A 288,358-nucleotide genomic window follows, 5' to 3' on the forward strand; every position below is an offset into this window, starting at 1 on the left:
GTTGATCAAATATAGCTATTAATTAGGATTCAAACTCCCTAATCCTGCTGAGTAAAAAGAGAATATAAATATTTCTTTCAGTGGGCTGGACAAGAATGTGGACTTGCAGATTGGAAACAATGGTCAGTATATTCTCCATCGCTTTCTGGCTGACTGCAGAAATAGTTTTCAGGAGCTGATAAAATACAGTGCTGACGCCACAAATATAATGGGTATTAGACAGGAAACTGAGCAGTGAAAGTGATCAGTAGAGAACAACGAACTCAGTAGGCACTAACAGGATACCGATGGAGCTGCGTGAACCTGCGAACCACCTGCAAGCTGCTACACATGCTCACCGGTGCTCAGCCCCCCCCCCCCCCCCCCCCCTGGAGCTACTGCAGTAGGTGATACTCACTGCCATTCTCACCACTACAGCTGCTCCTGCTGCCTGCATTATGTCATGATGCATCACATCGTTGAGGTCAAGCAGTTAAGTCAAAAATATTTAAAGTATTTCTAATTGTTGCTAATAGGCTACTAAACATGGATTTGATGAGAACAATGTGAAAATTAAGATGTACTAGTCTCTAAAAACGAATCCTCAGAATCAGAAACTGAAAATAATGAGGATGGTTCTGTTGAAGCAATAAATCAAAAATTGGATTGTGATTTGTCAAAAGTAGCATCTGATTTGAATTTCAATGATACTGTAAAGTTAGAACAATTTTATGGTGAAAAAGTAATTAAAGTTGAGTTCAAAAAGGAGAAGGAGGAATTAATAAAGTTGTCAGATCGTGAAACTGAGCTCAATAAGTCTGAAATTCAGCCAAGTCAGGGTATGCTAGAAACTCCTTTAAAGTCAGTGGAGATGCCAAGTGGCAATGTGGAGGCTCCAAATTGGATGCAATTACTGTTTGCTAAACTTGAATCACATCATAAATAACTGAGAGATAGTAATAAAGAACTAAAAAGTAGGATTCAATGCAGTAATAAAGAACTGAGGGATAGTAATAAAGAACTAAACAGTAAGATTGATTGGTGGGGTCGATAGGTCATATCGACCATCATTAACACCATCTTTGGACTCTTATTGCTCTACCAAGCCTCCATGTTAGTTTTTAGTTCTGTTCTGTATCTCAAGCTGTGTACACGTTTTATGACTAACTACAAAATATATCTCTATGTGGAATTTAATGGGGATAGTTATTGCATTCCACCAATAATAGTATCCCTTTCCCATACTGGTGGCCACAAAGTTTCTACATCTTCCACAATTTCCAGGCCAGGTGTTGTAAATCAACAGGTTAATATAATAGAGGGAAACATTCCACGTGGGAAAAATATATTTAAAAACAAAGATGATGTGACTTACCATACGAAAGCGCTGGCAGGTCGATAGAAACACAGACAGACACATACATACACACAAAATTCAAGCTTTCGCAACAAACTGTTGCCTCATCAGGAAAGAGGGAAGGAGAGGGAAAGACGAAAGGAAGTGGGTTTTAAGGGAGAGGGTAAGGAGTCATTCCAATCCCGGGAGTGGAAAGACTTACCTTAGGGGGAAAAAAGGATGGGTATACACTTGCACACACACACATATCCATCCACACATATACAGACACAAGCAGACATATTTAAAGACAAAGAGTTTGGGCAGAGATGTCAGTCGAGGCGGAAGTGCAGAGGCAAAGATGATGTTGAATGACAGGTGAGGTATGAGTGGCGGCAACTTGAAATTAGCGGAGATTGAGGCCTGGTGGGTAACGGGAAGAGAGGATATATTGAAGAGCAAGTTCCCATCTCCGGAGTTCGGATAGGTTGGTCTTGGTGGGAAGTATCCAGATAACCCGGACGATGTAACACTATGCCAAGATGTGCTGGCTGTGCACCAAGGCATGTTTAGCCACAGGGTGATCCTCATTACTAACAAACACTGTCTGCCTGTGTCCATTCATGCGAATGGACAGTTTGTTGCTGGTCATTCCCACATAGAATGCATCACAGTGTAGGCAGGTCAGTTGGTAAATCACGTGGGTGCTTTTACATGTGGCTCTGCCTTTGATCGTGTACACCTTCCAGGTTACAGGACTGGAGTAGGTGGTGGCAGGAGGGTGCATGGGACAGGTTTTACACTGGGGGCAGTTACAAGGATAGGAGACAGAGGGTAGGGAAGGTGGTTTGGGGATTTCATAGGGATGAACTAACAGGTTACGAAGGTTAGGTGGACGGCGGAAAGACACTCTTGGTGGAGTGGGGAGGATTTCATGAAGGATGGATCTCATTTCAGGGCAGGATTTGAGGAAGTCGTATCCCTGCTGGAGAGCCACATTCAGAGTCTGGTCCAGTCCCGGAAAGTATCCTGTCACAAGTAGCGCACTTTTGTGGTTCTTCTGTGGGGGATTCTGGGTTTGAGGGGATGAGGAAGTGGCTCTGGTTATTTGCTTCTGTACCAGGTCGGGAGGGTAGTTGCGGGATGGGAAAGCTGTTGTCAGGTTGTTGGTGTAATAGTTCAGGGATTCCGGACTGGAGCAGATTCGTTTGCCACGAAGACCTAGGCTGTAGGGAAGGGACCGTTTGATGTGGAATGGGTGGCAGCTGTCATAATGGAGGTACTGTTGCTCGTTGGTGGGTTTGATGTGGACGGACGTGTGAAGCCGGCCATTGGACAGGTGGAGGTCAACGTCAAGGAAAGTGGCATGGGATTTGGAGTAGGACCAGGTAAATCTGATGGAACCAAAGGAGTTGAGGTTGGAGAGGAAATTCTGGAGATCTTCTTCACTGTGAGTCCAGATCATGAAGATGTCATCAATAAATCTGTACCAAACTTTGGGTTGGCAGGCCTGGGTAACCAAGAAGGCTTCCTCTAAGCGACCCATGAATAGGTTGGCGTACAAGGGGGCCATCCTGGTACCCATGGCGGTCCCTTCCCTACAGCCTAGGTCTTCGTGGCAAACGAATCTGCTCCAGTCCGGAATCCCTGAACTATTACACCAACAACCTGACAACAGCTTTCCCATCCCGCAACTACCCTCCTGACCTGGTACAGAAGCAAATAACCAGAGCCACTTCCTCATCCCCTCAAACCCATAATCCCCCACAGAAGAACCACAAAAGTGCCTCACTTGTGACAGGATGCTTTCCGGGACTGGATCAGACTCTGAATGTGGCTCTCCAGCAGGGATACGACTTCCTCAAATCCTGCCCTGAAATGAGATCCATCCTTCATGAAATCCTCCCCACTCCGCCAAGAGTGTCTTTCCGCCATCCACCTAACCTTCGTAACCTGTTAGTTCATCCCTATGAAATCCCCAAACCACCTTCCCTACCCTCTGTCTCCTATCCTTGTAACCGCCCCCAGTGTAAAACCTGTCCCATGCACCCTCCTACCACCACCTACTCCAGTCCTGTAACCCGGAAGGTGTAAACGATCAAAAGCAGAGCCACATGTGAAAGCACCCACGTGATTTACCAACTGACTTGCCTACACTGTGATGCATTCTATGTGGGAATGACCAGCAACAAACTGTCCATTCGCATGAATGGACACAGGCAGACAGTGTTTGTTGGTAATGAGGATCACCCTGTGGCTAAACATGCCTTGGTGCACGGCCAGCACATCTTGGCATAGTGTTACACCGTCCGAGTTATCTGGATACTTCCCACCAAGACCAACCTATCCGAACTCCGGAGATGGGAACTTGCTCTTCAATATATCCTCTCTTCCCGTTACCCACCAGGCCTCAATCTCCGCTAATTTCAAGTTGCCGCCACTCATACCTCACCTGTCATTCAACATCATCTTTTCCTCTGCACTTCCGCCTCGACTGACATCTCTGCCCAAACTCTTTGTCTTTAAATATGTCTGCTTGTGTCTGTATATGTGTGGATGGATATGTGTGTGTGTGTGAGTGTATACCCGTCCTTTTTTCCCCCTAAGGTAAGTCTTTCCGCTCCCGGGATTGGAATGACTCCTTACCCTCTCCCTTAAAACCCACTTCCTTTCGTCTTTCCCTCTCCTTCCCTCTTTCCTGATGAGGCAACAGTTTGTTGCGAAAGCTTGAATTTTGTGTGTATGTATGTGTCTGTTTGTGTTTCTATCGACCTGCCAGCGCTTTCGTATGGTAAGTCACATCATCTTTGTTTTTAAATATATAAATCAACAGGTTATGCGCACGACGACATGGCTACCTCACCCAACACTTTGTTCAAAGATTTGGAGGCCCAACTACGACAACCAGGCCACTCCAATCCTTTGACAACAGCCGGCTCTCCACTAATCGACAGTGATTCATGATCTCCAACCAAGTTAACCTCAAACTTTGTTCTACAATGGTCGAGTGCTACACCGTTAAGTCAAACAATGAACTCAGGTCTCGTGTCACTGGACTGTGCTCGCCAACACATGAAATGTGAAGTGGATAATTTTCAGACTGTGTAACTACCAATCGATCATGTAATGTTTAAAGTGATCTACATTCACACATTTACTTTGTCTCTCAATGGGCCACAATGTTGGTTACAGTCATGCCATATGCAACGGCGCCATTTGTGCAAAATGCACACGCTATCAACCTATTCCGGTTTTGCCTCACTCACAAGCTAACGATGGACATTTTTATGCACCAAATTCCCCTTGCTCACCTACCAGACTTTTTTCTCAGTTTTTCGGTCGTGTGGGCTCGAGCACATCTTATGGTGCTTCGCCTTCCAGGAACCTTTTGGCGCAACAATGTTATCTTCAGCAAGTTTCACCAGTAATTTATAGTCTGACCACACGAGGTGTGTTCCCAATGTGTACAGAAAACTCAAACTGTTGTCACACAAAGTACCCCCTCTACCAACCCCCCCTCCCCTCCCCCCACATCCATGTGGGGCCCCGATTCCAACCGTTCAGACACTCGCCTCTCCCACAGTTCCACCTCTGTCTGCCGCACTGGCCTTTCGCATCATTTCCAAGATGGACAATTTCAAATCTGTACCTCTAATCTCCAGTCCAGTTTATGGGGCCACCACACATGTTGCACAACCTCTCGTTCCCACGGTACCAACCGTGCCAGCCGCGTCATGTTTTCGTGACATGTCAAGGACAATGCAACCTTCTGTTGCTTCGGACGTGCTTGCCATTAACACACCTATGCCTATGGTGCCAGGGTGCAGTAATGCTGCTCCTACCAGAGACCAGCAGGCCTTCCAAGATACACCAAGGCCAATTTTGTCCCAATCCACTGGCCGTCTGCTGAAGCAGGAGGACAACCCCGTATCATGGTTTGCACTTGTGGAGTATCTGTTCAAGTTACATCATGTGTCTGACGAGAACTCTAAATTCCTATGTCTCGTCACGCACCTCCATGATCACTCAGACTTAATTTGTGATCTACTCCTCTCACCACCGCCTCCACCAAAGTACAAGTTTGCAAAGATAACAATATTGAACCGACTCGCCTGCTCACCACAAGAATTAATCATCAAGATCTTGTACGAGGAGCACTTGGGAGACCGAACTCCATCACAACTCTGGCGCCGCCTTCAATTACTTGTGAGTGAACATACAATGCTGGACATTACTCTGTGGGCCCTGTAGTCCGCGAAGTTACCTACTGACCTACAGAATCACCTGCTCTCATCTTCACATTGCAGACCAGCTGTATGCAGTGCTACAACAACACCAACCAACACACCACTCACCACTGGTTGGCACAACTGCTCCTGTTTACCGGCCGTCTGAGGGCAGAAGCAGAGCTCTCTCCACCTCCGAGCCATGTACACCGCCTGGCAGTATCCGCTCACTGTCTCCTCTATCCGAGCACTCAAGAATCGCCCATGCACCATACGTGGCAGTATACATCCCAGAACAAATCAATGAGGACAAGCCTCCTCCACTGCCACAATCGCCATCACCACCACCTCTGACTCATCCGTAGTGTTGGTTCCACAAGATTTTCGGCGATGATGCCAAGAAGTGTTGATTACCTTGCCACCACCCAAATGCTGACCGCAGGATCTAAAAGACACCGAGCCCTTTGGGGAACCTCACAGGCGTCTTCACACATTGCGCTCCGTCCACTCATCCACCCACCCGAGTGGTCATTTATACGTGACCGAAATTTCGTCATGGCTCACCTTCCTAGTTAACACAGGCCCTGACATGTCTATCATACCCTCATTGTTGGCTCCTCTCACCTTTTCACCGATGAGGTCACTTCTACGAGCTGTCAACGCATCAACGTTACAAACCTCAGGCTCTGTCAAAGTTACGGTGCACCTATCTCCTTCTCTGTGTTTTCTGTGGACTTTCTACATTGCTGACATCGATGAATCAATCCTCAGTATGGATTTTTTGTCATATTACAAACTCTCTCTGAACGTAGTTCAGGGCTCAGTGCTATATCATCCCACTAACACTCAGATATTGTGCTCCCGCACTTATGTTCCATGTTCTGTTTCTCTTGTGACATATGAGTTAGTATGCGAGTGCTCCGCTCTTGCGGGTGACATTGTGACCTGCATCACTAACCTACTGTCAGAATATGACTCAGTGACACAACTCTGCTGGGAAAACGACGAGCTGAAACAATGAATAGCACACACACTTACAACGAGCTCGTCACAGCTCGTACCTCGCTGCTGAAACTGCAGTCCACAGTGCTGCCACCTAATCATGTATCTCCAGCAGACACCAACTTGGACACTCAGCTGGTTAGTCCAAAAACATTAGTTGTGTGTGACGATTCGCATCTGCTAGACATTGCACCCCTGATGCGCTCACCACATTCAGTGCCATGTGTTTTAAACAGTGTGTCTAATGACAGTCGCACATGATATGACCATGCCCACCATGCAGGCAGCTGCCCCGCATGTTGATAAACATTCCCCGTCTCTTGCGCACCAGCCGCGTGACTCGGCAGCCATCGCTGTTCCCCACATGACACCAACACCTCTCTCGCCCACACCGGTTACCCAAGGCAAGGCTGAAGACAGACATTCGCTGCATGTCCCGACCACTCCATGCTGCGCATGCACCCAACCTCTCCAAAGAAGCACACTCCACACTCACGTAATTGGCATGTGACTTTCGTGGTGCATTTTCCCACTCGCGCTAACGGTTACACCTCATCACACTCCACTCGTGCAAAAACCTCATGTCAGGACGTTGCTCAGGCTCATGTGCAATTCTCAGTTTCTTCTGTCACTGATGGAATGACGCACAAGATAGTTAACACTGCTGGCCCTCCTATTAGGCACAAGGTTAGACGCCTCAACCTCATTAAGTTGTGCGTAGCCCAGCAGCAAATTAACGATCTTTAGGAAGTAAGTATCCTGAAAATGTCGGACAGCAACTGGTCTTCACTGATTCACATCGTCACTAAACACGATGGTTTTTTCTGAATGCGTGGTGACTAGAGATGCTTAAATGCTTGTACCGTCATGGACAATTACCCAGTGCCAAAGATAAATGATTTCTCTCGTATGTTACCAGGCGCCGCAATCTTCAGTGTTATTGACTGTAAATGTGCCTATCATCAGATTCCCATAGCACCGGAAGACATTCCAAAGACAGCAATTATCATGCCGCACGGTTTGTTCCAATACAACTTCATGCCATTCGGCCTGAAAACCGCGGCACAAACACGGCATCGTTTCATTGACTCAATCTGACGACAGTTTGAGTTATGCTTTGCATATCTGGATGACATACTCATTTTCAGCAACTTGGCTGAGGAACACTAAAATCATTTATCCAAGGTCCTCCAGACCTTCAACTCCAACGGCATTGAGGTCAACAAGGACAAATTCCAATTGTGCCAATCTTCTGTCACATTTTTGAGTTCCACCGTCTCCATAGATGGAATACAGCCTCCCAAATCCTGCATGCAGGCCATCACATCACTGCCACCTCCTGCTACTTACAAAGAACTCTGACATTTCTTGGGTACAATAAATTACTACCATCGGCATGTGCCCTCTGCCGCCACCGTGCAGGCCCCGCTGACTGACTTGCTGTCAAGCAAACAGACTTCAGGCCTTAAACTAGTTTGCTGGACTGAATCCATGCTGGAGGCCTTCGAGGCTCTAAAATCTTCCTTAGCTCACACTGTGACACTCTCCCATCCCGACCTGTCGCCTGAGTTGTTCATCACTACGGACGCCAGTGACATTGGGGTGGCGCCAGTACTACAGCAACGCAAAGCCAACATGGTTTCTGCCTTTCATTTCTTCTCTAAAAAACTCTCTACAGCTCAGAAGAAACATTTGATAGGGCTCCTTTGGTGGTCTATGAATCCATCAAACACTTTCACCCCGGCGTCGAGGGCCATCCTTACTTCATCTTTACCGATCACAAAGCACTAGCAGACCCCTTCTGCAACCCTCCCAAGGACCCACCCCCTCAGCATTTCTGCCACTTTGATTTAGTATCTCAATTCACAACAGATGTTTGCTACATCAGAGGCACAGAAAACGTCCCTGCTGATTTTTTTCTCACATCAATACTGTGTCACGCATCATTGACTTATCCAACCTGGCCACTCTCCATGCCTGTGACAAGGAATCTGAAGCTCTCCTCGTAGATCCTCAAACATCTCTTGTGCTTACCAAAGCCAAGTTCCCTGGCGTTTGGACAAGGTGTGGTGTGATTCTTCTACTGGCACCCTGCGGCCATTGTTCCCGCCCACATTGTGCCGGCAAGCCTTCAGCACCTTGCATAACCTCGCTCACCTTGCCATCCATGCCAGCACATGGCTCGTACCAAGCATTTCATTTGGAAAAATATTAAACGGGACTGTCAGACCTGGGAATGCAGTTTCATCTCCTGTCAAAGCAACAAAATCAGCTGCCACACCTCCCCTCCACTAGGCAAGTTCGACATTCTGCAAGGAACATTTCATCATGTACATATCGACCTTATCAGTCCACTACCACCATTGGAGGGCCACAAATATATTCTCTCCACAACTGACTGCATGTCTTGCTGAGTGGAAGCTGTTGCTTTACCCAACATCACCACTGAAACCATGGCCGAGGGTTTCATCTCCTCATGGATTGCCAGGTTCAGTTGCCGACCATCATCACCATCGACCAAGGTCAGCAGTTTGAGTCTGCTCTGTTCACCATTTTATGTAACATCTGTGGTCTTAAAAAAATTCATACAATAGCCTACCACCTGCAAAGCAATGGGTTACTTGAACGGTGGCACTGCACCCTCTAAACTGTCCTCAGGTGCCATGACTTTCTTTGGTCTGAGGTGCTTCCATGCATGTTACTCAGTCTCCGTTTGACCTTTAAACCAGACCTACAGGGAACCACCTCTGAATTCGTTTTCGGGGAGAACCCAGTCCTCCCAGGGGAACTTATCCTGCCTCAAGCACCTGAGGATTCTCCCCCCCCCCCCTCCCAGATTTCATTAGTCACATGCACATTCACTTCAAACATTAAACATGCATGGCTACACCCGCCTATCAGCCATTCCCCGCCGGACACTTACTTGCCAACCGTCCTCAACACTTGCTCCCACGTTATGCTCAGGGATGATTCTGTTAGATAACCCCTGCAATCACCCTACTTTGGCCCCTTTAAAGTACTCCGGCGGGGCGAGACAACGTTCAACATTATGGTTAAAGATTGTCCTCAAACTGTTTCATTGCACAGGACAGGCTCAAACCTGCTTTTGTGGACTCCGACACCCCTCTGCCGTCTCAATCGGACCCTCCTGACAACTTTTCCGCCACAGAGCCTCAAAATACTTTGTCTCATCCCATGGTGCTGTTTTCTCCAACCCATGATTCATTGTTGCCATTTGCAGGTTTTCCAGGCACGTCGCCATCCACCTCATGGGTGGGTTTTGCCACCACTTAACCGAGTGCGGAGACTCGCTCTCCCACATTCAACCTGTGCTGCAACGTGCCACCACACCGCTCGGATGATGTGTCAATCATCACATTCGATGACCGTGTGCTCGGGCTTCTAACAGACACCACATCCTTGCCCACCAACGGGCAGTTAAATGTCAGTGTAGTGCATAGCCTGCCCCTCCCCCGTGAGTGCAACCTGTCAGAAATTCGCGTGTTCATCTTCTTGGACGTCTTGATCTGCATTTGGGGCGGGCACACCTGCACCATGCTGCAGGCCATTCCACATACCTGCTCTCAGGCCAGCCAGCACATCATCCGGCCCCGCTGGTTGACTGACTGTGAGGTGGACCTGCCGCCAATCACTCCGCCTCCGCACTCCGCCTCGACCGAGATGGAAATCCCGGTCGTGCACCTGCCACCTCGCACGATTACTACCGATGCTGACGCCCACATGAGCTCCACTCAAGCCTCACTCCAAACTGCAGGGGAGGGGAGGTGGGGTGAAGGGCTGTGTGGTGTTGATAGGTTGTATCGACGATGATTAACACCATCTTTGGACTCTTATTGCTCTGCTGAGCTTCCATGTTAGTTTTTAGTTCTGTTCTGTATCTCAAGCTGTATACATGTTTATGGCTAACTATGAAATATATGGGGATAGTTATTGCATTCAGCTAAAAATCATATCCCGTTCCCATGAGTCTAGTAGCAAAGAACTAAAGGATAGTAACAAAGAACTGAAGGATAGTAATAGAGCATTAAAGGACGATATGACCTCAAAACTGAATAGTTTAAATTATAAAAATTGATGCTAATCACGATGATCTGCAAATCAAAGTTGGGCAACAACTAAATATATTGTATATTACTTCCAAAAGCGAAATTAGCAAAGTTTGCAAAGATTTCAAAGATGCAGATGAACTTCTGCAAGGGAGGTTGTAAGAAAGAGTAGGCAATGAATCCAAACTTCATTTTAATTGATTTGAAGAAGTAACTTTTAGAGTAAATGCTTGTCAGAAAGATATTAAGAAAGTAAAATCTGACTGTGTAAAATTTTGTGAACATGTTGATAAAAAGACTCTCTGACAGGGTGGAAGCAGTAGAATTACAAGCTGAAGAACTAAATACTAATATCATTAACATAGAAAATAGAGTAACTTCTGTTACTTCCTGTAATACTACTGCATGTGGCTTCAGTTGACACTGCTTTCATTGGATGTTGTCAGTTTTTACATTTTGATCCTGGCAAACAAATTCACCCATTAGAGTTCTGGAATGATTTTGAGGATGTTTTGCCTAACACATGGTCAGAGAAAAATAAAATTTCTGTCATAAGGAGTCATTTGTCAGGAGATGCTATGTGATGGCCAGCTGACATTATGAGAAGATGCAAAATTCTTTCTGAATTTAAAAATTAATTTCTTAATGAATACTGATCACACAACAAACAAAACGATGTTTTAAGAGAATTTTGGAGTGGCAAAAAGTTTGCTCCAGGATGTGAGTCAGTAAAAGAGTTATCTAGGAAGTGGGTTTCGTGGCTGTCACAGAGCTAAGTTTACATGTATTTGAGGCATTTGTCATCTCAGCTCTTTATACCCTATCTGCTAGGTATGATCAGGGCCAGTTATTACCTGTGCTTCTTATTAGAAATCAATCGTTTTGTGTGTGTCTTGATTGCCCAGTGGTAATACGGACACTTTTGCCAATAAATCAACAGAAGTACTAGGTAAAGTCTCAAGTACAAATGTCGGCATAGTTTTATGTGGAGAAATAAACACAAATTTCATGAATAAAATGAGTAACACTTTCATTAATATCCTTCAGAGTTTTGGTGTGCCCCTATTGGTTAATAGTGTGACAAGGGTTACTACAGTGACTGCATATGTAATGACCATGTGGTTACAAATATAGACAGGGAAAATAATGGTTTAGTTGCAAAAGATCTTGGACTGTCAGACCATTTCTGCCAAATAATAACACTAAAATAAGGTATGGAAAAAATTCGTTAACTGCATGCTCAGATTTATCAGAAAACAAAATCCAAGATTTTTGAAGAGACATCAGAGGTGGGATTGAGGTATATAGAAAGACCAATGTAAATGCAAAATTATCTAAATTCTCAATGATATTTAAATTGAACTTTGTCAATAAGCTTTATTTTCATATAAGAAGTAATAACAAACCAGTCATAAAACATTTAAATGTCACTGCTGGTCATTTGAGATAAAGACACCAAGAAGGACTGCAAATAACAGAATTTTACCCATTGTAACAATATTACAGAAAGGATAATTGCTACTCACCATATAGCGGAGGCACTGAGTTGCAGATAGGCACAACAAAAAGACTGTCATAAAAATAAGCTTTCAACCAACAAAGCTTTTGTCAAATATAGAAGACACACACACACACACACACACACACACACACACACACACACACACAACTTGTGTGCAGTGTTGCAGAGTATCAGGAGTGATGCAAGAAGTATTGACCACCACAGAGATACTGCACAGCAAAGCAGTATCCCAAGCTGCCATTGATATTCTAGGAAGAAGCCCTGCTTCCTGTAGTTCCAAGGTACCACTGCCATGTCTCTGCCCTGAAATAGCATCAGAAGAGGCCAGGAGGACAACTCTGTTTCATGTTGGATCCTGCCCACTTCCAGGAAGTTCCTCTCAAAGTAACATATTGTACTGCCTACTCACCATGACACAGCCCATATCAACCATTGGGGAGTGAAGAGACTTCCATCTCCTGTGAACTGTGCCTACGTGTCAACGCAATCAGAATGGTGTCAACAAGTGTCTATGGATGTGTGTTTTCTAGTGAATGAAGTGAAGTCACAGTACAGGCCATTGTGAACTTCATTCGATTCAGTAATTGTGGCTCATTTAGTGTTCTGAACTGCAAGTCCATGTGTGGTGTTGCATTGTTACAGCTGAACCTGGTGAGCAAATATAAGTTTCATTGTAATTAATAAAGTAGTACTTTTTTAGAGTGTTCTAATTAACTGTATTATTACTAGCCACCTCATTGTCAAAGAAGTCAAACACAACAGTGTGTAAGCTATGGCAAATACAATCTGTCAATATCTGTTAGCCTCCCAGCCTCCACAGACAGGTAGGTCCATCATGATACTGTACACAGAACTAGATCTTGTCTGAAAAGATGACAAGGTGCCACTCATGTATTCATTATTATCATTGGTTTACCATTGTTTAAAAGATATGTCTTCATGGCAGTTTTTCATATCAACATCAAGGAACCCATACTTGAGGCTGACCTTCTAAGACATTTCCACCTCACCCCTTATCTGGCACTTAGAACTCTTCTACATTATGATAATGGATGTTGTGTAACTAAGATCACTGGCAGTCCACTGCCATCCTTGCTTTCCATCTTCCACAAACTCCAATGACAAATCCTTCTTTCTGCCAACACACAAATAGGATCAACAAATACTCTGAGACTGCATGGCATCATCATTAAAATTGCAATAAATCTTTAAACACTACTTCTCCATCAAACAACAAACACTTTGCCTACGTGAAGAAAACCACTCTATATGTGGTAAAATTTGTGCATCTATGGACAAGCTCATGGATGCATGTGTATACTTGGAGCAGCTCACTAGAGAATAACCTCATCATTCTGACATCATCACCATGAATGAGTCAGTGATTGTGGGGGACCTAGCAACAGTTAGATGTCCACCATCAGAGCGACCTGCGCCATCTATACTAGCCCCAACACAGGGCAGTCCAATGTACCCTTCTGCAGGTGCCTGTGCACCTACTGTCCTCCACTCCCCAACCTAAACAGATTTGCTTGTGCATACAACATGCTATCCACAGTGGAACTCTCCATACAATCAACACTATGCAGGTCCCCCCAGTCAGACATAAGGTGCATTTTATGAACTCCAGATAAACTTTGCTTGGACAAGTTGGTTATAGAGGAATTATTACAAGCCAGTATCATCAGACAGTCCAATAGTCCTTGGGTCTCACCCTTTTATCTTGTAGCTAAGAAAGATGACACATAAGGAGTGTGTGATGTTAGTCGGGCTCTCAACACCCACACTAACCCACACAGTTATCCATTTCCAAATATTCATGACTTTAGTTATAGTTTAGCAGGCACCTCTGTAAAAAAGCTCATTTGGATTTTACAAACTTCCTTACACCTACATCAACATAGACACTCCGCAAGCCACCATACAGCAAGTGGTGGAGGATACCCTGTGCCACTACTAGTCATTTCTTTCCCTGTTCCTCTTGCAGATAGAGTAAGGGAAAAAATGACTGCCTATATCCCACTGTAAGAGCCCTAATTTCTCACATTTTACCTTTGTGGAACTTATGTACACTGTATGTTGAGGGCAGTAGAATCATTTGGCAGTCAGATTTATGTGCTATATGGGCTCAAAAATGCAGCACAGACTTGGCAGGGGTTCACAGACACAGTTCTTTCAAGTTTTCCTTTTGCTATACCTACTTACAATTAGATGATATTTTAGTTCTCTCTACATCTCAGTATGAACATGATGAGCATCTCAAACTAGTTTTCAGTACCTTATACAAACTCGGTGTTGTAGTCAGTGACAATAAATGTCAATTGCTACAGCTAGTAGTTACCTTCCTTGGACATTCAATGAAGGCATATGACTTATAACACAATGGACTGAGATCATTAGTCAAATACCATGACCATGGAATTTTCAGGATGGGCTGGTAAATTTTTATCATAAACATCTACCTTGGGCAGGTGCCATCTAGACACCACTGCTAAATGTATTAGCAGGCAAGCACACAATGAGCAAAAGAGACATTCAATGTACTTCTCAGTTGCAACAGGCATTTGAGAAAATTATAGGTTTCCTTTCTCAGTCTGTGGCATTAGTACATCCACTACCCACTGCAGACCTGTCCGTTACCTCAGATTTGAGTGATTCCATGATTGGAGCTGTTCTCCCACAGTTAATAACAGGAATAAAACAACCACTACACTTTTTCCAGTAATTTTTGGGTCTGCAGCTGGGTTCCATCAACATTCTGCCACAATATTTCAGCCCAGAGATGTCAGGCCATCCTCAGGTGAGTAGACAAAGTACTGAAGAGACCTGATGCAGTCATGGTATTTACAGCAAATTCCATGCACGCGAATCATACTGGCCATTTACAGTGCATGTGTTAGGAGGTGACATGCACGAGGCAGCCAAGTTGAACAGTCCACAAACGCTGTGTAGAACACAAAAGACACACCAATCTGCGACAACCTTTAAAATCAGCAGTGGCAGAAAATTGCATTTCCATAGGACTTTCAATGTAATACAACAACACCAAAAATTTAGCACCAGTTTCCAGCTTCTGGGACTCTGTAATTAAAGAATCCATGGAAATACATCTTTCTGATAATTTAATGATTTGTGACAATGGCTTTCAACTTGATAAAAATTGGAATCCTATTATTAAAATGATGTGGTCACAACATAATCGGCATGCTCAGTCAATACTTAGTGATTAATTTGTTCTTACTTCACCACTGAGGGCAACACACACAACTTGGCTGCCTTGTGCATGTCACCTTCTAATGCATGCACCATAAACTGCCAGTACAATTTGCATGCACAAAATTTGTTATAAACACCATGACTGCATCAGGTCTCTTCAGTACTTCGTCTACTCACCAGAGGGTGGCCGGATGTCTCTGGGCCGAAATATCATGGTAGAATGTTGATGGGATCCGGCTGCAGACCTGAAAATTACTGGAAGGAGAAATATGCCAGGAAAATTTCAGAAACCGCCATACTTCTTTCCCAAAAAGTTGACTTACACCCAATGTATGTGATCTTTCACAGAACCCAAAGAAATACTGGTCATATGTAAACGCTGGTTAGCAGCACCAGAGTTAGTGTCCAGTCCCTAGCGAATCAGACAGGAACTGGAACTGAGGATAGCAAAGAAAAAGCTGAAATACTTCACTCCATTTCCAAATGTTCCTTTACAAAAAAGACCCAGGAGAATTACCCCAATTTAATCCTCATACCACTGAAAAGATGAATGAAATAAGTATTAATGTCAGTGGTGTTGAGAAACAGCTGAAATTGTTAAAATATCCTCTTCTAACTACTATCTATCACAGATCCCGTGAACAAAAAACTGAGCCCAGTTCTCGGAAAAAGGCACAGGTCATACCTGTCTACAAGGAGGGTACTGGAAGAGAGCCACAAAACTACCATCCAACATCCTTGACATTGATTTGTTGCAGAATCATAGAACATATTCCAAGGTCAAACATAATGAGGTATCTTGAACAAAATGACCTCCTAAATGCCAACCAGCTTGGATTCCGAAAACATCGATCATGTTAAACCTAACTCACACTTTTCTCATGTGACTGTGAAAGCTTTGGATCAAGGCAGTGAGGTACATGCAGTATTCCTTGATTTACAAAATGCATTTGACTCAGTACCACACCTGCACTTATTGTCAAAAGTATGTTCATACGGGATATCAAGTGCAATTTGAGACTGGATTGAGGACTTTTCAGTAGGGAAGATGCAGCATATTATCTTAGATGGGGAGTCATCATCAGATATAGAAGTAACTTTGGGTGTGCTGCAGAGAAGTGACCTTGCAGACAATATTAACAGTAAAATCAAGCATTTTGCAGGTGATGCAGTTATCTGTAATGAAATGCTATCTGAAAGGAGCTGCATAAATATTCAGTCAAATATTGATAAGATTTCAACATAGTGCAGAGATTGGCAACTTGCTCTAAATCTTCAGAAATGTAAAATTATGTACTTCACAAAATGAAAAAACATAGTGTCCTATGACTATAATATTAAAAAGACACTGTTGGTATCGGACCACTTATACAAATGCCTGGGTGTGACACTTTGTACGGATATGAAACTGAATGATCACATAGGTCAAGTGATGGGTAAAGTGGGTGGTAGACTTCACTTTATTGATAGAATACTAGGGAAGTGCAATCAGTCTACAAAGGAGATTGCTTACAAATCATTCATGCAACTGGTTCTAGAATATTTCTCATGTGTGTGGGACTCGTACCAGATAGGACTAACAGGGGATATTGAACGTATACAGAGAAGGGCAGCACAAATGGTCACAGGTTTGTTTAATCCTTGGGAGAGTGTAACAGAGACACTAAAGGAACTGAACTGGAAGACTGTTGAAGATAGACATAAACTATCCTGAGAAAGTCTATTTACTGCAATCCCTTATGTACCACTCACATAGGGATCGTGATGATAAGATCAGAATAATCACTGTGTGCACAGTGGCATTCAAACAATCATTCTTCCTGCACTTCATACATGAATGGAATAGGAAGAAACCCTAATAAATGGCACAATGGGACGTACCTTCTGCCATGCACCTCACAGTGGTTTGCAGAGTATAGATGTAGATGGAAGTGGATGGCAGGGAATTTTTGGTAGTGTGCAAAGCAGTACGGCACTTTAACGATATTGTGGAAAGCAGGTTGCAATACTGTGAAAGATTGTTACCCAAGGCATTTCTACCATTAAGCTTATATTGTGCAGTTCACAACAGATGTTCGACAGTTTCATTGCACAGACACGGCCATGCCACATTACCTCTGCAGGATCAACACACTCTCACAATGGATAATGACTATGACAAACTAGCAGAAGCACAATAACAGGGCACACAATTATACAAACTCTTACATGAAACTAAAACCAGGTTACACAGAGAATGCCACACTATCCACAGCTCCTCAAACCAACTACTATGTGATGTTTTACAGAACTGTCTTTGGCCCCTGGTACCTCCCAACAAGTGGACACTCATCTTCGATAAACTGCAGGGGTTGCCATGTTCACAGATTTGTCCGACAATGAAACTTATCAACTTAGCACTTTATGGGAGCAAATATAAAAAGAGATTATAAAACCAGGATGCAAGCATGTGCTGTTTGTCAACAGCCTAAAATAGGATGGCACATGTAACCATGTTGTTGTTGTTGTGGTCTTCAGTCCTGAGACTGGTTTGATGCAGCTCTCCATGCTACTCTATCCTGTGCAAGCTGCTTCATCTCCCAGTACCTACTGCAACCTACATCCTTCTGAATCTGCTTACTGTATTCATCTCTTGGTCTCCCTCTACGATTTTTACCCTCCACGGTGCCCTCCAATGCTAAATTTGTGATCCCTCGATGCCTCAAAACATGTCCTACCAACCGATCCCTTCTTCTAGTCAAGTTGTGCCACAAACTTCTCTTCTCCCCCACCCTATTCAATACCTCCTCATTAGTTATGTGATCTACCCACCTTATCTTCAGCATTCTTCTGTAGCACCACATTTCGAAAGCTTCTATTCTCTTCTTGTCCAAACTAGTTATCGTCCACGTTTCACTTCCATACATGGCTACACTCCATACAAATACTTTCAGAAACGACTTCCTGACACTTAAATCTATACTCGATGTTAACAAATTTCTCTTCTTCAGAAACGCTTTCCTTGCCATTGCCAGTCTACATTTTATATCCTCTCTACTTCGACCATCATTGGTTATTTTACTCCCTAAATAGCAAAACTCCTTTACTACTTTAAGTGTCTCATTTCCTAATCTAATTCCCTCAGCATCACCCGACTTAATTTGACTACATTCCATTATCCTTGTTTTGCTTTTGTTGATGTTCATCTTATATCCTCCTTTCAAGACATTGTCCATTCCGTTCAACTGCTCTTCCAAGTCCTTTGCTGTCTCTGACAGAATTACAATGTCATCGGCGAACCTCAAAGTTTTTACTTCTTCTCCATGAATTTTAATACCTACTCCGAATTTTTCTTTTGTTTCCTTTACTGCTTGCTCAATATACAGATTGAATAACATCGGGGAAAGGCTACAACCCTGTCTCACTCCTTTCCCAATCACTGCTTCCCTTTCATGCCCCCCGACTCTTATAACTGCCATCTGGTTTCTGTACAAATTCTAAATAGCCTTTCGCTCCCTGTATTTTATTCCTGCCACCTTCAGAATTTGAAAGAGAGTATTCCAGTTAACATTGTCAAAAGCTTTCTCTAAGTCTACAAATGCTAGAAACGTAGGTTTGCCTTTTCTTAATCTTTCTTCTAAGATAAGTCGTAAGGTCAGTATTGCCTCACGTGTTCCAACATTTCTACGGAATCCAAACTGATCTTCCCCAAGGTCGGCTTCTACCAGTTTTTCCATTCGTCTGTAAAGAATTCGTGTTAGTATTTTGCAGCTATGACTTATTAAACTGATAGTTCGGTAATTTTCACATCTGTCAACACCTGCTTTCTTTGGGATTGGAATTATTATATTCTTCTTGAAGTCTGAGGGTATTTCGCCTGTCTCATACATCATGCTCACCAGATGGTAGAGTTTTGTCATGAGTGGCTCTCCCGAGGCCATCAGAAGTTCTAATGGAATGTTGTCTACTCCCGGGGCCTTGTTTCGACTCAGGTCTTTCAGTGCTCTGTCAAACTCTTCACGCAGTATCTTATCTCCCATTTCGTCTTCATCTACATCCTCTTCCATTTCCATAATATTGTCCTCAAGTACATTGCCCTTGTATAAACCCTCTATATACTCCTTCCACCTTTCTGCCTTCCCTTCTTTGCTTAGAACTGGGTTGCCATCTGAGCTCTTGATATTCATACAAGTGGTTCTCTTCTCTCCAAAGGTCTCTTTAATTTTCCTGTAGGCAGTATCTATCTTACCCCTAGTGAGACAAGCCTCTACATCCTTACATTTGTCCTCTAGCCATCCCTGCTTAGCCATTTTGCACTTCCTGTCGATATCATTTTTGAGACGTTTGTATTCCTTTTTGCCTGCTTCATTTACTGCATTTTTATATTTTCTCCTTTCATCAATTAAATTCAATATTTCTTCTGTTACCCAAGGATTTCTATTAGCCCTCGTCTTTTTACCTACTTGATCGTCTGCTGCCTTCACTACTTCATCCCTCAGAGCTACCCATTCTTCTTCTACTGTATTTCTTTCCCCCATTCCTGTCAATTGTTCCCTTATGCTCTCCCTGAAACTCTGTACAACCTCTGGTTCTTTTAGTTTATCCAGGTCCCATCTTCTTAAATTCCCACCTTTTTGCAGTTTCTTCAGTTTCAATCTGCAGTTCATAACCAATAGATTGTGGTCAGAATCCACATCTGCCCCAGGAAATGTCTTACATTTTAAAACCTGGTTCCTAAATCTCTGTCTTACCATTATATAATCTATCTGATACCTTTTAGTATCTCCAGGCTTCTTCCACGTATACAACCTTCTTTTATGATTCTTGAACCAAGTGTTAGCTATGATTAAGTTATGCTCTGTGCAAAATTCTACAGGGCGGCTTCCTCTCTCATTCCTTCCCCCCAGTCCATATTCACCTACTATGTTTCCTTCTCTCCCTTTTCCTACTGACGAATTCCAGTCACCCATGACTATTAAATTTTCGTCTCCCTTCACTACCTGAATAATTTCTTTTATCTCATCATACATTTCATCAATTTCTTCATCATCTGCAGAGCTTGTTGGCATATAAACTTGTACTACTGTAGTAGACATAGGCTTTGTGTCTATCTTGGCCACAATAATGCGTTCACTATGCTGTTTGTAGTAGCTAACCCGCACTCCTATTTTTTTATTCATTATTAAACCTACTCCTGCATTACCCCTATTTGATTTTGTATTTATAACCCTGTAATCACCTGACCAAAAGTCTTGTTCCTCCTGCCACCGAACTTCACTAATTCCCACTATATCTAACTTTAACCTATCCATTTCCCTTTTTAAATTTTCTAACCTGCCTGCCCGATTAAGGGATCTGACATTCCACGCTCCGATCCGTAGAATGCCAGTTTTCTTTCTCCTGATAATGACGTTCTCTTGAGTAGTCCCCGCCCGGAGATCCGAATGGGGGACTATTTTACCTCCAGAATATTTTACCCAAGAGCTATTATTCAATCCATAAGTGCTGCTTTCAGTATGTCCGCCTAGACGTCGATGGACCCCTCCCTGACTCAGGTAGTTTTCGCTTAAGCAACCGGCCACAACATGGCTTGTCATGCACACCCTTGTGAAGCGGAGGTCAATGGATGCTGTCATCTTCCTCCTCCATCCCACCCCCCTTGCTCCTTACCCCCCCCCCCTTCCACCAGTGCTCCACACTACCAGGAGGGGGGGGGGGCGGGCTAATCTAGTGACTCAGCAGCAATATCATAAGCTAAAACTTGGTTTGTTCATTGTCACATTTAAAAAAAAAGAGATCCTGTTCACCCACAAAGTAATTTGTGCTATGCACAAAGCTTTACCTTCCAGTCATTATTCTACCACCATTTGAAATTGATTTCCATGCAATTCCCTTGAGGCATATGACGTATTACTGCAAAATATTCAACTAACATGTAAAAAATTGTTTTTGTCTATACTTGAGTCCAAGGACTAGCCAGTAAATTCCTGTTTCAGGCTCCATGTGGGTTATATACAATTATATACAACATAACTTCTTCCAACCTCACGTATGTGGATGATACGATCCTGTTGGCAGAAAGTGAAGAAGAATTGAGAACACTCTTGCTGAAGGTGAAAGAGAAAAGTCAAAAGGCCGGTCTTAGGCTGAATGTGAAGAAAACTAAAATTATGGCAACTACACCTACCAGTTCGTGGGATAGAGCAGGAGAACCATGGAGGTAGTGACCACAATCAGTTATCTCAGTTCCCAGATCTCTGCTGATGGCAACTGCAGCCATGTAATCCGGAGACACCTCTTGCTCGGTAGACAGGCAATGTCAAACCTTGACAAGGTTATAAGGTCCAGAGAAATAACACTAGCAACAAAGATACATATTGTGAGAGCTATGGTATTTCCAGTAGTGATGTATGGATGTGAGACCTCGACCATTAGAAAGGCAGAACGGCGAAGAATTGAGTCCTTCGAATTGTGGTGTTGGAGGAAACTTCTTAGAGTTCCATGGACTGCAAAGAGAACCAACAGACCAATATTGAAGCAAATAAAACCAGATTTCTCCCTGGAAGGTCTAATGTTAAAACAGGAGCTGACCTCCTTTGGACACACAATGCAAAGGCATGCCTCGCTGGAAAAAACATTAATGCTGGGGAAGATTGAAGGAACTAGAAGAAGAGAACATCAGAGGATGAGATGGATCAATGGCATCACAGAAGCAATGTGTTCCAACCTGGAAGGTCTGCGGGAGAAAGTGCAAGTCAGGAAAAAGTGGCATGATTTGGTTCACGGGGTCACGAAGAGTTGGAACCGACTAAACGAATAGAGAGAGAGAGAGAGAGAGAGAGAGAGAGAGAGAGAGAGAGAGAGAGAGAGAGAGAGAACTTCTTCACAATTTCAGTGCAGTAATGTATTCATTTAAAATAAGTATTATATTAGTTATATTACATGTTTATTACCTTATAAATAAAAAAAATTAATTTTAAATTCAGTGCATTAGTATTTGTAAAATGATTCTTTCATATAGTGTTCATCAAAAAAATGACATTCATTCCACTTGGAACCTGTGGAAGGTGCATTAGCTTATTTGTTTCAGCTGTAAATATTTGTCATGTATTATTGTTTTTCTGACATGTTCTACATCCTGGAGGATCTCCTCACTATGGATCAATTGCAGCGAAAGTAAATCTAATCTACATTCATACATGTGGACATTTTGTTTGATATGCATAAGTATTATGAGTATGTGTAGCCTGGAGGCTACATATTTTGTGCACAACAAAATATTTTCAGCAAAAAGTTAAGTTACTTAAGCCAAAAATCCACCCAGTAGCTTTTTTTTCTTCCAGAGGACAACTTCCTTTGCCCCAGCAGCTTTTCTGCCAAGTGTAAGTCTGTATGGAAAGGGGATAGAATGCCATAAGCATTAAATATTTACTCACACAATCCTTCGGTTTCCAAAGGAAATATAGAACTCTTACCAATTTACTGCAGAGCATTTTTGTGTGGGTATTCCAGGATAATTTTCTGCCCATGTAGATGTCAAAAAAATTTTACAAAGGGCTTGAGTTCATTTTGTCCATTATTAATATATGTAATATTAAAGAGGATTTTTTTGTTATTTAATGCCAACCAATTTTTGTGGGACCAATGAGCAGCCTTTTCCATAATGGAGCTGTTCAGTTGCTGCGTCTTTCACTTCATTCTGTGATGTGATGAAAGTTGTATCATCAGTGTGCATCTCGGATTTTTATGGCAGTATGTTAATTAGTTAATCAATCAGTTAGCTAGTTAGTAACATGTTCCATGGATCATTTGCACGATAAATTGTAATGATGTGGTATGAGTCATTTTACCTACATATTGCAGCTTAATTTTTAAAGTTTTTTTTGTTTAAATTTGTACAGATGTTTGCTTTAGTTTGCTTTCAAATTTTAGTTTGCTGCCTGTTCGACATTTTATATCTTTGGGTAAGTGATCAAATATTTTTTGTTACACTATTGTGCACCCCTTTTTGAGCTAAAGACAACCTTAATGTGGGGTAATTAATATCATTTTCCCTTCTGATATTGTAATGACGTGCCTCATTGTTTCTTTTGAAATGTAGTGGATTGTTTACAACAAACTTTGTGAGGAAATAAATACACTGTGAAGCAGTAGTCAGAACACCCAACTCCTTAAACAGATGTGTACAAGATGATGGTGGGTGAGCATCACTTATTATTCTTATGGCACATTTTTGAACAATGAACACTTTCTTTCTGAAAGATGAATCACCCCGAACATTATTCCATGTGACATTATTGAATGATAATATGCAAAATATGTCAACCTACTGGTTTGCATCTCCCCAAGATTTGTAATGATTCTAAGTGCAAATGTGGCTGTACTAAGATTTTTAGGAATTCCTAAATGTGTGCTTTTTTATTTTTAATTCTCATCAATATAAACCCCTGAGAATTTGAATTTTCCACCATATTTATTATTCCCTCAACATGTGTTACACTTATCACTGCTATAATACTTCTAGATGTGCAGAACTGAATACATTGTGTCTTCTTAAAACTGAGGCTGAGAATATTCACAGAAAACCAGTCAATGATACTTGTATACTTATAAGAACTTTGTTTACTATTTCCCCCGTTTCTATATGTATGCTTGAATTGATCACAATACTAGTGTCATCTGAAAAAAAACTAATTTTGCTTGTTGTTTATTATACGGAAGGTCGTTTACATATGAGGAACAGTAGTGGATCTAAGGTTAAACATTGGGGAACCCCATATGCTATTTCTCCCCAGACAGAATTATGTCCCTGGACTATATTGCTTGAATTATCATTCTTTTGGTTAAATATGGCATTATTAGTTTGCTGGATGTACAATTACCTTCATAAAACCTCAATTTTTCTAGGAGAATATTGTGATTTACACAGTAAAATGCGATAGATAGTTTGCAGAAAATATTAGCTGGAGCTATTTTATTATTTAATGCTCGTAAAATTTGGTGAGTGAACATACAAATGGCATTATCAATAGAACAACTCTTCTGAAATAAAAACTATGGAGGATATTATTGTTTTCCAAGGTGAGATTCTGTTCTAGAATACATCATCATCTCAAAAACTTTGGCAAATTATATCAACCCAGTGCGACAGGTTGGTAGTTATTGACATCTCTCTTCTCACCCTACCTACAGAAGGGTTTAACAACTGCATATGTCAATCTCTCTGGAAAAATGCCTTGAGTTAGAGATTCATTACATGTTTCAGATAAGACTGTGCTTACTACATGCTAACAAATTTTAGTAATGTATTGGAAACATCATCAAATCCAGATGCGCTTTTATTTTTGAGAGAATGTATAATCTTCTTAATTTCAGCGGGATAAGTTGGTAATACATTCATTTGGGAAGGCCATTCACTTAGACAATAAATGAGAAACGTGGGAGCCCATATTTTATTGAAAGTCAATTGCTTTATGTAATCTAACAACAACCGTTTGCCATCTGTTTGTCAAATACGACCCAAGTAGTGCTATTTCTGTTTTAATTATTCCACATCTTTCCAAGTTTCTCAATTACAATGCTATGTGAGACAGTGTCAAAGACCTTCATTTTATTAGTGTATAATTTTCTATTCTATATAACTCAGAAGAAAATATGTATTCTTATAGCTATATAAAAAAATTGATTGAACTTTTTACAGTGTTTTAAGGCCATACATTGTTGGTTGTAATGTTGCTGTCTCAAATGAACGGAATGGCATCATCATCTTCGTGTATTCGATGCATACTTTTTTTAGTTCCATACCCAACACTTGTTTTACAATTTTTTAAGTATTCTTTAATAATAGCACCTGCTGCATATCGCTTTCATCTTCACTGAATGCCTAAAAATCGAATTCCCAAATGTGTAGGTCTCTGAATGTCATATTATCGATTCTAAACAAACCTACTTTGTGTTGAATATCTTTGAAATATTGTTGTTTCTCTTTCTGGGGAAGTTGATAAAAGCTGCCAACTGCTGATGTGGTGAAACGTGTGCAAGTACTTAATTTTTCCATGAGTTGAAGTACACATTCCTTGAAGTGCAATTACTGGTGCCGCGAGCTATTGTAAGTGTTGATGATGATTAGTATTAGTATAAAGCGATGAAAGGTGTTAGAAAAGTTAAATATATCTACGTGTTAGGTGGATGTGCATGTGTTCCGACTACCGGCTTGCCAATTGCCTTGTATGTTGTAAGTACGTGTCGTACCGGCTTGTTGTAATGGGTTAATTTCATGGTTGTACAGGCGTTTTGTAATTCTGCAAGCTACCTACTGTGGGGAATTCCAATTTGTTTATATGCGTGTGTTTGTACATTGTTTGCAGCTTCCACTTACACAGCATTTCTTCTTGAAATTCGAACATCTGGCTAGAGAGATCGTTGATTATTAGCCCGGGGTTGGAGTATAATTCTGAAATATAGCGTGTACGGTGCAGGAATATTGCACGTCACCAGAAAAACATCACTACCTACTAGAAGGGAAGAGAGTGGGAGGTGGAATGAGATACTCCTCAAAGTTTTGGAGAAACCAAGTATCTATTCATGTCTACATTTTCGGTTGTGCACCACGGTGACGATGTCAGAGGCTGATTGTATGGCCTTATGGGTTTTTGGTTTGGTACCAACATCCGGAGTTGTATACCTGGTTGAGCTGACTATACATTGTTAGACAAAAATTCACTTAGTTACGGTGTTTTGGGAACACTGTTTTTGTGTCTCTTGTTGGTTGGTTATTGCATTGATTTCAAGAAGCTCCCTCAGGGTGAATTGTTGACCCATTATATACATGCTGTCTTTAGTCACCCTTACTGAGTACTCAGTCTTACTGTACTTCTTTTGAGCTGAAATATATATCAAACTACATTATATCATGTATCTCTTACGCTTCATAAAAGTAATGGGAGATTTCTCAGTATGTTTATTTATTGGAATTTCTTATAACTTTGTGGTGCACTGACAGACATAGTTTGCAAACAACAGCGGGGCAATGAAAGATTTCTTTTTTTTACGTTAAGTATCTGCTTTAAACGACTTAATTTTGCGCCAGTTTATTTGTAATGACCATTCCTATGGTGTTTTGCTGGAAATCAAACATTTGTACTGAATCAAAGTGTTAAACTCCTTGCAATAGAAATGCTACAAAGGGAAAGTAAGAGTTCTTCTGTGGTTTACTACATACTAAGTGAGGTGAAGCAGTTTTCTAATGAACAATGCCACCCATCATTCTATTCTTCAAGTTGTGATGTCATATGGTATCTGGAATGTTTTTGTTTGTATGTTTCAATTGTTGACCTCCGTTGTGTGTGTGTGTGTGTGTGTGTGTGGGTGGTGTTCCCCCCTTACAATGTCATTTGGTGGTTCTTGTTGAAAGTGCATTTTTCAAAAGGCCAATAGTGTATAGGTAGGCCTGCAGTTGGCACTTCGTTGAGGGGAATGATGTCTTTGTTTTGTATATTATAGATATAGGCAAAAAGGTTTTTTTTATTATTTTTTTTTTAATGTGTCATTTATTTCATCCAGAGGTTATTCACAGTAAGATTTCCTATCTCAATAGTTCAAAGCTGAACACTTTAGGCCTATATAAGAATAGGGTAGTTATATTTGTGTCCCTGATAAAAACCCAATTTACTCACTTTGATCCCATATTTTCAACTAGTGTTGTGAGCTAAACCTCAGATGTAAAATTTTTTTAGCGTTAAAATTTAATGTTAAAATTTGTATCTGTCCATCTGTTTAACGAAGAGCATAATTCTCACTGTGGTTGTTAAAGGAGCTTATATGCTTGTGCGCATTGTTTCAGCATGTTCATTGGTACTTTGTATAGCCCTGCAGATTTTACATTGTTTCGTGTTTCTACAGTATTACCAACTTTGTGATCTGTGGTTGATAATAACATCAATGCACTTGGTGTATATTTACGTAAAGGTGTTATAACTGTTGTAATTTCTCTGCAGTACGTGGAAAAATAGTCAAAACTTACAAAATGCGTATTTTATATTAGTTAACACCAATACTTATATGTATGTTCTTATGTAATTGCCTGTCCCTGTTTTGTGGTAGTATCCTGTAGCTTCCCCCCTCAGCAGTTAGCACCGTGCTATAAATAATTTGTGCTTGAGATATAAATTTAAGAGTTATTGCTTACTCTCACTATTCTAAATGAAATTGAGGATTTTGAGGGTCTGAGATGACTACTACTCATTGTGGTGTGCTAACGAGAACTCAGATGTTTGATGCATTCTGCACAGAGGGTGCATAGTGTACTTTGTGGAATTGCCAAAGTGTTCTCTGCCTTTGTCTCACATCCAATGCTCTATTTCTTGTCTGTATACTGGTGATACTGGTGTTTGGTGATCCTGTGGTGTGTACCATATTGGATACTGTTAATGTTTTGCTGACTCCTTCTTGTAAAGTATTATATTTGCATACAATGAACACTACAGTAGTCAAATATCCTGACCATAGCCTACCTAATATCAAAACACATAGTAAGGCTGAATGTTATGCATGCATCCTGAAGTGAATCAACATCAATTCAGTGACTGAACTGTTGTACAGAATATTTAGTATTCATCAATGACTCAATCGTTGCACAAGTGTGGGCTTTGTTGTTTGGCTCATTTTCTTTCTTGTCATGGAAGAGAGAGGAGGATTAAGGTTTAACCTCTTATCATAGAGCTGTCTCATCTGGAATATTTTGTTGAGAAGGAAAGTGAATGAAATGCCTGCCTGACAGTCACACTTTAACTTTTCTGTGGTTTCCTTGACCTGGAATAATGTGTTGCTGCTAAATGGGTCCTTATTATCCCACGAAACACAATTTTTTTTTAGATTAATACTCTGTAATAAAATTAGCATTTTATGTAGATATCCACATAGCAGCAGTCAAGCTGTAGTTATTGAACCCAGTCACTGATGCAAATTATAATTATATGTTGAATATTCCTTTCGGATTTCCATTTACATTGCTTCAGCACACACCGAATTGCCCAGCAATCTGCTGCAAAATCTCAGCTTCAGTATCACTCCATTGTACAATCATATACAAGCTTCTTATCTCTCTCTCTTTTTTACACAATGCAGATTGTGATAACACTTTTATATACCATTATTGCACATCCTGCTGCAGTAGTACAACATACCGAACCAAAAACAATGTATCTTGGAGTTACCTTTAATGTGGTTAATCATTGCAACTATAGATTTTTCTTGATTCACAAATATTAATAATGATGACATGTCAAATATGGCATGTTAGCTTTTAAGGGGTGATATCGAGATGACAGCTGTTAGATTGGGTGAAAGAAGCAAATCACAGTGGGCACAAGGGACACAAGTCAGCCAATCACCGCTAACAAAGGACGTATGATCTGGTCAGCCAATCACAAATTGACTTCTTTGTTGGATAAGCATGTAAATCAATATACGTACAGCATGGAAACTAGTAAAGCTGTACCTTCATATATAATTTTGGTTGCAGAAACCGTTTTCTCTGGGGATGTGATTAACATGGGAGCTAAGACCACAGTTTAAATTGCTGTGGGTGAAGTAATGACATTTCTATTCTTGGTTGTGAGAAATGTTTGGCCATTTTTTTCCAAATATGTTGCTGTTTACAAAATCACGATTTCTGACGGTGTGATCAGGTTCGGAAGTAATGGCGCAGGTTAAATTGTTCCGAGTGAAGCGGTGACATATACATTTTTCACTGTCGCAAATATTTGTATGTTTTTTCTGAATATATAATGCTTTCTGAGATTGTGGCAAGGCAGGCACCAAAGAGAACAGCTTCAGTTGTCACAAAAAATCTGGTTTTAGTGACTGATTGAGCTGCAGCCTAGCAAAGTGTAAGATACATTGGGAAGGTAACAGTTTTGTTGTGAATTGATGAAAGTAACAGATTTGAATGTTTGTGGAGACAGATTGGCCGGTAGATTAGAGTGCACTAGTGAAATTTATAATATTGCTTGTAACATGTATTTGGCAATTTTTTCCCTGAGTATGTCAAGATTTCGTAAAATGTGGTTGACTGTGAGCCAAGAACACTGCTTAAATTGCCCCAGCTGAATATTTGTGATGATCAATATTATAATATTGTTTCTTATAAATATTTGGTCTTTTTTCCCAGAATATATTGTGATTGCTGGGGGTGTGTATAGACAAAACCCTTTGAGCACAGCCTAAATGGCTGTGCGTGAAATGAGCGGCAATGATATTTGGGAAATACGGAAGCGTCCGGTCCCGCCCGTCTGCTTTGACCCATGATGTCACAAATATGATGGAAACGACCGTAAACCACGTTTCCAATATGGCGCATATAAAGTCGTTACATACACATTATGAGGACGAAAATACAGCGAAAAACACACACACACACACACACACACACACACACACACACACACACACACACGTTCCACAAAAAGCCTAATGACACTAACGGGACATGCGCGGGAAATAGGGGGTTTTTGGGTGGGGACAAACTAAATATAAACAAATTTAGACACCCACCCCATACAAAACCACGCAAAAGACGAAAAAAACCAACATCACAAAACTCCCCAAATACCACTAAACACAATATCATCTGGAATCGGACACTTCCCTTGACCTATATAACTCAACAGCAGCTTCCGACCCCATTAATTGGGATCAAACACTTCCCTTGACCTATATAGCTCAGCAGTAGCCCCCGATCCCATAAATTAGGACGTAACACTTCCCTTGACCTATATAGCTCAAAAACATCTCCCGATACAAATACCAACATTCACAGCCACACATTGGGTTCAAACACTTCCCTTGACCTGTTATCCTTACGACATCTCCACATACAGCCGTCCATGGACTGAGATGCCGGAACTTTAAGTAAGCCTCATTTCTTCACGACTTCATCCAAAAATCCGAATAGTTAAAGAAATTTTATTAGAGGCAACGCACTGTCCCCCATCATAGCCGACAGCCAAAAACTGTTGACCCTGTCGGTCATATCCATACCTACCAGAGACATAAAAAAAGCAATTTACCAAAATTCACACACGACGCCACACTCGCAAACTAAACCCAAAACATCACCTAACACACCACCAGAGAGCACCATTGATTGGATCAAAACAACACCTACAAACACACCACTCTCACAAATTAAATTCCGCACTGTCGTGACGTCACACACCACAACAGCCTTACGTCGCGGGTCAAAGCAGACAGGTGGGATCGGACGCTTCCGTCGACCCGATATTTCTGTTGCTGCTTGTCACAAATATTTGGCTCTTTTTATCTTCTGCCATCCTGTTATTCCCAGTTGCTTGTAATAATCATGTGTCCTGTGTTCTGATTGACGGACAGAAACAAATTGAGTCTGCAAATACTATTTAAGTGCCTTAAAAGCTAACGTGCCATATTGGGTGGATTTTGTATTTATATTTGTGTATTATATAAATATGCTGTTTCAGTGATACATCACCTTTAATGTATCTCCAAAACACATTGTTTGTACAGGGTGTTTCAAAAATGACTGGTATATTTGAAACGGCAATAAAAACTAAACGAGCAGCGATAGAAATACACCGTTGGTTGCAATATGCTTGGGACAACAGTACATTTTCAGGCAGACAAACTTTCGAAATTACAGTAGTTACAATTTTCAACAACAGATGGCGCTGCGGTCTGGGAAACTCTATAGTACGATATTTTCCACATATCCACCATGCGTAGCAATAATATGGCGTAGTCTCTGAATGAAATTACCCGAAACCTTTGACAACGTGTCTGGCGGAATGGCTTCACATGCAGATGAGATGTAGTGCTTCAGCTGTTCAATTGTTTCTGGATTCTGGCGGTACACCTGGTCTTTCAAGTGTCCCCACAGAAAGAAGTCACAGGGGTTCATGTCTGGCGAATAGGGAGGCCAATCCACGCCGCCTCCTGTATGTTTCGGATAGCCCAAAGCAATCACACGATCATCGAAATATTCATTCAGGAAATTAAAGACGTCGGCCGTGCGATGTGGCCGGGCACCATCTTGCATAAACCACGAGGTGTTCGCAGTGTCGTCTAAGGCAGTTTGTACCCCCACAAATTCATGAAGAATGTCCAGATAGCGTGATGCAGTAATCGTTTCGGATCTGAAAAATGGGCCAATGAGTCCTTTGGAAGAAATGGCGGCCCAGACCAGTACTTTTTGAGGGTGCAGGGACGATGGGACTGCAACATGGGGCTTTTCGGTTCCCCATATGCGCCAGTTCTGTTTATTGACGAAGCCGTCCAGGTAAAAATAAGCTTCGTCAGTAAACCAAATGCTGCCCACATGCATATCGCCGTCATCAGTCCTGTGCACTATATTGTTAGCGAATGTCTCTCGTGCAGCAATGGTAGCGGCGCTGAGGGGTTGCCGCATTTGAATTTTGTATGGATAGAGGTGTAAACTCTGGCGCATGAGACGATACGTGGGCGTTTGCATCATTTGGACTGCAGCTGCAACATGGCGAATGGAAACCCGAGGCCGCTGTTGGATCACCTGCTGCACTAGCTGCGCGTTGCCCTCTGTGGTTGCCGTACGCGGTCGCCCTACCTTTCCAGCACGTTCATCCGTCACATTCCCAGTCCGTTGAAATTTTTCAAACAGATCCTTTGCTGTATCGCTTTTCGGTCCTTTGGTTACATTAAACCTCCGTTGAAAACTTCGTCTTGTTGCAACAACACTGTGTTCTAAGCGGTGGAATTCCAACACCAGAAAAATCCTCTGTTCTAAGGAATAAACCATGTTGTCTACAGCACACTTGCACGTTGTGAACAGCACACGCTTACAGCAGAAAGACGACATACAGAATGGCGCACCCACAGACTGCGTTGTCTTCTATATCTTTCACATCACTTGCAGTGCCATCTGTTGTTGAAAATTGTAACTACTGTAATTTCGAAAGTTTGTCCGCCTGAAAATGTACAGTTGTCCCAAGCATATTGCAACAAACGGTGTATTTCTATCGCTGCTCGTTTAGTTTTTATTGCCGTTTCAAATATACCGGTCATTTTTGAAACGCCCTGTAGTAAGGTTTATTGGGCTACAGTGGTGGGAAGACTGATAATGGTATATGAAACAATACACAGAATGCATTTATATTTTATGAGTAAGACCTAGAATAAATGCAAACACTTGATTGAAATGGGAATAGAACACAGTAGCAGTTGAAAAGGCAGCTTTGAGAGATGAAATAGCGAATGTAGCCTAGAAGATCAAATGTGGAAAGAGACAAGATCTAGTAGAAATTCTTGGATAAAACAAGGGATATTGAATTCAACTGAGGAAAGGAGGAAATATGAAAATGCAGTGGACAGTACATATGTCTAAAACATGAAATTAACTGAAACATTGACAGAAAAGAGAAGCTGTGTGAATATCAAAATCTCAGCTGACAAGCCAGTCCTGAACGAAGACTGAAAGGTGAAACGAATATTGGGCAAGTTTAAAGCACAAGCATCACAGGCGACTGCTTGTGGCGCCAGGTTGAGAGGGGTATCAGAGGCGCCACTACTGTAAAATTTCTATGCAGGGGGGTATCATTTGCAGTGGTCACATGGGCACCAATCTGAGAAGTGTGCCAGCACCACTCGTGTGCAAGATTTGTACACAGCGTGTATCACAATTAATAGTGAAACCCAGTATGAGTGAAAATGTATGAAATAATAGGAGGGAGATGGCAGGGGTGTCAGATAAGTTGCTTGTGCAGACAAATGTTTTTGAATCGGAATTGAATATATACTGAAGAGCCAAAGAAACTGGTACACCTGCCTAATATTGTGTAGAGCCCTCGCGAACATGCAAAAGTGCCGATGTAGCATGGACTCAACTAGTGTCTGAAGTAGTGCTGGAGGGAAATGGCACCGCGAATCCTGCAGGGCTGTCCATAAATCTGTAAGAGAACAAGGGGGTGGAGATCTCTTCTGAACTGCATGTTGCAAAGCATCACAGATATGCTCAGTAATGTTCATATCGGGATAATTTTGTGGCCAGTGGAAGTGTTCAAATGCACAAGAGTGCCTATGTAACAATTCTGGACACGTGGTGTGTCGCATTGACGTGCTGGAATTTCCCAAGTCCATCGGAATGAACAATGGACATGAATGGATGCAGGTGATCAGACAGGATGCTTACGTACGTGTCACCTGTCAGACATATCAGATGTCCCATATCACTCCAACTGCACAAGCCCCCCACAATTACAGAGCTGCCTCCAGCTTGAACTTCTTTTCCACTGATATGCAGGGTCCATGGATTCGTGAGGTTGTCTCCATACCCACACACGTCCATCTGCTTTATACAATTTGAAATGAGATTCGACCGACCAGGATACAAGTGTCCTGTCATCAGTATTCACTGTCGTTGAAAGACCCAGGCAAGGCATAAAGCTTTGAGTCGTGCAGTCATCAAGGCTACATGAACGGGCCTTCGGCTCCAAAAGCCTAAATCAATGATGTTGTGTTGAATGGTTTGCATGAGACACATGTTGATGGCTCAGCTTTGAAATCTGCAGCAATTTTTGGAAGGGCTGCACATCTGTCATATTGAACGATACTCTTCAGTTGTCATTGGTCCCATTATTGCAGGGTCTTTTTCTGCCCGCTGCGACGTCGGAGATTTGATGTTTTACTGGATTCTTGATATTCATGGTAGACTCGTGAAATGGTTGTATGGGAAAATCCCCACTTCATCGCTACCTTGGAGACGCTGTGTCCCATAGCTCGTGTGCCGACTGTAACACCAAGCTCAAATGATTTTGGTCTCGATAACCTGCCATAGCGGCAGTAACCGATATAACAACTGCACCAGACATTTTTTGTTATATATGGGGGTTGCTGGCTGCAGTGCCGTATTCTGCCTGTTTACATGTCTCTGTATTTGAATACACATGCCTATACCAGTTTCCTTGGCACTTCAGCATACATATGGACTATACAAAGGAAAGAAACTTAGCAACGCTATGGCAAGAGAAAATAGATGAAGAAATGAGATAGTACAGTAAGCGTTTGACAGAGCATTGAAACACCTAAGCTAAAACAAGGCAGCTGTCTAAATGAAATTCTCTCTTGTGAATCTTGGGAGAGCAAGATATATGAGAAAATACTCACACATTCAAGAAAAGCATACTAATTTCAGTTTCAAAGGAGACAGATGTGAGTATGTCCAAACTATCAGTTTAAGAATTCATTGTTGCTAAATGCTGACAAATTATTTATAGAAAAATGGAGAGATTGGTAGAAGGCAACCAAGGGGAGATCCGTTTGGGTTCCATTGAAGTACTGGAACACATGAGGCGATACTGACCCTACGACTTACCTTCGATGTTAAATTGAAGAAAGGCAAACTACGTTAATGGTATTTGTGGATTTAAAGCTTTGGACACTGTTGGCTAGAATATACTCTCAAATTCTGAAGGTATAAAATACAGGAAGTGAAATGTTATATAAAACTTGTTCAAGAACCGGACTGCAGTTTTAAGAGTTGAAGGACATAAGAGGGGAAACAGTATTTGAGAAGGGAGAGGGACAGGGTTGTAACCTTCTCCCAATGTCTTCCAGTGTGCACTTTGAGCAAGCTGTGAAGCAAGCCAAGGAGAAATTCAGAAAGGACATTAAAGTTCAGGAAGAAGAAAAGAGATTTTTATTTTTTATTTTTACCAATGACTTGGTAATTCTACAACAGATGGCAAAGGATAGGAGAGATCCACTAATCCAATTGTCTAGTGTCTTGTGAAGAGGTTATTAGATGAACGAATGAGGCCAAATTAACCTAAGTGATGCCAAGAGAATTAGATTAGGAAACAAGACACTGAAAATAGTATGAGTTTTGGTGTTCGGGTAGCAGAACAATTGCTGACGTAGAAAGGATATAAAATTCAGATTGCCAATAGCAAAAAAGCATTTCTGGAGAAAAAAATTGTTGAGCAAAAAATGGTTAACATTAACACATTCCATTCACATAACAGTGACTGCTGTGTTCTACAAAAATCTGTTAACTTTTTTGGCTTCTTAGTGTGGTCCTGCTTATAACATGAAGAAAAAAAGTAGATTAATGTTTGTTTCAGAAAGACTAATTGGTTTTGAAACCATCATTCTCAACTTCAGAACCACATTCTTCAAGTAGCACCGGAATTTTTACGTCTGTCAGATTGTATTCCATTTTATGACAAACTTTTGCAATCAAGATGACTACAGAAGCACACTGTCATCAACAAATGTGTGTGAACCGATGACACCTGTAATATGTTTTTCAAGTTTGGTATCACTTTATGAAAACAGGAACATCCATCTAACAGCTCTCTGAAGCACTGAAAGACAGAAGTCTTCTAGCCATCACTGCCCAGAGAGTCTTCGAGCACTGGCATGTTGGGGAAATCACAACATGCTCTTCAGTGCTTAAAATTAGACGGGTAGACTGGATGATTAAATGAAGTGGTTCTGAATCAAATCAGTGAGAAATTAATTTGTGTAAAACCACATCTTCAAGAATCAATAAGTTGTCGGTTAGGTAATGGAGGAAAGTGCCAGTGAATTGTGGAGGGAGACCAAGATTTGAATATAACAAGTGAGTTCATGTGGATGTAGATTTAGGCAGTTAAGCAGAGATGATGAGACTCTCACAGGACTGACTAGTGTAGAGCTGCAGCAAACCAGTCTTTAGATTGAAATCTGCAGCAGTGGCAGCAAGAATGGCAACCACCACAGATATAATTGCAAAGTGTCAACACAAATTATATATTATTGGCAAGAGTCATTGCCCCCACCCAAAAAAAATTCATTCCATAAATTAACATTGAAGCAAAATAAACAATGTTCTGTTCTCTCTCTGTTCACTTTCAAACATTTGTTCACAGACAGACAAAATTATTTGTAAATTAGCTCATGTTGATTGCTCTTTGTTTCTCTTTCCTTATAGGACAGTATGTGATGACTGCACATGCTGAAACATGTCACAATAAGGAGAAACAAACACATCATATATTTCTGTGTGAGACAAAGGTCTATCACAAATAAACCATCTGTGCTGGTTAGTACAGTTTCTGTAAGAGGTACCTATTGTACTCCTAAATTGTTGGAAATTTTTCTTCTTGTCCTTAATAATAATAAAGTGTAACCATTTTTAAAAAATTAGATACGCAGTAGTGCCTGTGAACATGATGTTCACAGAAAAAGAACTAGAGGTTGGATACAACACAGGGTATGTTTGTTTTGTGAACAACCAGTTTGATGTAGAAGGGTGTAATGTTATCAGTCAAGTTACAGATAATCAGTGTAACTAAAGAGGCTGCTCAGATCTACTCACAAATATGCTGGGAAATTTTCAACCATCAAAATGGAAGATTTTGTAATATGTTAGCTGTTACAAAAGCTTTAGAAGCACGAATTTGTTTGCAAATCAATTGGTCTCCTGTTGATTCATCCCACATTGGTAGAATTATTTGTGTTGAATTTTTTGCTGTGAAATGCTTCAGTTTTCAGACATGTGTCCACAAGTAGCAGTTATAATGACATAAATGTGTTCCTTTTTACAGGTCACCTTATAGCACAATGGGGCTACTTGTCAAGTCTCGTGCTTTTCGTATGTCTACGGATAAGCAGGAGACATTGTTGAAGCTGAGTATTTTATCTCTAGCAGCCATTCTATGTAAGTTTTGACAGTATACTCACATTAATTTTGTTTTGATTTTTTTAATTTTGCATTTTTGTGGAAACTTTGCAATGAATTCGTGTTTGTTTTTCATGTTTAAAAGAGCTTCATGTCTGTTTGGAAAATTTAGAGCGATCTGAAAAGATAAACATCCTGTGCCTGTGTGAGCACAACATAACCACAGGGTTAGATAAGTTATGTATGAAAGATTACACTATTGCAGCTTACTCATGAAGAAATAACATGGGGAAAAGAGTTGCTGCATACATTTAAGACAGAAGTGAAGTTCAAAAACACTGAGACTATTAGATTTGTAGTGATCAGCACAAAGACGTGTGCACTTGTGAATTAATGCTGAAGATCCCCACTGGGAAATTTTGAACTATTTGTGAGGAATCTGGATTCCTTACTGTGCTGTCCATTGTAGAGCAGGAAACAGTTAACAGTTTGGTCACTTCTGTGTATATTTGCTGAAGGATACTGATAACAAAAATGATCTGGAAACCTTATTTGGGCCCTAAAATTTGATCTCAGTAATTAACTTTCCATGATGGGTGGATAAAGACAGTAGGGCCCTAATCAATAATATTTTCTTTGATGAAGCTCAAAGCAAGAAAATAACTGTTTACTTAATAGCAAATATTGTCTCTGATGATGATGCAAAGTTAGCATAAATAACATAGCACCTTCCTGTGTGGATAGTCCTCACTGGAAATCAGTTAGAATAATTAATGACTCCCGGACAAATTTTTTTTTTTTAAGAATAATTTACGGGCAATAACATGGGATGTAATTTATAATGAACCAAATACTGCCATTAAATTCAATCTATTCCATGATAAATTCATATCATTATTTGAAAATAGCTTTCTGCATAAGCTTATCAGAAAGGACACTAAATCGCCATGTAAAAAAGCATCGATCGCTAGAGGTGTTAAAGTATTATGTGAAAGAAAAAGGGAAATGTATCTCTTGGCAAGAACAAGTAGGTATCCTTCAGTAGTTGCACACTGCTCAAAATTGCTAAGAAAGGTTATTTTTTAAAAATCAATAAACTTGCACCTAATGTCAGAAATCAGTACTTCTGACAACTGACTTAAGGGCACATGGAATATATTGAAACGAGAGCCAGGACAGCTAGCCACAGAATAGGACAACATCACTATTGAACTGAATGGAAGGGCTATAAATGATAGTTACAAGTAGCAAATGTGTTTAAGAATCATTTCTTAAATTTAGTCAAAAGCATAGGCACAAACAGTTCAAGAACAAAATCACAGCAGTATGTTGAAAATTTAACTTAAATTCAGTCACATGAATGTGTCCCCCAGCTTCTTCTTCTGCTATTAAAAAGAATTATACATTCTCTCAAAAATGAAAGCTCATCTGGTTTTGATGGTGTTTGCAATAGAACACTAAAAATTTTTTCTCAGGTAGTAAGCCCAGTATTATCAGAAACATGTAATGCATCACTAAATCAAGGCATTTTTCCAGAGAGGTTGAAATATTCAGTTGTTAAACCCCTCTTTAGGAAGGGCGAGAAGAGAGAAGTCAGTAACTACCAACCTGTTTCACTGCTGACATAATTTTCCAACATTTTTGAGATGATGTATTCTTGGCAACGATAATATCCCCCATAATTTGGATTTCAGAAGAGATGATGTACTAAGAATGCCATTTGTATGTTCATTCACCAAATTTTACGAGCATTAACTAATAAAATAGCTCTGGTTGATATTTTCTGCAAAGTATCGAACACATTTTACTGTGTGAATCATAATATTCTCCTAGATAAATTGAGGTTTTATTAAGGTAATTGTATAGTCAGCAAATTGATAATGCCATATCTAACCAAAAGAATGGAGAAAGTTGTACTTGGTAATTCAAGCAATATAGTCCAAGGACATAATTCAGATGGAAGAAATAAGGTCCACTGCTGTTCCTCGTATGTCAACAATCTTCGATATAGTAAACAACAAGCAAAATTAGTTCTTTTTGCAGATGACACTAGTATTGTGATCAATCCAAGCATACGTATAGAAACAGAAGAAATGGTAAACAGAGTTCTTAAAAGTATCATTGACTGGTTTTCTGTGAATATTCTCACCCTCAGTTTTAAGAAGACACAGTGTATTCAGTTCTGCACATCTAGAAGTATTACAACAGTGATAAGTGTAGCACATAATGGAATAATAAATATGGTGGAAACTTCCAAAATTCTCAGGGGTCTATATTGATGAGAATTTAACTTGGAGTTATTAAAACCTCTTAGTACAGTGACATTTGCACTTAGAATTGTTGCAAATCTTGGAGAGGTACAAATCAGTAAGTTGACATATTTAGCATATTTTCATTCAACAATAATGGAATAATGTTCAGGGTAACTCATCTTTAAGGAAGAAAGTGTTCATTGTTCAAAAATGTGCCGTAAGAATAATGTGTGGTGCTCACCCATCATCTTGTACACATCTGTTTAAGGTTGGGCATTCTGACTACTGCTACACAGTATATTTATTTTCTCGCAAAGTTTGTTGTAAATAATCCACTACAGTTCAAAAGGAACAATGAGGAACTTAACTACAATATCAGAAGGGGAAATGACATTAATTACTCCATATTAAGGTTGTCTTTAGCATAAAAAGGAATACACAATGCTGCAACAAAAATTTTTGGTGATTTGCCAAAGTGATATTAACTCATTTTTCTTAAAAAAAGAGGGAGAGAGAGAGAGAGAGAGAGAGAGAGAGAGAGAGAGAGAGAGAGAGAGAAAACTTGGAAATGTTCAGAATGTAACCGTATGTACAAATTAATTTGCAATGTGAATGTCAAATGACTTGTTCCACGACTTTAAGATCTACCGTGCAAAATGGTTCACGCAACATGTAACTAACCAAGCCTTTCACAAGGTGTGTATCTACACATGATCAACTTCCAAAGATAAAAATTTTACATTGTTTCACGTGACTGTCATTTGTTGACATTTTAATTTGGAGGACTGTTAGGGCAGTACCCTAACAAACACAGTAGCGGTTGTATTCTGTCTGGAAATTCCTGAAGCTGATGAAACAGTGCACTAATATATCTATTCCTGCTACGTGCTATGTAGTTAAAAGAGGTAAAGCATGTTCTCATTTTGTTTGCTTTGGTGGTGTTTTGTTGTTGACCAGGGATCAAAGTTAAAACTGTTGATTTCTAAATATTTAGCATAAGAAATAGCTTCTGGTCATCAGCTTTCACTACTTTTGATAAAAAGCAGTGGTCAGGATAGTGCAGTAGGCATGAAAATGTCTGAAAACTGTGTCGGTGCTAATGAAGCTGTTACGGTGTAATCTCACTTTTACTGCTGTTTGAAATGCAGATTGTATTGTGTGTCAATAAGAGAGCTGTTTGTTTTCTTTGTTTATCATGTTCCACTATGTCACCATTTAAACCAAATATAAGGGAACACACAAAGAACTTGTATAAGGATTTTAATCTTGGTTCTTTTGGACAGTAGTAGACTGTGCCTCAGCACTGAATTTAATCCTGTTCTCTCTCTCTCTCTCTCTCTCTCTCTCTCTCTCTCTGACACACACACACACACACACACACACACACACACACACACACACACACACACACACACAAGTCATCCACACTCAGCTGATACATTGTTACAGAAAGATTCTACTTTGTATGTAGAAAGAAAACCTAATCAATTAGTCTGCTAAACCTGCTCCTTTGGGTTTAAAAAGTAAATATTTGTAGCTAACATGGATGACATTCCACACAGTATACTCTTTTAGCACAGTATGTGGACTTGTAATATGTTTGTAATTTTAAGTTTATCTAATCTACACAAATGATAGAACATGAAGGCACAATATCACAATATATATGCTAATTTACAGCATCAAAATTTTAAGGTGTTGTTCTGTAAAATTGTAATAATTCCATTTTTACAGCATTTGCAACTAGATTGTTCTCAGTATTGAGGTTTGAAAGTGTCATACATGAGTTTGATCCATATTTCAACTACAGAACAACAAAATATTTAGCTGAGGAAGGCTTTTACAAGTTTCACAATTGGTTTGATGATCGAGCATGGTATCCTCTGGGGAGGATAATTGGAGGTAAGCAATATTAGCCCCTCCGGGCCAACCATTATGGATATTTACTTTTCGGAGGCAATACTGTTTGTGATAGCCTTTATCCTTCTTTTCCAAATCTACAATCTGCTTCAAATCTAGAATAATATCTTGCTGAATTTGTAAATTTCGTTGTGCCCTGCTATTAGGTCTGTCAGTGTTGTGTGTTTCTCAAGATGTCAAGTGAAAATTGCCATGTGAGTTAACAACTAATTGTAAAACTTTATAGTTTTTGTAATAAAATTGGAACCATTAAGGGTAGATTTTACAAACATTTTACTTGAGTTCAGTTTCGACCTTAGTTCAAGAAACTGAACTGTGATCAGGACTAAGTGCCGTTGCATAACACTAAACTTTGACACACTGAAAAAGAATGATCAATGTTGATCTAAATTGGCACAAAACACGCTTGACAACTGCACTATAATCAGCTATTGATATAATTACCACACTTTGACTGCAGCTATTACCCATGCATTGTAAATACAAAGCAACAAAATGGCCTGAAAATAAGTTGCTGTTGACTTCAATTCATAGAACGCACAGACAAATTGTGACTGGAAATGTTTGAAAATTCAGAATGACAATATTAATAAAAGAACCAAGAAAGCATTCACAAATGGCAGGGTGTAATTTTAAGATGCACTTCACACTTGCTGTATTTCATCCCCATGTAATTAATGTACTGTGTAAACTGGGGCAAAAACAGTATCAGTCTTCCATGGTTGTGAAATGCATAAACCTGGAAGTGGTAATTTCATCATGCTTATTGTTATGGAAAATGGGCAGAAGCTAATTACAGGCCTGAAGCCACAATTTATTGTTATTTCCAATGCTATGATGACAATCCGGATTTTATATGCGGTGGTTTGTGTGCATTTTATATGCACAGATAAATTTTTTGAATCAATTTGCTGTGTAAAAGGAATTCATGATATTATTTTTTTATATTCTTATTCATTTCGTGTTTTTAATGTGGATGCAAATAAACACTGAATGTTGCAGTTCATTCAGAACACCAGTAAATGAGTAGATGAATTTTTCATTTGTGTAACCTTAATGCCCGTAGTTGCCTTTGAATTCCTGAAGTTATTTTTGTTCTGTTGTCGCAACTACAAGAAAATGTGTGTTATTTCATCAGATGCATTTCGCGTTATTGAGGTAAAGCATCATGAGTGGTCTGTAATTAAAGATATTTGCAATTTGATTTTTTTTTCTTTTTTTGTGTTAAAAGTACTCTCAGAAATGAGTAGAAGACAGTAACTTCAAATTAAAATATTGTTCTCATTGATGACAGTGGAAATGAAGACAATAGGAAAGAGCGTTTTCATTGAGTTGGAAAGAATGATAGTGTAACGCAACTGACAGTAATAAGACACATATTTTGAATTAATAATAACTGAAACTCTAATTACAGGCAGATGCACAACACACAAACTTTCGCTCTGCTATAGAACATACAACATCAAAACTGTGTCCCAGAATCAAAAAGAACAGAAAGTGTTCTCCCAGTGCAACATCAAAGCTGCAATAGTAGATTACAGTGCATAGAGAATGAACTTAAAATAAAAACACGGTGGCGCTTGGGAAACATGAAATGAGGATAACAACACTGAAAGTGTATAGAGAAATGAAAGAACTGGAACTGAAAGAAATTAAAAAAAATTGTGCTGTTCAAGCCTTGAGTTTTGAAAGAAGTGTTCCATTTATTATAGCTGCTGTTGAACTTCTTGTACTTAACTTTTCACTGCAACTATTTTTGACACTGCTGCTAAGTGTCTATAAAATGTCGTGAACTAAACATATTAATTAGGAGCTCGCACGGAAAGATATAGGTGTTCATTTTTTCCACGCGCTGTACAAGATTGGAATAATAGAGAATTAATGTGAAGGTGGTTCAATGTACCCTCTGCCAGACAATTAAATGTGATTTGCGGAGTACTGATATAGATGAATCACCTCCAAGAATTGTTACGAGATACGTTATTATCTGCCCTCACTACTCACATAGCTGATAATTTCTTAACCCAACCTTACAGATCAAAAAACAAAAAATAGAGTTTCAGTAGTGTGAAAGTTGTGTATTCAGATATATACATAACATTGTTTGTTTTAATAACAACTTCTTTATTGTTTTTTGACTTGTAGTTGTACGAAACAAAAGCATTGTTTAGTAGTGCCACTGATAATTGCAGCTGAACTAGACACAATCCATGAAATTTTCCCAAAGTTGACCCTACTTAATGGCAATATAATCTTAGACTTATGTGTAACATTGAGCATGATGAGTAATATTAGTTGAGCATGGTGAGTAATATAAGTGAAACACTAAGATTTAATTCACTCAAATGTTATGTATTACAGATGGGACGTAACCTACGTTTACTATAATGACAATATTCTTGAGCATTGAATTTGTTGCTTTACAGAACAAATACTCCATAACCATGACTTCTCCCAGTTGCTACTCCACACGTTCATGGTGGATGTGTACTGACGCATTGGACAATAGATTTTTTTATATAAAACTATTTGTAGGAAGGTTTCAGGTGATAATACTTTCGGTATCAACCAGATCAGTGGTTTCTCTCATGGTTGGCTTTCATCGCACAAGACTTAAATTTTCAGTAACTTCCTGCAAATATCGGTAAAGGATACTTTCTTATACATGTTTATATTCCTTTAAGTTGGATAACATGCCATAGGTGAAGAAAGACCGCCTCTCATTAACTTATAGAAGTTGTTTTGTTATCGGCTTTTGGTGATGAAGTAAAGGCTTCTCAGTCTAGTAATGTAAGAGAGAGAATTAATTGGAAGAATCAAATCTGTCTGTGGCTTATTTAGTTTTAAAACTACTGATGAAAATAGACATTCCTAAGAATTTTATCTGACTAACAACATATTTGAATATGAGACTGTTTAGGAGAAATTCAGATTTCTTCAAATTTTCCCAATGAGGCACATGTTGGAAACTTCCAGCAACAAAAGTTTTTTACATGAAATTTGGAAATTTTATGCATATAATTATTAAAGGTGAGTAATTTTGTGCTCTCTCAGTATGAAATTGTTCCATCCATTTCGGTATTGATTATGCGGCCAATTTCTAAGTATTTCTGCCATTCCATATTTCTCGGTCATTTTGGTAATCAACAAAGAGCTTCTACTCTTTTGTGGAATAAACGCTGTATTACGTGGAATAAACGCTGTATTACTTTTGAATACATTGTATGAGTGAACAGTAATCAATGTGTTCCAAATATGTGATTTACCACCAGGAGGAGGTTCTTGCTCATTGGTCTGAAGATGACCACAGTAGTGGTCAAAACCAGTCACCGTAATAAATAAATTGTGACCAAGACTGTTTTTGATAGTTAAAGAAAAATGTTGTATTGCTTGTATGTGCCAGTTCTTTCCTTAAAAAACTAATTTTTCTTCTGAAAGTATTTGACATATATTGAACAGCTACATCATACTGCGTGCATGTGAAGTCTAATTTCCTCCTCATCTTACTCAACTGCCTTATTGTGGGAAGATTTAAATAGTAGACTCGCCTTTGTTAAGCCATCCAGATGCTGTTTTGAGGTGTTTTATCAAATCTTTAAAGTGATTGCCATTGTAATTCCTTTGAAAATGACTTGGCAAATTTCCCTTGCATCCTTGTATTTCTAAGCTTGTTCACTGTCTCTAATGACCTCATTGTTGGTGGCATGTTAAAACCTATCTTTGCCTTTTGTATATGTAAGATGATGAAAGAAGTATTTCTTCACAATAGATTTCTTTATGTTGGTAATTAGTCTTATCAACCCTTCAGCATAGTAATGACATTGTGTTAAAGTATAGTGTAAAAAAAAAAGTTGCAAATATCCTGGTACTTACAGATGAATTCTGTTTTCATTCTGCCATAGGAACCATATATCCTGGGCTGATGGTGACTTCTGCTGTCCTGTACCACTTAGCTCAGCTAATAAATGTCACCATTGACATAAGGAATGTTTGTGTGTTTCTTGCACCATTCTTCTCAAGTCTTACTACAATAGTCACTTACCTGCTTACAAAGGAACTTAGGGTAAGTAATGCTTGATCTCATGGTTTTTCTAATTAGCAGTGCTGATTTTTTTTTTTTTTTTTTCCCATAAGGAAGTTACTCATTGACTAAACAAAAATTAGCTCAGGTGTCACATATCTGTGTTGTTTGTTCCTTTGGCCTCTCAAATTTCGTCAAACAATACATATTTTAGGAGCTATAGCCTAAGAATAACAGCAAAGTTACTCTGTTAGCAGTTTGTCGGTTCACGTTTTGTTGTAGATTCATTATAGTGATCGTGTGTGTGTGTGTGTGTGTGTGTGTGTGTGTGTGTGTGTGTGTGTGTGTGAAGGGGGGGCGGGGGTTCAGACAAGACATCAAGACATCAGACTGGGAATTAATGTATATTGACAGTTGGGTTACATAGTGATTTTATTACACAACTAATACTATAAAAATGACCTTCAGGTGCAAGTACATGACACATGTGGTGAGCTGAAATGTAGAAATCAATGGAAACTATATGTACCTGCAACCTAAGTTAGTAGTTTGTTTCACCTCCATAATGTTGTTAACTTTTTGGCAGTTTCTCAGAATGTTTCCATGTGCTACACAGTGTTGTTACGCATTATGTTAATCTTGTTTTCTCTAATCATTATAAGCATTGGAAAATATGAGAGATTGAATAGAGCATTAAGAATTTAAGCTATATCCTTAAGATATGCAATAACCTAAAATATTACTGTTCGCTTATACTTATATTATTATAAAGTAACTGTGGCAGTTAATTGCCCCAGTTCGGAAATATCGTAGATCCGAGGCTGCTGCGCAGAGGAGTCTGGGTTATAGTGTGGGGAAGTGTGTAGTCTCCATGTGACCCGTGTTTACATTTAGTGATTTTGCTCTTTCCTCTTTGTTTACTGCTCACACATCAAATGAAAACAAAATGAATATCTGTGGTCGGGAGCTATCAAGTGAATTAAAATACATTCACATAATTGCGGAAGGCTGATATACGTTATTAGTTTCAGATTTTATTTTATTTCCACTTTTCTGACAGCCATGCATTAATCGCTTTGTTGAACAATGAAGTTATTTTTGTTGGTTTTCTAAAGAAATTTGGTTTTTATTAATCTTTTATGCTGGTGCAGTGAATCTATTCAAAACAAAGTGTTTAGTTCCACACTATTGGCTAATTTCAGCTGCTCGCTGCATTTTAAGTGCACGTTTTCATCTTCTAGCACGTATGGCATTATGTCATAATAAAGAATCAAAAATGAGTTAAAACAGTACTCCCGAAACCCACACTGAAAAGCTTAATATCAGGTCGAGGCCTACTTCATTGGGAATCTGGACATACGAATGTGCTCTAAAGTATACACTTTAAATCTGCCATTTTAGTATGGTTCACAAAATTCCGATGGTCTTGGAGTATTCTCTGATGTCTTTTTTCTTTTATGGCATAATGTAAGATCTTTTAACGTTTTACATGTACAAACATACGGGCTTCCTGCGTCATAGCAGCTGCTAAAGTGCGGTGGCGCCTGTTATCTGGCACTCTCTGACGACTACTGAAACGAACCTATTTCTAACAGGTTGCAGGAAAATATTGCGAATGGTTTGAAAAGTGTTACTTTCAGAGTAAATTTCCTTTTACGCAAGTTGAACTATGTGCGAGAATGTACGATGAATTTCTTAAATCACAGAGCGTTTGATGACGAGCCATTTAGAAGTATTTCAGTCCCAGAAGATCAGACATTCATGTCGTTATTATGAGCAAATAGTGCTACGGGAAGCTCTCTCTCCTCTGCGGTAGCCAATTTATTTGTGGGAAAACTCGGAGGACATGTCATTGGACTTGCCTAAAAATTTTACTTGCACATTCCTGTGATATATCTTAAAGTGTAACACGCGCAATGTAACATGCTTAAGTTCTCTTGCAACTTATTAACCTTCGAGACCAATATTATATATGAAAGCTTTGCTTTTCTTGTAGCAACACTATGTATATTAATTTAAAACATTAACCTTACCTTTTTGTGTATCTGCACTACTTAACATTGGTGTTGCTGTTAGCTGACTACAACAATCGGCTGACAGGATCACGTAATATGAGCTATGACTGGCTTACAAAAGCGCATCGCAATCTCAATTACAATGGTTCGGAAAATAAGATGCGGTGTTGGTGGAACTTGAATTTATACTATCGTTATACGAAAATATGCAGCGTACATGTTGCTGCACATCAAAAATATTTCCAAAAGTTTTTTAAAGAGCCAGGAAATTCTACACCCGTGTAAAAAACATAACCATTCAAAGGATTGATAAGTTTTCCAGTTACGAGGGAAAATATACTGTGAGTAACACGGAAAAAGTGTTTTCACCCGGGAGAAAGTGTATTTTTAACTGGGAAAAATCCGGGAATTTTTTTTTCCTTGTCCACATATACACTCTGTGTGTTGATAATTCACCGCACATGTTTGATTGTTTTATTACAATTTATCTCACTGTGTCGTTAGTTTCCACCATTGTGGAAACTATGGCCAAGGATAAAATCAAAACAGCACTGACAATTACCAAAATGGTAGAGGTATCGCATTTTTCCATGTATTACGCAGGAAGAGGTTACAAACAAAATCAGTTTTACGTCTAGCATACAAGTGGTAGTGCAATGAATTAAAAGAAGTTGAAATTCTCTGGTTGTTCCACGGATGATGTAGGCTACAAGTTCCTATGTTGTGGTACATATTTTAATGAATTGTCATTAGAGGAGCTGGTAGAAGGGAATATTTTTTCACATACCTAAGTCTTCTTTTTCAGTGCGAGGGCTAAGTAGCTCTAGACAAATTATTAAATGTTTCACTGTTCATCTGCAGGAAGTTGATGTAATCTTGATGTTCTGAGTGTAACATTTCCGTTAAGTTTTTCACATATATATTTCTCTCTCCTTTTAAACCATTCCCTGGACCAGTGTCTTGTTTTCTTCTTCTTCTTCTTCTTTAAACACAGCGTCAAAGTCAGTACCAGGACTGCTGCTTTGCTTGTGTTTGTTGCCATTCTCATTACTGTCAAAATACTCACATACATGTACAGCATCTGCTTCAAAGTGAGCTGAAACTGACAAACCTTGTTTGTATGTGTATGGACTTTTTTGATAAATCTATGGCTAGACAAGGGCTCATCTGACAAACAGGTTTGCTCATTTATGGAGACCTTTATGAAAAGAACAGATTGCTACTCATCTTATAGTGAAGATGTTGAGTTGCAGGCAGACACAACAACAAGACTGTAGCAAGTGAGATTTTGGACAAAAGGGCTTCATCCACAGTAGACAAAATACACACACACAAGCCACTGAGGCTGGACTGTGAGCAACAGCACCTGGTGGGAGAAGCAGTCTGGGCGGTGGAGGTAAAGAAGAGGCTGGGGTGAGAAGGGGGAGGGATAGCAGGGTGGGGATAGGGGATGATGGCGTCCTGCTTGTGGAAGCATACAGGAATGTGGTGGGGACAAGGTACTGCAGCTAGGTGCAGTATGAGTGTTGGACCGGGAGGGGGGGGTGGGAAGGAGAAGTATAAAAACTGGATCAATAGGGGGAATAAAAGATTGTGTACTGCTGGGGGGTGAAGGACAGTGACTAACAAATTTTGATGCTGGAACGGGTACAGGAACATGGGATATATCCTCCCCTTCCCTTCTCCCACTGCACAGCCTTCTAGTCCACCTAAGCACCCAAAGTCTTTTTTATGTCTCTTGTTTTCCTCTCCCTTCCCCCGCCACCGCCCCCACCTCCACCCCTCACCTCCATCTAACTTACAGACTGCACCTAACTGCCCTATTCTGCCCCTTCTGTCTCTGTATGCTCCCACAAGCAGCATCTTACCCAGGGTTGCCACAGGTTCTGGAAATCAGGGAATTTCAAACATTTCAGGGGAGGGGGGGGGGGGGGAAACACTGGAAAAATCTTGTTTTCATCTCAGTAGATGAAATGGTTTGTTTACTGAGATGCCATGCATCATTGGTGGCTGTGTGTATCTGAGGACGTGCACCGCTGCCCTACTTGCTCATTCTTATTGCTTCTCTCCTTCCTACCCTACCCTCCCCTCGGCTTGCAGGCAGTACTGCCACCACTTCTTGCCGCTAGACTAGCAGCTGCCGAAGAGAGGCAGTGAGGCATGAGGAGTGATTTGTTTCGATCTGATTCTCATAGATTGTGGACGCCGCGGGCGGAGATGGCAGTCATGTGTGCATGAGTTGTGTCTGTGTGGTTGTGTGAATACGTGTGCGCTCTCGTTTTCTGACAAAGGCTGTGGTCAAAAATTAATTGTAAGATGTGATAGTCTTTTCTAGAAGCTTGTCTGCAGCTCAGCGATCATCTTTACAGGGAGTTGCTACCTATACTCGTTAATATTGATTCTCAGAGTGTTTGTGCAAGTTATCTGTTGCATGGATTGATCACCGCACTCTCATCTCATCAACATGGCATCTATAATGCATGAATAGCTGTCCAAATGAGTGAATTTCTACAATAGGCCAAAACTGCAGGCAATTTCTGCTGGTATTTCTAATGGACCGGGCATGCCAATCTGAAGCCCATCAGTCCGTCGAATCAAGTCTCACCGATCTGCCTCCAGGACAGGTCTGCTTGTGTGAGGCGTAATGTGGCAGATAGGATTGATGACATCTTTACCATATAGATTCATGGTGAGACAGACCTTTTAAAATTCCTAAAATCTTTGAATACCTTCTCCCAATTAAATTTCACATGGTCCTATTCCGAATCCCATGCCACTTCCCTTGATGTTGATCTCATCTTTACTGGAGGCCATCTACACACTTCCGTCCATATTAAACCTACCAACAAACAACAGTACCTACATTTTGACAGTTGCCATCCCTTCCATGTCGAACATTCTCTCCCATGCAGCCTTGACATCTGAGGCATACATATTTGTTCGGATGCAGACTCCTTACAGCAATACACCACCATTCTCACCTCAGCCTTGACAGCACATAATTACCCCACCAGCCTAGTTAAAAAGCAGATTTCCTGGGCCATCACGTCCAATGCTGATACTGCTGATCCCTCCACAAAACAGCTTTAGAGCACACCATTGGTGACTCAGTATTATCTTGGCATGGAGAGCATTAATCAGCTACTTTGAAAGGGCCATGACTTCCTAAAATCATACCATGAAATGAGATCCCTTCTGTCTGAAATTTTGCCCACCACACTTAGAATAGCTTTCCGTTGCCCTCCCAATCTCCGCAATATTCTTGTCAGACCCTATACTCCTTCTGCACCCATCTCCCTACCCTATGGCTCCAACTCCTGTGACCATCCCCGCTGCAAGACTTGCCCTATTCACCCTCCTACCACCACCTATAATAGCCCTGTAACTGGCAAAACATATACTATCAAAGAGAGAGCCACCTGCGAAATGACGAGTCATATACCAGCTATTATGTAAACGCTATTCGGCCTTCTACATCGACATGACTACCACCAAATTATCAATTAGGATGAACGGGCATAGGCAGAAGGTGTGTACTGGCAACACGCAATCTTTTCTCAATATTCTAATGAAGTTACACACTGGAGATAATTGTAAAGATGAAAGACATTGGGAAAAAAGTTAAGTTCCCATACTAAGCTGCTTGTCAAATAGATGCAGTTTGTTGATGAAGGCATTAATCTTATTGTACATGTCAATAACAGCTGACTGTCACATGAAGTGTCATTTTAAGTTACATTATGTTATTTAACTGCCTTGACACATCAGTGAGAAAGGCTGTGTGCATGAAAAAAGAACATGGCATGATTGCAATGCAACGACACCTTTCTTTCTCCACTTGAAATAACAGATAATGATTTTACAAAATTATTTAATTGGGCAGATAAAAAATGTACTCGCCAAGCGGTGGCAGAACACACATGTAAAAGACTGTAGTAATTGGCAAGCTTTCGGAGCCAGTGGCTCCTTCTTGAGGGAGAAAGATTGAAGGAGAAGGAAGAAAGGTTAAGGGAAAGGCCTGGAGAGGTCTAGGGAAAGCGGTAGATTTCTGGAAATTCATCCAGAACCACGGGTCAGGGGAGACTTATTGTATGGGATGAGAAGAAAAGATTGATTGATGGGGACAGCATTGGATGCGATTTGAAAACCTGAGAGCTTTAAGGGTGGAAGACAGGGTAATATGAAAGACAGAGATTACTACTGAAACATCTTGCATGAGTTAATTAGAGTGAAAAGCAAAGGGCATTGTACGTAACAGAGGTGGGAGGGGGGGGGGGGGCGGTGAAAAATAGATAGGAATAACAACGAAAGATGTAGAAAACTAAAACGGAGTGAAGCAAAGAGTAGTTACAGTGAAGAAATGCTGAAATGGAAGAAATTAACACCAACTTGATAGCATTTAACCCTTTCGCTGTTACAGATATGCCCTCTGAATTCCAAGCTATGTGCAGCTTTGTTGTGGCTGTACTGCTTGCCAAATGCTATTAGTTGAAAAAAAAAATATTTTTACACATTGTACAATCTGATATCTTTGCTTGATAAAGGACTGAATTTCTTTTCGTTGTTCATAATAGGTATTGGACTGCATCAGATTGAACAAAGATTGCATGAAATTTAAAGAGTTTGCAGAGGTAAAAATGCATTATGTAAACTTTGCATGTGATTGATTTTAGCAAGGCTTTTTTGCACGTGGTAGGAAGCAGAGAGGTGTATGATAAATACTCAGTAAACTTTTTATTCACTAAGATATGGAAGCAGCTCGGCTGCAGTGGTGAGAAGTCGTCAGCTCCGGATACATACAGATGTCGGTAGCAGTGGAGGAAAACCCAAGCGGCACATGTATGTACGTCCACAGCACCTGGGGATGGCAGAGCAGGATGTGTATACGTACCCACATCAGCAAAAGGGTTAATGCAACAGTGTGTGCAGGGTATTGGGTGACATTGTACTCATTAATTGCCCTTGAATGAAGTTCTCAACAATCATTTGAACTCTGTTATGAAGGCTTAAATAAAAATTTATGGTACTATAGGGCTTCACTGCTTAATATCTCCACAGGTCTGAAGTGAAGTGCCTAATTACATATATGATGGGGAATTGTTGTAGGAATTTGGTCATGATCTTCCCTTGGCCACTTTGAATTAGTTTCATGTGTGCCTGATTTCAAGGCATAATGAGCCATTTTCAGATACAGCATAACCCGCTTATCTTTGAACCCAAAATGGTCATTGTTCAGTAATCAACATATTTAGTAAGACTTTATACACAATTTCCTTGAGGGGCTCCGGAATGCCCTATTCTTGCAATGTTAAAATAACGCTTATAAATTACATCTTTCCTCACAAAGTATTTGAGGTAGGAAATTGAACTTTTTACAGATTATTTATTGGAATATGGGCTACAACTTAACACAGGGATTTTACAAAATTTTAGTTTGGTTATTAAAGATGATTTTTTTTCAATTGTAATGAAAATTCGCAACATTTTTTTGCAATTTTTTATTCATATATTCAAAAATATACAGTTTTTTGGAAAAAGGCTGTGTTAAATTATGCAGAAGGTACTGTGTAACATTTACTGAAAGTTTGAAACAAATATGTTTGGAAGATCCTTAGAAAACGTGTAATTTGTATGAGAAAATAAAAGTTTTGGGAATCGAGCGACAAAGATTGGATTAACTTTTTAGTGCATTCCAGGTCCATCGGATGGAGTATCTTCATCCTCTGCAAACTCCTCCTCCAGCTTCCTCTTGTTCCTCCTCCTGTTTACTCTTGCTTGTATTTCTAGACTCTTTACAGCCCTGTCTGCAGCCCGAAGGCGTTCCTTGTCTAAAGCAAGCATCGCTCGTTGTTGTGTTCGTAGATTTTGCTACCATTTTCTTCAGTTGCAGTTACTGCAACACTGTTCCAAAAGGTGGTCATGTATGAACACTTATCACATTTCAGTTGTATTTCACTAGCAAGTCCTACGTGCTTTATTATGGAGAGTTCCAGACCAACTTCACTACAATGAATACATCTTACACAGTTTGAAAAAATTCCTTTGAGAACCGACATATCAAATATTTCATTCACATCCGATTCGCCCATAAAACATTCATAGTTTTCACTCATTGAACCAAGCTTCTTCTGTGAAGTATTTTCTTTCCCACTTTGACTGCTATGGGCAGGTGTACTTGAGAGGTTAGGTTCACTCACTTGGTTATCGTCTTTATTGTTTACAGTAATAACACATACCTTTGGCTTTCCAACATTTCTCCTTTTCTTAAAAGCCTTCAGAGGATTTCTAATACCTTTACTTTTACTCATTATTATACTTCAACAAAACAGAGACTCAAGAAACAGAATTAATTACGAATATTTTCGAAATAACGACAGAGTAAATAAACATGAAACAATCGACAGTCACACCAGCGATATATATTAAACCATCGCAGGTTAGCCACAACACATACTTTATCTCACATCACTAAAATGTACCTGATGAACACGGACGTTAATAATAATAACACCATTTGACAGCAGTTTAACAGCGCCACAGTGGGTCACGCCCATGTAGAACACATTTCAAAAAAAATTTAAAAATAGTTGTAGTCTTCGGAATTGAATAAATTATATATCTATAAAAAGGTAATAGTTTGCAGATTCAGAAAACGTAAAAAAGTAAAAATTGAACTTTTCATGATTTTGAGCCTTTCCGGAGCCCCTTAAGTGAGTTGTTGTATACTGGTATTATTGACTTAATACAATTTCAGATTATGTAGTTAAACTAAATACTGAGTACTTGTCAGTAACCAGGAAGAGTGAAGTCTTGTTAACCCACTTCTAAGTTGGGCATTGCTACATGTATCACGGATTCTTTTACGGGGTGATGTATTAGTATCTGTACTACACATTGAGCTTTTCAGTTGAATTGATTTTGTGCAAGATCTTACCTGTTAACTATTTCAGAATGGGGTACATATAGTATGTAAATTTGACTACAAGCACCATGGGTTATAGTGTAACATCTTCCATAAATGACCTGCTTGCTAGTTTGCTGTGGTGTTTGTGTACAAATGCTAGAGCGTTGCTAAGGGAAAGAATCTGCTGGTCATAGCCTATTTCTCTTAAACATCTTTTACAGCTTCACATAGTTTAATTTTCTAATTTCATCTTTCTGCATGCCTTAGTTTCATTTTAATTCTAATGCTTACAGTTCATCATTTGTTGGTAAGCAGTTGAATGATTTCTTCTGTACTCGTCAGAAGACATGATTTCTGATTTAATTGGCTTTAGTTCCAACACATTGCTTTTATTATTATTATTTTTTTTTTGTGTATGTTTGATCTGTTAAGGAATTGATCCTCCTTTTTTCATATTCTTATGAAGAATTGGTATCTTGGAGAGTAATAAAATCATTACTCAGTTATCAGAATGGGAGATGTAAGTATAATATTGTTAAACACAGCTGTAATGTTGCATCTTCTTTAGACCGTCTGCTTGCTGATTTGCTTTGATGGTTACGCAAAGATGCTACAGCATTGCTGAGATATAATCCACTTGTTTGTTGTTATTCAGACATAGTCTAGTACCTCTCATACAAAAATATTCTGCTGAGTAATGCATAACATCCTGTGGTTTTACCTTTTTCAAATTATTTTTTAAGATGTCTGCTCATACAATATCTGATTTCAGTTTTAGAGTTGAAGTATTATTATTATTATTATTATTATTATTATTATTATTATTATTATTATTGTTGTTGTTGTTTGCTTGTGTTGATTGAAAGACTACTTGTTATGTTTTAATTGTCATAACTATAGTGCACTGTCTGCTGCTTTTAATCAGTTTCACAATTTTATCTTTACTTGTTAGAAGACATGATTTCATATTTACTTTTCTTAAATCCCAACCCATTGCTTTCCCACTTTATTTATGATTGATTAAAAGAATTGAGGTAGAGTAATAACACTATTTTGGTGTCCCTATGTGCTCGCCCCCCGCAACCTACCGTCATCTTTGTCTCTCATTCTGTTTACAACAGGTGGGTCCCCCTCATGTTGGGGTCTGAGGGACATGCCCTTCCTTTACAACCGTACCCAACCTATTGTTTTTTTCCTTACCAAGGAAGGATCTATTAGTTTGGAAAGCTAGGATAGTTTTAGTTTTTGTACATGTGTATTGGCTGTTATGACATTTCTCCCGTAAGTAAGAACTGTTCAGTAATTCTCTCACACTCTTATAGATTTATAGTTTCCCCATAATTTTGTGTTTTAATGAAGTCTCTCTAGCTCTGAGATTAACCCGTCAAGCCAGTAGTCAAAGTATGTACTGAAGTGCTGACAATAGAAACCTAAAACCTCTAAAAGTAGTGAAATGTAGAATAAAGTTCGTTTGAGATCTGTGAATAATCTACAAGATATTGTTTAAAAAGGGGAGAGAGAGAGAGAGAGAGAGAGAGAGAGAGAGAGAGAGAGAGAGAGAGAGAGAGAGAGAGAGAGAACTAAAAACAAAAATGAGAACAAGAATACTTTTATTATAAAGCCTGCGGAAAGACAGAGGAGGAAACATTTGTAAATTTCAGGTTACTTTTCATGTCAAAATAGCTGGAATTTATGGAGTGTAGCTTCACCGCGTTGTAGGCAACCTCCAAAAATTGCTGTGCCTGAATGGCTCATAGCAAGATATTGCACTGAGAAGATCCTTCCCACGGAGAAGAAGAACAAGCCTACAAATAGGTGCACAGTGTACTGCAAGGGTAAACAAAAGGCAGCATTGTTTTGGAGCAGTGTCTGAGGTATAGGACTTTTGATTGTTTCAAGGTATATCCACTGTATGTTTTAATCATAATGAAGTTATGTAGTTAACAGTTCCTGAAAATTTCATAACTTCTATATAAATAATCCACACACTAGACCAGTTCTCTAAAATGCTGCATACCTGTACCAACTGACTGCGTGAACTACTAAAGGTGGAGCAGGCATGTGCACAGAAACTACCAACTTGAAGGGTTAATAATTCCTTTACTCATTGGTCACAATGGGAGGCATCTTCTTTAGACCATCTTCTTGTTAATTTGCTTATGCTTCAACACTTTCATTTACATGTTAAAAGATTTATTTTACTTGAAGTTAGACGGGGCAACATAGATTATTGAAGCATTCACTTTTTGATAATATCTTTTACTCAGCCTTGTGAACTGATAACCTGGCTAGGACGGAAACAATGTCATGTTTATGCTCTAGAAACAGGGAGGCAGCAACAGTGTACACTCGTGCATTCTTGCAGGTGGAGCACTACCACACGTTACATGTCTGTACGTCAATGCCTTGCATAGCACAACCAATAAATGTCGACGGGCACTTCTGTTTGATAACACTCTTCGGTCAATATCACTTTAACAAAATTAAAGTGCAGGATAATATACATAAATCCACATTTAATTTAAACCATTGGCCACTTTAATTCATGTGTCTTTTTTGTAAAATTGTAATGAAGTTTGCCTTTTATGAAACTTAGACTTGTTTGTTCATGGTAACTTGTTTGTTGAGGCACAATTTAAAAACAGATTTCACACTAAGAACAGTTTTTTCATAAATTCCGTAAATAGGGATTATATTATTCTCTGTGCATTATTAGATTTTGTTTATGTTCTTTCCTAAGATTATTTCCTCAACTTCATTTCAAGAAGATGACTGCAGTTTAGCACTACCAGACTGAAAATGTTCTCACACTTACACATAAGATTTACTCTACACGTTGACAGGCATGTTTCACAAATTCCGTCCCATGGGCTGAATAATAGACTAATGATTAGTCTCTGTAAAACCCATAATGATCATCATCATATACCAGATTGCTATGTTTGCTTTACTTACTCGAGTTTGAAAATTTGAAGCTAACGGTTGTTAAAATTCTTAACTTTGGCATCAAGATACAACATGTACAGAGATAAGACCTTTTCTGCACAAGAAATATGATTTTTTTTTTCTATAAATTCCTTTAAATCTTTCAGTTATGCGTAATTTAATGAACAACAAACAGCATCTTGAAATACTGGCACTGTTCCCCATAATACACACTAGACCAATTTTTCAAATCTGTACTCATAACCTGTGACCCAAATCTCTTGATAAGATTTCTGGAACTGATATCATATTTGTGGGACAGATGCAGTTAATGTTTAATAATTTTAGTAAAATTTCTTGCCCTGGTCCTTCTCAGCTTGTGGTGGAAGACTATGTTAGTTCTCTGCTCAAACTAGCAGTGAACCATACAATGCCCAGTATATTTGTTGTATCATCCACACTAACTGCGTAGGAAATACATAGTAATGTGTTGTCAACTTTCATCTGACCTGGTTACTGATGTGGAATCGGACATGGCACTATTTGGGACACCCTATCCTCTAACAGCATCACATTTGAGGCTTAGAGGGATGCCTCCCCATGATTATTTTGTTCTCCCTCTCAATACAATTATGCTTTGTGGTCTTTGTCTTCCCTCACTTTGTGAGGTGAGTCCATCTCAGCCTGGGACTGGATGACCTGTCCCTCCTTTCGAACTTTTCCCATTCTATTTCTCTTTCCTCCCTATGAAAGAACTTAACAGTTCAGAAATCTAGGATTCCCCCCCCTCCCCCCCCTTCTTTTATATGTGCTGTAGACAGTACTTTGAATTTCAACCCCCTGAAGGTAGATACCTCTGTTTCCTTGTAATTTGATCGTTTTTCAAAGTGGAGTTTCCTTTTGATACAATGAACCTGGATATTGTGTATGTGACACTTGACAGCAATTACCTTTCGGTAAACTATGTCAGAAGTATATTACGTAGGCATGGCTGACACTGGATGACTGTATTGTTAAATATTTGGAGATATTGTCAGGGCTAGACCCAGTACAAGTTATATGTTTAGCATATTAATTCACTAAAAGAATTAATACCATATGAAAGTATATTTCAAAATTTTGTGTGTGTGTGTGTGTGTGTGTGTGTGTGTGTGTGTGTGTGTGTGTGTGTGTGTGTCAGTCAGCCAGGTTGATTACCTCGTAGACCAAGAGGACTGTCTCGATACAGAAGTTGATCATCCACATTGCCAAAAGTTGTTCTGGAACCTTTGAAACAAAGCTTTGGCAACAGTTGTTGGTGTTTGTTAACTCCATATTTTCTTTTCTTCTTTTTTTTTTTTTTTTTACAAAAAAGAAAAGAATACTCCTTTTAAACTAAATCAGTACTAAGTACACATTGCATCATAACTACCATGTAGCATGAATACTGAATGTGCCTGCTAAGTTCATTCAAAAACAGAAAAGAGTAATTGTCTTATTATTTTTGTAAGCAGTCACCAGATGTATGTAATGCTCCTTCCATACACTTAGCTTTAAAGTTATCACAAGCTGAAAAACACTAATTGTTTTTTTATTATTGTGAGCTGCTTCTTATGCCATTTTTATCATGCACTATGAAGTGGTGTTTATTACTCCCATGTCAACATTAAAATTGGAATTACTCGTTAGTAATATCAGAGGAGCTTTCAGTAAGTAATACTCACAAAGTTTTTACAGCTATTAAAATACGTAGGAAAATGTCCGTGTAGGTGCTTCAGCTTTGATGTTTCTTCTGCGTGTTTACAAAGTATCGATCAGTTCGTACAGGTGGCTGGGCTGTAGTGAACCATCAAAATTGTGTATACCACAGAATTCATTAGAAACAACATGCTGTAATTGGTAATGTAAAAAGAGACCATGGGGAAGATTTGTGTGCCGTGTTTGGCACAGATGTAAATGAAAGAAGTACTGTTGAGCGATGCATAAAAAGAATTGAAGCACCAGGAATTGCAGAAACTGAGCTTCATGATAGGCTACCTTTAGGCCATTCCGTCACAGCAACTGCTCCCATCATGTTAACTGCATAGATGGCAATACTGTGCAGACTGGCTTATTAAAACTGTACAATTGGCACTACAATTATTGGTGAGCATTGAAATTATGCCTGCAACATGTGAGACTCTTGTTTGGTGGAAAATCCAGGGTGGAATAGCGACAATATTATGAAAAATGATAGATTGCTACTCACTGTATAGAGGAGAGTTTGAGTCACAGACAAGCACAACAAAAATACTCACACAGATCCCACAATTCAAGTAAAAGTCAGTTCATCGGAACTCTTGGAGAAGTTTGAGGTTGCAGGAGAGGCTTTTCTGTCATAGATCATTACAGGTGACTCAACATGCGTGCATCATTTTGAGCCGAACACAAAAAGGCATTCGCTGGAGTGGCACCACTCTCAATCACTGGAAAAAAATAAAGAAGAAGAATAATTTTGAGGTAACTCCCTCTACTGGTAATGAAATGATGACAGAATGTGGGGTATTGACAGTGTCATTCTTAGCAATGTATTTCCATAAGGGTTAACTGTTAACACAGAGGCATATGTGAAGACTCTGAACAAACTTGAGAACTGTTTCAAATGTGTTCATTCAGAGAAGAATAAAAAAGAACTATTACTCCAACAACACAATGCATGCCCACATACAAGTATCGCCAATTTGCATTGGACATCATTGCCTTATCCACCCTGTAGTCCAGACCTGGCACCCTCGAACTTCCCTAGATGGGATATACGTTGAAAATAAGAGCATGATTCGTGCAGTGAAAACATTGTTACAAGCACTGGACTAGAGGTTTTACCAACAGGCATTACATGGTCTTCCACAATGCTGGTGTAAGCCACATAATGTGGTGGGGACTATGTAGAAAAATAATATATATGAAAGAAATGTTGCTTGTGTACAAATTCTAAGAATAGATAGGTTCTGAGGGGGAAAAAAATGTGGGACGTTATTTATTGAAGAACCCTCATTTTTTAAGTAAATTTTCCTCACATTATATGTATTTGAAAAATATAATAATGTGTGAAAAGGAAAGTTGCTACTCATCATATAAGAGAGATGCTGAGTCACAGTTAGGCACAACAAAAAGACTATCACAAATAATAGCTTTCGGCCAGTAGGGCCTTAGTCAAAATTAGAAGACACACACACTCACGCAAATGCAACTCACACACACATGACTGCAGTCACAGGCAACTGAGGCCACACTGTTTTATATTGTTACATTCCATCCCAGATTTTCCATTGTTTGATATATTTGAAAAAGTTGTGAAGTCACTCACAAAACTCATGTTGTCAGCACTGTTGTTGAGAAACTTGATCACATTAACATTTGTTGTTTTGTAGACATAGTTTTGTTTAATTCAGTTTTTTAGGGGTGACACTGGCAGGTATCTCATAGAAAAGATATGGGTACTATGAGAATAACCATTTCCAGAATTGTGGTGATTTATTCATTTTCTCCCTCTTTCCTTTCCTCCTTTTCTGTGTCATTTTAGTCATTTCAGGCTTATTTTTACAGGATTCTGCGTCTGGATTGGTGGCTGCAGCCATGATTTCTATTGTACCTGGCTATATCTCAAGGTCTGTTGCTGGATCATATGATAATGAAGGTTTGTGTAGTGATATTTTTAAAATATTTCAAATTATAATATTGAAACATTTGCATGTAAGGGGAAACATTCCACGTGGGAAAAATATATCTAAAAACAAAGATGATGTGACTTACCAAACAAAAGCGCTGGCGGGTTGATAGACACACAAACAAACATAAACATACACACAAAATTCTAGCTTGTGCAACCATCGGCTGCTTCGTCAGGAAAGAGGGAAGGAGAGGGAAAGAAGAAAGGATGTGGGTTTTAAGGGAGAGGGTAAGGGGTCATTCCAATCCCGGGAGCGGAAAGACTTACCTTAGGGGGGAAAAAAGGGCAGGTATACACTCGCATACACACACATACCCATCCGCACATACACAGACACAAGCAGACATTTGTAAAGGCAAAGAGTTTGGGCAGAGATGTCAGTCGAGGCGGAAGTACATAGGCAAAGATGTTGTTGAATGACAGGTGAGGTATGAGCGGCGGCAACTTGAAATTAGCGGAGGTTGAGGCCTGGCGGGTAACGAGAAGAGAGGATATACTGAAGGGCAAGTTCCCATCTCCGGAGTTCTGACAGGTTGGTGTTAGTGGGAAGTATCCAGATAACCCGGACGGTGTAACACTGTGCCAAGATGTGCTGGCCGTGCACCAAGGCATGTTTAGCCACAGGGTGATCCTTATTAGCAACAAACACTGTCTGCCTGTGTCCATTCATGCGAATGGACAGTTTGTTGCTGGTCATTCCCACATAGAAAGCTTCACAGTGTAGGCAGGTCAGTTGGTAAATCACGTGGGTGCTTTCACACGTGGCTCTGCCTTTGATCGTGTACACCTTCCGGGTTACAGGACTGGAATAGGTGGTGGTGGGAGGGTGCATGGGACAGGTTTTACACCAGGGGCGGTTACAAGGGTAGGAGCCAGAGGGTAGGGGAGGTGGTTTGGGGATTTCATAGGGATGAACTCAGAGGTTACGAAGGTTAGGTGGATGGCGGAAAGACACTCTTGGTGGAGTGGGGAGGGTTTTGTGAAGGATGGATCTCATTTCAGGGCAGGATTTGAGGAAGTCGTATCCCTGCTGGAGAGTCACATTCAGAGTCTGATCCAGTCCCGGAAAGTGTCCTGTCACAAGTGGGGCACTTTTGGGGTTCTTCTGTGGGAGGTTCTAGGTTTGAGGGGATGAGGAAGTGGCTCTGGTTATTTGCTTCTGTACCAGGTCGGGAGGGTAGTTGCGGGATGCGAAAGCTGTTTTCAGGTTGTTGGTGTAATGGTTCAGGGCTTCCGGACTGGAGCAGGTTCGTTTGCCACCAAGACCTAGGCTGTAGGGAAGGGACCGTTTGGTGTGGAATGGGTGGCAGCTGTCATAATGGAGGTACTGTTGTTTGTTGGCGAGTTTGATGTGGACGGATGTGTGAAGCTGGCCATTGGACAGGTGGAGGTCAACGTCAAGGAAAGTGGCATGGGATTTGGAGTAGGACCAGGCGAATCTGATGGAACCAAAGGAGTTGAGGTTGGAGAGGAAATTCAGGAGTTCTTCTTCACTGTGGGTCCAGATCATGAAGATGTCATCAATAAATCTGTACCAAACTTTGGGTTGGCAGGCTTGGGTAACCAAGAAGGCTTCCTCTAAGCGACCCATAAATAGGTTGGCGTACGAGGGGGCCATCCTGGCACCCATGGCTGTTCCCTTTAGTTGTTGGTATGTCTGGCCTTCGAAAGTGAAGAAGTTGTGGGTCAGGATGAAGCTGGCTAAGGTAATGAGGAAAGAGGTTTTAGGTAGGGTGGCAGGTGATCGGTGTGAAAGGAAGTGCTCCATCGCAGCGAGGCCCTGGACGTGCGGAATATTTGTGTATAGGGAAGTGGCATCAATGGTTACAAGGATGGTTTCCGGGGGTAACACATTGGGTAAGGATTCCAGGCGTTCGAGAAAGTGGTTGGTATCTTTGATGAAGGATGGGAGATTGCATGTAATGGGTTGAAGGTGTTGATCTACGTAGGCAGAGATACGTTCTGTGGGGGCTTGGTAACCAGCTACAATGGGGCGGCCGGGATGATTGGGTTTGTGAATTTTTGGAAGAAGGTAGATGGTAGGTGTGTGGGGTGTCGGTGGGGTCAGGAGGTTGATGGAGTCAGGTGAAAGGTTTTGTAGGGGGCCTAAGGTTCTGAGGATTCCTTGAAGCTCCGCCTGGACATCAGGAATGGGATTACCTTGACAAACTTTGTAAGTAGTGTTGTCTGAATGCTGACGCAGTCCCTCAGCCACATACTCCCGACGATCAAGTACCACGGTCGTGGAACCCTTGTCCGCCGGAAGAATTACGATGGATCGGTCAGCCTTCAGATCACGGATAGCCTGGGCTTCAGCAGTGGTGATGTTGGGAGTAGGATTAAGGTTTTTTAAGAAGGATTGAGAGGCAAGGCTGGAAGTCAGAAATTCCTGGAAGGTTTGGAGAGGGTGATTTTGAGGAAGAGGAGGTGAGTCTCGCTGTGACGGAGGACGGAAATGTTCCAGGCAGGGTTCAATTTGGATAGTGTCTTGGGGAGTTGGATCATTAGGAGTAGGATTAGGATCATTTTTCTTCGTGGCAAAAAACATTTTGTTTATCACAACAATTAAGTAAGATAGTATTTAATAAATATACCTAACCAAGTAGAAACTAAAGGAATCAAAGGCATGGAAATTTGTAGCTATAATCTCATCCCAAGCTTTGGACCATAAAAATAAAGACCTAAAATAATTTTAGTTCTCACCAAGAGTCAGCAACTTCGGCATTGCTGCAACACCCCAACACCCCTTTTATGGTAGTATTTCTTTATTTATTTTCTCAATTATTTTCTCTGTTGCTTTTTAATTGCAATGTCCCCTCTCACCAACTCTCTTCTTCTTTCTTCTCAGTTCTTAATTGGTCTATTTGTTTAATTTCACTATTCTGTTTCTCTTAATCTCTCTTCATGTTTCAGTCTGCCCTAGCATCTGTGGACTAAAGCTGACCCAATGTTTTCCACTGTATTATATCTGATATCCTGCACTTCTTGTCGTTTCAACATGAGGGCCTTTCGATCTGTAGTCTGATATCTACCCCTTCTTTCTAATGTTTCCCAACCCACACATCTTTTCTACTCTGGGAAGAAACTAGCAATTCAAAAGGTAGCACAGTATTTCCAATTTTATGTGTGAATGTCTAAGGTGAGACTAATGTGCAAGAAAAGGAAACAGCGGTACTGGCTGTTTGTGCAAAAGGGTGCACATGATATTTGTCTGTTCTGAGCACTTATTGCCCTGTTGAAATATTATGTTTGGATCTTCCTTAACAAGGGGCAATATCTAGGTTCTAAAAACACCCTGCTGCTGTGCCTGTTGTTCAGATTACCATGGTTCTATGTTGAATCCAAACAACAATACTTGGCATTTGTTCACTATGCAACTCAACAACGATGGCCGCCAGATTGCGGCTGCCATACTAGCACGTAACATGTATACAGTAATCACTGAAAGATTGGCTGACTTGCAAAAGCTCTACAATTTGCCTTTCTGCATGTCAACATTAATGTGTCAACCACAGTCTGAGGCATTTCTAGTTCCAGACAATGGAAGATGATACAATACTGTGTGTTCTATTAGTGCAATCCACAATAATCAACACTAAAAAGTAAAACCATTTATAAACATACATACTAGATGACAATTATTCAATGTATTGGTCACACTGTGTGATCTAGTACCTGCTTCTCTTCATGTATTACCCTCTTCTAGCCACTGGTGTCACAAAAACATCATTGCCACAGCAGTGTGCCCATACAAGCCAAAATGTGGTGGCATGATACACCCTTTTACCTGAGATGATCACTTTGTCTCACAATCACTGACATACTGATACTGGACCCCCTGACATTAGCAGGGAACACTAGCATTTCACTGGCTGAGTTACCTTTAATATTCATCTTACCACATAGTTAATGAATGAGACTTCTGAGCTCAGGTGTAATACATCTCTCTCCAATCCTTATCACCTATTGTCAGTACACTAAGTGAAATGTACCCTGTGCTTTTGCTTTCATTCACGCAATTATTTTCAGGTATTACCATTTTTTTAAAAAATGGTTAGTGTTATATATTTGTTGGAGCAGTGTGAGGATGTAGTAGAAATGCCAAGAAAGGAAATTGTTAAGTGGCTAATTCTGGTGGTTACTATCCATGTACAAAATTATTAAAAAAAGTTCATATTATATGTTACTTGTTGAAAATGTTATCCTTGTTTTATTCCATGTATTGTACATCGTTTTTCATTCTTCCAAATATGGAGGCAAATGATAAAAGTACATTTGTCACAGATTATTACGAGAGCTACAGTGTGCATAGTTTTAAAGCTTCCTGGAAGATCAAAATGATATACCAGTCTAGGACTTGAATTTGGAACCTCACCTTTCACAGGCAGTACCCTGAATTGTCTATCCAGGTATGACTTGTGTCCTCACAACTTCAATTCTGCCAGAACCCCTTGCCTACTTTTTAGATTCAACAGAAAATTTCCTGTGAACCTCACTGCACTAGCATTCTCGAATAAAAGAATACAAGCCACAGCCTAAGGGTTGTTACTGGAATCAGTCTGTAATCTGTCAGGAAGTGTCAGACCAGTGCACAGGCTATTGTGTAACTAAAAGGCAAAGTTTGGTGTTTGGATATAAGCCCATCACATAGTTTAACCTGCCAACTTTTTTTCAAATATAGAGGGAATCCATGATAGCTGGAAATGTGGCTATTATACAACATACAGGGTGATTCAGGAGGAATAGCACATAATTTTTGAGGTGATGCTACACATGAACATAAACAGAAAAAGTCCTATGAACATATGTCCAATTTTCGATTGTTACAGAACTGGAGCAGGTTAGAGTTCACATGTCCATGGACAATTATGAAGGCAAGTGTGAGTATTACTTACCAAAATGCTATGTAGGCACTGTGGTGAACAGAATATTGGCGGAACAGGTGACTGATCCATTCTACAGGATGTGTTCAAAAAATTCCCCCTCAATGCACTTGTCATCCTAATTGGAGGATACGTTGTGTTGCACATCAGTCATCGTCTTAGTGAGCTTAATGTCGGTGACGCAAACAATAAGTTCTTCACATGTGTCCACCTTGGTAGTGTACACATTCCTGTTTAACCAACCACATAAATAGGAGTCTAATGGGATTAGACTGGGTGATCTGGCAGTCCAGTTAACTGGTCCGCCATGGCCAATGCACTGTTAAGGAAATGTGTTGTTCAGATTCTAGGATACTTGTCTGGTACAGTGAATCTGTAATCCATCATGTTGCAGGTACATTTGCCATTCCTGCTCTAATTTCACGTCTTCCAAAAGTGGAAATAGGTCTTCTATTAAGAAATGTGTGTATGTTGCGGCTGTCATACAATTGGCAGCAACAAAGGCCATATCAACAAGTCATCAATTATACCACACCAGATGTTCACTGAGAAACTAACTTGGAATCTTGTTTCCCTAGTGTCAAGTGGATTCTCTACCCTTGTATGACAATTGTGGGTGTTTGTGACACCATTGGGTGTAAGTGTAGCCACATAGTGTATTGTATAACGTCTGTGTGTACAGCTAACCAGTCACAAAATTGTCTGCTTACTGAGTCATCTGGATGCAGATGTTGCATGGACTGCACATGAAATTGGTACAAGCTCTCAAATGTAATGTACGCCAATTTGCTTTTCTGAAATATCAAGCTGACGGCTAATGTACAGTGTACTGATGATAGGACTCCATTGTACCATTACAATAACGTTTTCCCTGTGCTCAACTGACTGGGTAGCCTCATTTTTCCAACATCACGTGTATAGTGGGTACCACTCCAGATTCACATAATGTTTGAAAAACTTTGGGAAATATCCTGGCACAGTGGGTGTGTCAATCAGGGAAACTCTGTCACAGCTGCACTGCAATTACAGAACCTGTACAAAAACATGTCTGTGTACCCTGCATGGGTGAATGTATGTGGCATGTTGGTTTTCATGGACACAATGTATTTGCTCAATTAAACAACACTTGAGCATGACATGCACATAGCCTCATGACTGCTCACTGATTCAATTCCTGATTGATTGTGCAATGGGTATGCTTCCAGCTGTCGCCTCAGTGTGACATCACATTGCTGCCATCTGTTGGTGGAACCCTCACACCTCTTGTAGGATGGATCAGTCATCTGTACCACCATTATTCTGTCCACCACTGCACCTACACAGCACTTTAGTAAGTAATATTCACACTTGTCTTCATATTCACTCATGAATGTGTATAGTCTTCAAACCCCCCAGTTCTATAATGATAAAAATTCAGACACATGTTCATAAGCCTTTCACATATAGAATCAGCTCACAAATTATGTGACATGCCTCGTGAATCACACTGTGTGTGTGTGTGTGTGTGTGTGTGTGTGTGTGTGTGTGTGTGTGTGTGTGAATAGTGATGAAAAAATAGGTAACATAAAATCTGCATTTTGTTGAGAGCCTGTCACATCTTGTACAAGAATCTTGTAGTCTAGTTGTGTATACTTGCCTTATATACACATGTAATGTCAGTCAGAAAATTTATGTTGGTTTAGTTACATTAACAATTTTGTTTTTTGTTGAAACAAATTATTTTATAATTATTTGGCATAAATACCAGCACAGCTGCTTAGACATCTGTGCATTAGTTGTACTGTAATATTCTTCTGGAGCATGGACCTCTTAGCTAATGATTTGTCAATTATGAAAGTTGCTGATGTAAGTGTAACATTTTTATCATAGTTGCACGAAGATCTATTTGATGTACTGTTTGCATCTTCTTTAGACCATCTGCATGCTAATTTGCTTTGTGGTTACGCAAAGATGCTAAAGTATTGCTGAGGTCAAATCCGCTTGTTTGTTGTTATTCAGATATAGCCTAGCACCTCTCATACACAAGTGCCATTGCTGAGTAGTGCAAAATTTTCTTTATAGCTATGGGCTTATTTATTTTTTTGTTGTATGCTTTCAATGTCCGATTTTACTTTTAACTGGTAAATCATTTGTATTGGCTGTAAGAAAAGTTTGTATTTTGAAAACTAGGACACTTGCTATTGGTGGAACAAACAAATTCATACAAGTGTGATACAGGTACATGATATATTCTTATGTCACAGTGTTTTTGGGCAACTGTGAGATCCTACCTATCCATCCAACACCATAAATCCTTAGTCTGATATGTCCCATGGATAATTGCATGATCTAGATGTATGGCAAGGACAGCTTCTGCTCTTCCATTCAGAACCAAACCACTTAGTCTGAGAGAGAAAAGAAAACATAAACTCTGATTTGAAAAATGTATGTTTGACATTTTAATATGATGAATGGAGTAGTTTTCTATCCATACTTGTTTGCAGTATTATCAATATTGTACTGTAAGAGATTTGCTGACATATTAAATGTTTGGATTGTTCTTTGGTGTAAAGTCTGATGCTGTTGTGGAAACTGCAGTATTTAAGTGATGCAGCTGCTAGTCATATTCAGATGTAATGGAAATTAATGTGTCAATGGTGATCCAGTTCATATGCTCGCTTGTGAAGCTGTACAGTATGTATGTATCTTGACTTTTTTTTTTTTTTTTTTTGTTCAATAACCAGTATTTTGAACTAAGTGATGATTTTATTGGTAGTTCTGTGTATGTTTCACTACTCATATGGAATAAAATTCAGAACTTCCTTTTATGGATGTCATGGCTCATAGAAAAGATAATGTCCTCTTAAGTCACAATGTGTGTCACAAATCAAAAAATTTTGTACTTTATTTGTGAGCCACTTTCTGTCATAAGTCTTATCAATACAGTCGTGAAGTACGGACACCTGTTGAGCTGTATAGGTATCATGTGCATTTGCGAGCTGCTCTTAGCCTTGTCTGCTCTGTGTTTTTTCAAAATGGGTATTCTGAGAAGCAGCAAAAAGATATGGAAAATTCAGTTAGCATCATTTTCCTGTTTTATGATAGTTGTGTGTGGTACTCATGATTGGAAGGATTTTCAAGAAACACTCAATTAAATCTGTCTTCCGTCTCCAGCATGAGCACAAAGAATACTGTGTTCCATGAAAGCCGACCTCGGCTTAAATAGCCAAGAAATTTTCAAGATCCCATGTTGGTGTGGCATATAATAAATTGAGCAAACATGTCACTCAAAAATCTTTTAATGCTCACGAGGGTCTAGATAGGAGACATGGCCTTGAACTACAGAGATCCCAAGCTCCATTTCGGCTTCTGAGAAGTAGGGTTCATAAACATTTGGTAAACTACTTAATCAGTATATAGTGAGCAAAATAATATTACCAGCAATGGCTGTGCTAAGATATCAGCAGCTGTAGGGAAATTAATCTGGCAAGAACACCCTAATGAGAGCATGAAACGAGGCCAGGTAGATGAGGACCAACTTACAAGAGGACATACACTGAAGTCATGGCTTTAGGCAGAGCTGCCTACAGTGCGTGTTCTGTGGCCTACTTTTTTCGGCAGGTGACAGTTGAGGGCTTCTTCTTGGGTGATGATGATGAGGTCCCTTCCCTTCCCCTGGTGTGTGTAGTGTTCTAGCCAGCAATTCCACATATTGGATCACCACTACAGCTTCCTCAAGTCGCATTATAAGATTACGGATGAGAACTATTCAATCATCTTATGCTTATCAATATTATTGTGTGTGTGTGTGTGTGTGTGTGTGTGTGTGTGTGTGAAAGAGAGAGAGAGAGAGGGAGGGAGGGGGGGGGGGGGGGAGAAATAGAAGATTGTAGGTACAATATACCTAACACATTTAACAGCTTTTGCACACCATTGTTTTTTATTTCAATATTGGTAGTGCCTTATGGATATTGTTCAGTCAGATTTATGTTACACAGGCATTGCCATTTTCTGTATGCTGTTGACGTACTACATGTGGATTAAAGCTGTAAAAACGGGAACAATACTGTGGGCAACATTAACGGCGTTAGCTTACTTTTATATGGTAAGTATAGCACTCGCTAACTTTGATCACCATAGTAAAGAATGAGCATATATTTTGTGTTGTGTTATCTCAAGAAAAATGAATTGCATGAGTAATATTCTTAGTGTTTCCTGATTTTTGCTTGCAAATATTTTGTGAATTACTGTCTGAATTTCTTAAGTGTGAACAATAACTTAAATATGTGTGATGATGTCAGGATTTCATAGTTTTATCAGTCTTTACTCAAAATGCACTTTTTTTACCCTTAGGTGTCATCTTGGGGTGGTTATGTGTTCCTCATCAATCTTATACCACTCCATGTCCTTACTCTGATGGCCACGGGACGCTTTTCTCATAGGATCTATGTGGCCTACAGCACACTTTACTGTGTGGGCACAATACTGTCAATGCAGATTAGTTTTGTTGGTTTCCAGCCAGTGCAGAGTTCAGAACATATGTTGGTAAGTTGCTGCAGTATTAGCCTTTTTACATTGTAGTTAATTGTGAAATTTGGTTCCAGTGGGGTGTAGACTATTACTAAACGTTTTGGTGGCACACAGTAGCAGAGTTAATCAGCTATAAACCACCTAAATTGGGTGCTTTGTGTACGAGGCAAATCAGATGAGAACAGGTGTTTGAAAGGGGACATCATGGCCTTTGTATGATCATTAGCCATCATGATGAAATAAGGCAAGACGAGGCTGAAAGTTGCTGTGTTTTAATAAATACTCTTGTTCAGAAATGTCTTAAGCGCTAAAGTGCAACTGAAGTTCTATGTCATTTACTTTGTCAGTTATGTAGAGATATTTATATTGGTAGATTGTAGTATCTTTTAAATAATCCTAAGAAAGTATGTAAATATATTGAAAGTATGGCGTGTTAATGTCCTTTCATCACAGTTAGAAAACTGAAACCATTACAGAAAGTGTCAGCACTAATTGCACTTTCAATCGCTTTAGAACTTATGATCAACCTGGAAATATTTGGTATATAAAGGATTTAGTTCAGGATTAGCACTGGTGGAGTATGGGGATCATGTAGGTTAAGCAGGAAATGCATACTAATAGCCTTAGTCTAGTTATCTGCATATGTCTATTATTTTCCCAACATACACACATATAAGCATGTGGTCAAGACCCTGACTGTTCTCTAACTTAAAACAGGCAAGGATGTCATGGGTGCCACTGACAACTCAACTGGCAACTTTGATCCTGGGCCAACTTTTATTTGCTGCCAGTGACCTCACATGGCACCATAATTACTTACGTGAGCACTTACAGATCAATTTTTTGGAAGGACCTTTGATTCCAGAATGTATCAGCTTGTAATTTTCCAGTTTCAGAGTCTATAACTACCTTTATTGAAATTCATTGAAAGTTTAAGAGGGAGAAGTTTTTGACAAAAAATGTTAAAAATCTAACACTAGTTATGCATGTCGAAGATCTATCTATAAAGAGTGTCCGAAGAGAAATGGTCAGTATTAAGGATGACAGCAACAATCATTTGAATGAAAGAAACATCATATGGACACTGCTAAATTCCAAATGTTTCCCAAAATGGAACACACTTAAAATACATTTTATTTATTTTCTGTATTATTTAATACATTGTCTAGTTTAAACATGTATTAGTACGCATGTACAAGAGTACAAGAGTTACATTTTGGACATGCTGTATGTGAAATGGTTAAGAGTTCTCTACATGTAATGTACGCTGTACATGAGTTCGTGGCTGGGACACTGGTACATGCATAAAGTCTCTGTGTGCTGTTAGTAATACTACACTGCACCATTTCAACAATATGTTGCTGTTTCTGCACAGGTTGTTGAACTATATGTTCTGGAGAAAATGGGAGCTTGAAAGAATATCTGCTTCACACAATGTGCTGAAAACTATGGTAAAATATCTCCAATCATGGATTCAATGTGTTTGAAAGCACTGATGGTATTTGTGAGCAGCAGCACAGAAGCCGTAAACATACACCGTATCTGTGTCTGCTTCATTAGTGTAAATGTGTGGCATTCTAGCCAGGCCGAGTACAAACACAGTTAACCAATGTTTTCTAGGATACACTCTCAGTCCCTCACACTAATTTGCTCACAACATGTTATGGACAACTGCGCCTTCAGTGGGCCAGTTTGATGGCAGAAAGGCATCCTGAGCAATGAGGTTGAAAGGGACAAGATAGGTTATGCTAGAATAAACAAAGAGGTTGGATGGGCAGGACACAAACATACACGCCACTAGCCCAAAAACAAATGCGCATTAAATGTGTTCTACCTCGGAAACCATTTGGAATAGGGCATATGTCCATATGAAGTTTTTCTGCTTCAGATGAGTGTTCCTGTCCTGTTATATCTCCAAATATTGGCCGTTCCTCCTGGGAAACCCTGTATATCGTGGCATAGTTAAGAGATACCACCAAATGCCTGGACATCAACTGTCATGTGCTGTTCGCATTGTTTTGCAGTTTCAAAAGTGTTCTGGTAATTGATTGCTTCCAGGAATGTATCACTATTAATACTGCTGTCTTTCTTACCAATCTCACCTGTTCATTAGGCAGAGAATGGTGACACACACATCCTCATAAGAACTGTGTGCCCCCGCCTTGACAGTGTTGTGTCTCTCAGTATATAGCGACTGGGAGAGAGATAATGTGGATTTTCCAGAGCTGCAGTAATTGTCAATGTCATTGAGCCACACCAAAAATTGTTTGTTCAGAAATGTGTGCAGGCATAGATGCATGCGTGTTAAGAATGTTGTGGCAATTCTGGAACATTGAATAAATGTAATTCCTTTTAGTTTTGGTGTGTGGCTCAGTATTTACCTTTTCTCCCCAATGATGCACAACAGTGATGACGTGGCTGCAGCAGTTGTTCTCGTTTATGTTGACTCTGTCTCCCAAAAGCACTATTTAAAAACGCAAGTCCTCATCCAATTGGGAGAAGGAAATTGGGACATAGCTCAGTAGTAGAATTAAAACTTATGACTTTTGCATATTATAACTTTTATTTAACACAGTACTGAGACAGCGCTGTTACAGATGTCTTTCTCGCACCATCTCAAGAGACCGACAGACACAAAGATCAGTGAAATAAACAAATGAGGTACATAAAAAGCTTGCTATTTTAACCATCAATTTTCAGTTAACTTACTGAGAGGATCATATCTTTGTGCGATATCTTTGCCACATAGGGAGGACACATATTTATTTATATGTGTAGGTCATTTAAAGAACCTTAACCCTGTCCAAAAAGGCCTTGGAAGGCCCAACAGCACCGACTGGCCGCCATGTCATCCTCAGCCCACAGGTGTCAATGGATGTGGATATGGAGGGGCATGTAGTCAGCACACTGCTCTCCTGGCTGTATGTCAGTTTACGAAAACGGAGCTTCTACTCCTCAATCCAGTAGCTCCTCAGTTTGCCTCACAAGGGCTGAGTGCACCCCACTTGCCAGTAGCTGTCGGCAGACCGGATGGTCACTCATCCAAGTGCTAGCCCAGCCCGACACACTTAACATTGGTGATCTGATGGGAACTGGTGTTAATACTGCAGCAAGGCTGTTGGCATTTAAAGAATCCACACAACTAGAAAGTATGTAAGTACTGGCTGTTACCAACAGCTGTACTCACATATTGGTAGCTTCGTTACAATGAGTGATGGTGAGAAAATTAAATAGCGTTAAACTGACAAAAGAAGATAAACAATTCATAGTTCAGTGCAGCGCAAATTTTATAATATTTCTAGGTGCAATAATGAAGCTGCCCTCACATGTTTGTTCCGATAAGTGTAGCTTGTGATATGCCCCCTCCTCCTCCTCCCCCCAAGTGCCCCAACAAATGGTGATGTGGCACACACAGCATCGCCACCAAGCAGTGCATGCGCATCTATACCTTGTGCTATTGAAGCAATTGTACATCATTCAACAGATTATAATAATTTTTAACGTGGTTTATGTTCAGTCAGCTAGCAGCTACAGCAGTTAGTTCACCACTAGCATAATACCTGGCATTTTACTGTACTTGGAAATGACTTTAAAGTATAATCTACCCAAAGGATTTTTTAAAAGTAAGATTGGTGAGCATGTAAAAAAAAAATGTTGACTTGGATCATTGTTTGAGAGATGTAAATTAGTTGTTTTCATAAGATCTGCTCTCATGTAATTGCTGTTCTAATTCCTTTTTTAAAAAAATTGTCCTACAAAAACATTTTTTCAACCTAGTTTTCTGTTTAGCTGCATGTTTTTACACAGTAATTTAAGTTTGTTCAGTGAGGTTCCAGTATTCTTGTGCCTCTCTGATAACTATTTCCTATGAATATTTGAAATAACTGTGCTACAGCCCTATTGTTTTTGTTGAAGGTATTTGTCACTAACCAACTAATTCATTAAGAAGTGAAGGTGAAGTAATTGACAAATGTGGCAGAAGTATTCTATTGAGCAGTGCCAGCTGTAGAAATATAATGAATTGTTCTTGGAAATTTTTACCTATGTCTAGAAATGTATTACGGCAATCAGATGGAAGTAGCAGTTATGTCTCTACCTGTCAAGGCCATCAGTTGTTTTCACGAGAACAACTTTGTTATTTTGTTTTTGTGGTGAATGTGACTTCCTGTGCTTTGGTTGGAATGGTAGTTTTGATTAGTGTAGTTTGTATCTTATAAGGACAAAAATTAAATCAAATTGCTTTGTAACTATAAATGGAAAAATTTATTCTCATTTCAACATTATTACCACACTTTATTTTCGTCAATAAACAGGATGCTTTGCGCTTTTAACATTTTCTGTTTGTAGTGTGACATAATTTTATTAATACTAATTTGACCTTTTATACATACAGTTGCTTGAGAAAGATGATTACACTTATTAATTATGTGGAAGTCCATAAATCCCTCTCAAGTGAAAGTTGTTATAAAGCTAAATTTTTATGCTTTGCATGTACAAAGCACTTACTTAGTGCACCTAACTTAGTAGGCAGTGTGCTCTGAGTGTGTGCAAAAGAATCAATGAGGGAAGATCTCCTTGTTTCCTGTTAATAGAAAACTAGGTTGAACATTTCTCATACAGTTGTTTAGAATTGTTAGAATTTGCAAACTTTAACAATAGGTAGTATTGAACGGGTAAAATTAGTGTTATTTGAAAAGCTTAAGACTGCCTGAAGACAGGTGGATTGTTAAATGCATCTCTCGAAATTTTCATTTAATATATGCTTAATTTCAGCTATAGGGATTTTTCCTTTTTTGTGATATTCTGATTTTCTACATCTCAATATCGAGCTGATGTTTCCAATAACCTAGTAGTTGTCTCAGATTCATGGTAAGAAAATCTAATTTTGTGCATACCCTGTATACTAATAATTTCATTATTAATCATGTCATTTTTGTGAGAAAGGGTATCTTACATTTTTAAAGCTGTGGGAGTTTTCTAATAATATTTTTTGTGCTTTATAATTTCAAAGCACTCTCTCCATGCAGCCTCAGTTAGTATGCAGGGTGCTTTGAGTGTGTGCAAAAGGATTTGTGAGTAAAGATCTCCTTGTTTCCTGCTCATAGAAAATAAGGTTGAACATTCCTCATACAATTATTTGAAATTATTAAAATTTCCAAACAATTATTGAAGACACTTATTTTATGTCATTCTAAGAGCTTATGACTGCCTGAAAACAGGTGGATAGTTGTTAATTGAATCTTATTTCTCAATTTTCATTTAACACATACTGTAAGTTTTATGAGCCCAGTTCTTACTTTTAGCTAAAAAAGTTCTTTGCCTTTTTGTAAATGTGGTTTTTTTCAGCTCCTTGCATTTATTTAAAAGGAACCCTCTAGTCATTATAAAGATACAATTTCCTATAGCCTAATAATTGATCCAGTTATGTAGAGATGGTTTCAACTTGTCACTGAAGTCATGTTACAATGATGACACTATCTCAAAATATTTATTACTGGTGCCTTTGTATTGCTTTCTTAATACTGTTACACTGCATTTGCATGGCTGAGGTTAGCCCCACATATTAATTCTTTGTAAATTATCGTGAATGCCATGACAGAGATCTTATGAGAGACCACGTTAAATAGCAGTAAAAAAAAATAATAAAATAAAATAATAATAATAATAATAATAATAATAATAATAATAATGCCTCTCGCAACCTGGTTCCATTGTGTCAGTTCACACTTCTTTGTTCTCCACATCCATGCTACAGGAGTAGGCAGCAGAAGCTAACAATGATTCCATGTTAGCGTATTATAAATTAATGAACCAACTTCCTCTTTCAAAACTAAAGACAGTACTGTGAAAGGGATGTAGCCAGACAACAGACATGCCACAGCAGGGATGACCATTACTTTTGTTACACTTCTAGCATGTTGGACTTCAGAGAAAGCAGTATATGTTGTGTCCCCCTCTAACATAAAAGAAATGCTTATGTCTTCAGAAGAGAACCTAAATAAATTTTATGTCTACAGAACAACGCAATTTTATACGCAAGGCATATGTCAAAATTTGAAGATAGTGACAGGTTTCTTTCCTACCTGTTCTGTCCATCATTACTTTCTCCACCAGGAGAATTGTTAAAACCTAGTGTCATTATACACCAAAGTTATAAAAGCGAGTATTTACCAACCTCTTCCCCACTTTGTTTCATACTTTATCCTTTCATTCTTTGCAATCAGAAAACTCCTGTGCCTAGAAAATGAGTTGATTGATTCTTTTTAATCATGGTATCTGCTCCTGTCTTCGTTGAAGTCATCCTGCTAGAATCCCCCCCCCCCCCCCTCCGCCCCGGTGGCTTGCCACTCTTCGGCGGGTTCGTGCTTGGCTACCACGGGGCCCCAGCCTTTGCAGCATCTTTTCCCTTCCATGCTGCATGTCTATCCTCTTGCTAGGGTATTATTGGGAATGTTCTGCATTGTCTGTGTGCTAACATAAGAACAGTCTCACAGCTGTTTCTTGTTTTCTTTTTCTTTCTTTGTTTCCCTTCTCCTCTCTTCTGCTTCGACATTTGAGGTTTCTCTTTTTCTTCTTCCTCCCTGTGCGCTCCTGAAGGACGGCCCAAATGCCTGACGTGTAACGTGACTGGGTAACACGTAATTCCCAGCCCTTTGTCGATAGGTAGGGTTCACACATACTCCCTGGTACAGGCCAGGCCCAGGGACGGGTGATTGCCTGAGCTGTAACCTTCCCAAATTGCCGATTGGCCCCTCTGTCGGGTGTTCTGGACGTGTGACCTGAGGTGTGAACAATCACCTAAGGCTGGTGCGCTCCCTTGTGATGGGAGTCTCCAGTTCAAAGGGACGCGCTATCGGAGACGCTGGCAATCATGTGGGATTTTCTCGCAATGGGCCCATCATCTTCCCAGTCAACATCTACGAAATTTAAACATAATGAAGCTAACTATTCAAAGACCTTTCCCACTGCCCTACGGTTCCTTGTGCTCTCATGTACTGAAGATGGCCAGTCCTTCGCCACGGTAAATCCGTTTATTATTCAGAAAGGTGTGGATGCAATTGCCGCCCTATGAAATCCTGCTCTCGTTTACGGAATGACACTTTGCTTTTGGAGACTACTTCTGACTCTCAGATAGAGTGGTGCTTCCGTCCAGGATCAAAGCAGGCTATGAAATTATCACAGTCCAACGGTGCAACAAGCCATCAAACTCTCACCTCAAAAGGCGAAACCACCAGCTACACAACCGGTAGGCTGGAAAGGACAGGAGGAGGACTCCCATGAAGAGTTCCTACGTCCCTCCAGCCAAACAACACCCAAGTCTTCCTCTGCTAACCGGAAAGGCTCCAAGAAGTCCACCAAAGGCCAACAGTCTTCTCCTTCACTGACTTGAAGATCATCTTCAATGGTGTAGCCACATGATACCTTAGCCTGGCTGGCCTCCGTGTTGCCGGTGTGCGCCACCAACCGCTTTTCAGCATTGGACTACACAGACCAACAGCATGCACAAGCTGATGCTTCTGTGGATCCCATGGAGCAGGATCTTCCTGCTTCTGTGCCCTGTGGCAGCGACTCTACACAGGCTGTCACTCAGCAGCCACTGAGATGAAACCCCTTCATTTTTTCCTCATCATGACTCTCCTCTAATGGAAGTTTCGTGGCCTTTGGTCCTGCAAAGCGAATTTACGGCTGCTTTTAGGATCACAGCGTCCTCTTGTACTGTGCCTCACAGCTGCTTTGAGCTTTCGCATTTATTCCCAGTTCGGTTTTACCATCCTCCTGAGGTCGGCATTCCATCTCACGGGGGGATCATGCTGCTCATATGGGACCTGCATAATCAACCCATTTCCCTGACTACCCATCTTGCAGCAGTTGCAGTTCTCCTTCTCCTTCCCCACCTGACTTTTTCCCTTTATACCATTTATGTCCCTCCCGTCATTCGATGTCATCAGGGCACACTTCCTTCAGCTTATTAGGCAGCTACCTCTCTCATTTTTGCTACTCAGTGACTTTAATGCGCATCATCCCCTTTGGGATTCTCCCTGGACCTGTCAGAGAGGTGCCCTCTTGGTTGATCTTCTTAACCAACTTACCCTCTTATACCTTAACACAGGAGCACCCACTTTCCTTTCCGACTCCTTGCACACCTATTCCCAATTGGACCTATCCTTCTGCACTGCACAACTTGTCCATCGTCTTGAGTGGTCCATTCTTTCTGACACCTACTTGAGTGTCCATTTCCTGTGTGCTGTTCATTCGCCGACTCCTACCCCACCTGACTACACACCCAAATGACAGCTTACTAAGGCTGACTGGCAGCTTTACTCCTTCCTGGCGACCTTCGAAGGACAAGATTTCCCCAATTGTGATGACCAGGTGGAATATCTCACAAACATTATTCTCACTGTTGCAGAATGTTCCATTCCTCGCACTTCCCCTTTACCTCATTGTGTCCTAGTCCCTTGGTGGACTGAGGCATGCCGCAAGGCAATTTGCGCACATGATATGTGCTGTCCACGGTTTTTTACTGTCATCCTGCGCTGGTGAACTGCATTCATTATAAACAGATGCATGCAAAGTGTTGTTGCATTCTTCGGGATAGCAAAAGAGCTAGCTGGATTTCATTCATTAGTTCTTTTAACAGTTCCACCCCTTCCTCTGTGTCCAGTCACTAGCTAATGAGACAGGAATTGAAACTGAGGATAGCAGAAATGCTTAACTCTATTTTCAGATCTCAGGAGAGTTGCCCCAATTTAATCCTTGTTCCACTGAAAAGGTGAATTAAATAAATATTAATGTCAGTGGTGTTGAGAAACAACTGTAATCATTGAAACTGAACAAAACTCCCTATCAGATGCTATTCTGAATTTGCCGTTGAGTTAGCCCCTCTTGTAACTATAATCTATTGTAGAGCCATCAGATAGAAAACTGTGCCCAGTTCTTGGAAAAAGGCACAGGTCACACACTTCTAGAAGAAGGGTAGTAGAAGTGATTCACAAAACAACCGTCCAATATCCTTGACACCGATTTGCTGTAGAATCTTAGAGCATATTCTGATCTCAAACAGAATTACCTCAGTGCTAACCAGCATGGATTTTGAAAACATCGATCATGTGAAATCCAACTCGCGTATTTCACTCATGATATAATGAAAGCTTTGGATCAAGGCAACCAGATAGATGCAGTACTTCTTGATTGCAAATGACATTTGACTCCGCACTGTCCCTATGCATATTGTCAAAAGGATGATTATATGGGGTATCAAGTGAAGTTAGTCATTGGACTGAGCACTTTTTGGTAGGGAAAACACAGTATGTTATCTTGGATGGAGAGTCATCGTCAGATGTAGAAGTAACTTTGGATGTGCCCCAGGGAAGTGTATTGGGACCCTTGCTGTTCATGTTGTATATTAATGATCTTGCAGATGATGTTAATTGTAAAATCAGGCCTCTTGCAGATGATGCAGTTATTTGCGAGGAAGTACTATCTGAAAGAAGCTGCATAAATATTCAGTCAGAGCTGGATAAGACTATATCGTGGTGCAGAGATTGGCAACTTGCTCTAAATATTCAGAAATGTCAAGTTTTGCACTTCACAAAACAAAAAAAAGTATCCTATGGCTATAATATCAGTGAGTCACTGTTGGAATCGGACTACTCGCAAATACCTGGGTGTAACACTTTGTAGGGATATGAAATGGAATGATCACTAGGCTCAGTCGTGGTTAAAGCTTGTGCAATCAGTCTACAAAGGAGATTGCTTACAAATCACTTGTGTGACCAGTTATGGAATATTGCTTGTGGACCCGTACCAGATAGGACTAACAAGGGATATTGAATGTATACATAGAGGGACAGCACAAGTGATCACAGATTTGTTTAATCCATGGGAGAGTGTCACAGAGGTACTGAAGGAACTGAACTGGAAGAATCTTAAAGATTTATGTGAACTACCCCGAGAAAGTCTGTTAACAAAGATTCAAGATACGGCTTTACATGACTTCTCTAGGTATATACAACAACCCCCTACGTATCGCTCGCGTTGGGGTCATGAGGATAAGATTAATTGCTGCACGCACACAAAGGCATTTTCCTGCACTCCATATGTGAATGGAACAGGAAGAAATCCTACATGAAATGTAATGGAAGGCTCATTTGGAGAGTATAACATGCCTAGTCTTTTCATAGAAATGTTTGAAAGAAGCAGTATGAATTTTGAGAGGGCTTGTACATTTTGAGACACTGACCAGCTACCACTACAGAAGTTTGTTATCTTTCCTTTGGGGAACTTGTGCAGGTGATATTGTGTCTCTTTACTGTCTCTTACTGTGAATATAAAATAACAATGAAATACAGAAATTTACTGTCAGTTGATTGCCATATCTTTTATTTATTCTAGAGCAGGTGGTTGTGTAAAACGCACTTCACAGAGAGAGGTGGGCAATACTTTGTGGCATCATCACTGCAGTTTGTTGCATGTGAAGCACTCCAGTTGTTCTCTTTTTGTCCCACGGTGGAATGAATGTATCAACAGTTATGGTGATTAATTTTTAAATAATAACAGTTTACCTACTTTTTTCCATCTCTCTTGACTCCATTTGACTGCACCTTATATATATTACTCAGAAAACTGTATTGAACAGTTTCTTACTTAACACTTGACTTTAGTTTTATATCATCCACATTGGATACATAGCCTGACTGTATCTACACTAAAATAAAAATCTGTGTCAAATGTTTTATGCTCATCTCTGAGCACATGCCACTGGTAGGATGATGATATTGGAAGGTCCGTTACATGATATACTGCCCATGACTGCTTTCCATTACATCACCACATGCCTTTATATGTGCACATTTCAGTAAATTGTGTTCATGCATTGACGATGTCATATCTGTACTGATACTTAACTTTTTCCATCTATATTTTGTTGTTCTTGGTCACTTCTTATTACTTTGGTGATCTCATTAGAATCATAATTACAGTGCTCATTTATGTGATATACCCACACTATGTCCCATGCTATGGGAGTAATAAAATACACACATACTAAGTGGTAAATGATAAAACATCTTATTATGTTTTTTTATTGTGTTTCATAGGCTTTAGGTGTGTTTGGGCTGTGTCAGCTACATAGTTTTGTGGACTATCTTCGCAGTCGCATGTCTAAAGAAGACTTTGAGACTCTTTTTAAGGCTATGGTTGTGACCACTGTAGGAATCAGTGCTGTTGTTGGTGGAGCACTTACACTTACAGGTAAGGTCAGTTTTCATTCAGTGTTGTGTGATTTGACTTTTTTTGACACTTTCAGGGCATGTAGTTTTCAGCCAGTTAATCCTCTTCCCTGTCTTTCTCTTGCAATCAAGAAATAAATATTATACTTGAAAATATACTAAGGGAAGATCTGGCAGGATGTAAATACTTTAAAAGTGAAGGAGAGGCCACTCATCAAATAGCAGAAGCGTTGAGTAATCAAGAGGTGCAGTCAGAGGAGAAAGTAAACTTGGTAGCTTAATTCACACACACACACACACACACACAGTGAGAGAGAGAGAGGGGGGGGGGGAGGGGGAGGGGCGGTACTGTTCATGTGATGTGCAGCAGTATTGGAAACATGAGATGCTCTGTCCACAGTTGATTTTAAGTGACTGGTGACTGAACTGTGGCTGATGAGAAATTTTGTACCCCTGAATGTACGCCTGTGTCCTAACTTACCTGGAATCTCTTGATGTTCAATGTATCCAACAACATGGTGTTCAGTAACCTGCGGCTGAACTATTAGCCACACTCGCTCTGTTCCTTGTGATTAAAGCTGACCTCTGCAAGCAAACTCGAGGTAGAAAATTTTCAGTTCCAGTACTGAAAGCAAACTGTAACTTCTTGCTTTCATTGGTTACCTAAAACTGTCCTCGTGCTGATTACAAAAGCTAATGTGATACCAACCGACGAGCAGTCCTGGTTGGCACTCGGTTACAGGCTGTAGGCGACAAAGATGGATTCCAAACAAAAAAAGAATGATAGGAAGAAAAATGAGAGCAAATAAAAAATTCAATGGGATGATAAAAAGGTGTGACAAATGATTAAAAATAAAAGATTACACCTAAACCAGTTAACTGAAAATAATAGTAGTCATTTTGATGAAGACTTGTAAATTAAAAAAATTATTGTATCACCTGATGACATTTGAACCCATGATCTTCTCATGTTAGAACATAACTTAACCCAGTACAGTACCACTTCATGTCGTGTTATATTTATTCCACTATAGAACCAATTGCAACGATGCTTTGCTGCCTTCAAAAAGTACAGCCTCAAGGAATGTCATATGATGCTTATCTATTCTAGAATAATCTCTGTGGTGGTGGTGGTGGTGACTAAATATCAGGTATTTTGTGAAAGGATCCAGTAGTGTTTTGCTAGTGCTGTGTATGAAATGTTTGTGTTTCATTACCAGCATTTTGTGTGTTGTTTTTGATTTGCTTATCATGTCCGATGAAATGCGAAATAAAAGGTCAGACCCAGGGTTCGGGTTCCAAACACTTCGAGAAAACAAGTCGGACAAGGAATTAGAAGTGAACAAATGAGTAATTGTGGCTGTTAGGGAATAGAGAACAGTTCTGGGTATGACATTGAACACTCTGATTGGAGGAAGACAGCTCCAACACGTGAACTGTCAACTATCAAGTAATTTTAATCAGGCTATAGGAATGCAAGAGGGAGGGGTGGCTGGTACACAAGCTAGGCATGTGGTACACAGGTACCAGAGTTGGTGGTGTGCGGCACACAATGAAGGTTACATAGGTATGTGGATTGGGAGAGATTGACAGGACAGAGTGTAATGGATCTGGGAGATGTTATTTTTTTTACCGTATTTGTCGATACCGAATTGTAAATGTTTTCTTATATTTTTTGTCAGAATTTATTATAATTTGTCTTATTATATGTTAATTTACTTCTGTTTTTGAGAGTGAAAGCATATTGATTACTATTAGAAAATGTATCAAAGAATAGCAAAGAGACTGATTACAAGTGGAAGCTTGTGTGTTGTGTAAAATATCTTTGACGTTGGAGTCGTCTTTGACTATAGTCAGTCGGCAGCTAACTCTTGGTGTGTGTTGACGGAAGAACAATGTCAAGGTCGCCATCATAAATAATTTTGAATTATGTTACTATTTTTTTTTTGTATTAACTATAAAAAAGAAACTACATTTGAAGAAATGGTATTCTTAACACCAAAATGAGGCAAACACGTTGAGCCACGTCTTTTCTGCAGCCGACAAAGATGCATTGTGGAATCATACTTAGACAACTGAAGCCAAGACTAATATCGCCTTGCAAACGTCTAACGGAAAAGGTACTGTCATGAAATATGGCAAATTTAAGTAAATAAAAAATAGTGACAATATTTTCAACTTGTGTCTTAGCCGGGATACAATATTTCAACTGGGGACTGTAGCCGGGATATTGTGTTCACGAGATCTTCAACAGTGCTACGAGGAAGAAAATTTTTGTGTGTTAATACCAGTTTCTTCAGAATGTGTGTTACAGTATTTGTGTTCATCGGGAAGTAAAAGTTTTGGGGAAGAAATGTTTCGGCAAAAAATATAATTTTCGAAAGAAGAAAATACTTCAAGAATTTTGGTCAACAATCACATGGATGGAAAATGTGGTTTTACATCAGTAGAAGAGTGTTCCAGATAAGTCACGAAACCCTCGTATTTTGTTAAAACAATATTTTTATCTTGTTTTGTATTGTTGTGTATAAATTTTTGTTCTTCACAATGACTTATGAGATTTTCGAGAGTATTGTGCCTAAAGTAGAAAATAGTAATTTAATAGACTTCGAACATCAGGACAGGTCAAACGAAACAGAAAGAACCGATCAATTTGATTTAAAAAGTTTTCTTGTAAATTTCACGAAAGAAATTAAACAATCAGTTGACGACAATAAGACTTACTGGGATGAAAAAATTGATAACATTTTGTTGCAAGTCCAAGCAGTCAATACCCAAGTGGGTGGTCTTTCGAACAGAGTTGGCAGTGTTGAGGAAAAAATTGAATCTGTGGAAGCAAAAGTAAATGAAATTGATGTTAAATTGAGCAGTGAAATTAATACTGTAAAAAATGAGTTACTGGTAGATAGGGAAAGAAATTTAATTGAATTTAATGAGATAAAAGGGGAAATTAAAAATTTGGATGAGAACACAAAAGTTTTAGTAAAAAATGTACAACAAGAAACTGACAATCATTTGGTTACTCTAGAAAAAAAAAGTAGAATTCAATGAGTTAGAAAACAAAAAATGTCAAAGAACTTAGCGAAAAAATTGAAAGTTTTGACATTGAATTCAAGGCAAAAATTACAATGTCAACACATGCAATCTTGTATCTAATATTCCAGTGAAGCACTTTTCGGTAGATGGACCCTTACATCCCGTTGATTTTATACAGTATTGTAAGGATTGTTTTTTACCTCACTCACCAGATGATATGAAAATTAAATTTGTGAAAAAATTCTTGGAAGGGGAAGCTTTGACTTGGGCAAACCAGATTGTAACTTTGGGGATGACCTTTTCAGAATTTGAATCAAAATTTCTGGAAAAATTTTGGGGTGATCTTAAACAAACTAGAATCAAAAGTGAATTTTTGAATGGGAGAAACTATAGAGAATCAGATGGGAGCATGAAACAATTTTGCAAAAGTGAACTTCAAAAACTTATTCATTTAACAAAACACAGACGTGTGTGATTGAAAGAGAGAATGCATGCTGTGAGAATGAAAATATTGGTGAAAGGGATCTGGTAACTTTAGAAAGGGGAAATAATATTTTGGGGGATAATTTGAATGTGTATGACCTGAATATGTGTAATGATAATGATGTTGATGATAAAGTTGATAATGATGGTAATGGTTTTGATGATGTTGAGGAAAGGTATTTCATTAGTTTAAATAGGGAGTTGGGTATACACATGGTCGAAAATGGATTAAATAGTGAAAATGTTATAGAAATTCCCAGGGATGTTACCAGGATGAATAAGGCTCACAAGCTGGATGTATGTGAAAGTGTGAATTTTGATGATGTTGGTAAAGAATCTGACTACACAAATAACGATGACACATGTATAACTTCTAACCTAAGTGAAACTTTTACAGATACTAATGATACACACACATTTCTTATGAATATATGACTGAACAGTGAAACTATTTCTTTTGACAACAACTTTAGAAAGATGCTTATTAATGTATGTGAAACTGTATGTCCTGAGTGGTGGAAAAAGGAGATATTTTATTTTTGAAAAGCTGAAGGATAAGTACTTAAATAGTATACAATGTGATTTGGATGAAAATTCTTGGCTATTTGAGATAATAGAGAGTACTAATGACAATTTTGTATCTTGTGCAAATTTTATAACTGTGACAAATAATACATGTAATGATATAACATATGATTCTGATAAGTATAGGTTTGGGGAAATTGAAAGTGATTTATTACATGAGGATACAGGTTCTGAGAAAAGTGATCAATTTTGCAGTCCTTATATAAAAGTTCTAATTGGGTCATGGATTGGTAAATGTTTAATTGATACAGGAAGTGAGATCTCGGGAATATCTGAAAAGTTAAGCAAGAAATTGAAAGTGGGGAAAGATTATGTTGAAATGCCAGTTGTTGGTGTAAAGATTAAAAGTGCTACTGAGAAGAGCAGTAAATTGGTAAAAAGCCAGGCTTTAGTGACATTTTTAATTGAAGGCAAGTTGTTCACACATGGATGTTTTGTAATTCAGGAATTTAATGAGGATTTTCTTTTGGGTATGAATTGGATAGTAAAAGTAAATACAGGGTTTGATTGGGTTGGAAGAAAACTTTTGATAGAAACTAGTGAAAGGGAACACATTCAGACAAATTTTGTGAACAAACTTGTCTGAGTAATGGAAATTTTGACAGTATCAATTTACTAAAAGAAAATAGATTGGAGAATATTGAAACTCATAGATTTGATACTGATGAAGTTGATTTTGGGAATTTAGTAAATTTGAAAATTTCAGAAACACAAAATTTATCTGGGGAGCAAAAACAACAGTTAGAAAATCTGCTGTGGGAATACAGTGATGTTTTCAGTGACATACCTGGTAGGGTAAAGGGTTATCAGTGTGAGCTTCAGGTAAAACCTCATGAACCATTTTTCATAAAACCATACAGTATTGCAATATCAAAAAGACCTGCTGTTGAGAAAGAGCTGAAAAAGATGGAAGGATGTAATATAATAGAAAGGAGTATCAGTGCATATAATAATCCTCTAGTAGTAGTTTCGAAAAAAGATGGTGGAGTAAAAGTATATAAACAGAAATCATAATTTCAAAATTTAAATAACCTATTATCATATAAAACAAAAGTCCTCCACTGGAGTATGCTTGTTAAAAAAAAAAACTACCTGTACAACCAAGTATGTATATTTGCATGTATAAATTAATAATTTGAAGTCACATTTTAATTGAAACTGATGAAAAAACACTGTTGTAACAAAAAATGAGAGAAAGTTTTATTTTTACTTTTTTACAAAAAAAAGGTCTCCATAGTGAGCATATCCAAATTTTTTTAATTTTTGGAAGCTAAGTCTTCCCTGTGGGTGAAGGCATGCATGTGAGGACATGCATGCAAAGGTATAAGTTTCAAAAAACAATTTTAGATAAAGCCTCTTGATATATGAGCAATTTATTGTTGTTTATACTGATGTGGGAAGCGAAAGTACACTTCACAAGAATGTGACTTGTAGTAATATTGTAGTAGAGAGGCAAGTGTACAGAAATTATATATATGTCTGCTTGTGTCTGTATGTGTGGATGGATATGTGCGTGTGTGCGAGTGTATACCTGTCCTTTTTTCCCCCTAAGGTAAGTCTTTCCGCTCCCGGGATTGGAATGACTCCTTACCCTCTCCTTTAAAACCCACTTCCTTTCGTCTTCCCCTCTCCTTCCCTCTTTCCTGATGAGGCAACAATTTGTTGCGAAAGCTTGAATTTTGTGTGTATGTTTGTGTTTGTTTGTGTGTCTATCGACCTGCCAGCGTTTTTGTTCGGTAAGTCACCTCATCTTTGTATTTATATATAATTTTTCCCACGTGGAATGTTTCCTTCCATTATATATATATATATATATATATATATATATATATATATATATATATATATAAGGCAAATATAAAAAAAAATTAGATCTTATTCTAGGAAATGAGTTTTACCTTCCTATTATTTCAATCTGTATGCTGTATGTTAGAATATTTCTCATGTATGTTTTATACCATGTATATTTGTCATGTTAAATAATTTCTTTACTTGAAATTTTTGTGTATGAGATTGATGGGGAAGTATCATTACAACAACAGCCAATAACAAGTCCACAGATTCAAAGATTCCAAATTTGGAAGAGGTTATCAGACTGCATCATTAATGTACTAATTGTGTAATACAGATCCATCACTGAGTGTGGTCGGGATTTTGTTGTATATGTCCATAACAACAAAAGCCCTGGGGAGCAGTTGTAATGGATCTGGGAGATGTTATTTTTTTTACCGTATTTGTCGATACCGAATTGTAAATGTTTTCTTATATTTTTTGTCAGAATCTATTATAATTTGTCTTATTATACGTTAATTTACTTCTGTTTTTGAGAGTGAAAGCATATTGATTACTATTAGAAAATGTATCGAAGAATAGCAAAGAGACTGATTACAAGTGGAAGCTAGTGTGTTGTGTAAAATATCTTTGACGTTGGAGTCGTCTTTGACTATAGAGTCGGCAGCTAACTCTTGGTGTGTGTTGACGGAAGAACATTGGTGTGTGTTGACGGAAGAACAATGTCAAGGTCGCCGTCATAAATAATTTTGAATTATGTTACTATTTTTTTTTGTATTAACTATAAAAAAAGAAACTGCATTTGAAGAACTGGTATTCTTAACACCAAAATGAGGCAAACACGTTGAGCCATGTCTTTTCTGCAGCCGACAAAGATGCATTGTGGAATCATACTTAGACAACTGAAGCCAAGACTAATATCGCCTTGCAAACGTCTAACGGAAAAGGTACTGTCACTAAATGTGGCAAATTTAAGTAAATAAAAAATAGTGACAATATTTTCAACTTGTGTCTTAGCCGGGATACAATATTTCAAGAGGAAGGGGAAACTGTTGCATAGAAGGTATGCGGGTAGTGGGTTAATGGAAGCTGATGCCATGAATGTTATGGGAGTGAAGGATGTGTTGCAAAGATAACCCCTATCTGTGAAGTTCAGAAAAGCTGGTACTGGAGGGAAGGATAATCAGCTATAAAGGAGTACCCCCTTCCCACCCAGTATCACCGTGGACCGGACCAACTGAACCTATCTTTCACCAGAGTTTTGGTTATCCATCATCATGCCCAGAAATGAGGAACATCATACCCGAGATGTTCCCACCCTAAGTGGTATTCGATCTCCCATCCAACCTACAAAAGACCTTTGTCTATCCCTATGCCACTCTGACTACAAACCCCTTGCCACAGGGATCATATCCCTGTAGAAGACTCTGGTGCAAGACTTACGGACCCAATTCTTCCACCTAGCACTTACTATTCCACTCTTGTCACTTGCTTATCCTATCAGATGCAGGGACACATGTGACAACAGCAATGTCATATACCAACTCTGCTGCAATCACTTGAAATATGGCATGCCGGCTGAGACACAGTTGAAATATGGCTTCCCGGCTAAGACACAAGTTGAAAATATGATCACTATTTTTTATTTACTTAAATTTGCCATATTTCGTAACAGTACCTTTTCCGTTAGACGTTTGCAAGGCGATATTAGTCTTGGCTTCAGTTGTCTAAGTATGATTCCACAATGCATCGTTGTCGGCTGCAGGAATGACGTGGTTCAACGTGTTTCTCTCATTTTGGTGTTTCAAATACAGTTTCTTCAAATGTAGTTTCTTCTTTTTAGTTAATACAAAAATAATAGTAACACAATTCAAAATTATTTATGACTGCGACCTTCACATTGTTCTTCCGTCAACACACACCAAGAGTTAGCTGCTGTAATCAGTCTCTTTGCTATTTTTCGATACATTTTCTAATAGTAATCAATATGCTTTTACTCTCAAAAACAGAAGTAAATTAACATATAATAAGACAAATTATAATAAATTCTGGCAAAAATATAAGAAAACATTTACAATTCGGTATCGACAAATACGGTAAAAAAAATAACATCTCCCAGATCCATTACAACTGCTCCCCAGGGCTTTTGTTGTTAAGGACATATACAACAAAATCCCGACCACACTCAGTAATGGATCTGTATTACACAATTAGTACACTAATGATGCAGTCTGATAACCTCTTCCAAATTTGGACTCTTTGAATCTGTGGACTTGTTACTGGCTGTTGTTGCAATGATACTTCCCCATCAGTCTCATACACAAAAGAAATTATTTGACATGACAAATATACATGGTATAAAACATACATGAGAAATATTCTAACATACAGATTGAAAGTAATAGGAAGGTAAAACTCATTTCTTAGAATAAGATTTAATTAATTTTTTTTTTTAGTTTAATGTTAATTTCATTATGCTTACATATTGTAACAGTAAAAATGATACTGGACATATATAGTGTAGTGTTTTTTTTTCTTTTGTATATTTTTTTTTGCTTATGATTTTCTTTTTAAATTTTTTTTACTCATGTTTTTTTTTTTATTTTGTATTTTTTCCTTATGATTTTCTTCTTTTAGTACAGCTAAAGATACATCAGTATTATTTAAATTTTTTGCAATTATTTATGTACACTTTCCTCTCTACTAAAATATTACTACAAGTCACATTCTTGTGAAGAGTACTTTTGCTCCCCACAACATCAGTATAAACAACAATAAACTGCTCATATATCATGAGGCTTTATCTAAAATTGGTTTTGAAACTTATACCTTTGCATGCATGTCCTCACATGCATGCCTTCACCCACAGGGAAGACTTAGCTTCCAAAAATTAGAAAAATTCAGAAATGCTCACTATGGAGACCTTTTTTTTGTAAAAAAGTAAAAATAAATCTTTCTCTCATTCTTTGTTACAACAGTGTTTTTTTTCATCAGTTTCAATTAACATGTGACTTCAAATTATTAATTTATACATGCAAATATACATACTTGGTTGTACAGGTAGTTTTGTTCTAACAAGCGTATTCCAGTGGAGGACTTTTGGTTTAGATGATAATAGGTTATTTAAATTTTGAAATTATGATTTCTGTTTATACAGTTTTAAAGAGACAACATTCCTGAGACCAAATAATTTCTTTGACTTAGGATACACCAAACGATAAGCATTAGGGTGTGGATTTTCTATGACTTTTCTCATGCTTGAGCAACATTCTGCTTGCAAATGCTATGGTACAATGTATCTTAACTCCATTCTCTACTCTTTCTTGAAATAACTCTGCTCCAAGCCCATAATTACTGCTATCAGTGTTCAAACAAAATGGTAAATTAAAATCGGGTCTGTGTAATAAGTGTTGCTTCCTCAACTCTTGCTTAATTTTATCAAACTCTTCCTGACAACTTTTATCCCAAACCCAAACAGTGTTTTTCTTAAGTAATTGACTTAAACATTGTGCATTCAGACTCTGATCACTTATATGTTTTCGGTAATAACCGCATAACCCAAAGAATGACTTTAATTGTTTTTTAGTGTTAGGAGTAGGTGAATATGGATTGGGGGGAAGAAATGAAAGAGGAAGCCGCCTTGTAGAATTTTGCACAGAGCATAACTTAATCATAGCTAACACTTGGTTCAAGAATCATGAAAGAAGGTTGTATACCTGGAAGAATCCTGGAGATACTAAAAGGTATCATATAGATTACATAATGGTAAGACAGAGATTTAGGAACCAGGTTTTAAATTGTAAGACATTTCCAGGGGCAGATGTGGATTCTGACCACAATCTATTGGTTATGAACTGCAGATTGAAACTGAAGAAACTGCAAAAAGGCGGGAATTTAAGGAGATGGGACCTGGATAAACTGAAAGAACCAGAGGTTGTACAGAGTTTCAGGGAGAGCGTAAGGGAACAATTGTCAGGAATGGGGGAAAGAAATACAGTAGAAGAATGGGTAGCTCTGAGGGATGAAGTAGTGAAGGCAGCAGAGGATCAAGTAGGTAAAAAGACGAGGACTAATAGAAATCCTTGGGTAACAGAAGAAATATTGAATTTAATTGATGAAAGGAGAAAATATAAAAATGCAGTAAATGAAGCAGGCAAAAAGGAATACAAACGTATCAAAAATGAGATCGACAGGAAGTGCAAAATGGCTAAGCAGGGATGGCTAGAGGACAAATGTAAGGATGTAGAGGCTTATCTCACTCAGGGTAAGATAGATACTGCCTACAGGAAAATTAAAGATACCTTTGGAGAGAAGAGAACCACTTGTATGAATGCCAAGAGCTCAGATGGCAACCCAGTTCTAAGCAAAGAAGGGAAGGCAGAAAGGTGGAAGGAGTATATAGAGGGTTTATACAAGGGCGATGTACTTGAGGACAATATTATGGAAATGGAAGAGGATGTAGATGAAGATGAAATGGGAGATAAGATACTGCGTGAAGAGTTTGACAGAGCACTGAAAGACCTGAGTCGAAACAAGGCCCCGGGAGTAGACAACATTCCATTGGAACTACTGGTGGCCTTGGGAGAGCCAGTCATGACAAAACTCTACCATCTGGTGAGCAAGATGTATGAGACAGGCGAAATACCCTCAGACTTCAAGAAGAATGTAATAATTCCAATCCCAAAGAAAGCAGGTGTTGACAGATGTGAAAATTACTGAACTATCAGTTTAATAAGTCACAGCTGCAAAATTCTAACGAGAATTCTTTACAGACGAATGGAAAAACTGGTAGAAGTGGACCTCGGGGAAGATCAGTTTGGATTCCGTAGAATGTTGGAACACGTGAGGCAATACTAACCTTACGACTTATCTTAGAAGAAAGATTAAGAAAAGACAAACCTACGTTTCTAGCATTTGTAGACTTAGAGAAAGCATTTGACAATGTTGACTGGAATACTCTCTTTCACATTCTAAAGGTGGCAGGGATAAAATACAGGGAGCGAAAGGCTATTTACAATTTGTACAGAAACCAGATGGCAGTTATAAGAGTCGAGGGGCATGAAAGGGAAGCAGTGGTTGGGAAAGGAGTGAGACAGGGTTGTAGCCTATCCCCGATGTTATTCAATCTGTATATTGAGCAAGCAGTAAAGGTAAGAAAAGAAAAATTCGGAGTAGGTATTAAAATCCATGGAGAAGAAATAAAAACTTTGAGGTTCGCTGATGACATTGTAATTCTGTCAGAGAGAGCAAGGGACTTGGAAGAGCAGTTGAACGGAATGGACAGTGTCTTGAAAGGAGGGTATAAGATGAACATCAACAAAAGCAAAACGAGAATAATGGAATGTAGTCGAATTAAATCGGGTGATGCTGAGGGGATTAGATTAGGAAATGAGACACTTAAAGTAGTAAAGGAGTTTTGCTATTTAGGGAGTAAAATAACTGATGATGGTCGAAGTAGAGAGGATATAAAATGTAGACTGGCAATGGCAAGGAAATCGTTTCTGAAGAAGAGAAATTTGTTAACATCAAGTATAGATTTAAGTGTCAGGAAGTCGTTTCTGAAAGTATTTGTATGGAGTGTAGCCATGTATGGAAGTGAAACACGGACGATAACCAGTTTGGACAAGAAGAGAATAGAAGCTTTCAAAATGTGGTGCTACAGAAGAATGCTGAAGATAAGGTGGGTAGATCACGTAACTAATGAGGAGGTATTGAATAGGATTGGGGAGAAGAAAAGTTTGTGGCAAAACTTTACTAGAAGATGGGATCGGTTGGTAGGACATGTGTTGAGGCATCAAGGGATCACAAATTTAGCATTGGAGGGCAGCGTGGAGGGTAAAAATCGTAGAGGGAGACCAAGAGATGAATACACTAAGCAGATTCAGAAGGATGTAGGCTGCAGTAGGTACTGGGATATGAAGAAGCTTGCACAGGATAGAGTAGCGTGGAGAGCTGCATCAGACCAGTCTCAGGACTGAAGACCACAACAACAACAACAACAGGAGTAGGAATTTCTGAAATTGCTTTAATTTTTTCTGGATCTGCCAAAATTCCCTTGTCTGTGACAACATGACCCAAAAATTTTAATTCAGAAACTGCAAATTTACATTTCTCTAATTTCAATGTCATCCCCCCTTTTCTAAGTTTTTCACAAACTGACTTCAAAATCAAAAAATGTTCCTCCCAATTTTGCCCTGTAACCAAAATGTCATCTACATAAATTATCAGTTTAGACGCAAGTTCTTGCCCCAGTACATGATCCAAAGCTCTTATAAATTCGGAAACAGAAGAATTTAACCCAAATGGCACAACACAATATTGGTAACTCTTACCATTGTACAAGAAAGCAGTATATTTTCTAGAATTAACCGAAAGTGGTACCTGATGAAAACCCGAAGTTAGATCCAAACTTGACATATATTTTATATCTGTAAATTTATAGAGTAACTCGTCAATATTTTCAGGGTGATCTGTCTGTCTGAACAAAATTTTGTTTAAGTGTCTAGAGTCCAAAACCAATCTTACTCCACCATCTTTTTTCGAAACTACTACTAGAGGATTATTATATGCACTGATACTCCTTTCTATTATATTACATCCTTCCATCTTTTTCAGCTCTTTCTCAACAGCAGGTCTTTTTGATATTGCAATACTGTATGGTTTTATGAAAAATGGTTCATGAGGTTTTACCTGAAGCTCACACTGATAACCCTTTACCCTTCCAGGTATGTCACTGAAAACATCACTGTATTCCCACAGCAGATTTTCTAACTGTTGTTTTTGCTCCCCAGATAAATTTTGTGTTTCTGAAATTTTCAAATTTACTAAATTCCCAAAATCAACTTCATCAGTATCAAATCTATGAGTTTCAATATTCTCCAATCTATTTTCTTTTAGTAAATTGATACTGTCAAAATTTCCATTACTCAGACAAGTGTGTTCACAAATTTGTCTGAATGTGTTCCCTTTCACTAGTTTCTATCAAAAGTTTTCTTCCAACCCAATCAAACCCTGTATTTACTTTTACTATCCAATTCATACCCAAAAGAAAATCCTCATTAAATTCCTGAATTACAAAACATCCATGTGTGAACAACTTGCCTTCAATTAAAAATGTCACTAAAGCCTGGCTTTTTACCAATTTACTGCTCTTCTCAGTAGCACTTTTAATCTTTACACCAACAACTGGCATTTCAACATAATCTTTCCCCACTTTCAATTTCTTGCTTAACTTTTCAGATATTCCCGAGATCTCACTTCCTGTATCAATTAAACATTTACCAATCCATGACCCAATTAGAACTTTTATATAAGGACTGCAAAATTGATCACTTTTCTCAGAACCTGTATCCTCATGTAATAAATCACTTTCAATTTCCCCAAACCTATACTTATCAGAATCATATGTTATATCATTACATGTATTATTTGTCACAGTTATAAAATTTGCACAAGATACAAAATTGTCATTAGTACTCTCTATTATCTCAAATAGCCAAGAATTTTCATCCAAATCACATTGTATACTATTTAAATACTTATCCTTCAGCTTTTCAAAAATAAAATATCTCCTTTTTCCACCACTCAGGACATACAGTTTCACATACATTAATAAGCATCTTTCTAAAGTTGTTGTCAAAAGAAATAGTTTCACTGTTCAGTCATATATTCATAAGAAATGTGTGTGTATCATTAGTATCTGTAAAAGTTTCACTTAGGTTAGAAGTTATACATGTGTCATCGTTATTTGTGTAGTCAGATTCTTTACCAACATCATCAAAATTCACACTTTCACATACATCCAGCTTGTGAGCCTTATTCATCCTGGTAACATCCCTGGGAATTTCTATAACATTTTCACTATTTAATCCATTTTCGACCATGTGTATACCCAACTCCCTATTTAAACTAATGAAATACCTTTCCTCAACATCATCAAAACCATTACCATCATTATCAACTTTATCATCAACATCATTATCATTACACATATTCAGGTCATACACATTCAAATTATCCCCCAAAATATTATTTCCCCTTTCTAAAGTTACCAGATCCCTTTCACCAACATTTTCATTCTCACAGCATGCTTTCTCTCTTTCATTCACACACATCTCTGAACTACTACAAATTACATCATCTGACAAAGTGTTGTTCTTTTCTGCCCAAGTGTAAACCTCTGTTAAATTAAATGAATCACAATTACTTTTATCTACTGTATGTTCTTGTGTACTGAAAATGTTATCTTTATCATCATTATTTTCCTCTTGAAATTTCTTCAGTAAGTAACAACTAATGACCTCATGTGATAGCTTAGGTTTGGAACTGTCATGTTTGGGTTTATGATAGTCACATCCATTGGTCCTTTCATCATGCTCACCTTCTGCCTCAACCTTGCGGACCTTCAAGGGGGCGTCTACTCGTTTTTTATTTCCGGTTCGTGTTTGAACTGCTGATTGTGGTTCTGCCAATGTCTCTGATCAACATTTCTGATCCCATTCCTATGCCAAACATTACCTGATTGTTGGTAGTTTCTATTGTACTGACCTCTATCAAAATTTCTGTGATTTTGATCCCTAAAGTGTTCTCTATTTTGTTGATTATTAACGCGAAAATGTTGTTCTTGTTTTGGATAAAAATTATGGTCCTTCTTTTCAAAATTGTTATATCCCCCTGAATTTTGACTGACACCATGATAATTATTTTGTTCCCTTTTTTGAAAGTTATCATTTCCCCAATTTTGACCATTACCTTTCTGAGTAAACCCACTGTGTGTTCTTGTTGTTACCCTATCCAACTTTTCAATATAATTGAGAAACTGCTCTACATTACTATCAGGACAATGAACTAAACTCAACTGCATTGCTGATGGCAATCTTCTCTTTAAGGTATCAATTTTGATCAAGTCATCCAAAGGTTTTGTTAAATGAATACGTTTTTGAAGTTCACTTTTGCAAAATTGTTTCATGTTCCCATCTGATTCTCTATAGTTTCTCCCATTCAAAAATTCACTTTTGATTCTAGTTTGTTTAAGATCATCCCAAAATTTTTCCAGAAATATTGATTCAAATTCTGAAAAGGTTATCCCCAAAGTTACAATCTGGTTTGCCCAAGTCAAAGCTTCCCCTTCCAAGAATTTTTTCATAAATTTAATTTTTATTTCATCTGGTGAGTGAGGTAAAAAACAATCCTTACAATACTGCATAAAATCAACGGGATGTAAGGGTCCATATACCGAAAAGTGCTTCACTGGAATATTAGATACAAGATTACATGTGTTGACATTGTAATTTTTGCTTTGAAATTCAATGTCAAAACTTTCAATTTTTTCGCTAAGTTCTTTGACAGATTTTTTGTTTTCTAACTCATTGAATTCTACTTTTTCTTCTAGAGTAACCAAACGATTGTCAGTTTTTTGTTCTACATTTTTTACTAAAACTTTTGTATTCTCATCCAAATTTTTAATTTCCCCTTTATTTCATTAAAATCAATTAAATTTCTTTCCCTATCTACCAGTAACTCATTTTTTACAGTATTAATTTCACTGCTCAATTTAACATCAATTTCATTTACTTTTGCTTCCACAGATTCAATTTTTTCCTCAACACTGCCAACTCTGTTCGAAAGACCACCCACTTGGGTATTGACTGCTTGGACGTGCAACAAAATGTTATCAATTTTTTCATCCCAATAAGTCTTATTGTCGTCAACTGATTGTTTAATTTCTTTCGTGAAATTTACAAGAAAACTTTTTAAATCAAATTGATCGGTTCTTTCTGTTTCGTTTGACCTGTCCTGATGTTCGAAGTGTATTAAATTACTACTTTCTACTTTAGGCACAATACTCTCGAAAATCTCATAAGTCATTGTGAAGAACAAAAATTTATACACAACAATACAAAACAAGATAAAAATATTGTTTTAACAAAATACGAGGGTTTCTTGACTTATCTGGAACACTCTTCTACCGTTGCAAAACCACGTTTTCCATCCATGTGATTGTTGACCAAAATTCTTGAAGTATTTTCTTCTGTCGAAAATTATATTTTTTGCCGAAACATTTCTTCTCCAAAACTTTTACTTCCCGATGAACACAAACACTGTAACACACATTCTGAAGAAACTGGTATTAACACACAAAAATTTTCTTCCTCGTAGCACTGTTGAAGATCTCGTGAACACAATATCCCGGCTACAGTCCCCAGTTGAAATATGGCATGCCGGCTGAGACACAGTTGAAATATGGCTTCCCGGCTAAGACACAAGTTGAAAATATGATCACTATTTTTTATTTACTTAAATTTGCCATATTTCGTGACAGTACCTTTTCCGTTAGACGTTTGCAAGGCGATATTAGTCTTGGCTTCAGTTGTCTAAGTATGATCCCACAATGCATCGTTGTCGGCTGCAGGAATGACGTGGTTCAACGTGTTTCTCTCATTTGGTGTTTCAAATACAGTTTCTTCAAATGTAGTTTCTTATTTTTAGTTAATACAAAAATAATAGTAACACAATTTAAAATTATTTATGACTGCGACCTTCACATTGTTCTTCCGTCAACACACACAAAGAGTTAGCTGCCGACTCTATAGTCAAAGACGACTCCAACGTCAAAGATATTTTACACAATTCACAAGTTTCCACTTGTAATCAGTCTCTTTGCTATTCTTTGATACATTTTCTAATAGTAATCAATATGCTTTTACTCTCAAAAACAGAAGTAAATTAACATATAATAAGACAAATTATAATAAATTCTGACAAAAATATAAGAAAACATTTACAATTCGGTATCGACAAATACGGTAAAAAAAAAAAACATCTCCCAGATCCATTACACACTGCACAGCTTTTTATGTCAGTATGACAACCAAACAGCTGTTCACTTGAATGAATGTCCACTGCCAAACTGTGGACAAGAAAAAAGTTGACTACACAGTAACACAATATGCTCATGTTCAATTGCTGCTTTACAGCCTGGGCCATCTGGATACCTCCTCTCACCAACATATTTTCTGAACTACACAAATAGCAATACATCCTTTGCTCCCATAACCATCCTGGCCTCAATCTCCCAATGTCCCACACCCTCTACCCGACAGTTTCCTCTTCCTTTGTCCTGTCACCCTCTCTCAATGCAAATCTTCATGTCACCTATATTGTGCACTGCACCCCACAGGCTCTGGTACCTGTTTATCACATGCCTAGCCTGCGCATCTACCATCCATCCCTCCCTCCCTACATTCATAGGCAGCAAACCTGCCGCCCCCTTCCAACCCGCTAGCTACCAGTCCCCAATCCCTATCCCTCCCCTATTTGCCCCACCCTAATCCACCTGCCAAAATGCAGTCCCTGCATTGGGCATCCAACCGCGTGCATGAGCACATTATTTCTACTCTAGCTTGACATAAAATTTATTCCGAAAGCTAATAAGTTTTCTCCCTTTCTATATGTGCATGTTGATGACTCAACACTTATTCTGTTGTCTGAGTGGTCTCCTTTCCTTCTATTATATTTGATAAAGAAAGACGTAGTTGCTGAGAAGTTTCAGTGAGATTCCGTTTTATCGGTGACTAGTTTTTGAAAGGTACTATACACTTAAAAAGAAACTGTCATTTGTGCAATGAATACATTGTGTAATATTTCATTTATCTCAATTATTAGTGATAAATTGGTTGAATTGGCATTAAATCTGTGAAAATTGCAGTACAGCTTAAAAGTGCAGAATACATTTTGTAAGTACGTATTTTGTCAGATTCAGTTACAGTAATTGTATGTACATCAAGATAACTGTGATTTTTATTTGTGTTGTCCTCAATTTATAGGCATACCCATATTTATTGTGATCAAACACTGACATTGTGGTGTTCTTCTTCAGAGAGGTTATAACAGTCTGTCCCTAACTTAACTTTTATAACTGAGGGTTTTTTTTATATATATATTGATTGTTTCATATGATTCTGACAGTATTTGAGGGATTCACATACCATATTTACCCAGTTATAAGACAAGGCATTTTCCCATATTTGTCATTCAGTAAACACAGAATTGTCTTACAGTTACTGATTAAGCACTTGCTGCTGAGATCATTTCTGTGTTGTGCAATAAACTAATATGGGAGTTGTCTTACATTTACATGTGAAGCTTTGACAGATGAGGTCTCATACAGCTTTATTTTGAAGAATTTTAATGGTTTTGTGGAGAAACAGTGTCACCAGCTTGGGGAATTTAAAGAGGGAAGCAGCAAGAGCAGGCAGGAAATTTTGTATTGCTCCCAACCATCGGAAATATACCACATACCTTAGTTTTTTTATGACTATCTTGCACTTTTAAACTCCAGTTTGCCCCAGATTCAGAATGCAGTCAGAATTGGATTGACTTTAAAATTGGACAACAATTGTATATATTTTTACAAAGGACAATAAAAATCTAGATGGGGACCAGTTGGGCACTAAGCATCAGTTGGATAGTAGGGTTTTGTGCTTTAATGTTGTCAGTGCTGTCTGTGAGGTACGATAGCAAGAAAAGGGTGAGTGCCAGCTGTTGGTTCTACATAGACAGTGAGTGAGCAGCAGGCAGATGATATGTTTGAAAGCAAGAGAAGAAGGAAAATTGTCACATTCTCGCATCAGTAAAGCTAAGGACTCTATATATTTGAAGGGGAACGCCTGTGTTCTCATGTCCCACTGTAATCACAACCTCTGAAATAGCAAAATATTCGGAAGAAACAGCCAAATACAGTAAGATCTTGATAATCTAGTAGACATGATTAGTCCAGAAAAATCACAAATTTGCCTGTAATTTTAGCCCAATGCTGTTGGCAGCTCCGAGAAACATATGACCTGTTTGGTGAGCACCTTGTCACTAAAAATTGTCTGCCTAACTGAGCTGTACTATACTTGCCAAAATGATCCGGTTGCATTGTTAGTTTTGTGCCAGCATCGCTGATTCTTCGTTCAGTTTATCTAAAGTTACAGTACTTGCATTTGCATTAGAGTTGTGTGATTTTATTTAATGATTATTTAATCAAATCATTTGAACTTTATCAATATTCAGCTACTTGTACATAGACTACAGCACAGGAAAAAATTCATACATACAGTGAATATGTTTTCCGAACAGAAAAAATTGCACCTAAAACGGCCAAATGCAAACAAATTACATATTAAAAAACCCAATTCAACAGCTGGAATAATTTGTTACAGTTGCTTCAGTTAAATCTTAGACACTGGGTAAACTCAAAAAAACTCAAGTTAGAAATTGTAGATTAAGTTCGAATAAGTAGTTCAGTGCTAAGAGAGGCAAAGGGAAACCCAGGAACTGGGCCCACATTAGTTGAAAATGCCAGTTTTTTTCACAAGGAATTAGATCTGCCCATAGATGAAGTTCATTCATTTTCAAAAGGGCAATAAATTCTGTGTTCACTAATGAATTGAGTGCATTGTCAGCAGAAGAAGTTGATGAATGCTTTATATTGACAGAAATTCAGCTATTGAAGAAGAGCTGATATTAAAAACTGTTTTCAACCCCCAGGAGGTACCAGAAATGGAATGACAAAGCAGAAACACCTACACTTCACATCTCTTAGGCTGACTTTTAGAAGCCTTAAACACTTTTGTGAAATTTGCTGAGAGTAGCCATCAATACATTGCTCCTGAAGTTATGAATTTATTCTTCAAACAAAATAATTTTTGTCAAAAAAGAGCTCTTTTCAAGGAAAAAGTTATCATTTACCCAATTTTCCAGAGGATTCTGAATAAAATTTCAGTTAAACCATCGGTGGCAGATACCAGTCCGCCACATGCCATGCCCTCAATGTCAGATATTTGTGCTATTTCTAAAGACAGATCTTTTGAAATCTGTGGTGCTTATTTTATTTTGTAACTGGTATACAAAAAATTATTTATGTATATAGACCTTTTCTAAAACTTGGAACCTTAAACTGATACCTAAATCAATTGTTTAAAACTTACATTTATAATCTGATATATTTGATAATACAGCATTGACAGACCCCTGCATGCCAGATTATCAAGGTCCTACTGTATTTGTTACAACCAAGATTGTAAATTTTATTGATTATGGTTTCACTCCCTGCAATTTAAGCTGAGCTCTTAGGTCACACCATAACCTATACCTCGGAAATTGCAAAATAGACGGAAGAAACAGCCAAATATTTCTGACTACAAAGGTTATAAACTTCATTGCTGCTCATGCGTAACATTTCAGGTAGATACTTTATATCAGTAGAAAAGTTTGATTTTGTTTAGTCACAATATGTTGAAAATAAAATTTTGTTGAGGAGCCTCGTGGGGGGAGGTGGTGGTATTCCTCTTACACTTGGGTAAATATGGTATTTTCACATATAAGAATAATGCATAATGATACAGTGCTCTCATTTCTTGGTATTTTTCCTGTGTTATGCACTAACTTTCTCATAGTATTGTGTGGTGTTATACTTTAATGCCTTTTACACATCCCAACAAGTTCAAATGGTTCAAATGGCTCTGAGCACTATGGGACTCAACTGCTGAGGTCATTAGTCCCCTAGAACTTAGAACTAGTTAAACCGAACTAACCTAAGGACATAACAAACATCCATGCCAGAGGCAGGATTCGAACCTGCGACCGTAGCGGTCTTGCGGTTCCAGACTGCAGCGCCTTTAACCGCACGGCCACTTCGGCCGGCATCCCAACAAGTGTGCAGCAAACACCGATAATAAAATGGGGCATGAAATTTTATTAATTTTTCTTCCTTGAAAGTGGACGAAAGAAATTGTTGGCATAGGTTCTCTTTCAAGTAGAAATCGGTTATTACTTTTCTGATATTATTCTCTTCCAAATAATTTTTGGCAGTTGCAGATAGCAATCAACATTTATTGTATGTTCGTCTATAGGTACACAGTGTGATGAAATGCCTGAAATCGACTCAAGGCTGTTGTTATCTACACTGTTGAATATTGCCTTCATTGACAACTCTTGCAGTGTAGTGTTCTAAGATCCTCCTTGGCATTCCATATGGTTCTATGATGTAGGGATGTCTGCAGACAAATGCCCTCTACTGCAACCCACTGAAGGAGTACTTCAAACAAATAATGTAATACAAAACAAATATTTGAACTAATATGGGGGGTGTAATATACATATAAATGGCTCCTTTCTGGATATTTTATTATCATACAAATTATAATAAATTTTTTTGATTTTTTTTTTTTGTGTGTGTGTGTGTGTGTGTGTGTGTGTGTGTGTGTGTGTGTGTTTGTATTTCCACTAGAGAAAGAGCAAAAGCTTGAAAGCCAGTGTAAATAGTTTTCTATTGGATGTTGTTGCTAAGCAGCACACATCAGTCAGCTATATGTGAGCAGTTGCTTTTTCTTTATTTTAATTAGTTGTAGATAGTTGTAGTTTAATTAGTTGTAGATACACTTGCTTGTTCATAGATGACACTCTTTATCTTTATGGGAAAATTCCTGAATTTAACCTAGCCAAATTCTCTACAGTCACATCCTAAGCGCTTAAATGTTGTGGGTTATGTTGATAAGTGCTTCAGCTTCTGTTAGTGATTGCATATTGATGACCATTATTCCTGTGTAAAAACAAAATCTGTTACAGGGTGAATACACCCCAGGACAACTGGAAAATCTGAAAAAAAAAAACCTCAGGAATTTTTACATCCAGGAAAAAACCGTGAAAAACCCTGTAGTTTTTCAGAATTATGGGATTCTTTTTTGGAATTCTTGGAATTTTTCATTCTTTTAGTTTTCAGTTAAATTTTCGTAATTTTGATAAAGAACTGATACTCCAACAAAGAATTTTGTTTTAGCCTGTTACTGCAGCAAAGAGACATAAACAAGGGAAAAACACCAAAATGAAACTCAAATTGCAAAGAAAATGCACCATTTACAACAACAAAACACACTGTATACACAATTGCCTGCCAACAGCAAAATGTGTCGAAGGCTATAGGACGAAAACTATGCAATACTTTGTAACAACAAACTGCTTTTGATAAGTGCGACGTCACAACTGTTTACATTATTTCGTTTGATCAGTTGTCAACGGGCTCATGTGCCCTTGCAGAGCTGAAGTCGCTTATAGGCAGTGCCTCCTTCCACTTCTGGCTACCTGAAGTGTGGCTGCTAGCTGTATAAGCAGAAGCAGCAAGGAGCCAGATGCTAACTGGAAAAAAATTCATTGCGCGCCCAAGCTGCCAGAGTCGTACACGTGCAGAAATGTCTGTGTTGTAGTGGGGTAGTTTCCACATTATCACATGTATGTTTCATGGTTTTGCTGTTTTCTCTTTGTTTATAGCTCTCATATTGAATGAAAACAAAACAGATTACTGTGGCTGGAGGCTATCAAGTGAATTAAAATACACCCACATAATTACCAAAGACTAAAATTTGTTATTAGTTTCAGTTTTCTGATTTTATTTTAGTTCCATGTTATTGGCAATCGAGCAAAACAGTGAAGTTATTTTTGTCAGATTGCTGAAGAAATTTGGCTTTCATTAATCTTCCCAACAGAGATAGCCAGTTTATTTGGAACAGTGTTTCATTCTACACTATTGGCTAGTTTCAGCTGTTCACCGAATTTCAAGTGAAAATTTGCATCATCTGGCATGTACGGCGTAATTCCATAATAAAGAACCAAACATGAGATAATACAGTACTGTTACTCCAAGAAAACTGCATCACAAAAAACACTCAGCAAAGCTTAACACCAGGTAGGGGCCTACTTCAGTGTCAGTCTGGACATACGAATGTGCACGTCAAGCCAAACAATGCATTTTAGTATGTTCTACGAAATTCTGATGCTCTTGGACTATTCTGATGTCCTGCTTCAGCTGTGGTGTAATGTAAGAGCTCTTAATGCTATATACATATGAACATAAATAAATGTTCACTTGAAGATAACTAAGCATGCAAGAACACCATTCTTCAGTAAATTATAAGCTGGCTGCACACTGTGTTTTATCATTGTAAATCCCCCCTACTCCTGGAGTAGAATATAAGTTGCCAGTTATAGTTTCTTTGCTTTGCAGAAAAACTTGTTAATTCTTTATTCTGTTTAAGCAATTCATGAAAAACCTATTGTGATTAGTTCTGGCATATAATTATTTTCCTTTCTTCTTCTTCTTCTTCTTCTTCTTCCCCCTCCCCAAGAAATTTGTATTCCTTCTGACTAGCTTTTTCTAGTGCTGTGTGGATGTAAACCTGATTGGAAATGCTACAAAAGTAATGTAGAGTATGGATAAAAATTGTAGTCACCACATAGCAAAATATTACATAGGGTACTTTGAGATGTAGAGTCTAGTTTTGAAATGAATATTATGCCAAAGGCTGCTTTGTTATTTTTCACACCTTATCTATATAGGATGTGATAAAACTAATGCTCTTAAGTGTAACAACTCCATATGTCCCCTCCGTACAGTGTGCTCCAGTGCTGAACATGGTCACATGATATCCCACTGCACACAAAATTCCATACAGTAATGCGCCAAAAGGCGTATGAGCAGAGCAAACACCAAGCATGGGCTGTGTATGTCATCGTAGCTGTGAATGGGCAGTAACGCCTGTTTTTTGGCACACACGGGCAACTGTTCAAACCAGCCTAACAAGTTGCGGGAAGATATTGTGAATGGTGGTTTGAGAAGCGCTACTTTTAAAGTAAATTTCCTTTTATGCAAGAATTATGCTACGTGTGAAATGTAAGATGAATTTCTTAAGTCACAGAGGCTTTGACTTCCGTTGAAAACTTAACACATTGAAGACCAGCCACTTAAAAAAATTTTGGACACAGAAGACCAGCCATTATTTCATTATTTAAAATTTGACTGGCACACTTGTTTGATATATTGTAAAGGATAGTTGCTACTCACCAAATATTGGAGATGCTGAGAAGCAGAAAGGCACAGCAAAAAGACTGTCAGAAAGTTAGCTTTCAGCCAATAAAGCTTTTGTCAAAAAAACACACACACACACACACACACACACACGTCTCTGGCTCCAGTTGCCAGAGCCTCACGATGCCCCACCCAGTTCTACGGATCAGTTTTCACCTGTAAATGACCATGGTTGGCGATCGGACTCGTAATTATAATGGGCGGGCAACTGCATGCAGTAAGACCTCAGTGCTGTTTTCACTAATCGCTCTAAGCACTGCAGAACTAAGCTCTTACCACACAATCTTTAATTTTGAGTAATGGGAACTGATATAGTAACTTGACAAGGAAACAAGGGGATGAGAGCACACAATATGTCATAACCACTTTGAAATACACTGCATATGGACAATATGGATCCTACACATGTACTACTTTTGTTACCACAGCGAAAGACACTTTCATCAGTACAGAATAAATCTGTTTTAACCTTGAGATACTTTTGTGTGAAACAAAACTGAAATGTTGAGTGAAAAGATCCTGCTAAGCATTGAAGATGCATAGCTACAGAGGTGGCATTATTTGTAATTTTTATAACTAATAAACATATTTCTTTATCATCATCTTTACACAGAATTGACAATGAATTTTTACACTGATGTTTCCTGATAATTTTCAACATGAAGAATTTTTAAACTGCTACGTAACAAAAACACTTTCCTTCACTGTTGTTGAAACATAAATTTAGTATGTCACACGCTATGAATCAGTAAAATCGAATGTTGTGAACATCACAGTAATAATCTTTTTGTAGTAATGAAAATGTGCACAATACCTTTTGTTTTTTTCTGAAACTGTTTTTATTATGCTTGTCAGTGTAATAAAATAGCTGGTACTTTGTACACAATCTAATGCTTTGCTTAAAGCAGCAATAATAATTTAAAGCACTTTATATAGGCTTATGTATAACCAGCTTATGATCTGAAAATGTTGCTGATTAAATATCACAGGATGTGAAAAGGACACACTAAACATCTATTGAAATAACAACACTGTTTTTAAACACTTAACTTATACTAGAGGAGACAAATCATGACTTTTACAATATGCCTGTCACTATGAATAATAGAATATACTGAACTTCACCCTAGAAATAAATACTTCCTTTTGTGGTGGTTAGCAACATACTGCAGCCTCTGACGAGATTTTGCTACCGATGGATGGTTTAGCAGCTTTTACACAGTGACCTCCAGGTCATAATTCCCATCGTAATATTTATCCAATATAGTAAACAATGCTGCAACATAACATCTGCCTCCTTCACAGCAGACGATGACTCCCCACTGGCCTTCGTAATAACATTGCCACTTCTGCTTGTTAACAAATAGCTGCTTAATACTATGGAATTATGTGTAGCAATAACTTCCCATCCATCCGAGGCTGGTTAACAATGATTGTGCTCATTTTAATCACCACACAATACAGTACATGAGGATTGCACCACACACTACTTCACAACCTTTGTGACTCACAAAGAGAACTGTTCTATACTTTTTGTAACAACATTTCTCCCACCTTACCCTTTCCCGGGGAAGTTCCTTTAGATTTTAACTTGAGCCTAGGGCCATGACTCAGTACATCTTTAATCCTAAGGGTTCATAATACTTTTAAAATAAATATCTGCTTAACAATATGTAGAGATTAATACAAAAAAGTATTTACAGCTATACATTTAAAACACAGTTACAAATTATTGGTTCCATACTTCGCAGGCTGGTGGCAGCACCTTACAGCAGTGAGCTGTGTTACTTTACTGTGCTTCTGTTAGATGGCATATGCACCCTCAGTGCTCCTGCCCTGCTACTGATCATATTTTTTACGTTATGGCAGAGAATAATAACAAAATAACTTCTACGAAATGAAATGGAAAAATCCTACACTGTGTGACGTATGCTTGTGCCATTACAGTATCTCTCTCTCTCTCTCTCTCTCTCTCTCTCTCTCTCTCTCTCTCTCTCTCTCTCTCTGACAATCTTTTTATTGTTCCTCTCTGCATCTCAGCATCTCTGCTAACAGGGTGAATACCAACTACCCTTTTTGTAATATGTTACATTCCATCCTGGATTTTCCATTGTCTTATATATCTTAAAGGGTAACACATGCAAAAAAGACCAATTATTGTATGTGAAAGCTGACCTTTGCTTGTAGCTATACTTAAACTATTAACTTTTCCCATTTGTGTGTACGTGCTATTTACCAGTGATGTTGCTATAGGCTGACTACATCATGTGTCCTATGCTCTGAATATCTGTTGTCATTGGCTGGCGAGATCATGTGACTTGAGGTATGATTGGATGACAAACGTACATCACAGTCTTGCTTTCAGTGCTTCAGAAACTAATGAACTGTATTTGGTGGAATTCATATTCATACTTTCATAACAAAGTTCATAGTTTACATGTTGCCGCCCATCAAAAAGTTTCCAAAACATGTTTTTTGCTGTGTTTTGTTTCCACAGAATGCCAGGAAGTTATAAGCCAATGTCTAAAACCTTTACCATTCAAAGGATTGGTAAGTTTATAAACTTTACAGTTCCTGCCACTGAACGCAAACTGTATTTTCACCTGGAAAAAGTGTATTTTTTAACTAGTTTGTTTGGAGAAGGCAGTGGCAGTAAGGTGTAGTTTGCAGTCAGAAGTTCATCAAAGGAGTGTGCTCTATAGTCTGATTAAAATTAATTGTTAGCCGACTTCTATCATTTAGCGCTACAGTGCAGCTGCTGCTTGGTTATAGATGACACACAAACATAGCCAGTCACTTCACAAGTTCTGTTGCTTATGTGTGAACCAGAGCAGTATTGGCAGAAAACGCCATAAGTTATGATGGGATTATGAGATGCCTTGTCGATAGCTGATATTAAGTGACCAACAATTGTACTGTGGCAGGCAACATGTTTTGCAGCACTGAATTTAAACTTGCTCTGGCCTAACCACAACCCCACAACATGCAGTGTATCTGAGAGAACATCAGTCAACAACTTGAGGCAGAATTGTTAATCATGCTCACTTTGTTCATGGCAATTAAAGCTAACCTCTACGAGCAAACTCAAGACAGAGAAATTTTCAGTGCTAAAAGTAAACCATAATTTCTTGCTTTCATTTGTTACTTGAAACTATCCCCATACTGGATACACAAGCTGATCCTTTACCAGCTGGTGAACAGTCCTGGGTTCCACTCTGTTGTAGGTTACAGAAAACACGTCCTTGGTGGCACATAGGAATAAAGCATACTGTTCAAAAGTAAGAAAATTAATTTGTGTTTTTACCTCCACCGATTTTTAGCTCCAGACAGCTGCGTTGTAGAAAAGAGTGTCTGTACCACTCAATTCAAAGTGTATGAGCAGTTGGAAACAGTAAGAAGGTCCTGAACACTTTCTTCCAGAAGACCTTCATAATTCCACACTTTGTCAATTCCTCGCTTCATATGCATTGCAACAGCCCTCCAATCCATTTTGGTGACATTTTTCAGGCCCTGAATAGTATTTATAAACCTCCAGGTCAAAATTTATATAGACTGTAGTGAGTCCTAAACCCAATAGTTTGGCGTCAGGCACCAACAGCATAAATTTAATATTTTAGATGAGAGTTTAAATGTGCCATTGATGAGACACGTGTTGCTATTGTTAAACTGCTAATGATTCTGCCACATATGGGTATTTGTGGTGCTACCCTGGAAAATAGGCACAATTGTCAGTAATGATCCCTCACTAAAGGTAGCCATTTGTTTATAATCCTTGTTTGGTTTGCAAAGGTGGAGCATTACTTGTCACAGGAACTAACAAACAAGTGATTAATGTGTGATGTAGAAGAATGTAGTACCCTATAAGTTGAAAGAAATGTTTAACAGTAGTCATCATCTTGATTTACTGGTGTGAATAGAAACTTACTAAAACCTGTATCATTCCGCCCACAGATGGCAGGGGTTGCGAGTCGGCCATTAGAGCGCGTTGTGCTTAGCAGCATGTTTTGGCATTGAGCTGGTCAATTCTGTTGTTGGTCACTGTTTCGTGGTGGCCACTCATTTGGGTGGACAGTTGTTCAGTGCTCATGCTCACATAAAAAGCTGTGCAAAAGTTACAGCAGAACTGGCATATTCCGTGACTGCATTCGCAAATGGTTCTGCTCTGATAGAGTAGGATATACCAATAAAAAATGTTATGTTCGGCTTAAAAGTAAAAAGTCATGTAGTTCTTGCTGAACTAAATTTTAGTTCCAAGTTTGTGATAAAGAGTATCTATATGACCTAAAATGTTACAGTTGTGAGTCACTCACTCATTCGTTGTAATTAAGTTTAACTCCTATTTAAGGAAGAAATATCTGAATACCCATACAATCATTAAAAAAAGGAGTTTTAAAATTTACCTATCTCTTGATTTTGATAAAGCACTTGTTACAACAGATGTGGCAAGTGACAACACTTTTCAGGTGATCATATTTAATAAGTTCTAGATTCAGCAATATGGATTTAACTTATGATTATGAAGCACTGCACTCCTACACAAATATGTCAAAATTCTACTATGATAATTAGCAGTTCTTTATATACTGGAAATATTAATAATCTAGATACCTTACCAGATAATCTCATTGATTTATCTTGGTTGAGAAATAGGGCAACATTCCACTGTATTGTCTTCATTTAGCTCTGTTTAAGTTTCTTTCTTGGCCATAAAACACGGGTAGCTGGTATTTCTTCTTCTTCTTCTTCTTCTCCTTCTTCTTCTTTTAATTTTTGAAATTTATTTGTGGCACATAAAAGTTTATATTCAATTCTGGTGTGTTTGTTAGCTGCAGTAATGTGCCAGAATCATTCAGAATACTACTCCATATTTTCACTCAAAGCACCTTTGAACATATTTTGGTTTCGAGATTTAAAATATTTTGTGCATATTTCTTATCTATGTTAGTCTTAATGACCATGCCAATACAAATAAAAAAGTGTGCTGCACGTAATGTTGTTTGTTTTTGTTTTAGGAAAGATTTCTCCATGGACTGGACGTTTCTATTCACTCCTTGATCCTTCATATGCCAAGAACCACATACCCATAATTGCATCAGTATCTGAGCACCAGCCGACCTCTTGGTCCTCTTTCTATTTTGATCTGCAGATATTGGTGTTCTTGTTTCCTGCTGGACTTTATTTCTGTTTCTCCAAACTTTCTGATGCTAACATCTTTCTGGTGCTCTATGGTGTCACTAGTATTTACTTTGCGGTAAGTAATTGTAAGAAAAAAGGATTGCCTAGATTTTATGTAACTCTTTTTTTTTTTACTTATTGATGATTTGTATGTAAACTTTCAGAAATATAGAGGCTGCTGAGAAATGATTTGTGATTTCATCATTTTTTTTTAAATTCAGTTATGTAATACTATTAATGTCAGAAGCTAATTAATCTGTTCTTTGTAGAACAGCTTTTATCACTATACAATACATTTTATTGCAAGTTACATCCTAAAAGTTGCTCATTTCATAAGATACTCCATACCCAAATATTTTTAAATTTGAAGAATTTACTTGAGAAATAGAAGATATGTGTGAATGTTTATTGGAAAAGTATTAAGATAGTTGTGCGTTATCTTAAATTCAGTAGTGAATAGGTACTGAAAGTATAAACGAGCATTGCTGCTTGAAGTTTATGGCATCAAAAATATCAAGTTCTGTTACAATACATGTAGATTTTATAAGACATAGCATGTAGAAAGAGTGATTGAATGAAGAGGAGTAACCACATACTGTAAAATCTTCAGTAAATGTGGGAGGTCACTTCTTATTATTTGCACTTAAGAGACTGTTACTATACATGATTTATCTACTGGAGACCTATGGTCCAGGAACTGTATACCGAAGTCAGCGTTGCTCATCAATAAGCTTCTGGCTCTTTGAGTCACCAGGATGTTAACTGAAATAGGAAATAAAAGAAGGCACCCATAACAAGAAATTCTGAAAGAAAGGTGTCGGAGCAAAATATAGTTTGTGTGTGATGGCCTAGGAGCCATTAAGATTTCAGCTGGTTTGTGTAAATAGTTAGATTCTCTGTACTGTGTAAGTGATCAATTTGCTTCATTTGTCCACACAAAAATGTATATTTGGCGGACACAGGCTTCCTTCATATTGCAACAGAGATTTTAGTTACTGGAAGTTTGTGAGTACACGTTCTCGAATAAAATTGTTACTGCTGCTGCTTTGTTATGTTGCCCCTTTTAACAGAAATCAAAATGGGACAAAATAAGTGTGATTGCAAACCCAACGAAGAGAGACAATGACAAGGACTTGGTAGTTTTTAAATCACTCACCATTTTCAGCCAAGTGGTCTAGAGGCTCCCACATGACCATAATGGATTTTGATGAAATTTTGTATGAACATTCACACATGTTCTCATTGAACACTGGTAAAGTTTCAGATTCAGAAATGCAATACTTTCGGAGATACAGTCACTTGTTTAAGACCATAGCACAGCTTTCTATAGTGCGTCCTTGAATTTTCAGCAACTTTGAGATGAGATCTCTCTGTAAGTATTTGCATGAAAGAAACAAAACTTGGCCATCTTATACAACTTTTAGAGCTCTTTAAAGTAAAATAATAAAGAAAAGTATTTCTGAGCAATTTTCATATAGATAATTTGAAGCAAAGTTGGGCGAAAAAATAGCTGTTTTAAAAAAATGCGAACTTCAGTTTTTTATATCTCCAAAAGTAATTGTGGGATGTACATGAAACTTTGCACACCATAACTCACCAACACAAGGTCTTAGAATATAATATTTCATTCTCCTATTGCTTTCCATTATTTCACAAATCTAGGGTAAAGTTGTCGATTTTTCAAAAAGTGCTAAAAATGGGTATTTTTAGTCAAATTTTTCAAAAAAGTGTTTTCTCCAAACTCTTCTAAACTATGGTCATTAGAAAGAGTATATTGTAATCTATCTAGAAAAGTGGATTTGGTTTTGCAATGCAAGCATATAAGGCCCTAAAAAGTAGCACCATCAAAGAGGCGCACTGGAGGTTTGAACACATTTTTCTGGCACTCAAATTATACCTGAAATCTTTTATTTTGCCTTATACATGTTTATTAATGTCTGGGATAAGTGAAATAAGAAGTTCTGATGAATAGGACCTAGCTTAAGTCCGAATAGCAAAAGAATAAAAATAGAAACAATGTTATTTCTTAATTGTCACCCCCCTCTCCCTCTCCTCCCCCCCCCCCCACCCCCCTCCCCCCCACCCTTCGTCTTTCAGATGACATTTAAGGCCTTTAAGATGCAAGCTTTGATGCTTGGCAATGTAATGATGGCATGACAGACTCTATATTTTATTTTTTACATCTTCAGTAAATTCATCCACTACCATTTGCTTCTACTCCAGTGTGGCCCGATCGGTATGTAGCCATTGCTTAAACACAATAACTTCCTGTGGCTCATGATCTAGGAAATAGCTGGCAATTTCAGATGCTATAGCTTCGGGCCCGAGCACCTTTCACAGCGATATAGCATGCACTGTTTAGAGTTCAAACTGCAAACTGCCTTGCTGAGAATCTCCTTATAATTTTCACGTATACCAGCTCTGCTAAGCATAAGCTTAACAGTTTGGTGAATTGCACAGACGCAAACTGCATGCATTCTGGCTGATCCTACTGTTACAAGCCATTTGGGTCTAAGTTCACAAAAGTTTGAGAACCCTATTTCTGGACCATTTATATTCTTATAGATAACATAATTTCCCGTAAATTGCAAAGTAACAATCTTTTCTGAATGTATGTCTTTCTATCTAAAAGTCTAACTGAAATACTATCTTTTTTCCAGGGCACACCCTACTATGCTCATCATCTTCAAAAAAAAAAATTCGCACTCTACTAGCAACTTACGCTGGTAATTTCCTGCTTTGCCTATTTTCGGGAAGTGCCAGAATGCCCTTCTCTGCCTTAAGCTTCCGAGCATTCTTCACCATTCTTTCGGACACGCCGAACTGACCTGCTGTTTGTCTGACTGTCCAACTTACAGGTGCCAAGGTTAAAATTTGCATCTGTTCTTTATGAATTGCATTCTGCATCTTGGCTTTCAGTTCAGTCAGCAAATGTGTATAGTCGGCACAGTTTCCACATTCCTTAATTTCACTAGCATCTTCAATTTGTCGGTTTACTCCCATTGCATTTACAATTCTGTTTTTAATCACATTTTGAGCCTTTTGAATTTTCTTCTTCACATATTGGGGCTTATCTCTGTAGCTTGCTGTTCTCTTCAGGGTTGAAATACCGATAGACAATAAGCTACTATTTAATTATTCTTTTGGTGTAAAGTCCTCATCAGAATGTGATCATGAGGCTGATGAGGCTTCGTCCAAGTGTTTATTTAAGGTAGTCCTGCAAGCCGGACAAATTTTCTGACCTGGCTTTATGTTATTAACAAGCTGCTTCTTCAACATATCAGAAGCCTTATTAGCTGTTTCAGTATCAAGAGTGCGAATTCCTGCCTTAACATTATGATTCACCTTCCCAAAGGGTTTGAAGCATTTTTGACATGACACTCTGGTCCACTATCTCCTTGCCCAATTGAACAGGAAGGTATGCTGTTCCCTTCTGCATCCATCTCTAATCAGTAACTAAATAATGTATTTGGCCTCTAAGTGCAAATTATAATCTGCTTAAATTTCAGACAAATTGCTACTGAATGAATTTATACACAATGTATAATACCAATGAAAAAATCTAATAAGAGATATATGCTATAAAAGACACAGTCAAAACAATTTTTGTAAATTGGATTACAAACTTTGATGGTCTTACGAATCACTTAACAAGGCACACTCAGTCCAAGAGAACCCACTCACTATGCTGCAAACACACCACTGAAATACTGATTGTTCAAACAAGGCCCACAATAATGAAAAAATCTGATTGTCAAAGTAAATGTTGCCATTATATTTTCTATAAACAGTGAATCTTGTGAATTTTCTCTGTGAAACTAGTGGTTACGTATTTACCAATGAAGTAGGCTACATTTAAGTGTGATTAAATACTAAATTAAAACTCTTAGATGTTTACCCAATCAATTTCACACGTTTCCCTAATAACATTAAGACAAAAATTCACAGGTTGCAACACCTAGGTACTAAAATCTCTGCAATATTGATTGGAAAATTTACATCACTTGATGCATGATTCAAGCAAACCGATTCTTTTTTGGAAAAATGTTTTATACAATTGAATCCAAAAATTAGGTCTTCATTTTCCACTTGTAAATATTTACAATTTTGAGAAGTAAAAAAAAAATTATGAAGCTATTATTCATTGAATTCTTTAAGCTTTTTTTTTTTTTTTACAAATGAGAAGAGTTGTATGCAGGTGAACACTTACGATAAAAGCAGAAGAGCTACTTCTCATAGTTTTCAAGTTTTTCTGACAGTCTCATTGCCTATTTACCAGATCATTTTATTTCAATTATTCAAGGCGCTAATAAACATTTATTAGGCATAATAAAAGGTTTAAGGTGCCAGAAAAATGTGTTCAAACCTCCAGTGCGCCTCTTTGATGATGCTACTTTTTAGGGCCTTATATGCTTGCATTGCAAAACCAAATCCACTTTTCTAGATAGTTTAGCATATGCTCTTTCTAATGGCCATAGTTTAGAAGAGTTTGGAGAAAACACTTTTTTGAAAAATTTGACTAAAATTACCCATTTTTAGCACTTTCTGAAAAATCGTCAATTTTACCCTAGATTTGTGAAATAATGGAAAGCAATAGGAGAATGAAATATTATATTCTAAGACCTTGTGTTGGTGAGTTATGGTGTGCAAAGTTTCATGTACATCCCACAATTACTTTTGGAGATATAAAAAACTAAAGTTCGCATTTTTTAAAAAACAGCTATTTTTTCGCCCAACTTTGCTTCAAATTATTTATATGAAAATTGCTCAGAAATCCTTTTCTTAATATTTTACTTTAAAGAGCTCTAAAAGTTGTATAAGATGGCCAAGTTTTGTTTCTTTCATGCAAATACTTACAGAGACATCTCGTCTCAAAGTTGCTGAAAATTCAAGGACGCACTATAGAAAGCTGTGCTATGGTCTTAAACAAGTGACTGTATCTCCGAAAGTATTGAATTTCTGAATCTGAAACTTTACCAGTGTTCATTGAGAACATGTGTGAATGTTCATACAAAATTTCATCAAAATCCATGATGGTCACGTGGGAACATTTCTCGATATTAGACCACTTGGCACGGAATGGCCCTTTGTGCTTTTCAACAGTAGTCCCTCTGTTTATCGGGGAAATGTTAGGTGCAGTGGTCTCCTCACTATTGCAAGGCAGCAGTGTCATGAAAGAAAATTAACAAATGTTTGAGTAGAGGCTTAATGTTTCCTCGTAGTACTTCGTATTCCCCTGCAGTCTTCCCATCAGCTAAATGAAAAGTTGTTTGTGTACAACACTTGGGTAGGTGTGATAAGTTTCCTACCTTTCCAGTTTCTAGAAGAAATGTCTCAAGAGATATGGTTACTTGAATGCACACATTGGTGGTGATGTGAGTCATTTGTGTTTCCAAAGCAGAAACTATTCATTGTCATTATTTTATTATCTGTCTGATGTATGACATAAATGAGTACTTGTAAATATACATGTTATAAAAGTAAGGTTGTTCTGTGAAGAGTATCTTAATTTGATGACTCCTTACATAGAATTACTGCTTAAAAAGTAGAATCATACACATTGAAAAATTAATGATTGCTGTTCCGCCTGAAAGTCATCTTACATAATTCTAATTACTGCATCTGCTATCTACTGCCATGTTGGATACTTGTCAACATGACAGAATTCTGGAATTTGTCCACATTAGTGGCAGATATTCTTTCCTGAAGACTGAAACTTTCTAGATCATAAATTTGACTACTTACACATAACTGCTTTTCTTTAATGCTTTTGGCTTTGGGCTGAGGTATTTTAATGTGATAAGGAAGCTGCTGGGCATCAGTAAATGCTCAACAAAAATCAAATCCCTCAGTAAATGAATACCACCAGCAAATATTAAATTTGTCAATGGTAAGATTGGTCACAACAGAGAAGCAAAATGGTACTAGTGATAGTTGTGTTGCCACAAACCTCATGTTGTTTTGTAGTGATTGTTTCTTTATGATGCCACTTGGGCAATGGGCATAGTAGAGATGGTGTTGCGGTAACTGTTTGTGTTTACAGTCATGGGATTATCAAAAACCTCATTTCCAGTTGCAAAAGAAGTGAATGCAATAAGTGTGACAACTGACACTCCCCTCCTGTTCGCCACTTTTGCTGCTTCCTTCTGTAACTCAGTTGGAGATGGATAGGGGAGGGAAGAGAGAATTGAATTGCAAATGGTGTTTGCAAATGACCCATCCTCATACTCAGCTTAATGAATTCTTTTCTTCTGGAGTGTAATTCCAGTAGCTTAATTGTTGCCACATAGGTCAGCAAAAACACGTTAAATTTATGACTCTTGCTGACACATATGAGGGCTATTCAGAAAGAAGGGAATGTTTTGACATTTTAAAAAACTAAGTACAAGAAATACATTTTATGAAGTATTTGTATCGAGTGTAGCCAAGTATGGAAGTACAACATGGACGATGAGCAGTTTAGACAAGAGGAGAATAGAAGCTTTCAAAATGTGGTGCTACAAAAGAATGCTGAGGATTAGATGGGTAGATCACGTAACTAATGAGGCGGTTCAGAATAGAATTGGGGAGAAGAGGAATTTGTGGGATAACTTGACTAGAAGAAGGGATCGGTTGGTAGGACACATTCTGAGGTATCAAGGAATCACCAATTTAGTATTGGAGGGAAGTGTGGAGGGTAAAAATCGTAGAGGGAGACCAAGGAATGAATACAATTAACAGATTCAGATCGTTTCATAGCTTTGGTTACTGGTAATAAGTTGAAACCAGTACCTATGAGTTTAATTTGTACACTACAGCACTGAAGATGATCACTATGATTGAAAATCGATTTTGCTGTCAGTAAACCATCAAAGTTATGACCAACGCTGACCTTCCTTCTAGATTCAGAAGGATGTATGTTGCAGTAGTTACTCGGAGATGAAAATGCTTGCACAGGATAGAGTAGCATGGAGAGCTGCACCAAACCAGTCTCTGGACTGAGGACAACAACAAAAACAACATATAGATTGAAGTAGTGAGTGAAAATTTGTACACTGGTCGGAGAATTGAACCAGAGTCTCCTGCTTACTAGATAGGTGCGGTAGCCACTAAACCAGCTTGGCACAGCGGTTTGCACAACTACATGAATTACCTTGGCATGCCTCCCTCCTCGATCCAAATTCTCACTGCCACTCCAGTCTACTTTAAACTCCCCTTCACATATGAACAGAATTTCTGATGCTCTCCATGTTCTGGAATAGCACCTTAGCATATTTGTATAAGTACCTGTACCTGGGTTTTGGGCTGGATCCCTCATTTACTTTCGATGCTGAGGTGCTGTTCCAGAACATGTGAGCCTTTGCAATTCTGTTCATGTATAATGGGGAATTTAAAATAGGTTGAGGTGATAGTGAGAATTTGGATCGAGGAGGGAGGCATGCCAGGGTAATCTGCAGTTGTGCAAACAACTGTGCCGAGGTGGCTTAGTGACCAACACATCTGCTTAGTAAGCAAGAGACCCGGGTTTGATTCCCAGCGTTTATACAAATTTTCACTCACTGTTTCAGTGTATATACATAAAAACATTCATAAAAAAGTTTGATGTGATAAAGTGATACTCTTAAGCTTTAGACTGTTTGCTGTTGCTTCAGAGAATCAATCTAAAGTCTCAAAGAAACAGTCAGATTGGTGGTGGTGAGACAGAACTAGTTAAATGAAAATATGATATCATAGTATCACACTTCAACATTTTAAAGTTAAATTTACTCTATGTTTGACTTGACAAGTTCATTTAAAAACCATTTTATCTTATTTGTTCACGGTAGGCTAAAGGAGTTTAAACTGAAGTATGTACACGTATTAAGCAGAGAAATTCATCTTATTAGGAAGATTACGTGATTGCTGAGAGCCGTTGCTAAATTATTGTGAATAGAGAATGAAAATTTGTAGTGTGCATATTTAAATAATTTTATCAAAACTGCAGTGAGAAAAAGATTTTCATTGTTGCAATTGCTTGGAGTTTGTGCATAATGTTAATGTGGGGAAGAGCCTAATTAGATGATTTGTGAGCTTAAATGAGATGGACATCATTGTGAGCTGCTAATTTATTTTGGCATTAAAATAATCCCAAAAGCCAGGAAACAAAATTATTTATTTATTTATTAACTGTCCACTTATTTTCTACTATCTGTGATCTATGAAAAACAGTTTTTGACTGTGAGGCATAGGGTATGCAAAGTTATTAATTTTACAGAATACTTTTCCTTTTTTTACCAGGGTGTTATGGTTCGTCTAATGCTGGTTCTTGCACCTGTGATGTGCATACTCTCTGGTATAGCTGTCTCTGCCATGCTGACGACATACATGAAGCAGATAGATGCCTCTAAGAATGTGGATAAGAAAAGCAAAAAATTTGAAAGCAACTATGTCATGAAGAGTGAGGTAAGAAAAAAGTTCATTATTAAACCATCAGTATGCTGTGTTATTAATTCCTCTCAACATTTAAGTTTGATTCTCTCATAGGCTTTTGCTACAGATGATCCTTGTTTTAGCAGTGGAGAAAACTTGGAGATTATGTTATTCGTAAAGTGGTTTTATCTGTTGATTAAATTAATTTTCTGACACACATGAAAATAATGTAAAATTCTAGCTTTAGAGATAAACTAATAAAAATGATCTTAAAAGAAAAATGTGTGTTTTCCTCTGTCTTACAGACAAATACTGAAGAAAATTATTTGTGTCACTAAAATTCTTGATCGATACTGTGAAAGTTTTCGTTGACCGAGATGTTGACTTATTATGTTCTTATGGAACTGCATTCTGACAGTGTTTCCAGTAATACATATGTGTCCCCCCCCCCCCCCATCTCTCTCTCTCTCTCTCTCTCTCTCTCTCTCTCTCTCTCTCTCTCTCTCGCGCGCGCGCAATATATATAAGCGAGCGATCGCCGCGCAGCGGCTCATTCGCGCTGCTGCTGCTGCCGCACACGCAACTGCATTGAACGCCGCCACAATGCCTTACAGAAGACTACGTCGTCGTTCTAAGCAGACAATTTACAAAACAATTGAGAACATCGAATTCTCTACATCAGCCGCAGACAAGAAGAAGAATAATGTGAAGAATACTGCTGCTACTGCACTTGTCGATGGACCATGTGTTTTCTGTGGATGTAGACTTAATTTTAGCATTGACATTAATGATCCTTTTACTCGTGGTATTTGAGAACTTTCTAATAAAGACTTTGGTAAATCCGTGTATATGTCCCCTTCTGCATTGTCTTTGTATACTCGTAGTAAGAGAAAAATATCTGACCCCAGCGCTAGAGGCTGGCTTACGCAATCGTGGTGGCGCGCCAGCAGCGGACGGGATCACTCTAGTACGGCCTAGTGCTCTTGTCCGGGATAACGCGCTGCTGGCAGTGTGAAATATTCTAAGTCCAAGCTGCCGCATGATATATAAGCGAGCGATCGCCGCGCAGCGGCTCATTCGCGCTGCTGCTGCTGCTGCCGCACACGCAACTGCATTGAACGCCGCCGCGATGCCTTACAGGAGAATACGTCGTCGTTCTAAGCAGACAATTTATAAAACAATTGAGAACATCGAATTCTCATACAAGGACAATGAAGAGGGTGACATATACGCAGATTTACCAAAGTCTTTATTAGCAAGTTCTCCAATGTGATAGGTACGGTAGGCAATAATGTCTCTGTCTACAAAACTTTCAAGGCCACCTACAGACGGAACTCCAGTACCACCTCTTCTGGCGCCCGTCGTCGTTCCAGACACACAATTTATAAAATAATCGAGAACATCGAGTTTTCTACATCAGCCGCAGACAAGAAGAAGAATACAGTGAAGAATATTGCCGCTACTGGACTTGTCGATGGACCATGTGTTTTTTGTGGTTGTAGACTTAATTTTAGTATTGACATTAACGATACATTTACACATGGTAATGGTTGGCTTACTGTAGCCATTGTACGAGGTGGTACCGGAGTTCCGTCTGTCGGTGGCCTTGAAAGTTTTGTTGATAGAGACATTATTGCCTACCGTACCTATCACATGGGAGAACTTTCCAATAAAGACTTTGGTAAATCTGTGTATATTTCACCTTCCCCATTGACATTGTATACACGTACTAAGAGAAAAATATCTGTAAATGAGTCTGTGTTCATTTGGGTTAAAGGTAAAGGAGTATGTGAATATGTAAAGTTTGTTGGTGATTGTACTGTGTATTTTTATAAATAAATTGATTATTATGCAAACTGAACTGTAGCGTAGCTGAGAACCAGACAAGGGTACATCTAGAACCGGGGGCTCAAGGAGGCAACAGCATGTTTCATGTTAAAGTTCTTATCGCTTTACCTTTGACCCCGCCTTACGCAACGTGGCGGCGCGCCCTTCTTAAAGGCACCATGCATAGTGTGTAAGTCACATGCCCATAAGTTCAAGAACACAGGATCCTCAAGATTACCTTCAACTTTGAGCTTGCTTTTCAGTTCTTTCAGGAATGAGTTATTACCATTAAAGCTTGACACTTGAACAACAACTTACGTTTTCAGATTAACATTATATTCCTTCCCGACAGTGGTAGCCTTCATAATATCTTACCGGATATGTTTCCAGGCAATGAACTGTCTTCAAAGTGCAGCTCGAGAAGTTAAATGTCAATTTTAACATTGCATTCAATACGAGTCCATGTTTCATTCAACAGCTACAGCCTACTGTTATTTCCCGTGACATTGTTGTGCTTTGTTTTGATGAGAGTTTGAATAGCACTAGCAGAACCAGCAGATGGATCTGTATGTTTCTGGGATAGTGCGTTGGTCCAGGTATCAAGCAGGTACCCGACTTCAGTCTCTCTCGCGAGAGAGAGAGAGAGAGAGAGAGAGAGAGAGAGAGAGAGAGAGAGAGAGAGAGACCCAAGTATCACAGAACACTGCTGCTACTGCACTTGTCGATGGACCATGTGTTTTCTGTGGATGTAGACTTAATTTTAGCATTGAAATTAACGATACTTTTACTCATGGTAATGGTTGGCTTACTGTAGCCATTGTACGAGGTGGTACTGGAGTTCCGTCTGTTGGTGGCCGTGAAAGTTTTGTAGACAGAGACATTATTGCCTATCGTACCCATCACATTGGAGAACTTGCTAATAAAGACTTTGGTAAATCTGTGTATGTGTCACCCTCTTCATTGTCCTTGTATACTCGTGGTAAGAGAAAAATATCTGTAAATGAGTCTGTATTTATTTGGGTTAAAGGTAAAGGAGTATGTGAATATGTAAAGTTTGTTGGAGACTGTACTTTGTATTTTCATAAATAAAGTGATCTGTAGCGTAGCTGAGAACCGGACAAGGGTACATCTAGAACCGGGGGCTCAAGGAGGCAACAGCATGGTCCATGTTAAAGTTCTTATCAGTTTGACCTTTGACCCCCAGCACCCGAGGCTGGCTTACGCAATCGTGGCGGCGCGCACACACACACACACACACACACACACACACACACACACACACCTACCTGAGTTTTTTCCATGCCACTTTTTGTACAATACATAGGAACATAATGGGGAGCAATACCTTTTGAGTTAACTTTTAAAACAAACATGGTTTATTTTAATCAAGAAGTAAACATGCCAAGTATCTGACTATAGAAGTGTCAAAAGTTATATGAACAAATAATTACAGGAAATCTGCAATGAGAGTAGGTTGCAAAGGAGGTGAAACATTTTCGTAAGGAACAAACAGCTGTTCTGTTAAGAGTGCACATTGCTAAGGAAACAAAGAGCACTATCTAGTCACAAAAAAATCACCCTTTTTACAAAGAGGTCTCAGAATAAAATTGAAATAAAAGTTGTACAAAACAATTATAGAAGGAATAGTATCAGACTAGACATACACATTAAACTTTTAAATGAACTGATAGAGCTACGTATTCAATCTGAGAAAGTTCTTTCTCAGTGCTTTTCATGGGTTTTGTTTTCTGACTTTGTGCCTCTTATAGCTGATTTGCTCTAATCTGTTTCTCTTCTCTCATTTTTTTCCAAGAACTTTTCTTTGCTAATGATTCAATGTACCCACAAGGTGCAGTGGACTGTGCACTGATTTGAAACTCCCTGGCAGATTAAAATCTACAGAGTGAAAATATTATACTGGAAACAATCTTCCAGTCTATGGCTAAACTGTGTAACTGCAATTTCTTTTTCCTAGGAAGTGAAATGAAATGATCATGTGGTGTTTTCGGCTGGGAGACACCATCTGTGATTGTTCAGCCACCTAGTGCAAATCTTTTTATTTGACACCACTTCGGCAGCGTGCACCATTTCCCGAGTGGATAAAATCTCCAATCCTGCCAGGAATCGAACTGCACTGACCACTCAGCTTCGTAGCTGGATTTCCAGGAGTGTTAGTTCCCCAAGGTTTCAGGGGGACTTCTGAGAAGTTTGAAACCTAGGAGATGAGGTACTAGTTGTAATCTTTCAGGAGATTCCAATCTACACTTTGTTGATGCTGTTACCCTCACTCATTGCAGGAGCCGAGGAAGAACTTAGTGATGAAAACTGTTGATGTTTGGATCTGAAGATAAACATGAAAAAGCCCAAACTAATTATTAGTAACTGACAAGGTCTAGATGAGGTATTTAAGTGATCTGGAGGTAGTGAATGATGGTGTATATCTAGGATTTCTGATGAGTGACATAAGATAGTGTGATAAATAAATAAAACAGCGAATCATCTTATGTCAAGCTGCAATGGTTAACCTCACTACCATCTAGCAGAAATAGCAATATCCAAACAACGAAGATGTGCTTGGCGGAATCATTGGTGTTCTTGAATGATTGCTTGGGCCTTGAAAGCTTAGTGATAGGAGCCGAATTGATGCCTTTGGGGTATGTTGGAGGAAGATGTTAAAATGCACCATGGACAAAAAGAACCAATATTTCCATTATAGCAAGACATAGCATCAGCAGAAGTTTGATAGTTCATTGGGCATATTTTGAAAAGAGAAGAGATAATGTAGGAAAGACCATCTTGCAAGACAATATCTAAGGCTGAAGACAATGAAGAAGAGCAGCAGGCAGATAGTTGGATCAAGCAAAGAAGATTAATGACCTTCTTCACATTATATTAAGAAGGGCAGAAGATTGCAGTGGATGACGATGTGTATTTGAAGATTAAGTTACTTAATACGTGAATAAAGAAATGAGGTCACAAGTCAGCAGTGAGTAGACAGATATGATGAGGTCAGTGACAATGATTAACTCATAATTCTCTGACCGTGGATTGGAGGGAAGTACAGCGGAGGGAGATAATTGGATATCTGACTGAAATTTTGTCAGAAAGGGTGCTACCTGAGCAAGCACAGTCTCTTGTGCACTGCTTGGTAGCTGTGACTCTTAGGAATTTCAGTAGTAACCTTAGGTTTTGGTTTTATCTCCTTCTGTAACTTCTTTACCTTTCTTACTTTCTTCACATACTGTTTCACAACCATTAATATTTGCTGTACCCCAACTGCCACTATGTTATTTCCACTCACTGAACAGCTTGGAACTTATGTGGGAAGAGAGAGGTGCCTGTAATATTGTTGAAATCGGCTCTGCAGAAGGGAACTTCTTAAATAAATTGCATAAATCTCTCAGAAACTGGGCAAGGTTCCAATCATCAATAGTACAACCCTTCTTAAAGGCACCATGCATAGTGTGTAAGTCACATGTCCATAAGTTCAAGAACACAGGATCCTCAAGATTACCTTCAACTTTGAGCTTGCTTTTCAGTTCTTTCAGGAATGAGTTATTACCATTAAAGCTTGACACTTGAACAACAACTTACCTTTTCAGATTAACATGATATTGGAATGCACCTGGCACAAATCCTTTAACTAAATCTTTTGCAACACTTTTTCCCAAAAACACTGAAGTCGGGTACCTGCTCGATACCTGGACCAACGCACTATCCCAGAAACATACAGATCCATCTGCTGGTTCTGCTAGTGCTATTCAAACTCTCATCAAAACAAAGCACAACAATGTCGCGGGAAATAACAGTAGGCTGTAGCTGTTGAATGAAACATGGACTCGTATTGAATGCAATGTTAAAATTGACATTTAACTTCTCGAGCTGCACTTTGAAGACAGTTCATTGCCTAGAAACATATCCGGTAAGATATTATGAAGGCTACCACTGTCGGGAAGATTGGTGTCTCAGCAACAGACACAAACAGATTTGTGCCTTCATCACGGCATCTCTCTGCACATAATCCAGCTTCATTGGCCATTGTCCAGTTATTGCAATAGGTGGCTGATGCAATTGTGTAGGGTTAGGAGCTGTTGCTGGAACACATCATGACTGCATGATGCACTCCCCATGTGTGCCGCAGCAGACTAAAAATATAAGGAGACTAATTAGAAATACCCCCCCATGAACCATGGACCTTGCCGTTGGTGGGGAGGCTTGCGTGCCTCAGCGATACAGATAGCCGTACCGTAGGTGCAACCACAACGGAGGGGTATCTGTTGAGAGGCCAGACAAACGTGTGGTTCCTGAAGAGGGGCAGCAGCCTTTTCAGTAGTTGCAAGGGCAACAGTCTGGATGATTGACTGATCTGGCCTTGTAACAATAACCAAAACGGCCTTGCTGTGCTGGTACTGCGAACGGCTGAAAGCAAGGGGAAACTACAGCCGTAATTTTTCCCGAGGGCATGCAGCTTTACTGTATGATTACATGATGATGGCGTCCTCTTGGGTAAAATATTCCGGAGGTAAAATAGTCCCCCATTCGGATCTCCGGGCGGGGACTACTCAAGAGGATGTCGTTATCAGGAGAAAGAAAACTGGCGTTCTACGGATCGGAGCGTGGAATGTCAGATCCCTTAATCGGGCAGGTAGGTTAGAAAATTTAAAAAGGGAAATGGATAGGTTGAAGTTAGATATAGTGGGAATTAGTGAAGTTCGGTGGCAGGAGGAACAAGACTTCTGGTCAGGTGACTACAGGGTTATAAACACAAAATCAAATAGGGGTAATGCAGGAGTAGGTTTAATAATGAATAGGAAAATAGGAATGCGGGTAAGCTACTACAAACAGCATAGTGAACGCATTATTGTGGCCAAGATAGATACGAAGCCCACACCTACTACAGTAGTACAAGTTTATATGCCAACTAGCTCTGCAGATGACGAAGAAATTGAAGAAATGTATGATGAAATAAAAGAAATTATTCAGATTGTGAAGGGAGACGAAAATTTAATAGTCATGGGTGACTGGAATTCGAGTGTAGGAAAAGGGAGAGAAGGAAACATAGTAGGTGAATATGGATTGGGGGACAGAAATGAAAGAGGAAGCCGCCTTGTAGAATTTTGCACAGAGCACAACATAATCATAACTAACACTTGGTTTAAGAATCATGAAAGAAGGTTGTATACATGGAAGAACCCTGGAGATACTAAAAGGTATCAGATAGATTATATAATGGTAAGACAGAGATTTAGGAACCAGGTTTTAAATTGTAAGACATTTCCAGGGGCAGATGTGGACTCTGACCACAATCTATTGGTTATGACCTGTAGATTAAAACTGAAGAAACTGCAAAAAGGTGGGAATTTAAGGAGATGGGACCTGGATAAACTAAAAGAACCAGAGGTTGTACAGAGATTCAGGGAGAGCATAAGGGAGCAATTGACAGGAATGGGGGAAATAAATACAGTAGAAGAAGAATGGGTAGCTTTGAGGGATGAAGTAGTGAAGGCAGCAGAGGATCAAGTAGGTAAAAAGACGAGGGCTAGTAGAAATCCTTGGGTAACAGAAGAAATATTGAATTTAATTGATGAAAGGAGAAAATATAAAAATGCAGTAAGTGAAACAGGCAAAAAGGAATACAAACGTCTCAAAAATGAGATCGACAGGAAGTGCAAAATGGCTAAGCAGGGATGGCTAGAGGACAAATGTAAGGATGTAGAGGCCTATCTCACTAGGGGTAAGATAGATACCGCCTACAGGAAAATTAAAGAGGCCTTTGGAGATAAGAGAACGACTTGTATGAATATCAAGAGCTCAGATGGAAACCCAGTTCTAAGCAAAGAAGGGAAAGCAGAAAGGTGGAAGGAGTATATAGAGGGTCTATACAAGGGCGATGTACTTGAGGACAATATTATGGAAATGGAAGAGGATGTAGATGAAGATGAAATGGGAGATATGATGCTGCGTGAAGAGTTTGACAGAGCACTGAAAGACCTGAGTCGAAACAAGGCCCCCGGAGTAGACAATATTCCATTGGAACTACTGACGGCCGTGGGAGAGCCAGTCCTGACAAAACTCTACCATCTGGTGAGCAAGATGTATGAAACAGGCGAAATACCCTCAGACTTCAAGAAGAATATAATAATTCCAATCCCAAAGAAACCAGGTGTTGACAGATGTGAAAATTACCGAACTATCAGCTTAATAAGTCACAGCTGCAAAATACTAACACGAATTCTTTACAGACGAATGGAAAAACTAGTAGAAGCCAACCTCGGGGAAGATCAGTTTGGATTCCGTAGAAACACTGGAACACGTGAGGCAATACTGACCTTACGACTTATCTTAGAAGAAAGATTAAGGAAAGGCAAACCTACGTTTCTAGCATTTGTAGACTTAGAGAAAGCTTTTGACAATGTTGACTGGAATACTCTCTTTCAAATTCTAAAGGTGGCAGGGGTAAAATACAGGGAGCGAAAGGCTATTTACAATTTGTACAGAAACCAGATGGCAGTTATAAGAGTCGAGGGACATGAAAGGGAAGCAGTGGTTGGGAAGGGAGTAAGACAGGGTTGTAGCCTCTCCCCGATGTTGTTCAATCTGTATATTGAGCAAGCAGTAAAGGAAACAAAAGAAAAATTCGGAGTAGGTATTAAAATTCATGGAGAAGAAATAAAAACTTTGAGGTTTGCCGATGACATTGTAATTCTGTCAGAGACAGCAAAGGACTTGGAAGAGCAATTGAATGGAATGGACAGTGTCTTGAAAGGAGGATATAAGATGAACATCAACAAAAGCAAAACAAGGATAATGGAATGTAGTCTAATTAAGTCGGGTGATGCTGAGGGAATTAGATTAGGAAATGAGGCACTTAAAGTAGTAAAGGAGTTCTGCTATTTGGGGAGCAAAATAACTGATGATGGTCGAAGTAGAGAGGATATAAAATGTAGGCTGGCAATGGCAAGGAAAGCGTTTCTGAAGAAGAGAAATTTGTTAACATCGAGTATAGATTTAAGTGTCAGGAAGTCATTTCTGAAAGTATTCGTATGGAGTGTAGCCATGTATGGAAGTGAAACATGGACGATAAATAGTTTGGACAAGAAGAGAATAGAAGCTTTTGAAATGTGGTGCTACAGAAGAATGCTGAAGATTAGATGGGTAGATCACATAACTAATGAGGAAGTATTGAATAGAATTGGGGAGAAGAGAAGTTTGTGGCACAACTTGACCAGAAGAAGGGATTGGTTGGTAGGACATGTTCTGAGGCATCAAGGGATCACCAATTTAGTATTGGAGGGCAGCGTGGAGGGTAAAAATCGTAGAGGGAGACCAAGAGATGAATACACTAAGCAGATTCAGAAGGATGTAGGTTGCAGTAGGTACTGGGAGATGAAAAAGCTTGCACAGGATAGAGTAGCATGGAGAGCTGCATCAAACCAGTCTCAGGACTGAAGACCACAACAACAACAACACAACAACAATTAGAAATAGTATGTTTCTTCATTGAACTCAGTAATTCTATTTGCCAGTGCACTTAATGTGTCAAGGCACAGTCAGGAATGTTCTTTTCATTACTGGAGTTGTTGATCAGCTGGTTGCATCCAGCAGTAGTAAACAGCACCGCAAAGGCTATGCTCGATGTAATAGTATTGTGGCAGCAGCCGTTTGTAGCAGTTAGCATGGATATAGGCACTGTCACCTTCCTAGTAGCAGTGAGCCCAACGTGCTTCTTTTCACTTGCATGACCCGACAAGAGCTGCTTGCTTGTGTTGCTGATACAGAGGTTTGTTTTACAGAGCGTGCAGCTGAACACTGAATTTTTCACTAGTCCATGAACTCCCCTATGACACTTGTCTTTTGTGCACAACACCAAATAAGGGAAGCATGGTCCGCACAGTTTGGTTCAGTCGGCTGCAGCCAGATCCAACTGGGTAGCTGGCTAGCTGCTGCAGTGGACTGAGCAAGGGAAGGGGCTAGGGCTGCCGAATCACTGGTGGCGGAAAGTCACACAGCACCTGGTTACAGATGAACAGTGATGACAGTGCTACATTGAGCCAAACAGAAGGCAAGCAAGTTCTTCTGCTCAAAAGCAAATTGTGTACCATCCTTTTCCAGGGTTTATAAGCAAAAATGCAATAATTCTGAGTTTTCCAGGACATTGGACATCCTGCCAGGGTAAGAAATCTGTATTATGCTGCCCATCTTTTTTCTCTTCATTTAAAATAGAAAGCGTTCACACACACACACACACACACACACACACACACACACACACAGAGAGAGAGAGAGAGAGAGAGAGAGAGAGAGAGAGAGAGAGAGAGAGAGAGAGAGAGAGAGAGCCTTTGTCTCCCATAAAAAAGAACCACCACTGGAGCAAGCGAAATGCAGTTACTTTCGGGTGAGGATTGTCAGAGCCTTTGTTTGTTACATGAGTTACATAAAGTAATGACTTGGCACTATTCAAATTTCTGACATGTTGTGTTGTTGTTGGCCTCAGTCCATAGACTGGTTTGATGCAGCTCTCCATCCCTACTCTATCCTGTGCAAGCTTCTCCATCTCAGAATAACTACTGCTGCATACATCCTTCTGAATCTACTTAGTGTATTCATCTCTTGGTCTCCCTCTACAATTTTTACCCTCCATGCTTCTCTCCATTATTAAGTTGATGATCCCTTGATGCCTCAGAATGTGTCCTATCAATCGATACCTTCTTTTAGTCAAGTTGTGCCACAAATTCCTCTTCTCCCCAATACTATTCAGCACCTCCTCATTAGTTACGTGATCTACCCATCTAATCTTCAGCATTCTCCTGTAGCACCACATTTTGGAAGCTTCTACTCTCTTCTTGTTTATTTATCATCCATGTTTCACATCTGTACATGGGTACACTCCATAAAAATACTTTTAGAAAAGACTTCCTGACAGTTAAATCTATACGCAATGTTAACAAATTTCTCTTCTTCAGAAATGCTTTTCTTGCCATAGCCAGTCTACATCCGATCACCACGTTGTTTTGCTCCCCAAATAGCAAAACTCATTTACTACTTTGTCTTATTTCCTAATCTAATATCCACAACATCACCTGATTTAATTCAACTACATTCCATTATCTTTGTTTTGCTTTTGTTGATGTTCGTCTTATTTCCTCCTCTCAAGGCACTGTCCATTCTGTTCAGTTGCTCTTCCAGGTCCATTGCTGTCTCTGGCAGAATTACAATGTCATCTGGAAACCTCAAAGTTTTTATTTCTTCTTTGTGTATTTTAATTTGTACTCCAAATTTTTCTTTTGTTCCCATTACTGCATGCTCAATATACAGATTGAATAACATTGGGAATAGGCTACAACCCTTTCTCACTCCCTTCTCAACCACTGCTTCCCTTTCATGCCCCTCAACTCTTATGACTGACATTTAGTTTCTGTACAAATCGTAGATAGCCTTTCGCCCACTGTATTTTACACCTGCCATCTTTGTCATTCGAAAGTGAGTATTCCAGTCAACATTGTGAAAACCTTTCTCTATCTTATAGGATTAGTCGTAGGGTCAGTATTGCCTCATGTGTTCCAACATCTCCGCGGAATTCAAACTTATCTTTCCTAAGGTCGGCTTCTACCACTTTTTCCATTGGTCTGTAAAGAATTTGTGTTAGTATTTTGCAACCATGAGTTATTGAACAGATAGTTTGGTAATTCTCACACCTCTGAACACCTGATTTCTTTGGGATTGGAATTATTACATTCTTCTTGAAGTCTGAGGGTATTTCGCCCATCTATACATCTTGCTCACCAGGTGATAGTTTCGTCAGGGCTGGCTCTCCCAAGGCTATCAGTAATTCTAATGGAATGTTGTCTACCCCCGGGGCCTTGTTTCAACTTAGGTCTTTCAGTGCTCTTCCATTTCCATAGCATTGCCCTGAAGTACATCACCCTTGTATAGACCCTCTATAATTCCTTCGACCTTTCTGCTTTCCCTTCTTTGCTTTGGACTGGTTTTTCATTTGAGCTCTTGATATTCATACAAGTGTTTCTCTTTTCTCCGAAGGTATCTTTAATTTTCCTGTAGGCAGTATCTATCTTACCGCTATTGATATATGCCTCTACATCTTCACATTTGTCCTCTAGCCATTTTGCGCTTCCTGTCGATCTCATTTTTATGACGTTTGTATTCCTTTTTGCCTGCTTCATTTACTGCATTTTTATATTTCCTCCTTTCATCAATTTAATTAAATATCTCTTCTTTTACACAAGGATTTTACAAACTCTCATCTTTTTACCTACTTGATCCTATGCTGCCTTCACTATTTCATCTCTCTACTCTATCCATTCTTCTTCTACTGTATTTCTTTGCCTTGTTCTTGTCAGTCACTAATACTCTCTCTGAAACTCTCTATAACCTCTGGTTCTTTCAGTTTATCCAGGTCCCATCACCTTAAATTCCTACCTTTTTGCAATTTCTTCAGTTTTAATCTACAGTTCATAACCAATAGATAGCGGTCAGAGTCCACATCTCCCCCTGAAAATGTTGTAAGATTTGAAACCAGGTTGCTTTTCATGACATATCAAGAAGAATTTTTTAATTTGTCAGCTGATACAAATAATGACCCCCCCTCCCCCCCGACGTTATTTTGGTGGAAACATTCCTGAATTCAGTTGGTGTCTGTTTGGTAGTGACAAGTTTATTTGGGGAGTTCCGAAATCGGCATTTGTTTTCCCTTTCCTTGGCAGAGTTGTAACATTTTGACGGATATTTTTGCCAATTTTCCAGTTGAATTGTCAAGAAAATGTAGTAATATTAACTGAAAACTGAACTTTGTGCTAACACTTTGTAAATATATTCAGTGTGCGACAGTTATGTGTGTAATATCAAGTTTAAGGAGATCTCTTTGAAATGCAGCAGCAGAAGAAAATTATGTTAGGAATGTTAGTCACATATCTTGTTAGGCTGAATTCATGCAATAATTTTGAGATTGGAGTTAAATAAGAATTACAGTACCATAGTAATTAAGCAGTTGGTAAGTTGATCACACTGCCTATTATCAAGTTTCACTTCTTCGCGTGGTTCAGATTTATAGTCTCCAATTCTACTTCAAAACAGTTAGTGAGATGCTCATACAAACAATTTGTCACACATCTATTATAGTTGTAATGTAGTGTGTCAATATTTTGGTTCTTTTATGATAATTTTGAATGAAATACATTTCATAAACCAATAAACTTAGGAAGCTGTACCTACCTCTTTAATAGAACAAAGTGTTCTTTATTCTCCTTTACAGATCGCCACTGTTTTCGTTTGTGTGATGTCATTTCTACTTGTTTCCTATACATTTCACTGTACATGGGTGACATCTGAGGCATATAGCAGCCCAAGTATTGTGTTGTCAGCACGATCACATGATGGCTCACGCATAATATTTGATGACTTCAGAGAGGCATACTATTGGTTGAGGATGAATACTCCAGAGGTTAGGTCATATCTATACAAACATTGCTTAATGTTTATTGTTTATTACTTTATATTACCACTTAATACAGGTATGTATCCTGACTCTTCATATAAAGATGAAATTAGTGAAACTGAAGATATCGTTTTATATTTTATTGATATTTATATTTTGCCAGTTTTTATTTCCACTTGATATTTCTGCAGTGAAAAAAGAGAGGTTAGCTTTTAATTTTTTCACTTTTGTTCCTACTACTTCTTAAATAAGTGATGAAATGAATGTCAAATAGGTCAGTTGTTATACTTGATGATGGAATCCTAAGTTGTTTTTGAACTGTTTGTTTTTTGGATCATTGTGTTTTACCACTCAAAAAAATCACACAAAAGTTACTTTAATACTTAAGTTCCTTTTTTTAAGCCTGTAAGTGTTATAGAGTAAGAGGCACATATTGAACAAGTATATATGTTGTGTTAAACAATTGTAGGATGCACGAGTTATGTCCTGGTGGGATTATGGATATCAGATTACAGCAATGGCTAACAGAACAATCTTAGTAGATAACAATACATGGAACAATACACACATTTCAAGAGTTGGTCAAGCCATGGCCTCATCGGAAGATAAGGCATATGAAATTATGAGGGAATTAGATGTGGATTATGTTTTAGTTATATTTGGAGGACTCACTGGATACTCTTCAGACGGTTAGTATTGTAGCACTTATTTTCACGTATGACTTTTCACCAGTTGTCGAGTACATTGGTAACTACACAATGAATTTCTGGCTTCAGGCTAAAAATTTGCATTGTTGAGAATTGCTGAATTGAGTGCTCTTATTTTTAAATGGTATGTCAGTGCTGCTTTGCGAATCACCTGTACATACTTTATATTACTTTGCAGATATAAATAAATTTCTGTGGATGGTTCGTATTGGTGGCAGTACAGATCGTGGCAGTCACATTAAAGAATGGGATTATTATTCACCTGCAGGAGAGTTCAGAGTTGACAAAGAAGGCTCACCCACTCTGCTCAATTGCCTCATGTACAAGATGTGTTATTACCGCTTTGGACAAGTTTACACAGAAGGAGGTAGGTGGTGGTATTCTGCATTGTTGATGGCTGTGAATCTGTTACATTGGGGGTTTAAGAATGTGTTCGTTTTTAGTATCACATGGAGAAAATGTATGTTGGACATTGTTCTGAGTACCAGTATACTGTTTCAGTTGGTTCTCATTAACTTGTTAACAAAAACATGAGTGGGTTGATATGTGACATTCTTATGCTCTTTAAATGTATGGATAATTCAAATTATGAGTTTTAAAAATATATTACATTGTATCCAAACCATGACAAGTTCAAAAAAATTATTGTGCTTTTCAGCTCCAACCAACAAGTTTTGTCGTGTAAGTTATCAATGTTAGACCCCAGTCGGCACTAATGAGTAAAATTCTCCTTTAAATTTGGCAGAAATACTACTGGAACACATTATATTAAATATGTAGTGATGTGAGGAATGTACCAAGAACTGAGGGACTTATTCAAAAAAAAATTCACAATTTAACTAGGCTGAATAGTTGGAAGATTAGCATTTTTTTAATTGAGGGTCCTGTTGATGAAGAGAGTCAATTACCTGTTTGATAATTTGTAGGGAATGCATCTGGTGGTGTAGCAAAAGTTTCTTCCACAACTAATAATGAAGGCCTTTTGTAGAGTGTAAGTTTCTGAAAGACAGAACTGCGAAATAACTATAGACACAGTATCAGCAATTAATGAAGAAGCAGAACTTATTAGTTTGGATAGCACAAAGGATAACAAATAAAATGTATTTGGGCATATTTGTCACAACTTAAAGAAGCATGATAAATAAGAAGTATAAGTAAGTACATCAACAGGGTGTATACGACCCGGGAGATCCAGGAAAAACCCGGGAATTTTTTCATTCGGGAGAAAACCGGGAAAAATCCGGGAATTTTTCATAGTTCCAGTTTTCAGTTCAATTTTTGCAATTTTCAAAGGTAACAACCGATACTCTAACAAAGGCTATTACTGTATCCTGCTACTACAGAATAATACTGCAGCAATAAAACGTGAAAGAGAAAAAAACGAAAATAAAACTTAAATTGCAAGGAAATACGCCATATTCAAGAAGAAAACACAGTGTTCATGTAAGTGTCTGCCAACAGCAAAATGTGTCAAACGCTTTAGGAAAACTGTGCAATGCTTCATAACAACAAACTGCTTCCGATGAGCGTGACGTCACAACTGTTTCACAAAGCGCCTAGCATTCAGCACACGTTGGTCTATCGATTATTCATATGATTTTGAAACGGATCCCTGTTTGTTTTTGAACTCATTCGAAGTTGATTTCTGAATGAATCATGAGTTGATTTTTGAATGCGTGTATAGTGTACTTGATGTTTCTGTCAGGGGAATCCTCATCATATCTAGAAAAACTTCCCTGAAGACAAAAAGGGATGGGGCTATATGAGCTGAGCGGAGTAAAGCCGGACGGATGAATGTTAATCGCTGTCTGATTACACAGTTGATTGGGTTTGCGTATGATCAGCCTAAAATCAGTAGATTTAGACTAGCAGAGTGGAAATAACAACTAACAGTAGTAACAGGTAAGAAATATTACGTATTATATTCACGGTCTATCCAAGAAAAATGAAATTTTGACAGAAAATTATTGGCCAGATCGTAACACTAATGAGGGCCAGTTGTACAGTCCCCGGCTAGCAGCCGCTAAGTTCTGCTCTGGAAGTAGCGTGGGAAACGCGTTGTACTAGCATGCACCAAGTTCGAACTGTAGAATAATCGTGGGATAACCAAACCGGTGTTTCTGGCAGGGTTAGTGAAGTTAACCTGCGAATATTTACAGAATTATTGATGACAAGATTGATCGTCAGAATGAGGACAGAAAAGAAATGGGGATATCACACAAATTATTGAAGAATGTGACTATTCTGAATTTATATAAAAATTTTGTACTACTACTTTTCCATCTCATGTTTGAGAAACTGGAGCATATGAATGAAATGTGAAACTATTTCATAACATAAAGCTTTTTGCTTGTACTAGACCCAGTAGACATTTGATATCGGTACTTCGTGAATTATATTCTGTCGAGATATAAAAATGAACATTTGTGCCAAAACAGTCTCGTTTATTTGGTGTGTGTTAAAATTGCTGCAATATTAGAATGGCCTATTTTGTTTTATCTAGCAGACAGCGACAAAATAGACATAATCAGATCGAGAAAACACACCAGTTTTGGATACTATATGTATTAACTGCTTTTTGTGTATTAGACGACGACATTTCGATTTTGCATGTAGCAAAATGTTTGACGAACTTTGATGGGGTAATAGATTCTTTTGCATAAAGGGAAGCATCCCATGTAAAGCCGTAGTATGATTAGAGAGGAAAAATGGAAGGAGCTGAGGATTGAAGAAATATGTAACGTCTTGCTTGTCTCTTGTCTTTACTGGTTTTATGTACCCTATACTTAATTTTACGTCACCCAAAACTGCAAGTTATTAGCTAGTAGGCAATAAAGACTGAAAATTTTTTAAAGAGTTCTTGATCTCCCGGTTACAAATAATCCCATCTAATTATGAGGGGTGGTTTTTTTTTTTTTTTTTTTTTTTTTTTTTTTTTTTTTTTTTTTTTTTTTTTTTTTTTTAAAAAAAAGAGGGGGAGGGTGTCAAACCAGCTGACTGGCAGGAGGAGAGGCACCATACGACAGTTTAAATATAGTTTGATGGCATCCATTACAAAATATACACATTTCAATTCCACAAAGCGAAATACAGTGACGTGTGATAGAGGAATGCTGTGTGAAGAGGTGTGGCACCTCACTTTGGCATACTTAAGACCAAGTAACATGTCTTCCATTTCTTCGAACACATATGTTGATTGTATCAAGACTCTTCAGAAAAGTGTGCGCTACAAAATGAAAATAATGTTGAAAATTCAATTGTTCTGACGACCTATCTCAAATGCTTGGGAGGGGGGATAGTCTCCACGTGACCCGCATTTACATTTAGTGATTTTGCTGTTTCCTCTTTGTTTACTGGTCTCACTTCAAATGAAAATGGATTTCTGCGGCCGGGAGCTATCAAATGAATTAAAATACATTCATATAACTACGGAGGGCTGAAATATTTTATTGGCTTCAGATTTGATTTTACTCTCACCTTTCTGACAGTTAAGCGTTAATCGCCTTGCCGAACAATGAAGTTATTTTTGTCGATTTGCTAAAGAAATTTCACTTTTATTAATCTTTTCCGCAGAGGCAATCAACTTATTTGAAACAAAGTGTTTAATTCCACACAGTTGGCTAGCTTCAACTGTTTGCTGCATTTCAAGTGCACAGTTTCATCTTCTAGCACATATGGCATTATCCCTTAATAAAGAACCAATATGAAATAATACAGTACTGGCGTTCCAAGAAAATTTACATCCCGAAAAACACACTCAAAAGCATATCATCAGGTCGAGGCCTACTTCATTGGGAATCTGGATGTACGAATGTGTTCTTTAAGTATGCACTTTAACTAGGCACATTTTAGTATTGCTCATGAAATTCCAATGTCTGATGTCTTGTTTCTTTTATGACATAATGTAAGATCATCTAATGTTTTACACATACAAACATACGGGCTTCCTACGTCGTCATAGCTGCGCAAGCAGTGTGGTGCCTGTCATCTAGCAACTGCTGAAACGAACCTATTTGTAAAAGGTTGCAGGAAAATATTGTGAATGGTGGTTTGAAAAAGTTACTTTCAAATTAAATTTCCTTTTATGCAAGTTGAACTATGTGCGAGAATATACGGTGAATTTCGTAAATCACAGAGCGGGTGACTCTAATTGAAAAATTAACTCTTTGATGACAAGCCATTTATATGAATTTTTAGCCCTGAAGATCAGACGTTTCTATGTTGTTATTAAAAATTTTCCTGGCACATTTGTGTGATATATCTTAAAGTGTAACACGCGCATAAATGATCAGCATTATATGTGAAAGCTTAGCTTCTTTTGCAGCGTATTAACCTTAGAGACCAATATTATATGTGAAAACTTTGCTTTTCTTGTAGCAACACTATTTATATTAATTTAAACCATTAACTTTTCCTGTTTGTGTGTTTGCGCTACTCAACAGTGATTTTGCTATTGACTGACTACATCACATGTCCTATGCTCTGAATATCCACTGTCATCGGGTGGCGAGATCACATGACATGAGCTATGACTGGCTGCTGTTACTTGGAAAGTAACTTTCAGTGTTTGGTGGAATTTGAATTTATACTTTTGTAATATGACAATATGCAGTGTACAGGTTGCTGCACTTAAAAAATCGTTTCAAAACATTTTTTTTTTTTTTTTTTTTTATTCCCCCCCCCCCCCGATTTTCATTTTCTAAAGTGCTGGGAAATTTACGCACCCATGTATAAAACCATATCTATCTAAGGATTGATAAGTTTTAAAGTTTGAAGGTAAAATATACTGTCCTCTGCGGTATACAAACACCTGCGTTGCAGTGAGAGAGAAAAATCTTAAGTTCTGTTAACAGGAGAAAATTATAACCATAGATATAGTCATGGAACCTTTTTAAAGCCAAAAAAGGAAAAAAAGGCTTCCTTTTCAAATTGACTGTAGTTTCATTGTCAGAGTCGTGGACACAACAGCAGTTGGTCACTCCACATCATTAACTTTATGGGAGATAACTGCTCCCAGCCCGTAGTCTGATGCATCTGCTGCTACAATGGGCAACTTATGAGGGTAGTAGGTGATTAAACAAGTGATTTTAGTAAGTGCCTGCTTCAGTTTGTGAAATGAACTGTTATCCATCATATTTCCAGTGCCACTTCACATTCGTGCCTAATAAACAGTGCAACAGTTCCGTAGTGGGTTTAGCATAAGGAATAGATTTATATAATTTATAATGATATTATATATTATTTGGATGAGGACTGATTTGAGTTGCTTCACATCCATGAGGGGTTTAAAGGTTTTGAATGGCCTTGACAAGCTTTGCTGTGGACTTGATACCTGCAGCACTAAGGATAACTAAATCTGTCTGTTTCGATATTGTGAGAGAGATCTACTGGAGCCATCCCCATGTCAGTGGTGTCATCCAAATAACTACTGGTCCAGGGACACCGCTTATTAAGTGCTCCAAATACCATTGAAATACCACAGAGGCACTGGAGGTCCCATACAGTAAACAGTTGTGTGAAGCTAAGCCAAATGGTGTGATGATCACCAAATCGTGTTTTACCTGTTTATCCTAGAGTAACTACAGATAAGCTTCTTTGAGATCTGTTTTGCAAAAATCAAGTGTGGCTTTATCTTTCACTTCGGGGACTGGGTATGTATCCACAACCATTTGTGCATTGGCAGTGGATTTAAAATCATGGTAGACATGGAGAGACCCATCTGGTATTTCTACCAGCACAATTGATCTTCTCACTTTCAAAAATTTTGCTGCTGCTCAAGAATTCAGTGTAATGTGCACTTCGTAGTCCCTGACACGTGTTGTCTTGCCATCAAACATAGTTGCATATTTCTGTAAGAAGCTCATAAGGTGCATGTGGGGTACTACGATACCCTCATCTAATTGACTGAGTTGTGTATCTGCAGACCCATCTAGGAGAATAGATGAGGATCCAAAATATTACTTGAATCCTGTGATTGGACTACCAACAACTTTTTGTGACCATATCCTTATACCAAACAGTACAGAGTTGACCATGACAGCTATCCAATCTTTATTTTAACTGGTCAACTTATATGGAATGGTTGGAACAGTGGTGTGTCTAACCGTCAGTATCTTTGAAAAGTGACAATCGTTGCAAAAGAAGCTGTACCAATCTGGAAAGTTATGGATGCTCAATTGATTGACACCTCCACATTTTGAAGTTCATATGAAACAGGGTAAAATTGCATGAACCTGAAAGTCGTTAGAACCCGAACCTTCCAGTTCAGGTTCAAAGTCCAGACCATCATCAGTAAAATTTGTGCCATTCACTTTTCAAAAAGAACAATTCTCATGCTAAACTATATGCGGCTATATTATTTGATAATTCTTGTAAGATGATGATGATGATAAAATGTAGAATGGAAAGTATCTTTTTAAGTCATTTCAGTGGCTAATTCAAAAATATTCTTTCTGATAAACTTACCTGTACTTTGGTTAAAATGTGTATTCATTGTGTTATTTATTAATATCGTATACCAAAAAATAAATGATTTTCATTTGTATTTCACAGGAAAGCCACCTGGATATGATCGGGTAAGGAGTGCAGAAATTGGCAACAAAGACTTTGAACTAGATGTTTTAGAAGAAGCCTACACAACAGAGCATTGGCTAGTGCGAATATATAAAGTGAAAGACTTGCGTAACAGAGGAGTGTAAATGGGTCCACTATGAAAAGTAATTTGTGCCAATTACTGATAACAGATGATCTTCAGAAATACACCTCCTGTACTTCCTCAGGCCTGATTTCCTGTCACAAAGAGACTGCCACGGACGAGTACAAATTGCTCTGCAAATGCAGCTTTAATATATGTTCCTATGTGGAATTACTGATGTGTGAGATAACCAACTGTAGTAACATTTCATATCGTTAGTGAGGTTGTCTTTCTTAATACTATGTGTATTTGTTTAACATCAGTTTGTTAGGTCATCAAATTAGCATGTGTACTTTGTTTACATTCCATTTTCAGGTTAAGTGTTGTAGTACATGGAAAAAGGCATGCGTTTTTACTTGATAGTATGTACAGGCTTGATGTGTGCTGGGCAATTGGTATTTCTGTTGTAACTCTGGTTTGTTGGAGGCTTGTCAGTCACCTTTATTTAAGGTGAGTAGAATTAAATACTGGGGGTTACTGTCAGTGATTTTGTGAATAAAGCTGTAATAAATTCATTGGCCAAAGTGGTAAATCACTGGTAGGTTTACAATGCACAAGTTTATACGTTATGTTAACATCACAAATAAATTAAAAACTACATTTTATTTTTACAGTAAGCTGTTTCTTGTGTAGAACTGAGACCCTATCCAAGCACCTGAAAATATTAACATGTTCTTGCTGGTGCATACCACCAAAGGCTTTTGCTCAACTCGTCCATTGAGTGGTATGTAACACCAGTGGCTCCCACTGGAGTCCTCCTTCAAGCAGCAAGTACCACAAGTAGCTCAGCTGGAGTCGCCCATCAGGTGGCTCATACTGGAGTCTTTCATCGGGCTGTGTGTACCACAGGAGACTCTCATCAAATGTTAGAGGGAAAAAGAAAAACTAGGAAAAATTGTCATATACTTGAACATATAAATAATATTTCAGAGTGCTGGTTGGCTGTAACAACCGTTGCAATAAGTTGTTTCACTTTGAGCTTTCCTCATGGCATAATCTGTAACACTTTTTTTCTGAATAACAATATGTAACATTTTGCTTGGCTTTCTTGCAGACTCTTCATTTGATACAAGAAAATGTGAAACATGACACACACACACACACACACACACACACACACACACACACAGAGAGAGAGAGAGAGAGAGAGAGAGAGAGAGAGAGAGAGAGAGAGAGAGAGAGATGGCAATATCAGGCAACTGAAACTATACTAAGAGCAGCAGCACCAGTGCATGATGAAAGTGGCGACTGGGTAGGGTGCGGAGGAGGATGGGGCAGGGAGGGGGAAGGATAGTGGTGGTTCCTGTGGCGGAGGCGGACAGTGAAGTGCTGCAGGTTAGACCGAGTGGGGGGGGGGGGGGGGAGTATTGGAAAAGGAGAGAAGTAGAAAGACTGGGTGTGATGATGGTTTGACTGCTGTATAGTGCTGGAATGGGAACAGGAAAGGGGCTTGATGGATGAGGACAGTGACTAACGAAGGTTGACGTCAGGAGGGTTATGGGAATGTAGGTTGTATTGCAGTGAAAGTTCCCACCTGCGCAACTCAGAAAAGCTGTCGTCTATTGTTGCCAAAGGCCTTAATGGTCGAAAGCTTTATTTGTGACAGTCTTTTTGTTGTGCCTACCTGCGACTCAGCATCTCCTCTATATGATAAGTAGCAACTTTCCTTTCCATAATATTGCTACATTTCATCCTGGATTTTCCATTGTTTGAGTGTAACCTTCAGGAAGACTCAGGTTATATACACTTATACTGTACTTACGTTTGCATGATATACACACACCAAAAAAAGTTTTGCATCAGTCCAGTTCCCAGAACTCCTGAAGACAGATGTTGACTGTGGATTTGTATCACAGGCAGTCCCTTTGACTGTTCAGAGATGTCACTAAACCTGCCCAAAGATGTAAACAACCATGCATGAGCATCTCCTTTTAGACGGAGGGGGTCCGACAGCTGATCAGGCTCGTGTTGTCGGTAGTTCAACCGTGCCTAGACAGTCAATAGCGCAGTTCGATCACGTCCACATTGTTACTTTCTGCCAGGAAGGGCTCTCAACAAGGGAAGACTCCAGGCATCTTGGAGTGATCCAAAGCAATGTCGTTCGGACATGGGGGAGGTACAGAGAGACAGGAACTGTCGATGACAGGCCTCGCTCATGGGCCGTCACGTGTGGATTATGGCTCAGAGGAACCCTGTCTGCAATGCCACCATGTTGAATAATGCTTTTCGTGCAAGCACAGGACGTCATGTTACGACTCAAACTGTGCGCAATGGGCTGCATGATGTGCAACTTCACTCCCGACGTCCATGGCGAGTCCATCTTTGCAACCACAACACCATGCAGCACGGTACAGATGGCAACATGCCAAATGGACCGCTCAGGATTGGCGTCACGTTCTCTTCACCGATGATTGTCACATATGCCTTCAACCAGACAGTCGTCGGAGACATCCAGTTAGGCTGAACGACTTAGACACACCGTCCAGTGAGTGCAGCAAGCTGGAGGTTCCCTTCAATTTTGGGGTGTCATTATGTGGGGCCGACATACGCCGCTGGTGGTCATAGAATGCGCCGTAACAGCTGTACGATACATGAATGCCATCCTCCAACCGATAGTGCAACCATACCGGCAGCATATTGGCGAGGCATCCGTCTTCATGGACGAAAATTCGCACCCCCATCGTGCACATCTTGTGAATGACTTCCTTCAGGATAACGACACTGCTTGACTAGAGTGGCCAGCATGTTCTCCAGACATGAATCCTATCAAACATGCCTTGGATAGATTAAAAAGGGCTGTTTATGGACGACGTGACTCACCAACCACTCTGAGGGATCTACGCCGAATTGCCGTTGAGGAGTGAGACAATGTGGACCAACAGTGCTTTGATGAACTTGTGGATAGTATGCCATGATGAATACAGGGATGTGTCAATGCAAAAGGACATGCTACTGGGTATTAGAGGTACCAGTGTGTACAGCAATCTGGACCACAGCCTCTGAAGGTCACACTCTATGGTGGTACAACATGCAATGTGTGGTTTTCATGAGCAGTAAAAAGTGCGGAAATGATGTTTATGTTGATCTCTATTCCAGTTTTCTGTACAGGTTCTGGTGCTCTCAGAATCGAGGTGATGCAAAGCTTTTTTTTTTTTTTTTTTTTTGTGTATACTGGCAAAAACCAAGACATCCTCGCTTTTGTGGAAAATAAGTTTTCCAGCTTTAACAGCATTTTTGAAAGTATCAACAGTTGCTCCTACAGTATTTCGAATTTTGTTCAATTTAGTTTCAATATTAGTTGTAGTATTGTTCAAAAATGAAAAAATTTCAATATGGGTCATTTTTTGTGCATGTTTCCCTTCTGGAATAATATAGTGTAAATTTCCTGTAGTTCCATTGTGTCCATGATAAGCAGTATGCCGGTAAAGCCACTCATTTTGCCTCTTGTAACAGGCAATGGGGCCTCTTGGCATCTTCTGTGATTAGGTAAAGAATTTATATTGTACAGCATATTTGTTTCTTCATTTGTCATTCCCAATATATGAAGCAGTGATGAATATTTTGTATTTAAAGAAACAGAATCATTGTGATACACGTTTTCAATTAACAATTTGTCCTCTTCCAAATACTCATTTATTTCTGGACTTCTTATTTTCTGCCATTCCATTTCACCATCATCTTATTCTAACAATGAGTCAGACTTGGCATCTTCTTTCTTGTCAGTAGATTCGTTCACTTCATTAAGTAATGATTCACCTTCATTCTGCACATGAACAAAATTCGTGTCTCAAGAAGATGAGAATATTCTTTGTCTTAAGTTGTTTTCTGCTTCTGCTTACAGATTTGTCAGACAAATCACTTATTTCCATATCCATGTTATCTATTATTTAGAAAAATTAAAACAGGACAAACGCCAACCAACATTAGACAAAGATAATAATGAAAAAGACTGTTAGCTTAGGGTGACCAGACTTCCAAAATCAAAATATGGGACACAAATTATAAGTTAAAATGAATCGACATATTTGTGGAAAGTTTCATTAATACTACATCCGTTCAGCATTTTTGTGTCAAAATACTTGCTTTGTGCTACAACTACATAGATCATTGTACTTTTTTTGTTAAAACTAGCACTGAAAAAAATACTTTGCATTACTAATAGGATAAGCTTTTTATATTGCGTCCACAGCTCGTGGTCTAGTGGCTAGTGTTGCTGTCTCTGGATCACAGGGTTCCGGGTTGGATTCCTGGCCAGGTTGGGGATTTTCTGTGCCTGGGGACTGAGAGTTTGCGTTGTCCTCATCATTTCATCATCATCAATTGTGACAGTGGCTAGATTCTACTGTGGAAAAAAAAAAATTGGAAATTTGTACAGGCACTGATGACCGCGCAGTTAAGTGCCACACAAACCAATCATCATTATTTTATATTATGTTGTCATTGTAAGTGCACAAATGCAGAAAATAATTTCTTGCTTTGCAATTCGAATTTCAGAAATGAAAACTCATTTTCAGTTTTGTCATTAAATACAAACGTCCCTTTTTGCATTTCAGTGAAAAGTTTGGATGTATCACATCAAGTAATGTAAATTGTGACTCTAATGCTCTAAAATGACATTTCTAAGTCTGGTGACCTAAAGCAGTTGGCAATCCACTGAGAATTGTCCCTTGTTCAGTTTGGCTTAACCAAAGAGTGTCTTTTCTTTCTTCTGTGGATATGACCACATTTCTTCTACATTTGCTTGCGTTACATGTTGTTTAAAAACGCATTGTATGTATTTTGTCGGGACAGCGGGAGAGACAATATAAATAAGAGATGATCCCCTAAAATATGGGACATTTGGTAACTCTCCAGTAAGCAGAAATATTGCAGTTTTCAGAATTGGCAAATAAGATCGGATCTGCTGTCCAGTGAGCATACATGACCCCCCCCCCCCTCCCCCCCCTTGCGTCATGGATATAAGATCATGCAAACTTTTTTAATCAGTAAATAGTAAATAACTGTTTTATTTCATTTGCAGCAGTTGGTGCAATAAAGAGATACCTAAAAAACGCCACACGTTAACAATAAATTAACACAGCTTCCTTCTTTAATTTGTAATTAGTTGTTGCAGTTTATAAATCTATGCTGCAATGAATGAGCCTCTGGTTCATTGAAATGTTTACTGGAAGAATTTCAGACTTAGTCCATTCTGCATTATTTCTGCTTGTGTTTTGTAAGGCAAACAACTCGGTCTCAGTGCATACAAGTTACACATTGAGTGCCAACAGGTTTACTACAAAGGCAGTGCGAACTGATGCGTCCCAGGAATAAATATTGTACAGTCCTATTTTGCTGTTTTTGGCCTCGCTCTTTCGCGCAGTGTATTGACAAAACATTATTTCGCAATAAATATTGAGCATGTCAGGACCACTTTAGTGTGCTTAAGTGGAGACACCAATCTTTGTTGCTACACGAATGTAGAAGTGGACAAACAAGACAACCATAAATTTGATCAGTGTGTTGCGTGCATTTACAACCAAAGGTACAGACGTACATGGCATCGTGGAACAAACTACTGCTGTGTCTGCCAGTGGCCTCTTGGTGGTCAGTGTGTTATGATGTCTACATTTTTTTGAAGTTTCATCAGCTGTGTTTATGGGAAGCAATTGGTCACCATTTCTTTTATACAACAATGTTTTTTGTCATTACTTTCATGTCTACTGAACTCTGGTCTGAGATGTGATGAATCACATTTACCAAATTAATAGTTCTCTCACTGGGCTGGTGAACCTCGACAAAATATTAATATAAACATTTGATTGTTGTTTCAAACTACGGTAATGAATTATTTAAGACCTTCATCCACCTGCACAGAGGCATATCGATGAGAAGTGTACTTTAAAAAGATACGTTTAATTTCTGTGCGAATCACCACTAGCCAAAAACTAAAGAGTGATCTGCAACCTGGTTGTAACAGATGTACTGCCATTCATATTGGTGTTGGTCTTACTGATTCTCATACAGATTGCTATTAAATGATGTATTCATACTTGTGTGTCAGCATCCTGGAAAAGATCTTATGGTGTGCAGTTGTAGTTCACGGGTTAAAGTTGTATGAAACAGTGAGTAGTAATCTGAGCAGTCCGAGAAGCTACCCGAGTATGGGAATGTCTGAAAATGTGTTAATATCGTCTTGCCTTATGTGTCTGGTTCATTCAATCAAACGCCAGGCAAAATCAGATATCATTCAACAGAGGAATTGGCCACTGTGTCACCAGAGTTATTCAGGCAGACACCAGTGAATATCAGAACAACTAAATCAGCAGTAGACTTGCTGTTCCTCACCACAAGCTGTTGACATACTGAAACACAAGTGTATTAACAGTTGCTGCATAAGCAAGCCCCTGATTTAGGTCTTTTTTTCTATTGTTTATCAACTAATGTTGCATACATACTTAGTGTGTACAGGTGCTAACCAATACTGTAAAAGGTGTATGCACTTTCATGTGAATTACAATAAACTGGCAGTATAAATGAGACAGGTTCATCACTGGGCAACGAATGCCACAGTTGTTACTCAAAGGTGGCCAAATAATATCAGTTCCCTGCCTCTCTAATCGCAATAGGTATGTAAGGTCAAGCTACCACTGCCAGTTAATGATTTCCTCTTGTGAGTAAGAAGCAAGGTTGGCATTTCATAGATAAAGTGTTAGGACCCTGAGTTAGGTAGTAGTGCACTACCATGATGCTTTCCCAACGTGCAACCAATGACGTGACCTCAGATTTATGTATAGATGCAAAATTTGTAGCTAGCATATCAGGTCGCTGGTGGCGTACAATATGTGCATCAAATGGTACCAAGAAAGCATTATTTTATTTAAGAAATACCACTCTGGTCAGTTATAACATTGCCAGTGAGTCATATCAGACCCAAGTTATTTGCATCAGAATGCACTCAGCATTTGTTACAGTTCCTATGATTTTAAGTAATACATACGTAGGGAGGGGGGAGGAAGAAAGGGTATACAGGAGTACCTGCAGTCAAGTGCAGGCAGGGTTAAGGTTTCAAAAGTTGTACATGTTGATTAGCATCAACCGTTCATGCTGTTGTACCCAATCATGTAGCGAGCTTCTCCATACAGTATGTAGGAGCACACTCATACTAACTTGTAATCTTTTTCAGACTGCAGCTCCCTACACTCTCTGCCATATGATAAAGTTATGCCTCAGTTCCAACTACTGCTACTTTAAGGAAGGCAGTTTCTTTTTTTTTTTTCTCTCTCTCCTCTGTCTGTGAGGTGACACTCAGTTACTCATAGCCACAGAACAACAAGAAAAGAGAATCACAACTCCCATGTTAAAAGAGGGGAAACACAGACCAATAACAGTGCCTCTAGTGGTTTGGAGATGAACTAAAAAAGGATAAACATTGCGTGTTGCATCCCTCCTAGCTTACGCATGTGGTAGTTTTCTTCTTCTTCTTCTTCTTCTTCTTCTTCTTCTTACCTCAGTTTTCTGGATGTGCTATGTAATTATTTTGGCTAGCATCATAAGAAAGTAATTTAAACACTGCAATACAGCAGTTGCAAACCTATTATTCAGGAATATTTGTAGTCCAATTCAGCTGCAACAATTTTATTTAGCTTCAGTTATTTACACTACAAGCTTATTTCAACTTACTGTCAGTTTCAAGTGTTGCATCTAGTTCTTGTGACGAACAAAACATTCTGGAGCTTTTATGTGTTAACAGAGATCAGTTTGAAAGTCTATTTTTGACGTTTGTGTCAGACAGTCACTGCTCCTATTATGTTTTCTTGAACACCGACTGTCAGATGCAAATGTCAAAAATAGACTTGCAAGCTAACTCACTTACATTGATTTCTATCAATACATAAAAGATCCAGGATGTTTTGTGTGTCATAAGAACTAGATGCAACACTTGAGACTGACAGTAAGTCAAAACAAGCTTGTAGTCTAAGTAAGTGTCTAATTAAGCTAAATAAAAATTGTAGTAGCTAAATTGTACTACTAATATTTCTGAATAATGTCATACTTTTATGCTTTACAAGCTGCGGGGTTAATGGAGAGAATAATCGGCAGTTAAAGAGGTCCAGTTAAGAAATCTATATCACAGTGTTAATTAATGAAGAATTCTAAAATTTGTTACACCAATGTTTCAGGACTGTAGTTTCTGAGTAATTGCCCAGAAAGCTTGCACTACTGACTATTAATTTCTTAAAAAATGTTCATATACCTTATGATTGTAAATGCTTCAACACAAAAAAGAAGACATCAATATTAAGTACAAAAAATAGCAAGAGGTGGATAAAAACAGTGAAATGATAACAAAACTTACTTTTTATTTCTCAAGCACAGAATTAAAATTTTCTTTTAACCATCATACAGCATTAAACCTTTTACTAATTTTGTTTCAAACAACGTTAAGTCTCTCATTACCAATGGTGTGTTTCCAATCTCTCTCATTCTTGTGAATCGAAAGAAGCACACATTTTCTTAAAATATACTGTTCAGAAAAATAGGCTTTGCAAAATGTTATTTCCTCTGGAAAATTAAACAGTGATAAAATGTATTCTCCAATTTTTTCTGATATCCACATTTCTCTGAAAATGCATACGATAATTGTGGGTTTAGAGCATTATATTCCTTGCAACTTGTAAATAAATAATGCTCTTTGGGTGTTGGTGCATACAGAGTTATTTTACAGTCACTACAGTTGGTTTCAGGTTTACACCTATGTTTCGTAGAATGTAACGAGGTACATATGCTAGTGCTTGTCTATCATTTATTACACCACCACCACCACCAGCAGGAGCAACTTCATTATCGGCAAGGGCGCTGTATAAACCACTTTGATCAATAATGGAATGGTCTGTTGTGGAGTCAAGAAAACTGTCATCACCTGCTCCCAAAAGTTGTTTAATGGTATCCATCTACTATCCTCATAATTACCTAGTGAGTTTATAGGTATGGACATGTTATTGACAACTGTTTTCACCGCTGCTCTGAACTGAAAGTAGGCTGGGTTGGTGTTTGCAACTCTATACTGTCTCACACAACAAAATACACTCCTGGAAATGGAAAAAAGAACACATTGACACCGGTGTGTCAGACCCACCATACTTGCTCCGGACACTGCGAGAGGGCTGTACAAGCAATGATCACACGCACGGCACAGCGGACACACCAGGAACCGCGGTGTTGGCCGTCGAATGGCGCTAGCTGCGCAGCATTTGTGCACCGCCGCCGTCAGTGTCAGCCAGTTTGCCGTGGCATACGGAGCTCCATCGCAGTCTTTAACACTGGTAGCATGCCGCGACAGCGTGGCCGTGAACCGTATGTGCAGTTGACGGACTTTGAGCGAGGGCGTATAGTGGGCATGCGGGAGGCCGGGTGGACGTACCGCCGAATTGCTCAACACGTGGGGCGTGAGGTCTCCACAGTACATCGATGTTGTCGCCAGTGGTCGGCGGAAGGTGCACGTGCCCGTCGACCTGGGACCGGACCGCAGCGACGCACGGATGCACGCCAAGACCGTAGGATCCTACGCAGTGCCGTAGGGGACCACACTGCCACTTCCCAGCAAATTAGGGACACTGTTGCTCCTGGGGTATCGGCGAGGACCATTCGCAACCGTCTCCATGAAGCTGGGCTACGGTCCCGCACACCGTTAGGCCATCTTCCGCTCACGCCCCAACATCGTGCAGCCCGCCTCCAGTGGTGTCGCGACAGGCGTGAATGGAGGGACGAATGGAGACGTGTCGTCTTCAGCGATGAGAGTCGCTTCTACCTTGGTGCCAATGATCGTCGTATGCGTGTTTGGCGCCGTGCAGGTGAGCGCCACAATCAGGACTGCATACGACCGAGGCACACAGGGCCAATACCCAGCATCATGGTGTGGGGAGCGATCTCCTACACTGGCCGTACACCACTGGTGATCGTCGAGGGGACACTGAATAGTGCACGGTACATCCAAACCGTCATCGAACCCATCGTTCTACCATTCCTAGACCGGCAAGGGAACTTGCTGTTCCAACAGGACAATGCACGTCCGCATGTATCCCGTGCCACCCAACGTGCTCTAGAAGGTGTAAGTCAACTACCCTGGCCAGCAAGATCTCCGGATCTGTCCCCCATTGAGCATGTTTGGGACTGGATGAAGCGTCGTCTCACGCGGTCTGCACGTCCAGCACGAACGCTGGTCCAACTGAGGCGCCAGGTGGAAATGGCATGGCAAGCCGTTCCACAGGACTACATCCAGCATCTCTACGATCGTCTCCATGGGAGAATAGCAGCCTGCATTGCTGCGAAAGGTGGATATACACTGTACTAGTGCCGACATTGTGCATGCTCTGTTGCCTGTGTCTGTGCACCTGTGGTTCTGTCAGTGTGATCATGTGATGTATCTGACCCCAGGAATGTGTCAATAAAGTTTCCCCTTCCTGGGACAATGAATTCACGGTGTTCTTATTTCAATTTCCAGGAGTGTACATTCTCCAGTGGGCCTTGATTGAAACTCTCATGCTTAAAAAATTAAAGCAATTTTTTTTAAATCTATTCCAAACGAACATCATTGATATTATTGTAGTCTGCCACCCACTTATGAAACTGAACATTTTTGTCTTATCTCTCCCTGTGCCTTGCTCCAATACTTTCCAATTTTCCATTTACTTTAACAGACTGTACCACAATTCAATATGTAGTGACTCTGCAGAGAGGACACACTTATAAGATTTGCCATCTTGTGGATAATAATGGGAACTGTTCAGTGAATCAAATAAGCAATCCATCTTTTCAACAAATTCTGCAGTGTATATTGCCTCAGCAGGTAAGATATTAAATCCTACATAAGTTTCAATAACTGCAGCAACTGTAGACTAAGCTGGGCTGCAGCTACCTTAACTTTCATTTTAGTAAAAGAATACTTAAATTCAAAATGATTCCTCTGTAATTTTGGCAGTGTATTAATCCTCACCTGCTGATCCAGAAGGAAAAGAAGTTCAAAACTGGCCTCTTCCTTTTTTTTAAAGAAAGAAAAAAAAACTATTTTATTTCGTAACAGCATTTCTAGTATTCTTAAATAGCTGTGGGACATCATAAATTACTGCAATAGGTTCGTCACTGCCTAAAAAATGAAATGAAAGGACTAAGTAGATTTCTCACAGAAGAGTTCTTTCAGTGCTCTCTGGTTGGTTGCACTGCGCTCACAAACTACCTTTAGCCCTATTTCTTGTAGTTGCCTTATGACATGGTGATAAGACTTTTTAAAGGGACACTATAAACTGAGTGAAGTAATAAGCAGCAACTTGCTTCCAACTTTTATGTATGCCTCTAACCATGAAAACTAATGCATGGTTTGCTTGTACATTTGACCTCCCTAAATGCCCTAAATCTTGAAACCATGAAATTTCTTGTTGGCTTGCATCATAATAGAACCCTCTCTCCAAAGACATTTCATCAAACAACAAAGCACAATATTTATCACTGTTGTTCATTGCCTCAACTTCTGCTTTTATTACATTCATCCCAGAAGTATTCAGTCCCAGTTCAAAAGGTACAGAAGACAACACAGACTTCAGATGCCTCACAGGAGGAAGATAAAAATGAACTGACAAATATTTACAAGGCGGGGACTTCGTTTTTATAAAGATACACCAAATTCTTTGTCCTCAGATGTCCATTGCCGGGCATCTCCTGATCATTGAGCATTTCTTAATGGGCTGTTTATGAAATCTTTGGCAACAGAATTTTAGTTAGTTTCTATGAAAGAGAAAGTGTTGTCGTGTAAATCTTTGAGTGTTTTTAGTTCTGATTTTTCATGATGTAACTTTGCTTTCTGTTTTGATAGCCTTGCGAGAGCATTTCTATGAATTTTGTACATTTTTTTATTTTCTTGGAGTTAAGGCTGCTTTTGAAACCTCTGTACCTAAAACCCCACTTTCCTCATTACAAAAGGTTCCAGATAAGAATGTGTACTCACCATCTGCAGATACATTTTGAGGGGAGATTAAAACAATTTAAGAGTGGTATCACTCAATGAATTATTCTGCTAATGCCAGTTTAACTTTTGGTATTGGCACCTGTATAATAAAGATATTCCGTGGCAACAGTGCTTGGTAGACCTAATTCACTATTACCACCAGTTTCACCTGATCCATTTCTGGTACTAACAGCTGCGTGAGAACTACTTGCCACAGCACAACTAAAGCTTTGTTGTTCATTCGGCCGAACTTCCCCGAATGGGGGACTCCCGGCCCACAATGCTGTATGCTCATTTCATTTTTTTTTTTTTTTTTTACGAGTTTCACTTCTGGTATTAGCAGCTTTATAATGAGTATGCTCATTTCATTTTTTTTTTACGAGTTTCACTTCTGGTGTTAGCAGCTTTATAATGAACACTTGCCATACCACCACTAGTGCTTGGTAGGCCTAACTCACTATTAACAATTTCACCCGATTCACTACTGTTATTAGCAATTTCACAAGGAACACCTGCCACATGTTTTAGAAACACATCCCTGTTTAGCTTATGCCTAGTTTTATTCATAAAATCTTCATCGGAAAAATGATCTTCACAAACAAAATAAGTAGCTCAGTTCACATCAGGTGTTTTGGAAACCTGTAGAAATGCTTGTTGCTAACTTTATCCGTTGAACCCACATGATATCCAGATGAACAGCTAGGGAATTTACAGGAGTATTTCAATGTCAATTTGCTGTGTTGAATATTCTGAAAAACAAAAAATTCTTCATTAAATAAAACTACTACTGACATATAAAAGTTATTTAAATAAACAAACTGAAACCATACAGCTTAATTCACAATATAAGAGAATACATTTCATCTATAGGCTCTGAGATTATTTACTCAAAATTAAATGTCTTACCTTAGGATTAAGCAAGAAGAAATCACAACCATAATTTTTCCCAAGGGCATGCAGCTTTACTATACGGTTAAATGATGATGGTGTACTCGAGAGTAAAATATTCCAGAGGTAAAATAGTCCCTCATTCGGATCTCCGGGCAGGGACTACTCAGGAGGGCATCGTTATCAGGAGAAAGGAAACTGACGTTTTACAGATCGGAGTGTGGAATGTCGGATCCCTTAATCGGGTAGGTAGGTTAGAAAATTTAAAGAGGAAAATGGTTAGTTTAAAGTTACATATAGTAGGAATTAGTAAAGTTCGGTGACAGTAGGAATAATATTTCTGGTCAGGTGAACACAGGGTTATAAATACAAAATCAAAGAGGAAGTTGGTTTAATAATCAGTTTAAAAAAATAGGAACACGGATAAGCTACTATGAACGGCATAGTGAATGCATTATTGTAGCCAAGAGAGACACGAAGTCCACACCTACCACAATAGTACAAGTTTATATGCCATCAGCTCCGCAGGTGACGAAGAGATTGAAGAAATGTATGGTGGGATAAAAGAAGTTATTCAGATAGTGAAGCGAGACGAAAATTTAATGGTCATGGGGACTGAAGTTCGATAGTAAGAAAAGGAAGAGAAGGAAAAGTTGTAAGTGAATACTGAATTGTGGTAAGGAATGACAGAGGAAGCCGCCTGGCAGAATTTCCCACAGAGCATAACTTAATCATAGCTTAACACTTGGTTCAAGAATCCCAAAAGAAGGTTGTATACGAGGAAGAGGCCTGAATACACTGGAAGGTTTCAGATAGATTATATAATGGTTAGACAGAGATTTAGGAACCAGGTTAAAAAAAAAATGGCTCTGAGCACTACGGGACTTAACATCTGTGGTCATCAGTCCCCTAGAACTTAGAATTACTTAAACCTAACTAACCTAAGGACATCACACACACCCATGCCCGAGGCAGGATTCTAACCTGCGACCGTAGTGGTCATGCAGTTCCAGACTGAAGCGCCTAGAACCGCACGGCCGGCAAACCAGGTTTTAAATTGTAAGACATTTCCAGAGGCAGATGTGGCCTCTGAAGACAATCTGTTGGTTATGAACTGTAGATGAATTCTGCAGAAACTGCAAAAAAGTGAGAATTTAAGGAGATGGGACCTGAATAAACTGAAAGAACCAGAGGTTGTAGAGAGTTCCAGAGAGAGCATTAGGGAATGATTGACAGGAACTGGAAAAAGAAATACAGTACAAGAAGAATGGGTAGCTTTGAGAGATGAAATAGTGAAGGGAGCAGAGGATCAAGTAGGTAAAAAGACGAGGGCTAGTAGAAATCCTTGGGTAACAGAAGAGATGTTGAATTTAATTGATGAAAGGAGCAAATACAAAAATAAAGCAGACAAAAAGGAATACAAACATCTCAAAAATGAGATTGACAGGCAGTGCAAAATGGCTAAGCAGGGATGTCTAGAGAACAAATGTAAAGATGGAGGCATATATTATTAGGGGTAAGATAGATACTGCCTGCAGGAAAATTAAGAGACCTTTGGAGAAAAGACGCACTTGTATGTATGAATATCAAGAGCTGAGATGAAAAACCAGTACTAAGCAAAGAAGGAAAAGCAGAAAGGTGGAAGGAGTATATAGAGGGTCTATACAAGGGCAATGTACTTCAGGGCAATACTATGGAAATGGAAGAGGACATAGGTGAAGATGAAATGGGAGATATGGTACTGCGGGAAGATTTTGACAGAGCACGTTTGGGGCGGCGGGTGGAATAATTGTTAATTTTCCTATTATTTATTTAATGCTGTTGTTTGCCATTCTCAACACTGGCTCTCTAACTACAATATTGGCAACCAGAAAATGATCAGCAAAATGTGAAGCCTGTAATTAGAATTCCTAGTGCCCACTTCATCTGAGAAATACATTTATAGCTCTGAGGAATTAGGAGATTGTCTGGGATTCATAATCAACAACCATTCTCTCTAAAATGTTCACTATATTCTGAAAGTCACAGACCAACAAGAATCCACACAATCCAACTACCAGAGCAGTTCAGAGTCTAATGCGCTGATGCAACTATAACTGTCCAAATTAAATGTTAAAGTGAATGCTCGCCATAATTTGATGATAATGTTCATCAAACGCCAGACTAATAATGGTAGAATGTCTCTCTCCTGCGGTGGCACATGAAAATACGACATACGCAAACTGAAGATAGATCAGTAAAGTCATCCCAAAATTAACACTTCACTCAAAAACGATTTCATGGTTACGTGTATCCCGAGTAACTTATTACTGCATCCGAGGATGTTTATATCAACGATACCGACGCGACTCGACTCCCGGCACAGGTGGTGCGCTAATCAGCGTCTGGAGAGAACTGGGGCCTTCTTTTTTCTCGCGCAGCGTTCTTACATATAAAGCCGCTGTGCGGACGGCTAAGGGAACGCCTGATCAAATCTGCTCTCCCAACTAGCCGCTGGGCTAGTAATGCACCACTTTAAGTTATCGAATAATCATTGCTTCCTTTGCTGATGGCCAATGAAGCTTTCAATTTAATTGTGCAATCAGCACACAAGTAAGTAATCGTAATAAAAGTCTGACATGGCTAAGTCAAATATTTTGGGCGAGAGAAGTAATTAAATTACACTACACGCAGTAGACGAGCTCTGAACTTGCTCTTTGGAGGTACGCTGTAGCTATAGTTTTATAGTTATTCTGTTGAAACTTCTCACATTTTTATGATTGTAGGGGATCTCCCTTCTACTTAAATTTAAACATCCTAGCTTTATTTATTCGCCTACTTAATCTATCATGCTTCCTTAATTTCTAAGACAAAAACCAGAAAATCATGAATTTCAACTAAAATTTTAATTTGAGAGATCCAGAATACTGTTTCTACTAAATTATTATGCAAAAGGAATCTAAATATAAATTTTTAAGTTTCCAGCTCTTTTCTGTTGCGCCAATGATTTTTACAGAAAAACATCCAAATTTCGAAAATAGTTAAAGTTATTGAACTGATATCCAACACATACTGATTTAGTATTACTCCTGACATGCTAGAAACGTTTCAGGTTATTTACTTGATTTTTAAAGTATTGCGCAATATTTATGACGTCAGAGCTAGTTACAGCGGACTAGGCTGGCACACAATGGAAAGACTGATGTGAATTTTATAAGGCGTGAGTAGGCTGCTTCCCTACAAACTGAAAGACCTAAGTCGAAACTAGGCCCAGGGAGTAGACAACATTCCATTAGATCTACTGATAGCCTTGGAAGAGCTAGCCCTGACAAAACTCTACCATCTAGTGAGCAAGATGTATGAGATGAGCGAAATACCTTCAGATTTCAAGAAGAATGTAATAATTCCAATCCTGAAGAAAACAGGTGTTCACAGGTGCAAAACTTACCAAACTATTAGCTAAATAAGTCACGGCTGCAAAATATTAACATGAATTCTTTACAGACAAATGGAAAAACTGGTAGAAGCTTAGAATTTTTAGACTTAGAGAAAGCCTTTTACAATGTTGACTGGAATACTCTCTTTCAAATTCTGAAGGTAGCAGGTGTCAAATACAGGGAGCAAAAGGCTATTTACAATTTGTACAGAAACCAGATGGCATTTATACGAGTCGAAGGGCATGAAAGGGAAGCAGTGGTTGGGAAGGGATTGAGACAGGGTTGTAGCCTCTCCCCGATTTTATTCAATCTGTATATTGAGCAAGCAGTAAGGGAAACAAAAGAAAAATTTGGAGTAGGAATTAAAATCCATGGAGAAGAAATAAAAACTCTTGAGGTTTAGCGATGACATTGTAACTGTCAGACAGTAAAGGAGCTGGAAAAGCAGTTGAACGGAAAGGACAGTGTCGTGTCTGCAACGGAGAATATAAGACGAACATCAGCAAAAGCAAAACAAGGATAATGGATTGTAGTCAAATTAAACCAGGTGATGCTGAGGAGATTAGATTAGGAAATGTCACACTTGAAGTAGTAAATTAGTTTTGCTATTTGGGGAGCAAAATAACTGATGACGGTCGAAGTAGGGAGGATATAAAATGTAGACTGGCTATGGCAACAAAAACCGTTTCTGAAGAAGAGAAATTTTTTAACATAGAATAGATTTACGTGTCGGGAAGTCTTTTCTAAAAGTATTTGTATGGAATGTAGCCATGTATGGATGTGAAACGTGGACAATATATCAAGCGCTAGTGGACAGCTCTCATTGGTCAATTCCAGCTTTGTTTGACCCCTAGCACCTTTAGTGGTCTGGAAGGAACAATGTGGATTGTTGTCCCTTCTCCCATGTAGCTTTCACCCCGGGCTTGTAGCTGCACTCGCCCACAATCGCCATGTAGTACCTCTTGGCACTAACAGATGGCTCTGCTGCTTCGCATTGTTCAGTGGCGATTTTAACCTGTTGCAGCTTGCTCTGTGCATGTGGTGGTGTTAGCCAGCAGACGTGTGAAAATGACGAAAAAAGTATACCCATATGTATTTGTTACTTAAAGCGACAGTATTCGTTACAAACGTATCGTTATACATTGCCTTCGTTGTGACATTAACAATGAAAATAACATCTACATGAGTGAAAAAATATCGCATTTGAAGACAACTTTTTCTAAACTAAACGAAATCAAAACACGAATAATAGTCATTAAACTGAAACAATTGCTGGTAAAAAATAAAATAAAAAGTGTGTTTGCATTAAAGGCGGACCTGCAGATCACATCGAGTATTAATCTGCAAACAGTGACCATAAGTGAGATCTAAAATATCTTATAATGAATAATAACTGTCTAAAACAACGCACTTAAAATTTGTCAAAAAGTTCTTCATAAATTACTCACCTCACAATAAACATTAATACAATAATCCAATTCCAAAAACAATATTTTAAATTAAAAGAAATTTACACAACAAGAAAGCTTGTGTGACACAAGCAACTACTGCGCTGATGAGGGTGCGTCCTTTAAATTTTTGAAAATGGTTGAGTAGTACCAGGCGAGCCAAGCCGTGCCGATCACAAAGCGCAGTAGCGACTTCCATCCAGCATGCCACATCGAGTGACAGCGCCATATATTTCGTATACGTAGATTGGTACCGCATTCATCATTGCTACATTCCAGTTCGAATATACACATGCTCTGTATTGATTTCTTTTAGAGAGATGGATAGATGCGAGTAATGTAACATATTTGAGTAACAATTTAGTACTTCGCATCAGTACTTTCATCACTCAGTACTGAATGTATCCAGTTTGCTACATCTCAACTAGTCATCGCACAACACATCTCGATGTGTGCTTATACAGACCATATTTTAGGAGAATGTGTGGCCTCAATAGAGCTGACATCAATGTTGCTGCAATAAATGCCAATATTATGGGATGACTGGGATATATTGCCGACTGAACAGGCTTGTGCGAGTAGTTGCCATACTGCAGAGGTCTTCCCTGTTTTATCCACCAAAGGTGGAGACTATTTCACTGCTGCTACCCTTGCCTGTAAATACTTCCCAATACTGAGTATTGTGCAATAATACAACTGTTTGAGAGTGGTGTTGATGGTTTGTGTGCAGTGTGTTGCACAATATATTGTACCGAGTGAGGGTAGTATTGCGCAATACACAGCAGCTCGTGCTGAATCCAAGAGAAATCAAATTTGCAAAGACCTGAAAATAGTGAAATGACAAAAGATCAGGGACTGTGCTAGAGGATGTATATTGAAGCACCATGCTGTACTTTGAGAAATTCTTTACTGTTTAAGGAAACGCCACAACAGCAGAAGAAACTGAAAATTGCGGTGTCGTTACAGGAAGAAAGGGTAACCAGATTTCATAGAAATCAAAATGTGGGACACAAATTGGAAGTTGAAATGAACTGACGTGTGGAAAGTTTCGTTAATACTATACACGTTTAGCAGTTTTGTGTTAAAATATGTGCTTTATTTTACAACAACATAGATCATCTTACCTTTCTCGTTAAAATGTTCACTAAGAAAATGTCAAAATACCTTGTATTTTGACGTTAAAGTGTTTAGGGTAATAATGGAAAAACAAGGTTTGGTGGCCCAGAGTGTGAGTTACCCTTCCTGAATGTGAGAAAAGTGCTTTAACCACCACACTCATCCTCGGTGTATAATATTAGAGATCTTAGAAAAATACTGAGTGCTGGTGTCATCAAGTGGTGATAATCTCCAACCTGTTATGTTCTGATTGAATGTGTAAAGGTCATACTACAAATTCAGTTGGTCTTTGATATTTTTCTCTTTATTTTTTTCCCCCTCTCGGTGTCGAGCTATTTGTGTGAAAAATGAGAACAACTTGAGCTACACCCAAGTAATTGTGCATTTATGGCTCACAATAGCCCACGTGTCCGTCCCCCCCCCCCCCCCCCCCCCCCCCCCCAATTTTCACCCAGTAGCATCAGATTATAAATTAAAAGGAGGTACAAATAACAGCCCCCACCCCCGCAATCCCCTTCTCACGTTTTACAAGATTTGCTTCGGATCATGTTGCTTCTGTTATATGTTGAGAGTACTGCATACAACTGAAACAACATTATTAATTCCTATTCTGTGTTAACAACAAACATGGAACAGCATAAAATCCAAAGCACCTGTTTGATGCCCTTCTTCCTTGCAGACCACTGTATCAAGTCTGAACAGCACAGGCAGGTACGAACACTTTCTGACGTGCTTGTGTTCATGCCACATTCTATCGATCTCTGCTCAGCACCATTCGAGACATTTAACCAAATAACCCAAACAGCAGTATCGAAATTTTTCATAATAAAAAGATACATACACTGACGTGCCAAAATGTCATGACCACCTGTTTAATAGCTTGTTTGTCTGTCTTTGGAACCAAATACATTACTGATTCTGTGTATCAGGGATTTGACAGTTTGTTGGCAGGTTTGTGGAAGTATGTGACAGATGTCTATGCACTGGTCATATAATTCATGTAAATGATGGCACCTGACCCATATGGTTTCTAGAGGATTTACGTCAGGCAAATTTGGTCACGGAGACATCAGTGGGAGTTCCCTATAATGCTCCTCAAACCACTGTAGTGTGGTACTGGCTCTGAGGTATGGACAGTTATACTGGTGAAAGATGACATCTCTGTCATGAAGACATCAAGCATGAACGGATGCAGGTAGTTCGCAGGTGTCAGCATGTCTTCGATTACTACCACATGTCCCATGCAAGTACAGGAGAATGTCTGCCGTGGTGTAGTACTGCTTCCACCAGCCTGTGTCCCTGGCATACTGCACATTCCAAGCTGCCGCTCACCTTGATGACCCTGTTTGTGGAGACACCTAGTGTAGCAAAAAAGTGATTCACCTGAAGAGCCAACACATTTTAGTTGATCAACAGGTGAATTCTGATGGTCATGTGGCCACTGCGATCATAACTATGTTGATGAGTCAACATGTGACCGTTTAGAGGTGGTCTGCTCTGGAGCTCCATGTTCAAGAACATACAATGAGCAATGTGCTCTGAAACACTTGTGAATGCACCATCATTGTGCTCTTTTGGCAAAGATGCCACAGATCACAGTCTACCCTATTTTATAGAGCACACAAGCCTCTGAACCTCACGTTCTGTGGAGAGTCATGGACATCCAACTATTTAGGGTCTAGTGGTAGTTTCACTGTCCTCCTAGCACTTTCCATAGCTGCTCATGACAGTAGCACATGAATATTTGAACAATTTAGCCATTTTTGAGATACTCATTCACATGCTCTGCATAATAATAATCTGCCCTTTGTCAAAGTCGCCTGTCTCAATGAATTTCCCCATTTACAGTCTGTCCATGTCTGCTCCGCTTACGTACTTTTGTTACCACATCTCGTGCGTGCAACGCTACTAGGTGACATCCAATATCACTGTGGGCACTAATCATAACGTTCTGGTTGAGCAGTGTATAATGCTGTAACGTGACAGAATGTATTTGTTAGTGTGGTTCTTTCCTTCAACCCAATCTACTTGTTTTGGGAAAAGAAAGGTTGTATTTTTATATGAGGCATGTTTTCTAAGTAAGGTCCATTTGAACATAAGTACACAATGAAAGGTTATTTCAAAAAAGTAAATTTATTTTCAGAAAGTACATACTCCATTCTATTTTTCGACATAGTTACCAAGTTTGTTGAAACACGTATCATACCTCTCAACCAATTTTAAAATACCCTCTTCATAAAAACTTGACACCTGCTCTAATAACCAAGAGTTCCCTGCCGTTTTCACGTTGTTGTCATCATTGTAACGGTTGCCACTGAGGCGTTGTCTGAGGTGGAGGAACAGATGGTAATCGCTCGGCGCAAGATCAGGACTGTAGGGTGGGTGGTCTAAAACTTCCCAGTAAAAACTGTCCAATAAATCACAGGTCTGACCTGCAGTGTGAGGTCTTGCATTGTCATAGAGAAGGACAATTCCCTTTGTCAGCATGCCGCATCTTCTGTTTTGAATCGCTCTGCATAGCTTTCTCAGGGTTTGGCAGTATGCTTCTGCATTGATAGTGGTTCCTCATTGCTTGAAGTCGACCGACAAAACACCATGCCTATTTGAAAACACCAGTGCCATGATTTTGTGCTGGGACAGTCTGTTTGTCCTTCACCTTTACAGGCAACTGTATGTGTCTCCATTCCATGCTCTGTTGCTTCAATTCGGGCATGATGTGCAAAACCTATGTTTTGTCTCCAGCTATGATCTGACTCAAGAAGCCGTCACCTTCTTCGTGATAACGAGTCAAGAACTTCATCGTACACTCAAATCTTTGGTTTTTGTGGTCCTCTGTTAGGAGTTTCCGGACCCAACGGGAGCACAGATTCCTTAACTTTAGGTGTTCAGAAACAATTTTGTAAAGCACTGATCTCGACACATCAGGAAATTCGTTTGAGAAACCTGTTATTGTGAAACGCCTGTTCTCATGAGTCCTCGCTTCAACTGAAGTCGCCAAATTGTCTGTAATCAAAGAAGGGCGATCGGAGCAGTCCTCATCATGGACATTGTCATGCCCATCTTTGAATTCTCGTACCCACTTTCACAGTTTGCTTTCACCCATAAAAGTATCACCGTACACTTCACCAATCTGTCAATGAATTTCTGGAGCAGACAGGTTCCTTGCTGACAAAAACCGTATCACTGAGCTAACCTCACATGCAGTGGGCGAGTTGATAGTCTTAATCATTTTGAAAGCACAAACAGAACCATACACATTAGATACAGAGCTAAAACTGAGCACAGTTGTTCCCGAGACATGCTAGTACATGACTCATGCACTTGTTGCAGTATGCATGTGAACTACTAGTGTCTGCAACAAAACGGACTCTACTTAAAAAACATGCCTCGTATGTATACTAGGTTAGCACCTGCTGCTTCACTCATATAGACTGTGTGGTCTGCACTGACTTTTATTATGGAATGTATGGTAATTCCATCTCATGATACAAACACGGGGCAAGCTGTTTTGAATAATGTTATACAACACTTTTGATCTCTGTGGCGAGTAAGAAAAGAAAGAAGAAATACCTGAAAGATGTGCAAAAAAGATGCTGGCTTTGTGATTAACAAGTATTTGTCTTTAATTAATTTCTGAACACAATTCAACTTGCCACTCATAACATTTGCACCATCGCAACTCTGAGCTATCAGTTTTGCTCAGTCATTTCCAGTTAATGCTTCAGTTTCTTTCAGAAGACTGTCAGATATGCTAAAAGCATTCTAATTTTCTGGATTGACAAAGTTTGATAATCATTCAGTGGGTTTTCCATCAACAACCTAACACAAAACAATAACCAGTTGAAATTTGCGAGACACATCTGTGGTTTCAACAATGATTATTGCAACATAATCAGCATGTTTTATTTCTTTATGAACTTCACCATGGTACACTTCCAACATGCATTGCGGTAGTTCGTTCTCAACAATCTTAGGAATGACTTTGAATGCTGATGTTTGACTGAGATGAATTTGAAGATCTTTATCCAGTTCTGCACTGAATTGAATTAGTTCATGATAAACCCCCATATTTTCAGAGACATCAGGTTCGTCATAGCCCCTGAGGGCCAGTTCCAAAGCGCAACAGAACCGAATATAGTTTACAATTAAATTCAGTATATATCTATTCTTTTCTACATGTTTGTTATGGCTGTCAGTTGTTTGTCTGTATTGCGAATTTAATTTCCACTGAATGTTGGTTTTGCCTAGAAATGAAAGACTAAGTACATTATTGACCTTTCATGTACTTTCATTTTAGACCATATATGCCCAATATCCAGTATCATGTATTCTGGTCTTACATCAATGAACATCTCCCCTAAATAACACACAAGGAAAACAAAAAACAGCATTGTTTTCTTCACAGCCACAAATCCATTTGTTCTTTCAGTAAATTTCCGGATTGAACTTACAGCTTCGACTTTTTGTGTGCCACTGCAGATTCAGATTCAGGAGTGGCCTACCTAGTGTTTTTATCCGAATTTTTTCACTGAGAGCCCTGTCGCTAATTGGCGTTTTTAATAATTCACTTACTTTGTTTGTGATTGCTACTTTCACTGTCAACTGAATCTTCACTTACAGGTAACTCTGTGCACACAGCTATATACAGTCAATTATGTGCCTACACAATAGCTACAACATGTTTATATAGAACTGTATTACACAAACATAACAGAAATTTGAAAAAATAGTTGCTCGACACTTGGTGAATATGTTCTGTATCAATCGCCCTGCTGCTGTGAAATACACAAATATTGAAATAATGCCTCTTAGTTTCAAAATCTAAGGACATAATTATATTCAAATTATATATAGCTATTTATAACGATATTTAAGTGTATTATTTCTGTATTCAATTTTATTCAGAATTACTTTGCGTTTACGAATGCATTAGCATTAAATTGTGGAAAGTTGCAACAAGAAGTTTGAGCGCCAATGTATTCTAAATGGTCACTAGATGGCAGATCGTGCTTTAATAGGTTCTGCACTTTACTGCTCTCTAGCGAAACTCTGAGTCGGAGCAGCTGTGGCTGCACCTCTGCCCTAAGAAGCATGTAGAAACCAATGGCCGAGACTTTCACTTGGTGCTTATGAGGGCAGATGGTGCCAGTCTGCAGTTGGCTCCAAGCTTCAGGATACTATGAGGAGAGCACGTGTGGTGAAGTGCACCTCTTCAAATCATAGAATATGTACTCTGAAACAATGTTTTAGCGCAATTTGCTTAGATTCCTCTTTCTTTCTTTTTCATACAAGTGGTGCAACAGCACATCGGCACTACCTCAGAAGCCGCCCCTGATATAATGAAACATTTTCCTAAAATTTTTCATCCCCTTAGAGATTGGATTTCCAAAAACAGTGAAACACACATTTTTTAGTCCTGATCAAGAAGTCAAATATCAATTTGCATACATATAGCTTTAAAAATGCTTTGGCAGCTTGGCTTAGTTACAGCAGATTTCTTGCATACACGAGTGTAGTCTGCAAGGTGTTTGGCCTTGCCCATAGATTGCTGTGTGTAGTACTTGCTGGGGTTTTTGATGAGGCTTTTTTCCCTCAAACATTACTGCTGCGTTACAAGTGATCAACATCTACACATAATTTTTGTTACAACACTTCATGGCAAGCTTTATATCACTAAATGTAAAATGGATTTCTCCTCGTTTAGGTTTGTCCTGTAGTTTCGACATGTTGCTTTTGTTCTTATAAACAGTACCCACCACATGTACACTGCCTCTCAAAAAAAGTGAAGTATCCAGAAGACATGGTTGGATGTTAACGTAACTTCGTATCCATGCCCACCACCAGTAAGTATGTAAGTGATTAGAGCTAAAATTTTCTATGACATGTAGAATGGTGACCAGAGTGCATTAGTGTTGTGGCTAGGCTTGGTTGGGTATCTAAGGGGCGTGAAGAGCAGCAAAAGTTGAGTAACCATTATGAAGAACATGGTGATGCTGCGTTTTTGTATGAGGTAGTGTTATCAGCATGTGACAAGAGCGTGAAATGAGGCCTCATTGTGTGACCTCATTTGGCTGGTTGGTCGAATCATCCAATATCTTGATTTGTGGAGTACTCAATTGTAATGGTGACCCAAGTTTGGACTGCATGGGAATGTGAGGATAGCTATGCTCATCATCAAGATTCTGATTGAAGAAATGTGACCACCACAAGGGAGTATCAATTTACTGTGCACCGAGCGTACTGTAACATCTTCATATGCACGCCTACCAACTAAAACCAAGCAATGGACTCCTTGCAACATTTTATGTCATTCCAAACCTTCGATTGGATACTAGCGGCAGCTGGTTTAGGGAATTAGTGTTGCATGCATAGGCTGCTGTTAATGCAGAGGAGCCGTTTTGGCATGGTGCCACGACCAGGAAGCATGGACTGCTGATGACTGGTGTCACATTTTGGTTACCATGAAACACTGCTCTGCACTACCCCAAGTGAGTATAGCAGTGACCTGATGAGAGCCCCATTCTTCTAATCATTCGCAGAGGCATAGTGATATTAGAACTGGTGTCATGATATGGGAAACCATCATGTGTGACTTCAGTTCACCACTGGAAGCGATTGAGTGAGCTAGGCATAGGGTACATCCTGGACATCTTGTGTCCTCATATGTTATCTCTCATGTGGCAACTATCATGGTGCCATTTTTGAGCAGGACAATGCTCATCCACACATGAAAATGTCTCTATGAATTGTATGCTTGATCCTGACAACTCCAATGGCCAGAAAGATCCTCAGATCTGTCCTCAATAGAATATGTGGGACGAGCTCAGATTTTTACTTTGTGTCAGTGTCTGTCTGTATGAAGGCTGTCAAGGACCAATTAACACAGTTGGGGGTGAACTTGCCTTAGGAGAGGGTTCACCAGGTTTATGACATTCTTCCCAATTGAATCGGTGTGTGCATCCAGGTCAGAGGGGATGCAACATCATACCGATAAGTGGGCTCATATTACCAAATTCTTTGTATGTTTCACTTGACTTTGTATCATTGAAATAACATCTCATACCATCTCAACTAGTGAAGTTTCGTGTCGTTTTCTCTTCCCTTCTTGGTGCTTCATGGTTTAAAAAAAAAAAAAATCAGTCAGTGTCGCTGTTCCACAGTTACAAAAGTGAGAGGAACAGGTCTGGGTTTGAGTAGCTGCTGTCAACATTCCAAATATGCCTTCATGAATGTTGCTATTATGTCACTACTTTTCCCCAAAGTTGTGGAGCCCATTTTCAGTTTTTGCAGCTATATACAAGAAAATCTATGGCATAAGCACTCCAAAGGTAGTGCAGCATCAATGCTTTTATTACAAACTTACTTCATTTTGGAACAATTAACTTTTGGAAGGCCATTGTTCTTTAAACATCAATACAGAGCTTTTGATCTGGATGAAATATGCTTTGGAATGTTGTACGATCTTTATCAACAACGTTTCTAATTTTGAATAACCTCTCTCCTTGCCACTTCTGCCTTGCACATCTCCTGCTTCAATTGTGATTTTAATGATGCACATTTGACAGCTTAAATAGACAGGTTCACTTTGCTGGACATCCACACCACATCCTTCATCTGCTCCTGCCAAGCAATTGATAAAACTTTACTGGGCTCCATATAATGGCTCGTCATCTGCTTTCAAAGAATTTACACATGCAGAACACTATACCTTTAGTTTGTTTGGGTAATACTTGATATTATTCTTTATTGTCACCTTTAACTAATAGTTCAAGAACAAAATATGCTCTAAACAAAAGTCACCACTAAACTTTCAAAACACGCTAGGTAATGTACAGCTGGTCCATGTGGTGTATTGTGTGTTGGTACTGTGCATCTCCCCACTGCTCACTTTCTTAACTACACATGTCACTTCAGTCATAGTGAAAACTGAAATTATTCACACTGAAAATGTTGTAAATTGAAGATTTGATACTTGCTGTTAAAAATAACCCAGTTTGATTTATGATGCACGCCACAGAAAGCAATACCATATCGAGGCGTGTATCATCAGTAAATAATCTTCAGCAGATCACTAGCAGAAGCTACTTCTGTAAGGTACTTTATGTGGAAACACCCCCAGCGCATTGAGTTCCACAAGTTTCATCAGCTTCTAGAAGCAGCTTTCGCATGTCAGTAGAAACAGTTTCTTGTATCTTACTGCAAGTACTTGCCAGTTTCAGATGTACCACTGGAACCCTTAAACGTATATAACTGGGCCCACTAAGCCAAGGAAGTACATAATGAATTGTTCCCATTACTTTCTTTGACCAGAAGAGGAAATAGAATGGCAGTACAGACTTCTTTACATTTTAGTTGATTTTTTTAGTGTTAGCTTGCACACACATGGATTACATTTGTAGTAAAAGTAACAGATACTGTTTGCAAAGAAACTGAGAGTAATTAAAAGGTGATCTCTTAGTGGTATTGCTTGCTGCACTTTTGTATCCTGTTTCTGAACATTTGATTGTACAGTAGACAAGAGATTTTCAAAATGTGTGTACCCCATTCACACAAAGTTTTTAATCTAGGCAAAGTTCTAAGACTATAGTTTATTCTATGGTGCTTCTTAGCAATTCAAATGTGTATGCCCCTCTATATATTTCTTCATCCAAATATTTTTTTTTTTCTCAGCTTCTTGTTTTACATTGTGATTCTTCAATAATAGTAATAATGCAAAAACAGTATTCTGATTTCTAAGCATGTCACTGTGAACTTTCACTTTTGTATCTCACCACATGACTCTAGTGATAATGCTGCTGCAAGTACTTGGAGCAAGTTCTTGAGCTTAACTGGCTCAAGCAACTTGTATATGTAAACTTGTACAAGTATTTTTTCTAATGTAAATACCCCCAGCAAGTGCTTGAAGAAGTTGCTTGCTACAGGACCCATGCCTTCAGATAGCATTTCAGTGTTTATTTCAATGTAATTGTCTGTGTAGTGCAAGGTGGCAGTTTGCTTTCAGTTACTAATGAATGAATTGGTAAATTTGTCACATTTTTCATACCAAAATTTCAAGCTTTATTGTGAGAATTTTGCTTTATGACAGAAGCTAAGAAAACCCTTTTAAATATTTAGAATCTATCTTATTAAAAATTGGTGTTGGTGCATTAAATCTGTTGTTCAATAAAACAGTACACTGTTCTCTTCCAACAAACCCTGTCAACTAAATAAATGTAATCTTCTCTGCAGTTTTTAAAACTGGAGGAAATTACAAAACAGTTGTAGCTGTTCGTGTTATTGAACCACATCTTTTACAGACTTGGGATGTATTTTGGAAGCACTTCTCAGTATCTGGACTACCTTAAACTTTTGTGGAATTTGATTTTATACAGTTTCAATTGTTTCGATTTCCTTATGATGGTGGCACTGCTTGTTATATTCACTGTTCCGTATTGTAAACAACTGGTTATGGATTAATTTTAAAATAATAAAATTAACATAAAAAGCTGCTACTTCCTGAGCTATCTTAAATGACTGATTTTTATCTCCTATTGCTAATTTAATATCTATGTGACTACACTGATGTGTACCATGAAATAAATTATATTTTTTGTATAAATGTTCTAACCAAAGAACTCTGTAATAGACAACACAAGTGACCGGCAGAGCCGTGCTCGGGTCTATGTAGTCATTAGTTCTAATTGGGGCGGGACGTGGGGGGGGGGGGGGGGGGGGGGGGGGGGGGGGGAGGGAGGTTAGCCGACACGCTGCGTTCACAACTGTGTCATACTAGCAGGCCAGGTGGCTTCTAGTGGTCAAATCAAGAAATGCGCAGTCTATGAAACAGTGCACACACAAATTTGGTAGAATTTACAGCAATAAAACCAACAAATGTCTTCAGTTGTTGAATTTACATTATCAAATAATTTGTGCAAGTGGCTAACAAGGTAATTTTTTAAATTTATGGGGACTGTGTTTCTTTCTCTTTGTTAAATGAAAGACTGTTGAACATCTTTTTATCAGAATACAGAACCAAACTATGAATCCAAGACAAGGAGGTAAAGTTCATCATCCAAAGAGATTATTTCTCTATAATGTGTAAACACAGTTCAACTGACAATGACTTATTAAATGTACTTAAGTGCATGTAATACTTCCTAGTTCATTGAAGAGACCTCTTCAAGATGTTTGGTAATCTAATTTACACAATATGCTCTCTATTGTTGAATGAATACTTCAATAATTGCATCTGCATTAACCTAAATGATTACTCAGTAGTAGATAGGCAATGTCATACTAATTTCAATAGTATCTTGTGTAACAAAGCAGTGCAGTCTACAAATCAACCATAAAACTGAGATGAGTACTTTACTATATTTGTTTTCATTTTACATTAAATGTTGTAATTATGTGGATCACTATTCTGTGTAAACATTTTGTGCATAAATCTTTCCTGGCAAGCTAGGTCAAATCAAATAATTGCTCCCATCATCAGTCCTGATAATTTGTTCTATTAAAAAATAATATATCAGTCAGCATCACAAGCTTTTAAATCTTTGTCTGCTTGTCTCAGCTAAGATTAGTGTTAAATGTCTCCTTATAAAATAAACGTACATAAGATTTTTAGGCCATGTTTTTAAAATAATACTGTTTATTTTCATATGTGAGAGGAAAAAAATTTGGAGCAAGAATTAAAGTTCTGGGAGAAGAAACGAAAACTTTGAGGTTTCCTGATGGCATTATAATTCTCTCAGAGAAAGCAAAGGATTTGGAAGAGCAGGTGACTGGAAAGACAGTGTCTTGAAAGGAGGCTATAAGATGAACATCAAAAAGCAAAATAAGGATAATGGAATGTGGTCAAATTAAATCAGGTGATGCTGCGGGAATTAGATTAGAAAATGAGACACTGAGAATAGTAAATGAGTTTTGATTTTTGGGCAGCAAAATGACTGATGGTAGCTGAAGTAGGGAGGATATAAAGTGTAGACTGGCATTGGAAAGGAAAGTGTTTTTGAAGAAAAGAAGTTTGTTAACATCAAATATAGATTTAAGTGTTAAGAACTCTTCTAAAGGTATGTATGCGGAGTGCAGCCATGTATGGAAGTGAAACATGGGTGATACACAGTTTAGACAAGCAAGGAATAGAATCTTCTGAAATGTGGTGCTGCAGAAGAATGCTGAAGATTAGTTGGATAGATCACATAATTAATGAGGAGGTATTAAATGGAATTGGGGAGACAAGAAATTTGTGACACAGCTTGACTAAAAGAAGGGATTGGTTGATAGGACACATTCTGAGACATTAAAGGATCACCAATTTAATATTGGAGGGAAGTGGGAGTAGGGTCAAATTTGTAGAGGCAGACCAATAAGTGAAAACAGTAAGCAGATTCCGAAGGATGTAGGTTGCAGTAATTTTTTGGAGATGAAGAGACTTACACAGTATAGAGTAGCATGGAGAGCTGCTTCAAACCAGTCTTCGAAGAGGTGTGTCAAACCAGTCTTCAGACTGAAGACCACAACAACAACAACAACCACCACCACTACTACTCCTGCTACTTATTTGTGTAACTAAATCTACTTCTACTGAGGAAATCACTGTTAGGGTGACTACAGATTTTTTTGTAGTATATGGGACTGCTTAAAGTTATCTGGTGGTGAATTACAAGTAATCGAAATTATAAAATTTATTTTATGAAGCTTTACTACAAATTTTTCAATACTTCCCATCAAATATATTGTATGAAAATTACACCAGAGATTTTTCTCTTTTCCTAATTTAAATGTTGCTTTTCATGATTTCTTGTGTAAAGGTATACTGTGTTGATTTGTATGACTTACTTACACTTCATACACACGTTTCATAATTACTTCAGATATTCTGTAAGTTTAATTTCAACAACATATGACTGTGCCTAGCACAGGCCACATCTGTCTACAAGAAAGGTAGTAGAAGTGATCCACAAAACTACCATCTGATAGCCTTGACATCAATTTGTTGTACAATCTTAGAACATATTCTGAGCTCAAACATAATGAGGTATCTTCAACAGAATGACCTCCTCAACACCAACCAGTATGGATTCCGAAAACATTAGTCATGTGAAACCCAACTCGCACTTTTCTCAGATGACGTACTTAAAGCTTTGGATCAAAGCAACCAGGTAGAAGCAATATTTCTTGACTTACAAAAAGCATTTTACTCAGTACTACATCTACACTTATTGTCAAAAGTTCAATTATGTGGGGTATCAAGTGAAAATTGTGACTGGACTGAGAACTTTTTGGTAGGGAAGAAACAGCTTGTTATCTTGGATGGAGAGTCATCATCAGACATAGAAGTCACTTCGAATGTACCCCAGGGAAGTTTCGTGTCGTTTTCTCTTCCCCTTCTTGCAGATGATGGCAGATATCTATCATGAAGTACTATCTGAAAGAAGCTGCATAAATATTCAGTCAGATCTTGATAACATTTAAAAGTGGTGCAAAGATTGGCAACTTACTCTAAACCTTCAGAAATGTAAAATTGTGGACTTCACAAAACAAAAAAATGTACTATCATATAATATCAATAAGTCACTTTTGGAATTGGCCAGCTCACACAAATACCTGGGTGTAACACGATGTAGGGATATAAAAGTTCAGTTGTGGGTAAAGCAGGCGGTAGACTTTGATTTATTGGAAGAATACCAGGGAAGTGTAATCAGTCTGCAAAAGAGATTGCTTTCAGGTCACTCATGTGACCCTTCCTAGAATATTGCTCAAGTGTGTGGGACCCATACCAAACAGGACTAAAAGGGGATATTGAGCATATAGAGAGAAGGGCAGCATGAATCGTCACAGGTTTGTTTAATCCACGGGAGAGTGTCACAGAGATATTGAAGAAACTGACCTGGGAGACTCTTGAAGGCAGACATAAACTATCCCGAGAAATACTAATAAACTATCCCGAGAAATACTATTAACAAAGTTTAAAGTACTGGCTTTAAATGGTGACTCTAAGAATATATTATAATCCCCTACGTATCACTCACATAGGGATCGTGAGAATAAGATTACAATAATCACTGCATGCACAGAGGCATTCGAACAGTCATATTTCCCACACTTCACATGTGAACAGAACAAGAAGAAATCGTAATAACTGGTACAATGGGACATATCCTCAGCCACGTAACTCATGGTGGTTTGCTGAGTATAGGTGTATGTGTAGGTGTAGATGTAGACTTTACCCAGGTTTACTACATCTTTCCCTACCTTCCTGAAGAGAATTCTTAATTCTACAATTGTTCCAGCAACTTAAGATGATCCTAATTTTACTTCCAATACTTTAGCACCCTTTCTACTCTATCTACCATTCAAAAGCATCAGTTTGTGTCTTCCTATATCAGTTTTCAGTTGCAGCAGTATCTGGATAAGTCAACATATCTTTGGTTGGTATGTGCTCATTCTGTGATCTCTACAAGGTACATCACTTAATACATTTTTATATTGGGTGATGACAATCAAGTTATCTCGGTGAAAAGTTTCTGAAAGAGCAGGTTGCCATGCTGTTTATAAAACCAGGGTTTTGGCTGCAGTTGCTAGTGGTCTTCAACAGAGTTCTGTGTCGTCATGGTGTTAAAAAACTAATGTTTTTCCCACTGTTGTAAGTGACTGAAATGTTGGTTTTATGATCAATATTCCTACAAATTTTTTGTTGAAGATGACAATAGTAGGGAGGACCATGCTCATGCATTTTAGCTTTATTTTAGCTATATTTTTGTTTGATAATGCATTTTTTACGTTTCTTTCATCCTGATTTTGACTGTCTCCCCCTTGCAGGGGGTGCTGGGTAGATGATGTGCCTGATCCACTCACAAAGGACGAAGCTACAGAAATTCACTTGGTTTAGACTTTCAGCTGAAAAATTTCCCCAGTTCACACCCATTTTTCCCATTCTTTGCTTGAAACAGAACCTGTAATTTATTCTTTCATCATGGTTTTTAAGATGCTGTTTTGTTTCTCATCATCCTTTTTTTCCTGTCACTCTGTCAGTTTTATACAAGTAGTGAGCTAATAATTTGAAGACTAATTTAATATATTTTACAAATTACATCATATAAATGTGAAAAAGTTATTAAGTTAAAAACTTTCTGAATATAGTCACAATATTAACAAATCCTCATGTAATTTATTGCAATTTTTCTGTTAAATAATACAATTGTTACTGAAACTTAAAATATATGAAAGATATAGTGACATATGTTTCATCCAGTTAAACATGTTTCCGTAGTTAGTGAAATTTTTATACAATGAAAGATGTGATAAGCATGACAAACCAAAAAGGCACTTTTACACCAGCCTGACTTATTCTCAAACATCAAAGTTGCCATGCTGCGCTGAAAAGCAAAGTCTAGTGAAGTGCAACACTGTGCCCATTGTTCATTATCTGGAGAGAAGCAAGTTGTGTGTACACACTGAGCAAAGTGGGATGACCATACCAACAAAAGATCTGTAGTGAGAATGTTTAATTTTTCCCCTTCTCGGAATGTAAATAATTCAAAAAGAATTCAGCTTTTCGGATGACAGCAAACACAGTATTCCACATGTGTGTACTTGGTTAACTATTAAAGAGAGAGAGATAGAGTAAATTTTCTTTACTTCACATCTGTGGTCACAAATTTTTTGTCATCAGACTATTGGTTTTGGTCAATAATGACCATGTTCAGATCTGCAGCAAAATATGGGAAAAACACAAATACACTAGCAGATTGTCTACAGCTTAAAACAATGAAACATACCATAATGAAAAGTATTACTGACAGACATGTGCATTTGCACACTTTAGATATGAAAAGGCATACCTGTTTTACAAAAACATGTCCTAATATACTTGAGCCATAGTGGCATTGTCAAATTCAAAACACAACATCAGCACCAACATCATCAAATATGTATAAATAATAGTATATACAAGAGTCATCTTGTCAACTGCACTAATGTTCAAAGCAAATTGCCATACCATAGCCACAAACTGTTTGTGTTGCAAGTTCACCAGATGTCACTACTGTAGGCATACACATATTCTTCAATGATTAATTGCATGATGTAAAATAAAAGGGGATACAATCAGTAAAGTCTGTAACTAGCTTATAATGCATAAGAGGCATTACAGTAATAAAAAGCAGTGAAATAAAACATGAAAAAAGTTAGATTGTTAAAAAGGAAAAAGTTAAAAGACAGCAATAGACATACACTCAAATTGCAATTTTGTAGATAATGACATAAATACTAAACAGCTTTCCAAGTACACAGAATAATATAAAAATTACAAAGAAATAGCTAAAGAAGCCCAATGAACAAAAACAGACTGTCTCACATAATCAGTTCCCTCTGTTTGGGCTAACGCCAGAATGCCACATAGATGAGAAGTGGTTAGAGGTACATGACAGCCAGAGGACTCCACATACCCTGTGTCATACCATCCCAAGGAAAGAATGATAAAACCCTGTACTAGAGCTTGAGCAAGATTATCTAGTTAATGAAGTATATTATATGAACAGAGAAGGAACGAGAAAACATTAGAGTTATTCACACAATGTAAGAAAACGAAGTAAATATGTAAGGTACACGATATAATATTGTCACAGTTACTGCAATCAATCCTGTATACTCCTGAGCCATCAAATTTGTCATAAATTCTTTTAGTTTTAGGTTGTTGTTAAAGCCACAACTAAGATCAGACTTCCTAAAACATTTTTCTATTTGCAGGGACATTTTGTCACTAAATGTCATAGGAATGGTTTTAGTTCTTTCTTTACTGGTTCTACATTCTATGTGAGTGTGTGTCTGTGTTAGTTATACATTTCTTTAGCCTGCTGTAAGCGTGCATGACATTTACAGAAAAACCCTAAGCTATTGCAGTCTGAGCTAACAGAGGGCACCGACTGCATGAGGCAGTCTGTTTTCATTCATTGGGCTTCTTTATGTCTCTTAGGCCTTATAAGTTGGTTACAGACTTTACTGATTGTATCCCCTTTTATTTTACATCATACAATCAATCATTGAATAATATGTGTATGCCTACAGTAGTGACATCTGGTAAACCTGCAAAACAAACAGTTTGTGGCTACTGCATGGCAGTTTGTTTTGAACAGTAGTGCTGCTGACAAGATGATTCTTGTATACACTATTATTTATATACATTTGATGGTGCTGATCTGATTTTGTGTTTAGCATTTGACAATGCCACTATGGCTCCAATATATTAGGATATGTTTTCATAAAACAGGTATGCCTCTTCATATTAAAAGTGCACAAATGCACATGTATGCCAGTAATACTTTTCATTGCGGTATATTTTATTGTTTTAAGCTGTAGACAATCTGCCAGTGCATTTGTGTTTTTCCCATATTTTACTCCAGATCTGAAGATTGTTATTATAGACCAAAACCGATAGTCTGATGACAAAAAATTTGTGACCAAAGCTGTGAAGTAAAGGAAATTTATTCTATATTCAGGTCACTGTTCAATTTGTGACCATGTTGCAGCTTGTGAAAAGAGAGAGAGAGAGAGAGTTTCAGACTTAATTTCAAACAGAACCTAGCTCTAATGGAACTACAAAAATGGCCACACAGAGTAACAATAATTTATCAGTTTGTAGGAAAATATAAAGTAATTTTCCTTGATCATCACTAAACTCCTTGAAATTGTAAGGTGTATAATAATTATGTGTTATTTACAGTTGTTCAAAGCAGAAAAATATGTAAAGACTTATTATAGGTTAGGTAAGCATCTTAGAGACTTTGACATGTTAAGCCACAGTATTTAGAAGCAGCAGCAGTCAAACAAGGAAAGCCAGCACATGTGTGACACGGGTGACATTTTTGCCCAATGTGAGAAGGCCGATGACCAGCAGAGTTTGCACAGCAGCAGTCAGCATTTCGACAGATCAATGACCAAGCAGCTGGGCAATGCTTCCAAGGAGAACAATGGCCAGCACAGTTTGCACATCAACGGACAATCCTCCAGAAATTGTCAGCATACTGAACTCACATATGTGACATATCTGACGATGCAGAAGAGGACAACAGGGCAATGCCCAATTACGCCAGCATAGTGGTAAAACAATGGAAAGCTGTCATGTGTGTCCACATTAGTCACATTTCTGCTCAACATGAAAAGAATAGATCAATGACCAAAGAGTCAGGCATCCCTGTAGAAACTTTGCAACATTGGCAAAAATGCTGAATAAATGCCTCTGACAAATGGGCATGAAGTGGTCCTTTGAGGAGGTACTTTGAGGGGAGAAAGAAGACAGAAAGAAACATCACCTGGACAGATGGGCCTATGGTTAGTCAGTGGATGTCATATTTCGCTACAACGATTTAACCACTACGCTGCTCAACAGAAGAAGATGTTGGTACTGTGCCAAAGGTCAATGCAGAAGATGCCATTCCAGATGTTACCAGGATGAAGTTCGCATGGTATTTACCCAGGTGGCTGGTGAGGACGAAGGGACTGCGGCCTCACCAAATGGATCACCTGTGAACCTAGGGGTTGATGAACCTGAGGGTCACAGTTTGATTCTGGGATGGAGCACTCCGCGCCACACCATAGGTGCTTATTAATAACGCTACAAGCAAATCCACAAGTAGAAGGCTGTGCCGCCACCACAGAGAGTCACAGGCACAGTACTGAGGGAAGTATACACCATTGGCGTGAGACTGCAACACGAGCCATCATCGCATAAGCTGTCACCAGAATCTGCACGCTGCAACTCTGCCACTCCACAGCCATGAGGAATTAAGCAAGTTAAAACACAGTGTATCACTGTGTTTGTTTAAAGGGTCTTATGTTTCAATAATTAACTGTTAGTGGAACCCTCAGTGTTTCATTCACACCTTACCCAGTGAGCCAAGGAAAGAGCCCACCCCACCACCCACAAAGTGTCACTTCAAAATAACGACCTTTGCTCCCCTCTGTCACTGATGCTCAGTGTCTACTTTCACTAAACCCTGACCAGCTGCAGAATAGACACTTCCGTGTTACTTATATTTTACTCTTCTTTGAGCAAAACAGTTTAAGTCCAGAAATACAAAAAGAGAGAGAGAGAGGTAGTGTGACATGGAATAATGACAACTTGGAGCAAAAGAAGTATAAGCTTCCTTTGAAGACTGAGCAGGAATATTGTTTTTCATTTTGAGCTAGCATTCACAAATATAAATAACTTCAAGGCAGAAGGATAGAAGTGTGTCATGTAGAAACAGGACTTCTGCCCAAGGAAGAGTGATCTCAGAATCCTTAACTGAAGCTGGCAGGAAAATGGTACAGCAATAGCAAGAGAGCCCATTATAACATGAAGCATCTTGACAGAGCACTTCCAGGACAATCGAGTAGCTTTCCATGTGTGTCAAATGCTGTAAAACTTCACAAGGTGCGTAATGAAATCTCCTCACCATATTTTCCATTTTAAGAACATGATTCTAAAGCTGTTTAGCCATACTGAATACAGTTAACATCAACTACACACACTCAAATGTTTTAGTGTGCCTGTGTTTTTACTTATTTGGATTTGTGATATTGGGGTTCTCCAATTTCTCTACTATTGCTGTAACTATAGGATGTTGAAGCTGATAATTCAGCAGTATCAAGACCTGTTAGCTATAGCTGTGTCAACCAAAGGCTCTCTCTGATTGTCTTGTGATATACCTTAAATAAAGTTCTACAAACAGATAATTCAAATTTGCCAGTTTTGCTCAGTAACATGATAACACATCCACATAGAAGAATGTCATTTCGTATCAACATATCTCTTTATAAGATTCCTAATCCATTTTGTAATTTGTATCATTTGAAGGCTAAATGAATATGTTACCTTGAGTCAATAAGCATCACCTTTCCAGCATGCAAACCACATTAACATGTGATCTTACAGAACACATGGCTAGCATTAACTGACTTTGCAGACAATGAATGTTTCTTTGATTGTGTAAATAAATTTTTCTTTTGTAGATGACTCTATGAAAATTCCTCAGAGGGATCAGCATCTTCCATGACCCCTTGGATTGCAGGCATGCAGTGATTACCTCTGTTAGTGCGACTGCTGGAGTTTATCAGCTTGCAGAGCCCCACACAAATACATGCCCAATGAGAACAGATACACGAGACACAACACTATTTATTTAAATAGGGTATACCTGGGTGTCGTTTGTCATCTTCCTTTGATGAAGCAATGGAAAGAAAATGCTTGATTTCTTACCTTATGTTGTCTACATTTCTGTAGAATGCTACGGAATTCTTAAGACAAAAGACTGTGTCTCATCCCAGTCAGCATCTCCTTCATTTAACACAAACTCTTCCAGAATGAAAATTTCACTCTGCAGCAGAGTGTGCACTGATATGAAACTTCCTGGCAAATTAAAACTTTGTGCCGGACTGAGACTCGAACTCAGGACCTTTGCCTTTTATGGGCAAGTGTCCTACTGACAGCTACCCGAGCACGACTCACAACCCATCCTCACAGCTTCAGTTCGACCGGTACCTCATCTCCTACATTCCCAACGTCACAGAAGCTCTCCTGCTAAGGCAAAGGTCCCAAGTTTGAGTCTCAGTCCGGCACACAGTTTTAACTTGCCAGGAAGTTTCGACACACGCTCTTGTTATAAGGGTAGTTATAAGCCTTAAGAAACTGAAATGAAACGTTTGAGAAATTTGCTAGTTGTGTCACTGACACTTGGAATTAAAACACAAATTTCTTGAAAGTGTTGCATATGAATATATACATCGTAAAATTTCCCTGTTGCCATTTGTAAAATGTTCCACATGGAGAAGTTGAAAAATTCTGTGCACCTTCACAGACATATCCAAACATTCTTTGACTCTAAATGCTAGGTCAATCATTTTTATGAAACTTTTGATTGGTTAGTATCAGGAGAAAGCAGAACTTGAAAGAAACAATAGAGGTTTATTTTACAGTTTTTATTTGTGTACTGCTAGTGCTTTGAGAACATAAAATTTGATATTTATGTGACAGAATTAGTTCAGATTTGAAGACTAATTCTTTCCTGCTATTTCCTTTTTTGGGACAACTAATTCACCATTCTTACTGATACTCCACAAAATTACAGGCACCATTCTAAGGCATCATGAAATCTCAAGTTTTTATTTTTCCCAGTATTAGTATGAGTTCTCTGCACTTATAATTTATTCCTTATATGTAACATCTATGACATGTTGTACATGTGCATTTATAAGTGACTACTGGCATTTAATGAGAAATGAGTAACATTTTCCTTTCAATATGGTAAGGGAAAATCCTAAACGAGATATGAACAATTGAATGAATAAAGACAGTCACTCACTTGTTACTAAAGATAATAAGTTCCACAAATGATTTAGTGAATAATATCATCTAGTTCATTTAATGTACTTCCATTTATTATGATGTGTTTTAGCTACAGCCATGATCAGATCCATAACATATGAAACAAAGTTAGAGTTAGTTGCAGTCTGCCTCTGTAGCGTAGCAGTAGCATTACAACCTACCACGCAGGGGGCATGGGTTTGATTCCTGGCTGGGGACTGGGTGCTGTGTGTCCTTCATCATCATTGACTTGTAAGATGCCGATGTGGTATCACCTAAAAAGGACTTGCAATACAGCAGCCAAACTCCCCCGAATGGGGCCTCCTGGCCAACAATGCCATATGATCATTTCCATTTTTTTTAGAGTCAGTTGCGATAAAACCTAGTCAGAAATGGCGCAGTAGCTAAAATGTAATAATAAATCAAAACACATTAAACAATCTAGAATCTAGACGGTATTATTCACAAAAACAACCAAGCACCATGTAGCTGACATTCTTAACATATGTTCCTATCTACAGTTGCTCAGAACTGTTATTTTATGAAACTGTCTTTACTCACTTAATTATTTTATTTTAATTTTTTCTCTTCTGGAACAATATGCTATTTCTTTGAGAAGTGAAGCACTGGAAAAGAAAAGAAGAAAGGGGAAGCAAGTCATTGTATCAATGTCAAGCAATGTGATTCCAATCCAGAGTGGTAATTCCACTTTACATAATTAATTATTAAAGTTAATATATCAGAAGTCACCAACAACATTTTAAATATAATTTAGTCACTTATGTTTAGTTCTTTGTAGATCTTCTTAATTAGCTGGGCTTTCTCATTATCTGGCAGAAAGCATGCGTGGGCTGCATTTAAATTCTGAAACAGACAGACATTTCACTGCTGTGTGTTCATATGTCAACAGAATTATATGTATGAATATTTTTAAAAAATGTAACTTTTTCTGTAAGAATATTATGTGTTATTGAAGAAGAGTGTCTCATTAAAAGTTGACACAAGAATAAATGGTGTATCAGACTAACAAACACATATAGTTAGAAACAGTAATGAACTGGTACAATTTTTTTAAAAAAAAGTAATCTACAGGAAGAAGGAACAGAAACAGGAACTTCCAGCAAAATGAATGAAAAGACACAAAATGTGAGAGTAAGGATGGATTATTAGTTATTGGAAGAAATGGCCAGTGAAATGTCAGTGCATCATTTTACAGAAGTGTTGAGCAACCACTACAGTACATTCAGTAGACTCCACATCTAGCCTTTCTTTGTTAGTTCTTTATGCCACACTAAATAGAATGGCAATGATTGTACAACTCAGTGTTGCACTAATGGCAGTTGACTTAAGACATCTGGCAGTGACATGTAGTATTGTACAAAGGAATAACAGTGTTCCAGACAATGAAAGTAGCTAATCGTTACTAGGTCAGCTGAAAATGCTACAAGAGAAGATAAATCACTGTAAGGGAGCTAGCAGTAGTGTCAATATTTTAAGGGTGAGTATAGCTCCCTTCTGTAGAGAAGCAGCTATCAGTATGTTCTTGAGTTTATTTGCTTACAAAAATTCTGACAAGTCTGTCCCAGGTATATGCCTGTGAAGCTTGGAATAGAAAAAGGAGTACTGGTTGGCTGAGGCTGTGCACTGAGCTATGCAGCACACTGGGATGGCTGAACTAAAGAAGCATTCCATTTTAAATTGCAAGTGGTATTGTCCAGCCTACAGATAACTTGTCATAAACTTGCTGCTTCAGTATGTGTGTTCTTTTGTCTCTGTTTTTTGCCAGTACTCTTTTCAAAATTTAATTTTATATGTTATTACCATAATGAAAACTACTTGATGAAATATAAATAGTGAGAGAGGACAGACAACAATTAACCTTTAAGACAAAGTGGTTAAAATACCCACACAAAACTGTGGTATGTGTGCTTATATAGGCTGAGAAGAATAAGAAGAGTGGGAAAGGTACTGCTTGATGATTAAATAAAGCAAGAAGTAAGGAGGCATAGGCATTTGCTCACAAAATTCAGGAAAGTGTGGGAGGCGGAGATGGCAGGTAATAGGGAATCCATATAGTCATTATTTTTCTTTCTTATTTTTACCAAGAGTAAGAAAAAAGCTGATAGAAGTTAGAGCAGGCCACACAAAACAACACAATTTCTTTCAACAGCTGTTTCTGATTCATCCTGTACAACCCTCCTCTCAGTACCAGCACTTCTGAAATTTGGAAGTGTGAATTGGCTTTTAACACTGTACGCTCATTATCTCCCCTTCTGAGTTCCATGTCTCTATGCATCCATTACAAGTTCTGTTTTCCATTCCTCCCTATAATTGAGTCTGAACATATCTAATTTTCCCTGTCATTGCTCGATATGTACGGACTCAGTTATAGGGAGGAATGAAAAACATTTACTATTTATTTTTACTATTTATCTTATTTGCTGAAACCAATTTCTTCCATGTTTATCATCATAAAAAAATAATAGAAATCAGAGCTTGCTCAGAACGATATAGGTGTTTAATTTCTTCTGTGTGCTGTTAGAGAGTGGAATAACAGAAAATTATTGTGAAGGTGGTTTGATGAACACACTGCCAGACACTTAAGTGTGATTTGCAGAGTATCCCTGTAGATGTAGATATAGATGATTCCCATGTAAATTTTTCTCCTCCCCAGAAACATCAACATTGTCACCTCTTATGTGATTTCTGTAAGGGAGCTATTCCTTTTGCCTTTTGCACTTTTGCTTGGCCTACTCTGCAACCTTCATTAATGTTCCACTCTCTGATCCACTTTTTCTCCATCCCTCCCACCTTTCCTCACTCATTTCCTCCCTACCCATGCTGCTCAGTCTAGAAACCAAGTTGTACAGTGGCATCAGTTACAAACATGTTGCTTCTTACTTTGAATTTGTACAAGCTCTCAAAAGGTTAAGTAAGCATCTCTTAGTTTGCATTATTATCTGCGGCTCACTACTTCATTTTCAAAATGAGAAATCTATCCTTTAGATACTGCTTTTGTTTTATTAGCTGCAAATACAGTGTCCCTTATTCTAGTAAAGTTGTTAAGATGATAATAAGCTTTTATACCATACCATGTTCATAGACAAGAAAGACAACTGCCAAAATAAGATAATAATTATAATAATATCACTGACTTAACTTACTGCACGAATAGCGTGGGCCTCAGTAAGACCCCAACTAGCTGCAAGAGCATAGTCATCTCTTAGCGTTCTTCCGGTTAGTGTGGGATCATCAGAATTGAGAGAGAAGTTAACACCATCTTCAGCAAATCTGAAAATAATAGATAAAGTGCTACTAAAAATTTTGGCCATCATATATGCATTAACTCACAATCCTGCCCTACATAATCCATCTGAAACTGAAATGTATATTCCTTATTAGTAGGCAGTCCAGGTTTGTGATATAAATTATTTGTAAAACATGGAATAAAAGTGAACATAATGTTTATAGTAGTTTTTATAAAACATGTTAAAGTGTCAACTATGAAGAAATAGACTGCTTTGTGAATTTGTCAAAACTATCTTCTGCCTTTGTGAATTTTTCAAAACTATCTTCTATCTATCTGGCATGTCAGAAAGAGTTGATGTAAACAGTGGAATCAAAGAATGCTTTATTGTCTTTTCAAAAAAAGGCTAGACCATTTATCAAAAAAAGACTGATCTCTGAAGTTGCTTCATGAAATTATAACAGCAGTTGTGTGAAATTGCTCAAGTGTGTGGGACCCATACCAGATAGGACTAATAGAGGATGCTGAATGTATACAAAGAATGGCAGCATAAATGGTCACAGGTTTGTTTGATCCATGGGAGAGTGTCGCAGAGTTACTGAAGGAACTGAACTTGCAGAGTCTTGAAGACAGACTAAACTATCCTGAGAAAGTCAATTAACAAAGTTTCAAGAACCAGCTTTAAATGATTACTCTAGGGATCTACTACAACCCAATACATATCACTCACATACGGATTGTGAGGATAAGATTATAATAATTACTGCACACACAGAGGCTTTCAGACAATCACTCTTTCTGTAACTACTGCTCACACACAGAGGCTTTCAGACAATCATTCTCCCCCTGCTCCATACGTGAGTGGAACAGGAAGAAACCCTAATAACTTGTACAATGGGACGTACCCTCTGTCATGCTCCTTATGGTGTAGGTGTAAATGTAGATGCAGAAATGAAATATTTTTATTTAAAAATGTACATAGGAAGTTTCTGATCTTTCAAACTTGCCTCCTCTTCTCAGAAAGACATTATTGGCATACATATCCCTAATCAGATTTTTAAATTTATTTAAGAGTAATCAGTTTATTGCCTGTTGCTTCTGGTATCCAACATGTAGCAACCAACCTGTTAACAAACTATGTGATGTAGATGTTTTTATTTTCTAGTGCATTTCTTGCCATTGTGTTAGGAAACAATTAATATCACTTTGTAAGACAAAAATTTATTTTCAGACAAGTTAATAGAAGGCTAACCATAATGTACATTCACAACTCTGCATGCATTAGTAAAAGGCTGTGGCATATTGATCCTCTAAAACTCAAACAATGGGAAAATTCAGGCTGTCTCATATATCCTCCCACACTGCAACCTACTCCAGTCCTCTAACAGGCATTTCTCATCCCATGAATGACAGGGCCTCTTGTGAAAACAGCCATGTAGCCTGAAAACTTGGCTGCAACAACTGTGTGGCATTTTATGTGGGCATGATCACTAACAATGTGTCTGTCCGCATTAATGGCCACCACCAAACTGTGGTCAATAGACAGCTGGATCACCCAGTTGCTCAGCAGGCTATGCAACACTATAAAGTCTGTTCAAAAAATTTTTCTGCACTTGCCTTTTACTTACTGTGCTTGATCTCCTTCGAAATATTCTCTCCATAATTGATACACCACTCCCACCACCATTCCCACTTCTGGAAGCTGTCTCGATATGTCTCTTGCTGGATCACTCAAAGCACCATCTGCGAATTGTCTTTTATCTTGTCTATCATCGCAAAATCTTTTTCCTTTCAGTTGTGTTTTCAACTTTGGAAATAAAAAAATAAGTCTGCAGGGGCCAGGCCTGGAGAGCACAGAGGATGAGGCAGCACAGTGATTTCGTTTCTTGTGCAATAGTCATACATCAACAGTGATGAATGTGTGGGTGCATTACTATGATGCAAGAGCTATCAATTGTCTCACCAGTTTCGGGTCATTTCCTTCTCACATTTTCTCGCAGGCTTCACAGCATGTCCCAGTAGTAGCATTGATTAACATTTTTTCCCCTGTGGCACAAATTCATGATGAACTAATCCTTCAAAATCTAAGAAAAAAATCAGCATGGCTTTGACATTTGACCTGACCTGACAAGCTTTTTTTGGTCTTGGAGAATCTTTCCCAACCCATTGTGAAGACTGAATCTTGGTCTTAACATCATAACTGTAGACCCACATCTTGTCACCAACTATGATTCTTTTAAGGACATTTCATTCTCATTTGTGCAATCCAGAAGCTCTTCACAGATTGCAAGCAAAAGTCTTTCTGGTCTTGACTCATGAGCTGTTGGACAAATGTGGTGGCAACATGATGCATTCCAAGATGCTGTGCACGATTTCATGATGTGATCCAACTGAAATGTTACATTCTTCTGCAATCTCTTGGACAGACAGTCTTCAATTGGCATACACAATTTTGCTGATGTTCCTGACACGAGCATCCTCAGTAGACATTGAAGGGTGCCCTGAATGAGGATCATCTTCAACTTCTGCCTGGCCATTTTTAAACAGTGTGAACGATTTGTAACACTGAGTATGGCTTAAGCACTCATCACTGTAGGATTCCTGCATCATTTAGTGTGTCTCTGTAACAGTTTTCCTGAGTTTCACACAAAATTTACTGCAGATTCATTGCTGCTCCAACTCTGTGCTCTTGAAATTCGCAAACGTTGCAATGCAACTTTCTACTCAATACAGCACTGAAAAATAACTAACAAACATACAACAATGAAACTTCTGGCAGTTACACATTAAACACAGGCGTGTGCCAGGATGCCAACTGCATTTCTCTCCAACACACCATCGGCAGGAATTATGAATGTTCTGGAATTTTTTGAACAGACTTCATATAAGCCTGACTTCAATAACTGCTTCACAGCCTGTGCTATCTGAATTCTTCCCACTAGCACCAGCTTTCTGAATTGTGCAGTGAGAGCTTTACCTGCCACATATCCTACATTTCAATAACCTTTCTGACCTCAACCTTCACTAGTCCCTCCCCTCCACTTGCTACTATCCCTCCCCTCATTCCACTCTAGCCTCACACACACCTTCGATCTCCACAGCTCACATGCATAATACTATCCCCACCATGTCCTTGCAAGCTCCCACAGGCAGCACTACAGCATCTTCCCCTGCCCTGCCCTGTTATTTCTCCTCATTCTCACCGCTTGCCTCTTATTGTACCCTCACTACATACCCCCAGCTGTGATTGCAACTCATCGCAGTGGGTCTACAGACAAAGGACTTCATCTTTAAATGTGCCCATATACTATTCATTGCTTTTCTCTATGTGGTGAGCAGCAATCTGCCCCTTAAATAATATCCTTGATTAGCTGTATGACAAGGCTATGCAGTCCTTGTGATTCACCTTATTTCTCACATTAACTTTTCAGATTAGAACTATCCTTGAATGCTGCTAAAATACAGAAAATTTCACAAAAAATTAAAGAACAAGCTTTATTTAACTATGTTCAAGTTTATGGCATAGACTATCACAAAGAGGTGCTATTCCTGCTTTCTGATAGTGACACACAACATTTGCTCTTGTTTACAGCAGTGTCACATAAATGTTTCTGGGAAGTTTTCCTCCACACAGTTTGTATGTTAGTCCATAAACAGATCAACAGTAGAATGAAATTTTCACTCAACAGCAGAGTGTGCACTGATATGAAACTTCCTGGCAAATTAAAACTGTGTGCCAGACTGAGACTCGAAGTTTGGAAGGTAGGAGACGAGGGACTGGCGGAATTAAAGCTGTGAGGATGGGGCATGAGTCGTGCTTGGGTAGCTCAGTTGGTAGAGCACTTGCCTGCGAAAGGCAAAGGTCCCAAGTTTGAGTCTCAGTCTGGCACACAGTTTTAATTTGCCAGGAAGTGTCAGATCAACAGTAGTTGTGCTGAAGAAATTGCTTACCAATCATAGTCCCCCTCTCCTCCCTCCCCCCCTCTCAAATATTCAAGATAGGGAAATAGGATTTGAGGGACATGAGCAATATGAAAGTGCCATTGATAAAGGAAACAGGCAGGATTATCAGAATATAGCTTCATTAAAATGCAAAGTTAATATTTCTTTCTGTTAACTCTGTCAGTTATCAAAAATAGAGGCATTATTTACACACATAGAGACAGACAAGTTGTTGACTTATTACATACTTTAGAGAAGGATAAGTCATCATCATCATGCATACATTTAGTTAGTATTTATAAAAGGAGACAATGTCTTATTTTAATACAAGGAAAGAAGAAATCCCTCTACAGTTAGAAGAAACAAATATTTCAATTTCAGGTTCCTGTACAAAAGTGATAATTTGGAGTTAATAAAGTGCCATACAATCAATTTGAACTTGACTACATAGAAAAAATGAATTGTGGAGTGTGGTGGCTTCCCTTATCACTGGCAGTACAACCAAACAGAAAAAAGTGAGGAGGAAGGTGAGGTTATATTCAAAAATGACATATTCATAATGTGTTGCATTGAGGATCTGCAGAATTTTCTTAAGGAATCCACTGTCACCAAGAAAGAAAGAGCTAAGTTCATATGCTATGCTGAAAACGTGACAGACACAATAGTGAAACAGGCTATTTGGCAACTGCAGAAATAATATGTTGCATTAGGTATCAGAAAATGGGAACAGTACCATCTGGACAACAAACCTTTGTCATTGACTCTGATTCACTGATGTCATGGACCAGCAAACAATGCACTGTTGCTTTGATGGCATTTTACAAAAACCACAACACCTAGGTGACCGCACAGCATGTATTTTGTGCTTATTATAAGCTCGCACATCATGACCCAGGCCCATCAGCACATGCTACCAAAATGAGGGTACAGAACTTTGAGAAAACAGGTGACATAATGTGGAAGAGGAGTGTGGAAGTGCGACATGTATCTGCACACCAGAAGAATATTGGAAGAGTGGAAGATGACTACAGCTGAAGTTCCACATGTTCTGTACAGGGTGGCAGCCAGTCAAAGAATACTTTACGGAATTGGTTTAAAAAATTTATTTCAAAAGCTCAGAAAAATCTTAACAAGTTTTCTCCCAGAGTGGCTTCAGCTGGGACTATGTGTCACAAGTTGTCTGCCTTTCAGAAACGAGGTAGTTCTGTCTAGTTACAGCTGTTGACAAGAGACACCTTTAGCTCTCTGCTGAAACTGCTAGTGAATTCACACCATCAGTTTTAGCCAATTGTGTGTATGGGAAACAGGTCACGTGTGTGAATCCTGGAGGATTGTGCAGTGCAGAACACAGCTGCACTCTCTCTTGTGATCCAGACCTTGAGCAGAACAGATGTCTTTCTTGGGAGGCAGGCCCTCCACCTCTACGTTTCATGACTGGCCACCAACATCAATTAACACGAACCACCTTCCCTTCCCTTACCCACTTATTTAGTTGTTAATCCTCCTGGACTGGCCTACACCTGGTAACTTCCAACCCTAGGTGTGCCCTTTGTATACCATACACTGAAATACATTCTCTTTATTTTACCTAATTTCCCATTCTGTCATTTAACGGTAGCCTTGGATGCCCATTAACAAGTCCTGATCAATCAATCTCCTGCACATTGTTGTTGTAAGCAGAATCCAACAACCCTCTTCCCCCTTCCTTGCCCATGTACAGTTCTGCACACAAGCATGCACTGCAACTTGACATATTGGATCACAGTGTATAGCGAATATTGCACAAGGAACTGCAGCACCAATTATACAAAATTCAGATAGTGCACAAACTGAATGTGGATGACATCCCAAAGAGACTATGCTTTTGTGGGTAATTGTTGGAGTTCATGAATGATAATCCAGGGCTGTGCAACTATCTGATCAGGAGTGATAAGGCAATTTTTCATGTGTCAGCTTTGTTAACAAGCCAAACTTTAGTCAGATACTGGTCATATGAAAATCCTGAAATGCTTCATGAAATGCCATTTCACAATCAGAAAGTGGTAGTGTAGTGCAGTGGATCATTGTGCCTTCTTCTTCCTCTTTTTCTTAAAAAAAAGAGGAAGATGATCACAGCAATGATGTCACCGCAAAAAATATAGAATGTTATGCTCACATGTTGAACCATTTGTTAGTGTAGCAGTTTGCTAATTATCATTTAACTGCAGACACATTCTTCCAATAAGACGGGGCCACATGCCATATCTTGCAGCATCCCATTAATACCCTGGTCATCTCATCTCCAAGAATGGGGATATTTCCTGGCCTCCCATATCCCTGACCTTTCCTTTAGCATTTTAAATCTCAGATCTTCTGGTGTGGCCCACCACACACCATCCAGGAACTGAAGGCTCAAATTCTGGAGGAAGATATTCGAATTCCAGTGCCAATCTTGCAAAATTTGATCTCTAACTTCCATAAAAGACTTGAACTATGTGAGAAACAAAAGGGCAGCAACCTAAGTGATGTCATTTTCAACTGATGGGCATTTTAAATTACAGGCATTGTAAATTCATATTCTGTTTCTTTTATTTCTTTGTGAATGAATTTTCGTCAATGGTGGAGTTCTCAAAATCACCTATTTCACTGCCACACCTGTTCTAGGATGATTTTCAGAAGGATTGCTCTTTTACATTCATACTGTGTTTACAGGTACACTCAATAGTACTTCTGAGTAGAATAACAAAAATATCAACATATTTGTATTAACTGTTGTATTTCATGTTCCAAACTTGTATACAATGTTCCCTCTCAACTCTTTCTTTCCCTCCCACAATTTATGACTCACTGCAGAAGAGCCACCTTGTATATAAGGCCCTTCCTGTTAAGTTTGCCAGTCTTAAGTATGAGAAGTAAAGGAAGGAAGCTTAACTTGCAGATTGAGTTTCATGCAGTGAAGAGCAGCACATGGGAAATAACCTCCACCACAGTTATGTTAGCAAGAGAAAAACAATCTCTTATGTCTCTGATGATGGCAGGATGTAAAATTTTGATCTTCCTTCCAGGAGAAAATGGTACCCAAGTTTCATATTTTGTACTAGGATTAAAACTAACATGTAGAGTTAGTGAAATCTTGAATGTTTCATCTTATCATAGTTGAAACTGCATTAAAAATTGGGATACTCTTAACAATGGTGTACTTTATTACAGTATTCAAAAATTTCCTACAAAAATATTAAATAGATACACAGAACTATGACTTCTACTCTCAGAAAAATATTGTTTAATTGCAAGGGATGACATTTTCTGAAGCAATAATACCATTTTCAGAAAAGATTCCAGTTTTTTTCTGGTTAAAGAATAGGGTGAAAAAGCTGCAGTCAAGAAAGCATGAAGAAAGATGGAGGGGGATACTTTCTTAGCTGACATTGTCCCCGCCCCCCCCCCTCCCCCCCCCCCCAGCTGCCTTTTTCACTGCTGTGAAGTAGTGAGATGACAAAGTCATGTGGCATCTCCTCCTAATACCGTGTTGGACCTCCTTTTGCTTGGTGTAGTGCAGCAACTTGATGTGACTTGGACTCAACAAGTCGCTAGAAGTCTCCTGCAGAAATGTTGAGCCATGCTACCTCTATAGCCATCCATAACCGTGAAAGTATTGCTAGTGAAGGATTTTATGCACAAACTGATCATGGCATGTTGCATTATCATCCACAAAAATTCCATCATTGTTTGGAAATATGACAGCCATGAATGGTTGCAAATGGTCTCCAAGTAGCTAAACATTCAGAGAATCCAGTCCATTCCATCTAAAAACAGCCCACACTGTTATGGAGCCAACCACCAGCTTGCACAATGTTCCATGGCTTTGTGGGGTCTGTGCCACACTCAAATACTACCATCAGGTCTTGCCAACTAAATCAGGACTCATCTGACCAGGCCATGGTTTCAAGTCATCTATGGCCGACTGAGATGGACATGAGCCCAGGACAGGTGCTGCAGGCAATGTACTGCTGGCAAGGGCACTCATATCTGTCATCTGCTGTTATAGCCCATTAATGCCAAATTTCACCACACTGTCTCAAAGAATACATTCACTGTACATCCCAAATTTTATTTCATGCAGTGTTGCTTGTCCATTACCACTGACAATTCTACTCAAATGCCCCTGCTTTCAGTTGCGAATGAAGGCTGTTAACCACTGCATTGTGCATAGTGAGAGGTAATGCCTGAAATGTGGTATTGCTACACTCTTGACACTGTGGTATCAGAATATTGAATTCCCTAATGATTTTAAAAATGGAATGCCTCATGCAAGTAGCTCCAACTACCATTCTGCATTCAAAGTCTGTTAATTCCCATTGTGCAGCCATAATCTCTTCAGAAACCTTTTCACATGAAAACAGTACAAATGACAACACTATCAATACACTGCCCTTTTATACCTTGTGTACATGATACTACAGCCATCTGTAATATTATGTTGACAGATTTTAATTGTTAGCCAAATTAGCTTAAGCCAGTTCACTGGCAGAATTAAAATTCATAAGCCAGGCCTTATGACTGGAATAAAATATGGCAATTTCATTTAACTGATTATTAATAAGTTACATAACAGATTGAGAAATGCCACAGAAACAAGTGTCAGTAGAAGATATGAAAACTGAAAACATGAGATTTGTTTGTGCTATATGTTAAACTTTCTACATTTGATGCTGCGTATGAGAGTTAGTTGAAACTAATATGTTACAGTGTTAACAATATTACCTGACAATTGGGTGCTTCCTTACACCCAATGGGACTGTTCCAGTAAGATAACTTGACCAAGGACAGGTCTCAAAATGTACTCTTTTTTCTTTACAACTGCTGTAAATAGCTTCATTTTCAACCACACGATAACCATGTCCCACACGCTCTGTGTGGTATACATCCAGGGCCTAGAACACAAATCATTCCATATGAAATAACGTAGAGTTATCCATTAAATATGTTATACTCATTGTCACTTATTTATTTATGTGGAATTTAGCTGTCTGTCTGAATCGGTATGAATTTTCTTACTTAGATTTTTCTCATTTTCTTTGTTTATATTTGGTGCAGTATTAGTTGACCACAATATTATTGCACATGGGAATGGCAGTACTTTGGATGGCTTATCGTGAGTTTTTATTGTGATATTTAACCACAAATTCTGAACTGCTTGATAATATGTGCAAAACTGTCTTGAAATCATTTACAGTGTGTTGCATTTTCCTTAGTCGCCAGTATAGCTGTATAATGTAAAGTCACTGCATGTTTCCAATATTGGCCATGAGAGGGCAAGTGCGATAGTATCATGGTCAGATAGTACACATTTAGGTGAAACACAGTGACTTTTTGAAGTGTGATATCTTTACTAATATTTTTAAATAAGCTTGTAGTCAATGAGTCTTTGGATAATATTCCTCACGTGAAAAATGTTGGGGGTCTACAGCAGCTTTATACACTGTGAACACAGAAAAAAAAAAAAACAGCAAACTGCTCACAGACTGATAATAAGTATACAATGACCAGTGAGTGAATTAGTAGCATGTGGGCAGTAGTGATCAGAATAAGGTAATCAAAGATAACAGAGCCTCACTTCAGTGAACAAGAGAATAATTTACCATGTGAAAAATAAAATGGATGTTTTTAACAAAGAGGTAGAATACCATAGAGAGGCAATGCAAAATACCTTTCAACTGTAGCACACTAAATACGTAGTAGGAATATCAACAATGTTGGAAAAGATAGATTGCTACTTACAGTAAAGAAGCCACATTAAGTTGTAGACAGGCACAATTAAAAGACACTTACACAAAGCTTTTGGCCACAGCCTTCATCAGCAAAAGAGAATAAGGAAAATAGAGAAACACAGACCATTCTGTCTTTTTCTGATGAAGTCTGAGGCTGAAAGCTTTGTGTAAGTGCCTTTTGATTGTGCCTGTCTGCAACTTAATGTGTCTCCTTTATATAGCAATCTATCTTTTTCTACATTTTTGTGTATAAAGCCAGAGAGGGAGCAACCCTTGAGAACAGGTGACCACTTTATTCCTCGATGTTTGGAAAAGAAATATTTGTACCTGCACACCGATTGTACGATGAAACAGAGAAATGAAGCATTCAGAACACTGGTTCACAGGCTCACATCCTCTCTGACAGTGAGAGACTCACTGATAAACTCAAATGCCAGAAGACTGTTTTCCATAAGAAGAACTATGCAGTGACATTCTAAAATAACATCAAATTGCCTGTTTATAACTGAAGTTATTCTCCACATTAAATGGATATAATTAAAGACTGCTTTTGTGGGCAAAACTGACATTGAATGACACTTGTCAGAGCACAAGGTATCTGGAATGACTGTACAAACATCTTTGTTTAGAGTCATGAGATTCTGACACATGCTATGAAAATAATTGTAAAAGATCATAGATTTCACATAGCTATGCAACAAACAAAATATTGATTGTGTAATTCAAACCACTATTTCTGCTCCTGTTGTGAGACAAGATGGGCAATGCCTTCATGGAACCATGACTGTATTGAGGTGTGCACTTCTTCATTCAAAGCAAATTGATAGCCATGAATATCTTTCTTCAGTGCTCCAAAAATATGAAAATCACTTGGGGAGAGATTGGGACTGTATGGAGGATGTGTAAATACTTCTGCAGTGTAGTCAAAACAACCTTGGCAACAGAATGATGCCGTCCATCAAAATTCTTGAGCATTTGGACTTGACTGTGAGCTTCAATTTTTTAAAAGTGTCCATTTGTCACATTAATTGTGATGCTGTGTGCCAGAAAGCCAATGAGCATCAGGCTCTTGCAGTCAAAGAAATAAGTCATCATGACTTTCCCAGAGCTGGTGTGCATGGCTTTGGGTTTTTTGGGTGGGGGGTGGAACCATGTGCTTCCATTATTGGATCTGACACTTGCTCTCTGTCTCAAAATGATGACATCATGTCTCATCTCACATGACATAGGATGGAAAATGATATTCTTTATCATGATACCACTCCAGGTGCTGCAGTGAAGTTGAGATTCTGTTCAACTTCTGCTGCTCCATCAGGTTGACGGAAACCCACTGTGCACAGACTTTCTGGAACTTCAGGTGCTATGTCATGATGGGGTGAGCAATACTGTGACTGGCGCCCAACATGAGCCAAATGTCTCCCACTGTCCACCATTAGTCATTTCTGATAGCAGCATCTATCGCAGGAATGACAGAAGGGGTAATGCCGCAATGTGCCTGTCCTGGCCAACCTCTGTCTTTCAATGAGATGCAGCCTTCTGGAAAACATTCATTCCACAGAAATACATGAACACATGATGTACTGTGTTCAACACACTCGGCAGGCATTTGAGCATGAATTTCATAGCCTGACACTCCTTTCACAGTCAAAAACTGCACTACACCTCACTGTTTGTCTTTCGCACTCTGCATAGTGAAGTCAGATGCACACATGATTCACTGACCTCATGTTGAGCATGTCTAACAGATAAATATCACATCTGTGAATGTTCACACTGTTCCTTTGTGATTCCCAATAGAGGACACTTCTGTATGCATACCTACCTGTGTTACATACTACCTTTGTCAGAAAAGTTCCACGACAGCTTTTTTCCTAAGTAGAAAATGGCGCTTACCAAGTAATGATCCTAGCTCGTATTGAAGTAGTCCCCTTGGCTATCTATACACAGTTTCTGGAGATCTTGGAAGAAAGCAGGGAAATTTTCAACTGTGATGCTTGTACGCTCATTTTTTACAGCCTGTTGCATGTCTGCAATATCTTGATGAAACTTTCCTTTCAGTAGCTTTTCACGCATGGAACCAAGGAAAAATCACAAGGTGAGATGTTGGGTGAATATAGTGGATATAGGATGGCAATAACAGAATGTCTGGCCAGATACTTTGTAACAGATAAGGTAGTATGGGGTCTTGCATTGTCATGCAGTAAGAACCAATCCTGAGAATGCCTCAAATCAGGGCAGCAACATTGAACTGCTTATCATATATGTTTCAGGACTTTGGTTTCTTTCAAGAGTTTTGTTCACTGTTTTACCTGGAGGAAAGTGTACTCATGATGAGCTAAGACTTTACTGTCAGAGAATGCGATCAACATTGCCTTTGTTCTTGAAAGTTGTTGTTTGACTTTTTTTGAAGTTGTTGATCCAGGATTCCACCATTCAGCACTTTGACGCTTCATATGAAGGTCATTCTGGTGGTATCAACTTTCATTCCCAGCAAAATATCTTTGACAGAAATGTGGTATCATGTCTGGCTCTATCCAGTAGTTCAGCAGAAATTCTTCATCTTTCCTTCATTGGTCTCTTAGTGTGTGAGGGCAGAGTTTTGCATTAGTTTCCAGTTCCCTATATCTTTGCGTAAAATCTTATGATACACAGCATGATTCAGGTTAAATTCTTCTGATATCGCATGCATGATTACATGATGGTCTTCTTGTAATAATGGCCTTACACGCTCCTCATCTTCATCTGTTTGTGCCGTAGACGAGCGACCAGCTCTGGTATCATCTTGCACTAAATCCTTGCCTTTATGAAAACTTTTGTGCCACTCATAAACATGACTTCTTGAAAGTGCCTCACCTGCTTAAGTTTGCTTGATAATTGTCCACATTTCACTAGTGGTTTTTCCAAGCTTAACACAGAACTTAATGTTCACTCTTTGCTCACAATCAGCATCCACTGTGTCACAACAACTATTGCACAAAGAACCCAAGCACTGTATTGCTAAGCACAGCCCTGTCACCTCATGAGTTTGCACAGAAACATGACCAAGCTCATTTTAAGGACACGCACGTAACAGGTAATATATAAACAACATTTTTTCCTTATAATATTGCAAACTCAGAAATAACAAAAAACCTGTCATGGAACTTTTCTGACAAAGTGAGTATGTCTTTGCTGTGTTAATTATATACTCTATCCCAGTTTCATTTGACTGCCCCATACACAACTACACTGACTGGACTGAACTTTGGTGTAAGTAAACTCAGCCTGATTAACTTATTTATCTATAAGAACAATTCAAGAATACTACACAGAGAATTTGCATGCCTAATGCATGAGTCATGATTTAGGTTTATTATGATCTTTTTGCCCCTGCAGTTGTCATTCTGAGGACTTTTTGATGAAGATGACAATTGATTCTTCTAATGCCACAAGCAACAGCTCTCTAATTTTGCACATTCAAATTGGTCCAAGAAAAATGTTGTGATAAGAAAAATATATTAAAGCATAGTCTGTAACATACCCTTTGTACCATTTCAGCCCCACCAGCTTCACCAGCATGCAGTGTTCTGTGAATTCCAGATTTCCTGGCCTCTTCATATGCACCAATCTCTTCTTGGTTTAATGGTACTTCAACTGATTGAAAAGGTATTTTCACCATTTATTTCATGCTAATATATATGTCCAACACAATCTACATTGAGCAACATCTTTTCTCTTTTAAAGTCTATGTTTTTAGTTTTGAAGTTATTTTATACTGGATTTTATTCTCAATTTTATTTTAACAATAGGTAACTTTAGAGTCTATCAAGAAATCTGGACATTATGTTTCTGTACCTTCTTTTTCTTCTTAAATTTTTCAGTAATGAAAGTAAAAAATGCTCACCGTAAGTTTCTGATTTGTCATTTGCATTCATTGCTATGTCCAATCCAACAACACCATCTCCTTTAAACTTCTTGCATAGCTCCACGATATCCTTTATTGTGCCAGTACCATTGAGTGCAGAGAGAATAGTATTTGCTTTGACACCAAAGTCATTCTCACCACGCTGAAAACCACGATTTACAGCACTCACAACCTCTCCCAGTTCTGCAATATAATATATCATGAGTAAAAATAATGACAATTAATTATTTTTGAAAATATAATGTAACTGATAGACAAAAAATCTACTCAACAGGTGGTGGCAGGAGAACACACCTATAAAAGGTATACAGTTTGCAAGGTTTCAGAGCCAGTGGCTCTTCCTTCTGGCAGAAGAACTGAAGGGGAAGGAAGAGGGATGATGGAAAAGTACTGGTGAAGTTTTGGATAAGGGGTAGAGCTCAGAAAAGTTGCCATGAACCCCCTGTTAGAGGAGACTTACTGGACAGGATGAGAAGGAAAGAGTATCAATATTACACGTTTTTGAACTGTATCCACAGAAGCCCAGGGGTGTTGTGTAGTGGAAGATACCATTGTCAAATAAGTGTGGTCAAGGTATATTGAAAAGTATTGGGGTCACTGGAAATAAGCAGCAAAAGTTTCTGGATTGGAGGAAAAGAGGAAACTAAAAATGAACTTGTGTGTGATAGCACTTTTTGTTATTTTGTGACATATTAAATCACTGATGAGAGGAATTATAGCGCATCTACATTGCTATAAGAAATTAAAAATTGGAAATGAAGACTGAACATCAGAACATAATGGAGAAATTGTGGGCAAGGCAGACATATCACAACAGCGGATGGAGATAACGGAAAGGCTTTATGAGGGAAAAGGAGTGATGCAATGACCCATAATGTCATGTTTTGACTTTGTACTACCCATAGTCACACCTAAATTTTCACATGTTAAAGGAACAAGTGGTTACTGATGAGTACTACTCTAATCAGAGAACAAGTCTTTAATTATAGAGCATCCACTATTTTACTCATTTCATAATTTCCTGTGCAACTCAGCACTGGGTACTGCTGCACTCTGACAGTTGCAAATGCTACTATAAAAGAAAAACATCTACCTTCCAGTGCAATTATCGGAAGGACAGATCATCTCCTACTGAATAACACAGGTACACATGACAAACCGTATGCACTAAGTAACTACTATAACTTCATTTCAGCAATTGTTTCAAAGAGGCTTCTGCTTTATTCAATGTGTTGTAATCATCAGAAGCCCATCCACACAATTTGGTATACTGCTAATTTTTAAAAAATTTCAAAATATTAGTTAATTGAGACCTTAACTACAAGCAGGCTGACAAAAGCAATCAGGAATTTGATTTAGTTAGTGATTAAAAATACAATGTCTCAAAGGATTCACACTTCCTGGTGCATAATAGGGAGCAGGATCACATAAGAGGACTACAAAAGTCCAAAGAAGAATTACTATCTAGTCAAAATGAAAGAGAAAAAAAAAAGACTATTAATGTGCAGTGACGGAAAACCCAAACAAAATACACGTAAGCTGTATACTACTGATCCTTACGTGGTCACTATCAAACACAAAAACAGCACCTCTGGGTCTTTACATGGAGACTCTAATATCTATATTCTTTGCTCACTTCATATTGCTTTGGTTTTTCTCAAATTTGTTCATTGTGTGTTCATGCAGCTAGTGAATAAATTGTTCCACAACTTATCTCATTTTGGAAATTTTTATTTCTGCATCATACAACAAAGGGACAGAACCTACCACATTGGTGACCTCAGACCAATTTTCATTTCTCACATGTTTCCGGTGACTGTCTACTGTGTGGTGTGTGCACATTACGTACTGTGAGTCATTCATCATACAATGCACCAGATTCTGTGTTCTCTATCACATTTTGCCTTTGTATTTTGAATCTAAGGTGTCCCACCCACCACAAACTGTGTTATAATGGAACAGGAATGATTCCTTCCTCATGCGACACAAGTGAGCTCTTTAACCTATTGGAGTTCACAATGGCACAAACCAAGTGCATTGTCTGTGGTATTTATGCAAGGACACGTCGATCTCAGCACTTCACAAGATCCACAGACCAATGAATTTTTGGACCTGATATTACTGCCCAATGTGGGGCAAATGTCCTTCATACATTAACATTGACACTAAGTGGCCAGCAAACTATTAACTACCACACTTGTCAAGCCCATCAAGGTACTGTATGTTCTCCAGTTCTGTATACTTTGCATCTTCTGCTATCATCTTTCGCAGCCACGGCTGTATCACCCACGATGGCCAACTGCACTTCTACACCTTCCATGTCACAAAATCTCACAGCCCACTAAACACTGCTGCTGCATTCAACAACCAAGGTCGTTGCTGCCACATCAGTCAACCATGCTCTCATGCCTACAGGGTTATGTACTGACTGTGGTTGCCATCCTGACCCCCCGCCCCTTACCCCCCCCCCCCCCCATGATGACTTCAGCCAATGTTGCCCTGGGACAACATCCATCACTCAATCAAGATTTTGCCACTCACAGTGCCTCTTCACTGGCAGGTTTCCTAAACTGCCCTCCACTGCTGAAAAACAACCCCCAGACTTGGTTCACCTTGGCTGACAACCTCTTCAACCTCCATGACATTGGGGATGACTTTGTGGCCAAAAATTTGATAATCAAACATTTATTAATCCTATACAGATGAAGTTCCTGTGACATTTGAGTCTTACTTTTATCTACAATAATGATGCAGGCCAAAGAAGGATTAACCCCATTTTGTTCACCGCTAATGTGCTATTCCAGTACTGGAGACCCTCTGATATACTGATGCAAGTTTAGAAGGGGAAAAGCAATGGCCTGAGCTGTGAATTGGGATTTCTATCAAGGAGGGAGGCATACATAGGTAATCCATGCAGTTGTGGTAGCCACAGTGCTAACTTGGCACAGCAGTTAGCACATCTGTCTGATAAGCAAGAGACCCAGGTTCAAATCCAAGTGCTGGTACAAATTTTAGTTCATTGCTTTGGCTTGCATCATAATTGAGCATTTTTCACACCCTTCAATTAAAGTTATTCATCAGATTATAAACGATAAAAGCTTGGAAATATGTACTCCATCCCAACTCGGGCACCACTTACCTTCATTAGTTGATGTGGAATACATGCCTGACATAATGTTATGAACATTGTGGCTTATTAATGCTTAATGGTCACATGGGGTGTTCAGAACACACCAGTCATCCCTATGGATGGATTATTGCATAATGGACAGGTGTATAATGTCATGTTGTTTGGTACCTTTCTAGGACATAATACAAAAGCTTTGAGTAACAATAGAATCTACAATGGAAGTGCAAGTTCCAAGAAAACATGCAACAATGTGCCTTGGGGTGTTGCCGGCACCCCACACAACTCTTCATGTTGCAGTGCTGTGAGAAAGCGCACAGTTGTATTCCATAGCAGCTGCTTGTATTTTGTCATTCTCTGCAGTTAAAACAGCTATTGATCATTACGAAATAGAACAAGAAAGAGTGTGGAAGCTTCTGGAAGATATTTTAGACGAAACTTTTGAAGGAGGAGAAGAGAAAGAGGAGGAAACAGACAGTTGTGAAGTTCTCTCTCATCACAGTGACACAGAAATGGAGGATGAAGACAACCTGGAACTGGAACCACAAGTAAGTGCAGGTATAATGAAAGCAAGCATGAATTTTTTATTGGAAAGGATAAGGTTACAAAATGGATGAAAAGTTGTCCTAGTCATAATGTAAGAACTAGAAGTGTAGACCTCATTATTCATCTCCCTGGTGTGAAAGCTATCACAAAATCTGTGAAAACTGCTGTGGACTGTTTTTTGATATTTATAAATGACATAATAATTAGAACAATTACATCGTGCACAAATATTGACATACAACATATTGCAACAAATTTCACAAGAGACCATGATGCCAAACCAACAAATGAGGAAGAAATCAAATCTCATCTGGGTCTGTTGATATTGGCTGGGCATTACAGGGCAGGACACCAAAACCTGGGAGACTTATGGCACACAAATGGTTTTTGAATTGCAATATTTCATGCAACAATGAGATTCGATGATATTCGAGACAGATCACAGCGTAGAGAACTTGATCGCCTAGCTGCGTTCAGAGAAGTATTTGAATTATTCATGTCAAACTGTGTCAGTAATTACATTGTGTCTGAATAGATGACAGTGGATGAACAACTGGTTGCATTTAGAGGCAAACGCAGTTTTCGGCAGTATATACCAAGCAAGCCTGCAAAATATGGTTTGAAAATTATCACCTTATGTGATGCAAGAACATAGTATACTTTGGGGATGGAAATCAACGTTGAGAAACAGCCAGAGGGTCTCTTTGCACTGTCAAACTCGCCTCAGGAGATAGAAAATAGACTCGTACGGCCTATTGAAGGTACAGGACGCAGTGTGACACAAGACAATTGGTTTTGATCCATACCACTGGCTGAAGAGCTCCTGAAAAAGAAACTTACAGTAGTAGGAACTCTTAGAAAGAATAAGAGGGATAAGAGGGAGCTCCCTCCAGACTTTGTTTGCACGAAAGGTCGTGAACTTAGAAGCAGCATTTTTGGATTCAGAAAGGATATCACCATAGTTTAATATGTGCCAAAGAAGGGCAAAAACTTTATTCTCCTTTCATCTTTGTATCAAGATGGTGTCATTGACACTAATACTGTGGAGGAAAAAAACCAGAAATTATAACGATGTACAATAAGACCAAAACAGGTGTGGCCACAATAGATGAAATTTGCACTACTTATTCAACCTCAAGAGAAACTAGACACTGGCCATTTGCCCTATTTTTCCAAATGATTGACATTGCTTGCATTAACACCTTCATCATATATGCGAATAACAACAATGAGAGGATTGCCCAAAGAATGTTTTTACTTGACATCGGAAGGTCATTAGTAAATCCCGTGGTGTGCAAGAGAGCAGTCACTCACTCCCTGCCTAAACAAGTTAGAAAGAAAGCCGCAGAAATGGCGGGAGTTGAAGACATCAACAATGCACCACCTTCTGAACAAACAATACTTAAGCCCAGGCACTGCACAGTATGTCCTTGGAGTAAAGATATAAAAGTTAAATCGCACTGTGTTCAATGTTTGAAAGCTATGTGTGTAAAGCACATGAGAAATGTGTGTGATGAGTGTTACGATAACGCACCCCTTGCAGCCAGTGATAGTGACTGATTTCATAAAATGTTTGTATGAGCTGACTGAACAAATGTTTAATTATATGTATAATGTCTTATACCTGTAATACAGTATGAAGAATAACAGAAATAAATAATTAAACAAAATATTGTAAAAAAAATGGGAATTATTGCATATGTTTCAAATAACCCAATTTAATACTAAAGTATTATTAAACAAAACGATAATGTACTGGGAGATAACATTCTAAATAGCCTTTTGTGAAGTAGACATATTCATATCAGAGATATGCTGCCCAATAATGCCATTATAGCCACTTTTATTTGGGGTGTTAGCAACACCTCACGCGACTATTACTGTTATGAAAAGCTACGCGACCGCATAAGGGTTAAGCTTCCATACAAGCTGCAGCTACAACTACTTTCTCATGCTTCAGATTCATTGGAGACTAAGCTCCACTTCATGGACCAGGCCTATAGCATCCTCTGACATAGACATCTTCTCACTAACCCCTGCGGTCATGCAAAGGAAAAGGTTGGAGCTACTGATGACCCCCCACAACCTCCCCTCCAACTCACCTAGCTGGAAGAAGCTGTGTGAGAACACATTTAGTACTTCTGGAAGACACATAGCCACCTGGCGGCAATCTCCATGCACTGCCTTTGCTGAGCCCAAAACCCTTTCCAATTGCCACCCAAGTCTCATCTGAGCACACTGCTGACACCAAACAGAGGACACACAAGCAGCACAGAATACCCCCAATCTGTGTACCCCTTCTGCTGGTTCCAAACTACATTTGGAAATGCAACACAGAACTTCCAACCTCCCTGTGTATTCCAAAATTCTGATTCTCACCACTCCCACATTGTGTCTTATGAAACGGTGATTGTCTCTAATGGTGTCAAAATCAACCACAAGAAGTCACAACTAACTCATGATAGTGTAACTTTCCTAGGCTATACTGTGTCAGCTGAGAGCATCTGACTGACATTCAACCAGGTTGAATCTATTCATAAACTTCTACTACCCACAGACTATCGGGAACTGCAAAGATACCTGGGCATTATAAACTTACAGTGCTTCCGTCCAGACACCACTTACCTATGCTCTGACTGGAAAGAAACCCCTCCAGCATGAGGAAGTTTCTTGAATAGATGACATGATGCAAGCATTTGAGGCTCTCAAGTCTATTGTTACCCAAGCCATCACACTAGCACACGCAGTACCTCACACCTGCATCTTGACCACTGTTGATGTGAGTGGTACATCAGAAGGCACTGTTTTGCAACAGCACATTGACAATATCACTGAGCCTCTCAGATTTATCTCCAGAGAACTTTCATCTGCCCACTTTAAGTGGTCAACATTCAACTGTGAACTCCTCATAGTCTATGAGGTGGTAAGACACTTCCACAATTATATCAGAGGCTGTGAAGTTACTGCCTTTACCTATTAACAGCAACTCGTAAATGCCATCCACAATCCTGACAAGGACCTTCCTCCCTGATGCCTGTGGTCCAAGCACCTAATCAGGCAGGAAGTATTCCATTGACATGGTTCTGACAAAGTTGTCACTGACAACATGTCCTGGGTGAACATTATCATGTCTCCCATTGACAAGGACAAGTTGGCCTACCTGCAAGCTGATGACACAGAGCCTGTAGACATACTGAAGGACACAAAATGTGCACTGACTCTTGAGCCACACCCACTACTGGGCTCATACATTCCCATCATGTGCAACACGTAGATGGCTACCCTCCGACCAGTTGTACCTCCCCCTCTCCAGTGAGTGGTATTAGCATCCCTGCACAATCTCGTTCAACCTGGCATCAATGCCACTATGAAACTGTTGCTGAGCAATTCATCTGGCTGGGAATTAAGAACAATTTTTGTGATTGGATGCATGTCTGTATCCCATGCCAGAGAAGTAAGGTTGAACGACATGTACAGCCCCCTCTAGGGCAATTCAGTACCCCAAAAGGATGCCTACATCATTTAGATATTGACATTGTCAGCCCACCCCCTCTCTCTGAGGGCTTTTAAGATACACTCTCAACCAACAACTGAGTCATGAGGTGTGTGGAAGCCATGCCTCTATCTGATATTATGGTTGATTTGGTTACCAATGTCTTCAAAAACTCCTAGATTTCTTGCTTTGGTTGCTCCTCATCAATAACCACTGATAAGAGCCACCAATTTGAATCCTCTCTGTTCACCAAACTATGTGTGCTGTGCAATGCTGACATGTTTCATACCACTGCCTACCACCCACAGAGCAGTGGCCTCTTGGGGCATTGGCGTCCCACCCTCAAGGCAGCACTCATTTGTCACGGCAGTTTGTGGTTGGAGGCACTACCATGAATCCTCCTGGAAATATGCGCCACATACAGAGAGGACCTACAAGTATTGATTGTCAGTATCCTGTATGGTGAGCTGCTTATCCTTCCTGCTGAGTTCATCGAACACTCTTACCTCCCAAACAATGACAAGTTCCCTGCTCTAGTTGATCAAGTTTGCGAATATATTTTGCACATCTGCACTCCTCTACTGAAACCACATTCATTACCATGAGTCTTTATTTACAAAGAACTCTTCCCTCTGTGCTTATGTTATGCTTCATGATGACTCCATCCGGCAATCTCTCCAGGCTCCATACTTGGGCCCTCACGAGGTCTTCAACGGTGGACAGAACACATTAGACACACTACTAAATGGCAGACACCAACAGTCTCAGTGAATAGTGTAATGTGAACCTGGTTGTCAGCTTATGACCAACATCTGCTTGTTTCTAAAATTCACCTACCATGGCCAACAACATCTCTCCCTCTAACAACATCGACCCTCCCCTATGAGACACAGCTTGTGAACTGTGCTATGATTTCACCCCTCCCTGTGACACCTCCCTCTCTACCCCTTCACCCCCGCTTGATACAGTGTTTGCTGTTAACATCACAAACATATACACTGATGAACTCTCCATCCAGATTCAAAATGGCACTGTCTTCATTTTCATCATCTCTCTGCTAACTCAATATGACACCTTGACAACTCACATACAGCTATGAATTCCCTCAGGCTCCCTCCAGATGTTAAACAGTACCTATAGCTGCCAAACTCTAGAGCAACGGATCTATTCTTGTCCCTCTCTGCCTGCAGCTCAGGGACCTCACTCCAGTTGACAAATTTTCCTACTCGAGAAACCTTCCTGTTTCTGCATGTGACATCATCCTTGTCCACCTACATGGCTTCAAGATTTTGTCATGGATAGCATCTTCTGCTCCACACAACTGTTGAGGGTGTGGGAAAGGGGGAAATGGGGGGGGGCAGGGGGGGGGGGGGGAAGTGCTCTGTGGCAACTATCGCCCACAAAAACAGCACATCTGAGTTTTGACTTGGAGACTCTGATCTTTATGATCTTTGTCTGCTTTGCATTGCTTGGCTTTTCTCGTGTTTGTTCATTGTGTGTTTTTGCAAGGAGTGAATAAATTGTTCTACAGTGTACCTTGTGTTGGTGATTTCTATTCCTTCATCACACAACAAAGGGATGCATACTACTACACTTAAATGAATCTAATATTACCAATATTTATGCCAAAATAGTAGTGTCCACCTAACATTTTCAGAAACAACAACAGTTAGAGCAGAGAAGCCAGGAAAAATTTTTTAAAAATACTGTAGGGTTCATAGTTTTCAGCAACTTTCAAAATGCCTCCATCAGTATGTATGTAGGAAATTGACACAAAAAGAGAAATAATACATGTTTTAATTACAGGAAATGTGTAGAAAGTAATATTATACTAATGCTCAAAAAAAAAAAAAAAAAAAAGCTTGTACTGAAACTTGAATAACAAGTCTGAAACGAAACCTAAGACATACATGGGAACCATAAGTAAGAGGAAAAGAACATAAAAAAGAAAAAAAAAATGATGTTGCTTATAAAGACAAATATTTCCATTAAGAGATTCTGAATATTACATATGTGTTTCAAAAACTATTGGAGCACCTGTTTGACTACCTTATCTCAAACATGTCAATCAAACAACTTTATGTGATGTAAGTAATGAAATAAAGTGGCAAGCAGTAGAAGAGAAATGCACCCACTGAAAGTGAAAATCAGTGTCAGACTGCAAGAAACATGCAAAGATAGCTGCAAACTGACAGTTAAAAGAAAAGATTTGGAACACAACTTACAAAACTGTAGGAATGAAAAGAAGGAATGATCTAAATAAAATCATTCACAAAGATATGTATGCAAATTGCATCACTTTTATTGAATGTTGGAAAATAGTAGAATATTTTAGAACCTTACCATTCTTTGATTAAATTCAGTGATTTCTTTTTAGCTCTTGAAACTTCTTATTTAAAATGGATAACTGCATTTCTCTCAAAGTATGTAATGAGATAGTGCCAGGTACTGGAAATGGGGGAAGTTGCTGAGTAAATGATAATTTGTTCAAAATAATACAGCTAGAGAGATGCACTTGGTAGGATTCAAGTGATGACCAAGAAGCAATTCAAAAAGCATTTTTCATGTAAAAGTCAGCAATAGCATTAGCACTTAGGGTCATATAACAGTTTTGGTAACAACATATGTATAAACTAATAGAATGAAATACCATAATTATTGAGGTATATGCATGATATTATGTGCTGACAGTTAAGCAGTCACCTTTTAATTTCCCATGGAAGTCTGTTGTGCCCAGCCAAAAATGTGGACAGTATCGAGCTTCAACATAAGCTACTCCGTTCTTGGCTTCATCTTCACAGAACTCATAAGCAATTCTCTCAATTGCATCAAGGTCACCACTGTGAACATTATTCATGGCATGAGAAATTATTTAATATAACATAAAAATGTTTTAGAATATATTATAGGGTAAGGCCCCAATTTACAAAATGATGTTGAAAATCATATCTAACACAAGTTATTCAATATCCATTGGTTCCCCTGTTTTAACAACCTCCTTCAGAATCTATGATACAAAATTACCATACTTACTACAGTTCTTGTCAACAGAACTTCTTCTGAAATCATAATGCACACACTGCAATGTTTCCACCATGACAGGTATTTTGAATTATGGAATCTATACTTTGGTATAGTTGTTTTGAATGAAAGCAGAGAAGCAACTCACTCTAAAGAGGAGGTTCAATGCAGTTATAGAAAATGGTTCAAATGGCTCTGAGCACTATGGGACTTAACATCGGAGGTCATCAGTCCCCTAGAACTTAGAACTACTTAAACTTAACTAACCTAAGGACATCACACACATCCATGCCCGAGGCAGGATTCGAACCTGCGACCGTAGCGGTCGCGCGGATCCAGACTGAAGCGCCTAGAACCACTCGGCCACCCTGGCCGGCCACAGTTAATAGAGCACACTAACAGTAGATCATTAGGTTTAAAATTCTACATACTTGTCCTTTCACTATCTTATGTTTTAAAACATGACAGATCTATTCTATTTGGTGTTTTTGTCTAACTGTTCATATCTTTATCTTTAGAGTTGGCAATATCTGCTCTATTTTAGGATTGATATAGATGTGAAACAAATACTAACAAAGAGATAGAGGGGCTGGCCAGTACTTACCTCAGCTCAGTACAGCCGATAGATACACAAAACAGAACAGAAACTTTACATTCCTAGCTTTCGGAACTTTGACCCTTCATCAGGGAGGAGAGAGGGGAAAAAGGGAAGAAGGGAAAGTGGATTCAGTTACTCACAACCCAGGTTATGAAGCAACAGGGAAAGAAGCCAAAGATATTCTTTGGCTTCCCTCTGACAACCATGCCTCCATCCTTGCTACCCTCCCTGTTTACCTTTCCCTGTTGCTTCATAACCTGGGTTGTGAGTAACTGAATCCACTTTCCCTTCTTCCCTTTTTTCCCCTCTCTCCTCCCTGTTGAAGGAACAAAGTTCCGAAAGCTAGGAATGTAAATTTTCTGTTCTGTTTTGTGTATCTATCGGCTGTACTGAGCTGAGGTAAGTACTGGCCAGCCCCTCTATCTCTATGTTAGTATTTGTTTCACATCTTTATATGAGATTTTCCATTAATCATTTAGAATTTATATATTCCATTACATGTTTCTCAATATTACTATTATTACTACTACCACTGTTGTCATTATCATTATCATTATCATTAACGTCATCATCATCCACTAGCAGTGTTTGATATTTTCACATTATGTAGCTATAGAGCCTATTCAATCCCTTAAGAGTTGATATTGTGATACTTTATGTAATAATTAATATATTCTAAGGCATACTGTTAATATAATGGTATTATTTAGCTTGGTACATTTAGACTCTGTGTAACATTTATCCTGCATGTTACTGTTTTCTTATATTTTCACCTGTCACTCAGCCTCTGATTCTGATAGTTCAAAATTTGCTTCAGTTAAGAGGAACCAGATTTGATATGGTAAAATTTTATTTGAGTTTACTTTCTAATTTGTTTACCGAAATTTCACTTTAATTTTTCACTCAATTAATTACAGTAATTTTTGTCACCTGTCTTCTGACTGGTTTGATGCAGCCCATCTTGATTTTATCTCCTGTGCTAATCTCTTCATCTCAGACTTACACTTAATTTGCTCAGTTGTTCATTATATATATTACAGTCTCCATATTCCTGTGCAAGTTATGCAGTCCATGGTTCTCTCTCATATCACTGAAATTATTTGTCGATGCCCAAACACGTATTGTATCAACTTGTCCCTTCTTATAGTCAATGTTTCCCTCTATTTCCTTTCGTCCCAATTCTATGAAGAACTTTCTCATTCCCCATCTTATCAATCCACTTCATTTTCAGCATTCTTCTGCAACACCATACTTCATATATTTTATTTCTCTCTCTTTCTTTTGCCCATGTTAGTCTGCTTATTATGTTATTACTTTGTCCATAAGATTAATATTGCTTACACTGTAAGAGAATTCCTTCACATCAGTTACTACATGATCCTCAATTTTAATGTTACTGTTTTCGCTAATCACTCATCTATTGTTCCTCAAAACTTTCATCATTCTTTCATTTGTTGTCAATCCACATTCATTCTGTGCTCAATTTCATTCAACAGTTCCTTTAATTCCTTCTCACTGTCAAAGAGAATGGCAACAATATCAGTAAATCATTTCACTTGAATTATAATCACACATCTGAATCTTTCTTTTATTTCCTTCATTACTTATTCAATATACAGGCTGGCCAGTAGAGAAAAAAGACTGCTTCTTTGCCTTATGTCCTTTCTAATCTGAGAACTTCTTTCTCTGTCTTCCGTTCTTCAAGTGCCCTCTTGTTTCTTGTGTATATTGTGAATTTATAATCTTTCCCTATAGTTTATACCTATTTTTCTGAGGACCTCAAATAACTAGCACAATTTTACTTTATTGAACATGTTTTCTAGGTCAACAAATCATAAGAAAGTGTCATGATTTTTCTGAAGTCTTGCTTCCATTATGAAGTACAATGTCAGAACTAACTCTTTAGTGTCTTTATCGTACCCAAAGTCTAAACTGATCACCTAATAAATCCTCAGTTTTCGTTTCTACACTTCTGATCAAGTATGTAACTAAGAAGTGAAACTTCCAGTTAATACAGTGCAGCAAGAATTACTCTACTTGACTCTTTTCACATCCCTGAATACTCGTGCTTATGATGAGGGAACTGTTCAATGGCTGCACAACATTAACAGATTTGGTATCTAATTGAATGTCCTGTAAATGAAGCATTCATGCACTTATAACACCTTGGTTTGTATTACACACACACACACACACACACACACACACACACACACACACACACACGTACCAAGCTAACCATTTATATAAAACATTATAACCAGATGTTTTGGGCCTATTGAAAACATTAAGATCATCTCCTTCCTCCTACAACTTTCATCCAAAGAATGAGAAGAAGTTTAAACATTACAATAAAGGTAGGGTACACTAACATCTTAAATGGGTGGGTCTTTGCTCTGGTAGAAATGCTAATGAATCATCGGACAGTTCCTTGGTCTTAAACACTTTGGAATGATATTTTTCCATCAGTGTGGCTGAAAGGATATTTGCCACAGCAGATTGACAGGGTGGACACACTATAGTTTATCATTATTCATATCCAGCCACTCATATCCCTCGACAGTATTGGAATGAAAATAGAATTAAATATATATGCTACCATCTACATCTTCAGTTCCTTTATCAGATTTTCCCCCCAGGTTTTGCACCTATCCTGGTATTCAAGTGAATAAAGATATCTTGCTACACTTTTGACAAAAAGAGAGAGCACCTTGTATGTCCTAAAATGTTTTGTCTGCTGCACACATTTCTTCAATAGACTGGAGTGTGTCTGGGAAATCAGAATAAATGATACTGCGCCAAGAAGAGAATTACCAGGCTTGTAATGGACAAATAATTGCTATCGGTGGAAGTTTGTTTTTATTGTGTTGGTACATATTGCACAATAATGTAAGTAACATCTCAACTCATTCTGGAGAATAGTTTTATTTATAAAGCTTCATACAATAATCATGCTAGGTATGTATTTAGTTTAGATCATGTCACCTTAAAATTCTTTCATTTAGAGGTATTATAACTGAGTTGGTGATGGTTTAAGCAATCTACTCTTTCCATTTCAACAATTGACAAATAAGTCACTGGAAACAAATGTGCTTTACTTCTCTTGAAGCTGACCCATGCAAAGCATATCCCAAAATTTCAACTGCAGATGAAAAACTTAAGAATATGGACAATACAGTTGGTTGGTTGGTTGGTTTGGGGGCCAAACAGCAAGGTCATCAATCCCGTCAGATCAGGGAAGGATGGGAAAGGAAGTCAGTCATGCCCTTTAAAAGGAACCATCCTGGCATTTGCATGAAGCAGTTTAGAGAAATTATGGAAAACCTGAATCTAGATGGGCAGATGTGGATTTGAAGCATTGTCCTCCCAAATAAGAGTCCAGTGTGCTAACCACTGCACCATGTCACTCAGTGGGACAAAACAGTAGTGGAAAGGGGCCACTAGGTGATATAAACAATTTAAGGAAAGTTCTTATGGAATGTAAACAGTTCAGGAGTAAAGGAGACAACACACTCAGTAGTAAAAGCATGGAGTCATCAATGGATGCATCAAAAAGAATGAAAAACTTGGCTAGCTTTCAGATGAACCTTTTAAGGAGTGGAGGGTGTGTACAGGGGAAGGAGTTATTTCACAGGAGGAGCTGGAGAGAGGTAGCTGGTAGCTCAGAGGGAGACAACAGGTGTGTAGGATAGGAATGCATAAGGGAGACACAGCAGGCACACAGGACAGAAATACAACACACAGGCATCAGAGGTTGTGAGTTTGTGTGGCACACAATGACAGTGACATAGAGGCATCGGTTACGAAGGGGTGACGTGACAAAGGAAGGCTAGACTGTTGGGCAGAGGGTGTGGGTGCAGTGAGTTAACAGAGACTGCAGGCAGCAGGTTTACATGAGTGAAGGGTGTGCTGCAAAGATAAGTCTAATCTGCATAGTTCAGAAAAGATGGTGCTAGTGGGAAGGCCCCTTTTGGCATGGCTTGTGAAGCAGCCATTGAATTCAAGCATGTTGTGTTCAGCAGCATGTTATGCCACTGGGTGGTTTTAGTATTTGATGATGGTTCTTATTTCCCACTTATCCTGAGTATTGATAGGGAGAACACATCAGAGACGTTCAGGCTCTAGGCGACAGCCACAGCTCATGCCTGTGCGAGGCACATGCATTGCGGCAAGCATGTCAGATGGCTTTACTGCTAAATACCACAATCTGACTACTGGTAGCCAGTCTCTCACTAGACACTGAAGCCTTTAGTCACAAACTACTGAATAGTAGATTTTTAATCTTGGATTATTTATGTTTGTGATTTGGATTGCTCTCTGAATTGTTGTATCTGCTTAAGAGTGGTATATGCTGCTCTTGGCCACAGATTGCAGTTTCATTCATTCTGTTGGACAGCTTGGTGACTATCATGCCCAGATCAAATGCTGTGCAGATTTTGCAGCAGAGCTGATTTACAGCATGGCTGCTGCCACAGGAGACCCAGCCTCTGATGGGATAATCCTATGAGAGGAATAGAATAGAATGTGCTGGGTGAGTTAATTGGTCAAGTGTTGCACCAAGCAAAAAATTACTACATTTCATCTCCAAGTCATCCCATCCTCAGTTAAACACTATCCAAGCAACAAGTTACTACATTTTATCTCTAAATGAATCTACCCCTCTTCACATATTGCTCCCATCATAATTTTAGGTCTGTTCTCCTTTCTTCCCTGAACTACCATTTGTCCATTTCCCGTGGCTATTTCATATGCTTCCTCTCCACCCACTAGTGATATCCCATCCCAAATGGACCATGCTGCATCTATCTGCAGTTCAAAAAAGTACCCCTATCCCTAGCTAAAACACAGTCCCACATACTGTTCCTTAAGTTCTGCTTAAGCCTTGGATCCCCCCAATGACTTTACCCTAAAAATTCCATTCTTTGGCTACCACCCCTCCTTGACCTTTAGATTTTCAGATGCTGCCAGTCCCTATCCCTTAAACACTACAGAAACAAATCTCTTAGGTGCAGACATCATAAAACCACCTCTGCTATGGTCTGGACTTGTTTTACTTATTCATTCACTCTGTGATATCATCTGTCATTTACCTCCAGAATCAACTGTATCACTCCACCAGCCTCTACATTACCACTGCCACATGTTACCATAAACTGTGTTCTACTCATGCAGAATAGGATAGAAGAGCGGTGACAAGCACTTTCTCACTGTGCCATTATTCTGGTGAGGCATTTGTTCTAAGTTTCTAAAATTGTGGCAACAGCAGTTGCAACAACAACAGCAGTTACAACAACAGCAGGAGCAACAACTGCAGCAACTGTGAGCAAAACAGTGGGTACTGCACCAGCAACAGCAGTCAGCAAGGTAGACAGTGTTGAGAAGTCTATTTACATTGTTTTCTTCTGAATGTCAGTGTGCACTCTTACTGTCTTCTAGTTGGAAACTGTACAAAGTGGTGAAAAATTATGCCTATCCTCAGATCCTAGCAGTCTGACTTTCTCTGCTGTTTGTAGTTTTCTGAATGACTATTACAATCACCAAACTTCTGTCACTGCAGCTAAGCTCATGGTTAATCAACTGTTAAGCAATGTAAGCAATGTTACACAGCATGGCCATCTGGCTTACGTTGTTTGACATGCAAGTGTGATTTTTCCTGTAAACAGTGTGATGCATCATGTGTGGACTCCTTGGTCCATGATGTTATTATCTGTCTTGCTCCTTATCAAGAAATCAGTGCAAAGGCTTTAGAGGCATATGATCCCACCTCAGGTGAGGTGTTAAAAATTTCCAAAGCTGAAGTAACTACAGTGGTGCAAGCTATGTTTCCCAATTCCTCTGCTGTTGACATAGCTAGTAGTATTAGTCACTGTTGCGCTCTATGATCAATTATGGCTTACAATCAATGTCATCATCTGATTTACTGAGCACCCATTTGTTCAGTAGCCCAGAAATATAGGTTTCTGTAGTTAGTGCAGTAGTTAGCAATCTCCCACCCTCATCATTGACAGACATGCAGAGACAGAAGCACTTTGTTTGCTGCTAGTGTGACCAAAACTGGGTGTGGGTTCATGCAACATTTCTTTCCTGTCATTGTGAAAGGAACCCGAAAATGTTCATGACAACAGATCATGTCCAGACTTCACAGTATCAACAGTATCACTCCCTTTTCTGTGATTTCATCTGCTTTGCATGCCATGAAATGGGGCACCTTGCCATTGTCCATCCCAGCTAGCGTGTATCAACCACATTAGTTGTCAGCATGCTACACTCTATCTTGGTGCTTCCCTGGTAGCAGCAGGCAGGTTGCTGTGTCTTATTTTGCAAGTGGATGTTAACAGGATGATGACCAATTTCCAGGTCTACACAGACATGGTTGTGTCTCTGATAAATGAGGACACATACTGAAGTTAAGTATAAAAATGAATTTCAGCAACTAACCTTACTTGTAGTCAAGTTGTGCACTTCTTGGTTTTCAAATTCAGGATGAGTCTCTTCTAATTTCAGCTATGATCCCATAATGGAATTTTTGATATTCATATGTATAATTTAAGCAGCTGTTTGACCCTACTTGAAGGTTGTGCAGTAGGGTTCCAGGTCTACATACCCTTAAGGCAATTGGCAGTGCCTAAGTTCTGTAGAGCTCATCTAGTGCCTCTTACCATGCATGAGCCAGTTGAAGCAGAGCTAGATTCATTGTGTAGTGTGAGTGTTATATCCCCAGCATCATATAACCTCTGTGCTGTGCCCAAGGTTGTCGTTAAGAAACCTAAAGGAACGTTTCGCATTTGTGGTGAGTTTGGGTCTACCATTAATGATCAAGCAAATGTCAATTTGTATCCACTTCCTGGGCCATAGGAATTATTGGTCAAATTGGCTGGGAACCATTATTTTTCAAATGTAGATCTCGCTGATACCTACTTTCAATTTCCTATAGATGATCAGATGAAACAGTTTTTAGTGGTTAGTATACCATTCGGCATGTATTATTAAAATGGTTGCCATTCATAGTTGCAAGTGCTTCCACAATATTTCAGAGATATCTTGGGCAACTCATCCAAGGTATCCCTGACTGTGTTAATTATTTAGATGACATGTTAGTTATGGGGCCACAGGGAGCAGCACCTGTGCCATCTACGGATGTTATTTGAGTGGCACCATGCCCATGGTCTGCATTGTCACTTCGACAAATGTAGTTTCTTTGAGCAATGTGTCAAGTGCTTGGGATATACATTAAGTAGATATGGGCCCACACTCACACAGGACAATATGGATATAATTGCTGACTTACCAGCTCCTAAGGACCTCAAAGAACTGCAGTTGTTCCTCGGCAAAATAAATGATTATGCCAAGTTGTTCCCAATGTGGCCCACATTTCCCATCTGCTCAATCTGTTGGATAAAAATGGTGTTAATTTGTGTGGTTAGAGGTGAGTTAGAAGGCTTTCATGCAGCTTAAAAAGTGCCTTATGTTGGCCCCTGCTTTAGCTACATTCCATCCTAGGATGCGTTTAACACTTGCCACTGATGCGTCAGATTTTGACATTTGTGCCGTACTGTCCTCCAAATACACTATGGCACAAAGCAGCCCATTCTATGTGCATCTGAAACATTAACTGCACCACAGAGGAATTATTCACAAACTGAGAAGGGAGCATTAGTTATACACCATAGACCCATGTGTGTCTGTGGTGCTAAGTTTTACCTGATGTTCTTCTGTTTGGCCCTCTTCAAGAATTCCTGATAAAACAGTGCTCTTGCTGCAACAGTTGGCATTGTAACTATGCCACTACTGCTATGAGATCTATTATTGATCTGTGACAAATCACTCCAATGCTGACACACTTCCCTGCCTGCTGTGTGGCCCATATGCCAAATTTGATAGGCATGAGGCTCTGCATTTTGCCTTAGACACAAATCAGCAAGGTGCTGTTGATGAATTTCCAATTATGGCATCCAAAGTAGCAGCAGAAACCGCCCACAATCTGCTTCTCTGCACGATGTTGACTGCTTTACCACAGGGTTGGCTAGAGCACTTGCCTAAGGTCACTGACCCAGAGTAGCACACCTGTTTATCCTTACAACACTGCCCTAACATCTGTGAGGGGTTCATTTTGTTGGCTATGGATGATGCTGAATGGTGGGTGGTAGTTGCTCCTGTGCTCCGGTCCAATGTCCTGACGCTCCTCCACACAGCACATTGGGGAATATGCAGAATGAAGGCAATACTGCAATGTTATGTGTATTAGTCTGGGGTGTTGCAACCATTGAATGCATCACCTGGAACTGCCATGCCTGTGCTCACAACCAGTTAACTAGAGCACACCGTTTCAACCCTTGGTCCACCATGACCACCCATGGCAAAGAGTGCATATCGCTGCACCATTCTGGGTAGCAATGTGATTGCTAGTAGTCAATGTCCTCTCTAACTTTCCACATGTAGCATGGATGGCTACAAATACTATGGCAGCTACTACCCATGCCCTATACATCATATTTGCAATAGAGGGCCAACTTCCACCCCATTTTCCAACAATGGCCTTCAGTTTGTGGCATCTGCATCTCAGGATTTTTGTTGAGGCAATGGCACTGAGCATCTGACCACTGCCCCTTTCCATCACACATCCAATGTGGAAGCTGAACAGATGATCGGAACATTCAAGAAGCAGATGCACAAACTACTGATGACAGACAACTCTAGGGAAGCACTCAACAGCTTGCTCGCCACCTACTAGTCCATCCCCCATGAATAGATGTAGCCCAGCCAAAATTTTACACAGGCACAAACCTGATTCAGAAGTTACACTGCCCACACACACAGCCATATTACGACATGGCCTCCCATGTATGGGCACATACTTTAGGCTGAACCTCAGGTGGACCATGGTGTAATCATCATCAGCAGCAGGGGAAGCAGAAGTTTGAGGCTGAAGCCAGCAGGAGTAGCTGGTCAAGCAACAGACTTAGCTCCATCTGCAATGTGATGTACTGCCTCCACCTTTCCCTCCATTGCCAACTTGGTGTGCCATCTGCAACCACTCCAGGGACAAGCCAGCCCACCAGTCCACCTCTTACCACTAAAATCTCTGCCCTATTGTTAGGCATTGACAGGAAGTGGACAATGACCAACGATGTTACCTGATGGCCAAACAACTTCCTCCCAATTTGCTACTTCTGGCTCCCACATCAACCACCAGTGGTCTCCTTCCCTCATCATTGATGGGGGTTTAGTATTATGTGACTGTGGTGCCAATGGAGACCAACTGGTTGGTCCCATCTCAACCACATCTGGTGCCTGCTACCCTGATGGCTGGCCCAAGCTGGGCTCCAGGTTTTGTCAATCACGCAGGACTCACACAGATGGTGCCACCTCCCACAGTAGCCAATCATGATGGGGACCTATTGCAGGAGCCTTTGGTGGGAATTGCTGCATCTCTCTCTCCCCTTCCTCAGTGAAGTTGGCACAGGCTGGGTCATTTTCAGCTTAAGTGCCAATTAAAGGCGGGAGAGGTTTAATATCTAATGGTGTTTCAGAGTCACTGTTTAGCCCAAGTACTGAGAGGGAGAACATATCAGAGATACTTGGGCTCAAGGTGCAGCTGCCATGGGAAGCACATGAGGTGCTGTCACCCTCAGACTAGTGTTTAGCACTAAATACCTGAGCCCAGCTATTTGTAGCCAGTTTGTCATTAGTTACTGAAGCCTTTAATTACACGTTATTGAATAGTAGAGTTTTGACCTTTGCCTGATTTACATTTGTGATTTGGATTGGTCCCTGGATTAGTGTTTACATTTAAGATGACTCTACTATGCTTTGAACTTGTTTTGCTTATTCGTTCTCTTTGTGGTCTCTGTCATTTACCTCTGGAACGTCCTCCTTCATTCTGCTGGCCTCTGTGTTACTACCAGTGCAAGTGATCATAAACTGTGTTCTACCTACATGAAGTAGGACAGAAGAGTGGTCTACACTCCTCTTGGCCACAGATTGGCAGTGTCCATTCATTCTGTTGGACAGATGGTTGGTGGTCATGCCCACATAAAATGCTGTGCAGATTTTGCAGCAGAGGTGATATATGACATGGTTGCTCTCACAGATGGTCCAGCCTATGATGAGATAGGATAAGCCTGTGACAGGAACAGAATAGGATGTGCTGGGTGAGTGAATTGGTCAAGGGTTGCACTAAGCAACAAATTACTACATTTCATCTTCAAATCAACTTACCCCTCCCCACACATTGTTCTCATCACAATTTTAGGTCTGTTCTCTTTTTTTCTGCACACAATGGTAACTAATGCATGACAGAATATCCTGGCCTCACAGTAATGTTGCACACATCTCAGCACAATTTCTTCTGAGGTTTTAATCCCCAAAACCCACACTATGTTATCCATAGTTCCCTTTCCAACCATATAACACTTCAGTTTGTCCATTTCCTGTGGCTATTTCATGTGTTTCCCTTCCACTCACTTGACATCCCATTCCAAATGGCCCCTGCTCCATTTGTCCGCCTTAGTTCAGAAAAGTACCCCTATCCTTAGCTAAAAATCAGCCTTACATCATGTTCCTTGAGATCTGCTTGAGGTATAGGACCTTCCCTTCCCCCCCCCCCCCCCATGACTTTACTGTAAAAATTCCCTTCTGTGGATCCCACCCCTCCTTCATATTGACCTTCCAAGTCTCAGATGCCAACAGTCGCTACCCCTTTAATACCTAATGCTTCAGAAACAAATCTCCATGGCACAGACATTCTAGAAACATCTCTGCTTCCTCTACAAGGTACTATTACTGTAAAGTTCCAACTACCCACACCATATTTCCTAAATGGAGAGCACTTTAGGCATCCAACAATTATCAGATTTATTGACATCCTCCAGTACAGAATACCACTAGCCACCAACACCATTCCTACTCTTCGTGAATGCCATTGTCAACTGCACTTAGCACCCAGGCCCTGCTTTGTTGATCTTCTCCTTTTGGCTCTGAGCACTATGGGACTCAACTGCTGAGGTCATTAGTCCCCTAGAACTTAGAACTAGTTAAACCTAACTAACCTAAGGACATCACAAACATCCATGCCCGAGGCAGGATTCGAACCTGCGACCGTAGCGGTCTTGCGGTTCCAGACTGCAGCGCCTTTAACCGCACGGCCACTTCGGCCGGCTCTCTTCTCCTTTTGTCAAATCCTCCAAAGCTCCCTCCCAATATTCCATGAAACCCAGAACATAAAGAAACCCAAAGCACTGTTGCCTACCTATCCACCAAAAAACTCAATCCTACAAATGTTTTATTCTACTCTAATACCTCATCTTCAGCCCTAAACCTCAAGTTCAACCAAGCTGGACTCATCAAAGACCTACTCTCCTCCTCCTGATCCCTACAGTGAAAACACTTCTTGCTTCCAATCCCTCCAAACAATGCCAATCTAATACCAACATTGAACTTTGCTTCTCCCAGTTCATACCACCATCCAACTATGACACTCCTCACTTTCCCTTCCCCCCCCTCCCCCCCCCCCCCCACCCCTCCTCCCCAATCCCCCGCCAACATCCAGCCACCCTCATTTAACATCCCTCAGTCATCTTCCAGGAATTTCTTACCTCCAACTTAGCCTCACCATCCTTCCCCATGTCCATTCCCAAAGACATAAATATCTCAACAAAAGAACAAACAGCCATTCACAATCTCAAGAGCGGCCCTGATGTAATAATCCTCCCTGCAAACAAAGACTCCACAACTGTCATGATGCACAGTGATTATCTAATGGAGGGCTCCCATCATCTGTGTGACTCCTCCACTTACAAGCTTTGCCATAGTGATCCAATTCCAGAACAAAGTAATCTGAAATCCTTAGGCCCATCACCAAATATTTCCCCTGAATTTGTTTCCCTCCTCAGCCTAATGACTCCTTGAAAATCCACCTTCTACATGAAACTTCCTGGCAGATTAAAACTGTGTGCTGGACTGAGACTCGAACTCGGGACCTTTGCCTTTCGCGGGCAAGTGCTCTACCAACTGAGCTACCCAAGCACGACTCATGCCCTGCCCCCACAGCTTTAAATCTGCCAGTACCTTGCCTCCTACCCTCCAAACTTCACAGAAGCTCTCCTGCAAACCTTGCAGAACTAGCACTCCTGGAAGAAAGGATATTGTGGAGACATGGCTTAGCCACAGCCTGGGGGTTGTTTCTAGAATGAAATTTTCACTCTACATTCTTTCCAAAATCCATAAACACAACAGAAATTGGCCAAGGGCTTTCAAAAGAATCATTCTGGCATTTGCTTGGAATGATTTAGGGAAATCATATTCCAACTCCACTTAAAGGAGTAGTCCACTGCCCATCCAACCTACACAGCATCCTGATCTGACCTTATACCATTTCCACTCCTAGAGTCTTGCCATGGGAATCATATCTCTGTGGAGAACTCAGATGCATGACTTGCTATATTTACTCACTCAGCACATCCTACTGTAGTACTGTTGCTAGCTTTTCCTATCCTATCACAGGCAGAGCCATGTGTGAAAACAGCCATCATATATCAGCTCTGTAGCAAAATCTGCACAGTGTTTTATGTTGGCATGACCACCAACCAGCTATCCAACGGAATGAATGAGCATAGCCAAATTGTGGCCAAGAGCAGAGTGGAAGTTGGCATAACGCATTACTGAGCACGACATGCTTGAGTTCAATGGCTGCTTTGCTACCTGGGCCACCTGAATCCTTTCCCACAGCATCAGCTTTTCTGAACTGTGCAGATGGGCTTTATCCTTTTAACACATCCTTGGCTCTGCGATCTTCCTGGCTTCAATACATACTAACCCATTGAATCCACACCCTCCACCAACTGTTTTCTTCCTCAGTCCTGTCATTATCTACCAATCCAAACAGAACACTCATCATGCATTGCATGAACTCATAGTCTCCAGATCCACTGTTTTGTATTCCTATCCCATGTACCTGCTGCCTTGCCCTCCTGCATTTCTGTCCTACACACGTGCTGCATCTCTCAGAAGCACCACATACCCTTCCTAACCTCTCTCCTGGCTTCCCACCTCTTTCTCCCTTTACCTTCCCCACCCAACACACCACTTCACTGTAGTCTACATGTCAAACTGCAGCCCCAGCATTATATGTTCAGCTAGCATAATATAGCTGCACAGGTCTGTGTGTGTGTGTGTGTGTGTGTGTGTGTGTGTGTGTGTGGTTTTCATTCTTTTTTGTGTCTGTTGACAATTCAATGCTTCTACTATCCAGTGAATAACACTCTTAACTATACTATTAATCTAGACACATTAGACAAAGAACTAATTTGTTTGGACATAAGCTTATGCCCTGAATATGGCAAAAATAATGGGTAATATTTTATAAGGTCGAGGAGGATTTAATTTGCTGTGGGATTTCCAAAGCCTGCCAAGAATTTACTGGAAAATTATTTTTTTTAATTTAAGCATATTACAAACCAACATATCAGTCTTGGAAAATTATATATTTTTAGAAAGGGTTATAAAACTGTAACACTGGGTTTGGGAAAGGATTACATTTTTAAGATCTGACCATTCTAAAATACAATAATTTTGAATATGAATAACTTTTAAATCACACAGTTTTCAAAAAAGGTAACATGGTCTTTTGAAAAGTAGGAAAGAGGGCTTTTAAATGATGTATGTAAATACTAAAACAAATAATTATTAGCATTGTCAAATGTTGAAGTGCTCATGGTTTACATGACATTAAATCACAAATATTTCTCTAAATAATATTTCTCTAAATGAAATATTTTTCAACAGTTAATTATAGTGTTGCCACTAGCAGTCTGGTAAATTATACATTAAATAATAAGACTTAATAAAATACAATGTGAATGAGAATTAAGCAGTTTTTTGTAATCAGGGTGTATTTGTTATGCATAGAAAAGTTATCAACTAAGAAAAATAATGTTTATTTAGCAACTGGTGATATTCCACCTTTCTATGTTCCATGCTGTGGGAGGCACTTTGGATACTATGTTAGCTGGTGTTTGAATTCTCTTACTGAACTGCTCTTTACAGATATTGATAATTCCAATAACAGCTAAACTGTTTATTCGTATATACCCTGTGGCCATCTTGTTATGATATAAACTGAACATTTTCAAAGATTGGAATATCAAAATTATCTAGAATTAGTACTACACTCCTAAAAAAGAAAAAAAACAAGCTTCACAATTTGAACAAATCAATAATGTGTTTGTCCACTTCTGGTCTTATGCAAGGATTTATTCAGCTAGGCATTGATTGGTAGATTTGTTGGATGGACTCCTGAGGGAGATCTAACATTTCAGTTGTAACATTTCAGCTGGATGATGCCATGAAAGCCGTACACAGCACCTTGGAATGCTTGTTGCCACCAGGTCCATACCACAACTCAGGAGTCAAGGCCAGAAAGACGTTCACCTCACAATCTGTGAAAAGCTTTTGGATTGTGCAAATGAGAACAAGATGTTCCATAAGAGAATTGTAACTAGTGATGAGAGGTGGTTATGATGTTGAGACCAATGTTCAATCTTCACAATTGGTCAGGAAAGGTTCTCCAAGACCAAAACAACTCATCAGGTCAGACCAAATGTCAAAGCCTTGCTGATAGTTTCTTTGACTTTGAAGGATTAGTTCATGATGAATTTGTGCCAAAGGGACAAACTGTTAATTGATGGTACTATTGGGATGTGTTGTGATGCCTGTGAGAAAATGTGAGAAGGAAACGGCCTGAAATGTGGTGAGACAATTCGTGGCTCTTGCTTAAAATAACCCACACATTCATCCTTATTGGTGTGTGATTATTGCACAAAAATGAAATCACTGTACTGCCTCATTCTCCATACTCTCCAGAGCTGGACCCTGATAACTTTCTTTATTTCCAAAATTGAAAACCCCATTGAAAGGATGCAGATCTGCAATGATAGATGAGACAAAAGAAAATTCACCAATGGCACTTTGCGCAATCCAGCAAGAGGTGTACCAAGACTGCTTCTGGAAATGGAAATAGCATTGGGTGTGGGAAGGAGACCATGTAGAATAAGTAAAAGGTAAGACTAGAAAAATTTTGTGGACAAGTTCTGGAATTTTTTGAGCAGACCTCATATCAATATGCATCAAAAAGTTAAAACACATTTGTCAGATTCTTTATGTAAGCTTGTAATTGGTATGGATGCAAATGAAATGCTAAATCTGTCTTGTAGCGTAGTGAAACACCAGATGACAGAGGTCCTGAATTGTAAGAAGTGATTCTGGAACAACAGTTGTATGTGGATAATCTTCCTGGTAACCCTTCTGCCTACCAAAACAGAGCAAGAGCAAGATCCAATATAGACAATACACTCACAACTGTATCAGCTTGTAGCTACAGTCAACAGTGGGAAGTCACCTCAGGACAGACAACTAGCAATCATAATCTCATAAAATATTGCCTCACTAGGGAGGTACAAGGAGCAACACAGAAATCTTTCATTAAAAGTGGTAAGAAATTTTGGAAAAATAAACTAGAATTTCTTTGTCCAAAGTACATTTTTCCACCCCTGATAGAACCAGGAGGTAAAGTTGACAAAAAAGTGAAAAAAAAATTGAATTATCGAACACTATTCAGAAACTAATGAAAGAGGTTGTGCCAATGGAGAAACATGTCAGTACAGCACAACTGACCCCTCAGAGCTCAGAACTTACTGAGCTTAGAAGACAAGTATGGAAGGCATGAAGAATATATCAAAGAAGAATTTAGACTGATGCAACTAAAAGAGAGGTATAATCTGAGATATGGTCTGTCAGATAAGCTAGCTGGAAGAGGTTTGTTCTTGAAAACCTGCTGATAGATCCCTGGGGCATGCCCTATAAAATTATAACTGAAAAAATAAGATTACTTACTGCTTTATCCACAATCTGACTGAAGGCCAGATGACACAAAAACTAGAATGAGTCTGCTGAAGTTCTCCTTCAAGTTCTTCTTCCAGCTGGTGATGAAAAAGAGGACACTGAATGTCACAAAAAAACAGAGAGGAGCTCGAAGTGCCTTATGATGATATAGTTGCGATATTCCCATGTACTGATATAGAGCTCACTGACATCCTTTGTGATATGAAAATGAAAGGAGCGTCTGATCCCAATGGTATACCAGATGAGGTAATACAATCATTAAGTCCCAACCGAGTTCCTTAAATAAGCAGGTTAATTAATGAATGCATTATCCAGGAGCACTTTCAAAATTGGCGGAAAATGGCAGAAGTGTTCATTACAGAAAAGAGAGAAGATAAAGAGCCCATACTTTCCAAATCATACTAGCCTATTTGCCTAATAAATGTACTTGGTAAGACCAAAAAGCACTAATTAATAGATTATCCTTCATTCTTTAAAACATTAAGGGAAATGGGTTGCCCAAGAATGTTATACTGCTGGCTTATGGATTACTCCAAAGATTGATATGTGACATTACCGAGTCCCACATCAACAGTTACCAAATGTAATACAAAAAGACACCCTCAGGCCTCTGTCTGCAGTCCTGAATTTTGGGACATTAAGTTAGAACTACTTCTCTCTAGATTACAAAGCAGTCAAGAATTGTTACATATGCTGATGATTTGTTACTTTTATTTCACACCAACAGTCAAGATTTGCTAGAAAATGAGGACAGCAAACTCAATGGAAACATGTATGAGTGGTGCTCACAGGTGTTACTGAAAGGAAAACTTTTTAGGGATCTATCAATTAAAATAATCCAGGATAGAATCTGAAAGCATACTATCAAAAGGAGTGCACCTTGACAAACACTAGCATTCAACATCCACAAAGAAATTATAGCAAGGAAAGGGAATTGTATCATTAAAAAAATTATTAAAAAAAATTAATAATATGGGACAAAGGTAGTTTCATCTCCCCCTGAATCTAATTAGACTGTACCATAACTCTATATTAACAGCAGTTGTGGGCCATGGTGCAAGTATTTGGGTACACAGGTTATGACTGGTCAAATCTTTTGCTGCAATATGAGAAGTTCAGTGAAGATTTCTGTTATGATGCTGTGAAGCCTTCAGCATGACATCTACAGACATCCTGACTATATTAACGGATCTATTGTCCACTGGGACTACAAATAAGAAAAGGGACTGTCATCTATTGGCTGAATGAGATTTAAAAAAATATATATGGAAGTCCCAGTGAAGTGGCAACAAAGCTAGTAGTAATAAATATTTTAATATTTGTTTAATGTAATGGTAGCAGTGATGGAATTCATCAGACATAGGAAGGAGAATGTTTCAGTTTGTTCCTGACACAACTGAAAGGCTTCAGATGATACATTTTGAACCAATTAGGGGACTTGTCCACTATCTTTCTGGGCATGGGCTGTATCCTATGTATCTCAATAGAATTGGTAAAAGAGCACCAATCAGGCTTGATTACGTCCTATTGAAATGTTCCCTAGTTGAAGAAATGGCAAGGACTGGTAGGCAGTTTTAAGACATAAATTAAGCTCTGATTGTGACATAATTAAGAGGAAAAGGTCTTTAACACCTTAAATCTTGTCGTTGATGCTGTCTCAGAAAGTACAAGGCACAACTACAGCTAACAGACTCTGTAGCCGAGATGACTTAAGGCCTGTGTATAAGTGCGGGGAACTGTATAATAACTTGGCCCTGTAACAGAATGAGTGAAGGAAGGTTGTCACAAGCATACCCAAGGAGACTGAGAAGAATCAGTGCAGTATATGTGATGCACTTTGATCTGTCACCATGCTGCCTGGAGGCAGCAAAATATTGCTGGACTTGATGGGGTGACCAATCTGGTATGGAAAATTGAGAGAAACTAGATACATTTCATTAGTAGTAAATTGTATGTGTGTCCATCTCTGACAACAATAAACAGAAATGCTAATCATATGTGTTCATAGCAGACATATTAATATTAGTGTTAGTAATACTAAAATAATTTTCAGTAGTAGTAACATTTGCTGAAGAAAGAAAAAAAATCTAGGCAGTGGTAGTAGTATTGGCAACTTTTTTGTTATAAATGTAATAGTCATAGTGCTTGTTATTGTACCAGTAGTATATGCTGTCAGAACACTAGTAATAACAACAGGTATAATCATAACTGTAAATTAGTGAAGATAGTTTGAAATAATGAAAACCTATGACTCTCTTTTTGTCACAATAAAGGAAGACCACGCTAAGGGTCAACAGAGGTGCCACAGGAAAACTGTAGGTAGCCATTCAAAAGTTAGAGCGGTAGTAACAGAAAGAAATAAAGAGGAGGAAAAATACTATTATCAACAATGTAAACTTAATTCAATGTTCAGAACAATAAACAAATCAAATTTAAAAAAGGAGGATAGTAGATAATAATAGAAATTCACATATATATAATTCTATATGCAATGGTCCAATGTTGTAATCAAGAAAGTGGACTGTTATAAATAAATAAATAATAGTGTCTTTTGCAGCTGTCATCCTCCTCCTTTTTTCTCAATCCTCTTCAATGACTGTCTGTCACAATCACCCATCACAGACATTAGTCTGCATTGTGACTTAGTGGATGATGTTTTCCCATTTTCCTAATATGTTGTATAAACCTTTGATATGATGTCTCTCAAAACACAGAATACTTCAGCTATTTTGGTTACAGAAGCACTCATCATACAAGCACCAACAATTCGCCGACATTTGAAATCACTTAGCCCCAGCAGAATGCACTCACAGCTACACAGAAAATTGTTCTGACCATGACTGACCCTTTCAAGATATTAAGGACATTACATTGCACAGGTGCCATCTGTGGTCAAATACAAAAGTGCAACCTGCAGACTTGGCTGGCATCTGCATTGTTTTCTCAGAGTGTTTCCATATTTTTATCCAACTCTTGTGTGAAGCAGATGCAAGGGAATGAAGTTATTAAGGACACAAAATTCTGTACTACACTCTTTAGGCAGAGTCATGGAGTTCAGGAGCTCTTAACAAGATCTTCTTGCTCCATTGAATCATTTGTTATAGCATTACTCCTGCAGTGCTACAGCTGAACTTTCTCCACCCAAACATATGTCCCTCAATGTGCAGCTACTTTCCTCATTCCATTGGACAGGTTCCTCCAGATTCCAGTGTCACTGTACACTTTCACTCTCATGATCTGTTTTGTAATGGCCTCCACCTCCCACTCTCTAGACAAAATGCTTTCTTTTTTACCCTGTTACATAAATTTTAGGAAATTATTGAAGCTTGACATTTAGTTACGATTTAAATCTTTGTTCTTCTTTTGACATCTAGTAACTTATGAAGTCAAGAATGAGTTACAGAAAATCACCACTTGATGTAGCAACTAGAAGAAAATCCTAAAAAAAGAAAAATCTTATGTGCTACATTCAGTGGGAAACCACCCCCCTCGTGGGACCATCTGCATTGCCACCAATGCTGCCCCCACCAGTCAGCCCACATGCCATTTGTTAGTTTCTTTCGTTAATCGACTCGACTGAATCGAGTTATCGAGTAATTGTACTTTCCTATGTAGCACACGTGTCTGAGTCATCATATTTTATACGTTTCTGTCTGGCACATAGGGATCAACTTAATGGCTTAGCTCTGTTGAACACACACCCTGACATTGATTGTCCTATTGATGGTGTAATTGACCAATTTGCCAGGAAGAATAGGCACATAGAATTCATCATTTAAGGAAGAGAACCACAATTGTAACTTTTTTTTATGCTGTCATAAGATGGCGTTGTCTTCTATATGTGTGCAATCAGTTTAAATAAAACTTTCTTAAGTTTTGGATGTGACTTGATTCTTTTTTTTACAGTGAAAGTGAAGGTAGCTCAAGATGTCTTTACCACCTCCTCCTCGAGGTTTTTCTGTGTCCGCCACTGCATCTAACACAATGGGTAAAGATCTTCCACACAGATAATATTAACAGTTAAAAAGCAAATAATTAGCAACTTTTGGCTGATTTAAAACTTTGTGTTGGACTTGTCGACATCTGCAGAAACTTTTCATCGAAGGGACAAAATTCAAAACTTGTCATTTTTTATATTACTGATTTGGTGAGCTTAAGAATGTGTTAGGCCCCAGGAACTAAATTTGACAAAAAGTGCTCCAAATTTGTTGTATCTTAAGAGATGAATACTTATCTACTTAGCACATTTATGGTAGATTACTTTGGTACCTAAATGGTAAGCATATTTCATTAGAACATGAAAGTACACCTCTTTATCTTATTAATATGAATGCAGATGCCACTTTTTGACTCAACAATCTGAAATTGCATCATCATATGACTAAATCCAGTGTATCCATTGAGTTATGACATAAAATTAGAAAATAGCCACACAATAAGAATTTATTCCTACTCCCATAATATTACAAATACAAATGCAAATGTTTTATTCCACCATTGAGAATATTTACATGCTATTGGTGTTGTCAGTGTTAATACAATAATAATAAAATATAAACTTTGACATGACAAATGTTATTAACTACAATATAATAATCCTAGATGGATACAATACACATTTGTGCATATATCTGTGGTGTCACTGCCAGACACCACACTTGCTAGGTGGTAGCCTTTAAATCGGCCGCGGTCCGCTAGTATACATCGGACCCGCGTGTCGCCACTATCAGTGATTGCAGACTGAGCGCCACCACACGGCAGGTCTAGAGAGATGTCCTAGCACTCGCCCCAGTTGTACAGCCGACTTTGCTAGTGATGGTTCATAGACAAATTACGCTCTCATTTGCCGAGACGATAGTTAGCATAGCCTTCAGCTACGTCATTTGCTATGACCTTGCAAGGCGCCATTATCAATTGCTATTTATCTTGTAATGCATGTACCGTCAGACCGATGTTCACCAATTATGGATTAAAGTTAAGTATTCCAGAAGCTACATACTATTTTTGCTGCTATAAAGACCTTGTCCTGTTCCAGACCTCACACCATCCTGCGTGAGCTTAAACGCGTGCCTTTCGGCTACCTGTCATAGTGGATTGGCTGTCTTGCCAGTCCACAACAATATCAATAACAACAAGAAGTTTCCTTAGAGATCAATTACAAAATAAATGAACTACATAGTAAAGTGAATGACAAATAAAGAATAAAACAGATAATTAACAATTAGTACATGAAACAGTAATAAAATAGTTGCACAGCATGGCATATGTATAGTTTGCAGTTAATTTATAATTCATTTTCATAAGGAAAGTCGGTCATTTGCCACATACTCAAGGAACTCTTGAGCAGAGTAAATTACTTTACTTTTGACCCACCTCAGAAGGCTAATTTTAAAATTATTTACTGGCACTGTGTGGGCATTTTCAGGTAATTTGTTGAAGTAGACAGGACCAAGATATTTGTAGCTGTTACATGTCTTTGCAAGCCTAGCAAATGGCATGTTAACTGTATGTCCACTTCTTATGTTATGGTCATGAACTGTTCTCCTTAAGTCAAATTTACTCAGACTCTCTTTAACAAAGACAAGACAGTTGTAAATATAAATGCCAGGTACTGCCATTTTATTCAGTTTCTTGAAATAATCTTGACATGATTCATATGGGCTAAGTTCTGCTATGCACCTTATGGCTTTCTTTGCCATTTAAACACTAATTTTGAGCCTATGGTATTGCCCCATAATAGTATTCCATAACTCAGGTGTGAATGGAATAATGCAAAACACGCATATAACAAATGTTCTTTACTGACACTGCTCCTCAGCTTGTACAGCAGTTATAGGGCATGTGCCAATTTACCACATATCTTCCCAGTGTGGGAATCCCAGCTGAGCTTTTGATCTATATGAAATCCTACTAATTTTACCGTTTTGTTATCATGACTGGGAGCATTCAGATTGAATACAATAGCTTCAGTTTTACTATCATTCTTCTGCAGTACATTTGCCTCAAACCAAGTAGTGCATCTCTCCATTGCCACTGCCATGCTGTTTTGCACATTTTCAAGATTGATGACATATCACATGTGATGAGTGTTGTGTCATCAGCATATAGCACTGTACCACATGATACAACTACAGATAGATCATTTATATAAATAATGAAGAGGAAAGGTCCAATAACAGATGCTTGAGATACGCCCTTTACAACTGGGAGACATTCTGACATCTGATTATTTACCTTAACTAACTGTTTTCTATTGTCCAAGTATGACTGTATTAGACATAAAGCATTCTCTCTCACTTCACCGTGGTAGAGTTTTTTTTATGAGAATATTGTGGGAGACCATATCAAAAGCTTTCCTGAGGTCCAACAGTGTTGCACAGATAATATCTTTCTTCTCAAAACAATTGTATATTTCTGCTACCATTATCTCAACTGCTTTGACTATATGCGTGCAGTATTCTATTATTTTTTCATATTATGGATATAAGTGATATTGGTCAATAGTTACCTGGTGATGCTATATCTCCTTTCTTATGTACTGGTTTAACTACAGATATTTTTAAACACTCTTCATTTAAAATTTTGTTGATTATTTTAGTCAGTGGCATTACAATTTGATTTCTGATATATTTAATAACATAATTTGAGAGACCTTAGTAATCCTCTGCTCTAGAATTACTGAGCTTAGCTATTGATTCATTGACCATATTCTCAGTTACACAAGTCCAGTGAAAGCTGTCTGTCTGCTTACGGTTCAGTAAGTGACTCTGCCTTACTCACATTCTCCATTATGCTGTTATCTGACTGACAATGACAAAATGCTCATTTAGAATATCAGGTGGAATTGGTGTCTGGTGTACTTTACCATCACAGTTAGTTTCTGTTTTAATAATTTCTCATGCAGCTTTGCATTTATTCACTGAGTTCAGTATATATGTATCATTTGCTTTGCACTTAGCTGTCTTGATTTCAGACCTTTAAATCTTTTTCACTTTCACATATATTTCCTTGTCAGTATTATTGTGGTTGGACCTATCATGATAGAGTAGCATTATGATTCTAATTCTACTTAGTTGTAGGGTGTACCAGCATTTTAGATTTTGTAGTTTGATGTAACAATTTGCTTTGATATTTTCTTGCAGCATTTAGGACAACATGCTTCAAAATTTTCGGTTAATAGTTCTAGAAATTTGTTAGAGATTCATTTGCACCTGCAGTGGTTGTTATTTTATCCCATTTTATTAAATGCAGTTTACTTGTCAACTTGTTTAGCTTCGATTCGTTAATTGGTCTTATAATTTTACTACAGTCTGTGGAAGTTTCAGTTGCTTTGCTGTTAAGAGTTTATCTTAGCCATAGTTTCTCATGATCTGAAATGCCTAGCTTGATTGCGTTGAATTCTGTTTTGTTTAGACGAAACTTAGAAATTATATTATCTAGACATGCTTCCTGTCTTGTGGATTTGTCATTTATGCAACTGAAGTTGAGGGATCTTAATGTATTTAGCAAGCCATCAATCTTTCTATTCTTAAACCTAATGTCTATATTGATATCAACATATATTAGTGTTTGTAATTTTTGTGTTTGAGTAGCAAAAATATCAGTTTCTCCAGAAGCTCCACAAACAGGTCTTCATTGTGTTTTTTAGGTAGGGGGGGGGGGGGGGGGGGGGGGGGGGATGGGGCAGTATACTGAAACTATTATAATTTCCTGGTTTGGCAACATTATGGCTACAGCTTCAAATTTTGCTTCTATGCACAGTCCACTTACATCTATAACTTCATAGATTAGAGTCACACTATTAACCTGAAACTGAAAATTAAAAGTCAGAATGATTGATAAAATCCTATGAGATAGCAGTAACAATGCCACATTAATAGGTCTTTAAGTGGAGAAACATGGAATAAACTTCTGAAAAGGCTTATTCAACTTTGACGTCATCTGTAACACTTTGTTTGTTTCTGGAATCTTCACGTCTGTTCATGTTTAAAAATATAATACATTTATTTCATGATTTGTATTTTTCATGTGGAATATGTGACATTTGCCTTCTTTATTTCTTCGTTGATAGTCCTGAGTGTTGACACACTGCCTTGTTATATTGGCTGAAAAATGGGGGGGTAGTTCAACACTGACTACTGTAAATGTAGCTGACAGTTGCACATTTGCTTTTCAGAGCTCTTTACTTTCACTGTTCACAACTCCACAATATTACACACAGTTATATGGTCAGCTTACTACTGGTTAACTCTTGATAAAACTCATTAATAGTTGCAGGCAAATGTCAGCATACTGCTACAATAATTTACTGTTGAACAGTATGAGTAATTAAAACCTAACCACACAGTTCTTGCAGAATAATATGGTACATGTGACACTATTGAACAGACACTGTCATTGTTCTAACACTCAGCCTATTTGTGTTACACTTATTTCATGGTTAAGTTGATACATTGTTGTTGATCTAATCAATACAGGTTTCTCATCTGAAAATCGGCTGTGGACTGACTGTCTCGGGACCAAAAATTGGGCCTTCATATATCCTCACGATAATAGACACTGGAACTACACATTGCTTAAGTTACAGAAATTACAATTAAAACATAACTCATTCAGTTAACTGAATACTTCGAAAACTTCCTTCTTTTTAACATTTTCTTCTCCCATAAAGGTCAGGCTGAATTATTTGTTTAAACAATGAAGTTAACAGATATAGTTGTGCAAACAATACTTTTGGCAAACCTAGTAATTATTTTGGAATTAATTAAGGGCTGGATTTGCTATCACATTTTCGAATAGAGCCAAATAAATATTTAAAGAATCCTCGTAGCTCTTCTTCCAAATTTTTATAATTAGTACAAAATTTATATTTGTTTATAAGCCAACAATAGAATTTAAGTAACAAAACAATTATTGATTTCACCCTACAACAAAAGATACTAACTAGGAATAGTCAAATAAATTAGGAAATTAATGACATACACAAAACTAATCACAAAATAAAACCTGGTGGTATATTCTTTAAGACTGAGGGCCAACCTTTCTCTTTTATGGAAATGCAAATTGTGCTCATGTATGTTAATGCAAAAATGAAAATAAAATGAATTTAAGAAGGCAGATGGCAAAACAAGAAATGAAGTAAAGAGATTCCAGCTTGCTACATCACAATCAGCATACCTGAAGTAGGAAAACATATTTTTTGAAAGCTATTTCTTTTTGGGATTGATTAGGAAAAATATAGCCCAGAGCTAGTATATGACTAGATTAATATTTCAACTGCTGAGTTTGAGATTATGTATGGATGTTAACACCTACAATATAGCATGGGTGTGTTTTCCAAGTGCACTACAATAGCTGTCTCATGTGAAACTGAATGCAGAATCAACAAGGGATTATGGGGTTCTCTTTTCCACAGATGAATCTTAAACTACAGTTGCGGCACAGAAGCGGCTCATGGGCCCCAAGGATTCAGGGCATCATATTATGACATGACATCACCTCTCGCACTAGGATGAAAGACCAGCTCCTCTCTGCAGTTCAGTTAGGGCTGAATGATAAAAAGGGCTGAATGAGGAACTGACAGAAAAAGATCAAAGACATTATTCTGGCATTTTTCTGAAACTGTTCACATCCATCTTAATTGTAGCTCAGCATTGAAACCACAGTAACACTAAGAACTGGCATAATTTTACATGAACAGAATCTGAACAAAGAAAGTCCAAGTTATGTAGTGAATGCTAAAGTTACAATACTTTTCATCTTGGGTGGTAAAGTTAAATGTGTAGTTCAGTGGAGTTGCAATGATTGACAGAAATTTGAGAGAATTCTTTAATGAATAAAAAGATTGTATTCATATTCCAGGAGGGAACAAGTGCCCTCCCCCTTTCCTGTTGATGCTTATGGCTGGACTGGAACCTGAGCCCAGAATGTTGCCTTTCAGTGTGCAGTTCTAGGTCTGAATCTCAGTCAAGCACACAGTTTTAACTCCACTAGGAAATATCACAGATGTGTGCACTTTGCTGAAGAGTGACATATACATTCTAATAGATACATGTGTTAGACGTTTCTTTAAAACTTTTTTTTTTTTAAGAATGGAGTATACAACAATAGAAAATCCATTCCTGGATAGAATATTTGTCTACAATTACTTACGCAATGTATTGAGTAAATATAAGAAAAGGCTGCAGAAAATGTGTGAGATCAACTGGATTTTTTATCACTAGAGCATCCTGTAGCTCTTCAAAGGTTCCATTTCCTGGTAGTTTCATATTTTTCTTCCTGTAACACCAAATCACAAAAAAGTTGAAACATCTATTGCAAAGATTTATGATAAAAACTAACAAATTCAGTGACGAACATACAATAAAACAATTTTTTTGTGTTGTTCCTTCATTGACAGTGGGCAAAGGACATTTTAAAAAGTCAGAAAATTTGAATGAGCATGGGTCACCTTGTGCTTTATTTCTGCATTGGTCTAAGGATATTTGTTTATTTACAGAAGAAGCTTGAAAATAAATGTTTATTTAGTCTCATACTCACTGTTCATTCTATTAAGAGCTCTCATTCATCACCTGTATGCCAGAATAGCATGTCAATGGAGAGAATGAGGTGGAAATAACATATATTTTAGGTAACACAAGAAACAGTGAATGTATGTACTACAGGGGTACGAAATGAGTTTTCAACGGTAACAACAATAAATGCCAAGATACTAGTAAATAAACATTGTGATTAGTAAGAAAAGCAAAAAGTCTAATAAAGCTTTACTCTGGCAGCTACAGGTTTTTCATTCCAAGAATGAATAAATGAGAAGAGGAGAAATGTTGTAATAGAACATTGTTAAAAGAAGAGTGAGGCAATTGTATGGATAATAGAATGTATTAGAAAGAGCGGTCAGATACTAAAGTAGGTCATTTCAATGAAAAAGATCCAAGTGAGTTAGAGTTATTAAATTTTTACCACAGAAACAAAAAGATATATAGAAGGGTGCTGACTGCAGCAAAAAGTCACATAATGAAAAAGTAATATATAATGCAGAGAATAAAAGCAAAGCAGTCTGGGATGTTATAAAACAGGAAATGAAGTGAATATAGTAGAGGGAAACACTCCACGTGGGAAAAATATATCTAAAAACAAAGATGATGTAACTTACCAAACGAAAGAGTTAGTATGTTGATAGAGATACTAACGAACACAAACACACACACAAAATTCAAGCTTTCGCAACCCATGGTTGCTTCATCAGGAAAGAGGGAAGGAGAGGGAAAGACAAAAGGATGTGGGTTTTAAGGGAGAGGGTAAGGAGTCATTCCAATCCCAGGAGCGGAAAGACTTACCTTAGGGGGAAAAAGGGACAGGTATACACTCACACACATACACACACATATACATCCGCACATATACAGACACAAGCAGACATATTGTAAAGGCAAAGAGTTTGGGCAGAGGTTTCGGTCGAGGCGGAAGTACAGAGGCAAAGATGTTGTTGAATGACAGGTGAGGTATGAGTGGCGGCAACTTGAAATTAGCGGAGGTTGAGGCCTGGTGGGTAACGGGAAGAGAGGATATATTGAAGGGCAAGTTCCCATCTCCGGAGTTCTGATAGTTTGGTGTTAGTGGGAAGTATCCAGATAACCCGGACGGTGTAACACTGTGCCAAGATGTGCTGGCCGTGCGCCAAGGCATGTTTAGCCACAGGGTGATCCTTCATAACCTCTTGGTTCATCCCTATGAAATCCCCAAACCACCTTCCCTACCCTCTGGCTCCTACCCTTGTAACTGCCGCCAGTGTAAAACCTGTCCCATGCACCCTCCACCACCACCTACTCCAGTCCTGTAACCAGGACAGTGTACACGATCAAAGGCAGAGCCACGTGTGAAAGCACCCACGTGATTTACCAACTGACCTGCCTGCACTGTGAAGCTTTCTATGTGGGAATGACCAGCAACAAACTGTCCATTCGCATGAACGGACACAGGCAGACAGTGTTTGTTGGTAATGAGGATCACCCTGTGGCTAAACATGCCTTGGTGCACGGCCAGCAGATAAGCATTGTTTATGGTCTACTAAGGTCAGGGCCTCATTTACAAAATCAGAGATGGCAATTCACAGAACTGCCATCAGTTACATTTACAGAAACTGTGCTGCGATTTTGAGCAGAGATTATTTTTTTCTATAAAATGAACCAACCTATCATGAAATATTTTTTCTAATATTTTAGAAAAGCTGGAGAGTAGAGAGATTGGTCTGTAATTTCTTTCCGCTATTATTTGACACTTTTTAAACAGAGGCACTTTTTAAACAGGACATTTGCTATTTTCAACTTTTCAGAAAAAATTCCAGTAGCCAGCGACGAATTACAAACATCTGCAAAAGGTTTTGCTATTATAGCCATCAAGGGTGCTATCAATTCCAGACGAAAATTTTTATTTCAGTTCCCTTATGACATTTGATACTTCTTTCTCATCCCTTAGTTAAACTGGAACTTGTTGTTTCCAAGCATTTGGTGGATGAATTTTGATAATATTTTCTGCTAATTCTGTAAAGTAAGAGTTAAATTTATTTACAACTTTTTTGGGTCTGATATTTTGGTTGAGTTTTCCAGCAAGTCAAAATTGTGGTGTTCTTCACAATGTTTTCCCATTTCTTTTCTTACTATGTCTCATATAGCCTTCATTTTGTTTGGGGCACTTTTTATAGAATTCTCGTTTGTCAGTTTCTTAGACATTTTAATGACTTTAAGAGATGCTTATATCTCCTACAACAAGCATCAAAATCTGGTGCTTTTTCTGTTTGTTTTGATGCTTTGTATAAAAATCTTTTTTTTTAAAGTGTTATCAGTATGGCTAGTGTGAGCAAATTACTTCTCTTATTTTTCTGCATTATTTTCTCTCTTTTTTTTTGGGGGGGGGGGACATAGTTCAAAGTAATAGCAGAAGATGTTGCTGAAAATATCAAACTTTTCATTTGTGCCTGCAATGTTGTAAACTTCTGCCCATGAAAAATGGGAAGAAGTTGACAACATTGCAGGCACAAATGAAAAGTTTGATGGTTTCAGTAACATCTTCTGCTATTACTTCTGTCTGGTTAGTAAATACAGGAAGGAATGTATCTTTTGTTCATTTTAGTTCCTAGCAACAGCTGATACAAACTGTTTCGAAAACTGACAATGATTTTTTAGTTCTACAGAAGTTATTTGTGTGCGTGTGATCCTCAGAGCCTGTATTGAAAGCTTTTGTATTTTATTGACATGGCTTATTTGCAGATATTTGACACCAATGTGGCTCTTATCAATGTTGCTACTTCTATTTTAGGCTTTAAATTAAAAGTTAAAAGAAGGTTCAAAATATCAGTTTTTGTTTTCTTTCTTTCAGGAAGCCAATATTAAAACCCCACACATAAAGAGATTTTTAACTTTTTTGTTAAGATGTGAAGGCAGGGTAGGTATATTGCCTGTTGGAGCCCTATACAAGCAAATAACAGCTACATTTTCAGCTACTAATTCAATTCTGGATGTCCCTAAAACTCTTTCTTTACGTAGATCTTTTGTTAAATGAATAGGTGCAGATTTTATACCATTTTTTATGTACATACAGCTTTCTCCATGGGTCAGTATAGGTCTACAGAAATAGCTACCTAACACAAAATTTTGCCAACTCAACATTTTTAGTTTTTCTTCTTCAACCCAATGTTCTGTTATGCAAGGTACAGTAACAAATTTAAGTTTAGTCTCTAGAAGAACTTGAAGTTCACTCACTTTATTTGTCAGTGACTGCACATTTTGAGGAAGCACTGAGAAATTTGCAAAGAATTTGGGATTTGAAAGTTACTTGTCACATTGTGCGCTGGTTTGCTTCTATATTGTTCCTTTTCAAGTTACAGGAGGCATCATGAACATTTATCTTGTGTATTTCCCCTTCTGTCTGCCTCTGACTAAAAAAAATCATTTGAATGGGCAAGTGGCACTACTTTCCCCCTAGGCACAGCAATTGATGCTTTTTAGGAATTAATGAAGTACCAAAACTTTAGAGAAGGCATCAGAGATGTTCTTTCGCTTTATTTTTAATTTGATTTCTATGAAGAAATCAAGGTGCAGCAAAAAATATTAAAAATGAAGAATTGTGAAATAAATATTATTTACTAATTAAGCATGTGCATGAGGTGAGTTGTATACAAAAGCATATTTTATGCAATTTGTTTTTAAAATAACATCAACCAGCTGAGTGTTATTGTTATGCAACCTGATCTCCACACATTTCCATAAAGCACCCATTCCCTTGCATCCATTGAAACATCCATGATGCAGTTATGGCAGATGATCAAAGCTATCACAATATTTTAAATTAAGCTCTGTATCAACACAGAAACAGATGAGAAATAAATGCTTGAAGATAAGTAAATTATGGAATTTTGTTAGAAAATGCAATATGTGCTTCTGTGATCACCATATCTCTACAGTGCTTAAAGACTAAATGACTCAAAGCAAGGTACCAAAGTTGCACAAGGTCCCCTGGGGAAAAAGCTACACTGGAGCAAAATTAGTTTATATGATTTTATTAAATGTTGAACTTACGGATATGGAGAACATTTCAGATGTGCAAACATTATTGAAATTGATATCATACATTGTTTGACTATGCCACATTAACATTTCAGATGCTAATTTCTCTTGAAATATTTTCCTCGATTAACTTCAGTGAAGACTAATGTTGGTGAAGAAAAGCCATTTTATATGTAAGAGATAATACATTAATTATGCATGCTCCTGACATTGAAAATTTTTTTCCTAAGTAGCACAAGTCATTCAGAAATGTACTGCAAAAATTAGATGCTGTTGTTCTATCATTTAGAACTGATTAATAGGCAATTCGTAGGGTACATCTATTCATAAGTTCACACTAACAGAAACATTAAACATTAGAAGATAAATAAGTGCACAAGTTGATTACAAACTTACTTTGCAAGCTCCCATAGTGTCTCATGCCTTACACTTCCATCCAAGTGGACATGAAGCTCAACCTGTGGAAAGAGTAGCTTCATGTAATTGAAAATCTATTATTAGAATTATAATTTTTGAATTTAATTGCACCAGATATGATATTAATACTTTGCTTTAATTATTCATAGAAATCTCATCTGTAAAACTTAAAATACTCAGATTTTCAACTTTCCACATTTCTGTTCATTCTGGGAGCCATTTTTTAAACTGAAAAGAATGGATTTCCAGTTTCATGCTTTTTAAAATTCCTTATTGTTTCCAGTCTCACTCATTAAAATACTGAAGGCTTAATGGCTGTCAAATTGATATCCAGCTTTCTGATGGTAATACTCCATAAAAGAATGTTTTGAACACTAAAGTAAAGAGTAAGCTTCTATTGAACACCTCTTCAAGTTTTATGCCTCGGTCGTTATTATAGTTTAAAATTGGTGCAAGTTGAAGCACTGAATGTGATAATGTGATCTGATGAAATAATTGTATCAAGTACATCTTATTAATCTGATTAAGACAGGTGTTTAATGTGGGTTAGTGCAGAGAGGGCATTGTGAGTAGCAAGAAATCATGTGAGGAAGAGAGGGAGAGTGGAGATGAGAGAGTATATCAAGATTAATTTACTAAAACCTAACTGATTATTGTAATAACTACATTGAGAGTTATGAATTTCATTTGAAGTGTGAAGAATGATGAGTTCCTCCAGGTCAGTATGCCTTTCTCACAAATAAATAAATGTACCAAGAAAGTACATGTATGAATTAGAAAGATACATGAATCAAAAGAATAGGATGAGAGGATGACACTTTAATTAAATGGATAGAGTAAACGGTTAGGTAAAATCATTATTCAACAGAGTGTTATCACATGGTGAGTACATAATAAATAGTGTGGAAACTTCAAAATTTGTATGTGTCAATACTGATGAGAATTTAAGCTGGTAAAAAGGCATTTTGGAACTCCTAAAACAATTTATTTCAGCCACATTTGCACTTGTAGTCATAACAAATGTTGGGGAGAGAAAAATCAGTAAGCTGGCATATTCTGCTTATTTTCATTCAGTAATGTCCTATGGACTAATGTCCTGGGATAAATAATCTGTAAGAAACAAGTCTTCATTGGTCAAAAATATTTTGTAAGAATAATATTTGGTGTTCATCCACAGTTGTCTTGTAGACATCTGTTTAAGGATTTTTAAATGAAATCATTCCAGTTTAGTCTGTCAAAACATTATACATTGCAATTGCAGTTTTGCACATGGTTATTTTCAAGTATTATGGAATGTTGTAACTCACTCAATAATATAAAGCTGTATCATGTTGTGTGAAGTAATGCACACACACACCCACTTGAAAGCCATGTGCATTAACACATGTTGTCATCTGCGAGAGTGCACCTCGAAAGAGCAATAATGAGAACTTCCAATAGAGCCCTCCATGGGCAAGTGCTTACCTAAACCCTGCCACACTATGCTCACACTCAGTTATCATGTTATTACTGCTTGCATACATTTGCCTTATCTTATTGTGTTCACTGTATGTTATGGTGACTGACACACATGCCACAGTCTAATTAAGTTGTACTAACATTCTTGGTTGTGTTGTGTGTCCAAGTTACAGCACTGTGTAAAAGCATTTGCATGTAGTGTTGTGAATTTATCTACTGTCCCATATACCATACATGTTAGAAAGTCGACGAAATACTGATATGAACACATAAGTTTAAATTTCATGTAGCAGGAGTCATAAATGGACGTAAAACTTCTATTTAAGGAACTGGGAATTTTGATGACTACTTCATGATATATTTATTCCCTCATGAAGATTGTTGTAAATAATCCACTACAGTTCAGAAGGAATAATGATGAACATAATTACATTACCGGAAGAAAAAAATGAGATTCATTACACCACATTGATATTGCTGTTAGCACAAAAAGCGGAGCACAATGCTGCATCAAAAAATTTTCATCACTTACCCAGTGATACAAAATGTCTGACAGTCAGAAAAGTAAAATTTGAAAATAAACTGAGAAAGTTTCCCTTGACAACTCCTTCTAATGCATAAAAGAATTTTTATTATTGTAATGTGTAAAAGGATGTGGGTACAAATTAGTAGCAAATGATGAATGGGACATGAAACTAACCTACTGATGTAATATTTTATTTCCTTATGTACATCATAGTCTGTTTGTCCTCCAGAGACTCATTTATGCCACACCGCAGTTCTGTCTTGTAGTGATTGCAGCACAGAGACACATATAAAATTTAAGCTTTCTATGTTTGTAGTCCAATTCTGTTGTCTGTGTGGCAAAAGGACTTACACAGTCAAGAAGAAGGATTACAGTAACATTAATTTTCATAGTGTACTGATTTTCCATTTTTCCAAAATACAGGTGGCTGATAGTGTTCACAGAAATCTTTAAAGTTAAAGTTACATATATGCTTATTGTAAATATAGTAAGGAATGTTTTGGTAGAATATAAAAAATTTAAGAGTAAAGGTGATGAATCACTGAAAAGTAGAAGTGCTGAGTTGTTGACAGGCATACACAGAAGAAAAAGAAAACTTGCAAACTTTCAAAATAAATCCTTTGCCAAGCTAGAGTACACACACACACACACACACACACACACACACACACACACACACACACACACCTATGCTCTTACAGTGTGACTCATCCTAGAATATTTGCTCAAGTGTGTGGGACCCATACCACATAGTACTAATAGGGGAGATTGAATGTATACAGAGAAGGGCAGCACAAATGGTCACAGGTCTGTTTAATTCATGGGAGAGTGTCACAGAAATACTGAATGAACTGAACTGAAAGACTCTTGAAGCTAGACATCAACTATCCTGAGAAAGTCTATTAACAAAGTTTCAAGAACTGGCTTTAAATGGTGACTCTAGGAACATACTAAAATCCCCTGCATATCATTCACATAGGGATCATCAGGATAAGATTAGAATAATTACTGCATGTAGAGAGGTATTCAAACAATCATTCTTCCTGCACTCCATATGTGAATGGAACAGGAATGAATCCTAATACGTTGTACAGTGGGATTTACTCTCTGCACAGTGGTTTGTGGAGTATAGATAGAGATGCAGATGTACCAACTGGATACACAATGCTGGGATTTCAGCAAGGCGAGTGGACTGGTGAGGAATGGGGTTGGGTTGCATAGAGGGAGAGACAGAAAGGAGGCAGGAAGAGGGGTTGGATGTGGATAGCTAGTAGCATGGAGGGAGTCAGCAGCTTTACTGGCTAGGAATGCAAAAGGGAGGCATGGCATAACATCTAGGTGTGTATTAAGAGCGGTTACAGGAAGGGAAAACTGTTGTGTAGAGAGTGTGGGGACAATGGGTTAACAAAAATACAAGATTACATACATTCTTACTATGAAGCAATACATAAACAAGCAACTGAGCAGTGTAAGGGAAACAGCAATGAATAGTACAAATGTGGTATTACACCTAGTATACTTTAGTTGACCTTATGTGATGTCTTCCAATTGTGCTAACCTGATTTTGGACTCTAGAGGTCTACAATTTATTATCCTTCCATAGAAATCAGTTGAAGTGATTGGTTTTCAAATCTACTCTGGCAAAGTATGTGCAGCAAGGCATAAATGCAGGAGTAGCTAAGCATTTCCTGTAGTCTGAAGTCATTATCTGGGTTCCTCAGTTCATTACTCACAATAGTCATTCTTTATATATTCATTCACTGAAAAAGCCTGCATTCTCAATCCATAGTTTGTAACAAATAATGAATGTTCTTTGGATGTATAGCAAATGCCACTGGTAACTACATGCCCCCATAGAAAAAGAGTCTTTCTGCCTCAGCATAAATGAGTAACTAAAGCTGCTATTGTGTCGTACAGTTTGACCAGTCTGTTTACTTCTGTGTTGGCAAGTTTATGGTTATACGTAGTCTTTTTGTTCTGTACTGATTTTATAATACTTATTTCTTACTACTGATATCAGTATATAATCTCATTTCTGGACTGTTCACTTACAAAATTCGGAATATAATAAAAAAAAGTAAAATAAATGTACAAATGTTAAAATTAAATTCTAGTTTATAGAGGTTAATTAATTGCTTTCATTTTTAATTTAAATAATTACTTAAATTTTTATCTGCCTCCGTAACTGAGTGGTCAGTGTGGCTGCCTGCCATGCAGAAGACCCAGATTCGATTCCCAGTTCTTCCAGCGATTTTTTTCCTCAGTGGGAGGACTGTTTTGGGGCACACTCAGCCTCATGAAGCCAATTAAGTGGCAGTTCCAAGATCTAAAAACCCAACAACAACTAGGAGAGTAGTGTGCTGATCACATTCCCCTCCATACTGCATGACAGACTGGTGATCAGTCAGGCCCAATTGGCCCACCTAGAGTCAGAACACAGAACTTTACTGGCCTGTGCCATCAGGTCTCTGGCAAACATTATCAGAGAGGCTTGCCATGAGTCCACAACTAGCCTGGTGTGGGCTCTCAGACATTAGACTGCTTATGATCGAGGAAGAGGACACATGGTGCACTGGAGTGCCTTGTGTAGATACCCAGCATGTGTAGTCAACATGTGGCCATGGCCACTAAGCTAAAAGGGCAGCCCTGAGTTGGGTTCATTGAGTGCAGGCTGTTAGTATGTCAGCCAACCCTTGGTGTTGTGCAGCACATAGGACGGTGTCCACATGGCCATTGGGGAATAACAAGCATTGAGTGCAGGCTGTTGGCCAATCATTACCTCAGGTCAGTGTACTGAATATGAAACTTGGACAGATGCTGTGGAGTCACTGGCTCTGACTGTAAGCTATCAGCTTGCCTTTCTATTTTCTCATTGCTGTGTATGGAGTGTTGCACCTGGGAATATTATCATGGTGCTCAGTTGAGGCTGCAACTGGTTGATCATATGTGTGTGACCAACATTGTTCTGTTGGTCATTATGGTTCATATAGCAGTCTTTTTTTCCTGTCTGTTACAACATGTTCATGTTGTTCATCGAGTTGTGTAAGTGTTGCTTGCTGTGCATGAGCTACTGTCCCTGTTAAACTGTGTATGATATTTCTTTGATCCCTCGTATAAGTGAGGGGGCCTGTTATGCAATCTCAAGCTTCATTCTCATTTTCCCTTTTAAAATTAGTGTTAAGTTTGGGTTATCATTTAGTTATCTATGTCTGTAACCAAGTGTTTCAAGTGGTGAGGAAGACTTTCATGTTCCATTGAGATGCTCCTCACTACTCCACTACCTGTAAACATGTAATGCACTAGTAGTGCTGAGGTTGTCTATCAGATGGTTTGTTTTATGTTGTTGATCTCAGGTTGTCACCATTTTATTCTGCATAGTTTAGTGTTCCAGCTGACCCAGTGTAATGTAAAGATTTCTGTGTGTGTTAACTTTTTTGAGGTGCATGCCACGTAAGTTCTTTTGGTGTACAGTTTACATGAGCATTAATTTTAAAGAATTTGCTGACTGCTCATAAATGTCTTTCACAGTTCACGAGGAAAAGGCACCACTGGTTGCGAAATTGCAGTTATTATAAATTTTTATAATGTGCATCACACATTACAGCCATATATTTTGCTACGAATTGCAAGCACAAAGATTTGTTGTGTTACAGTCAGATGAGTTCAAATGTGTTTCAGATCAAACTGTTGAAATCAGCCAGGGTGAAATCACTCTTACAATGATTTGAAAAGTTCTGGTTTGGTTGATATTAATAAATGATGAATTGAAATTTGTCCAATAAATCCAGCAGCACCTTCTACTCCCTGTCTCTCACATTCCCTGTCATCTCATTTACCTTTTTTTTTTTTTTTTTTTTTTTTTTTTTTTTAGTGGATATTCTGCAACTCTAATATGTTGACAGGAGCCATATGGTACCAAAATTGGGAAACACTTATTTTGGTGTTCCTTAGCAATATTTCAGAAAAGTATACTGTGCTGTTTTAAGTGTGGGAACAAATGAAGAAGTCTTGTGATGACAGATGAAGAGAAGGACATGATGAGAATGAAAACATAAGGAGGAAGGACAAAAGGAGTGGAGAAAAGAGAGAATGTACTAGACAGAGAAAAGGGTGTTCATCAGCAAGGATAAGTGCATAAATTGGGAAAGGAAATATCTGGCAAGAGTGGGAAACGTAATGAAATTTGAGGCCAGAGAGATGTGAGAGGGACAGAGAGTACAAATAGTTTAAGAGGATACGAATGTGGCTACAGGAAAACTAAACCACAGAGAAAGAATGGGTGGAGATTCAAGGGAACAGGGGTGAAGGTCAAGAGCGAAGAAACAGAGGAAAGATAAAAGGATGAAGGTAGGAAAACACGGTTGGAAGCAAGATGAGGGAAGAGAGTCAAGGACTATGATGGATTCTGGGAGGCAGAAAAGGAAGTCATATGTAGAAGAAAGAAGAGGGCCGCAAGAAATTTGTGGCAAGTTGATGTTGTCAGTATACAAATCTGAAACTAACTATATCAACACCTCTAAAACAGTAAATGAAGGAATTTGCAATTAGTCTCTATTTTAAGTTTCTGACCATCCAAATGAAGGCTTTCATTGTTGGAGTTTATTGCTTTAGATATTTGGCCAAGGTGTTAGGCATAATTTTCTTTCCAACAGTACTTTAAATGAGGACATCCTATGTCCATGTCTGTATACTCACTTTATAATACCTCATATTGTATTTAGGAAGCTGTTTTCTATTTTTTGCCAACATATGTGCTCTAAGTCTACTGAATAAACATGTTGCTGATCCACTGGGGCGAATGCTCATCTCAGGCCAAATATCTCACTTGTACTATTTGATGTCTGCAAATACCTGTGATCCACCTACTTAAAATTTACAAAATTAGTGTTTCAGTAGAAACTTCTTTTGAACAAAGGAAGTAATCAGTCTGACCTGTCCTTCAGTTTTACACTGAATCCTATGATACAGAATATTTTTTGTGATAAATGTTCCAACAATGTGCTGAAACTGCAGTGAATAATGAAAAAAAATGAGTCAGTGGTGATTATTGACCACACAAAATCAAAAAAATGTAATGGATTATGTATCTGTCAGTGAGAGCACTAGCAGCACAGATGACAATGTTTTGTCAGATAATACCCCCAGCCATACTCTGCTCCATTGGCTTACACCAAAAGCAGTGCTCCAGGCAGATGATGCACCCTGTGACTCCAAATAGGGGATGTGGCACCCACCAGTGATCATTGGGTGGCATTAGTGTACCCACACAATGAAACATAGGCAGACTCGTGTTTGTTCACAGGATGTTACAATGCTATGCTCGAGCCACATCAACAGTGATGATTCTTGCCTACTCCATACATTGTGGCAGGTTATTGTGTTGTCTGGATTCTTGTTTTCTGTTTATGTATGATTATACTGGATGTGGTTCTGTGAATTGGACCTGTCCTTTATGTGAGCTGTTCTGTCTTCTGTACAACAAATGTGACATGCACCACATCATTACAGTGTTAATGAGTTATGCAATCCAATGAGAGAACCTCATGGGCAGGGCAACTGTGAAATTATTGGCAGTCCAACAGAAATATACAGGTGTATAGAAAAATTCTGGCATCAACAGCCTGCAGCTCAAGAATAATGATATCAGCAGCTGATGGCCAAGCAACAGCAGAAGCTATCAATATTGTCAGCTATATTCTCAGCAACATCTGCAGTTCCACCATTCTTGTCATTTCAGTTGTCACTAGTTGCTGGGGAATGTATATGTGTTGATTACAAAATTATTTCACCATTTTCAGGGTAAACAATCCTGAGCTTCAAAAACCATTCCTTATGTTTTCATTGCCTCAGAACACAGCATGTCTTCTTAGAAAACTACACATCTTGGATGATCCTGGTAAGCTGGCAACCTCCAGGATCAGCGAAGAGCTTTCTGAATATTATAGTGGCAGAATGCAAACAATATTTTCCAGATCAGAATTCCACCACTGTCAGAAATTGAAATCTGAATCACACTACACCTGGCTATCAGATCTAAAATTACAGAGTCATCATTGCACTTTGTGTGTGCAAATAACACAAACAATTGTATGCTGATCCCTAATCAGGGACTAGGTTATTCTTTATGCATATGACAAAGAAATGCATACTCAGAGGCAGTTTTCAGATTCAACCATGGGCAAAGTTCTCAGAATTATGCAGTCTCAGATTCTCACAACAGATTAAAAAGCATTGGCAAACATACTCCGAAGTTTCCACATTGAGCACAACTACAACAGACAAACAACCAGATAAGCCAGTGACGCAGCACACTACATTTAAGAACATCAGTCATAAATTACAGAGCCCAATGAAGTACTCAATTGTGGAACAACATACATCATACATCCTAAAGTTTCTGAGACTGATTTTATTTCTGGTATACATTCAACATCAGTGCAGTAGCTACAGTGACAGCATGAACAAACAACTGAAAACAACATATATGCATTTGACCAACCAGTTGTGAGCAGGCAGTAAGCAGTGGACATGTGGCCATAGTGTGTCAGTGTTGTTGTGTCACAAATTGTGATGAAGCAACATCTCTCAATCAAGTGTTCAAGACAGTCTACAGAATGTTTTAAAGGAGGGCAAAGTGTGTGCAAAGTTTGTTATGTACATCCTAACTCCTGAACATAAACAATGATGTGTAGCACCTGATGCAGCTTGACTAAAATGCAAAATGAAGAAAAGTCTTTTCTGGAAAAGTCATTATCTTGGTGTTATGAATATGAACATACCACAAATGACAAAGTGCATAAACATCATAGACATTCAAGCCAATGTGATGTGTGAATTGAACAACATCCACAAGAAGGACTTTCCTGACCGTTTCTCATGGTTCTATAAACATTTTGTTCTGAAGTAAGGGAAAACTATGTAGAACATCAAAAGCATTCACTTTTCTCTATTTTTTATCAATCCAATCTTCAAATTTTTTGGCCTGGTGGGGTAGAAAAACAAGTTCTTTACTGCATTTTAGTATGTAGAATATTCCTCTAGCTATTTGGATCACGGCTCACCGAGTTTTGCCACCAATCTGTCATGAGTGTTTTGTATGGTGCTTGCATCATCAGTTTCCTAAGTATAAGGGGCATTCAGATGAAACCCAGTCACTAGTGTAAAGTAATGGTAACAATTTTATTAACTCAAAAATGCAGTTATACACAGTACACATACTCAAAAATAGTCACCAAAACTTTTGGCACATTTATCCCATTGCGACACTGGCCTGTCAGTTCCATCCTTGAAGAAGCTAGTAGGCTGCTGTCAGATCGAGGCCTGGACCCAATCACACACTTCGTCATCCATTGCAAATAGCTTGTTTTAGAGGTCCAAACACATGAAAGTCACATGGTGAAAGGTCGGGGCTGTATGGTGGATGTTCCAGCATTTCCTACCGAAACTGCTGCTGTGTTGTCTTCACCGCATTGGCTGTGTGTGGGCAGGCATTATTATGCAGAAGGATAACGCCTTTGAACAACATGCCTTGGCATTATGACTTGATGACTCATCTAAGGTTCTGTAAAGTGGCTTCATAAAACTGGGCGTTGATGGTGGTTGCCCATTTCATTTCATTTCATTTTATTATCTTCCTGTATATCATTTACATGATGTAGGAATTGTCACAACAAAGTTATCATACTAGTACAAGTACTACAGACATAATAATGGAATATCACTTTCAAGGAATTTTTTAAAAGTACAAATTTAGACATATAAATTAAAATTTTTGGCAATAAATTTACACACAATCAAAGTACTCATCTACGTCATAGAAAGTTTTGCTTAAAAGGTAATTTTTAAGCTCAGTCTTAAATTTTACTTCATCTATTATTGCCTTCATGTACACTGGCAGAGCATTGTAGACTTTTATTCCAAAATAACTTACATGCTTTTGGGTTTGTGTTGTCCTTACCCTTTCTACATACAAATTCTTACAAGTTCTAGTATTATAATTATGGCAGTCCTCATTTGTACGTAGATTTTTCATATGTGCTCTTGTACACAGAATGCTTTTAAAAATATACAGTGATGGTATTGTGAGTATTTGCAGTTCTTTGAAAAGGGGCCTACAATGAGTTCTTGGAGAGTTATGTGTTATGATTCGTATAGCTCTTTTCTGAAATTTGAAGATATCTGTTAAGCTTGATTTAGTTTTACCCCAGAACACTATGCCGTAAGACACGATGGACTGAAAGTAAGCAAAATACACTAGTCTAGTACAGTCTGTGCTGCATACTCTAGATAATATCCTCAATGCAAAACATGCCGAATTGAGCCTTTGGGATAAGTACTTGAGATGGTCTTTCCAGCTTAAGTTTTGATCAATGTGCATTCCCAAAAACTTTGTGGATTGTACACTCTCTATCTTCTTATCCATTAGTTTTAACTGGAGGTCCATATCTTGAGTTGCTTTGCCATACTGTATATAATTTGTTTTACTTAGATTAAGTGTTAACTCATTAGCATTAAACCAATGTTGAATATATTTCAGGACTATATCAGTTGTGATAGTTAATGATTTTTTATCATCACTTATAATTATGCTAGTGTCATCTGCGAACAACATTATTTTGGTAGAAATATTAGGATTTTTTATGTCATTTATATAAAGCAAGAATAATAAGGGACCAAGAACACTGCCCTGTGGGACACCTATTTCCAATTTCTTTGCATCTGAGACCCACTTGATTTTCTGATTTTTATGTTCTGCAATGATTTCTACTACCTGAGTTCTATCTTGAAGGTAAGATTCAAACCACTGCTTCACAACTCCCCTTACACCTATTGCCTCCATCTTGTTTAACAGAATTTTGTGATTTACTGTATCAAAAGCTTTAGATAAATCTAAGTTAATTCCTACTACACATTTTTCAGTGTCGAGACTCCTGACAATCTCTTTGGTATAGGCATGGATAGCCGTTTCTATGCTGTGGCCCGAGCGAAAGCCATGTTGATTGCAGTTTAGAAGTTTGTGAGCATCTAAGTAATTTATGAGTCTGGTTTTCATTAATTTCTCTAGAATTTTTGAAAATGATTGGAGAAGGGATATTGGTCTATAATTTTCTACCTTGTATGGATCTCCTTTTTTAAACAGAGGTCTAACCTTAGAGATTTTCAACCTCTCAGGAAAAACACCTTCACTGAAAGACAAATGGGCAATATGTACCAGGGGCTTTGTAATTTGTTTGGCAACTTTTTTTATTATTGACACAGGCACTTCATCCACACCTGCAGACATTTTTGATTTTAGACTCTTTATCACCTTTAATATTTCATTATCACTTGTGGGAGTTAACAACATACTACTGTCTACTTTTGGGGCTGTTAATTTCTCATGTTTGGTAAAGTTTTTACTTAATGACACTGGAACACTTAAAAAGTAATTATTAATGTAATTTGCCAGAGTTTCATCTTTTAATTCAATATTTTCACTATTTTTTAGTACTATTTCCTGATCCTTGAGGCCCTTACCTGTTTCCCTTTTCACAATTTCCCAAATAGTTTTTGATTTATTGCCTGATTTTCTTATTAATTTATCATTGCTTAGTAATTTTGCTTTTGTAATTACTTTTCTATATATTTTTTTGTAATTTGTTACATATTCTTTAAACTTGGGGTCAGTCCAACTTTTCAGTCTATAGTTAAGCATTTTCATGGTCCTGGAGGAATTTCTAATACCTGTTGTGATCCAGGAGTTAGCATGTGTATGCCCAAATGTGTTTGTTTTGACAAGTTTCTTAGGAAAACACATTTCAAAATTCAACATAAACAGGGAAGAAAAAACATTATATGCAGTGTTTGTGCTAGTTTGTAACAGTACTTCTGCCCATGATTGGTTAGTCAGTGTATTTATGAAGTGATTGCAACTATTTGTGGAGAAGGTTCTTTTGTACATTTGGTATGAACTATTTTTGGTCACAGGGGCTATGGAAAATTTAAGGATAAGTGCATTGTGATCAGATATTCCTAGGTCAACATTTATTACATCTATATCTGTGGCATCTATATTTGTGAAGATATTATCTATGAGACTTTTTGAAGAGTTTGTTATTCTTGTAGGGTTAGTTATATGTGGATACAAATTGAAGCTATGTAAAACATTCAGGAACTGATCTTTGGATGCACCTTCAGTCAATAAGTTGACATTAAAATCCCCACTTATAATTATTGTTGATTTTTTATGATGTAATATTTTGAGCAATGCCTCTAACTTATTTCTAAAAATTTCAGGATCACCACATGGTGATCTGTACACTGACATTATTATTAATTTGCTCTTTTGCATATTCAACTGTATTGCTGCAGCCTCAAAATGTTTTTCTTCATTCAAGGATTCAGTTACAGTCATATTTTTAACCTTTACTCCAGGTTTTACATAAATGCAAACACCACCATGTCTTGTTTCCTTCCTGCAAAAATGGCTTACTAATTTGTATGGAGAAATGCAAATATTTTCTAGTTCCAGGAACTCGATAAGCAGTGGGCCCTTGCAGTCAAAAAAGAAGGACATCATGACCTTACCAGAACTGGTATGCACGGCCTTTGATTTCTTTGGAGGTGGTGAAGTTGCACGTTTGCACTGCTTGCTCTGACGCTTGTTTTCAGGTTCAAAATGCTGACACCATGTTTCGCCACCTATGACAGATATTCCTCCTCACGATAACATTGCAGATGCCTCAAAGGCAGCAAAATACGAGTATTGCACTGTTCAGCAGTCAGTTAGTGGGGAACTCACTGTGCACAGTTTTTTCAAAACTTCAAATGTTGTTGCATTGTGGTGTGGGCAGTGCCCACGCTAGTACCCAGCAACCGATGGATATCGACCACTGTGGTTCTGCAGTTGTCCAAGACTAAAGCATTCACTTCTGCAACCATTTCTGGTGTGATGACATGATGAGCCTGTCCAGGATGAGCATAGTCTTCCAGTGATTTGCGTACCTCAACGAATTGTTTGCGCCATTCCACAACATATGAATGACTCAGACTGTACTCACTGTACACAGCCTTCATCTGTTGATACATTTCATGGCCTCCAACTCCCTCTGCCACCAAAAATCAAATCAGTCCTCTTGTGGTGTCACTGCCAGACACCACACTTGCTACGTGGTAGACTTTAAATTGGCCGCGGTCCGTTAGTATACGTCGGACCCGTGTGTCGCCACTATCAGTGATTGCAGAGCTAGTGCCGCCACACGGCAGGTCTAGTCTAGAGAGGCTCCCTAGCACTTGGCCCAGTTGTACAGCTGACTTAGCTGGCGAGGGTTCACTGTCCATACACACGCTCTCATTTGCAGAGACGACAGTTTAGCATAGCCTTCAGCTACGTCATTTGCTATGACCTAGCAAGGCGCCATATTCAGTTACTATGTCTTCTGAACAGATAGTATTGTGACTCATCTACCATCAAGAGCGACGTTCATCATTAATGGATTAAAGTTAAGTATCAAACTAATTATGTCCGCTTTCTGAATTCTCATTCCTTGTCATGTTCCAGACCTCACGTCAGTATAGTTCTTCCCTCCTCACGCCAGCCTGCATGAGCTAAAACGCGTGCATTTTGGCCTCCTCTCATAACACAACGTTGGTGGCGAGTGTAAAAACGGTGTTCTTATCTATACTGCCCTGATTTAATCGTGTTATGGCTTCGCCACAATCTCCAGATGTACTGTCTGAATTTTATTGCCTACAGAATCAGCAGACGCAGGCATTACTGGATGCCCTTGGACAGCTCATCCAGAGTCAACATGCAATGCAACACGATTCGGCAGCCTCCGCTCCACCGCTAACGCAGCCACATCAAGCAGTTGCACCGACCTTCAGACCTTTTGATGCTGCACTGGAAAGCTGGACAGAGTGGTCACGCCAATTTGGATTCCATCTCGTCGCCTACAGAACTGAAGGTAACGAGCAGCAGCCTTTTCTTTTGTCATCCGTCTGTGTGCAAAGCTATCGTGTGATAGTCAAATTATTTCCCTGATGCGACGTAGCAACTCTGTCCTACGACGAAATTTTGTCTGCATTAGATGCGTATTTCAAAGAATCAGTCAATGTAGTTGCAAAACGGTATACCTTCTTTCATACAAAACGTACGGCCAGTCAGACTAATTGGGAGTGGGTTGCAACCTTGCAAGGCCGTACTAGGGATTGTGCTTTTGAGTGTCAATGTGGACTCCCATATTCAGATACTATGGTACGTGATGCAATTGCACCGGGCCGTGCCACTGCCACCAGGCTCTCAGCCATGTGTGCTGTGCCGGCAAGCAAATGCAGTGCTCAATCATGCCCGCGGTGCGCTACTAAACATTCGCGTGAGAATAAGGGAACAGATTTTGAAACTAGTCAATCCCTCCCTTCAACAAGTGATGGACGTATTGGATCAGCAGGACATGCTTGACTTTGCTCAGGAATCATTTGAAACTTTGCCAGCTGTATGTCAGGTTAACCGGCCTGCCGGGTGAGCTGCACGGAGCAGTAAATAGCCCTTGCACCGGGCCGTGCCACTGCCACCAGGCTCTCAGCCATGTGTGCTGTGCCGGCAAGCAAATGCAGTGCTCAATCATACCCGCGGTGCGCTACTAAACATTCGCGTGAGAATTGCCCATCATGCCAAGCTGTTTGCTTTTACTGTAATAAAAAAGGACATGTTCGTAGTGTTTGACAGAAAAAGCTCAGATCGGAAACTCCAAACCATTCCAGGCCCTTTGCTTCGTGCTGGAATCAGAATCGAACCAAGGATACTCAGGCTTGCGAAACTTCGCCCATGGAAATTCATGTCGTTCATTCCACTCCGCCCAGTGCCACTCTCTCTAACAGTGACTGTGTTCATCCCACAAATAATGTGCGTCGACATCGCCGGAACTCCCGTCAAGTCGCAAGTGATTTTGTACCAGAATCAGTTCACATTGCATGAGACAGTCGCTCTTGTCGTCAGCAGGACAATAAACATTTTGTAGACTTGGACATTAACGACAAAGTGATACCATTCCAGCTCGATACCGGAGCTGCAGTTTCACTGATCAATCAAGACACGTACAAACAGCTGGGCACACATCTGTTGTGTGCCGCAAATGTTAAGTTAACTAGCCATTCAGGTCAAGGGATCCCTGTGTTAGGACAGTCCAGCCTTCTTGCAACATACAAAGGACAAACTAAACTTGTGTCATTTTACGTCCTTCATTCTTCTTCTGCAGTGAACTTGTTTGGTTTCGATTTATTTCAGTTGTTTAACTTGTCTATAGTAAATCAGGTCCTATCAGTGAACCAGACTGTGCCTTCAGACAGTGTTTCTCGTCTATGTGAAGAATTTGCAAACATTTTTGCACCGGGCCTCGGTTGCGCTAAGAATCATAAAGCACATTTGGAACTGAAAGTAAACGCGCAACTGAAATTTTTCAGAGTGCGCAATGTTCCCCACGTATTGCGTGATGAGGTTGCAAAAACATTACATGGTTTGGAGTCACAAGGTGTAATTGAACGTGTGCAGGCTTCTCTCTGGGCATCACCCTTAGTAATTTTGCCAAAACCTTCAGGAAAATTGAGACTTCGTGTGGACTTCAAGGCATCAGTGAATCCACAACTAGTGATTGCAACTTTTCCTTTACCCCGCCCGGAAGATCTTTTTGACAAACTGTGCCCGGGCAAATATTTTTCAAAGTTGGACCTAGCAGATGCGTACTTGCAAATACCGGTGGACAAAGAATCCCAGCATGTTTTGATGGTTAACTCGCATCTTGGTTTGTATCAATTCAAATGACTGCCATTCGGGTGTGCATCCACCCCTGCATTGTTTCAGCAATATCTACAAACTGTTTGTGCGTTGGTCCCTACTGCAGCAAACTATCTGGATGATATTGTGATCTCCAGAAAGACGGAAGACGAACATTTAGCCAGTCTCAGAAGATTATTTCAGGTCTTGCGAGAAAATGGTCTTCGCTTACGGAAGGATAAATGTGTGTTTTTTGCTAGTGACTTGCCATACCTGGGACATGTACTCAATGCCCAAGGCATACATCCCAGTCCCACACACCTCCGTGCCATACAAGACTTGCCTTCGCCGCAGAATTTGAAGCAGCTACAGAGTGTGGTGGGAAAAATAAATTATTATCACAGATATGTGCTGCATGCCTCTTCCTTTTCGGCTCTGCTTCATCGCTTACGCCGTAAAGGTGTTCCATTCATCTGGACAACGGAATGCAAACGCGCCTTTCGCCGGTTGAAATCGGCGTTGCTTTCCAATACTTGCCTTATGCCATTCGATCCCCAGAAGCCCCTTTTGTTGATGGTGGATGCATCGGATTTCGGGATCGGTGCTGTGCTCGCGCACAAAGATGGCTAACACGATCGCCATATTGTCTTTGCGTCCAAATTGCTCTCGTCTGGGAAAGAAACTGTTTACAGATCGAGAAAGAAGCATTGGCTCTCGTATTTGGTATTACAAAGTTTCATGACTTCTTGTATGGACGTCACTTTACCATAGTCACAGACCACAAACCTTTGACATCGCTTTTTCATCCGAACAAGCCTGTAGCTCCACGTACAGTGCAGAAATTCTTTCGCTGGTCTATTTTTCTCTCGCAGAACCGCTACAGTATCTTGTATCAGTCCACTGCTAAGCATGGAAACGCCGATGCATTGTCCCGTTTGCCTGTTGCTGAGGATAGGGCATTCGATTCCTCCAAACTTGCTTGCATGTTCGTTGATTCGGAAACTGATGACGTGGTTGAATCATTTCCGATTAATTTTCGTCGTGTAGCTACAGCCACAACTGCCGACCCTGTCCTTGCTACTGTTCTGCGTTTTGTTGCTATGTAATGGCCCTTGTCAAAGTCATGGATCGAGGACCTGTTGGTTTGCCGATTTTTTGCTCACAAGGAGAGACTTTTTGTTCGACGTGGTGTTTTGCTGTTGCATTCTGATAACGATAAGTTCAGGGTCGTGGTCCCACTTCGTTACAGTCCTCTGTCTTAAAGCTTATCCACCAAGGACATTGGGGTATAGTGAGAATGAAACAACTTGCTCGTCAGCACTGTACTTGGTTTGGAATCGATGCCACGATTACGACTATGTGCTCTTCTTTTATGGTGTTTGCTGAACAACAATCAGCACCACCGCAGAAATTCTTTACATGGCCAAAAGCCACTTTCCCTTGGCAACGCTTACACATCGATTTTGCTGGTCCATTCTGGAATGCTCGATGGTTGGTTGTGATAGATTCATTCAGTAATTTTCCTTTTGTTGTCTGGATGTCTTCCACGACATCATCTGCCACCATCCAAGCATTATCTGCTATCTTTTGCACTGAAGGTCTTCTACCGACAATTGTTTCCGACAATGGACCACAATTCATGTCCGCAGAATTTCAGTCATTCTGCAAGGCCACTGGTATTCAACATCTGACGTCCGCACCGTTTTCGCCACAGTCAAACGGTGCCGCTGAACGATTGGTCAGGAATTTCAAGTTACAGATGTTGAAGTTGAAAGAGTCACATTCTCGGGAGGACGCGTTATTGCTCTTTTTGTCTTCGTATCGCTCTCAGCCCCGAGATGGTCGCTCGCCGGCTGAGTTGATCCACGGTCGCCATCATCAAACGTTGATGTCTTTACTACATCCGCCACATCAGGTTCCTGTGCAGCGGCAGACACCTGCTTTTGCCCCAGGCGACGTTGTCTACTACCGCCACTATCGAGGTTCATGGCATTGGCTCAAAAGGCACATTCTTTGCTGCCTCGGATGCACTATGTCTCTGGTTTTGGGGGCCTCTGGTGAGGTGCGCCAGCATCTCAATCAGCTTTGCCTCCGTCATCGCACAGGATCTGCCGCTTGCTGTCTGCTTTCAGGGACGGTGCCGTGCGGTCAGCACCCCGGGGACCCATCTACTGGCTAACCTCAGCCCCAGGTGTTACTGACGCTGCCTTCCATTTTGCCCCATGGCGATGTGCCGCCACCGCTGCCGCCTGTTCTCCCGCGGGCGACGCCCACAGTGGACGCGTCGCTGCAGCCGCTGGGTGCCCCCCTGTGTCACACGCCGCCGATCGCTCGCAGGGACCAGTTGTCCTCCGACATGGAACTCTTGTTCGCTCCAGACCATCTGTCGTCTTTGCCTGTCGGGTGCCCCGGCCCAATGGAGGTTGACCCTTTGGCTCCTCCTGTCTCTCTACGGGCGCATACACCACATGTTGACGTGCACCCTGGAGTAGGTTTTCAGGCGTTCCCTAGCTCCCCGTGGTCCGAATGGCAGGGTGCAGGTGGCACAGCCTCGCCTGTTGTTAGGCTCCCCACCTCGTCGCATATGTCAACATGGGGTCCTCCCCACAGCAGGTGGAGGCCTTATACCACAACCATCCGCCAATTTGCGTGGGAGGAATGTGGTGTCACTGCCAGACACCACACTTGCTAGGTGGTAACCTTTAAATCGGCCGCGGTCCATTAGTATACATCGAACCCGCGTGTCGCCACTATCAGTGATTGCAGACCAAGCGCCGCCACACGGCAGGTCTAGTCTAGAGAGACTCCTTAGCACTCGCCCCAGTTGTACAGCCGACTTTGCTAGCGAGGGTTCACTGTCTACATACGCTCTCATTTGCAGAGACAACAGTTTAGCATAGCCTTCAGCTACGACCTAGCAAGGCACCATATTCAGTTAAAATGTCTTCTGAACAGATAATATTGTGACTCATCTACCATCAACAGCAACGTTCATCATTAATGGATTAAAGTTAAGTATCAAACTAATTATGTCCGCTTTCTGAATTCTCATTCCTTGTCATGTTCCAGACCTCACGTCAGTATACTTCTTCCCTCCTCACGCCAGCCTGCGTGAGCTAAAACGCGTGCATTTCGGCCTCCTCTCATAACACGGTGTTGGCTCTTCTGCCAACACAACACCTCATTGTTCCTGCTTACTCACCTGCATGTTCAGTAGTGGTTGATAACTTGTGCAACCACCTTCTCTCTGGCGTGAAACTGCACTGGTGCTATGCAAGATCAAACTGTGCACACGCGTCAGTCTCTCAACCAATAGATCGCACCACTATGCCTGCAGCTAAATAATGCCACTCTATATGTAAGGCAAAGGTAGGTGTACTAACCAGGTTTCGTTTGAATAAACCTCACAGTTTAAAATCAGATTCTGTTATGAGAAATGTGATCACATTTGTAGTTTTTGTAATACTTGCACTTTTCACAAAAGCAAAAAAGCCACACAATAATGATTCAGTGAATAAAATTCAGATGTTAATAAACCCTGAAAGGGCAATCCACAAAATAGTTAATAGATTTACAAATCTTAGAGAAAACAGTAGTATTAAAACTTGACACGTGAGCTTTTGCACCACTAAGTAATACTTACATAGCTCTTGGATCACCTTCATTACAATTATTTGCCAATAAAGTTATGAGATACAGTGGATGTGAATTACAGATGTGAGGGAGATTGCTGATTGAAGTTTCCTGTAGGCGACTTTCTTTTTGTCTGCAGTCTACTGGACACAGACAATATTTTTGGCCTAGGTGATTTCAGTCATTTTGGATTCTCAGTTAATGTTAAAATCCACATAGTGCCCACTGAGACTCCATTCCAAACAGTTTATTAATTATGTACAAAACTCTCAGATCTTTTTTCCTATGTGGTTAGGTTGCGTAAAAGATGTACAGACTGTGGTTCATGTCAAATCGACTGCAGTTTCCATTTTGCCCAAGCCTGACCAAATCTCATATCCTATGTGACAGAGTTGAGGTTGAACCTGACCGCCTTCAGGAATAAAATGATATTATGTCTGTCTCATCTAGTTCCTAGATTCTCTGTTAGTAGTTGTTCAGACAGAAAATGACCTCCTTAGACTCTGGGGAGATTTCAAACAGTAATGTCTCAAGTTGTTGTAGACACATTTCTGTTCCCTTTATTTTCAAGTCTAAAAGGGTGTGAATGCTTCAACAAAGCTGGTGTGTCCAAAGCATATTTATAACTTCCATTGCATACAGGTTTTAATTTTAAACACATCTAGTGACTCATATGACTTTCATTGCTACCTAGAACAGCTGATCCACATCATTTCTGTGTGCTGCAATCATCTTCACAATATAATTGTCTTGGGGCTTAATACACACAAACATCTGCAGAATCTTTGCATGTTGTTTAGTACATTGCAGAATGCAGGCCTGAAATTCAGTCTAAAGAAATGTCATGTTTTCCAAAGTGCAATGGAGTATTTAGGTTTTATAATCAGCAAAAAGGGTTTCTTCAGTAAAAAGGGTATTCTTCCCAACTAACAGTCTGTAAAAGCCTTTGACAGCACGTGTCTTCTTCACAGTTTGAAGGAGCTACTATTATTCATGACAAAAGTAAACTATTATGGTAAGTTTATTGCTGATATAGTAAAGATTCTGCTCTCCAGTGATGCACTTAAGAAGAAAGGCACTAAGTTTATATGCTCATTTCGGTGAGATGAAGCATTTTACACTCTCAAACAAGAGTTATAGTCTGCACCTTGTCTTGTCCTGTACTCCCCAGGGAAACCATTGATACTAGCTACTATTGCACCTCAACGTGCATAGGGGCAGTTTCGTCACACAATAGGAATGATAGCTGTGAGCACCCTACTACATACATGTCCAGGACTCTAAAAGCTCAGCAGAGTTACGCACAAATTAAGAATGAGTAATCACAATTATTCTTGCTGTACACAAATTTAATACATAGTTCTAAAGTGTGAAGTTTCATCTTGTGACAAACCATAAATTTCTGTTGGCATTGTTCAGCCCACAATCTTCTTTGCCAGGTAAGACAACTCAACACTTACAATGGTGGGATCTGTTCTTATTATCATATAACTATATTGGTATCTGTTTGTATTATCATATAACTCTGTGTACACTGTGTACAAGCCTGCTAGCCATCATATCAATGCATATGCACTGTCTAGGCTTCCAGTTGGTCACGACCCTGACTCTGACCACCAAGAAGCCAAACATTTTAAGGCTGACACACCGTCATGCCTCAGTTATGGTAGAGTCATGCCTCAGTTGTGGCAGAGTTAAAGAAGGATGCCATGCTTCTACAAGTCTTGAAATGAGTGCAATTAGGCTGGCCTGACCACCTACCTGCTTGTTCCAACAAGAAAGCTAATTTTTCTTGAGGTGTTGCTTAACTGCACAAGATGGTGTGCCACTATTTGGCATGGAAATGAGTCAGACCGGATAATTGTTCAGTGTACCCTCTGCAATAAGGTGTTTTATTTATTTATTTACTTTTTGCTTTGATTTTGGGACCCCTTTCTAAGTTCAGTATGGCAATCATCACTGAACTCATTTTTATAATTCCCATATGCGAGGTAATCTTGTTCGAATCTTTCCAATTGGAGGTCTGCCAAGAGAAGTAGTAACAAACAACAGTCCCCAGTTCACATCAGCCTCTGTGACAGTGTCTTGTGAACAACATGATATCCTGCACGTTACTGCTCCCTTCTACAGACAATATAATAAACAGGCAGATTGGATGGTTTGAACTGTAAGGGAAAAAATGAAGACAGGTCCAGTCAACACCCACAGAGAACACACTAGCAATATCTCTAAGTACCTACATGTCCACTGGAAACAGTTGAGCAGAGCCCCTGCTTGGCAGAGAGCTATGGACTGTCTGCCTAGTCCAGTCATATTAGCATGACCAAGGACCATTACTCTGTCATGTCCCTATGAATGCTACAATGTGGCTCTGAATGTTTGCCCCACACCATGCTGAGCCCTTGAAACAGTCACCAGTTCCCTGAGAGGCATGTCTACTTTATAGACACTGGCTTAAACTGAGAGTGTCATTCTAGGTAGTAACTCCTCAATGATATATTGCCAGCATAAAATTTCTGAAAATTTCTGATGAAGATGGTGTATGTGATATTGACTGCTCTTATAATGATGATGATTTTGTGCCAGACACTAGTGAAGATGAAGGTCACATTGTGAATAAGCCAGTGGTGTTAGATGAGAATGCAGTTGCTGCTCCAATTCAGAACACACCTCAGTTACATGAGCAGGTTAAATCAAGTTCAGTTAGAGTCGGAATAATATGGGAAGTTTCCAAATCATTGTTACTGTTATGTAAAAGAACCGAACATTCTGAAATAGCAAGGAAGACTTATCACTTTCAGGACTGACCACTTTCACCTGCTAATGAGCCACTTACTCTTTTCTCATTGATTTTCAAATTCTTTGCAGTGAGTTGAAGCTTTCACTTTTGAAAAGAATATGTGTTTCAAATTGTCAGAACTTACTAAATAAAACTGTCAGACTGTCCCTGAAAACATTATTTGTACAAAAAGTACATGAGAGGATGGTCATTGGACAAATACTTGGGCCTTCATTTATGAAGAATTCAGGAACTTCTCAGATTCCTCTGTTTCCATGAAAAATCTGCCATAGTTACCTGATGATACCTTAGTTCTTCTGCCTGAAATTTTGGAGAACTTCTCTGGAAGCATGGGTAACCTACACCATACACAGCAACAAAGTATCGCACAAAAAGTAAGATGTTCATTCTGCAGTTAGCAGATGAACTGTAGAAAGGAAACTGGAGAGAGAAAAAGTTCAATGCTGAAAACATCATGGAGCACAATAGACAGAAGATGAAGCTATAGCTTAAACACTAATAAAGATGAGGTAATACACCAAATTGACCAGTGACCTCTGTGGAATGTGTTACAAAGCAGTGTGTGGAAAATGTGTGCGTAAATTAGAAATCCTGTAGGCAATATATGTTTAAAATGGAAGAATGACTTTAATAAACAGTGCCACAAAGTCCAATGCTAATACACGCATCTAAAGAAATAGTTTAAAAACAAAGATTCCATGACTTACCAAATGGGAAAGCACTGGTAGATAGACACAATAAAAAAACACACAAACACACACACAAAATTTCAAGCTTTCGCAACCAACAGTTGCTTCGTCAGGAAAGAGGGAAGGAGAGGGAAAGACGAAAGGATGTAGGTTTTAAGGGAGAGGGTAAGGAGTCATTCCAATCCCGGGAGCGGAAAGACTTACCTTAGGGGGAAAAAAGGATGGGTATACACTCGCACACACACACATATCCATCCACACATATACATATACATATATTCTCTTTTATTGTGTCTATCTACCAGTGCTTTCCCGTTTGGTAAATCATGGAATCTTTGTTTTTAATATATTTTTCCCATGTGGAATGTTTCTTTCTATTTTATTTATATCATTAAAGAAATAGTTTGATGAATAAACTCAGAAGAAAAACATGAGGAACATGTATATAACTTGTACTATAACAAAAAACTACACTCCTGGAAATTGAAATAAGAACACCGTGAATTCATTGTCCCAGGAAGGGGAAACTTTATTGACACATTCCTGGGGTCAGATGCATCACATGATCACACTGACAGAACCACAGGCACATAGACACAGGCAACAGAGCATGCACAATGTCGGCACTAGTACAGTGTATATCCACCTTTCGCAGCAATGCAGGCTGCTATTCTCCCATGGAGACGATCGTAGAGATGCTGGATGTAGTCCTGTGGAACGGCTTGCCATGCCATTTCCACCTGGCGCCTCAGTTGGACCAGCGTTCGTGCTGGACGTGCAGACCGCGTGAGACGACGCTTCATCCAGTCCCAAACATGCTCAATCGGGGACAGATCCGGAGATCTTGCTGGCCAGGGTAGTTGACTTACACCTTCTAGAGCACGTAGGGTGGCACGGGATACATGCGGACGTGCATTGTCCTGTTGGAACAGCAAGTTCCCTTGCCGGTCTAGGAATGGTAGAACGATGGGTTCGATGACGGTTCGGATGTACCGTGCACTATTCAGTGTCCCCTCGATGATCACCAGTGGTGTACGGCCAGTGTAGGAGATCGCTCCCCACAACCATGATGCCGGGTGTTGGCCCTGTGTGCCTCGGTCGTATGCAGTCCTGATTGTGGCGCTCACCTGCACGGCGCCAAACACGCATACGACCATCATTGGCACCAAGGCAGAAGCGACTCTCATCGCTGAAGACGACACATCTCCATTCGTCCCTCCATTCACGCCTGTCGCGACACCACTGGAGGCGGGCTGCACGATGTTGGGGTGTGAGCGGAAGACGGCCTAACGGTGTGTGGGACCGTAGCCCAGCTTCATGGAGATGGTTGCGAATGGTCCTCGCCGATACCCGAGGAGCAACAGTGTCCCTAATTTGCTGGGAAGTGGCGGTGCGGTCCCCTACGGCACTGTGTAGGATCCTACGGTCTTGGCGTGCATCCGTGCGTCGCTGCGGTCCGGTCCCAGGTCGACGGGCACGTGCACCTTCCGCCGACCACTGGCGACAACATCGATGTACTGTGGAGACCTCACGCCCCACGTGTTGAGCAATTCGGCGGTACGTCCACCCGGCCTCCCGCATGCCCACTATACGCCCTCGCTCAAAGTCCGTCAACTGCACATACAGTTCACGTCCACGCTGTCGCGGCATGCTACCAGTGTTAAAGACTGCGATGGAGCTCCGTATGCCACGGCAAACTGGCTGACACTGACGGCGGCGGTGCACAAATGCTGCGCAGCTAGCGCCATTCGACGGCCAACACCGCGGTCCCTGGTGTGTCCGCTGTGCCGTGTGTGTGATCATTGCTTGTACAGCCCTCTCGCAGTGTCCGGAGCAAGTATGGTGGGTCTGACACACCGGTGTCAATGTGTTCTTTTTTCCATTTCCAGGAGTGTATATTAAGTGACTGTAATTTATAATAAATACAAAAATAACAAAGTGCTGAAGAATGAATAAAATTTTTTTGCAGAAATTAACAAATAAAAATAATCACATTGTTGTGTAAAATTCTTGATTAGCTGTTTTAAAGTTCATCTCCTAAAGACATTTGGATATAAGATTTCCTTCCACTAACAGATTTCATTCCTCTGCATGTTCTCCATATCCTTTGACTTTTCGCTGAAAGACAGGAGCCATTTAAATGATTAGGTTCTCTCTCATCTCTTTGTGACAAGATGACACAATCTACTGTCTGCATTCTCAATGCAATTCTTTATGTAAGTGCAGTTGTAAAGTCCTTTTAGAATCACCCTATACTTTCCATCTCTATTTTGGCTCGAAGAAAACTTCTCAGGAATGAGAGGGATTGCCATGCTTTTGACTTCTCTTTGGCTGGAAGACAGGGCAGCTGAATTGGAAGACTTGCCATCTGTTCAACTACAGTATCACTTGTAGAAACTGCAGCTACATCAGAAAGATGTAGTAGGTGAATATGGATTGGGGATAAGGAATGAAAGAAGAAGCCGCCTGGTAGAATTTTGCACAGAGCACAACTTAATCATAGCTAACACTTGGTTCGAGAATCATAAAAGAAGGTTGTATACATGTAAGAAGCCTGGAGACACTGACAGGTTTTGGATATATTATATAATGGTAAGACAGAGATTTAGGAACCAGGTTTTAAATTGTAAGACATTTCCAGGGGCAGATGTGGACTCTGACCACAATCTATTGGTTATGAACTGTAGATTAAAACTGAAGAAACTGCTCATTTCCTCCTCCCTGTAGTCTCTCCATCCTCTGCACCCTTCTCTCTACCCAACTCTTTCTCCCCTGCCTCTCTCCATTTCCTCCTCTTTCCTTTCACTGTCCAGGTCTTCCTCTCCCCATCTTCTGTTATTGCCGTTTCCCTCCCTCTCTGTTCATTTCCCCCTCCCCACTTCTGCGTGCCTATCCTTGTCCATCTCCCTCTTCCCCTCTCTGCTCTCTGTCTGTCATAAGCTCCTCCTCCTTCTCTCTCCACATCATCACCTCATCCCAATAAGAGACATGTTGTTATACTCCCACAGCATAGTTTTCCAGATCATAACTAAAACATGTACCAAATTTGGTCAAAATCATTCCAAGGGTATAGGATGAGCTTTTCACCTGTGGATTTGTCCATGAACGCACATATCAAGTATATTTAACATATTTCACATGTACTTGTTCACACGGTACACCTGTATCTCTAGTGAATGTCGCCCTGCAGTTTCACTTTCATGCAGCTCATTGTTTATGACATATCTCCTGAGATACATGGCATATTGTGATATAGTTTTGCAGGTACATCCAGTGGTATATGTGGCTACTATCTGTGAAATGTGTTGTGAATAGAGTTAGTAGTCAAGAAGTAATAAATTAAAACTTCATGCATGATGCAGAAGTTTTTAACCCATTTCAATGTTTATGTCATCATATGTCCTCAACTGTGTGTTGCACAGCGATATATTTTTCTAGGTACATTTAGTGGCATATGAGCATACTGTCTATGACATATATTGCGAATAGAATTAATAGTAAGGAAGTAATAAATCAAAACATCATGCATGAGGCGACAGTTTTTCATACATCTCAGTATTCGACATCATATCTCCTGAACTATGAGTCGTATAATGATATAATGTTGCTGGTACATCCAGTGGTGTATATGAATATCATCTGTACAATGTGTCACAAATAGAGTTAGTAGTAAGGAAGTATTAAATTAAAATGTCATTCTTCATGTGGCAGTTTCTCTGCAAGAACAGCGAAAATATATTAAGGAATAAACTTTTTTTCATCATTTTGTGGGAGCGAGAAAAAGTTTCGTAAGGTTTGAAATGATGTGTAAAGTTTGTTGCAAGTCACTAAGTGCTATTATTCTCAGATACTGGATGAATCAATTGTAGGTATTTGCACGCCATGGGTTACACTGCTTCTTCACCCCAACCTCTTTGATAAATAGATGGTTCTTACTCCCACAGCAATTTTTTCCACAGCGATTCTTCCCAGACAGCAAGCAATATGTGTACCAAGTTTGGGTTCAAATCGTCCAGTGGTACAGGAGGAGATGTGGAACATACATTACATGCTCAGTCACATTAATGTGACCATCTGACAAAAGCTGGAATAACCACCTTTTGCAATACGTAACACTGTGAGGCATGCAGGAAGAGAGTCAGTATGGTTCTTGGAGATACCGACAGGGATGTGGGGCCTTGCCGACTCCAGGACACAGCTAGTAGCTGTGCTAGGTTTCTGAGCTGAGTATCCATGGCATAAACAGCCTGATCGAGGCAGTCCCACAGATTCTGAACTGGGTTTAAATTTGAGGAATTCATAAGCCAGGGGAATATGGCAAACTCATCCTGCTGCTCTTCAAACCATGCATCTGTACTGTGAGATGTATGAAATGTTGCATTGTCCTGGTGGTAGATTACATCCTGCCAAGAATAAACAAACTGCTTTTAGGGGTGGACATGGTCCCAAAGAATACATGCATAATTGTATTGATCCACTGTGCCTTCCATATCGACGAGATCACCCAGGGAATGCCACAAAAACATTCCCCAGACCACAATGCCACCATCACCTGCCTAGACTCTTCTGTCAGACTTATCACGTGATTATCAGAAAACGCCACCTGCTGCCACTCAGTGGATGTCCTGTTCCAGTATTGCTGAGTTAAGTCCAACCTACATTGCCAATGAACAGCAGTCACCATGAATGCTTGAAGCAGGTACCTGCTGCGGAAGGCCATATGCAGCAACATTCGCTGAACAGTCTTTGTTGGTAGTCCCTTGATTCACCTGAATGGTCAGCTGCTCTACTGCTGCACATCTATTCACCCATACACATTTCCACAGCCGTCATTCACCCCTGTCATCTATGGCACGTTGTGCTCCACAGTTGCCTCAGCGCCAATTTTTGATAGCGCCATTTTGGTATCCGTGGTATACTTCAACCACGGCAGCATGCAAACAGTTTACAAACCTAGCCATTTTGGAAATTCTTCCATCTTTGGCCCGAAAACCAATGATCATGTCCTTGTAGATGTCAGATAAGTTGCTTTTTATCGGCATTACGACATTTATTCACTGTTTCCGCGACCCCAGATATGCTTTATATACCCTCCATTGCTAATGCTCCCTCCTACAATCTGTGAGAGGTTACTGCACATTGACGTCAAACATAGGCACACAAATATATATGGCTGGACCATGTATATACATACGTCCATTTTTATAATATGTATGGATTTATGAGAGCTACATTTTAGTATTACATTTATTTAACTGTTAGGGTGTAGCCAGCATATTGTAAAACAGTGCCCGGAAGGTCTTGACCTAAATGTTGCAAAATTGTTTAAACTGAAAAAATTAGTGATTCGCCCAAATAAGAACAAACTATGTGGACAAGAGACGGCAATGTTTTCTATGTTGCCTCTCATGGCAGTATTCCTAACATTCCGTCTGATTGGAAAGTCTGTAATATTTGGCGGTCTCTCTGCAGAGAACTCACAGCAGCATCGTTTTAGCTTTACTTTTGGCTGGAGAGTGAAGATGAATGGATTCTCAGTCGGGATGCAAAGCAAAGCAGTACTCTTGGTCAAGGCTGAGCTATAGCAATTTTCTTCAGGTGGACAGTGGCCGAGGAGAGGAAGTCGTGCTCTGGGCAGGCCATGGGTAGCGTGTGCAGCACAGATGCTTGTCCTGGAGTCACAGTTTGTCTTTCAGCCTCAAGTTGGTAAGTTCTGACAGCAAAGTTAGGCTGGAGGTTAGTAATGAGACAGGAGTAGTCTCGTTCTCAGTTAAAGCAAGGGAGGGATCTCGTTTCAAATCATGCTCTGGCTGCCGATGGCTGAACTATGATTCTGTTATTTGGGTTCCTGAGTGTATCTTCCTATCCTCACTCGAACGACACAGTCGTCATATCTGTCACGAAACTGTATTCTTAATTTACTTGAGTGTCCTAGTGATTTAGTTACGGTACCATTTTATTCTCCTCCTTGTGGACTTAACCTTTCAGTTTCTGGCAACTTTTTAACTACACATTTTTCATTTTACGATTTCTACTCATCTCTAGGATGTGAGAGCGTTAACTACTAGGTCTGTTTATCATGTAATGTTCCTCCTGCGAAATATTTTATAATAAACGATGGTCTGCGTTACTGTTCCTTTACGTTAGTATTTAGAGATGGCCGGCCGGTGTGGCCGAGCGGTTCTAGGCGCTTCAGTCTGGAACTGCGTAACCGCTATGGTTGCAGGTTCGAATCCTGCCTCGGGCATGGATATGTGTGATGTCCTTAGGTTAGTTAGGTTTAAGTAGTTCTAGCATGACCTCAGATGTTAAGTCCCATAGTGCTCAGACCCATTTGAACCAGCCATTTAGAGATGAACCCCTCAATCCCCATTATCAACTAAACTATTGTATGGGCGCCCGTTGTTCTCGCTGAAGTTATTAGTTGATAATGGGGATCGAGGGGTTCATCTCTAAATGGCTGGTTCAAATGGGTCAGAGCACTAAGTAGCCATAAAAATGTTCTTGTTCCGACCCTGTTAAAAAAAAAAAACTGCGTAATACCGACCATAAATCGATTCCCTGAAAGAAAGACACTTTGCACTGTACTGGTTCCTTTCACCGAGAGCTAGAGGGGGTGAGGGGAGGGGAGCACCCTCCCTCCCCCGTCCCGTTGCCCACCCTTGACAAGAATAACACCCATGACTCACTCGTCAGGACCACCCCTTCTCTTTCCATTTCCATTGCGTGCAAATTATTAAATACATCTGAGTTGTAGAGGGATGATGAGCATATCAAACGTGTTCATTCTATTCAGATCTAAGGCACTGTTTACGTTTAGCTGTAGCCTAATGGCGTGTTTCAAAAATTAGTTCAAATGTCTCTGAGCACTATGGGACTCAACTGCTGTGGTCATCAGTCCCCTAGAACTTAGAACTAATTAAACCTAACTAACCTAAGCACATTGGGAAGGGGAGGTTGGCAAAACTTATAGGTGACAGCATAGGTGGGGGTGGTGGGATCACTCATGGGAAAATTCCGGTAGTTGTGGATGTTAGAGCTGTACCTTTTTTAGATTGAAGTCAGCTGATAGGTATTCCTGCTTAAGGGAAGTCTCTCTAACAAAGAAACCACTTTCTACAAAGCTTGGGTATCCGATTAATGAGGGAATTAGTATATTTCATCAAAATATACAAGGTATTAGAATAAAGTTAGTGAACTGCTTATAGATGTTGACTCTGAAATTATTGGTATATCTGAACACTTCTTAAATAAGGAGATAATTCAGAGGCTTCCTTTACCAGGATACAGGTTGGCTGGCAGCTTTTCTAGGAGCTCTTTGCGGTGTGGGGGAGTAGCCATGTATGTGAAAAACGGTATCCCATTTGAGTCAATTGATGTTTCAAAGTACTGCACTGAAAAGGTGTTTGAATGTTGTGCAGGTGTGGTTAAATTTAGTGGAGCTAAACTTCTTACTGTTGTTATTTATAGATCCCCAGACTCCGATTTCACAACATTTTTGCTAAAGCTAGAGGAGGTTCTTGGTTCACTTTATAGGAAATACAAAAAGTTAGTTATATGTGGTGACTTCAATATTAATTGTATAAGTGATTGTGCAAGGAAAAGGATGCTGGTAGACCTCCTTAATTCATATAATCTTATGCAAACCGTATTGGCTTTGAGCACTATGGGACTCAACTGCTGAGGTCATAAGTCCCCGAGAACTTAGAACTACCTAAACCTAATAAACCTAAGGACAACACATACATCCATGCCCGAGGCAGGATTCGAACCTGCAACCGTAGCGGTCGCGCGGTTCCAGACTGTAGCGCCAGAACCGCTCAGCCACCAGCGGCCGGCCAAACCGTATTCTTTCCAACGAGAGTGCAAGGGAACAGTAGAACAACCATAGACAATATTTTTGTTCATTCGTCATTATTAGAAGGGCATTCTGTTAGCAAAAAGGTGAATAGCCTTTCAGATCATGATGCACAAATTTTAAGTCTAAAAGATTTTTGTGCTGCAACACATGTTAAATATAGTTACCAACTTTTTAGGAAAGCTGATCCAGTTGCTGTACAGACTTTTGTAAACCTTATCAAGGAACAAGAGTGGCAAGATGTTTATAGTGCTGATACAGTAGACGATAAATATAATGCTTTCCTCAAGACTTTTCTCGTGCTCTTTGAAAGTTGCTTTCCGTTAGAACGTTCAAAACAGGGTACTAGCACAAACAGGCAGCCTGGGTGGCTGACTAAAGGGATAAGAATATCTTGTAGAACAAAGTGGCAATTATATCAAAACGTTAGAAACAGTCAAAATCTAAATGCAGCAGCCCATTACAAACAGTATTGTAAGGTGCTTAAAAAAGTTATTAGGAAGGCAAAAAGTATGTGGTATGCAGATAGAATAGCTAAGTCTCAGGATAAAATTAAAACCATATGGTCAGTCGTAAAGGAAGTGGCTGGTCTGCAGAGACAGGTCGAGAATATAGAATCAGTGCGTAGTGGGGATGTCCGTGTTACTGATAAGTCGCATATATGTACAGTACTTAATAATCACTTTCTGAATATAGCAGGTGAACTAAATAGAAACCTAGTCCCAACAGGGAATCATATAGCGCTCTTAGAAAAAAGTGTTCCGAGACTGTTACCTGAAATGCTCCTCCATGATACTGACAAGAGGGAGATTGAGTTAATAATTAAATCACTAAAGACCAAGAACTCTCATGGATATGACGGGGTATCTAGCAGAATACTGAAGTATTGTGCCACGTATGTTAGCTCAGTACGGGGTAACTTTTCCTTTAGGAGTGGTCGGTTTCCTGACCAATTAAAGTACTCGTTAGTGAAGCCAATTTATAAAAAGGGAGACAGGGATAATGTTGACAATTATGGACCTATTTCTGTGCCATCGGTGTTTGCTAAAGTTATCGAGAGGGTTGTATATACAAGGTTACTGCAGCATTTAAATTCACATAATTTGCTGTCAAATGTACAGTTTGGTTTTAGAAATGGCTTAACAACTGAAAATGCTATAGTCTCTTTTCTCTGTGAGGTTTTGGACGGATTAAATAAAAGGTTGCGAACGTTAGGTGTTTTCTTTGATTTAACGAAGGCTTTTGACTGTGTTGACCACAAAATATTACTGCAGAAGTTGGAACATTATGGAGTAAGGGGAGTAGCTTACAATTGGTTCGCCTCCTACTTTAAGAACAGAAAGCAGAAGGTAATCCTCCGCAATATTGAGAGTGGTAATGATGTTCAGTCCCAATGGGGCACTGTTAAATGGGGCGTTCCCCAAGGGTCGGTGCTGGGGCCACTGCTGTTCCTTATTTATGTAAATGATATGGCTTCTAGTATTACAGGTGATTCAAAAATATTTCTGTTTGCTGATAACACCACCTTGGTAGTGAAGGATCTTGTGTGTAATATTGAAACATTATCAAATAATGTAGTTCATGATATAAGTTCGTGGCTTGTGGAAAATAATTTGATGCTAAATCACAGTAAGACTCAGTTTTTACAGTTTCTAACCCACAATTCAACAAGAACTGACATTTTAATCAGACAGAATGGGCATGTTATAAGCGAGACGGAACAGTTCAAGTTCCTAGGCGTACGGATAGATAGTAAGCTGTTGTGGAAAGCCCATGTTCAGGATCTTGTTCAGAAACTAAATGCCGCTTTATTTACCATTAGAACAGTATCTGAAATAAGTGACATTTCAACACGAAAAGTAGCATACTTCGTATATTTTCATACGCTTATGTCATATGGTATTATTTTTTGGGGTAATTCTTCTGATTCAAAAAGGGTATTTTTGGCTCAAAAACGGGCTGTTCGAGCTATGTATGGTGTAAGTTCTAAAACCTCTTGTCGACCCCTATTCAATAGTCTGGGAATTTTGACATTGCCCTCACAGTATGTATTTTCTTTAATGTCGTTTGTTGTTAGCAATATTAGCTTATTCCCAAGAGTTAGCAGCTTTCACTCAGTTAATACTAGGCAGAAATCAAATCTGCATGTGGAATGCACTTCCTTGACTCTTGTGCAGAAAGGAGTGCAGTATTCTGCTGCATCCATTTTCAATAAGCTACCACAAGAACTCAAAAATCTTAGCAGTAGCCCAAACACTTTTAAGTCTAAACTGAAGAGTTTCCTCATGGCTCACTCCTTCTATTCTGTCGAGGAGCTCCTGGAAGAGATAAAAAATTAAGCAAATTCCAGTGTTACATTCTTGATTTTCTTTATTTAAACTAACGACTTGTCGCCTGAATATGTTTCTTATATTTCATTTTATCTGTTTCTACAATCGTGTTATAATTTCATGTATTGACTCGTTCCATAACCATGGAGACTTCTCCTAAATGTGGTCCCACGGAACAATAAATAAATAAATAAAAATCACACACATCCATGCCCGAGGCAGGATTCAAACCTGCGACCGTAGCAGCAGCGCGGCTCCGGACTGGAGCGCCTAGAACCGCACGACCACCACGGCCGGCCGGTGTGTTTCAAATTTAGCTTTTAGCCACTACGCTACGGAGCTACTGGATAAAGTCATGTTTTTTTAATGGTTTAGTGTCTCACAGGAAATTATTTTCGTCACATTTTCACAAACGAATGTCCACCAGGGTGGATGCTCGCACGGTGTGAAATCTGGCACCAAAACCTGCACCACTGCAGTGTTGGTGTCGAAAGATCTGTCCCACTCTTGGTGTCTCAGTGGCAAATAAATCTTTACTGTATTCTGAAGTAAATGAATTAAAACAATAAGATTTTATTATCATGTTGAAATTCAGTAACTGGTACCTACATTTTATGTACGTTAAACATATAACCTATTTGGTTCCCTTAGCTGGTAGCGTATATAAATAAAACAAATAAGTTTACCATCTTCTTCTGTGTTTCTCGTTACCCTGTTGGCAAATTTCGCAATCACTAGATAAAATTATTCCGTTTTTAACTCTCTTAATATTTTCTACTGTCGTTTAACAGTAATATTCTATTCTGTTACCAGTAGTTCGCAGTGATCGGCAAAGAAACAACGACACAGAAGAAACACAGCAAACGTGAATCTGCAACATGTTATACAACAATGGTCAACCAACAAGAAAGCAACTTTCACTTCAGACAGCTCACATCAATAGAACTGCAAGAAAGGTAAATACACTGTAGAACGAATGAACACTTGTAATAACAGACATACAGAAATAAATATGTTATCCATTAATTACTTCCTTATTGGTAATCAAGAGACTCCTAACCCAAGTGATTGGATTTGTGGTGCATTCACATGGTATAGGTGATACTATAGGGGAAAATCCCAACAGCAGTGCATTCTGTACAAACCGTTTTATTACCATTTACTAAAATATATACCGTCCGTTCAATTTGAATGCACAGTGTGTACTAACTGTGGCTCCAGAAGAGGACATACACATCGTCCATCAGCAATATTTTTGTTCAGAGTCCTCACAGCCCCCCCCCCCCCCCCCTGGAGTGCAGAGCACAGGTGGAGGTGCTATCACTGTGATGAATGACTGCCGCCGCTTATGTGAGTTTGTAATACCTGAGGTGTTGCAGGAGGCATCATAGTCAGCCGATCACCGAGATGGAAGGTGGTGATTCGTCATCCACTGTTGTCAGCCATTGCGTGGGTGATGCCAGTCGTTAACATTCCATTGAGTTGGGCAGCAACGACGAAAGGTGGTGTGTAGTCGGTGGAGAGATCTTCCTGGGTCCATGCTAGTGTCAAACAGCTGATGGCCACCGTTGTCAGTTTGCGGTTGACCTCAATTCGGAAGGTGTTGTCACTTTGGCTGATTACACGGTATGGTAAGTGCAGGTTGGACTGTGTCGTCACGTCACACAATGAACCGCATCATGGCCAGTGTCTTGTGTACGAATGTAGACAGTGCTGTGTGAGGCCAATTCGATGGGATGGCAGTGTACTGAATTCTTCTCCGTACCACTTGTAGTATTTCCTGTAATGGTTGTGGGTCATCATCCGTGGGTGGTATGAAAAGGTCTGCCAGTAGTTGCAGTGTCTCTCCATAGAGCAATTCAGCAAGTGATGCCTGTAGATCCTCTTTTGTGGCAGTGTGCACTCCTAGCAAGACCAAAGGGAGCGCCTCTGCTCATTCACCGTCATGACACATTAGCACTGCTTTCATTGTTTTGTGCAACCTCCCGACAAGACCTTTACTCTGCAGGTGGTATGCTGTCATACGCCAGTGGTCGATGCCACACATGATGCGTAATGCTTCAAACAGTGGGGCTCAAACTGTTGTCCTTGGTCCATCGTAAACATGAGTGAGCAGCTGAACCAGGCAACCTATGTATGCACAAATGCCGTAGCTGTGGCTTCCACCGTCATGTCAGTCATTGGTGTCACATCAACCCATTGTGTCAGATGGTCAGTCATCGAGAGAATATATTTTTGTTGTAAAGATTCTGGTAAAGGGCTGACAATGTCCAAATTAATGTGACAAAATTGTTCCCGTGGAACTGTGAAGTAGCCTAGTGGTGCTTGCAAGTGATGGCTGACTCTGCTTTGTTGACAGGCAGTGCACGCGAGTGTCCATACTTTGCAGTATTTTTTAACATTTGGCGGTCAGAGACAAGCTTCATTGTGGGCTGTATTCCTGGATGGGAGATATTGTGTGACGACTGAAAACTGCCTTCACAAAATTACGCTGGAACCAGTGGCTATCGTTTTCCAAGTGAAGAATCACAGAGTAGAACTGCTTCTATCTCTGGTAACTGACATTGTTCAATCTTCAGACCGGTCGCGGCGTCAGAAGTGAGCGCCATAATCAATAGATCTGACATCTGTTCCCGGGCCATTTGGAGAAAGTCCAGTTGAAGCTATATGGTATTGACCCATCAAAGGCAGTGCACCACAATGTTATCAACTCCTCCTAAATAGCAGACATCCACAGTAAATTGAGAAATATAGTCCAAGTATCTCAATTGTCTAGGAGTAACTCGTGTCAACGGATGTCAAATTGTGTCCGTGACCAGCTTAAGGTCTGTATAAATCACAACTGCTCGCCCATCAATATCTTCATTGAAATAGTGGACAGCTTTGTAGATTGCTACAAGTTCTTCGTCAAATGCAAAACACTGTGTTTGGGCTTTTGAGAACTTTTTGGAGACAAACCACAGCAACTGCACTTGCTTGTCTGTGATTTGTTGGAGTGCCACTCATACTGCTATCTTGCTGGCGTCGGTAGTGGTTGTAAGAGGCGCAACTGGCACAAAGTGTGCTAAAGCCACTGCCTGAAACCAAACTGTCGACTGAACGTATGAAAGCCACTTGTACGCCTTCGATCCATGTGACCTGGCAATGTCCGTGGGTTTTTGGTCCTTTTAATGCAACAGTGAGGAGAGCCTGAATGTCCACTGCATATGTGATGTTTCTCCAATAAAAATTCAAGATGCTGAGACACCGCCATAGGTTGTCGAATGTTTGTGATCGTGGAAGATTTCGTATGAGCGCTAACAGGTCGTCCATCGGACGTATTCCTGAAATAGCGACAGTGTATTCCTGAAATGCGACTTGTTTTTGGCGAAGCCGTATTTTGTCCTTGTTGATTTCGACCCACTCTTTGTCTAAGGCACCAAGAACTTGTCTGAGGTGTCTGTCACGCTCTTCAGCGTCCTTGTATAACTCTAATATATCGTCTAGCAATTGGGGACATTAAAAAGCACACTGTCGATGAAACTAGGCCATGTCTGCGCTGCATTTTTGAGTCTATCTGGTATTACAAAGAACTCGAACAAACCAAAAGGCGTGATGGTGGCAGTTTTTTTAATATTATCCGGGTGCATGGGAATCTGGTAGTAAGCTTTCTTGCAGTCACTGACAGAAAACACAGTTCGTCCTGCTAGTTTGCTGGTAAAGTCTTGAATGTTTGGCACTGGTTAGAAAACATGTACAGTTCGAGCATTCAGTGTATGGTAATTACTGTACACACATACTGATCCATCTTTCTTCGGGACCACTTTTATTTGTGAGGCCCACGGACTGTCAGACTGCTGAAGTACACCACATGACATCATTTGACTGATTGCTTCTTTTGCAGTGTTGAGTATTTGAGGATCTAATCTACGCGCTTTGTGGGTCCCAGTGTAGTGATAATCCTATGGATCATCCCATTCCATATTGTACATGGATACACCGATGGGGAGACACTGGCATCGGCTGGGGAAGCAGGTGAGGCAGAGCACAAAGTACGTACTTGCGTCAACTTATCCGCCCAGATTGGCTGTGGGCGTGGTTCTGGTGCAGCCAACAAGATGGCTGTATGTCCCATAGATCGGCATGTGTGTTGCTATTTTAATGTATCGATTGTAGTACGGGCCGTGTTGTGCTTCTGTGTAAGTGACTGACGTCGTAGGTACAATGAGTGGTTGTCTTCACGCACATCCAGGAGCTGTTAAGTCGTTTGTAGTCAGGTTGTCATTCTAGCCAAGTCTTTCTGCAGTACCGCAGAAGGAACATCCAGCTTCTCGTAGCCCTATTACACAATCTCGTTCAAACTCAATTAGGTATCGATTATGGCGTCTTTATAGCTGTAAAGGCATTTTCGACCACCATCAGCTCACAGCGTGGAATCTCAAAGGTAACTAACACTCACTACCTTTATTGCACAGAAACCTGATTTGCATCCTTATAGTGGCGCTACCAGCACCACTCTTATGCGGCTAGCGGGAAATGAATGGACATCATCTTTCAGATGTAGGAACACGCCTACCAACTTTAGTTTACGTCGCATAACCCCTTCTTGGTGTTGCAAAATTTTTTCCGTCAGTGTAACCCTACTGGTGTTATCCATTTCCGTAACAGACATTTTGGGACAGCTTGTTTGTGTTCCTTTTTCAGAATGAATGTCAGAGACATTCACTGGATCACTCCTATTTCTAGAAGCTCCATTGATCGATTAGGGAATTAGTGATCAAATAAAACACAAAATTGTGTGCTCAAGGAAACGTGATACCACTGTAGAAGAGCGGGTGTTTACTACCGAGGGGTTTTATTCAGCGCTCATTCACCTTAGTGTCTCGTAGCTACCCTGAAGACTGGACTGTTTTCATGTAAGGATTTGTACTATCGTCGCGACTAGGGTGATTGAGCCACAGTCGCCACTATCTGAAACACAAGACGGTCTGCAGTTGCACCAAATGGTGGCTGCTGAAGCTAGGGCAATGAAGGACACGCATTGCAGACCAGTCTCCAGCTCTGGAGTCCCAGGTTCGCCAAACATGGAACTCGGGATTCGTTACTGAGCTTCGCTAGCCAGCTGGAAATACCCACAAGCCATGTGCAGCTTATCAACGGCCACGCACATGGCGATCATTACCCGCAACATTCGTCTGTCAACATGTATGTAAGCTGTTTTGTCTAATCACATACATGATAAGCGAAGAATGATTGCAGGGAGATAACCCCCGTTTAAGTGTGTACTGTTGTTAACACATAGGTTACCGAGAAACACCTTTGCAATCTATCGTTAGATAATATCACTGACGTACTGTAGATAATGACCACAAAAATAAACGGATGTTAAAGAAGTAGTTATTTGTTTTTCATTACTCATGTATAGATAACTGTAGAAACTCAAATCTGTCTCTTTGCAGACAAATATTCGCATGGCAACCTTGCTCACAGTCCACATCATCTCAAGCAGTTTTAATCTTAATATGTTTTCACTGTTAACCTGTTTAAGTTGTCACTACTTCCTTCTGAAGTCGTTTTTATAAACGTTGGAACTATGGTCAAGGAGTTTAAATAAACCTTACAGTATGCAACTGATTGGCTGTTTATTATTTCTTCAAGAACATTTCATTCTACAGTTAGTGCTCCAGCCGTGTTCAAAATTTTAAAATTCTGAAGCATATTCTTTGAAATACAATTAAGTCTGTGGCACCAGGAAGGAAAACCGGCCATTCCGTAAACTAAACATGGAAAATCAGTTGATACCCATGGTGACCCTGCTCCGATGCCAAACAAAGGCACGAGAAAAAGAAGAAGAAGAAACACGTATAAGTCTCGTTCGCAGGACCTGAAAGAAGGTTTTTATTCTTTAGCAATTACGAGGGCGTGCTGAAAAGCAAAGCCTAAGATTTTTTTATGTAGAAACTCTTAAAGGTTTTTAAGTGAAATATATGTTACTAATATTCTGCATCTTCGTTCTTCATGCCTACATATTCATTTCTCAGCATAGTAACCCTTTCGACGAATATATTTCTTCCAACAAGAGACCAGTTTGTTGATTCTGTCACTTCAGAATGTATGGCTGTGTTGACGGAGCAACAACGTCACCTCTGCTTGCACCACGTCGTCACTATAAAATTGAGGTCCTTCAAGGTGTTCTTTAAGTTGTGTAAACACATGAAAATCGGATGGCGCCAACTCGGGACCTTATGGAAGACAATCGATGACAGTGAAACCAAGGCGCCGGATTGCTGCAGATGGCACAGCACTCATGTGTGGTCTCGCATTGTCGTGCTGAAAGAGAGGTTGCCCCATGTGAGGACGAACTTTCCAAATTTGAAACTCGATTACAGCAAGCTGTTTCTCACGCACCTACATAGTTACATAACACACCGCCATGTTACATCTTATGATTCGGAGCCCTCTAGCGGCAGAGGGCTGCAAATATATAGACATGAAGAATAAAAATGTAGAATGTTAATGACGTTTGCTTTATTTAAAAAGCTTTAAGAGTTCTCACATAAAAATTCGGAGGCGTTAGTTTTCAGCCCATCCTAGTATCGTGCAAGTTAACCTGAAAAAGGATCATCCTTGGAAACATACCCAAAGAAATTCAAAATAATTGGCATGAGGTACATTCTTTAACAAAAACCCTATGATCACCTAAATAATAGCATGTCGGTCCACGCTAGGAACGCAATACTGGAGTGGTTTTGCGTGGCATCTACAAGTCCTTGGTAGGTATGCGAAGCAATGTGGTTCGAGATGTCTACACACAGGTCACGCAGTTTCCGTAAATTGCGGGCCGGTGCTTTGTGAGCGGGAAGCTACCGCCCTATGGCGTCCCTGATGTGTTCCATCGGGTTCATATCAGCCGAATTTGGCGAACAAACTATTACGCTCCTGAAACTACTGTAGCACGATTCTCGCTTTGTGACATGGACAGTTATCTTACTAAAATATGACATTGGTACAGGGGAAGACATAGAACATGAATGGACGCGACGGTCCACAACAGTGTTCACTTAGCACACAGCTCTCATGGGGCCTTAGATTAATGCCACAAGTTCCATGAAGACTAGGCGTATGTTCCCCCATAGTATAATATTGCACCCACCAGCCTGTGTACTTGGTACGTTGTGTTTTGAACAGCCATTTGCTCGGATAACGGTGTATCTGGACACGACCATCGACCTGGTGTAACAAGAAATATGATTTATCCGACCAGGCTACACGTTTCCATTGATCCACGGCCCAATCTCGATGATCGCATACTCACTGCAGTCGCAACTGACGACGTGTTGTGTCGACGTGAAAACATATAGGTGTCATCTATTGTAGGGCCCCATGTTCAACAATGTGACTGAATGGTGTGCCCCAAAACACTTGTGCCAACAACATCATTGTACTCTGTTGTCAGATCTATCACAGTTCACAGCCTATCCTGTGTTATAAAGTGGGAAACCTCTGAGCTCTACATTCTGTGATGAGGGTCGACGTCCAACACCTTGCTGCCTACTCATGGTTTCACCATTCTTCAACCATTTTCCATAGACACTCACGACAGTAGCATGCGAACAGTAAACCAGCTTCACTGTACCCAAGATGGTCGTTCCCAGGCGTCTGGACTTAGCAGTCTGTCCTTTGACAAAGTCCCTTATGTCAGTAAATTTCCCCATTTGCGGCCCTTATCGTTGCTAGAATGATTCCTCATCGGTCTCTGCTCTGAAATGTGAGGACGAAGGAGTGACTAAGATGAAGACAGTGTAAGACCTTAGAGAGTAAATCCTCAGTGGGAGAGGATGGACAAGGCATAGACCGCACAGGAAATGAAGTAGTTTAAATTTATTTTCTTCCTCTTCTTTCAACTCAAATAAAAACCAATTAATCCACCAGAGAGCTGTCAGTTAAGCTATCGATTAGTCGGCTGCTTTTATTTGATCACTTTCTCTTCTATTACACTGAAACTATTTAAATCTCACGATATCACTGATGTAGCCCACCCACACCAGCATTAATAGTTTTCACTCATCATATTTACCATCGGTAATGTTTTCACAATTTCTTACTCATATGACATTCGCCTTGACAAAAATGGCATTCATAATTAAAAAAGCGTGTCTCCAGGCAATCTCAATCGTAACAGAAGTGTATCAATGTCATTCTACGATCTTCATCTTTCTTAGCACGGCATTTGAAAGTGAGTTTGCGGTAGAGAGTACGACTCCAATGGACCTCCTAATCTATAGGATGCAACAAAACCGATTGGCTGAAATTAGTGTTCCGTATATCCCCATGATGTGCTGCATAGGATTGACCCCCGGAAACCTCCATGGCATTCTGAGAGGGATTCCACTGCGGAAGTTAGTTGAGGACGAGCATTCTGGTTCATGAAAGGACCTGACCACTAAATGTCACGAGAGGCACGCCAGTATAAATGCGGCGCGAAGCATTGCGTTGTGAGGGAAAAGCAGTAACTAAGTGACTTTGAACATGGACAAGTCATTGGATGTCACCTGACTTCAACCCTTCTAAAGCTGTCCAAGTCGACTCTTCACGATTGTGACGCTGAAACTTGAAGGAAAGACCACAACTAAATCAAGACCAGGAAGACCTAACGTACTGACGGACAGACATTGTCCATCACTGCGAACAGTGGTTGTCAAAAGTCCCATGAGATCAGCAGGATGAATCACTCGTGAGGTCCAAAGTGCTATCAGCAGTCTAGTTAGCACAATGACTGCGTGTAGGGAATTAAAAGGAATAGGGTGCAATGATCGATCCGCTCCCCACAAGCGACGCATTTGGGTAGCCAATGGTAGGTGACATTTGAGGTGGTGTAAAAAGAGTCGCTATTGGACAGTGGATGGCTGGAAACGACTGATTTGGTGTGATTAATCACGCTACCTCCTGTGCAATCAAACAGAAGGGTTTGGGTTTGGCGAATGCCTGGAGAACTTTACCAGCCATCATGTGTAGTACCAACAGTGAAGCGCAGAGTAGGTGGTGTTACGGTATGAGGGAGTTTTTCAAGGTTACAGTGTGGCTACCTTTTTGCAAGTAAGGAAGCGCAACGTTCAGAAGGATATGAACACATTATACAGCAATGTGGACTGTGTACAGCAAAGTAACAGTTCGGAGGTGATGACTGTTTGAATCAGCATGACAATGCACCCTATCATAAAGCACCATCTGTGAGGCAATGGTTTATGAACAACAACACTCCTGAAATGGAACTTGTCTGCCCAGAGTCCCGACTTAGACCATGTACTTCAGCCCAGAACACAGCGTCTGAGAGCACTGTCATTTCTAGTTTCGGCTCTCGAGGAAGAATGAGCTTCCATTCCCCCACATTCAGACAACTAACTGAGTTCAAATAGTCATGAAGGCAAAGGATAGGTGCGCCCCATATTAACGTTGACTAATAGTTGTTCGAATACTTTTCATCAGGCAGTGTTTCTCATACCTGTATCTCTGCCCATCTCTGAATATTTGAGGGTATGTACACCCATCCAGCATGATGCCTCCCCACGTCTGTATGTACATCTGCATGTGTGTGTGCAGCGGTTAGCACACTGGACTTGCATTCGAGAGGACGACGGTACAGACCCGCGTCCGGCCATCCGGATTTAGGTTTTCCGTGATTTTCCTAAATCACTCCAGGTAAATGCCGGGATGGTTTCCTTGAAAAGGGCACAGCTGGGTTCCTCCCCCATCCTTGACACAATCCGAGCTTGTGCTCCATCTCTAATGACCTCGATGTCGATGGAACGTTAAAACCAATCTTCCTTTTTCCTTCAAATGGTTCGAATGGCTCTGAGCACTATGGGACTTAACATCTGTGGTCATCAGTCCCCTAAAACTTAGAACTACTTAAACCTAACTATTCTAAGGACATCACACACATCCATGCCCGAGGCAGGATTCGAACCTGCGACCGTAGCGGTCACGCGGTTCCAGACTGAAGCGCCTAGAACCGCCTAGAACCGCACGGCCACACCAGCCGGCTCTTTTTCCTTCCTTATCCGCATGCATACTCCGCAACCCCAGTAAAGTATATGGTGAAAGTGTACTTTGCATCAATATTAGCAGTTTTCTTTTTCTGTCCTACGCCATTCACGTAATGGGCAATGGAAAAATGAACAAATGATTGACCGTCTAGGTGCCCTGTACAGATCTAAATCTCTCTTGTCTTATTCTCATGACCCCTATGCGAGAAATAAGACGGTGACGGCAGAATGATCGCAGAATTCAATCGCATTAAGGTGCTATAAACTTTCCCAGCAGTGTTGCACAAGTACTATGTCGTATTTCTTCCAATGATTCACATTAAGTTCTTCGAGCTTCTCTGTTACACCACACTTCCATATTGGCTACACCAACCTGTTGAGATCCAAATAGTACATCCCTGAATTGCTCTACCTCAGTTGTCATGGCTTCTTGAGAAAGACTCTAAATGCTGGAACCACGTTGTAGAACTGCTCGCACTGACATCTTGTGTGTGATTTCCTTCATGAGTGCACTGCACGTTTTTAGCATGTTCTTGCCATTGTGGCAGCTACAGCCTTCCCTCTAAACAAATATGAAATATTAGACAACCTGCAAGCAGAAGCGGAATATGGCGGTAGAGCGCTCAGTCGTTCATTCGCCCTGATCCTGTCTCATTGTTGCTGACTCCGCAGTAAAAATGTCAATGAATGCACACCGCCGGACATCCGGCGTATCGACCAACCATTCTGAGCCTCTGATGTATTCGTAGAGTTCGTCGAGAAGCTGTGGCCTCCGGGACAATTGTAGATAAGCTTGCAGTCATCGTTGGGGTCGTCTTGCAGTTAAGGCCAGATGTTGTGAAATACTTAACTTTCTCTCGACGTTTACTGGCCTACGGACATCTACTGTGTCTTACAATCATCGCCAAAGCCTTGGTGGCACATCCAACAGACTGCCGTCTGTCTCTGACAAGCTTCGAAGTGTTGGAGGATTCTCTTATGCAAGTACAGGGTCCAGAACATGTTTTTACTTTTTGAATTGTTAAGCTAAAAACTTCTATTTGCTCACAACAAAAGTGAAAATACTAATGAGAAATTATGGGTGGAAAGAATTGCTTTTCATTATCTTTGAATCATGTACCTATTCAAAGTTGGGAACCCACTACTCTGACGAAGGCTGCAAGGAAATCTTATGGACATTCACAGTGACTACTAACCTCCTCTCTTGCCAGATTTCACTTTTCCAAGTAATTCGAACTTTTGAACACTAGTGAATATTGGAATAGTGCTCGTATGGCCATGAATCCGTGAACATGTAGTGTGTATAAAGAAGAGCAGTGCAGATGAACGAAGATTTGTTTGATTCACGTGAAAGCCACATATAGACATAAAAATACTAGCATAGATTACCCACAAAATTCCAACAGTGTGTTCGTACGGCTGTGTACGAGGCAGTCTTCCCTTGCTCCATTTTTGATCTGAAAGATCTGTTTCTCACACATAACCCCTGCCACCTAGCTTACGGTCATTTTAGAGGGTATGTATGCAGATTTAGGTGTAAAATGTTAGATAGAGACCGGCAAAAGTCTGTTCGCTTTTGGCTCTGCTCATCGTCTCACTGAAACGTGTACTTCTGTGTTCTTTTTTCGTTGAGCTGGCTTTTGCATCTCCGCCATATACCTTTCTGAAGTTTCAGTCACTTGTTAATACGGTTACTCATAATACTACACTACTGGCCATTAAAATTGCTACAATAGAAGAAATGCAGATGATAAATGGGTATTCATTAGACAAATATATTATGCTAGATCTGACATGTGATTACATTTTCACGCAATTTGGGTGCATAGATCCTGAGAAATCAGTACCCCGAACAACCGCCTCTGGCCGTAATAACAGCCTTGATACGTCTGGGCATTGAGTCAAACAGAGCTTGGATGGCGTGTACAGGTACAGCTGCCCGTGCAGCTTCAACACGATACCACAGTTCATCAAGAGTAGTGACTGGCGTATTGTGACGAGCTAGTTGCTCGGCCACCATTGACCAGACGTTTTCAGTTGGTGAGACATCCGGAGAATGTGCTGGTCAGGGTAGCAGTCGAACATTTTCTGTATCCAGAAAGGCCCGTACAGAACCTGCAACATGCGATCGTGCATTATCCTGCTGAACTATAGGGTTTCGCAGGTATCGAATGAAGGGTAGAGCCACGGGTCGTAACACATCCGAAATGTAACGTCCACTGTTCATAGTGCCGTCAATGCGAACAAGAGGTGACCGAGACGTGTAACCTATGGCACCCCATACCATCACGCCAGGTGATACGCTAGTATGGTGATGACGAATACACGCTTCCAATGTGCGTTCACCGCGATGTCGCCAAACACGGATGCGACCATCATGATGCTGTAAACAGAACCTGGATTCATCCGAAAAAATGACGTTTTGCCATCCCTGTATCAAGATTCGTCGCTGAGTACACCATCGCAGGCGCTCCTGTCTGTGATGCAGCGTCAACGGTAACCGCAGCCATGGTCTCCGAGCTGATAGTCCATGCTGCTGAAAACGTCGTCGAACTGTTCGTGCAGATGATTGTTGTCTTGCAAACGTCCCCATCTGTTGACTCAGGGGTCGAGATGTGGCTGCAATATCCGTTACAGCTATGCGGATAAGATGCCTGTCATCTCGACTGCTAGTGATGCGAGGCCGTTGGGATCCAGCACGGCATTCCTGAACCCACCGATTCCATATTCTTCTAAAAGTCATTGGATCTCGACCAACGCGAGCAGCAATGTCGCGATACGATAAACCGCAATCGCGATAGGCTACAATCCTACCTTTTTCAAAGTCGGAAACGTGATGGTACGCATTTCTCTTCCTTACACGAGGCATCACAACAACGTTTCACCAAGCAACGCCGGTCAACTGCTGTTTGTGTATGAGAAATCGGTTGGAAACTTTCCTCACGTCAGCATGTTTTAGGTGTCACCACCGGCGCCAACCTTGTGTGAATGCTCTGAAAAGCTAATCATTTGCATAGCACAGCATCTTCTTCCTGTCGGATAAATTTCGCGTCTGTAGCACGTCATCTTCGTGGTGTAGCAATTTTAATGGCCAGTAGCGTATCAGTGTCGTATTTCGCGTTACATATTCATGTTTCATTATATCGACTGCGAACAGACAGTAACGACACATTCCAATACTGAAATTAGTAGTACGGGCTTGGCGACCCTGGGGTCCTGAGCTGGGGTCTGGTCAGCGCCGCCAGTCTCCTGTCACCGTAACCCCCGGACATGCTTCAGCGACCACCGCATGGCGCGGCGGTGGAATGTTGTGTGCTGCGGGATGGTTGTCTTGGCTTGACCGCCTGGATTGCGAGGACGGTAAACCTCTATAAAAACCCCTCAATCTTACGGTGTGCTGCGCGCCTATAAGATGCATGGCTGTTGGGGTGGAACAGTCGCAAGCGGGCAACCTCTGGGGCACCTGCCGCACCCCAGTTGTATAAGGCTTACCTAGGCACGCGGGGCTCTGTCTAGGTGGGCTTCTAGTTCCCTAGCTGCTCGTGGGACCGAGATGGATCCTTCGAATTCCTTTTTTCCTCCTCCCAGCGGAAAGGGTGGGCCGCTGGAAGGTTCCAACACACAGTCTCTGAAGAGGGCTCGTGCAGTCAGTCCCCCTGACTGCAGCACATCTTTGACAAGTCAAGCCTTTAGTAACAGAATGCATTCTGGTACTCAGAATGTGTTTCTCATTGTAAAACGGAAGGAGGGTAGTTTTGAGAAGGTTTCGCCCTTCTATATACAAAAGGGTCTGGAGGGCATCTGTGGCTCCTTAAAATCAGTGAAGCGTTTGCGTAATGGGACCTTGCTCGTGGAAACTTCCACTTCCCAGCAAGTCACTAACCTGCAAGCTGCTAAATGCCTTGGGGAGTATGCCATAGACACTGAACTGCACAGCACCTTGAATTATAGCAAAGGTGTGGTGACATGCCGGGATCTAGTCGACATTCCCAAAGACGAACTGCAACGTGAGTGGGCTCCGGAAGGTATCGTTGATGTTCAACATATCATGAAGACGGTTGATGGCAATCTTGTGAAATCTGACTCTTTTATTCTGACCTTCAGTAGCACGAAACTTCCGGACCATATTAAAGCTGGCTTCTTCGCCTTAGTGTGCGGCCTTATTTCCCATCTCCAATGTGCTGTTTTAAATGCCAGCGTTTTGGGCATACCACCTTCGGGTGTAAAGGCGAAGCAACTTGTGGCAACTGTGGTAAGGCTGCTCATGAAGGAATTGGTTGCTCGTCTCCAGCTAGATGTATCAATTGCTCTGGCAACCACCCTGTGTGGAGTAGGGACTGCCGAATGTTTTTAGAGGAACGCGAAGTCCAGGAAATAAAAACAACCAAGCGTGTCCCCTATGGTGAGGCCAAGAAGATCTATAAGTCGATGCAACCTCCCACATTTGTTACATCTTTTGCATCCCTGGTTCAGAAGCCTACTCCAAAAGTCGATGCCTCGACGCAGACCGAGGTGGTGAGTGTTGGCACTAACACTTGCAGCTGTCAGTGCACTTGCAACGCAGCCAGTGTTTCAGAGCCAGTAGCCCCTACTCGACTGGCAGACAAAGGTACAGTGGCGAACTTGGGCCAGCCCCTGGCGCCTCCAACAGCTGCGGCTGTTCCCAAGCCCAGTGCGCCAATTACCACTCCCACATCCGCTCCCCCAAAGCCCACCAAACCACAGAAAGCTCCTGTACAGCAGCAACAGCGGGTCAAATCCCGTGGTAAACCATCTGACCATGCAGATGTTGTTTTTCGTGAGGCTTCCTCTGACTCTTCCCCAGAGTTGATGGAATACGATGTATGTGTGGGGCAATCATCTCGCCCCACGCCTGCTCCTCCACCTGCTGCAGTCTCCCCGCCTCGTCGGAGAGACAGGATGAAGGTGCTACCCCCATCATAGATGGCTCCCATACTTCAGTGGAACTTGCAAGGGTTCAGGATGCATGTGGAAGAACTTCGTCTACTATCTCAGGATAGACCACTGTGTCTATGTCTCCAGGAGACTTATTTCCATCCATCATACTCCCCTGAGATACAAGGCTATACGCTCCACAAAAAGGACGACCTACGTGGAGAAAGAGCTAGAGGCGGCGTAGGTATTTTCGTCAGGACGGACTACCACTCCTCGCTTCTCTCACTTACGACGACTTTTCAGGCCGCCGCTGTGTCCGTGCACGTGCGTCATCCATTGACTGTATGTTCACTTTACTTGCCCCCACATGATGCTCTTGATGAAGCGGCCCTCACCGACCTTCTTACACAGCTCCCCCAGCCATTCATTATTTGTGGTGATTTTAATGCCCACAATGTGCTTTGGGGCTCTGCAATTACCTCCCCCAGGGGTAGAGCAATTGAGAGGCTTCTCCTGTCATCCTGTGCCTACTTGCTCAATGGAGGACAGAGTACTCATTTCTGCACGGCGACTGGGTCGTTCTCTGCCATTGATCTCTCGCTTTGCTCTCCAGCTCTTGCCGCCAGTGCTCACTGGGAAGTGGTTGCTGACTTGCACGGCAGTGATCATTTCCCAATCTGGATTCACCTGCCAGATGGCGTGGGGCCCGAAAGGAGACCACCACGATGGGTGCTCAGTGGAGCTGACTGGACACTTTATAGCCAGTTGGCCCAATTCGAACACTGTGCGAATGTTGAGGTGTGGGTGGATCATATTACCAAAACGGTCCACCACGCCGCTGCAGCATCCATTCCACAGTCCACAGGCCACCGGAAGAGGCCACCTGTGCCTTGGTGGAGTGCCGAATGCCGCTCTGCAATCAGGACCAGGCGTGCGGCTCTGCGTCGGTTCAAGTGTCGGCCGACTGCTGAGAGTCTTGCAGCCTTTCGGATGGCGAGGGCAAGATGTCGCCGCATTATTCGTGAGAGCAAGAAGAGGTCGTGGCAAACGTTCCTGAACACCATTAATCGTTCCACCAAAAGTTCCATTGTGTGGGAGACCATCAGGAGAATTTCTGGCAGAGGAGGGAGGCATCCCATAGCTGCTGTAATGACTAACGGCACTCTGCTCACGGATCCGCGAGACATTGCCCAGACTATGGCAGCGTATTTTGCCACGGTTACTGCAACAACCAGTCAGGATCCAGGTTTCCAGCGCCATAGAGCGGTTGCTGAGAGATGTAGTCTGAACTTCCAGTCCACCTCTCAAGAAGTTTACAACTGCCCATTTTCTATGTGGGAGCTGGATTCTGCTTTGTCTGGAGCTCGTGACACATCCCCTGGTCACGACAGGATCGATTACAGTATGCTATGGCACCTCACAATGTGCAACAGAGAACTCCTCCTCGCACTTTTTAATGCCATTTGGGCGTCGGGTCACTTTCCTGACGCGTGGCGTGAGGCAGTTTTAATCCCTTTTTTAAAACGTGGGAAAGACCGCACGAGCCCAAGTAGCTACCGTAGTATAGCCCTCACTAGTTGCATGGGGAAGACCTTGGAGCGGATGGTCAACCGCCGCCTTGTCTGGATGTTAGAATCCCGGCAACTCCTTAGTCGCTTTCAGTGTGGGTTCAGGAGGTTTCGTTCCACCTTCGATAACCTTGCCCTCCTGGAGGCGGCTATACAACAAGCTTTCCTCCGCCGTCATCACCTTCTGGGTGTATTTTTCGACATCGAGAAGGCCTACGACACCACTTGGAGGCGTCTCATCCTGGAGCAGCTTCACGAATGGGGTTTTCGTGGTTGTCTTCCTCTTTTTATTCAGTCTTTCCTCTCGCCACGATATTTTAGATACCGAATTGGTGACGTCCTGTCTGATCGCTTTGAGCAGGAGAATGGTGTCCCTCAGGGTAGCGTTTTAAGTGTGACTCTCTTTGCCATCGCTATTAATAGCATTATGTCCATAGTGAAACGTCCTGTCCAGTGTTCTTTGTTTGTGGATGATTTCTCTTTGTTCTGCTCTTCTTCAAGCCTTGCAACGACAACTCGTCAGTTGCAACTTACCCTTAGACGTTTGGATGACTGGGCGCAGAAGAGTGGTTTTCAGTTTTCCACCGAGAAGTCTGTACGTGTTCTTTTTAACCGTTCTCGTTCGATTTTAACCTTTCCTGAGTTGCGATTGAGGGACACTATTCTTACTTTTAAAGACACGGTGAGATTTCTGGGGCTCATTATTGACTCGAAGCTCACGTGGTTACCTCATCTTAAAGACCTGAAACGGCGGTTACTTCAGGCTTTAAGTATTTTAAAATGTCTTAGCCACAGTACATGGGGAGCTGACAGGACATGTCTGCTCCAGTTTTACAGGGCGTTTGTGCGATCTCGGCTCGATTATGGGTGCACGGTGTATGGGTCTGCGAGGCCTTCTTACTTAAAGATTTTGGACGTTGTCCACCATGAAGGGCTTCGGTTGGCCACTGGGGCATTCCGAACTAGCCCCATACCAAGCCTCTGTGCAGAGGCTGGTGAACCGCCACTTCATATGCGGCGACGGCTACTTACAGTGCGCCAGGCGTATAAAACTTTGTCCACACCATACACCCCTGCATACCATACCGTTGCTCAGCCTCCTCTGGCACGATTGTTTCATAACCGGCAACGTGCGACGCAGCCCTATGGGATTCGCGCACAGGATTGCCTCGGTGCGATGTCTATGGCTAGTCTTCGTGTTTTACGTCGCGGTTGGAGCAGATCTCCACCTTGGCTCTTCCGGAGACCCAAACTTATTTTAGATTTGACTAATTTTCAGAAAGATGGCACATCAGATTTTACGTTCCAATCTCTGTTTTTTAACATTTCAGATGTGCATCACGGTTTCACTGTTGTTTATACTGATGGCTCCAAACAGGAGAATTTCCTTGGCTGTTCTGTGGTGTTCCCTGATCGTGTTACCCGGATTCGCCTCCCTGCTGAATATACCGGTTTCGCAGCGGAGCTCCACGCGATCCTGAAGGCACTGGAGCAGATGCATCGTGTTCGGGGCGATCGATTTCTTCTCTGCTCCGATTCTCTTAGTGCCTTACAATCACTGCAGAACCTCTACCCGACTGAGGAGATGGTCCAGCTGATACATGACCAACTGTACTTGCTCCAACGGCGGGGTAAAGAGGTATCCTTCTGCTGGGTGCCTGGTCATGTCGGCATATGGGGCAATGAACAGGCTGATCGGGCTGCCAAGGAGGCCTGCAGAGAGCAGGATGTGGTCCAGTGTCCTATCCCCTTGCAGTCAGTCA

At 39.5% G+C, this 288,358-nt stretch overlaps 2 protein-coding genes across 3 annotated transcripts; one reads left to right on the forward strand and one right to left on the reverse strand.

Annotated features, from left to right (window-relative positions):
* The first annotated feature begins 25,302 nt into the window (after positions 1-25,302).
* Positions 25,303-139,998, forward strand: LOC124776543 (dolichyl-diphosphooligosaccharide--protein glycosyltransferase subunit STT3A). Of its 2 annotated transcripts, XM_047251574.1 has the most exons (15): positions 25,318-25,435; positions 36,305-36,415; positions 36,921-37,033; positions 40,981-41,148; positions 45,069-45,229; positions 60,596-60,686; positions 69,580-69,686; positions 69,935-70,126; positions 81,211-81,364; positions 110,155-110,393; positions 118,574-118,738; positions 131,802-131,990; positions 132,454-132,673; positions 132,870-133,058; positions 139,244-139,998. In XM_047251574.1, the coding sequence occupies exons 3-15, from the start codon at positions 36,937-36,939 to the stop codon at positions 139,387-139,389; spliced, it is 2,118 nt and encodes a 705-aa protein (XP_047107530.1). In that variant the 5' UTR covers positions 25,318-25,435; positions 36,305-36,415; positions 36,921-36,936; the 3' UTR covers positions 139,390-139,998. The 2 variants fall into 2 exon arrangements, with proteins under 2 accessions (XP_047107529.1, XP_047107530.1); XM_047251573.1 differs by lacking the exon at positions 36,305-36,415 and having other exon boundaries at positions 25,303-25,435.
* A 38,803-nt stretch (positions 139,999-178,801) lies between these two features.
* LOC124777716 (adenosine deaminase-like) lies at positions 178,802-227,508 on the reverse strand. The gene is made up of 7 exons (XM_047253213.1): positions 227,458-227,508; positions 205,272-205,408; positions 195,382-195,585; positions 195,019-195,131; positions 190,492-190,661; positions 181,724-181,850; positions 178,802-179,423 (listed from the first exon to the last, which is right to left on the reverse strand). The coding sequence occupies exons 3-7, from the start codon at positions 195,410-195,412 to the stop codon at positions 179,331-179,333; spliced, it is 534 nt and encodes a 177-aa protein (XP_047109169.1). The 5' UTR covers positions 195,413-195,585; positions 205,272-205,408; positions 227,458-227,508; the 3' UTR covers positions 178,802-179,330.
* Between the last annotated feature and the right edge of the window lie 60,850 nt (positions 227,509-288,358).

Source organism: Schistocerca piceifrons, chromosome 2, assembly GCF_021461385.2.
Source record: "Schistocerca piceifrons isolate TAMUIC-IGC-003096 chromosome 2, iqSchPice1.1, whole genome shotgun sequence".
In the NCBI taxonomy this organism is placed as follows: domain Eukaryota; kingdom Metazoa; phylum Arthropoda; class Insecta; order Orthoptera; family Acrididae; genus Schistocerca; species Schistocerca piceifrons.

What these genes read in the sequence shown, in the direction of transcription:
- LOC124776543 (XM_047251573.1), top strand. Translation starts at nt 36,937, where the DNA reads ATGGGGCTACTTGTCAAGTCTCGTGCTTTTCGTATGTCTACGGATAAG. An exon ending in ATCTCTAGCAGCCATTCTAT is followed by an intron (nt 37,034 to 40,980) that starts GTAAGTTTTGAC and finishes CCATTTTTACAG; the next exon opens with CATTTGCAACTAGATTGTTC. An exon ending in AGAGTTCAGAACATATGTTG is followed by an intron (nt 70,127 to 81,210) that starts GTAAGTTGCTGC and finishes TGTGTTTCATAG; the next exon opens with GCTTTAGGTGTGTTTGGGCT.
- LOC124777716 (XM_047253213.1), bottom strand. Translation starts at nt 195,412, where the DNA reads ATGAATGCAAATGACAAATCAGAAACTTACG. An exon ending in TGACAAATCAGAAACTTACG is followed by an intron (nt 195,132 to 195,381) that starts GTGAGCATTTTT and finishes CTTTTCAATCAG; the next exon opens with TTGAAGTACCATTAAACCAA. An exon ending in GGGCTGAAATGGTACAAAGG is followed by an intron (nt 190,662 to 195,018) that starts GTATGTTACAGA and finishes TTTGTGTTCTAG; the next exon opens with GCCCTGGATGTATACCACAC.